The sequence below is a fragment of the Puma concolor genome, chromosome C2 (genome assembly GCF_028749965.1).
Source record: "Puma concolor isolate L17-30 chromosome C2, mPumCon1.1.hap2, whole genome shotgun sequence".
In the NCBI taxonomy this organism is placed as follows: Eukaryota; Metazoa; Chordata; class Mammalia; order Carnivora; family Felidae; genus Puma; species Puma concolor.
In genome coordinates, this window is record NC_141675.1 from 97,864,295 (window position 1) to 98,152,652 (window position 288,358).

The following is a 288,358-nucleotide window of genomic DNA, read 5'->3' on the forward strand; positions in this document are numbered from 1 at the left end:
GACGCTTACTCCATGCTAGAGAAATAGTGAGCTGAGACTACAGTAGTAAACAAGGAAGACATGGTCTATGCCAATTAGAGAGACTGAATCAGCTCTTTCCAATGTTGCAGGCTTGTCTAACATGGCTAGGTGTAAAGTTAGGGGCATCTGGATGGCTCAGTTGGTTAAGTGTCAGACTTGGTTTCAGCTCATGAACTCAGGGTTCCTGAGTTCAAGCCCCACGTGAGTTCAAGTCCTATGTTGGCCTCTGCACTGTCAGCACACAGACTGCTTGGGATTCTCTCTCTCCCTCTGTCTCTGCCCTTCCCCTGCTCAATCTCTCTTTCTTTCTCTCAAAATAAATAAATAAACTTTTTAAAAATCTGAAAATTACAAGTCAAAGACGGATGAGCATAAATAAATGTGTCATAACACTTGCCTTCTCTAGTATTAAATTCTTTCCCCCCACGGTCTCCTTGTACTCCATCAGCCAGAGCTAAAGTCTAAGCATGTAGCAATAATGCTTCCAGAGAATTCTAGAACTTTCTCTGTACTAAACTCCCCCAAAGTTTTGTCCATTGTATTGCTGCAGTAGATTTATCTTTTTATTTTATTCTTTGTACCTGCGTTGTCACGCTTACTTGTTAAGTGTATTTGCTAAAGCAGGGTCGATGTGTGGTAAGATGTTTTCCTGAAAGGTATAAAAATCATAGGTTTCAAGTGTATTCTAATGAGTGTGTCCAGGGAATCCCTACAGAAATAATATGCCCAAGGCAGTTTTACTTAAGAATTTGGAATCACCTTAGCACTACAAAAAGAAGAATCATTTTCAGTTGTTAAGGACAACAAAAAAAAATATTTTTTTTTTCTCTTCCGTAAGAATAAGAAATACTCCTTTTTGAAATGTAACCTTTCATGCTGGCTCTGAGTGATAAAAAGTTTTTATTTTTTCCCACTACTGCCACCTGGTGGACAAAGGCAATTCCTTTAGGCAGAACATAGGAATATGTCTTTATATTACCACAAGATGGCAGCACACAACCAGGATTTCAAAGTGCCAGGCTCAAAACGTGCAGGGTTTTGCTCCTCAAAAAGGAAGGTTCTATTCCAACAGAAGAGGATAAATAGGAAATAATAGTACAGAATAAGCACTCTGTTCTCTTTTCCTAAAGATAAATGGAATTCCAAGTCTTAAGATCATTAGCATTTCACAAACCAGTTTATCTATTGCAATAGGGAGTGCTTCCTAAAATTTAATTGGTAAGCTGGTTTGCTTTTTAAAGGTGTTTCAAGCAAATGCATATTTTTTATCTGATTTTTTGTGAGCTTTTCTTCATAGAGTATAATATTGGAGCAACGTTTTCAAATCCTTCTTTTAATAACTCTTTTCAATTAGTAGGGGAGTTTCTGATCCCTAAGAGAAATATTTAGGACATGTAGACTCTTATCCAGGCCTGAGTCACTGACTGGTTAACCAGGCATATTGCCGGAGTTCTCCAGACCAACACGCTGCCTAGTCATTCTGCTTCCCTATCACTGCAGTGTGCTAACACCTGTTAATGTTTTGTTCATCCGTATTGGTGCAGTAGACTTTTGTTGTTGTTCTTTGGATCTGCACTGGCATGGCCTACTTGTTAAGATATATTTTTCTCTTTTCCACCAAACTTTCACTGAAAGTCCTCCCTAGAAAGGATTTTACCACAAATCTGATAACAATAACTCTTACTATGTATCTGGCAGCATTCCAAGTACAGTATGATAATTAATTTATCTAACCCATAGCACAAATTTATAAGGAGCATGTTAATTAAATTTATTTTACAGATAATGAAACTGAGGCACAGAGAGGTTTAGTGATATTTTCTAGCTTGAGCAGGACTGTTGGTCTTCCTGCCCACCCAGGCTCCTGAACAGTTGCTTGGAATTATCCCAGAAGGCCTGTGGATCAGGGATAGAGCAGGGGGAACCAAGTGTTCTTTATATAAAGATGGCTCCATTAGGGATCTAGGCCTCTTTGGGCAAGAAGCAATCACTCTATAACCTTGCAGCATACTTACAAATTCTAAAGAATGAGAAACTAGAAGGCTTGACCAAAGAAAGAAGGGAAGTTCACTCTGCACAAGAGCAGAGACAAACTGTCCCCAGTCGGGAGTGAGTCATGTAAATATCCTATGATAAACCTAGAGTTATATAGGCTGTATAGGTACATAGCCTTGCCTTCACAAAAGTACCAGAAGGAAATTGTAGAATAAGGGACAGGGTTAAGGCTGGAGAAGTGGGAGCCCTGGATTTCAGTCTCAGCTCTGTTCTGTGTGAGCCTGGGTAACCAATTAGCCTCTCTGGGCCTCAGTTTTCTCACATTATATTAAGTACATTCTCTACAGTGCCTCTTCAACCATTTTTAAGCCAAAGCATTTATTTCAAAGAATATTAGAAAAATTAGTGGCAGTATGTTTAATACACAATTGAAACATCAGTGGTCAGATGATCAGTGTGGTCAACAGGTAGAGACTACTGTCTTAATATCTTGATGAAATCTAGCTTCACTTCTGGAGTAAAAATGACAACAGTTCCTGGATTCTGCTAGGAGAGGGGCAGAATTCTCTCTACATCCTTCTGTATGGGCTTCCATACAGAAGACTTCAATTACTTGTGCAAGTAATAGACTAACTCTTCAAAGACAGAAAGACAGGTGCCAATAGCTTTGAGCATCTTCAGAAGTACATCTGGAGGTCCACCAGCGATCATAATTCAAAACAACATTCACACTAGGATCCCTCCACCCACATCTGACGAGTTTAGGAAAGCCGTTCTTTTTTTTTTTTTTTTTTTTTTTTTTTTTAAATTTTTTTTTTCAACGTTTATTTATTTTTGGGACAGAGAGAGACAGAGCATGAACGGGGGAGGGGCAGAGAGAGAGGGAGACACAGAATCGGAAACAGGCTCCAGGCTCCGAGCCATCAGCCCAGAGCCCGACGCGGGGCTCGAACTCACGGACCGCGAGATCGTGACCTGGCTGAAGTCGGACGCTTAACCGACTGCGCCACCCAGGCGCCCCAGGAAAGCCGTTCTTACACGTAGACACAGCTTGCTGTTAGGAACAGCCTGGCTTATACTAGTTTCACTAATGCTGAATTGTAGCCAAACATTTTCAAGATCTCAGACTCTAGGAAAATTGTGCCCTTCTTATAGCCATCATAAGAAAACCAGAAAACAGTATGCTGTTTGAGGACTTCTCCTTATGACCTCCTTTGGATAAACAAATGGAAAATCTGTGAAGGAAATAGACTGCACTGAACCCCAAGGAACTGTGAAGACCTAATTCTAAAGTTCTGACCCCTTTGTGTTAAATTGGGTAATAATTTAGCTACTCAGACTCTCTGTTGTTTTAACAGAGACTCTGTTAGGAGGATGCCTGGCATATATTTATTTTTCTCATATTTCAGTAATTCTAAATCTGTTTTGGCCCATTGTGCATGCAGAGTGCCTTCATGCATTGGCTAAACTACAACAAGGGACAGTAGCAGAGACAGCCCCTGCTCCATAGAACTCACAGTCCAGTAATGAAGACAAGCATTACTCAAAACCTCAGACAAATGTATTTAAAATTAAAACTGAGATGAGTGTTATGAAGGAGAGCAGAGCTTATAAAAAAAGGGACTGAATTTTACTAAGGGGACTAAGGAAGCCTTCCCTGTGGAAGTTATAAATGAATTCTAAAGGAGAAGTGGGATTTCTAGCAGTGACAACATTGGGCCATCAGCCCTACAACAGAAAAAAACATTATACCCTGGAGAATGAAGGAAGGCATGTGGGCTAGGATGCAGAGATGACAGACATTGATGAGGCTGGAGAGATGAAGGGGTAGAGTCCTAGGTGCCATGCTAAGGATTTGGGTCCTTATCCTGGAAGACACAAGAAAGCATGAAAAAGTTTTAAGCAGGAAAATGAGGTAAATGGATGTCCAGTTCAAAAGGCTCTCTTTAGCTTCAGAGTTCAGTCAGTTTATTTCCTTCATGAAAGCATGTCATTGAGGGGTGCAGGGCTACATCCTGATCTTCAGAGAAGACAATCCATATCCCACAGCCATGGTTTGGACTCCTGTATCTAATTAACCATTCAGTTGGTCCTGTGAGTCAACGTGGTATCCTATGGAAATTTTCCATATTTACTTCTAAAGATCAAATAGTATTCTAGTTTAGTTGATAAAGATAGTCAAAAGGGAATTCAAGTATTTGACTTGTATGAGCTCTTCCAACCCTGATATTTACACATTCAACAAGTATTTATTGCACACATACTGAATGTCAGACTCTAATGCAGGCACAGGGATACAATAATTGACAAGACATACACTGCTTCTGCCTTCATGGAACATATATTCTAGCGGAGGAGATAAACTCTAACCAAGCAAATAAGGAAATGTATACAATGATACCAAGTAGGGATAAGTGTTAATAACATTAATAAATCAGGGTAAAAGAATGGAAAGTGACAGAAGGTACCATTTTGATAAGGTGATGGGAGAAGTCCTTCCCGAGTTGGGTCATTTCAGCAGAAATCTGAATGAAGTGACTGCCTGGGCCATTCAGAGATCTGGGGGAGAAACATTCCAAGCAGAAGAAACAGCATGTGCACAAGTTCTAAAGTTGGAATGGATTTAGTTAGAAGAAAAATATGAAGGTCGATTGGCCTGAGAGGAACCAACCAGGGACAAAATGCCAGGATGGGATCGGAGGCTAGACACATTCCATCATTCCATTACATTGCAGTCAAGAGTGCTTTTACCTGCCATTCTCAGAGTTCTTGTACTTGTCTATACACATAACATGTAACATCAAATATTTGTAGTTGGAAATTGTTTTTGCCACCTCCGACTGCACGTTTGTTCCAACAAAACAATCTCTTTCCATGAGCCTTTCTTTCAATCTCTACCAGTATGTGTTTCTATTAGAATGTTCCTTCTACCTTTTGTCCCATTCTCCTTTCAGTGGAGAGTACCAGATTACCTTTGTGCTTATTTTCAGTTGATAAAAAAAAAAAATTTTTTATCTGTTTTTTGTTTTGTTAAATGTTTCTTTTTTAGAAATTGGCACCACCGTGCACTTCAAGCAAAAAGGTATGGCTCTTATTTCTATATGTTAAAGAATATCTTCTATATGTTAAAATTAAGATTTCATAGCCATATATTGGGGTCTTATACACTTGAGTTCATTTCATCTCAATAGTTTGTGATAATAATTTTCATAACGTATTTGCCACTATGTTTCCCAAATTGCAAACTTTCTCGTTCACAAAAAGCCCATAACCCCTACATTGCTCTTGATAGCTATTTATTTTTAAATCTCTGGAACTGAACAAGTTATTCCCTCTCCCACTTTCCATGTGTGGCCGTGGTTAATTCTTGCAGATCTGCACTTTTGGCAATGTTCACTGTCCAATGACTGGGCTCTCAGAAAAAATATAGAGCCTACTTTACTGTCTCTTGTTGCCTATTAAAATGGATACATTGCTAAAGGAAATAGAGTAGTGTTTCCTAATATGAAGCTCTTGAACACTTAATATTCTCTCCTGACTCAGTGTTCTCCCAGGTCTTCAGATAACCTCCCCTTTCTTCAGTACACCCAGTCTGCTGCGGTCTCCCAGGAACTACTCCACATGCCTCCATCAGCCAGCCTCGTGGCACAAAAATCACCCAGGTCTCCCTACAAAGACAATGCAATCAAGTTAAAGCTTCATGAAATGCAAACAATTACCAATTCTGAGGCACCCTCCTTAGAAATCCAACAGAAATCCTTACAGAGTCTATCCCCAGACCAGAGTCACAGAGAAAGCTGCATGGCCAGACATTACCCTTCTTAAGTTCTCATGACCACTCACTTGAATTGGTAATTGTCTCACCTGAAAATGTTTTCTTCTCTGAGTCTCAAAGGCTATGAGATAGCCAAGGTCCTTCTTAATAGTGAAAACCTATTATTGTGGGACTTAGACCCTACTAGTGACCAACAGCCACAGAAATTATGGGCCCTTTGGGGAACCTGAGTGGCTCAGTCAGCTGAGTGTCTGACTTTGGCTCAGGTCATGATCTCATGGTTTGTGAGTTCGAGCCCTGAATTGGGCTCTGTGCTGACAGCTCAGATCCAGAGGCTGCTTTGGATTCTGTGTCTCCCTCTCTCTCTGCCCCTCCCCTGCTCACACTCTGTCTCTCTGTCTCTCTGTCTCTCTCTCTCTGTCTCTGTCTCTCTCTCTCTCTCTCTCTCAAAAATAAATAAACATTAAAAATTATGAAGCCTTTGTTGCTTACTCCCAGGAAAGGTTCAGCACCTTGTGTATGGCCAGCTCTAACAAATCTTCACAGAAGGCAGCAGGGAAGAGGACATCAGAAGTACATACATTGTACCAAGATCATTTGGTGCAAGAAAGTGTAAATTCCTGTCCCCTTCAGACCTTATTCTTTCCCCAATGCCATGATTATCAATTACATTTGAATTTTAAGTGGTTAGTGTTAATGGAATGAACATATGATTCTTCAGGGGGCTGGTATGGATGGAGAAATTGGGCATAGGGTTTTATTTCAAAGACCTTTGAGATAAATTCCTAGTGTCACCCAAAGGGATTCTAAGCATTAGCCTAAAATTTCAAAATTTTGCATGCCAAAATATTTGATGCTGTTGTGATGGAAAAGATGTGATGGACGTTACTGTGAAAATACTTCGGGCTTATCCAAGACTCACTTGTAGGTGAAGCCCAAATTTAATTCTAAGGTACACTGTTCAAATTAAACATCAATATATCCCCTCTTCAAGTCTCCAGCCTGGAGATTATAAACTTTAATCCCCCAATTCATTCACCCAGAGGAAGCTGTACTGGCTGAACGTGGAGAGCAGGTGGCGCCAGAGTCAATCTTATCAGGCTTTCCTTTAAACATGGCTTCCCAGGACGGGGAAGTGCCTTAGCCTGCATATCCGGATAATATCTAAGAGAGATGTAGATAATTTTTCTCCTTTGCTTAACAGTTGTCTTGTATTTTGTTTGAGTTTTTGTTTTATTCTCACTCGGTCAGCCCTTAATAATTCTAAGTAGAATTCAAACTTAAACTCACCTAGTCTTCTTTGTTTTCTTTTGTGGCTGAAAACAGGAATAAAATCGTTATAGACCTTGATGCCTTAGTGGCTGAAAGGAATGCCCAAGGATCACTGAGGCTGTGATTAATGATTAATTTTTAAAGAATGATTATTTTGAATAAATCTAGTCCTACATTCAGGAAAATGAGCCCTAAGTACTCAGGAGAAGCAACAGAAATGCACTGGCTAGATTTGAATCATAAAGCATCTCCAAGTGTATGCCCTCTAAAGCAGGTGTTGGAAAATCATCTTGTACTTTCTTTGAGATTGTACTGAAAGACAAATCAATTGGCAGAGTATCCTGCATCAGATCTGTATCATAGAGACTTGCCAAAAATCCACATATCCTGCAATTTCAGGATGTTTTATCAACCTTGTCCTTAATCACAAATTCCCTTTTAAAAACATTGTTGTGACAAAGTGCAGTCCAGCATTCACGCTGATACAGAGTCTCACTTATCATCCTGTCCTGGGGTCAAGAACCTTGACCTGGTGTGTTGACTCAAGATTCTCAATCTTGCTATAGCTGAATTTTGCCCCATCAGGTCAAACTTTAAAAGCCTTGACCCAATTCACAAACCAATACCTTTGGTTCAGAGGTATTTCATGCCTTTCTGTAATCCAACCTTCTATAGTTAATAGCAATAATGATGATGCTACCATTTATTGCATGGTTACGAGATACCACACATATAAGTGTATGCACACATACATAAACACATATAGAATGTGCCTAACTGCCAAGACATGATTTTTGTCTGTTGTATGAAAAACATGTAGCAATTTTTGAATTGTGGTTCTATTTGCTCATCTATTCTTAAGGCTAATTTATGTTTACAGACTCTTGCTTTCATTATATCTGTCAGTATATAAAAGCACTTGCTGAGCCTGGCCATCTGGTGTGGGAAATAAGATTTATCATTTGCATTTTCACAAATAAGCAGAAATTTCATAACTATGAACTAAAATGTAATTAATGATTTTGCTGATTATTCTTCCCTGAAATAGCCATTAACTGAAGTAGTCTCCTATGCAGTCATATATATCTATAATTGCATACACACTTGTGATGGTTCTCCAACTCTCATTCATTTACCCGTGCATTTTTTGCAAGCTATTTATTTACTCTCAAAACCAATTATGAAAAGAGCATGTCATATAAGCACATCAAACAGTTATATGAGAGCACTTAATAAATAATCATTGATAGAGATGAAGATATCTTTAATAGATCCACAAAATGCATTTCAAATATATAATAATAATTCTACTAAGGATAAAATTAAAGATTATTAACACAGTCATACTGGGATTCCTATATATATCATAGACTAACATGTGAAAGTAACAGCCAATTCTCAATTACATGTATTAAAAGACCAATAATACACGTGTACATTATATCATATGTATATATATGAGTACGCACATAACATATATACTTCTCTTTGTATCCGCATATATATGTGTGTACATACATTAGCAAGTATGTTATATGTGACCATGTTTATTTAGGTCCATATATGTATATATCATGTTTTTCAATGATGGAATTTTTGCTTTCTCAAATATTTACTGCCCTTCAAATAAAGTGTTAAGACTAGGGTTTTTAGACTTCCCCAGTTACTACTCAACTCCAAGATGTCTGAGAGATAATCTAGCCTGTCGCAGCACTAAAAATGAGATTAAGGAAATAAGCAAAATCAAACTCTTTGTAAAATCCTTCTGTTTCACCCTATCCCTAAGGCAAAACAAAAATCATTTTTGTTTAGTCCTGTATGGCCTCAATTTGTGTATAGTCTTTCTCTGTTTTGGAAGCTGTACTGACAACACTAATCCAAACAAATGTGCCATAGAGTTCATGCCATTTAAAGCATACAGAGGAATTAAAATGATGGGGAAATCCATTGCCATCTGGCCAGAAGGCCTGGAGAGTGCCCACTGAGAGAGCTTAAAGGTCACAAAGGCCAAAAATGGTGGTGGTGAAGGGCATGGAGGGTGGGTTAAGGAAAGGCATTGAGCTGAGACTCCAAATGTTTGTATTCCAGTGCCCGGGCAACAATTACCATCAGGTACTTTATGCACACACATAATCTTCTTGAGCCTAAATTCCTCATGAAAAACATGAAGGTAGCAAAAGTGTCTTTTATTAATATGATCCTACAGCCATTCAGAAAACTGCAGAATTGACTGATTGAATATTTAAATTGTTTACTCTGCATTTCCATAGCTTTCCAGATAATAAAGCTTATTTTATACTATGTTTTATACTTTACATTTTATACTTATTTTATACTTACTTTATAACTATGCTGTTCACAGTTTGTATATCTTCATATTTTTATATTAAGTAATGTTTTTAATATTCTCAAGAAAACATTCTAGTCAAAAATATTCTATTGAAAATCACTTGTTCCAAGATAATGGTTGCCTCCGTGTTGTTTTGTTCGTTCTGGCTCTTGTTTTAAACGAACCCAAAATTGATTTGACAGGAGACTCACTGGCACTCCTTCCCCGTGTAACCACTCTGTAGTGGTGATAGGCAAAGACAGGAGCCAGCTGCCCGGGTAAAAGCCTCAGCTCCTCTGCTCACCAGCTGTGTGAATTTGTGCCGTAGATTTAACCTCTCTGTGCCTCTTATTATGTCACTGTGGAAAAGGGTCCATTATAATACCTACCTCGTAGCATGGTTAGATGCTTAGATTGGTAGAGCATTTCTGACAGTACCTGGTAACAAGTGCTGTGTAATTGTTGGTTTTGTTCAGTTGATGTTGTTGCTATTATTTATATAGAACACAGATTAGAACATTCTTGAATTCAACATTTTCCCTGTTATCTTACATCTGATCTGATATAGTTGTAGACAATTTTGGAAACATGTGCACACCACTATTGCACTTGAAAACCATCATAGGTTTAAACACGCATGGGCACACAGCACACTCACATGCACCTTCATTCACACACACTGATCTGCATATGTGACCTCAGAACTGCAAAGTGACCCATAATTAGTCACGTTGATTTCTCTTTTGAACATCATTGTCTAAGCATACAACCTTAAATCTAAAAATCTCTGTGTGAAAAATACCGAGATTTTCTTCTTGTAATGGATCTATACAAACAGAACTATACAAAAGGAGAAAATGGAGCAAACAAAGCATAGGGGACAAGCTCATGGGACCCACATTTTCTGCCCCAATTCTCTTCTCTCTGTCTACACAAATCCCTTCTCCACTTTCCTCTCCATTCCCATCTCCCTCTTAGATCCAGACCCACGTCCCCAAAATCGTATCCATGTTGGGAAAATTCGGGTGACAGTGGGAAACAACATAGACTGCCATTCCAGGGTGAAATTCTGGGCACGTTCAAATCTCAGTTCTGCTTCTGGTTTGGACTTGCCTCTCTACCTCTCTAGGTTTGCTGCTGGTGGTGGTGGTGGGTTTTGTGGTTGCTTTTGCTTTTGAGTTTTTAAAGTGTCACATGAAGAATTTGGACCAGATGATCTCCTGCAACCTCTTAAGACTCTACAAGGAGTTGACTTATCTTCTAGCATACAGCTAAGGTGCCATCCAGCCATAAATGTTCCTTGGAAACAGTTCCCCTCCCCATTAACAAATAAATAATTACTGCTTCCCCCTGAGAAATGAGAGTTTCGGATTGGCTCTATGTTTTATTGATGGAGATCCTGTGATGAATCAGCTGGAGGAGCCCGTGTCTGGCTGCTGAAGGACCCTCACCAGTGCTTGGAATCTTAATGAGTTCTGGCATCACAGTGCTATGCAGGGCACAGCATGCAAGAAGAGGTTGGGTGAAGAGGAGCCCGCTGCACCAGCAGACACATCAGCGATAGCCTTCTCCAGCAAGAGTAGTTTGTATTCAAATGTATTTCAACCACTGATACCCCTTGAGATACTTAGAACTCAAGGAGAAGGATTTAGGAAAGACTGTGAGCCCTTCCTGGGCTGTACACAAGCACTGACTTTGAGGCGCAGCCATTCTTACCTCTGATACTGTCAGCAGTCAGCTGTGACATAGAGCGGGCTGAATGTAACTTCTCTTTTCTTTCTCTTTTGCACTGCAGGGCCTGGGTCGGTGAGAGGAATAAATGGATCCATCAGTCTGGCCGTACCACTGTGGCTGCTGGCAGCATCTCTGCTCTGCCTTCTCAGCAAATGTTAATAGAATAAAATTTTAAAATAATTTAAAAAACACACAAAAATGCGTTACACAGGATACAGAGAGAGAGAGAGAGAGAGAGAGAGAGCAAGATGGGGGGAGACTGTTTATTTCACAACTTTGTGTGTTTATAAATGGAGGGGGAAATAAGAAAACGAAGAAGAAAATATATTTAAAACCATTTTAAGTCCATCAATAAAAATTTCAGTAAATCAGGGTGGGAAAATTTCTACAAGGATATGTGTATATTGTTGCAAATGTATTCTATATAAAGACCACATCATGCTAAGGACACCCGGATGTTGTAAAAATAAGACAAGTGAAGAAGTATCAGATGGATGTTAACCGCCCCCCCCCCCCCCCCCCACACACACACACTTTATCCTTCTTTCATTCTTTTTCATCTGTGGGGAAAGAAAAACTAAGGTCTTGCCTTTGGTGTCTATATTTCCATCATCTTTTTATTCTGTTTTTCATTTGAGCTGACTTGTAGCCATTTCAGACTATCAGTGGAATCCATGCTGGAATCCGTGTTGAGCCTTTATCTGGCTTTCCTGCCTCCACTATCTCCCCAACTTTTAAGACCATTTCCTCCCCCTTCAGTGTGTTCTATGTCCTCCACATCCATCCCAGATACTCCGTTTTATTCCCTCCCCCAAACCCCCTGGCTGCTGCTTCTCTTCACAGCACCCCCCCAGCACTAGTCATGCCGCAAATGCTAGGAAGTGCCATTTTAATTTTCTCCACCGTGCGTGCGTGCTCAAGCCTCTCGCTCTCACGTGGGTATACAAGTATGTGCGCGTGTGTGTCTCTCTCTAAAGCATGCCAAGGGAATGGTCCATGTGTACATAGACTCATTGTGCTGTAGATACTGTCCCGCATTGTAATTGTGAGACGCGGCTGTGACAAGTTGCTGGGGGACATGGTGGAGAAGGAGGCATGGAGCAGAGCCCCCCAGCACCCCTCCATGGCTGTCACATGACATCAGTGTGTATTCACACCAAGCTGTGCCCCTTTTAAGGGCAGAACCTCATATTCCTCCTAGTCTAATCATCAGAACCCAGTCGAGAGTCACTCAGAATATCACTGTAAATGAAAGTGCCTACTATTGATGGGGTGAGCAAACAGTAGAAAGAATCAGTGACGTCAATGAGGTGACCTAGGAGAGAAGGTTTCTGATTTCACTCTTGTTTCATGAGTCTGAGGAATTCATATATTTCCTGGCTTTTTGCAGGCTTGGGCCTGCTTTGCTGCAGAAGTGAGTAGCATGTGTTGAGTAAATCCCAAGAAGCGGAAAGGTCTCCAAGTGTTAACTCCCAATGAAAGGATGATGAGCCACATGGAGATCCTAAGCAGCTCTGTTTTGCCCCCTCCCTGAGCTTCACCTAACACTGCATTTGGCCCATGGATTCCCCTGAGCAGAGATTGTTTCCTATATGGAGAGTGAGCAAGGCATGAAAAGTAGACAGATGCCCACATCCCTACTCATCTTACGGAGATGTGGGCAGAGCTCTGTACAGAGCATTGACCATAACAAGAAAGAATCCATTCCTTGTGCTCCTTTGCAGATTTTTGTCCTGATGTTGCAAGCTAATACTTTACTTGGTGGCTTGCACGATCTCCCTTCTGCCCCACTGGTAATGTTTGCAGTACCATTGTTCCTACTGGTTCATCATTATCCTAGGCCAGGCCACTGGGATATATTCCACCTTCCCTGCTCACTTTTGGCTTCTAGTTCCTGAAAGATACTATGCGGGATATGATGTCTGAGTTTACATCAGCAAGAGTCATCTGAAATGTTAGTTCCTTAATCAAAAGATCTGGGAAACTTGTAATAATTTAGGCAGAAATTGTATGCATACCACAACGTTTGGTGTCACTGCAGTACCGGGATGTTCTTAGGAAAGGTTTGCAGAGAGAGCTGGCTGTAAATATCTTTGTCAGGAAACCAACCATTGCTTTCGCTTAGACTATAGGAGGCATTGGAAGTGGCTCAACTTATGAAAAGACAGAAGATTATTGCTGAGGTCATAACTGAATGTATTTCAGAAAAGCCAAATATGGTACCTCACCTAGTTTTGGAACCTGAAAAATAGCTGTCACATGTTATAAAACAGGAAACTTCCTAACTGAGAATAGAAAAAGGAAGAGAAAGAGAAAGGAAGGGAGGAAGGGAGAGGCAAAGAGAGGAGACAGGAAAGAGGGAAGGAAAGAAAGGGGAGGATTTGAAATTTCTGATAGAATTTATTAATTAAAGGCTCTTGGCAATGAGCCTTGTCTTTGAAGGTAATGATCTCTTTGATGAGCAACATTTTAAATCTGTTCTAGGGGATTCTATTGTTTGTTTTAGAAAGCTTATTACCAGCCTTCTTTTGTGATTTTGCCGCTTAGACATGAAACAGAAGGGCAAACAAATTGGGCTTGAGGATGGATAAGAGTATTTGTGGCAGATCCTGGCATAGGACAGAAATTCTTATCCAAGAAAGTAGCTACTAAAATATAGGGAAGGTGAGCCATATTCCTATCCAGCATCAATTTATTGACAATCGGGGATTTCTCTAACATTTTGGTCTTAGTACAGGAATATAAGTTTATCATCCTCGATGATAAATGTTCCCCATATATTGAAGAGCCAGTCACATCCCTAAGTGGAAGCTTAAGAGGAACTCACACTAATTTAAAGATATATAAGAAAAGAAAAGTAGTAGGAGTTCAGTTTAGTATCAGTTTCAGGAACAGATCCTTGTGGCATGTGACACATTTTAATCATACACCTAGATTTCTTATTGTCTCCACCCTATCATAAGGACAAGGTCTTGGTTTTATGGAAGGAGATTCTCCACTGAAAGGAATGTCTGCCTTGTCAGCACCATTTGTTCCCTGAGTTTTAATATAATGGAACATATATTAAACATAATTAAACATTTATTGAATATTGTGGTGTTTGCATATATCTCTGGCAGGATCTGGGAATTTAAAAACATTTGTCCTGGCTCCTGTTTCAGAGCAAACATTGGCCCCAGAAATCTCCTAGGTTTGAGAATGTCTCTAAGCAATGTGAAGAATGGAGGAGAACATAGTTTGGAGGAAGGTCAGAAAAAAGGCAGGAGCCAGAGGACTGACACCAAGAAATTGAGTCTGAACGTGGGACTTCTTGGAATTTAGTTCATCATATTGCTATAAATCCCTTCAAGAATCTTGTCCGTTGGTAGTCAAAACTTGAAACCCTGCACTGAAAAGAACCAACTGGTTGAAAACAATACCATGAGAGGAGCGAAATTCATCAATTAATCTGAATGACTAATATCTTTCATGTCCTTTGTATGCAAAACGATACTCCACCATTCTTAAAATCCTTAGATCCGACCTTCAGTTAACAAATGCAGAAATGACCTTGACCAAGGGCACTTCCTGAAGAATGAGAACTATCCTAGGTTTTACAACTGCAGAATTATATCCTCTGTGCAATCGTTCATCAGAAGGTGTTGCCTTGTTGGAGGAAAGTCTTACTTGTTTTGAGACATCAAATCCCTCTGCCCTTAAAAGAACTAAGGCTTAGGGGAAACATTGTGCTTTCTCATGGGGAAGAAATGTCCTATTGACCTTTGCCTTCTCTTCCAAGTCAGACAGACTTCTCCCTTGCCATGGGCATTTTTTACTACATATTCAGTCAACTGGGGCTATTCATAGAGACCTTGTAAAAGTACTCGTGATTTTCATGTTCTTGGGGAGAGAAACAAAAATCTGTTTCTCCTCCAAAAATGGACTTACCTCCTTTGCACACAAAAACTAAACTCCTCAGCATGAAATTATTTGAGTTATTACCTACCAAGTTGTTAGCTTCTTAACTACTCCAGAGTCACATTTTCCATCCCCAGGTTGGTTGTGGTTTGACTGTTTCTATTGACTTGTCTCCCAGAATCCCTCCTTTTGTTTTTTGCAGGCCTTGAATTATTTGTGGAAAAATAATATATATGTGTATGTATTTTTTTTAATCTTATCTTTACAGATGCTATATTTACAATATTGTATGTATTATAAGACAAATCTAGAATGATGGTTTAAACTTAAAAGGAAGAAAAGAACTGAATCTGGTCAAAAAAAGAGAGCTATGCTTCATTTAGAAAGATAGAGAGCCCCATTTTTTTTCCACTTTGTAATTATTTGTTTAAAAGGAATTTGTTTGTGGACCAAGTTCCATGGGATTAACCATGGCCTTATTTTTCTCTTCATCTTCATAACTTATTTGCCTGGATTTAGTCTTGGTCACCAATAACTATCGTTTTTTATAGAAATATAAGTGCAGTGCTATATCTGACCTATGAAAATTATTAATATTTTGAAGACAAATGTGAAACATACCACAAAAATAGTGAGATAGGACCCTAAATTAAGAAATGTAAATTCAGTTCCGGAAGCCTTCTTCTTTCTTACATACTTAAAATATTTCTCTTCCAAAGACTACATTTGCCCCAGTGATGTAAATTTTCCGTCATAGTTGACATTATATCTGTAAACATCTCACTAAATGCAAAATGGAGTTTACATTTATGTGCATACTAGCAGAAGAGAAGTAAACTATTCTCATTTGCATGTAGCTGTGTTGTCAAATGTGGCCAACTGAAATTCAAGAAAGAATTTGTTTTCACGCAGCAATGTACATCACTTTCCTCTTGGCAAGGAAGCTGGTGTTAACGTTAGGTTTAGGTTTAACATTTACACCAGTGCAAATGTTTATGGATATTATGGAAAACTTATTTTAAAATCTTGATTTCCTTTCAGTGCATTTACATACTGTGTGCTGATTAATAAATTAGGCACCAATCATGTGTAAATCAATGTAAATCACTAGTTTATGTACATAATATAAACGATGTAAACTTCATTTTTTCATGCAGTGCCCAAGTTCAGCTAAATCTGTGAATCTTAAAGAAAAAAAATCAAATAAAAATAAATAAAAACTGAAGCATTTCACAGGTCAGAATGGGAAGGAGGATGACTAATGTCCCAAACAAGAAGGTTGCCTCAGCGAAAGGAAGTAGACCCACAGGAACTATTAAAGGTTCACATCCTGCTCAAGCCTCAGGAGGCCACCTCTTTGTTCCCACAGGAACTAAGTGGAGTTTCCCCCAACTGCAGCCATAGTTGTCTCACCTGACCCCAAAGCAAGGGAAATGAGGAAATAAAGAGGAAGGAGTTTTAAGGGCTCATGTGTCTGTTGCATCAATTCCCAGTGTCTTCTTGTTACTTCTTACCGATCATCTAAGATGGCTTCTTTCAATAGGTCCAAGTCACCCACAGCGTGGTGAGCAAAATATTACTGTTTTTATTTCTCATCGAGCAAAGACATCGGGAAATCTTCTTTGCCATCTTGATTCTAAGAAATCGTGGGATATAAGAAATATGTTCTATCCTTGAGAAACATCTTGCCAAGTTACCCTAGGAAATAACTACTTTTACTTAATCTAATAGACCTACCTATTCTGAACGGTCTTTCTGAAGGGTCTGATGTGTTTAAGAGAGAGAGAGAGAGAGTTTCTACAATTTGAACAACCACAAAAAGTCATCAAAGAGATGACTTTGGGGATCACATGAACTTTCTGCATGGACGGTTATAGAAAGAAATTTAGGTCAAATTAACATTACACTTAAACATTACACTCCTCTACCCAAGATAAATGGCAACTTTAAGGTCAAGCAGAAAGTTAAAAGAATTGGACTGTAGCCTTGGGTCTGGCCACAAACAAGCTTAGGTGACCTCAAGCAAGCCATTTAGCCTTCCTGAGACTTGGCGTTCTCATCCTGAAAGTAAGGAATTTGGATGACATCTCTAAGACCTCTGTCATCTCTAAACTCTGATCCTGAATAAGAATTTAATAATCATATAAAATGTATTCAGCTGATTATTCCAAGCAGCTGTGTATCACCTCCACGTAGGCCTCTATACCAGCTTCTTTTCTCAGAACCATCATTCCATCATCTCCATTTCAAAAGCCAAACCTTCTAGAATACAGGGTCCCTGGACTGGTTCTAAAATTCTCTTCTGATCAAAACTTCTTAGCAATGTAGAGAAAGGACACATCCAGATTATACTGAAGGCACTGAAATAGCTGGAGTTGTTTCCTTATAATATATAATCTAACGTTTGAATTCTCTTCTAATAACCTTTCAGAAGGGAAATAACCAGATTGAGTGTTATGCATGGAACAAGTGAGGATGTTGTGCATATGACAGGAAACGTCAGTTTTTTTTCTCATCCTGGGCCAAGTGCCTCATTACAGTAAATGTGTGTCGTTGAAAACTTTTTGCTTGTGCTGATGGTAGTAAGCATGTGGTCTCAGGCAGGTTTAAAAGGCTGTTCTGTGAGAAACAGGCAAGACAATGCATTTTGTTTTTGGAAGGAATTTCTCATGGCAAAAGTTTTCCCTAAACTTGACTTTATAGCCTATGAAGTCAAGCAAGAAGATGGAGAGAAAATAAGCCTCATTTTTAAAAAGTACAAGTCGATACCATTTAAAGATGACAAGTTGAAAATAGGACAAAAATAAACACACTTGAGGAGGTTACAGAATTGAATATAGTAAGAGTTGTTGTGAAGGCCAGAATCAAATGTGCAAGTTCTCTGTTAAGTTCTCTGAGAAGAAGGCATACAGAAATGATGTTTCTCAGGCTGTTAATGAGGAATTGCTTTCTTGTGCCATGTTCTGGATGGATTCAGCACAAGCCCACTTGTTTTAACCCATCAAAGTGTAGCCCCACACTATCCTGGAGGCTCAACTTAGCATCTGTCCAATGGTAGCTTTTCATTCATTGCCTAGGAGAACAGAAAGACTCTGAGTCTCTTATGTACTGAGGACCAGGGATTATTCATGACTTCCCAGCATTAATATCACTTGATGTAGATGAGGGTATGTGATGTGTTTAGACTACTTAGGAAGCTTTTTAAAATGGATGAATGGCCTGCCCATAGGACAACTCCCCATTTCCATGGTTGTTTCAGAGGTGTCTCTTTGAGTGGTGCTCCTGGATCTACTCTTACAGCTACATTCTTCTCTGTACAAGCCTTCTCTATGTAAAGCCAGGCACAGAGTAAAAATCTGCTTCTTGCAAAATGAAGAAAATATACGAAACTGTTAGCTTCATGGCACGTGGCAGTAATTCTAAGCTTATCTGTAGCCTTTTCTGGACCCACTTCCCTAAGTCTTTGCTCTTCACCAGAGAATGTAAATGGTTCATCCTGGTGATTATGGCCAGGTCCTGCTCCCTAAGTATTCACTGGGATTGGGGGAAGGTTAAAGGGAAAAAAAAAAATGTAGGGGGAGAGAAGCACGGGACAAAACCTCCACCTTCTCTCCCCCCACACTCCTCCACCCCTTCCTTCTCACTGCTCTACTGAAGGGTGTATAAATCCTGCTCTTGGTTAGAATTCTCCTTATTAACAGTGTTATATACATATAAATATATATATATATATAAATATATTCCTTTTTTTCAGCCCTGTAGACATAAACAGAAATTTTCCTTGATGATACAAACACATGGCCATTTTTTATTTGGGCTTTTTGTTGTTCAAAGTTTATTTTTGTTTATTGGATGGATTTTTTCCCTGGATACTAGCTCTGTGAAGGAAAATAAAAAGCGCAGTGTGTGTAAAAAAAAAAAATTAAAATTAAAAAAAGCTTTTTTTTCCTTTCTTTTAAAATGTATTTAAATTCTGTTTCTCTCTTCTGTTACTTTACACGTATGAATGCTCTGCTCTTCTGTGATCTTAAAGCAAAATGAAATAAACGTGAAAAGGAGATGTGTCTTCATTGAACTGAGTCAGTGATCTTGTGGTTGACTGCACTGCCCCTTGGAGGTTTTCATGAATAAGACAGGAAATGAAGCCAATGATGGTGCAAGTCATGTGAGGAAGGGGTGGACAAAATACTGAAGAATCACTGGAAGGCTATCGAATCTCTTTTATCACAGATAGGAATGTGGTATTTACAAAAATTGTCCTCATCTAAGCAAAGAGATTCTCTGCGGGTTTCTCTTTCTCCCTTAAGGTATCATAAGAATGAATATAAATTACCATTGGGAAGCTACAGACAAAGCATTAAGAAGTTTCAGATTGTTAGATTCGAAAGAGATCTTAGGACATGGTCCCCAAAAACCATTAGGGAGTTTATATTCTTTCTTTAAAGTCTCCATAGCAGGGGTATCTTTAAGGATTCACTTTAATAAGATCCTACTTTAATAAGATAACAGTGGAAGGAATAAAATTACTTTTAAAGTCACCTATCTTTTTCTCCTTATGAAAAAGAAAGTTTGTTTTCTATTCCTACTGAGAGCTATTCCCTTCACAAAATGCTTCCAAATCTCCATAGAATTCCTATAGCATTGCACAGGACAGACAGGAGATGGCAAGAGAAAATGAGAAATAAGCAATCCACAATCCAAAGAGGTGAGATTGGCTAATTGTATACATGGGGAAGGTGATGGGGAGGGTCTGAAGTTTGACTCTTAGTAGGCAAAATAGGTCAGAAAAAACAAGAATCAGGGCGGGTGGCTGGGGAGAGGGTGAGTAAGCACTAGTGATCAGCTTCAATAATCAGCAAAGGGTCTCAGACAGAAACAAAACCCCTGCAACCCATCTGTTTTAAAGAGACAGTTTAAGGGCCTAATCTCCCCAAATTTGAATTTTATATAAAATTATTTTTTTAATAAACTTAAAAAAATTTTTAGCGTTTATTTTTTGAGAAAGACAGAGAGTGAGTGAGGGAGGGGCAGAGAGAGAGAGGGAGACACAGAATCTGAAGCAGGCTCCAGGCTCTGAGCTGTCAGCACAGAGCCCGATGTGGGGCTTGAACCCACGGACCACAAGATCATGACCTGAACCAAAGTTGGACACATAACCAACGGAGCCACCCAGGCACCACTGATTTAATGTAAAACTCTAAAAATGCCCTTCTTCAATGAGTTTGCCAAACTCGAAGTTAAAGACACAGTTCTCAAACAAAATAGCTCTCACATCAGATGCGAGCCACAAGTTCAAGGACCTCAAGCCACCTTTATTTCTGATCAGCTCGCCTTAAATTCAGTTCCCACTATCCTCTTGTATTTAATAATTTCTAGAATGACACAGAACTCAGGGAAGTATTATCTTTATGATTACAGTTTTATCATAGCAAAAGGATGTAAATTGGAACCAGCCAATAGGAGAGACACTTCAGGCAAAGTCTGAGAGAATCCCAAACGTGAAGTTTCTTTTGTCCTCTCCCCTCTGGAATCAGGACACGTTACCCTCCCAGCATACTGATGTGTGACAATGCCCAGAGTGTGGCCAACCAGATAAGCTCATCCAAGCTTTGGTACACAGAGTTTTTATTAGAGCTTCATTACTTAGGCACGATTGATTGAATTATTGTATGAACAGCCAAACTCCATCTCCAGGACCCCTCTCTTGCCAGGAGGTCAGACTGATGTCACGACCACAAGACTCAAAGCCCCTGTACTCTAACTACAGGACTGGTCTTTGTGGCATGGCCAGCCCCCATCCCTCATTGGCATAAACTAGGGGCCCATCAGAATTTACCTCATTAGCATGAAATATCAGGTGTGGCTCCAGGGACCCAACATGAATAACAAAGAAACTCTCCTACCACTTGGAAAATTTTAAGGAACTAAAGGTTACCTCTCAGGAACCTGGGGCAAAGGATAGCCAGTCTTTATTATATGCCTCCCATTTCCAATCTTATAAAAAAACTATTTGGAGTCTCTAATAGCATTGTCCCTAACTGGCTTCAGATTTTATTTCCTTTTAGCCACGAAAGCTACAGGTTTAGAAAGTTAATACCACCTGGAGGTTTTGCCTTCTGAGTGCTTCAGAAGAAATTCTTTGTTGTATACCCCATTTTCTACTCCCTTTATATCCATTTATTTAAAAACATGTTCAAAGCAACACCTGAGAGCTGGGAAGAAAGTGAGTCTGTGAATCTAAACTCCTTTTTTTTTTTTTAATTATTTTATTTATTTATTTATTTATTTATTTAGGGAGAGAGAGAAGCACCAGCAGGGGAAAGGGGCAGAGGGAGAGAGGAGAGAGAATCTTAAGCAGGCTCCACACTCAGCATGGAGCCCAACACAGGCTTGATCCCATGACCCTGGGATCATGACCTGAGCTGAAATCAAGAGTGGGATGCTCAACCGACTTGAGCCACCCAGGTTAACCTGTTAATTAAAGGGCTATGACTTTTTCAGTCTTGTGATCTTTTCAGACCTAGCACAGTGAAAGGCTAATAATTTATCAACATTTGTCAAAATAGAATTGAATTATGTTCAATGCAACTAACAATACACTACATGTGGGATTTTTTTCTACCAATCACTGTAATCTCATGACACTGGTGGAAGATTTCTAAACTCAAGTCTATGGAACAAAAGGCAGAACCCTCCCTCACACACACACACACACACACACACACACACAATTGTTACACAAACATGGAACACTTGGCTGCCTGTAAGCCCAAGACTGGAGAATTAAGGGTCTTCAGTATGAAGAGGAAAAGGCCCTTTCTCCACTCTCCCTGCTAACTTACTCTCTTCTACTCCCTGGACTGGCACATTGGGGTAGACTTTCATCAGTCAGCTCTACTTCCTGGCCCCAAAATCTCAAACTGTTGAGGATCTTTAGCAAACCCTGGAAACTGTGTTTGAGAACACTGGAGAGGGGAAGTATTCTAACTTAGTCACTTCTTACAGACCCAAACATTCTCAATGAAAAGGTGCTGGGTGACTTCTCAAGGGCTTTTAAAACAAGACAGGGGCTCCTGGGTGGCGCAGTCGGTTGGCGTCCGACTTCAGCCAGGTCACGATCTCGCAGTCCGTGAGTTCGAGCCCCGCGTCGGGCTCTGGGCTGATGGCTCAGAGCCTGGAGCCTGTTTCCGATTCTGTGTCTCCCTCTCTCTCTGCCTCTCCCCCGTTCATGCTCTGTCTCTCTCTGTCCCAAAAATAAATAAACGTTGAAAAAAAAAATTAAAAAAAAAACAAAAAAACAAGACAATTTGTAGTATAAGGTAGTGTGAAATTGGGACTGGCCATGTTATCTTTACTTTGTGTCATTCTACCTGCTCATCCTGCCTGCCCCTTTCTGGCCTCCCAGATCCAATTAGAGACATACTGGTGCAAAGAACTTCCACCTCCAGTCTGTCTGCATGGAGAGGATGCTCCTAACAGTGCAAGCAAACACCAGAAGTGGACCTGTCAGCAGAAAGAGTCAGGGTCCCTGGAAAAAGAAAGACAAGACCTAACTTTCAGGACACCAGAGAAGAGCCCTACCAGGTCTTCTTGCCCAAGCACACTTCTCACAGAATTTCCTAGAAGTGTCAGAATTACAAAGAAATGCAAAAACCTCAACAGTTAAGGATTTAAAAGAACAAATGGAATGCAAAAACTAGCAGTCTCTACCAAGCCAGGAAATAGCTAACCATATCAGAGATAATAAATCAATGGTAAAACTCCGAGTGCTGTTTCAAAAGTAAAGATTTACCCAATGTACATTCTTGAATTGTTTTTGTAGGATTAAAATCGTGACCCATAGCGTTAATAAGTTAACACTAGCAAAAAATTAAAACCTTATTTTTTTCAGAGAACAGTTTCTCCCTCATCAGCTATTGTGTCTTCAAACACTACTAACAAATATACACTAGCTGTTTTTTTAAATATGGTTTTTTTTTTTTCAACGTTTATTTATTTTTGGGACAGAGAGAGACAGAGCATGAACGGGGGAGGGGCAGAGAGAGAGGGAGACACAGAATCGGAAACAGGCTCCAGGCTCTGAGCCATCCTCCCAGAGCCTGACGCGGGGCTCGAACTCACGGACCGCGAGATCGTGACCTGGCTGAAGTCGGACGCCCAACCGACTGCGCCACCCAGGCGCCCCTACACTAACTGTTTTAACAGAAGCCTGGACTCAAGGTCAACTGAAATGATTCCAGCCTGTGAACAAGCTAAACCCTGTATTTCTTACCAGAGATAATAAGCCCAAAACCCCATCCCATTTATAAGGGTTTTTGGAGCATGCCCATAGCCCCTTCTTATCTGGCAGTTACCTCTGCTTCATCATAATGTGAAAGTCTCCTCCTGAGGAGGAGCCCAAGCTTCATTAACACCACATAGGGTGCTCTTGTAGGCAAGCTTTCCAAATATGCCTGCACAACCTTAAGCCTGCCTTTCTACAAGATGACAAAACTCTCCTTTCTGGGTACCGCATACGAAACCCTAAATAAAAAGAATCCACTCACCCTGCTCGGGGAGTCACCACTTTGGAAGTTCTTCTTCACCATCTCCTTATTTGCCGCAAATAAAAATTACTCTGTGTGATAACTCCCCCTGGTGTAGTGTCTACGTGTAATCAACAAGGAGTGAACTCTGGTTACATACCCTGATCAGAAACTCAGGAATGGGGAAGGACACTGGTCACGTCAAGAGAAATGGTGTGGTTATGGCCCCATGAAGCTCCAGCTAAAGAATCTTTAGAAGATCCCAGGCAGTTGTCGGTGGACCCTCTCCACCCCATCCACAGGCCTCTACTGCATTAACATTTTGATTCCAAATCCCTGGATTTTAAATAAACCTCTCTGTCCTTTTAGTCTTTCCTGGGTCCTAGATAATTAGTGTAACTTGCATTGCTGAGTTTTTGCCTTATTCTTAATATGTAAACTCCCAGGCTCTATATCAGCAAGTCTTGAGATGGAAAAGCCTTTAAGTAGCATCAATTCACCCAGATACATAAATACTTCAGTAAATTCTGAAAGAAAGAAGAAAACAAAACCTCCCAGAACCAAGAGGACTCACCAAAGAAAGGATTGGGAGCACCTGAATGGAGACACTTCCTACTTGCAAGACAGTTGGGTTGTGTATTTGAAAAAGCTCTTAAGAAACATGTTCCCCAGGTCTGGCTGACCCTTCCCTTCTTTGCCTCTCAGCAGCCTGGCCCATCTACACTGCCCTGAACCAATTTAGCCAGGCCTAAAGGCTTATGTAGCCCAGCCAGAAAGAAAGCCCAGAGGAGGCCTGGGTCATGCCAATTAAATACACATAGGCATACACATATACATTTCTCTGCCCTATGCTCACATATCCTGTAGACACATTCTAGGACCTAAAGAATCTGTCTCAGGGCATGCATGACCAGTGGTAAAATGTGGAAAGATGCACAGCTCTCCCTCTGCATCTATTAAACCTTTGTTTTACAAACTCTATATTTCAATTAGAAAAAAAAAGCCTGGCTTAGGTTTTCTTTTGTTCTGGAAGGATCAGATCCTTATGCCTAAGTAGCAATATTTTGGTATTTTCCCTTCTTTAATACTAATTTGTGATAAAATAATGGTACTTTCAGGAAGACAAGATATTTGGATATTAACTACTTGGACTAGCAAGGACCCCAATTACCTATTTCTGCCTCACATTCTAAATTAATATTGAGAAGAAACAAGAGATGAAAACACAGTAGTTTCCCGTTGTGGTTAGCGTTAAGGACGCAGGCCTGCAGCCCGCAGCTGCTGCAAAGGGTCACATTAGATCTTAGTTGTAATGAACTGAGCTGCTCTCTCTCTGTCTCTCTCTCTCTTTTCCTGTGTAAAGCACTGTAAATAGGCAATAGGGTCTTCATCTTCCCAAAAGCCCTTTGAAAATAAGAATAGAGTAGAGGTTAAAACAAAAATTCCTGGTGGATACAGTCACTGTTTTCATTAACATTTTAAATGGTTATTTTTAATGGTACATTTAACTAAAGCTAACTTATCCATGGGAAGAGAATGTGGCCATTAAGATCGGCATCTGTTGAACAAACTGAGGCCCATGTTCGGTGATGCATGATTATAACACCAGGAATATTACATGCTAACAGCAGACTCATTAGCATTAATTGCTGCATTTTGTCTCACTTAAAACCTCCTATATATATAGCATTTGCTAAATACGTTATTCTTCTCGAAATAAATATGCCCTAAAATATTATCACATAAATAACAAGGAAGCTAATTCAAAATCAGCATGGGCAATGTAATGATGAGAAGAAAGGAGAGCTAACGATACCTCTCTGACCTGACACTGATGACATGGCCTGACAATGTCAACCAGCAAAGGGTTCACATAGAGGGATACAGCAACTGCAAATATAAGGTCACTACTCACTATTTCACAAATTGTTCAATGGTAGTGGTGGAAAAATCCTCTAGAGTGGTGTGAATACACAGATGCCAAGGTTTGTGCATTCATTCACTTGTTTGTTCATTCACAAATCTCCATGAAGAGACTAGTGTGAGCCAGGCACCTGTGTAATTATTCACCTGTTCCCTGAGGGCAAGCTCCTGTCCTCTGAAGTCTATGTCTAGCTGGGAAGACAGACTTTGTTCTTTGTTTTTCTTGTTTTGTTTTGTTTTGTTTTGTTTTGTTTTGTTTTGTTTTAGGATCTTATTTTTAAGTAATCTCTACATGCAGCGTGGGGCTCAAACCCACAACCCCAAGATCAAAAGTTGCATGCTCTACCAACTGAGCCAGCCGGGTTCCCCCAGGGAGACAGACATTTAACAAAGATTTGTAAGTCTATCCTTTCATGATACAAATAAAATATTTTAATAACCCTTTCACTGTCTTGCCATTTGGTCAAACAGACTATGTATGCCTAGATCTGTGTCTAGGTGAAATTGGGATCACTAAAAATGGGGCTGTGAACACTCTTTATGAATGGAAGGGGCGACTTTTCAGAACTCTTGACCATATGCAATGTCCTAATTCCTCCTTTTCCTTTAAACTATTTGATTCTGAACTTACTTCTCTCAGAATATGTCACACACACACACACACACACACACACACACACACACTCGCACACCTGCCTCCATATCAATATTTCTTCAACTTTAAGCTTCACATCTGTCCTGCACCATTATCCCGTCTGGACTTTTCCCCATTTATGATCTATCACTGAAAAACAAGTTTAGTGTTTTGGCTACACTCTTGTCAACGCACGATGCATTTATTCATCCATTACCCGGATATTTGTGGGTCCTGACTATTTGCCGGGCTCTGTGCAAGGGGCCAGGATGCCCTTGCAAGTGAAGATGAATGCTGTATTTTGATCCTTACCTCTACCTGCTTACTCAAGCTTCAAGCTGAGAAGAATATTTTGAGTGAAGTGAAATTGTGGCAGCACATCAGCATTGCACATTGAAAGATGGCTGTGACACTTGTGTGTGTGATTGTCAAGGGCTTGCTCTCACAGAGATGAGATGATGGGAATACATGAACGCTGTGCAGAGGTGCACACCACTGAAGGCTAGTGTGGGAAAAGGAGGAAGAAAAGAGAGAACCTCCTGAAGAATAAGTAGTCATTAGCACAAAAGAATATCACAAAGATTATTCAGGTAGCCCATATCAGAAGTAGGGCTGAACTCCATTTGGAGGTTAAGATCGTGTGGGAAAGGGCAAAAGAAAGACTTTATAGAAATAAACTATTTTTTAAGTGTTTATTTATTTTTGAGAGAAAGAGAGAGAGAGAGTGGGGCAGAGGGGCAGAGAGAGAGGGAGACACAGAATCCAAAGCAGGCTCCAGGCTCTGAGCTGTCAGCACAGAGCCCAATATGGGACTCAAACCCGTGAACTGTGAGATCATGACCTGAGCTGAGGTTTGGATGCCCAACCAACTGAGCCACCCAGGTGCCCCAGAAATAAACTATTGATGATGAGGATAAACTATTTTCAAGTCCTCAAATTTCATATGTATTATTTTTGCTAACCTTCACATGAATTTGTATGATTGTTAATATTATGAGTACCATTTTACATAGGAAGAAACTGAATCTTTCAAAGATAAATGATGGCCCGAAGAAAGTAAAGAGACTGGAATCCAAATTCAGATCTCTATGTTTCCACAGGCTTTGCTCTTAACCACTGTACTACCTTCTAGTGCAAAGAACCACCTGTCCAAAGATGTACCATCAAAATATTACAATAAAGCACCACATAATAATGCATGCAGTAATAGTGGTGGAGAACTAACAGTACATGTTTCATAGATAAGGTAACTGGGCTTCAAAAAATTAGCTTCCTGTCTCAGGGTCACACATCCAGCTGAAGAGTGGGGCCCCAGAACCCCATTTCTGGGCCTTTTTGGTCTAATGTTACAGTAGTTTCCACCACAGATCTTTCTCTGTGGAACCCAAAAAAGAACGCTCAGTTGTCAGCTTCAGTAGCCCATGTGAATATGCTGGGAGAGGGTTATGGGCTGAATTGTATCCCCTCAAAATTCACAGTTGAGGCTCTAAGCCCCTAGTGCTTTAGAATGTGACTGAATAGGGAGATGGAGCCTATAAAGACATACTCAAGGTTAAACAAGGTCATAAAGGTGGGGCCCTGATCCAGTATGACCGGCATCCTTATAAGAAGGGGAAAAGACACCAGGAAGGGTTTTGTACAGAGACAAGACCATGTGAAGACACAGCAGGAAGGTGGCTGTAATATTGATTTATTAGAATATGTATTTTCTCATTCAGATGACTAAAATATATTTCTCATACATACATATTTGGTCTTTGCTCATGGTTCTTGGCTCACAGCTCTCAAAGCTCTTGGAATTTACTGAGTAAATATCTTTTGTCATAACATTCGGTTTCTTGTCCTCCTTTCCAAAGATGGCTTCAGGGCCATAAAGGTGAAATGGGTGTCTCATTATTCATAACTAGTCTCTTCACACCACAACTGGGTTTATTTTAATAAGGTAATTTGGAGAGCCCCTAAGGAGGGGACTGGTTGCCAGAATGGGGATCAATTGGTCACATCCCCTGATTTCTGGGTATGGGAGAAGGGCTGAAGGTTGAATTGATCACCAAGGGCCAGTGATTTAATCAATTATGCCTATGTAATGAGGCCTCCACAAAAACCCTAAAGGCCCAGGTACAGAAAGATTTTGGGTTGGTGAACATACGGAGATTTGTGCTCTCTGAGAGAGCACGAAAAAGCTCTGTGCCGTTTCTCCACACCTTGCCCCATGCATCTCCCATCTGGCTGTTACTAAGTCCTTTCATAATAAATGGATGATCTAGTAAGTAAAATGTTTTTCTGGGTTCTGTGAGCTGATCTAGCAAATTAATTGAACCCAAGGTTGGGAAGAGTCGTAGGAACTTCGGATCTGTAGCTTGTTGCTCAGAAGCATCAGTAAAAACCTGGGCTCATGATTGGCACCTGAAAAGGAGAGGCAGTCTGTGGACCTGTGCCTTTAAGCTGTGGGATCTTGACACTATCTCCAGGTAGATCATGTCGGAATTGAATTGAATTGTAAGACTCCCAGCTGGTGTCCAAGAATTGCTTGTTGGTATGGGAATGCTCTCCACACACACTCTCTTTCTCTCTCTCTCTTCTCTCTCTCTCTCTCTCTCTCTCTCTCTCTCTCTCTCACACACACACACACACACACACATACACACACACACACACACATTGGAAACTGGGCATCACACTCCCATTTAGAGGTCATTTGTGAGACAAAAAGAGAGAGCTCAGGAGAAATCAACTTTGCCAGCATCTTGATCTTGTACCTACAGCCTCTAGAACTGTGAGGAAATTAATTTCTGTTAATTGAGCCACGAGTGTGTGCTGTTTTATAGCAGTCCCAACAATGTAACACAGAGCAAATTCATTGGCCCGTATCAAGTTTTGCTAAATGTTTTTACTTTTCAAAGTTAGGGTGAAGTTAGTATATAGGGACATGTATTTCTACTTTCACTCCACATCTAAAGGCAAACCACTGAGTCCCATAAAGTAATAAATCTTGTGGGTAGGGGTGAAAAAAATAGATGTGTGTATGTGTGTGGGAGGGGAAGGTATTATACGTAAAAGGTAAAGATTTTAGAGAGAGAGAGACAGAGAGAGAGAGAGAAAATAGAAAATAGAAATACATACAATAGAAACTACATTTAGAGGGGTGTCTGGGTGGCTCAGTCGGTTGAGCGTCTGCTTCAGCTCAGGTCATGATCTCGCAGTTCGTGAGTTCAAGCCCCACTCTGTGCTGACAGTTCAGAGCCTGGAGCCTGCTTCAAATTCTGTGTCTTCCTCTCTCTCTGCCCCTTCCCCACTCATGCTCTGTCTCTCTCTGTCTCTCAAAAATGAATAAACATTGAAAAAAATAAAAAAGAAAAAGAAAATACAGTTAGAGAGTTTCCCACCCCACTCTGCAGTATAGATTCAGGGATTCATCTGAATTCTCTGCCATGAGCTCTCTTTAGGGCACGGATGTGGAGTGTGGAACTGAGACGCACTCACTGACCACTATAGGAGACTAACCTTTGCACAGGAAAACGAGGGTTTCCTTGGCTGAAACCCTCGTGAAGGATCTTAAGAAAATGCACGAAACAGATCCAAGCAGAAAGAGATAATCAGAGTGAAAAGGAAACAGGAAATAAAATGTAAGTGCTTGAATGTTAGGGGATTAATTAAACAATTATTTAATGATTTGGAGATACAGCATTAATTGGTTTTGAAAACCTGTGGCAAACATGCTTTTCCCCCAAGCATTGTTCCTCCCTGGCTCTGGGGAGCTTCCTCCGACTTTGCAAAACATGTCCACATACATTATCTTTTTCACCTCACAACAACGTATTGAGACAAGAAAAATGTTAACTCTCCTTATTTGATAATAACCATGTTACAAAAAGATTTTGCATTTTGAGGGACCAATGTATTTTTCTCTTCCTATTACTTATCTGAGTCATAGTCCATTAACCACAATGGGAAATGGTTTCTTTCCAAACTGCATTCTTTGAATATCCTTGGCAACTACCAGAATAAAAGTCAGACGCCAAGGATGTCCACTAACCTGAGAGCTCCCTCTGAGTGACCCATCAGATGCTCATCCCCTCCATCCAATCACACAGATAGGCAACCACTCCTCATGTGGCAAAATAAACTGTATTGGCCAAAACATTTTCATAAAACCATTTGCTGTGGTAAGTGAGTTTGGGCATTACTGCCCACGCCCATATGCATTGATTTATCTCCTGCCAAAACAGTTTTTATCATCTTGTCCAGGCTTTCTAAATGTGACCCCCCTCCTTCAAATTTGGAACAAGATTGGGTAGTGTTGGCAAAATAGTAGCTGAGACTGAGATATAGAAAATCCCTTTCAACCTTTTCACCGTTTGTACCCAGCTATAGCTAACAGAGACCTTGCAAAATCTCCCTGGCTTTTGTTCTTCCAGAGGTGAAAGAGATTAGGTCAGGAGCTACAAATGTGATTCAAAAGAACCCATTTTTGAGGCTATATGTTGCTGTTAGGCTTTGCTTTGTTTGTTTGTTGATGAGTAGGTGGCAGAAGCCTTTGTGAGAGTGTTTGTCACATACATTGGGATTCTGAGCAGCTCCTGGTCTGTTTCTCAAAGGACAAGCTAGCCCGCAGAGGTCAGTGGAGAGAGAGCCAGTGTAAAACCTGGATCAGATAAGGAAAGCAGATTCAGCTGATGGCCCCAGGCGAGAGGAAGGTAATCAGCCAGGGTTCTGTCAGACACTCGGAATGCATGGCATAATTGTTTCTGCCTCTAATGATCTAGTGATGTGGGAGACATGAGAATATTAAAACAAGACAGAAGAATGGAAACTCATTTCTAGCAGCTGCCAAACAAAATGGGATGCAAAATAGGAGAGCGTATATTGAAATGTTCACAAGGTTCACTTCACCGAAATGAAACTTTACCTCTCGTGGATGTCGGATGTCAAATCCAACCCTCTCTTTCATGAATAAGTCCCCTCCCATTTCCCATCAAACTGTTGCTCTCTGCCTTCTTTCTGCATCCTTTGCTGTCACTCTATTCTCTCATCACTGTCATTTTGCCTCTCTTGCTTCTGAATTTCCTTCATTTCTCCTATTCCTTTCTCTCCTCTCCGTTATCCTGTCACAAACATGCTTTTATAGCTATTCTCCCCCTCCTCTTTCTCTGTCTCTTTCTCTCTCTCCCTCTCTTTCTCTGTCTCTCTCTCTCTCTCTCACACACACACACACACACACACACGCGCACACACACACTTCATTCATTAGTAATTAACCTGAGAACCACATCTACCCCCCAGCAGTTGAATGGAGCCGTAAAAATGCTGTCTTTGGAAAACACCCAGAAGTGATGCTGTGGGGGCGGGGGGGGGGGGGGGGGGGTGGGCGGTGGCTCGGGGGCCGCTGTGATGCCCACACCTGCCGCGAGGGGGCAGAGGTGCGCGCTGGCGGGCGAGCGCGCCTGCAAAGCACATCTCCAGCGCTCGGAAGGCGGGATCGCAAGGTTGCTGGTTGGCTGTCACCCATCACAGCCACTGACAGCCCGTGTAAGGATTCTGCCCGCGTCCTGGGCGGGAGCGAAGGGGCGCGGCGAATAAGCAAGCAATTCCTGGTGAGTGCGGGAGGGTGAATTCCGCCTCCGGCTAGTACAGATACATCTTTTCCAGAAACAAAGGAGTGAGTCATGCTGCCTCTGATTAGGGAAGGAAAAGAGGCAAAGCTGGGCGAGCCCGCTGGGTCCCCTGCAGCCTTGCGTTTTCCCGACGCTCCGGCTCACTGCCCCCAGTCTTGGCCCCCGTGGTCTGCACAGCCCGGCACTGCACCCGCTCCCGCGCCCGCTCGCGATCATCCTAGTCCCTCTCCCCTGGGAGCTGGACCGGTCCCCGCTATCGCCAGATCTGGGGACATCTAAAAGGCAGAGTCTTTTGGCCAGGTGGGGAACCGGCAATAATGGAGCCGACCCGCAGAGTGTGTGCTTGTTGGGGGGAGAAGGTTGATTTGCAGCTCAAAGGGTCAGCCCGGCGAGCAGCCCTCCCCTGCGGGTGCTACTGTACCAAGTGACAGTTTGGCGGACCGGGCGGCAGATGGCGGTAACGCTACCTGTCAACCTGCAACCTCCTCGTAGCTGGAATGGAGCTCTGCGAATGTTTGTCATAGGCCAGCTCCCTGGAGGCCCCAAGGAACACACCTACACACCGCGCGCGCGCACGCACAGTCAGGGTCCTGGTGTCCCCTAGGACCCACTCTTTCTAACATATTCCAGAATAGGGTGGAGAGGGATAATAACACTAATAAACGTTTATTGAGCGCTATGGGCCAGACAGGTACTGTTTTTACATGATCAGTAGTAAAATAAGAATAATTAATAGCGATATGCGAAAGTAATGTTGCTTGAGAAATTAACTGCCTGCAACCTATGCAGATCTGGTCAAGGAGACAAACAGGGATCGCCTACAAAAAACTTCTTTAGGGGTGCTCCTGAACCCTTAGAATTGTGTATGATCCTAACGGAGGTGGGAGGGACCCCCCACCCCCAACTATGACAGAGGTAAGTTTACCTGCCAATCCTGATATATAAGAGCTGAACCATCATTTGTTTTGTTTTAGACAAATTAAGAAATGCAATTTTTTTAGCATCCAAATATTTGTCACACAAACATTTATAGAAAGCTTCATAAGCTAAAAAGTGGACACTGTTGTTATCTCCACTCTATCTGAGGAAAATAAGACTTAGATACAATGCTCACAATCATATAACTAGCCAATGGTGGAGCCAAGGTTCAAATGCAAGTATGTGTGTGACTCCAGTTCAGAGGTCAACAAACTTTTTCTGGAAATAGCCAAATAGTAAATCCACTTTAGGCTTTGTTGGCTGTATAGTCTCTGTTGCACCTACTCAACTCTATTATTGTATAAAGCAATACATAAATAAAAGAGCATATATGTGTCCAAATAAAACTTTATTTTTGAATAGCAAAGGGTGAAATTTTTGTAATTTCTACGTGTCACAAAATATTATTCTTTAAATTTTTTTCGACAAATTTAAAAATGTAAAAGCCATTCTTAGCTCACAGGCTGTAAAAAAACAGGCAGGAAAAAAAAAAAAAAAACTACATGCAAAGGACCAGATTTCACTTGTGGGCGATAGTTTGTCAAATTCTGTTTTAGTGTGTACACTAATCTGTACGCTTTGTAGGTACTTCCTGCCTCTGGAGCTAAACTAGCCAGGCCTAATAGAAAAAAAATCAAAGACATTTTGCCTACTCATGTTTCAAGAAGCTTAAAAAACTATCCACTTCCTAAAGAGGTAGATCTTGAACACCAAGTCATGATTACATCAAGGTTATATTCCATGAGGGAGTATGATGTATTAGAAGATCAGTGGGCTTGACCTTAGAAAAATTGGCTTCAAATTCCAAACTGTGTGATTTTGAGCACATGACCTAGGTTGTCAGTGGTTCAGTGTCTTCATTTATTAATCACAGTGCTTACCTCAAAGGTTAACTATGGCATTAGATCAAGCAAAGTACGTAAAATATATAGCATAGACAGACAAATTCAGAATTTGGATGCCTAAAATTTATTCAATTTTGGGGACCCTATCTAAGAAAAAGAATACAAAATTTCTATTAAAGACTAACTGCTGAAAGTAAGCATTTATTTAGAATGAGAAAAAAAATCCCAACAAATATTGGAGCCTTAGAAATTCAGGTAGTTTTCTTATAATGTTTCTCCAGGAAGTTTACCAAAAATGCTTACATGCAAAATCATCCTCTTTATGACCTGGCTTTTCTTCTTCATCAAGGACATGCTAGAACTCCCAGCAACTCAGAACATTCATAGGGGTCCATGTAAGTCAAGGGCCCTGAAGTTTAGTGTCACAGTGTGGCAGCAGAGTGGCAAAGTGGTAACTCAGAGGGGAATTGATAAAATAAATACATATATTAAAAAAAATTGGAACTACGTTTCTTATTGTCAGAGAAGGGAGGGGGAAATATAAAAAAAAAAAAGAATGAACTCGATAGTGTGGGGTAAAATAAGAGGTATTAGTGCGAACTCATTATTTTTAATACAGACAAATACAAAGAGGTGATAGATAAATGACAGTAGATAAATATAGATGTCACTGGATGCACGTATATGTGTGTGCACACATACATAATCTTAGTACTATCCACTAAGAACAGCAATAACCCAAAAGTAATGAGCACACTTAGTTCCCAGATCTTGTTTTTTAAAATATCTAACTTGGTTTATTTCCACCAAAAGAAACCAGGGTCCTTGGAAAAATAACTGATTCCAGGGCTGGGAAAAAGAAAGTATAAATAAATCTGGAACATCTTATTGTGTCAAAAGTTTAAAAAAATAATAAAAAGCTCAAAGAATGAGAGAGAGAGATGTGAAAAGGACACAGAAGCCAGCTTAAAAGAGTTTAACTGGCCAAATCTGAGATAATTTAAACATTAAACTAAATCATGATAGCAATATTGGGCATCTGGGTGGCTCAGTCAGTTAAGCATCTGACTCTTGATTTTGGCTCAGGTCACGATCTCACAGTTGGTGAGATTGAGCCCCACGTGGGGCTCTGCACTGTCAGCATGGAGCCTGTTTGAGATTCTCTCTCTCTCCCTCTTCAGTCTCTCACACTCTCTCTCTTTCTCTTAAATGAATAAATAAACATTTTTTAAAAATTAAAAAATAAATAAATCATAATAGCAATAGATTACAAATTGTTGAATAAGTGAATCCATATTGATATAAATAAGTGAATGAATGAATGGAAAGTTTAATGAAGGAGATATTTACACAGTTTCCGAATAACCCCCACCCACCCCACCACACACACACACACACACACACACACACACACTCACACACACACTCACACACACACTCACACACACACTCACGCAGTGAATGCTCATTAGTTACAGGGGAAAGAGAGAGAGATGCAGTGGAGAAATCTAGAAGACACTACTTTAACCAAGGGATCAAAGTGAGCATCATAAGTAATGGGGCAAGTCAAAATCATGGGCACCTGAGAGAACGCAGTGAGGGAAGCACAGCATTACTTCTGAAATGAACTCTTCCAGATTGAAGGAAACTTGATGGGACATGACCACTAAATGCAACTCATGTTCTGAACTAAATCCTTTTCTATAAAAACCATCATTGGGATAATTGGTGAAATGATGAGAATCTGGAAACAGAATAGGAGTAAATTATCAATGTGAATTCCTAATTTTGATGATTGTTGTGACTTTTTGGGGGATTGGGGAATACAGTACACAATAAAGCACTCAGGGATGATGAAGCATTGTTCTCAAATGGCTCAGGGGGAAAAAAAATATCTCTGTAATGAACTCTCACACTTTGTGGAAACTTAAAATTGTTTAAAAATTGAATATGCATATTAATCATTAAAAGAAAAGTAACAGGTTATAAATTACATAAGAATAAGCATTATGCCTTATACTTCTTTTGAATCCTTCTTAGAAATTCATAAATCCAGACATATGTAGTAATTCAGTAAATACTGTCAAATGGAAATGTACTGAGTGAAATGGGCAATGGGATATTATTTCAAGTGTCAAACTACCACAAAGATTGGCTTTATTATTTTTTAAGGGCTAAGAAAACATTAATACAAAGCATACCATCTCTACTATGCAGGCACACAGGTATAACAGAATCGGATGATGAAAGCAAATAAAACATACAACAAGATTAATGTATGTGTACTTAATTATAAAAGTAAACATTTTATTTCTTGGTAATCAGACATAGTAATAATCTGAGAAATACCCCTTTTATAATTATTTAAATCCATAGAAAAATTTAGGCCTAGCCATAGAGTTGAAAAAAAATGAGATCTGATATATGAATCAAAATGGTAGTGTAAAAAAATTAATATTCTTTTATACTATGTAGAAACCCCTGGAGTGCCTGGTGGCTCAGTCTCTTGGTTTTGGCTCAAGTCATGATCTCACAGTTCATGAGATTGAGCCCTGCATCGGCTCTGTGTTGACAGCGAGAAGGCTGCTAGGGATTCTCTCTCTTCCTCTCTTTTTGCCCCTTCTCTGCTTGGTCTCTCTTTCTCAAAATAAAGAAAAACTTAAAAAAAAACCAAAACCCTAGCTATGTACTATGCATTGCATATTTGTAGGTTATGGTTGTATCAGAGAAGCAGAACCACTGTGAATGATGCAGAATCATTTAGGAGTTACTTTAGGAGTAATTGTTATTACTCCCATATATTCAATTATGTGCAGGGGCTAAGTAGTCTATATAAGTCCACCGCCTCTGGGTGCGCACTTGGGTTTGAGTCAGCAGGACCAGTAGTGAAGAAGGGATGGTGGATATGAAATGGGTGGATAAGGACAAGCTGGGACTCTTGCCTGTTTCTTATGGCCTACATGGAGTGACCTGCAGGATAAGCTGCTCTGTTTCACTTAGCTCAGGTTGCTGGCAGGAGCTGCTGGAGTTCTAGGATAACAAGGTGAGTCAGAAGATCAGCAACAACCTGAATGGACTGTAGCCACATTTGGTTCCACACCCACCTTCAAAGCATAAAGATGGCTGGTGCTTCTCTTCTGCTTTCCAGATCTCATACACACTTCTCTGGTGGCCAGCCCTAGTCTGGAAACAAAGGGAATTCTTAGAAATGTGGTTTCAGTTTAGCCAAGTAGACATAGCACAAAGTCACCACACGTATACAGGAATCTTTATGAATGTAGCGTAAAGGTCACTGTATTATGTAAGAGAACACAGTGTCCTTTCAATATTAAAAAATAAATTACAGGTCTATAGAACCCAATAATATCTTCTTGGATACTTATCACTTTCCCAACTTTGGGGCCATGGAAATTCAATGGGATCATGATCCGGAAGGAGGAAGGTCCTGTGGGTGATTCTAGAGTGCAGATTCCAGAGGAGGTGATAGGTCACCTTGGATACAACCACATAGTCCAGACCTTTTTACAAAAATTAAGATAAAGGGATTCAGCAAGGTCCTAAAGGATAAATAAAAAAAGCAGCTTCAGGAGTTACAAAAAAATAAATAAAGACGAGTAAAAATACCTATTCCCATCTGTTTGGCATAAGTGGCAATACAGAAAAGGACAGCCACCAACAGTGATGCTGGATGATACTTAACATGTTGAAAACTATACTTTCAATTCTGACCTTCCCAGCTTGCCTCTCCTCCAAATGTCTCTATTTCTTTCTTTTTTAAAAAAAATTTCTAATGTTTATTTTTAAGAGAGACAGAGAGACAGAGAGAGAGAGAGAGAGGGCGAGGAGGGGAAGGGCAGAGAGAAAGGGAGACACAGAATCTGAAGCAGGCTCCAGGCTCTGTACCGTCAGCACAGAGTACCTCGCGGGTCTCGAACTCACAAACCATGAGATAATGACCTGAAGCAAAGTCGACACTCAACTGACTGAGCCACCCAGGTGCCCCTCTATTTATTTCTTATTTAAGTTTTTTTTTCATTTTATTTATTTGAGAGACAGAGAGAGAGAGAGAGGTGGGAGAGTGGGCAGAAAGATTGAGCGAGAGAGAGAATCTTAAGCAGGCTCCACATTCAGTGAGGGGCCTGACATGGGGCTCAATCCCTCAACCCTGGGATCGTGACCCAAGCCGAAATCAAGAGTTGGACACTCAACCCACTGAGCCACCATGTACCCAATTTGTTGAGGCAAAAATCTAGGAGTCAACGCTGACTCCTTTCTTTCCCTCAACCCACCAACTACCTTTGTCAACTCAATCACCAAAATACATTGTGAATATTTTCAATTCTACTGCCACCATCATAATACAAGCCTAATCTACTGCTATAACTTTCTCATTGGTTTCTTGCTTCCATTTTTCCTTTTCTAATCCATTCTCCATACAATATCCAGAATGCTAATAAAAATGAAACATACTACATATTAAGCTTATAATATCTATATTTATTACCATTATCCTGGATGTCAACATGACGTTTCTGGGGCAGAGCTAAAGTATCAGAGGAGAAAGGAGCCATAGTGGAAAGTGCATGGGCTTTGGAGTCAGAGTCATGGGTTCAAATCCTAAATCTACCACTTAATTGCAGAGTGACCTGAAAGAGACAAGAAATCTGAAGGTCTTAGAGAAGGGCAACTTGTCTAATGTGGACAATAAATAACACCAGTCTTCTAGGATTTTTGTAAGAATAAAATGCAAAGTACTTACCCAAAGATTAGTGCCCTTCTCTTCTTCCCATATCCATTGCTCTCTACCTTCCATTCCCCTCACTAACCATGAGAAGAGTCATTCTTTGAGTCCTCTTTGATCTTCAGCCCCACACAGTTCAACAATCCTTGACTATCTACATGTTCTAGGAAATGTAATACACATGGAGGACCTATATGCTAAAATTCCAGGTCATGGAACACATATTAGATAATAGAACAGTCCCAAGGAACAGATGCCTGTATTTCTGTCTCCCTGGTGAAAACTTCACTGTTTTGATAAGGATCTCAGAGAACTCTAACTTGATATAAGCTGATGCTCCCTCTGTGGTGATCATGGACTTACTTTAAATTTGCTGATTCAAAATTAAACGCATAAATAAAATACTACAGTCCAATCTGTCTGCTAGGTTACATACTAAATAAATAATTAAATAAAGAGTGAGTGGTTTGAAAGCATAACATGCTGAATAATGTAATGTGTTAGGGGACCAGGTCCTCACGAGGAAGTTAAGAGTCAGAACTGGCTACAGGCCCAAAATGGGAACTATTAATCTTTCTATAGATATAAAAACTATTATATCCATTCATTGAGACGTCAATACCAATGGGCCCCAAACTTTAGATCACATACCCAATCTTGAAAAAATCATTTGAACATGGACCCTCAAACATGTAGATTTATTTGTAAAGTATATAGTTCCATTTCTATATGAATGTGCTATATATATTTAAAGACATACACAAATAACAAATATTTTAAAGGGTGAAATAAAAACATATACATAAAAATTCTAATATTTTCCTTTTGCACTCTGTTGGATCAGCTTACACATGGCCTACTTTAGAGACCACTGATTAAATGAACAGACCTATTTATTTTTTTTAATATTTTAATAGATAGATTAATCCTAAATGTTACAAATTATGCAATTAAACAAGTAAGTTATCTTGGATTCTGATATGACCAAGGAGAAAGGATGAGAAAGGAACAGTGGATGTGTGACCTTTCACCCCACCCCTGCTCCAATTACCCACTCTAGTTAATGGGGGGGGGGGGGATTTGGAAAGTCCTGCAAAAAGGTATTATATATCCTCATATGACTACAATGAAAATTTTGATGACAAGAAATGCAATCCAAAGCTGACTGCTATGGGTCTACAACGAGACACATAGATCATATTAAAAATCACTTGGGGCACCTGGGTGGCTCAGTCAGTTGAGCAACTGACTTCAGCTCAGGTCATGATCTCGATTTGGGAGTTGGAGCATGATCTCGATTTGGGAGTTGGAGCCCACTGCGATCCCCTATTCCCCTTTCTCTGCCCCGCCCCAGCTTGCACTCTCCCCGCCCCTCTCCTCCACCCCACAAAAAAAGACTGCAAGACGGTACACTAATTCCTTTTGGATATAAGGCACTTCCTCTTTACATAAGTATACAATGAAAAGGGATTCCAAGTTTGGAAAAAGGGCTAAGGACTGAGTTATGATAAAAAGCTGTTATCAGTTAGGACTATGACTACTCTCATCGCTTTTGGGCTTATGTGAAGCCACAGAGCATGCGATCCGGTTTCCAGCAGCCACACCAAACACCTAAATTGGAAGTATGGGGTAATTAATACTCTAAGGGGCTAATTTTGACCAAGGACACTCAGAAGATGGAAAGGTGCCAGTAGGTAAATCTCTTTTCTTCCCCTCAAAAGACTATTCTGAATTAGTTTGGACCAATCTGCCCTGTCTAGAAGACATCCCACACAACCAAGCAATAGGCTGTTTTCTTTTTTTTTTTCCTTTCCTTTCCTTTCCTTTCCTTTTTTTTTTTTTTTTTTTTTTTTAGGAGGGGAGACTGAGAAGCATTTTAGTAGAAATAGAATTCAGCACTAGTGAAACCACTAAAATATAAGTTGTACAAAAATCTGCAGGGATCTCTTTTTAATAAGAAATTCTATTTTATTATTTTTAAATATAATTTATCATCAAGTTAGCTGACATATAGTGTATACAGTATGCTTTTGGCTTCTGGAGTAGATCCCCATGATTCATCACTTACATATAACACCCAGTACTCATCCCAACAAGTGCCCTCCTCAATGCCCATCACGCATTATCCCTTCCTCCCTCCCCCCACCCCCATCAATCTTCAGTTTATTCTTTGTATTTAAGAGTCTCTTATGGTTTGCCTCCCTCTCTGTTTGAAACTATTTTCTCCCCTTCCCTTCCCCATGGTCCTCTGTTACGTTTCTCAAATTTCACATATGAGTTAAAACATGGTATCTGTCTGTCTCTGACTGACTTATTTCATTTAGCATAATACCCTCCAGCTCCACCCACGTTGTTGCAAATGGCAAGATTTCATTCTTTCTCATTGCCAGTATTCCATTGTATTTATAAACTACATCTTCTTTATCCATTCATCAGTTGATGGACATTGGGGCTCTTTCTATAATTTGGCTATTGTTGATAGTGTTGCTATAAACATTGGGGTGCAGGTGTTTCTATGAATCAGCACTCCTGTATCCTTTGGATAAATTCCTAGTAGTGCTATTGCTGGATTGTAGGGCAATTCTGTTTTTAATTTTTTTAGGAACCTCCACACTGTTTTCCAGAGCAACTGTACCAGTTTTCATTCCCACCAACAGTGCAAGAGGGTTCCCATTTCTCCGCATCCTCGCCAACATCTGTTGCTTCCTGGGCTGTTGATTTTAGCCACTCTGACCAGTGTGAGGTGGTATCTCAGTGTGGTTTTGATTTGTATTTCCCTGATGATGAGTAATATTGAGCATCTTTTCACATGTCTGTTGGCCATCTGGATGTCTTCTTTGGAAAAGTGTCTAATCTTAAGCAGTGTGGCTAGCTCAGTAACATGCCAATTTGGAGTGATGATCTGGACTTCCCCTCACTTACAGATCTTATGCTGAAGCATCCCACCTAAGATCTGTATCAAGTGTCCCCACACCTCTAGCCATACTCTTTGGACCAAAGGACACTTTTGATTCAAAGGCCATTTCTCCAACACTGACTGGACAGCTGCCTAAGGCAGATCAAAAAGAAAAGCTGGGTCAGGTTCCTTTCCTGGAAATTTCGGTTTGGGCAATTTAAATGAATGATGTTTATCGTCTGTGAGTGCTGAGTTGTTAATCCTGAGGGCTAAAGTGGATTCCATGGTGGCAAAGCCTCTAGAGAGAGAAGAAAAATGCAGACACAAAGTGAGAGAGGTGTAGAGACACCAGGGTAAGCCCAGAGAGAGACAGATAAATCAGTTGCCTTTGTTTCTTTGCAGTTTCCAGACACATTTCCCAAAAAGCGCAGCTATTCTTTATTTCTCATATTTTAATTATGGGAGTCCTCTCTGTACCCCTACATCTTTTTCTTTTACCAATATATGTGGTTGTCTGTTTGTTCCAATGAACAATGCCCTTGACTAAAGCATGGTTGCTACCTAGTATCTGTCATAAGCTTGGCTCAGAGAACAAGTGAAGCCTGATAGGTTTTCAGTACGTTCATTTCTCCAGATACTATAGAAATCTGCCTCTGGATTAAGTCAAGCCAGCAGAATGCTGCTAACTGGACAGGTTTTGCATTGCCAAACCCTTCCAAGCCCTGTAGAATAGTGTTTTCTGAATCATGTCTGGTGTAATACCACTGGCCATTTTTTTGAAGGACTCTTCAAGAAGCAGCCCTAAGAAATGCATTACTTCAAACATACGATGTTGTTGAGGAATTTGTTCATGACTCTATATCTCTTTTATAAAAGCCCTCAGGAAAAATGTCTTTATAGTCTAAGAAATAAATCTATTCCTTGCTGAGAAAAACTTGTTTGCTAAGACCTTAAAGTCCTAGAATTTATATAAATTGATGCTGGAAAGCTTAGAATAGGAATCTATTTTTGCATTAGTTTCATTTCTAATTCTGATTTATGTCTTGACCCACTGCTTAACTTTTTTCTTTCTCATTTGCTTCTAATTTATGTTATCTTGATGTATGGCATGTATTCATGAAGCCATCTTAAATCTTTTTTGGATAATGGAGATATAAAATAAAATATCCCCAATACTAATAACCCAGAAAGCAAAACCTGTGATATTATTTATGATAATGCACTTGAAAAAACTAGAATGGTTAACATCACACAAACTATTAAATAATTCTTAAAATGAGATGAGCATTCTAAGGTAACCAGTCCCATGAGTTGGCTAGGTTTCAGAATTTTTTATTTCTACATCAGAGTGCTATCAAAGGCACCATCAAGTACACAGAGAGTCATTACAGAATAAACTCATGGAGAACATCAAGAACCCAGTGACAATGCATCATAGTTTGTGTCTCATTGACCTGCAATTTTAACATTGGTCTGGGACTCTCTTAAAAAGCAGGGTGGCATTCAATAATATAAGGAAGACAATGTAAAATTATCTTTATCAATATGGCCTGCTACAAAGCCATATTTGCTAATAGAATTGAGTGAATTTAGGAAGCCTTGTTAAATGCTAATGTGAACACCCTTTTATTTTTCTTTCCAATGCCTAAGGGAAGGGTCAAGGTGACCTTTCTGAAGGCTCTCTAAATTCATGGCAGAATCAATACTTTTTATATTTCCTATCAATTAATTAACATCCTCCTGTGCTTTTCCAATTTTCCTATCTGAATTTTTCTCATTTTTCTGTCTACAACTATCTTTGAGCTATTTCAATTCATGGGACAAGGAAAAGGAAGCTGTTCCTGGCCTCTAGCTTTATTGTCACCTACGCATGTCAGACTGTAAGGTGATGGATCCTGACTAATCTTTCATTGTGCATCTGATTAAAGAGCAAACTCTGTTATCCCTTCAATGCAACTATGTCCAAATTTGAGCCCATCATTTTCTCTGATATACCAACTCCCTTCCTTCTCTTTCCCTATTTTTGATCAGAGACAATGAGGGAGGGTGGAAGGAGAGTCTGGGCAGTAAGTTCCTGCATCTTCTTCAACAGAGGCAGCTCAGATTATGAGTATGATTTCCTGAGAGGAAAAGAGATATTGGCCTCATGGGATAGATTTTTAAAAACCACTAAGTTATGAATGTTTGAGTCTTCTGTATACAAGGGCATGGAAAGAATATATATATTTCCAATTCATAAATCTTCCTGAAAGAGAGGGACATTAGAGACTACTTATGTCCTTTTACAGATTCAGATACAGACTCTAAGACATGGGGTAACCCCTCCCCCCATACACACAATTTGCTGGAAACTGAGGAATATGAGCCACGTGGGAAAAGGCCCAAGCACTTGAGCATAGGATTCTAGGCATGGATGATCTATTCTCCTGTATCTTCTAAACTTTATTTATCACTTTCTCCACACACAGTCTCACTGAATGCAGTATGCATATTCGGACTTCTGAGACTTTGCTGATTCTGTTCCTTTATCTGGGAACATTCTTTCCCCTCATTTCTGCCTATTAAAATCTAGTTTTTGATCCAGAAGAAATGCCTTTTTTTTCTCCCCTATAGACACATCCTTGATTTCCCAATAAGATTATTCAGATTAGGGAAAACGTAGAATGGTAGGTAAGACCAGATCCTTTGTTGAGAGGAAATGGGATATTTTTATACCCTCAAAGTATATGTCCCAGGGTATTAATTACTTAATTAATTATAAAGGAAAAATATAGTAATTCTAAGGTACCACCTTAACCAAGTGTTCAAGGTGCGAATGTTCACAGTAATAAGACATGTTGGCATTGTAAACCCCTTGAAGTGAGGCACGGAGAAGGACACACAATCACTTATGTGATATTCATGCCAAAAATGCATCACTTGCATCTAATTGTGAGGAAACATCAGATAGACCAAAATTGGGAGGCATCTTACGAAATAACTGACCAGTACTCCTTAAAAGTGTTAAGTTCATGAAAAAAAAGAATGAGGATCTCTCACAAACTGGGGGAGACTAAGGAAACACAAAAACTAAACAGATTCGATCCTGGACCAGAAAAAGACATTAGGTTAAAACTGGAGAAGTTCTAATGAAACCTGTAGTTTAGTTAATAATATTGCACCAACATTCATGTCCTGGTTTCTCATAAGAGCACTGTGGTTATGCAAGATGTTAACATCAGAATAAGCTGAGTGAGGTGAATATGGGGACGCTTTGTACTATTTTTTGCATCTTTTCTGTAAGTCTAAAATTATTCATAAGTGAAAAGGTTTTTAAAAATTTTTTAAGGGAAAAAAAAACAGAAAGCACATCTCCTGGGGTCAGTCGGCCTGGATCTAAATCCTGGTTTACCATTTATTAATTGTATGACTTTGGGCAAGTTACATTTCTATGTCTCGTTTTTCTTACACTTAAATCAGGGGTAATAATAGTACTTACCTTATTGAATGCTTATGAGGATTAAATGAGTAAAAACATATTAGTGCCTTAATGGGGCGCCTGGGTGGCTCAGTCAGCTAAGCATCCGACTTCGGCTCAGGTCATGAACTCACGGTTCATGGGTTCGAGCCCCGTGTCGGGCTCTGTGCCAACAGCACGGAGCCTGGAGCCTGCTTCTGATTCTGTGTCTTCCTCTCTCTCTGCCTCTCCCCTGCTCACGCTGTTTCTCTCTGTCTCTCAAAATAAATAAATGCCAAAAAAATTTTTTTTTAATTAAAAAAAACATATTAGTGCCTTAAGGCAGTGCCTGGTACTTAATAAACTCAATAAGCACTAGTTATTTTTATCATTTTTCCTCTATTATATCTGCCTTCCTCCATGCTTCCATCATGCTTCCTGTCTTTATAAGATCATTTAACACATAGTTGGCCTTACATTGAAGATTCATCCTAGTTTTTAGAAACAAGCTTACCTGAGTTCAGCTTTATGCTTGAACATGAGTTTAGGCAAGTTGCATATAAAAATGGATATTAATACAATGTTCATATGGCTTTGTGAGATTGTGATATAATGCACTTGAAGTGTCCAGCAAAGCCCACTGACTCATAGAAGGCATTTAATACATGTTAGCTATGTTTCTACTTCCCCTCCTTCTATTAAGCTATTAATATATCTTATTGTGTCTTGACAGGCCTCACTCACCCTAGAACCTTCACTTCTGATACACACACAAACACACAGACGTACCATACACTCATACATAGATAGCACACACACACACACACACACACACACACACACATTGACTAGCACAACAGTACGTACATAGTAAATGTTAAATTCATTCTTTTTAAAATGAGTAAGTATACCAGAAGTTGTATTTGATCGCTAAACCTATGCTCTTTTTTTTTTTCCGGGAATGTGGCCCACATTTAGTCCCAAAGGTTTCAGCTCTACCAACAATATGATTTTCCCCCCTCCAAGTTATGGTTCTACATTAATAGAGGAGAAGGCAATGCCAAGGCTAAGATGGGGCTGTCAGACAAGCTCTTGCAATAATTTACAATATGGAAATAAAGAGATTGGGTCAATTAACTCTAGAAGCTGTATCTGGAGTACAGTGTTACTCAGACTGAGAGCCCCTTTTTAGAACAGTGATCATAAATCATAAATAGAGCAGAGAAGAGCCAGTCTGCAGGAACAGAAGAGTGCAGTAGAAGTGAGAGACTGAGTCCCCAACAAAAAAGAGAGAGAGAAAGCAAGCATCACTTTTTTGGTCCCTGAGACGTTATAGTTCTACATATGCAGGGAAAAGCCTGGCTTCACATTCTGCCTTGTTAGGACATAGGGAAATATAAGGAAATCCAATACATTCTTTCCTTTTCCTTAAGCTGGTTTGAGTGAGCTTCAATTCTTTCTAACCTAATATCCCAGACTAAGATAAAAGTTCAAGTAATAGCTTTCCCTAAATATCTAACTTTCAGTGTAGCATAAAAATGCATTTATTTTGTGTCTAGACCTGTTTCACCTTTACTCCATTGCAGGAAGATCATAAACTACTTCTATAAAAATCATATAAAGATTGACAAATTCCAATTTTAAAATGTTACAGTAAGTGTTTTTATAATCCACATATGAATCAGGGCCCCGAATTCAGCCTTATGTGGAGTGGTATTCAACAGAACCATAAATCTAACTCTACAAGTCTTGAAAAATGAGGCAGATTTTTACTACGGGTTTTCATATAGGGCCCAGTGAAGAGGTTTTATATAATACCATGACCATGTAAACTACTGTCCAAACTGGGATGCTTTTGAAACAGAGAAACTTCTCTTAAAAATCATGTTGGGTCAACAGGCATAAACCATGACTAACTCAAGCAAACCTAGATAGATGGTCATCCTAGCTTTATGGCATCTAACACAGAGACCCCTTCTCAAATGTTCCATTTAGTCATGTTTTCCTTTCCCCAAGTCTCCAAACTGATAGAAGCCTCTTACTCTTGGCCAGCCGCCTCTCCCCGCCATGCTCCTTTTACCCCCCTCCCCCCCCCCCACGCCCCTCCCCTGCACTCTGCTACCACCAGTCCCTGCGGGGAGTTGCTGCAAAGACTTCTGCCCTGACCTGCATCAAGCCAGCCTAGAGAATCTGGAGGACACAACCTCTGCCTGCACCCATTCCTCCCTTGCTTCTTGACAAAAAAGGCTACCAGTACCCTTGATACATTTAGTTTCTCTGGGTGATATTTCACAAGAAATACCTAGTGAATAAAATTCTCAACTTCATTGCATTTTTCTTCTTCTTAACATTTACATATCTCCACAAAAAGAGGTATAATGCATATTTGAACATCCCAATTATCTTGGATCAAATATAGGATTTTCAAAGGTCTTTTCTTAACTACCCTTTGACTAGAAAATCTACCTATTTTATTTACTTCATAGTTTTTAATATTATCCAAAAGTGTTAAAATTTGGTATGCTTACTTATTTTCTATCTCCCTCCACTAAAATGTAAGCTTTATGAAGGCAAATGTCTTGCCTACCATATTTTCCCCTGGGACCTTAGAATAGCAGTTGTGCACCAAGTCTGAGACCAAGCCTTCCCTGGCCCTTTCCCTATATCGTTAAAGGTGGAGGAGGGTCTCTTGCTCTTGAGGTTGCACTCAGCTTCCACAGAGTTCCTATCAACAGAGTTCATAACTGGACACATACACTCAGAGAAAATTAATCTCTCCACCAACAAGGAATCAACAGTGAATTTAAACAGGAGATCTACAATCAAAACTTCCCTGAACTCTCCATCCCAGCATCTGGAGAAATGTGAATTCAAACTAAACTCATGACCGTTTTAGATCTCCTAATCCCATCATCACAGGGGGAAGAATGGACCCCAGAAACATATTCTTCCCTACTCCACACACACACAGAGGCTTGTCACCTCTGGGGTTAATCTCCTTAGGCCCTTCATGTTTCTTTATGTCTGTGAGAACAAGAAATTTCCAGACATTCAGGTCACTCCTTATCTCCTGAACACTAATCCATATTAGACTCTGTACTTATTCCCTTGACTCTTCCCACCTGTAGTAGTCAGCTTTCTTCAGGGAAACAGAAATAGGAGATATCTATCAAACAATCTATCTATCTATCTATCTATCTAGGAGATGTACATAGAGACCCAAAAGTACCAATAGGTCCAATGAAAACTGAAGGGAGTCTGCTAGATAATTCCCTCTTGCTGGAGAAGGTCAGTCTTTTTGTTCTATTCAGGCTTTCAGCTGATTAGATGAGGCCCACCCATATGGAGGGCAATCTACTTTACTTAAAGTTCAGATATAAATATTAATCTTGTCCAAGAATACCCTCAAACTGACACAAAATTAATCGTTCTACCACCCCTCTAACTTCTGAAATCCTCTCACAGGTCTTCTGGAAATGCTGGTTATGTTAACAGAAGTCCCCTTACCATAAACCTGTTCTGTGAACGATCCCTTCCCTTTTTCCTCTGATGTAAACCTTTCTCGAGAATTCTGCTTCCTCTGCTGCACTGTCAGGTGATAAATGTTCGTTTCCTCACAGAGCTGGTACCACTGAGCTGAATCTGAGTAGCTGCTCCCTATTGCTACTTTTAGACTATCCTCCCTGAAACTCACACAACTTTGAATCCCATGACACTAGATTACATCCCTTCTACCAACACCTAAGCCATTTTTCCTCGTTTCTCAATGATTTACACTTTTTACATCATAATCCTCTCTGATAACCTGATTGCCTTTATTCTTTATGATTTTTATGTACATGAAATGATCCTTCCAATACCTTCACCTCTCAGGTTTTTAGCTCCTTTCTTCCAGATATCCTGTTCTTACCCAGCCTCAGTCACTTACTCCTACATTACATTACCTATAACTACAGACCTTCTATAATCTTATCTCCTTGCCTCCCATGCTGTATCATTTTATTAATTTCTGGGTCAATCTGCACTATGTTTTGACTTTAGGGGGAATCTTCAAACTTTGATCCTACTACCCTGCTATTGTTTCTTGCTCCATTGATACCCTCACTCTTCTCCTTACCCAGCTAAGTTCTGTAGTCAGTCACTTCACTAAAATCACCCTCTTAAATCTTCACTTTTTTGCTTCCTTGTATATGCTTAGCTAAATTCCATGCTGGACTCTAACTCTTTCCTTACTCCAAACTGCACCTGTGCTCCTGAACATAATTGGGGAAAAAACACAAAACCTCATTAACTTAAAATTTATGATCTTGAATCCCAAGTGGACCCCTACTACTGGCAGGCAGTCAAACTGTATGATTCACTTCTCTTTCCCAATCTCATGCACAACTATTCAGATTTTTTCTTCTCTAACTTCCAACATCCCCTCTCTCATACTTACCCTCAACTGGTTATTTAATTTCCCATTTTTCTGAAAAAGTTGAATCAATAGAGAAATATCCAAACATTCCCAGTACACTATCACATACCCATCTACTAGCATATGTACCTACATATACCACTTCCCTTCCTGTTACAGTGGATGGCATGTCCATACTCTTATACAAAGCTAATGTCTCCTTTTTGTGGACTGGATTCTATTCACTCTTGTCTACTCAAGACATTGATCTAGTAAGTCCTCTTTCCTCTCCTCATTCATCAAGTATTTGGTCTCTTCTGAATTGTTCCCATAGCCATATAAACACGATGCTCCTTCTCCTGTATCTCTCAGTTCAAACTCCCAAAAGAACAAAAATAAATGGTTGAGCTTGGACTGATTGTCTCTGCTATGGTGAAGGGAACAAGGTCACAGAATAAAAATATGGCTTCCAGAAGACTAGGGAAAAAAGTGTGCTTACATGCCATTCCTACATGTATTACATGACTACTTTTCAGAAAGAATTCAACCTAACAAAGTATGAGAAGTTTCAGAAACAGGATGACTAGGAAGAAGCAGAAAGGGGAGCTTCGATAAAAAGAAGGGTACTGCAGGACCAGAAAGGTAGGTTCTCAAGTCCAGAGAATCAAAGAGAAGTATTTAGGAAAGACATATCAACTCTGATTGGCAAAAGTCAGGATCTGTGAGGGTCAGGAACGACCCCCAAACAGAACATGTGGTAGAATCGTATTGGAAATCTTTAATAGGATTTTTATAGAATTAAAGACTTAGCTGGAAGAGAAAGATAAAAAGAAATCTTTAAAAGTAAGTTCTAAACATCATGAATCGTAGAATAATGTTAGCTGTCAAATAAGATTTCTTCAGTGTAATCAGCAAAACTAAAAGGCAACTGATGGAATGGGAGAAGATATTTGTAAATGACATATCAGATAAAGGGTTAGTATCCAAAATCTATAAAGAACTTAACAAACTCAACACCCAAAAACAAATAATCCAGTGAAGAAACAGGCAAAAGACATGAATAGACACTTCTCCGAAGAAGACTTCCAGATGGCCAACCGACACAGGAAAAAAATGCTCAACATCACTCATCATCAGGGAAATACAAATTAAAATCACAATGAGATACCACCTCACACCAGTCAGAATGGCTAAAATTAACAACTCAGGCAACAACAGATGTTGGCGAGGATGTGGAGGAAGAGGATCGCTTTTGCATTGCTGGTGCTGATGCAAACTGGTGCAGCCATTTTGGAAAAGGGTATGGAGGTTCCTCAACAAAATAAAAATAGAACTACCCAACAACCCAGCAATTGCACTACTAGGTATTTAACCAATGGATACAGTTGTGCTGTTTTGAAGGGACACATGCACCCCAATGTTTATAGCAGCACTATCAACAATAGCCAAAGTATAGAAAGAGCCCAAATGTCCACCGATGGATGAATGGATAAAGAAGATGTGGTATATATATACAATGGAATATTACTCGGCAATCAAAAAGAGTGAAATCTTGCCATTTGCAACTACGTGGATGGAACTAGAAGGTATTATGCTAAGCAAAATTAGCCAGTCAGAAAAAGACAAATATCATATGACTTCACTCATATGAGGAATTTAAGATACAAAATAGACGAACATATGGAAAGGGAAGAAAAAATAATATAAAAACAAGGAGGGGGACAAAACATAAGAGACTTTTAAATATAGAGAACAAACTGAGGGTTTCTGGAGGGACTGTGGGTGGAGGGATGGCCTAAATGGGTAAGGGGCATTAAGGAAGACACTTGTTGGGATGAATGGTGGGTGTTAACATAGGGGATGAATCACTGGAATCTACTCCTGAAATCATTATTGCACTATATGCTAACTAACTTGGATGTACATTTAAATTAATTAGTTAATTTAAAAAAATTTCTTCAGTGGAGTCCCCCAATAAAGGAGAAATTACAACAATCAGTTTCAAACTGGTTCAGATTATAACTGCAAATCTGTCAGGGCAAAGCTAGGGCCAAAACCTTTATGCACATAATTCAGTAGGCTTCTCTAACACACAAGATAAAAGGTATAAAGAAAAATACAAAGAAATCGTTGTACAGTATGAAACAAGATCCGTGAAAATAGGAGGAAAATGAATTTCAGTTTGAATGAATGCTAACTAAATCATCTGGGGGAAATATCCACAGCACCATATAGTCAATGATCAGAAGCACGTGTAACAATGATAATGAAAGAAACCTTGAGGTGACAGTGGACAGCAAATTCAGTGTGAGGTGTGAGGTGTGAGTCGACAATCAGAAGTAGCCAGTTTGGGCTGCATAACTGGAGAGGTGAGGGAACCATGTGGCTCCTTCCAGTCAACCCTGGGAGGTTGTATTTGGGAAAGCGTACTCTCGCCAGACCTTTAATACCACTGAAGTGAGATCATGGAATTACCTCATTAAAATTTTGGTCTAGAGACAGTGGGTACAGGCAAGGCATCAGCAATTGGGGACTAAAGACAGAAGATTTTGCTCAATGACCCCAAAGTCTCTTAACTTAAGTTGGTTTGCCCCTCAGTGTAAGTGAAAGAGGATTTTCCTTCTTCTTCTGAAACAAAACAGAGGATTATACTCATTTTTCTCTCCTGAACAATGTATGAAAAGATCCAATAGATCAGAAGTCAATTCCTGAAATTCTGTTGGCACTTTCAGATCACAGAATTGCTGAAAGTTGTTTTATCTTTGGGAGGAGGGTGGTTATAAAAGTGAGGATAAAAGAAATGGCATTGAAGTGAATGCTGAAGAATGTTGAGAAAATCAAAGTCTAGGGCCTTTCTGACAGATGGTGTGAGAAATGGCAGGATGTATTTCAGGCCTGGCAAGAAGGCTGATCCGGCTGTGCCTAAAGCACTTTTCTGCACATTGGTTCCATTTGCCTGCTTCTCTCTGCTCCTCTGTGCAGAGTGCTCCTGTTGTCCAATGCTCAGCACCCATGGGCCCTGTAGAGCTGAGGTGAAACGATAGCCACACAGCCTTGGTCAACATTACCATCCAAGCCCAGTAATAGTAGGTAACCAACTGAGCTGTTGGTTACCAAGTCCAAATTCCTTAAACAGAAGATGTGATTGGTCCAGCTGAGTCAGTGGTCCACCCCTTGTTCAATAATCTGTGGTCAGACAGGTGGGACCGCAGGGCTAATCAGGAAGATCTGGCACAGTGAACTCTTTAAAGACCTTTTACAGAAGGGAGTATAGAAGCAGGTAGGAAATGGTGAACAAAATTAAAGTTAAAAAAAAAAAAGTAAGTTGGTCTTTCTCAATGAAGGCCTTAAATGCTAGACTGAAGGGTTTTTATTTTTATATGGCAAATAATTTAATGCACTTATTTAAACCCATCCTTTACGCCGTTTAAGCAAAGAGAATTAAACAAAGAATTGCTATTATACAATTACTCCAGCAGCAGGAGAAACTGAAGAAGGGAATGACTGAAGAGACAAAGAGCAGAGTAAAGATGGCAATAACCTTAGCTTGGCACAATAAGATTTTAAGCTGGCTGATGGCAGTGAAAATAGAAACAGAGAGAAGGATTTGAGAGAATCCTGACAGAATTTGTTACACCCTAGTTGTGGGAACCAAGATAATGTGTATGGATGCATGTTAAGAACAGAAAGGAACTGTATAAATGTAGCAACAAACATGTCTGAAAATAAAGAATGAGAAGCATGATGATGCTATTTTGATACCAGATTTGCCTTTGCAGGAAATCCATGTGATAAAGTCTGACAAACTAGTGGAAAAGCCGATCTGGAGCTCAGGGGAGAGTACAGGCCAAAGACAGGGACAAAGGGTAGTCCTCCCGGACTGGATCGTAATAAAAGGGAATGAGAGTGAGTTTCCTTAAAAACTGGTAGGGAACATAGGAATGTCTAAGGTGGGAAAATTTATTTTCACATATTAATTTAAAACATATAATTATAAGACTCCTTCTTCTTACTTTCTCTTCCGAAAGAGTATAGGGTACCTTTCCTGGCCTGATCATGAGATTTCAGCTAGGGCTGGGAAAAAGAACTCTGTCTTGCTGGCCTTAAAAATGATTCCTCTCCTCTGCACAAAAGAGGAAGGAATGGGCATGACCTCACATAGCTGCCTTTCATGGTCTCTCACTAAATTTTTGATTGTGTAATTTCCCTATTGCCAGATGATTATGCATGGCAGGCTGATTCAGAGGCCATTGTCTGTTTTTGAAATGAACCCCTAGAGTGCACTAATGGGATTTTATGCCATTAATGCTGAATAGAGTGGGATGAGAAATCACTTTTCTGATCTGTCTGCTTCTCGCTCTTGGGGCTCAATGTGAACACCAGTGGTTACCGTGAGAAAAAGAATTCACTGAGACCTTGGCCCCTTCCATCCTCTCCCTAAGCCCCTGCAGTGAATTAACAGTGGCCTCACCTTTTCCCATCTTTTTATCTTTTCTGGTTTACTTCAGGATATCGTCATCACCTCCAATCTGTCAGGGTGGGTGAATCATACATCAGCTTCTCTAGAGCCCACTTTATCCAGAATAAAAAGCCTTGTGCCACGAGGATATTTTAAACCAGGGACAATCAGCTTTGTACAGCCCGTTACTATGCCAAATCCTTTTTGAAGACTTTCCTTTGCAGATTTTCCTTGTCTGGTCCTTCTAACTCTTTGAAGAATCTACTGTTTTTGTGCCCTGTGGGCAAGAAGGAGAGATGAGCTAAGCCATAAACTGAGCTCTTTACACTTCTTCCATCTTGCTCCCATGTAAATCACCCTCCAACTCTACCTGACAAGAGCAAAACCTGAGGTGACTCCTGGTCCCCCTGTTCTTGCTATAGTCTAAGAGCATGTTTGCTTCCAAAGTGTCCACATTAACAAAATTCTTTTGTAAGAAAACAACACCACTGTTTTGAAGAGTTTCTTACCAATTGCGTTTCTCTGTATCATCACATCCTCCTGGTGTGGGGGATGGAGAAAAAGTAAAGAGGTGGTTCTGCACCACCATCCAAAGCCATTCATAGAAATTAGCCATGTACCGTGATGAAGGGGTCAGCCCACGTGAGAGCTCCAGAGATTAGCAAAGGAGAGATTCTGAGTGCTGCGAGGACATGAAGAATTGAGGATGAAGCAAATGGCTCTTACTGTTACTGGCAGAGGTCCTGGCGCATGGGCACAAAAGCCACCTCTGTCCCTCAGCTGTCCGTGTCTGCCTCTAACGTCTATTTGTGCACAACAGTGAGGATTCCCTTTACCCTTTCTCCCACGTCCTGGGGAAAGTGAACTAACTATAGGCTCTGAACTAACCTCTGAGAGACGTTTAAGGTAATCTTAGAAACAACCTGAGATGTAGGCATTGTTCTTACCGATTTACAGACGGGAATAAAGCTAAAAGTCGGAAAGTAACTTGGCCAAGGTCACACAGCTCCTGAATGGGAAAGAAGCTTAATATCCAGGCCGTGCATGATTCATACCCTTTCTACTATGCTACACTGATTTCAAGCTTTTAAAATTAATGTAAAATTTTATATGTAAAAATTGAAAACCTGATGAAGGGATAAGTTTTAATTATATACATATAACAAATGCTAATTCACGGAGATCTTTAATTATAGAATTTATACGTGGAGTTTTCTCAATTTTACGAAATAATAGTGCTAATTAAGCACTCAATTGTATAGGTAATGATCCATATTCAGGGGGAATTTGAAATAATACTAATATTAAGACAATTCTATTTTAGGGTGGGATAGCTGGTTGATAAACTGAGGTGGTAAGTAGAAATAAAACATGTCTCCCTTCTCTCTATGTGTTTCCATATCCAGAGTATGGTAAAACAAAGGTAATGTATCTTATGCCTATAGGAAATTGAATTTAGGAATGTGTGTCACCACAGAGTGAAAATGAAAACCTAACTGAGAAATCATACCTTTATAAGATAGGTACTAGATGCCACCCGCAAGTGGCCATTTCCATCTCTGTGAACTAAGGCACTATGGCAGCAGGTGGGAGTTTACTCCAGCCTTCACCAGGAAAATGCATCCTTCCACCTGATTACCACTTCTCTGGATAACTGCTCATGTGATTTGGCTTCTGGTTGGCTCTGTGTCTGTGGAAGGCAAGCGGACAGAAACAACATGCCTAAGTCAATGACATGCCCCTGTAGAAAGATCTGTGGGAAGCATATGAATACCTGGTAATTGGGACAATTCTGGGCACATTAGTATGATTTCATGGCAGCATGGCACAATCTGTGAACATTTTGATGAACATTTCACTCCTGGAGAGTGTGTAGGCAGTCCAATGAATATTTTCATGCTACAAATAAATGTGTGAGTGCTATGGCTTCTTCCATCTACCACCCCACTCCCTTTCAACCATGCTAAGAGAAAGGGAGGGGGAAATACATAGGTTTGTATATATGTATTTATATATGCTTGCATATGCATATAAATGTATATGTGTGTATACAGATATGCATGTTAATACGCACACACTTCCATATATGTATAAATATATAGTTGTGCCTAAGAAAAAAATGAAGAAGAAAAAGAAACTTTTATATCTTAAAATAGAGGCTTTGAGATAAATATGTGAAATGGTGAGTTCTGGACGCAACCTGCAAGCAGGGCAGGCCTACCCACTAGACATCTCTACAGATTAGAATTATTCTGCTTTTGATTATAGATGTCATGGAGAGCAGGTGATCCATTTCAGACAACTGGATGGGAACTTTAGTTGTCCCAAACAAATATCTGTCACCATCACCATCCCCTCAAGTATTCTGTGTTAAGTCATATTGTCCCTAATCATCAGCAAGGATGACATTTAGGCATATATTAGGCAGTTATCTAACCTCAAGTTACAATTTTTGAAGTCATTGGCACACAGTAAATAGATGAAGCAATAGAAAAAGAGGAAGATGCCTAGGGAGGATGTACAGACCAGGAAGGCAATATCACTGAAATGATCTTTTTGGAGGTGAGACATAATCAGGAGAAGCCAAAATAGATAGGGTGTTAAGAGGGTGCATGGTAGAGAGCAAATATATTTTTTTATTCTTCTAAATAATTAATAAAGAGAAAAAGCATCTCAATAAAAATGCCAAGGGAGATACTAATATTTTTTGAGTACTCCCTATGTACCAGGCACTGAGGTAATCATTTTGCATATGTGTTGGAACATGAAAACATTCCTGAATTTGGGTTTTATGGATACTAATTCAAGATTTGAGCTCTTTATGGAAATGTGGAGCTAAATGTACATTTCCTGAGGAATTGTGGCCCTTAATTTATTGCTGCCAGAAACTTATACAATGACCTGGAACAAAGCACTTTATCTTCCTGGGGATTTTATTTTGTCATCCATAAAATAAAACAGAGGGTTTGGAAATATCTCTAGGTTTCTACCCAACTCTATGTACATTGATTCAGTTAAGTGCCCTTATAGAACATTGCATGCTACACACAGAAATATAGTCTAGTGGTTAATGAATTCATCAGCAAAAGATCCAATCCAGACTCCAGTGCATTTATTTACTTATTTGTTGAAGGGCCTTATGGAGATTATCAAACTTTTCTGTGCTTTTAGTATGTTCATGTATAAAATACAGATAATAATATCTCCAGCCTTACAAGGCAATTGGAAGAATTAAAGAAGCTGATGCTTATCAAGAACTTAGCACAGTTCCTAGAACATTTTAAGTGCTCAATAATTGTTTTTGTATTTGTTGAAGGTGATATTATCATAATCATCACAGATAAGGCAATTATGAGCATTGATATCTTTACATTCTGATTTCACAATCAGGACTCAGCAGGAAAGAGCCAGTCCAGTAGAAGAAGAGCTGCTTCAGACTTTGCTTGATTGAGTAATTAAAATCATAGCTTTAAAAGTGCTTAGTTAAGAGCCAATGAATAGGCAAAAATTTTTAAGCATCAACTTGTGTGCCCTGTTCCCTCTTTTCCTATCCTTGCTTTTGTTGAGGAATTAATCTGGATTTCAAGTAATAAGAAAAGGGGGTAGTAAAGGCCAGTGCGTTACATCAACATACTGTACCAGTGACAGTGTTGACACTTTGATCAAGGCTTCTACTCATCATGACGTTTGTAAAGTTGGGCCATTGTCAACCCTGGCTAAAACCATTCAAGGCTATGGCAAGGTTGCTCTTTGTTCAATCAAAGGTTTGTCATCAAATATGTGCTCCAGTTATTGAACCGTAAGCTTAATGTGAAGCACCTGTATTGTGAAAACTACTTCCAGGATAAGTGCATGTTTTTAAAAAATATGTGTAGAATACCCAAACACCAAATCATCCAACCTGGAGGGAGAATTTAATGTGTTTGCAATGTAAGAAGGATCTGCCCGGATTTCTGTGTCCCATGATCCCTTCCAATCCAAATCCGTATTAGGATAAAGGCAGGCTGCTAATAAATGATGTCAGCTGAGCTACAGGCTTCCTGAAGAGTAGGCCATTTGGACCATCACAGGGAATCTTAATGACCACATCATATACACCAATTTCGTTTGATTTATTTTTATATTTTTTTCTCATTTAACTGGAAATTGTACTGCATAACAAAATTATGAGTTGTGGTTCTCAAACTTGGCTGCACATTAAAAGCATCTGGGGATGTTTTTAAAATATGATGTGCCCAGGCCATGCCATATGCCAATTACATGAGAATTTCTGGAGTTTGGACTCAAGCTCAATAGTTTTTAAGGCCACCCAAATGATGTAATGTGCAGCCACGCTTCAGAACCAGGGCCTTCCAACACTGCTACTCAAGCTTGCCAAATTGGATTCATCAATTTTTTTATGTAAAGGCATAGGTTTGTGAACTATGGCATAGTTTTAGCTGTAAAGTTTTTTCTTCCAAACTCAATTAAAAGGGACCATGTTTTTAAGTTTGAAACTCTAAGTTCCATGACCCTAGCTAAATAGAGATGAGTTCACTCAAAGTGTGGTATGTACTTCCAAGATGAAAGGGCTGCCTTAGGGCTTTGGCTACTAGTAATTAAGAATCATTTGAGGGGCGCCTGGCTGGCTCAGGTCATGATCTCACCATTTGTGAGTTTGAGCCCTGCATTGGGCTCTGTGCTCACAGCTAAGAGCCTGGAGCCTCCTTCGGATTCTGTGTCTCCCTCTCTCTCCGCCCCTCTCCCTCTCATACTCTGTCTCTCTCTCTCAAAAATAAATAAACATTAAGAATTAAAAAAAAAAAAAGAATCATTTGATGACCTTGTTAAATAGGCCAATTCCAGGTTCCTTTATCCCTAATTTCTGATTCTTGCCTGGGATAGCTCCTAGAAATGTGCATTTTTTAACCAACATGACAGGTTCGGGGTTGGGATATTATAAATTTACAGAGGCCTGGGCTCCATTCCTGGGTTTTCTGATCCAGAGAATCTAGATAAGGCTTACTATATTGCTAAGTTCTTGCTTCATAGCAAATTACCTGAAAACATAATGGCTTGAAACAGCAGCCATTTATTGTTGTTCACAAGTGTAGGGATGCTTCTTCTGGTCACAACTGGCCTCACTCATGCATCTGTGGCGATCTGAGTATTGGCTTTGCTGAAGTTGGCTGGAGTCTGTCAAGTGTTGGGGGCTGGCTTTCTGTTACTCGGTTTGGGACAGCCTTGGGTCTTCTCCATGTTTCCCTCACGTCTCTCTATGAGGCTGGCCCAGGTTTTCTCATGGCCCAGAGACAGAGCAATAGAGAAAGCAGAAGCCTACAAGACATACCATCTCTTTTGTCGTATTCTGTTAGCCAAAGCAAGTACAAGGCCAGTCCAGATGCCCAGATTGGAAAATAGACTCTACCTCTTATAAGAAGCAGTTCTAAAGTCATTTTACAAAGAACATGGACACGAAGAGAGGTCAAGAACTGCGGCCATTTTTGCAACAGACAGAACAAATCCAGGCATCTATTTCTTTATCATTATTACATATGGTATTTCATAAAATTGTCACAATAATCTAATGAAATGTGTAGTATTAGCCAAGTTTTGCTGAAAACAAGGGACCATAGGGATCCCAGGGGATGATAAAACAATTGCTAATGATGTGTAGGGACAGGTTTCAGGTACAATTTGCAGATAAATATTTTAACTTAAATGACCAGCAGAAGATGAGATCATTACCAGTTTGGCAGGCATACTGGATTACAGTATAAATGTGCTGATATTGTGAGATGGAGGTATTTTATGAAAGAAGTGGTGGCATTCAAGATTCTGTTTCATTTAGATTTCACGGCTCTCTTTTGAACCCTAATCCTGATTTATTTTATCAGATTCTGACACAGTGGGGCATATGCAGTTGATGCAGCGATGACTGGCACTTACATTCAGCTCCATCTCAGGCCTCAGCAATGGGAAACTGGAGGATTATATTCATTTGACCTTTGGGGAGAAATTGCCTGGTGATCTAGTTAATTGAGGTTGCAAGGAAAACTATCAAACCTCTATCCCAGCTGGGATGATTATGTAATATCGTTTTGTGTTTTAAAACCTCTGCAAGAAAAGTTAACTTGTATAAAGGGAATGGAATGCATAGCAATGAGGGACAAGAACTATGCTTCTGGCCCTGCACCAGCCCCATTTAACCCGCTGTGCTATTTCTCATCTCTGCCTCTCTTATCTCAGTGGTTAAAGCAGGAGCTCTACCCCCTCCTTACAGGACAGACGGGAAAGCTCTATTTTTATGTGGCCAAGTAGAACTGCCTTTTCAGCATATCAGGGCAAGCGAACAAAATGGTTTCTCAGATAAAATCACAGCTCATTTTTAGGCCTAATGTCAATTTTTACTTTTCTACCTTGGGAGATACGTTACAGGAGAATGGAGTAAGATAATTTAATGTTCTTTTGTACTTATTTGACATCTCTTACACAATTTTGTAGCAAGTCCCTGTTAGCTTCTTATGGGGGAGTCAACTTATTTTTTTCCTGGGCTTCTGGGCCTGCTTTCACTGACGTATCAACAGAGCACTGGATATTTGGGGGGCTTGGGTCAGAGGTCATGGGTGAGAGGCCTGGTGGCAGGATTTATCACCTATGAGAGTGTGAGAGCCTTAAGAAAGAGCTGTGTTTCCCTTTGTCATCCTGTGGCCTAGTTCAGTGCCTGACAGGCGAGAAGTGTAGGACAGGAGATCGGAGACTGGCATCTGGGCATGGACTTCCTGAGTTTGTTTTTCGTATCTGCCACATACTGAGGACTTCAGGCAAGTTACATAACATCTCTGTGCCTCTGTGTATTCATCTCTAAATGGCGACACAAGTAATGCCTATTTCATATCATTATATCATTATGAGGATTAAATTTGGCAATACACATAAAAGACTGAAATGAGTGCCCTAGGTACTTAACAAATATTATCATCCTTAAAAAATATACATTCAGTAAATAGAAAGAAATGTTATATTAGTATCATATAATCTGACTATAGATTATATTAAATGGAAGAATTCCTAGGGAAAAGGAGTGCAATTTTTAGGACCTAAAGAAACAGTATTAATAATTTATGGACACCTGGGTGGCTCAGTCAGTTGAGCATCTGGCTCTTGGTTTCGGCTCAGGTCATGATCTCACGGTTCATGGGTTCGAGCCCAATGTCAGGCTCTATGCTGACAGAGCAGAGCCTGCTTGGGATTCTCTCTCTCCCTCTCTCCCGCCCCTCTCCAGTGCACATGTGTGCATGCTTGCATGCACTCTCTATCTCTCTCTCTAAAAAGTAAACTAAAAAAAAAACAATAAAAAAAACAAATAATCTAGTTTTTTTTTTTTTTTTTTACTAGATATTGTTTTTCTATCTTGCCTAGTACTGCAACTTTACATTTTATGTAGTTTTCCCTTTGTGCACATAAATCCGGTTTCAGTTCCTTTCCTTCCCACAGAAATTCTCCCATATCATATGATTTATAGTCTGATTACATGGTATTTATATAAGCTTACAGTGAGCAATTATTATAGTTTTTACCTAATTTATGCTTTTAATTTATTTTTAATGTACTCATGTAATTGGGGGCTATTTGTGGATTCTCCAAGCTTAATATCAGAGTATCTATATTCTGCTTGCAATACACTTTTTTTGGTTTATTTTTTTAAAAAGTGATATTAAGCGTTGGAACTCTGAAACCACCTTTAGCAAAGGGGCAGAAAAGTAAAAAGAGCTTGGGCTTTGGAATGAGAATAGGGTTCAAATCTCAGCTCTTCCAGGAGAGGCTTAAAATTATTTGATTTCTCTGAGCCTCCATCTCCTTCTCTCTAAAGGGGGTTGTATGTACTTGACAATCTCAAGACTGTTATGGTACCTGGCACATAATAGATACTTTGTAAAGGATAACTATGAAGGGGGGTAGCCTTTGGTCTAAAAAGGGAGTCGGCTTTGGTAGAGAGGCAGTAGTTGTTAACTAAAAGCATTATAAATCAATCTTTGTATCAATATAGATCTAGCTATCTGTCTGTCTATCTTTTTTTTTCTGTTTCCACTTTCATAAACCAGGATTAAAACCATTGAGGTACCAGGGCACCTGGGTGGCTCAGTCAGTTAAGTGCCAACTCTTGATTTTGGCTCAGATCATGATCTCACCACTGGCTAGTTTGAGCCCCGAATTAGGGTCTGTGCTGACAGCGCAGAGCCTACTTGGGATTCTGTCTCTCTCCCCTTCTCTCTCTGCTCCTCCCTGATTGTGCTCTCTTTCTTTCAAAATAAATAAACCTTTTTTTAAAAGATCATTGGTGGCCCTGATATGCTCCTATGTGATTGCTCTATCACTTCTGTGACTGAGAGGGGCAGATGAATAGTAGCAGAGAAGGGATCTGGGTGCGTGGGTGTGATGGTTGAGCAGGAGCCCTGAGGCCACAGGTGAAGGTGCTATTGTGAGAAGTGTGAAGTCAGTTCATGCTTTATTCTAGTTTGCCACCCTTCACCAAGTCCTTCCACAGAGGCAGTTTCTCAATGTTCTTTTGAGCCTTGGAAAACTCTTATCTAGTGGAGACGGCAGACACAGGCAGAGAAATGACACAGTCAAATCCCGTGTCGCAGAATGGGTTGTTTCTACACTTCCTTTCTTTCAGATCTGGGGAGAACAGGCATGCTTCCTGGGAGATGAGCACTTCCTCTCCCCTCCTGAAGCTGGGAGTAAGCACCCGCCGTACCCACCATACCCGCCCATGTCTTCCAGACTCTCTTCCTCTCCTTGTCTCCTCAACGTCTCTTCCCTAATTGAGGAGAAGGTGAGCATGGAAGAAACTGCTAAAGGCCCATGAATATTTCAAGGGGAAAAGCCAAGGGACTCCATTAAACCTCGTACACTCTTCCGTAAATGGGGAAAGAGACTGAATAATGAAATGCTCAGAGCTGCTAAGGCAATGTCAGAGCAAAACAGGCAGATATAAAATAAAATGCTTCTCACCATGATAAAAACTCCATTTCCTCTCCAGTCTTCTCCCTCAGCCAGTTCTTTTCAAACCTCCAACATTTTTGTGCCTATCGCCACAAAAGGGCATGGGAGGCCAAATAGCACAATGGCTAAACACAAGTCTTCCCAGTCCAAGAGTCCCAGGTGGAATCTGGTTTCTCATAGGGACTGGCTGCATTACTCTGGAAGGTACTTTACCTACATGTCAAGATGAAGAAATTCAGGATCGGGGATCTAATGATACAGTGCCCACATTAGAATAGCGTGATGAGAATCAAGTGCGGCAAAACACATAAATCTCAGAGCACAGATTACTTGCCTGGGAAATGTTCCTTTTTTTATGTATTCCTCCTCCACATTCTTTTCTTACATGCCTGGAAACTATCTTCTTCCAGCTTCTTGCCAGACCACAGCTGTGCAAGGCCTCTACCCGTCGGTCGGGTCAGCAGCTGGTTCTGGCATTTCCAGGGCAAGCAGCCCATCTGCCTGACAGACGCAGCAGACCCAGTCCTCTGTCTAATGGCCCTGGGGGAACAAGGCTTTTAAGCCCACACAGGCATGCAACAGGCTAGAAAGCCTTCCTTAATGGCCCCTGTGCTGTCAAGATCAGTTAAGTCAGTAAGGCAATACCTTCTGCTTTCTAGTCTGGCAGGAAAATATGCCTCTTTTCGTTCCCTTTCTTTAGCTACGTCCACACAATATAAAAATCACTTCTGAATTGTCCAGCCTTCCATATTTGCCACTGTCAACTCAGAGCCCAAGCAGGTATCTCTTGAACTCTGGCATTGCTAGAGTAGGAGGAACGGGAACTATTTTCCCAGTGATGAGCTCTGTGTAAGCTCCCTGAGGGCAGAGATGGTGGAGACACTGACCAAGATGTTTTGGAATCAGTTCATCAGTAAAGCATCTTCCTAAAGATTACAGAATTTTCTCTGAGTCATTGAAAAATACTGCAGTTTCTGCTCACAAACTGTCTCTGTTCAGTTTTCTATACCAGAATACATAGCCTGGGTGGCTTATGAACAACAGAAATTTGTTTCTCACAGTTCTGGAGGCTGAAAGTTCAAGGTCAAGGCACCAGCAGTATAAGATTCTGGAGAAGATGCTCTTCCAGGTTTAAGACTGTTGACTTCTTGCTGTGTCCTCATGTGGCAGGGGAGCTCTGCGGGGCCTTTTTTGTAATAGCCCTGATCCCATTCATAAGGGCTCTACCATCATAACCTAACCAACTCCCGAAGGCCCTACCTCCTAATTCCATAACATAAGGGGTTAGGATTTCAATATGTGAATTTTTTTGTGGTGGGGAGAGGGGGGCACACACACAGTCCACAGTATAAACATTATTGCATGACTACTTAATAGTCTCAGTATTAGAAGCTGACAATGCAAAGAACATTTTAGTGGTCCCTGCCCTTAGTGTCTTAGAGTCTAATAGACAACTGAATTTGCATTAAATAGGCAACTAATTGGGTAGACAACTAAATGGGTGATTATAATGCAGTGGATGTCTAGCATAGAAGTTAAACTCCATAGCAAGACACATGTGGGAGGACCCCTATAAGTGGATGGCCGCGGCGGGGGGGGGGGGGGGGGGGGGGGTGGTGGTGAGGGAATCAAGAAAGACCTCTCGGAGGTGGTGGTGGGTGAATTGAGTCCTAAAGTGTAAGTAAGAATTAACCAATTGCTTGGCACAAGACACAATTTTCTAGTATTAAACTAGAGAAAATTCAAATAAAATGCTACATACTTGATCTCATATCTCATCTTTTTTGTGATGACTCCCCCCAGCTATTCTACTGAAAATTAATCTCACCTGTTTTTTATATTCTATAGCTGACCCACTTATATCTGTAATTTAGAATTTAAACTGTTTTACAACTATTTCAAGTCTCACTCCCAGCAAAATTGTAGGCTTCTTGACAGTAACAGTTTTAGCAATGTGAATTTTACATTTCCAATATTTCATGTGAGGTTTTGTCAAAGGTCATCTATCAAAGAAAAGACCATGGATTCTACTCCTGACTCTGAAACTGTTTGCATGATTTGCTGAAGTTTTCATGAATAACAATTGCTAATTTCAATTTCCCAATCCATAAAGTAGGGATAATATCCCTCTTTCAGTCATTACATGGGATGATATGATGTTAATGATAGAATACTTCTAAAATGCTTCTTATAAATACTTCTTAAAATACTCTAAAATTAGTTTACTGAACATACCCCCTGATAATTGCCTTTTACTGAATATAATGCTGGACATTCTGTACTTTGGTATCTGCATCAGTCAGGATAGGTGAGATTAGGCTGCAGTAATGAACATCCCTCAAATCTCAGTGACTGAAATTAACTAAGGGGACACCTTAGTTAACTTGTCCCCCTAATGTGTGGAGGATGGGATATCTGCTCTTATAGTCACTCAGGGACACAAGGAAGTGGCCAAATACCTTCTTTAGTACTCCCAGTTGCAAAGACAGAAAGAAAGAATTTGAGAATCTCACATGGGCACACACATGCTTCTGCCAGGAGGTCACTACTGTTTACAACTCAATAACTAGAGATAGTCGTATGATACACACACAGCCATAAGAAGTACAATCCATAGAGTCCTAAGGAGTTGATGAACAGCAGGAGTGTTCTGGTGGCACTGGGTATTAATGGTCTGCTGCCTTTGAGTAGCTCACAGTGGAGTAAAGAAGATGGACAAATAAAAACTGCAGAGTGACTATAAGAAAAGGTGACCTCATGGAGCTAAGGGACATAAATAGTAGACTAATTCATTCATTCAAGAAACACTTATTGAACACCTATATTATGCTAGGAACCAGGGATCCCAAGAACCCAATTCCTGCTTTCAAGGATCACATGGTCTTGATGAAATAAAGAAAGAGAAAAGAAGAGCATGAATTAAGTGTCACCCTTGTGCCAAGCTCAGGGATGTATTTAATCCTCATTACAATTCTACAAAATTGCCTGTGTCCCCATGTTACATGAAACCCGATCATCTCCAAGGTCCCTATGTTATGGTGACAGAGCTGGAATTGGAACCAGATCTGTCTGTTCCAAAAGCAGTGCTCTTTTACCATGGCATGCCAACTCATTGGTCAGAGAGAGAAAATGTATAAGCAGCAAATTACAGCATGGGAAATATAACAGCATGAACAGTGTGTTCAGTGTGTATTCTGTGCACCCTGGAGAGGCAACTAAATGCCTGGGGAGTATCTGAAAGGCTTCTCCATGGAGGTGACATTTTAGCTGGGGCTTTTGAAAGATGAGTCAATATTTGCCATGCAGAAATCAATTCAGTCTAAGTAGTAATAAATGGGGCTTAAAGAGGCAAACAGCCAAGTTGTTTATCTAACGTCAAATGTCCCCATGATCACACATTTCCATCTGTCTTCCTTGCCACCAGCATCCTTCTAAATTGTCAGATTCATAACCCTACAGCCACCCTCCATTTCCCTCTCTTTTTCACCCTTTCCATCCCATTGGCAATCTATCACCAACTTCTGATAAATTCTTCCTTGTGTTATTTCCGAAGAGTGCACTAAATAACCAAATCTCCAAGAGGGTGGCTGTCTGGAGGACAGGGATGTTTCCTGATGTAATCACAGATCTCCTATCTGCTTACGTTGCTGAAATAGACATGTTTCTCCACTGTCAGCAAATCTGAAGTCAATGTCCTGGGAACAGGGCAAAGCCGTTTTTTCTCACCCAGCTTCAGGAAGTGCCAGTTTAGCTCTGCCTGGTGCTGGCAAAGGAAGAAGGAAGAGTGAAATGTGATTGTTTCTGAAGGTGTAAGCTAAAGCTGGAATAATAGTAAAGGGAACCCTACTTCAGATTTTCCCTGCAGATGTTTCCCTCTTTTAGCTCCTTACAAAAATGTAAGAGAAGAGTTTTCTGTTTTTTAAGAAAATTCCATTTTCATTGCTAAATGAGCGAACTTAATATAGAAGAGATGGAGAAAGAATAAGTAAAGAATATTAATATATATTTTGAAGACTCTGGATTTATGTTCTACTCAGCCTCTCTTTTTTTAAAATGTTTTTTATTTATTTTTGAGAAAGAGAGAGAGAGCAGAGCACGAGCCGGGGGGAAGGGGGGCAGAGAAAGAGAGAGAGAGAGAGAGACACACACACAGAATCTGAAGCAGGCTCCAGGCTCTGAGCTGTTAGCACAGATCCTGACATGAGGCTTGAATTCCCAAACTGTGAGACCATGACCTGAGCTGAAGTCAGACGCTTAACCAACTGAGCCACCAAGGCACCCCTGTACTATTCAGTCTCTTAACTATTTTACCTGGTTATACCAAATCAGAACATCTTCTTTTCTTTTTCCCAGGGGTCAGCATTATAAATTTTATCATCAACAGAAAATCCAGCCATTCTTTCTTTTACTTATGATGAAATATGGACTAAACAAACAATTAGAAATGATCTGGAAATTTGTCAATGATGCATTGTTTAGTTTGCTAGTACTTTGTATGACTTGAAAATCTCTTCAAAAAGGGCTTACTATGTTAAGATTTAGCCAGCAGGAGGCCAAAGATGTGGAGGGAGGTGACATTCTGCAGGTAGCATTATACTTATTTAAATTTTCTAAGCAATTTCATTTTAACTGACTATAAAGTAGTTATAATAAAACTGAAAGATGGCCTCTAAATTGTGTTGGAGATGTTTGGAAGATTCTCCAATATGAGATTTGGAAAAGTCTTAAGGGGAGAAATATTATTGGTTCTGAATCCACATAGCTAGTGAGGAAAAAAGGTCCTCTCTTATTTTTAAAAGATTTATGGAGAAACTGAGGATTGGAGATCCTTGAGTAGTAGGACAGTAATACTCTGGAGGTAGAGAATTTGGCAGGAACATAGTATATGTTTCCTGAATCTTAAAATGTGGATTTTTTCATATGTTAATATTTCTGAAATGAGATTCATCTTCAATGATGTATATACTTAATATGATAAAGTTAATTTTATTATTTTTTTCTAAAAGGAGCAATTGTTTATAACTATTTTATTAGCCATTTGTGTGAAATGCCTGTTCAAATCTTTTGGCCAATGTTTAATTGAATCACATATTTATTATATATAATATTACATATATATGTATATATATATATTCTTACTGTTGAGTTGTAAGAATTTTTTCATATATTCTGGATACAGTCTTTTATCAGATTATATTTGTGTATGTCCAGAATATGTCAAAGAATTCTTACAACTCAATAGAAGTGTATACATATGAAATATATAAATATATATATATATATATATATATATATACTGTTTCACAATATGTAGCATGTGTATTCATTTTCTTTATATTGTCTTTCAAATTTTTTTTTTTTTCAACGTTTATTTTTTTTGGGACAGAGAGAGACAGAGCATGAACGGGGGAGGGGCAGAGAGAGAGGGAGACACAGAATCGGAAACAGGCTCCAGGCTCTGAGCCATCAGCCCAGAGCCCGACGCGGGGCTCGAACTCACGGACCGCGAGATCGTGACCTGGCTGAAGTCGGACGCTTAACCGACTGCGCCACCCAGGCGCCCCTATATTGTCTTTCAAAGATCAAATGTTTTGTTGGCATTCATTTATTGATTTTTTTCTTTTATAAATCATGCTTTTATCTTATATAAGAAATCTTTGCCTATCCTATGATTACAAAGATTTTCTCCTATATTTTTAGGCATATTATAGTTTTAGTTTTTACATTTAAGTCTATGATGCAGTCTGAATTAAATTTTGTATATAATTGGATGTAAGAGTTGAGGTTTATTTTAGTCTATATAGACATCCATTGGTCTAGTGCCCTTTTTTGAAACAACTATCTTTTCCCCATTGAATGACCTTGGCTTTTTATCAAAACTCTATTGAATATATAACCGTGGGTGTATTTCTAAACTCTCTATTCTTTTCCTTTGAGATGTGGCAACACCATACTGCCTTTATTACTATAGCTTTATAGTGAATTTTTTTTTTAATTTTTTTTTCAACGTTTTTATTTATTTTTGGGACAGAGAGAGACAGAGCATGAACGGGGGAGGGGCAGAGAGAGAGGGAGACACAGAATCGGAAACAGGCTCCAGGCTCTGAGCCATCAGCCCAGAGCCTGACGCGGGGCTCGAACTCACGGACCGCGAGATCGTGACCTGGCTGAAGTCGGACGCTTAACCGACTGCGCCACCCAGGCGCCCCTATAGTGAATTTTAAAATCAAATAGTACAAGCTAGTTCTTTCTCAAAATTACATTGCCTGTCTTAGGTCCTTTGCCTTTCCAATAAATTTTAAAATCAGCTTGCCAATTTTTCCAAAAAAGAAAAAAGCTTGCTGGAATTTTAATCAATAATCTGTGAAAGGCAAATTAAAAGCACAATAAGATACCTCTACATATCCATTAAAATGGCTAAAATTATAAAAACTGACAACACCTGGTGCTGGTGAGGGAACAAATGGAACTCTGCTGTGTTGCTGATTAGAATGAAAAAAGGTATAACCACCTTAGAAAACAGGCCAGCAGCTTCTTAAGAAATGAAATATCCACTTACTATGTGACCCAGCCATCTTACTCTTAGTTATTTGCTCAAGAGAAATGAAAACATATGTTAACACAAAGATATGTACATAAATGTTAATAGCAATTTAATTCATAAAAGCCTCAAATAGGAAATAACCCAAATGTCCAATAACAGGTGAGTGGATAAACAAATTATACTGTATCCATACAGTGGAATAATATTCAGCAACAGAAAAGCCTGAACTACTGGTACATTTGGTACATTAAACAATGTAGATGAATTTTTAAAAGATGCTTCTTGAAAGAAGCCAGACACCATGCAATGCAGTTTATATGAAAATCTAGAAAAGATCAAATATGTAGTGATAGAAGGAAGATTCATGGTGGTGGAGAGTTGGGGTAAGGTTGGAACTAGACTGGGAAAATACAAAAAAGGAATCTTTTGGGGAATAATGGAGATGTTCTGTACCTTGTGATGAGGGCTACACAAGCGTATGCATTTTCCAGAGCCTATTGAACAGCACAGTTAAAATATGTTCATTTAATCACGTGTATAGTATACATCAATAAAATTGATTTTAGGGGCACCTAGGTGGCTCAGTCAGTTAAGCATCTGACTCTCAATTTCGGCTCAGGTCATGATCTCACAGTTGTAAGATGGAGCCCTGAGTAGGGCTCCATGCTGGGCATAAAGTCTGCTTAAGATTCTTTAAATAAATAAATAAAATTGATTTTATAGTTAATAAAGTTGATTCCTATTTCCTTCTTGAAACACTCTTCTTTCTCAAGAATTTTACACTTTTATGGTCTTTCCCCTGCCTTTCTGGTTGCTGCCTCTTAGTTTCCTTTATTGGTTCCTATCTGTGAGTGTCCTGAGGCTTGATCCTCAGCCTTTCTCTCTCTTCTCTCTCTCAGAAATAGTCTCTATAATATTTAACTTTAATACCGCCAGCTTAGCTCTTTCTTTTGTGTTAGAGACCGTAAATGCATCTTCCTACTTGACATCTCCAATTAAATGTATCTTCCTACTTGACATCTCCAATTAAATGAATGTATCATAGGCATCTCAAAATTAACCAATGCAAGCTAAACTCATTTACTTTCAAACCTACTCCTCCCTCACTCTTTGCTCTCCGAGAAAATGAATTAAATGGTATCATTGTATGCCCAGTTGTTCATGACAAAGGTTTGAGAAATATATTTTATATCTTCCTTTTCCTCACTCTTCAGCTAGTCTGTCAGTAAGTTTTGTTGAATCAACACTTAACCATATCTTATATATTATTCACTGTTCTCCAGAGAAGTAGAACCAATAGGGTATGTACATAGAGAGGAAGAGATTGATTATGAAGAATTGACTCGCATGATTGTGGAGGCTGACCAGTCCAAAATCTGCAGGGTGGGCTGGCAGCCTGGAGACTCCAAATGGCCAGTATTCTAGTTTGAGTCTGAGAGCCATCAGGCTGGAGAACAAGGAAGAGCCAATTTTCCAGTTTGAGTCCAGTCTGTCTACTGGAGAATTCGCTCTTACTTGGGGATGGTTTATGCTTTTAGACCTTCAAGTGTTTGGATGAAACCCAACCTTGTTATTCAAATTGATCTGCTTTATTCAAAGTCTTCCAATTTATGTGTTAATCTGATCCAAAAATACCCTCACCGAAACCGTAATGTTTGATCAATTATCCAGACACCATGGCCCAGCCAAGTTGACAAATTAAATTAACCACTATACCATATTAAATCTCTCCCCTCCTTCACCACCATTTCTCCTGTCCCAGCCACCATCATCTCTCATTGGTCTCCCACTTCTGTCTAGTTTTGCCCTCTATCCTGACTTTGCAGAAAATCAGAGTTCCCTTTTTATAAGATATATCAAATACATTGACTCCCTTGCTTAAAGTTCTTAAATGGCTTCACATTGTACAGATGGTACAATCTCCTTATCAAGGCTACAGTGACTTAATGACGTGGCCCTTCTACTTGACAGTCTCGAACTGTCCCACTTTCCCTTACTTGCCACCTCCCAGCCACTCATTTGTTTGCTGGAACACAGCCAGCTCTTACCCACTGGGCTTGAACTTGCTGTTTCTGCTGCCTCATCTTCTCCTCCCTTCTTCCCACAGCTCCCTTCTCCTCAACCCCTTTTTCCAGTGTTTCTGCTTATTCCCCTTCATCTCCCATCTAAACAGTAACTTTAGTCTCCTGACCAATCTTCACCTTTACAACTTCTTTGTACTCTGCATTATCGGCAGTTTATTTTTAAACCTCAAATCCAGTCTCTAAAATTTCTGTAATATAAGGTTCTTAACCTTTTTTGTTCCCTAGATCCTTTGACAGCTGACTAAGTATATACATCCATTATCCTTCTCAGAATACTGTCTGAAAATAATAATATAATGTTTTGCTAGCTACCTTCATAATTGAAGGTGTTATAACTGAATCCTTGTCTCCTTCCAAAATTCTTATGCTGAAGCCCTAACCCTCAACATTATGGTGTTAGGAGGGGTGGGGGTTGAGAAGCAACTAGATTTAGATGTGGTCATGAAGGTGGACCCCATGATAGGATCAGTGCCCTCATAAGAAGAGGAAGAGACAGCAGAGTGCCTTCTCTCACTGCCAGGTGAGGATACAGCAAGAAGGTGGCCATCTAAAGCAAGGAAGAGAGCCTTCACTAAGAATCAAATAATCTGCTCTCATCTGGGACTTCTCAACCTCCAGACCTAAGAGAAATAAATGTTGTTTTTGAAGCCACACAGTCCATGGTATTTTGTTATAGCAATCTAACCAGACTAAGACAGAAGGAGACACTATGTTTTACATGATAATCAGTAAAAATAAAGATTTATTTTATTTTTCATCTAAGTTTACAAACCCATTCAATTCTATCCCAGACAAATTCTAGTGGTTGAGTGCTTTTATACTATAATTTATACAATAGAGTCCAAACTCCTTAGTTAGTTTTCTCAACTCTTTACAACTATCTCCAACACTTTTCCAAGCCTTTTATGTGTACAAAAACCGTGCATCCCTTTGCACTCTAATTTATAAATGTGCAGGCTTTTTGCCATTTCCAGCTCTCTTGTATGTTTAGGTCTGTAAATGTGGTCTCTCTGTGTGGGATTTCTTTCTCCTACTTCTTCACCCAACAAACTTTCACGTTACTAAAGACTAAGTGTCTCTAATTTCTCCCCCTCCTCCAGGAAGCCTTCCCTATTCTCTGCACAGTACGAGTATACCTCCACCTGGTTCTCACAGAAATATTCCTATACAGCAGCCATCACAACAATGCACTACTCTTGTTTTATGTTGGCACCCTTTAATTATCTGGATGGCTTCTTATTTCTTGTGTTATCTCCTGTGCTTAGGTCACAAGTGTTTAATACATTTCTGTGTAATCAACTGATAATGACTTGAACCCAGGGTAGCTTCGAGGCTCCTGTGGAATAGTCAGAAAACAAAGACTGAGCATGGATAAATAGAAGAAATCATCCCATGTGAATTGCCCTGGTAATAGCTTTAAAGTAGCAGATGAGGACTTGCTTAATAATACACAACATGATGTAGTAACTCCAACTTGAGCCTCACAAAGACTATTTGAAGAGAAGGTAAGCAAAGGGGAAAAAGAAAGAAACTTGACTTTGTTCAAAAACAGAATAGGGGTGCCCGGGTGGCTCAGTCAGTTAAGAGTCCAACTCTTGGTTTCAGCTCAGGTCATGATCTCACAGTTCATGGTTTAGGCCCTACATCGGGCTCTGCGCTGATGGTGTGGACCCTGCTCCGGATTCTTTCTCCCTCTTTCTCATTCTCTCTCTCTCTCTCTTCCCCTCCCTCATTCATGCATGCTCTCTCTCTCTCTCTCTCTCTCAAAATAAACGAATAAACTTAAAGATATATATAATAAAGCCCCTTCCAGGGTGCTGGCTATCATCCCTGTTTTAGGTGATACTTTGGCAAAATGAGCTCTTTTTTATTTCCTAATATCTTCAGAAGAGTTCCAGGATAGACAGTAGTGACAATTGATTCTATGTTATAGCTGTTAAGGTGAGTTTCCTGTTTTTGTTTTATTTTTGTTTTCAATTTTTTATTTCTTGTCCCACTTTCTGCATCTTATAAAATTATCATATACATGTATATATATACACACATTCATATTATATGTCTGTGTGTATATACATACATACATACTAACACATATGCAGTGTTTTCTACCCTAGGTAACAAAACCATACTAATTTTTATTTCATTCAACACCCACTCTATTGTAGCATAACAGTAATATACCCAGAGTAAATATTTTTAAATATTTGTTCAACATAGTTTGCCAATTGCAAAGGATTCATGTTCATTAAGATGTATAATTACTTTCATACCATATGCTGTTCTGATATAAATTAAGGTTTGATATTTGAAAGAGACACCTATGATTCCAAGATTAGATCACACTCTATAACCTTTTCTTGTAAGCATATAACATGCTTTATGACTTTCACTCAGAGTTTGGGGATGGGAAAAGTGTTATTGGCATCACAACCCACAACCCCACTTCCAACCTTCCAACCTCATGTTTTCCTCCTCCGTAGACATAATGGTGTTATCTCTCAGTATTTTTAGTTTAGGTATTAAATCTTGAAAATATGCGATCTACATGTGGGGAAACAAAGGGATATGTTACATACAGTGGATAACAAATCGCCATGCTTATGCCACACATATTGTGAAAATGTCCAGGGGCCAAAAAACCAGGACCAGTAGGGTGGAAGCATCACCCAGGGGCTTTCTTATGTGTAGGAGGTTACTGAGGCTAGGGCAAGCATGGAGGGGATGATATATCAGGAGTCTTTTAAGTTGCACATGGCAGAAATACAATTCAAACTTGCTTAGGCAACGAAAGGTATTGACACAGAGAATTGAAAAGTCCAAGAACAGTACTTGTTTCAAGCATTGCTGGAACTAGGTGACCAGACAATGTTACCAGGACTCTGTCTCTTGCCGTTTCTTGGGCAGGCTCTTTCCAGATGGTGAGCAAACAGCCATTATAGAAGAAAATTCCAGGGAAGGACCTGGTTTAGTCACTTGCTGGTGCCTAAGCTAATTGCCAAAGCCAGGACATGTATTGGGCTGACTGGCCAGGCCTGGTTCTTACATCTAGTCTCTGTTGAGAAGAGAAAAGATTCAGAGTCAGCTGTATTCAAATTAAATGGCATAGAGTCAACACAAGAAAGAGGTAGTCTATTACCAGTGGACTGTGAAAAGATGCAGTGAACAGATGTCCACTGCTAAGTAACGTTGTGAGAAAGTAGCTCATGGATGAATGCTATAGTTAGGAGAAACCAGTTTTAAAAGTGAGAAAGTCAAAAAGTATGTGCTAAATTTAAGAAGCAAATAAAAGACTTAAGTAAAATTTGTGGTTGCAGTTTTGAGAGGGATTCATTCACTTGCTATTGTGATAGAAAATAGCTGGGCATGCAAGGCTTTGGTGAGAAGCTGTTTGAGAAAAGACCTGAAAGTGCCACGGAGGTATCTAGGAGAAGAGCATTCCAAGCAGAGGGAACGGCACATGCAAAGGAGACAATGAAGTAACCGAGGGCCAAGATGCCGTCAGGTGTGAGCAAGCAGGGATGATGAGGAGGCCATTGCTGGAATCTCTTAGCCATCATTTAGTGACTCAATCACAACCTGTGAGAGTCACAAGGCCATTGCTGCCCCAAGTTCATCACCAGGTATGATATGTGAGAGTGCTGAATTCTCCCTCTTCTTGGATAGGAGCCTGAGTTGTAACTTGGAGCTCCCGTGGGTAGTTTACAAAGCCAAAGGAAGGGAAAAGGAGGTAGAGACGGACAGTCAAAAATCAAAGTCCATTCATTCATTTATTCCTTCATCCATTCGTGCATTCTTGAAGCGTTATTTAATAACCACTTGCTATTTTCAAACAGGTAACCAAAGCACGAAACAGTAGGGCAAAACTCGCTCGCCTAAGTGGTTTTACAGTCTAGCAGGAGTCATCTAAGAAGACTGGGTGGGCTACACTGGCAGGAGGAGTGGGAAGGAGGCAGGATTCATAGGCCTAGGCCGGTAGGAGTTCAGAAAGTCAGCAAGGGGAGCAATGTCAGTGACCTCCCATGCGAAGACAGAGGCTGCCTACCCTGTGAGGGTGGGGAGATGACTCTTGCCACTGCTGAGGTCAGCACACAGGCGCTGCCTCCCTCTGGCTGCCGCTTGGCATTTCCCCTTGTTGATGAAACATCCCAAGGTCTCCAGGCTCTTCCCTGCCTCTACTTACTAAAGGTGGTGGAGGAGGGCTATAGAGGGTAGAAAACAAAGACAGTTGGACACAAAATGTCTCCTTTTGTTTCTACCCTGCATCTTCTTTTCCCAACATGTTGGAAAAGAAATTTTTAGAAAACAATTCTACCTCTTTTGCTTATAAAATTCGATGCAAGAAAGATACCTTCTTTTTTACCCCAAGTATAAAATGAAATATTCATCTTATCTATAGTTTGAACATAAATTTGCACTCATGATGAATTAAATGAATGCTTGGTTCTCATAGCACTTAGTAACCATTAGCTCCAGGTTATAAGAGGCCCTGGTTGATCAGCTTTTTCACGAACATGAGTTTTGAAGTGACCAAAGTAGTTTCAGGGCTGTAGGCTTCCCGGGCAAACATAGCCGTGAGGAGTAGTGAAAGCCCAGGGGGCATCACAAATTGGTGGTTTGGTTTGGCAGGCCAGTGTTATTCTCCTTTACTCTTTAGTTTATTTCCAGAGTGTCTAGGTAGGGCATGAATTTTTCAGTTTGCCACAGCGCGGACCAGTTTTGAACCACTCCCTATTGTCTATATCCACACGTTTCACCATCTCTACCTTCTCTTGAAAGCAGGGAAACGTCTTACCGTAATTCTATTAACTTCCTAGGAATATTAGACATTTAATTCTGAAGTCCTCATGGGCCCACATGCTCTCAAGCCTTAAAGTCCCTGGGTATCACTAAGAGCCCAGATAGTGACAGTTTTGCCAGTCATCAGAAAATGTCTGTCTAGAAAACAACAAATCTAGCATTCTCTTTGGGAGTCTCAAGGACAGGATTAGGGTGGAGTCAGTGAGGTGCTTGCCTCAAGGGTGAAATTTAAGGTCGCATCAAAAAAAAAAATCAGTAATTGAGACAAATGACATATTTTTTTTTAAGTTTATTTATTTATTTTTGAGAGAAAGAGACAAAGCACAAGTGGGGGAGGGGCAGAGAGGAAGTGAGAGAGAGAAAATCCCAAGCAGGCTCCAAGCTGTCTGTGCAGAGCCCAACGTGCACACCTCACAAACTGTGAGGTCATGACCTGTGAGCCAAAATCAAGAGTCAGATGCCTAACTGAGCCACCCAGGCACCCTGAGATAAATAATAATGCAGTACTTGCAAAATCAAAATTAATGCAAAAATATCTGTGATAAACAAAATATCAAAATTTCAAATAAAGACAGGTTTCTGTTTGCATGTCTGTGACTCTGCATTACTACACAATAACATCAGTCCTTTTCAATCAGCTTCCGTTCCCTGACCCAACAAGGCAAAGAAACCCATGGCCACCAACAGGCAGGTTTATGATGGGTGACAACGGTGTGCCAACAGGTTGGGCAATGAACGTGGGGCTTTCTATAGACTCATGTCTAGACCTTTCATTAACCTTCCCACTTGGTTCAGGATGTAGGATCATGTTTAAGTAAGTATATATGCATAAAATTGCACACTTTCCCCTTTACCTCAGGCTTCAGTAAGGCACAGGGAAGAAGTTTTATTTTTTCTTTAAGTTTATTTATTTATTTTGAGAGAGAGTGTGCGGAAGGGGCAGAGAGAGGGAGAGAGAAAGAATCCCAAGTAGGCTCCGCACTGTCAGCGCAGAACCTGATGTGGGGCTCGAACTCACCGACCATGAGATCATGACATGAGCCAAAACCAAGAGTTGAATGCTTAACCGATTGAACCACCCTGGCACCCCCCAGGGAAGCAAATTTAAAGTCTTCTGTGTATAATTTAGCAGTCTGTATGAAAATGTCTGTCTTGTGTGGAACAGTTTACAAAATATATTCAGCATGAGCCCATTTTAAATAACTACCTATATATTGATACAGATGTAGATAAATAGATAAGCAGATGGTCTTTGGGAAGAGAAGAAGGCAGATAAACAGGCAGACAAACTATATAAAACTGTATCTCTAAATGTTAAAATGTTCAATTGTGGGTAGCAAATTGTGGATTATTTTTATCTTCCTTTTCTTATTTATATTTTTTACCTCTCTACAATGAACCCATATTATTTGGGTAATTAAACAATAAAATTATTTTAAGATTCTTTTGACAACCCTATGTGCTTTCATAGCCTGATCACATGAGATAAGATGTTAACCAGAGACGTTTCTCTTGGTTTGGTGCCATCTCGGAAACACTAAATATGCTGTAATTACCAATAACACATACCTGTAAAAAAAAAAACAAATCAAGTAGCCAGTCTGCTGGAAAATGTACATTCAAAATGTGTTTGCCACTTTAATAGAATTCTCCAAGAGCATTTACTAACTCGTCATCTCAGAGCTATAGCCTTGCCCTCCTTCCTGATGACTATAAATTTGTTTCCAGGAAAACAGGACAAAACTTCAATTACACAGGAGTAAATATGTGACTGAAAGAGGTAGTGGGTGTGGATGCCAGCCTTACCTACATGATAGGCAGGCATGAGTTTTAATCCCCTAGGGAAAAAGTTAGGTGAGTTGTTGTTAAATAAAGAAAGCCCACATTTCTAATGCTTATTAGCTAACATTTAGCTAGAAGGGTCACCAATCGTTAAATTATTTTTATAGGCAGCTTAGCAGAAGCTGTGTTTCCATGACAACAGACAATGTATGGAAAGGTTAAAAAAAAGTTAATGGGATTTGTGGTGATCTCAGTAATGCTCTATGGAAATCACTCATTAATTTGATTTTCCTATTTTTCAGGCTTCCCTGCCAACTGCAGAACTGGATTTTCTGGGGCTGACTGATGTTGGAAATAATGCATTTCTGAGAGCTTCACTGTGCCTTTTTCCTGAGGAGTTGAGAAGGAGAGTTTGATAATCCCTCCCTGATCTATGAGCTGAATATGGGCAGGTACCTCTGTGAAAGACCCATAGCACCCCTCAAACTGACCAAGGGAAGTGAAGGTTTGGTCAGAGCAGCAGGCACAAGTTTATCTTTACTTTCTTCTGGAATCCACATTAGCATGTTTGCTTATAATTAAATGTTTTATGAGGAAAGAGAAATCAGCCTACTTTCCAAGTTTCTGAACTGAGTCACTGGATGGATGATGGTGGAAAAGATTGAAGGATGAGCAGAGTGTGAGCAGAACGATAGGAATTGTATTACGTCATGACTGAACATTTTAGACCCAAAAGACTACTTCATGCAGACATGGCCATAGTTTTGCTATCAATAGAACATCAGGAATAGTGCCCAGAATATGATTTTATTACCATTTGAAACATTCACCTGTTGGTGTTGAGGCCTTTTTCACTTGTCCTCAATGTAGTTTTAATTTTTGTTTTTTAAACAAAAATACGAGAGAACAAATCTACACCTTTACTTATTTACTTTTCAGTAAGTTTAAAATTTTTTTTTTTAATGTTTATTTATTTTTGAGACAGAGAGAGACAGAGCATGAACAGGGGAGGGGCAGAGAGAGAGGGAGACACAGAATCGGAAACAGGCTCCAGGCTCTGAGCTGTCAGCACAGAGCCCGACGCGGGGCTCGAACTCACGGACCGTGAGATCATGACCCGAGCCGAAGTCGGACGCTCAACCGACCAAGCCACCCAGGCGCCCCACTTTTCAGTAAGTTTAAATCCTTGAGGGATACAGCATCTCACAGGTTCTGTGGCCAATGGCTTTAGCAGGAAGCTTGCTTTGGAATTTGGCATGAACCATGCCACTGTTTCCATGAGCATGAGTTACTTTTCCCCAGATTACTCTGGTTTTGTTCAGTTTGCCACCAGGAGTCACTGTGTTGTTCCTTGCTTTGTACACATAGGCACATCTCCTGCCTAGACAGAATTCAGTTTCATCTACAGCATAAACACCTTCAATTTTAAGAAGAACTGTGTGCACTCCCTCTGGTTCCAGAGACCCTGCTTATGGCCAAAAAAAGTGGCCTTGGACCACAGCCTTCCAAACATATTTGTCATTTTAGGGGTCCTGTTCCCAAAAGGCATCCACAGGCTCCAAGATGGTGGGAAGAGAAAGACCAACTTAGTTTTAATTTTTATTAAAGTACTCCAGATGTAGATGTTTTAAAGATTTCTGCTCTTTTTTTTTTTAATACTATTTATTTTTGAGAGAGAGAGAGAGTCAGGGAAGGGCAAAGAGAGAGGGAGAGGGAGAAAATGTCAAGCACACCCCACACTCTCAGCATGGAGCTCATCACAGGACTCAAACTCATGAACCTTGAGATCATGACCTGAGCTGAAATCAAGAGTCATCTGCTTAACTGACTGAGCCACCCAGGCGCCCCCAGATGTAGATATTTTAGAAGCAACAAATTATGTTGCTTTCTGAACAGAATTTAGAATCTATTTATTTCCATATCTTGAATGGTCTATACTTCCTAGTATCACATTGACTTTGTGTGTGTTATGTATAAGTTAGAATCACATTGTTTTGTATCAATGTGAGGCTGCAATTATCCTTACTATGTCTTTTAGGATTATTACGAGCTTCTCTGATGTGTCCTTCTCCACCTTAAAAATTCTATTAAGGAGCCAGGAGTTTACAAAGCAAATAAAAACAGATATTCACAGGGGCACCTGGATGGCTCAGTTGGTTAAGTGTCCAACTTCGGCTCAGGTCATGATCTCTTGGTTTGTGAGTTCGAGCCCCATGTTGGGCTCTGTGCTGACAGCTCAGAGCCTGGAAACTGCTTTGGATTCTGTGTTTCCGTCTCTGTCTGCCCCTCCCCCACTTGTGTTCTGTCTCTTTCTATCAAAAATAAATAAAATGTAAAAAAAAAAATTAAAAAAACAAACAGATATTCACATGTAAAAAAACCAGAATCCCAACTTTGACCAGGAAGACCACTAAACAGTGTATATTAATATAGACTTACAATGCTATTGTTTTCAGTGTGACCATGAATTCAGTGGAAGAAGTTTAGAATTATCATTTGAAAAAGAAGTGTTTTTTAATTTTTGTTTTACTTTTATTTAAATCCAAGTTAGTTAACATATAGTATAAGAATCATTTGAGTAGAATTTAGTGATTTATCCCTTAAATATAACACCCAGTGCTCATCCCAACAAGTGCCCTCCTTAGTGCCCATCACACATTTAGCCCATCCCCCGACCTAACACTCCTCCGGCAACCCTTAGTTTGTTTCTCTGTATTTAGGAATTTCCTATGGTTTGCCTCTGTGCTAAGTTACAAGGATGTTATTTTGAGGTATAGATTTGGGAGATAAGTAAAAGCATTTATCCTACCAAAAAAAACTTTAAGGTAAAAGAATGCCTAAACAATATACTGCCAATATGGCTCCAACCCATGAAAGACCTTTATCAACATCATATCCCACACCTGTTGAGACCCTAATCGGATTATGGTTAAGTCCCAGATACTCTAAAGTCTTCTGTGGAAATCACACCAACTCAGAATGAAGTAAAAAACTCTTTTAAATTGGCTATATTAATGATGCTTCCTGACCCTTTTCTGTGTGGTTTTTTCTCCCAATTAAAAGTTTCACTCAGTATCAGTGACAAGGAAAGACCCTTTGATTCGGTAAGGACTCATCCCTATGTGACATCAGCTTTCTTCAAAACATTAAATAGGCACCAGCTCCACACAGAGCCGAGTAGAGTTCCTAAGGTGTAAGTTGTTCCTCCTCAGATCACTTATTTCCATGATCTTCATTATCATGAAGGCATTGACATAATTTTCTTTTCCTTGCTAGGGAATTCTATGTGCAGATGAGTGTCAGAAGCTGAAGGGAGTCCACTGGCCATGTTTGTCTATGGTGGGGACTCAGGGTCAGGGCAAAGTATGACTTGTTAGGAATTTGCACCAGGATTGATCTAGGAAATTTAGAGGAAAAAAGAACAGAATCAGATACTTCAGGATTTAAGAACATTGCTGTTTCTCATGGGAGCTGTTTACCTTCTAATACAGGGTACTTAGAAAATGGAATTAGAAGGAAATTTGAAAAGGATGGGTGCTAATGTACAACTTTTTAAAATATAGTATCACCACTGCAGGAACAATGATTATTGAATAATCAAGAATCTGATAGCTGACTTGTGTGGGGATACATCCAATAGAAATATTAACTTATTAAAACTGAAAAAGATAGAATGTACTGCATCAATACATGGATTAAAACAAAAGCCAGGGACGGGGTGCCTGGTGGCTCAGTCAGTTAAGGTTAAGCATCCGACTTTGGCTCAGGTCATGATCTCATGGCTCATGAGTTCAAGTCCCGCATCAGGCTCTGTACTGACAGCTCAGAGCCTGGAGTCTGTTTCAGATACTGTGTCCCTCTCTTGCTCTGTCCCTCCCCCACTCATATTCTGTCTGTCTGTCTGTCTGTCTCTCTCTCTCTTTCTAAGAATAAATAAACATAAAAAAAAGCCAGCAGTTTCTAGGAATTATGTATGTCTCTATAATATTTAACTTAGCAAAACCTAGAATAGCTTTCCATTGGATACTTCTCCAGAGTCATGAAAATATTCTGAGGTGATTTAAGTCAAGTCTTAGTGCCTGTTATGAGTTGAATTGTGCCCCTCCTCCCCAAATGCATATGTGACCTTATTTGGAGATAGGCTTTTGACAGAGTTAATAAAGTTAAGATGAGGTCATTATGGGGTCAAACTCAATAAGATTGGAATCTTTACCAAAAGGGGAAATTTAGGGGCACCTCGGTGGCTCAGTCAGTTAAGCATCTGACCAAGGCTCAGGTCATGATCTCTCAGTTTGTGAGCTTGAGCCCCACACCGGGCTCTGTGCTGACAGCAAGGAAATTGCTTAGGATTCTCTCTCCCTCTCTCTGCCTTTCCCCAACTTGTGCTTTCTCTTTCAAAATAAATAAATAAATAAAGTGTTTTAAAAAGGCAGAGGAGGGGATGGAATTTGGACATAGAGATATCCACTGGTGATGTAAAGAGACACAGGGAGAAGATGGTCATTTACACATTGAGGAGAGAGGTCTGAAACAGATCCTTCCCTCCCAGCCCTCAGAAGGAACCTACTCTGCCAACACCTTGATTTCGGACTTCTGGCCTCCAAAACTGTGAGAAAATAAATGTATGTTGGTTAAGCTACCCAGACTGTGGTACTTCGCTATAATGCCTCAGCAAACTAATACAGCACACAACAATCCCATCAAGGACCAAAGCGATTGGTCCTGACTGGAGGCTTAGGCTTCATCCTTCTTTCCCTTATCAGGGTCACTGATGTCAGACTGGGAAGCCACAGAGATGAAATGTGAGACGGCACTATGTCAAATCAACTAATGAGGAAAAGAAACACAGAGCCACTGGAGTTTGATTACTCTCATGATTTATTAATATTCAGATTGAAAAAGGAGCCTTAGAGCCGCAAGTTACGCTAATTGGCACATTTGCTTTATTTTATTTATTTATTTATTTATTTTCAAAACAAACTGGGTTTTTGATTTTTTTCCTTTTTGTTCATTCCATCACATTAAAAGGAGGAAAAGAAAAATGGTTTTGAATTCACTCGATATTTTGGACTCCTCAGATGAACGGAACATTGCACACACACTTGGAACAGAGAGAGATAGAGAGGAAAGTGGACTCCCACAGGGCCACACGCACCAGATCAAAAAACTTGGATACAGTGCAAGAATTTCCCGAAATGATTGGATCATCATTACCAAAAACTCGCCATAACAACACCAAGAAACAAAAAATGTTTAAGCCACACTGTTTGACTTGGGATCTTTCCTGCTTTTTTTTTTTTTTTAAATGTTTGCCACACAGAGAGAAAGAGGGCTAGTGGGTAGGAGAGGACAGACTCACGGACGTGAGCAGGACAGGAAGGGGAACTTCAGAGTGGAGTTGAGAAGAGGGATGGGGAGAGACAGGGTTCAGGAGAGGGGAGAGTGGGGACGTGGAAAGCCATTTCTTAAAGTTCAGGCATGTTCTTGGTCCGCCTCACGTTCTTCTCCTTTACCCTCATCCTGCCGGGCACTTTCCTTAGGTTTGGTTTCATCTACAGCTTCTGAGGAAGAAAACAAGAGCGGGAAGGGGAGAAAGGGGTTAGTATTTTGTCTCATCTCTTCATATGATAGTGCAATGCATGTCTCTTTTTCATACCATTTCATAAGAGATTTAAGATAAAAAGAGATCATTGTTATCTCACTAATATAATTTCCAAGTTCAGAAGGGTTTACCTCCAGGAGGCTCTTCAGTGACATGTATGGAAGAGCTCAGGAACAAAGCTGTGATATTAGGGGAAGGAGCCACTAAACAGAAATTACCACGGTCTTTAATCTCTCAGCCTTGCAATCAAGATATCCATACACAGGCTCTTCAAATAAGGAATTGACAACAAGCTTGTATCTCTTTTCAATCCATGTCAAACTGATTGTGACAGATAATTTCTGTGGATCGTTGAACAGCCATTCCAACTCTCTCACCTCTTATTAGTGGTGTCATAAAGGCTGGAAAGTAAAATAATTGAGTTTACAGATCCCCTTGAAGCTAGAGGTATCCATGTAACACAGTGATGGCCAATTAGAGATAGAATTCCTTGAGGAGGACCCGAGAGAAGGTCTTTGCTTTACTTTCTGTTATTCCTGATAACTGAGACATCAGACAATACCTGGTAGTATAGCAGCTATCTTGTGACCATGAGGACAAAAACTATACACTAAGGATGGTGGAGCAGAAAGGAGAAAAAACTATCATTGAGTGACCTATCAGTCTCAGACAACTTTACCTCAGACTTTTTCTTGTTATGTGAGATAAATAAACTTTAAACTAAACCATTATAGTAGCTTTTAGTTTCTTGCAGTCAAGAATATTCCAACTGAATATACTTATCCATAAGGCAATGTGCTTTGTTTAACATGGAAGACTGTGTCTTTTTAAAGGATAGTTTCTTCCTCAGGAAGCAGGCAAATTTTCTAACTTTTCTGCCTGGTTTCCTGATAGAACTCAGTCAACTGATTTCATGTGACAGATGGTTCACTAAGATGCCAGCTAGTGGAAAGAGAATTCCTTTGCCCTGAAATCACCCATATTGCTAACCCAAATTCCTTGTGTTGGGTGTCCCCCAGATTATCCCTGGTTTCAATAATTTGCTAGAAAGACACAAGACTCAGTATATAGTCCTATTCATGGCTATAATTTGCTACAGTGAAAGGACACAAAACAAAATCATCAAAGGGAAAGTTGTATGGGGTGAAGTTTGGAGGAAACCAGGCACAAACTTCCAAGAGCCCTTTCCCTATGGAGTCATACAGAATGTGCTTAATTCCTCCAGCAATAAACTGCAACATGTATGAGATGTCAGCCACTAGGGAAGCTCATCTGAGCTCACAAGTCCAGAGTTCTTACTGGGGGCTGGTCATGTAGGCACCCTCTGCCTAGCATGTACCAATTCCAGACTCCCAGAAGGAAAATGGATGTCCAGCATAAACCACGTTGTTTGCAACAAGTGTTTAGGCACAATAAAGACTCTTAGTTAGGAAATGGTGAGACCCTTCTCAAAATTCAAGTTCCTAGATTCCAGCCAAGGATCAACTTTACAAGCATCCTAAGAAGTGAGAGATGTTGAGACTAAAGAAATCGAGGCCTTTTAAGAGACCGCTAGAAGAGTTCACATAAGTGTATGTTTCTTTCAAATCAGTCAACTCTATATTTATATTCAGATGAAGTTCAACATCTACATACAAATAAGACAACTGCTGGAAATATATTTTTGGAATTCTTTCTTTGGAACAACCATCTAATAATATTCTTTTAAATCTGTCAGTAGCAGAAAATGTTTATCTCCTTAGAAATAAATTTGAGTTTTAGAATCAAATGAGGCTGGACTGGTAAATAAGGTAGCAGCTATGATGGTTCATTTTAATGTTACAACGACTAATTTTTGACCAAAATTTTTAAGTCTGATTTATTTTGGGAATTTGTAGCTGACTATCAGTCACTTTCCAAATGTAATTATTATAGTAAGGCTACCTACTATTACTCATAAAGCCATTTTATTGGGCCTAGCCTTCTTAAGCGACCATTATTACTCTTAAAGAACTGGGATACCAATCATATTTTTCAGGAAAAATTTTTGTATAAAACTAACTCAATTCTGATCATTGTAATACTCTATGTACCAGCATTGTCCCTTGTGGATTATAGAACTCTGGTGAACTAATGAATCAGCTAATTTTCTGCCAGAAGAAAGCTTTCAGGTTTATTTCAGTGAGTTTTTTGTTTTTGTTTTTTTGTTTGTTTGTTTTTTATAGCAATCTGGAATTTGCTCAGAGAATTTACTTAGTTCCTTAGCTCTACTCAAACTTTTGGATACTACAAGTATCCCCAAGGTGGTTTACTATCCGTATCACCCAGGAAACAATGAATTTAGTGCCCTCTTCAAACTGCAAAAAAACCAGAACATTAATTTAAACTGGCCTGAAGCATATAGAAGTTTCAGGTGTAGGAACAAGACAAGACTTTAAGCCTTTCTACCTGAAATAAAAACTTGGGAGCTATGAGGTAGATTTAAGGGAGGCTGGGGAACTTGAGAGAAAAGGTGGAAGCAGAATGTCTGTTTATAGAAAAGGAAAGAACATTCCAAAAGGAAAAACAAAAGAACAAAGCTTCAGGTAATTCTGAAAAGCAGCCACACTTTCTGTCTTCTGTCAGAGTGGAATCAGGTTAAATTCTCCCAAATGCCTGTACTTTCTCTTGTCATCCTTTGCCTGGGCCTGGGAGAAAGAGTGAAAATGGCACCCATCTCTTTATTCTGGCAGGAAGTGCTGCTGTCCACTCCTTGTTAAGAGAGCTTCAATATCTACATATTCTTTCTTTTAAATGCTTCAAAATATTTGAAATATACTTATTTATTCATTTACTTGTTCAATAAGTTGTTATTGAACACCTGTAATGTGCCAGACATTTTTCTAGATATTGAGAAGAGGTGGAAAAAACATTTAAGACTCATTTAAGTCTTTCACAATATACCTTTAACAGACAATGAAATCCACAATCATAGAATGGCAGGGAGAGAGGCCTCAAAGAACATCCAGTCACTAGACATAACTCTTTAAGGGTAACAACAACTTCATTTTTGCTCAACTTTGAACCCCCTGTGTCTAGCACAGAACCTAGTGCAGGGAAGGCCCTCAATAAACATTTGTTGAATGAAAGAATGGATAGACATCCTCACTTCATAGATGAAGAAGCAAAAGTCCAGATGTTTCCCTAAATCATACGGTTTTCTCATGACCTAGCCAGAACAAAAACCTAGAACTTCTACTAGTCTCAGTTTCCCATTACATCAGGTGGTCAAACTCGACCAGAGAAGGTCAAGATCAAATCAGTTTTATTCAGCACTAGAAACAGGTAGCTAGGGTCCACAGGCTTTTAGTGATCTAAAAAACTTCTGAGATTAAAAACAAACTGTTGGCTCCAAAATTTAAAATAAAAAACATAAAATTAAAACTGATGAAGTTCACTTAGTTGACTACAAAAGGGAACATGTCAGTCAACTAGCTGGAACTCAACTGAATACATATAATTATATACATATTATATTTTATACGAGATAAGATTAGTTTTTTATTTACTTGATATTACTGAATACTGAACAAAGGAGTCATCTCTGTGTTAGATGTAGGGATGACTAGCTGGTAGAAATAATATGTGTCAAGTCAGTGGATTCAGCTACATTTTTATAGGCCACCAGGAAATTATGGGGAGAAAAATATGGAGGAAGGAAACAATATAAAGTAAGAATCTTCCACAACCACAAAAGCAGAACAAGAACTCATAATGATATATTTTTTAAAGCATACACAAAAACAGAAACAAGCAAACAACAATAAGCCTACATGCAAGTGAAGGAAATGGTGATCAAATATGAAGCACATGCCTGCTCTAACCAGATCCACTTGGAAGGGAGACTGCGTATGAGTTTGTGAAAAGTTTTAACCTTAGACAAAGGGAAGTTATTGGAAACAGAATCCAAGTTATGTATAAATGGGTCCATTTGAGCGTGAATGCCAGAGAGAACTTCTGGATATTGCTAACTTGTTCCTTCTCCCTCGAATGCCAATTCTAAACAAGTCACTGTAGTTAATAAGTGATGTTGACCATATACTTATATATCTACAATTTCTTACCTGTTCTATTCAGCAACCTCACTCCCTGGAAAGAATCACAAATGACAACTTTCCTGGCCCTTTGTATAAAGTGTTTAGCTATAGCTAACATAGCTGAGCACCTCCTATAAGCTCACAACAATTCTACATGTATTTGTGTCATTTCATTTAATCCTTACAGCTCTTTAATCAGTCCATTTTACAGTTGGGGAAGCTGAGGTACTTAGTGAGATGAAGTTACTTACCTAAGTCTGTACTGTTTGTAAATGGCAGCAGTGAATTTCAAACTAGGACAGAGACATCTAGGCAGCTTCTAATTTAGATTCCTCTCCCTGCCCTTATCTTTGCCCAAGAAGGATGGGTGGGCTCAGAGAGGGAACCAGAGCAGGGGGTCCACAGGTGCCTAGGCCTGCAGCCTACACAGTTCAAAAACTGGTCTTAATACAAGCAGCTCAGAATGGAGGGGAGAATCTTGATTAGTCTTGAACAATATGAAATCTGGTCTTGGCACTCTCTGGCACTAATTACATAATTATAAATGCTAGGGATGAGTTAATATGTAATCTTTAGTATTTTGTGCAAAAACTTTGATCACCATGGTGAGTGTCAGAGATAAATGAATGGCTGAGGCCAGCTGGTCACTCCAATTATCATGATCCAATTAGGGTAAATAATCACATTCCCCATCTAGAGGATCAACCTCCCTCTGAGACAGTTATTGCTTACGAAGAGGCGAAGAGGCAGTGGAAGCTAAAGACTGAATGAGATTTTCAGACCAAGTGACACAGAACAAGTGAGTGCAAGTAAATGGGCCCAGAACTGGCAAAAGGGGAAAGCCTGAAGTCATTGATGTGATTGTTGAAAGTCAGCAAGTTAAAGAGTAGAAAGTGCTTTTTCTTTTTCAGTTTAGCTCTGAATAGCAATTTTGCTCGTATTAAACATGGAAACCTAATATTATTAAGACATTACAAGAAAGGCAAGTTTAAATGAATCATAGGTTATGCATGTACCACATGACCAGTGAACGTATTTTCATTAACAGTCATTACTATTCAATACCTAGTAATGGTTTCTCCCCCCCAAATCAGTCTTCACCAAGGGAAATCAGCCCCATAAATCCAGTTTTATTATGAGGCATAATGTATCCTCCCAAACAAATAAAAAAACCAAAACACCCAAATCCAAAAACTGATGATGCATTTTAGTAGTTTGGTCTAAAGGGGGGGGGGGGAGTATTTTTTTTTAATGAAATTGGCAGTATTTTATAATTATATATATTAAATTATTAAATATTTAAATTCTCAAAAACTATATATAGTCACTTTGAACAGGTGACGTTAGCTTCTGGTAAAGACCTGTAAAATTCTCTGGCACTAGCATTTTAGCCTTGACAAAAACATTACTTCTTTCAGACCCAAAGACCTCTTAGAAATGACCATGTTCATTAGAAGTCTCCATGAATTTTATCATTTCTGTGTTAACTTAAAAAGAAAGCATCATAGAAAGTAAAGTCATGTATTCTTAATGTTCTGGAGTTAAACACACTAAAAAAGGGAAGAAAAAGTGTGCTGCTCATTTATTTATTTATTTATTCAGTGAAAGGTCCTGAGCTTATGTGCATTCTACATGTTTCAAATATAGCAGTGGTGCTATAGCAATGAAAACACCAAGTAAGATAAGAATCCCTACCTTCCTGGAAATTATACACCAGTTAATCACTAGCACATTTATATGGCAGTGCATTATTTGTTGGAGAAGGAAAAAGTGGTAGCTGGACAAGAAGCACTCAGCCCAAAGGGGCATAATTTCTCCTGGATTTGTAAAGTTGAGTATCTTTAATAAGTTTCTAAATACGGAAAACCCTGGTAACTTTCACATTCTCAATCCACAACCATCATTCCTAAGGAAGATCAAGACCATATTAAAACAGCAATAAAGGGGCACCTGGGTGGCTTAGGTGGTTGACCATCTGACTCCAGCTCAGGTCATGATCTCATGAGTTTGACCCCTGCATCAGGCTCTTTGCTCTTAGTGCAGAGCCCGCTTCAGACCCTCTGTCTCCCTCTCTCTTTCTGCTCCTCCTCCCACTCTCTCTCCCTAAAATAAATAAACATTAAAAAAAAAAAAAACAGCAATAAAGATGGAAGTCATTTCTTTATGTATTTGAAATAGTGTGGTGGTAGCCTTAAAACAGTAAGGGGACCCAGGTGGATGCTTTCACAGTGGTGCTTGAAAGATGTATGCAAATTGGCTCTCTGATCCTTACTGAAATAGAGTCTAGAAGCAGCTCTTGACTTGATGCATCCCATTCATTTCCTCGAAAGGGTGAGAATAGCACGTCTGCACATTCTGTCGGGAGCAGATACCAGGAGCATATGCAGCAGCGGCTGCTCGCGTGCTCAGTCGGGCAGTTCCGCTGCAGTGCTGCTGGAGGGATGGCGGTGTTCCCAGCTGCTATCGCCTACCCTGAGCTCTAATGGCCCTGTTTACTGGCTCCAGTCCAGGCCCCTCCTCAGCCCTACATTACTGAAATTAGGTTGAGTGGATTTCCGAGTAAAACATTATCTCTTGGGACCTGCCCAGCTCTCCCCAGCCTTGTCAACATTGATTAAATAGAAGCTGCTATCATCCTGGGGCCATGCCTACAATTACTCTACCAACCACTCCAGGCTGGGGTGTTTGCTTTCCCTTTCTATTTTCACTTTTCTTAAATATTAAACGTTATCACCTCAAAGGCTCAAAGGAAAGTAACAAAAAAAATTCTGAAGCTAACTCACACATATCCCTTTGTCACTTACATGGTCTTCCGCTGGAGCTGTGTGCCAGATGTCAATCTGGAGCCTGGATCATGGCTTTTGGTGGGCACTGGGATCCACATTTTGACCTCCACTTTTGGCCACTTTTCAAATCTTGTTTTACATTTTAAATTTCTTTCAAAGCATTGAGCCAGGATACACCATTTTCATGTCAGCAGAATGATGCAAATATTACCTATGCCCCCCACCTCTTGCTTTTTGAGCCTTCTGAAGAGAGGATAATTCTATTGCTTCTAACACTATTCATTTGAGGATTTTAAAGAGTACCAAGCAAAAATTTAACCAAAGAGAAAACTCAAAGGCAGCATGATGGTGGGGTCCCAATGACATCTGAAACTACATACACATGTTTACTTTTCTTAAAAGTTTAGGCCTAGAACCAAGCTGATTTGTATTCTAGCCTTGACTTTGCCACCAATTAGTCATATGATCTCAAAGAAGTTATTTTTCCTTTCTATAAAATCTATACAAATTCTATAAAAACATGAATAATGACTATTCCACCTTATTGCAGGTTGTTTGGAGGTTGAAACAAGAAATCTGAAAGGACTTCATAAAATTTTAAGTGCAGAATGAAGTACATTGAGACTTAAAACCAACCTGTGAGATTTGGGTAAAAAAGACCCATCAAGTTTAATATTCTTATCCCAGGAAGATAAGAACCATTTCCCAAAGGAAAACAAAAAACAAAACTTCTTTCTCAGATAATTGATTAAGAGGACTTCTCCCCTAGAATATTCCTGTAGTCTCTGGCTCTGATCAGAAAATAAGGATACACGTGATGTATTAATAAATAATAATAAATTTAGTTAAATTTAGTAGATGTGTTAATAAATAATAATAAATTCAGTTACAGAAGTTGGGAAAGAATCTAGGATCTCTAACGTTTGAAATGAAAGTCAGTGTTTTTTTGGTCTCTCTCCTTCCTTCCTTCCTTCCTTCCTTCCTTCCTTCCTTCCTTCCTTCCTTTCTTCCCTTCGTTCTTTCTTTTCTGAAAGAAAAATGACCCAGAGATTTTTGTTTTGAAAAAATTAAAACAAAAGCCAAAGAACATACAAGTTGACTGGCCTTGAAAACTTCTTAAACAATCTCAGTAGAAAATGTCTGCCAAATCAAAAAGAATGAAATCTTGCCATTTGCAATTACGTGGATGGAACTAGAGGGTATTATGCTGAGTGAAATTAGTCAGAGAAAGACAAAAATCATACGACTTCACTCATATGAGGAATTTAAGAGACAAAACAGATGAACGTAAGGGAAGGGAAACAAAAATAATATAAAAATAGGGAGGGGACACAACCTAAGAGACTCTTAAACTGGAGGGGTTGTGGTAAAGAGGATGCGCTAAATGGGTAAAGGGCATTAAGGAATCTACTCCTGAAATCATTGTTGCACTATATGCTAACTAACTTGGATGTAAATTTAAAAAGTTAAAAAATTTTAAAAAAGGGAAAATGTCTGCCAAACCATCAAAAATTAGTGTTCTAGCTTCTGCCCCCATTATAAACATGCAGAAAGATTTTAAAAATTGCAATTTATGTGTCTTGCATCGTTGCCCTAAATCATTTTTGGAAAAAGATGGTATAAATGAATAAAATTAAACAGTGTTAGCATTTCTTACCATTCTCATAATGAATAAGTCAACTTTTAAAGGTTAAAAATGACAACAAAATTGGAGGAGTTTTACTCTAGCATAACAGTCAAGGCAATTCACCACCTCATTCTTCCCCTCAGCTAAACTATGTGCCAAATGGGCAGTGGAAGCTGGAGATCTAGTGAGACACAGCTTTCTGTTAGTCCACAGGAGGAATGGAAGATTGGGAGTCAGCATGAACAATCCGTGGCTCCTCAGACACTGAGAAATATGGAGAAAGGTCACATTAGGGATAGAAAAGTGATGCTGTGATATTGAGTGTTGCTAATAATGATGATCAGAAACAGTTCAGCCTAGAAATTAAGTTTTTCCCCTTTTTTTTGTGGGGAATTTTTTAAATAGTTCAAAATGCCATCTAATAGGAGTTTAACTCTGCATTGCCCCCTTTTCACTTCACAGTAGCCCAGGTGAGGAGAATCCTAGCTGGGAGAAAGGCTTAGCTGCATGTCTCTAGCCTTTATAAACTCCATTGTCTTAGAGGCTAGGAAGATAACATTAATGTGAAAAATCTGACAATAGATAAAACCAGTGGTAAGGTCAAAAGGCATTTAAAAAATGTTAAAACACTCTCACTGGAAAAATAAAAGGGAGCATGATATCTGGAGTAAGACTCTTTAATTGTACTGAGAAGATACATTGTGGACTCTGATTTCAAAATGGAAGAGGTTCCCTTTAATCAGAATAAAAGTCATATTCATCTTCAAGAACCAACCTCAAATCAGGAGCCCTGAATAATAGTACTGCCTCTTCCATTTTGCTAATTTTATATTACAGATCTTCCTCGACTTACAATGGGGTTATATCCCCGAAACCCCATTGTAATTTGAAAGTATCATAAGTTGGGGCGCCTGGGTGGCTCAGTCAGTTAAGCGTCCGACTTCGGCTCAGGTCATGATCTCGTGGTTTGTGGGTTTGAGCCCCGCGTCAGGCTCTGCGCTGACAGCTCAGAGCCTGGAGCCTGCTTCAGATTCTGTGTCTCTCCATCTCTCGGCCCCTCCCCTGCTCATGCTCTGTGTCTCTCTGTCTCTCAATAATAAATAAACGTTTAAAAAATTTAAAAAAAAGAATCATAAGTCAAAAATGCATGTAATACATCTAACCTACTGAACATCATAAATTAGCCTTGCCTATCTAAAACATGCTCAGAATACTTACACTAGCCTGTAGTTGGGCAAAAATCATCTCACGCAAAGTCTATTTTATAATAAAAGTGTTGGATATCTCATGTAATTTATTGGATGCTGTCCTGAAAGTGACAAACAGAATGCTTGTATGAATACAGATGACTGTATGGGTGCAGAATTGTCTCAGGTGTATCGGTTGTTCACCTTTGTGATCGTCTGGCTGACTGGGAACTTCAGCTCTCTGCCACTGCCCAGCATCATGAGAGGATCGTACCACATACTGCTAGCCTAAGGAGAGATCAAACTTCAAATTACAGTTTCTACTGAATGCATATCGCCTTCACACCATTATAAAGTCAAAAAATAGTAAGCCAAATCATTATTAAGTCAGGCATCATCTGTATTCATATTTCAAGATTTTTTTAGTGAATGAAGTAAAAAAAAGTAGTATCTATTTCAGATTTTATACATGGCCTACCAAAGCAAAAAGAGGTAGCAAAAAAATTAGTTCACAATATTGGCTCTCTCTTTGCTCGTCAGTCAAGTTTTCACTACATCTCTACATCCCTACTTATGCCTTGCAGATGAGATGTCCTATGTTCTTTGTCTCAGATGCTGTTGGTACCCTCTCAGGTCCCCATTGCCATCTTCCAGCCACCGGAGGTGTTGGCTGCCAATGGCCCACTTCTGCCCCTGGAATGGGGATGTGAATTGTGAATTACCTCAACCAGAAGTGTCTGAAAAGTGATGCGTTGTCTGCCCCACAAGACTCCAGGGCCCTTGTTTTTGGGCAAAACCGTCTATTGGTGGTGCACTTTGTACTTCAAAGTTCTCTGTGGGATCAGGTTGAGACTTCACTTTTCCAGAACCCACATCTTGGACTGTCTTTTTCCCCTGGTCTGTCCTCTTTCTCACCCCTTACAGATTTCGACCAATAAAGTAGTCACATAAGAGTCCCATCTCAGGCTCAGATTTTAGAGAATGGGACCAAAGTTATTCCTTTAACCAAAAATTAAGGACTGGAGTTGGAAGGGAGGCCACTCAATTACCTCAGTCAATGTGTGTAGCAAATCTTCAGGGTTTGAATCATTTGGGTTTGCTGCTTAACTGTCTCTCATGACGCAGCTCAAATATTGTTTCCATACCTCCAAAGCTATCCTAGGCATAATTAGTCAGTTCCTTCTCTTTGTTTATATGGAAATTATATCTCTTGCATTATACATTAGCTTGTGGTATCCTTTTGTGTCTTCTTGACTGTGAACTAACTTTTCAAAGGAAAAGGATCCATTTGCTAGATTTCAAACTTCTCTAAGGAAGAGACTTTTTTTTTTTTTTAGTTGGTCTACCTTTTATTAAAACCATGCTCTGACAATTATAGATAATGTAAGTAATAAAGCATTTCCCCACCATCAGGGAAGTGCACACCCACCCACCCACACCATTCTTTTTTTTTTTTTTTTTTTAATTTTTTTTTTCAACGTTTATTTATTTTTGGGACAGAGAGAGACAGAGCATGAACGGGGGAGGGGCAGAGAGAGAGGGAGACACAGAATAGGAAACAGGCTCCAGGCTCTGAGCCATCCGCCCAGAGCCTGATGCGGGGCTCGAACTCACAGACCGCGAGATCGTGACCTGGCTGAAGTCAGACGCTTAACCGACTGCGCCACCCAGGCGCCCCTCACCCACACCATTCTTAGTATGCCACTGCTTGTAGGTTTTAGCATCCAGGCTAATTTCTCAAGAAAGTCATCCATGATCCTTTAGACCGGTTCTTCCATCATGATCCTCAGGCAGAGATTATTTTAAATTTATTTTGTTCACTAATAAATCCCAAATGCCTAGAAAAGTGCCTGGCAAATATTTATATGTATATTCATATTTATATTCATATTCATACGAATTTATTGCTTTCATGAATCAATTCACTTGTTTGTTTTGTTTTTTTTTTACACTTATTTATTTTTGAGAGACAGAGTGAGACAAAGTGAGAGTAGGGGAGGGGCAGAGAGAGATGGAGACACAGGATCAGAAGCAGGCTCCAGGCTCTAGTCTGTCAGCACAGAGCCCAATACGGGGCTCAAACCCACAGACCATGAGATCACGACCTGAGCCAAATTCGGACGCTCAACTGACTGAGCCACCCAGGCTCCCCTCAATTCATTTATATCAACCCCAACTCCTAGTATCATGCTTATCACAAGATGAGCATTTGATATTTTTAAGGGAAAGAAAGTATGGAAAAATGGAAAGTCCCAAAAATGCTTTGTGATATGCAGATAAAACCTTAATTTTAAACCTCAAGCAGAAAAACTTGTAATGATGAATGGTGGACTTGTAATGATGTTCTGAATTTCAAAATGTTGGATAATAAAAAGGAACCAAAACATTATTCTGGCTCAGAGCCATGGAAAGCATTATGCCATCACCCTCCTTTTTTTTTTTCTTTTGGCTGATTTGAATTTTATGTCTATCTTCTAAGTTTATAACAAATTACTCAGATAAAAAAAAAATGTAAAAAATAGATATTTACTAAAAGCATAACTATTTTTAGATGGCGTAGAGTAATGAATAAGAAAGCTGGTTCTAGAGTCAGACTATTTGCATTTAAATTCTATCTCTGACACTTACCATGACTTTGAGTAAGTTACTTAACCTCCTACTGCTTCATTTTCCTTATCTGTAATTGATGGCAGTATTGTTACTCACCTTATGGAGTGGTTATAAGATTTAAGTATGTTAATTATTTAAGATATTTAATACTGAATGGTATATTTCAGTAAGTGCTCATTAAGTGTTGGCTATAGTATTAGTGACTGAATGGGAACTAATACTGGCTTAATGTTTACTATGTGTCAAGCATTGTATTAAGGAGTTTCAGATAAAGGCATTCAATATGCATCTTCCTTGTTTTTCTATTTCTCCATCAGTGGAAATAATAATAATATCTATCTCATAGATTTGTAAAGAGCATTAAATGAGAGGAAACAAAACCTAACTTCCTGCCACTACCTTGCTTGCCTGTGTATCTAATAAATGATACATTCATGCTTATCCAATCTTAATGCACAGCCCTCCCTTTTTTTTTTTTCAATATCCCAAGAAAGGGAGAGAGAAAAACCTGTGACTTATTTAGTTTTTTGCTTATAAAATGGAAAAAAAACATCATTCTTTGAAAAAGGCTTTGAAGTCAAAGGCCAAAGTCCAGAAATGATTACATCAGCAAAGATGATAACTGGCCAAACTTAAGGGGCATGATTCTATGATGTAGGAAGCAAAAACCAAGGCTGCTAAACAGGAATATTTCAAAAGGCAGGAACTTCTCTGCTATTGCCTCTACTTAAGAACAGAACAATCTCCTCTATTTTATACCCAAAGAATAGCAGCCTATTGGTTTCAAAAGGAAATAACTTTATCTTTAGCCTTTATCTTTGGTCATTTGATTCCATAAATGTTGTAGCAAAAATGTACCACACTGAATGAACAAGAACTAAGTCACCCCCATCCCAGATGTGTAGTAAATCTTGCATCCAGTAGGCAAGTTACAGAGGGGATGGCAATTCTCCAGGCATAAGACATCATATCTGGGGCGCCTGGGTAGCTCATTTGGTTGAGCACTGGACTCTTGATTTCAGCTCAGGTCAAGATCTTTCAGTCATGGGATCAAGCCCCATGTTGGGTTCCATGCTGACAGTGCAGAGCCTGCTTGGGATTTTCTCTTTCCCTCTCTCTTTTCCCTTTCCCCCTCTCCTCTCTCTCTCTCTCTCTCTCTCTCTCTCTCTCAAAACATATAAATACACTAAAAAAAAAGGAGTTATTTCCAATTTTAAGAAAAATTTCCTTATTTGATAATCACCAAATCCAAGACTTGAAAGAGACCTAAGACTTCTCATCCCTTAACCTTAAGGAAAACAAGTAGATACACTGAAAATTTTCAACTTCATTATGAGAAAGATCTTTTCATTTCCAAGTAGACTTGCTGTCATCTGGGGACAGGGCATATGTTGGGGGAGAAGTCCTTGGGGTTGTGTCGAGGACTGCTCTGATTGCTTATTTTTCTTACCTGTGCACGACACTCTCTCATTTCTGGGCCTCCTGAAGAAAGGAATTCCAACAGACTTTGAAGGATAGTATAAAGATGGAGTAAGAAGGACTGTTCTCTTTTAAAAATTCCAGGCAAAGAAATACCATACTTTTTGGAATCTTGTTAATATTGTTAAGTTAGCATTCCCCACCCCCAAAATTTACCTATAGTTTCTCTTGCTGCATTTTGGAGGAAGTTAATAATTTTCAAAAAAAAAAAAAAAAAAAAACCCAAAAAACAAAATCAGACCTTAGGTATTTGATATTAATTAATGAGGTCTGTATTTAGGAGATGGGAAAAATTAAACAGGCTTGTTATGTTTGTTGGTCATTTTTCATTGAGACTACTTTTTAGCTTTCCTTTATTGCAATTTTCCAATTTCATTCAAACAGGCTGCTTAGGCATTATACCAGCCTTTTCCTTAGGTGTTTCTATTGTAGTCACCCTAGGTCCCATTTAATGATCAATGTCTCTCAGACCTTAAGAAATCTAAAGAACAATCTTCTAAGCTATACTGGTTTTCATTTAAAAATTCAGCTAATCAGAGTGCCTGGGTGGCTCAATAGGTTAAGTGTCTGACTTTGGCTCAGGTAATGATCTCATGGTTTGTGAGGTTGAGCCCTCCATCAGGTTTCTGCTGTAGGCTTAGAGCCCGCTTCACATCCTGTTTCCCTTTCTCTGTCCATCCATCTCTCTCACTCTCTCTCAAAAATAAGTAAACATTCAAAAAAAAAAAAAAAAGAAAAGAAAAAATTTCAACTAATCATCAGTAATGTTTTAATACAGAGTCAGTTAATATGCTTATTACAAATATTATATTTTCAACATTTGTCTTTAAAGGCAAAAACAGGGGTGCCTGGGTGGCTTAGTCAGTTAAGCATCTGATTTTGGCTCAGGTCATGATCTCACAGTTCACAGGCTCAAGCCCTGAGTCAGGATCTGTGCTGACAGCTCAGACCATAAAACCTGCTTCGGATTCCGTGTCTCCTTCTCTTTCTGCCCCTCCCTCACTTGTGCTCTGTCTCTTTCTCTCAAAAATAAATAAACACTTAAAAAAATTTTTTTAAAAAGGCAAAAACAGATCCTGGGGTGTCAAATCCCAAGATCTGATATTTGAGTAAATGATTTGATTATCTGACTCCAGGATTAAAATACAGAAACCCAAATTAGACATAACTGTAACTCTGTAAGAGTCACTCCAATAATGACTATGGCTGCCTAAAAATGTTTCCTACTTGTGAATATCTATTGTTTAGGTAACATTCAGATTTTTAAATAAAAGCACTACACTTATGAATCATGTTCAGCTTGTGCCTTGCCATGACTCGTTATGATGTGTTTGGGTGGTACTTGACTATTATTTATCTTTGTTGTTTAATTCTCCCTTATGGCTATATCTATACAGCACAAAGAAAACTAAAGATGTGGCAGTTGTCTTGCTAATTTTATCAATGCAAATGGATAAAACACATGAGTCAGAACAAAAATACAAAATTTGTATATATGGTCATAGAGTTGGCTTATGACTATAAAAATACAGCATAGTGGAAGCTGAAGGAGGTCTTAGAAATTATCAGATCTCAGCCCCTCATTCCTTCCCACAAAAACTGAGGATGGAGAGTCTCCAAGACTTGCCCAAAGTCACAACATATAATTCAGATCCTCCTGGGGCACCTGGGTGGCTCAGACGGTTGAATGCCTGACTATTGATTTTGGCTCAGATCATGATCCCACAGTGGAAATGGAGCCAAGCGCCATGATATCAATCCCTGTATTGGTCTCTGCTCTGACAGTGTGGAGCCTGCTTGGGATTCTTTCTCCCTCCCTCTCTCTCTCTGCCCCTCCCCTGCTAGTGCTCTAAATAAATAAATAAATAAATAAATAAACTTAAAAAAAAAAAAAAGAATTCAGAGCCTCCCACAATACCATAATACCTCCCATAGCCTTTGGGGATGAGTGGATTCTACTGCTTGATTTTGACTTGCATCTCTCTCCAGTGGTCCTAAGTGCACTGCATAAATCTCTTTCCCTCATCCTTTCCCCCTTTACTCTCTCTAACCTCCCTCCTCCACTCCTTCCCTCCCCCCATTCCTTCTTTCCTTTGTGAAATGAAAGGTAAACCTAACATAATTTTGCTTTAAGAGCTACCAGAAGTACTTTTAGATACTCTGGATATTTTCAGAACCAGGCTATGGATTATTGTTGCATCAAACTTCAATATATTGTACACATTGTGAGGGGTGAAGCAGAAATTCTACGCAGACAGGGGGAAAATAAGGACCTCTAAAATTAGTAACTTGGGTGGAAAAGTTATCGTCAACTAGGGTAGGCTTCATAAACTAAATGACTAGCTACCAGATAATGAAAGTCCAGAATTGCTAAAGTTACTACAAGTGCTATCATATCTAGGAATCTGTAAAAGACCATTACTATGTCCTGAAGAGGAGAAAATGAAAATGCATGCCAGTTCCCCATTGACCACCTCCTTCACTTCCCAATGGAAGCAGAGTGTTAACAAGCCAACTGAGAAGGTTTAACTCAATTTTGAAATTAATTTTAAAAATATTATTATAATAAGAAAGTCCTACAAAAGATGTTTGTGTTATATGCTTGCATGTGGATAAATAAATGCAATCCCCATCTCTTACCGGGACAATTCATTTTGCACTCATTGTGTGTTTTGGCTTCCTGGAGCCTGTCACATTATGGCACTACCTTTGAATGAAAAAATTGCTTTAAAAATCAATAGCACTCACTGGAACACAACCAGAACTGTATCGAAAAAGTAGTATTTGTACTGATTTTTCTCTTTAGTCAAAGAGCTGAAAGTTCTTTACTTAGTGGCGAAGAATGTAATAGCTTTGGCTCTTGAGGACATTGGGACAATAAGCAATTAAAGAATAAAGATTCACAGTGAGTCTGAAGCTTGCCTGGGATAGAACTATAGAATCATATATGTTCTGCCTGTCGTATAATACTCCCACTTGAAAGATCATCCCACTGAAGGCTTTCTCTCTTTTCTCCACCCAGTGTCATTCTCTAATAAAGTCATTTTTCAAGGCACATTTTCTGTCTAAAATCTACATTCTACTATCTTCCTTCTTTCAAACCCCTATTTATTTGAAAATAATCAAACTATATACATACAGAAACCTTCGAGTAGAAAGGGGTTTTGGAGACCCTCCAGCAATGCCTCACCTTATATACTGGATTCCCCTAGAACACTCCTAGCAGATGGACAGCCTCTGTTTCAATGGGCCATTCCAATTTTAACAGTAACTTATTCCTAATATTTAGTTAAAATCTATCTCCTCTAAGCTTTCATGCAGCTTTTTCTAGAATAACATGGAACAAAATATATCCTAAATATATATATTTTTTGTACAAGAAATCCCTAAACACAAAGATAACAGACTCTTTCTTCAAGAAGTTTACAAATCTGTTCTTTTCTTCTTCAAACTGCATGAAAAGCTAAATTGTAGTTATGCTATCGTTTCTTCACCTTATCTTTTATTTCTCTATAAGCTGACTTTAACTGTTATTTTTCTAACAGTATTCTCCTCAAATTCACCGAAAAAGAAAAAAATCCAAATGGTAAGGCCTTTTATCATTTACCATTGTTCTTGATCTTTTTTTGACTTCTTTTGACAGTATTGAGCTTTATGCTCCAGAATACAGTGTCAGTTAAGGAATTTCCCCAATCTTTTGTTTTCTGAAGTCTCTGCACCTTTTTTGTGCTCCAGGAAATGTCTTACTGCAAAACACTCTTCACATGATTCGCTATCCACTCTTTCTCATGATTCCCAGACTTGTGGGTGATTCCTTGTTTACCTGTAACAAGGCCAAACCTGGTTCTTTCCCCACTTTGCCTGCACCTGTTGACAAAGCCAGACACAGACCCTCAAATTTCCCCTTCTTTGTCTCATAATTGAGTAGCTGAGATTACAATTGTTTATCCCTTTGAAACAAGCTAGACATGGAGATAAACAAATCCTGTTCAGATAACTGACTACACTTCCTCCTCTGGCTACACAACAACCCTGGTTGTAAGTCACCCCACATATAGCTTGACCATTCCTCCCTATAAATCTAAAGGAAAACCCCCCTACCAAGACACCATAATCTTGGGAGCTGGGGGTCTCTATTGCAATAGCTTGAATAAAATAATCTCTTTAATTGTTGGTGCATTTTTGTTTCTTAAAATATTCCTTCTTTCCTAATTTTAATGGAAACTATGTTCTGGATTTATTTCTGCTGTTTCCCAGATTTTCTCTTGCCATTATGGGTCTAGTTTTTATTCCCTGTCCCCTAACATGACTGTAATCCAAGACTCAATTCTACATTTTTTGTAGACCCTGCAACAGAAAATGCATTCTCTCTAATGACTTCAATCCTGACCTCATAACTAGGTAACCACCGTATCTATATCATCACTGTCTTATTGTTAATACTTATACATTATTGTAAGCATATTACTTTCTTTATCACAAAACTTTAATGACTCCTGCCCTCATACACATTAAATTCCAATTTCTACAGCCAAATATTTCTCTATATCCTTGACTCTACTCCTGGCTCCAATCTTATATCTCAATCTCTACTGGACATCATACAATCACTATCACTACAAATATAACCAGGTTGGCCTTATCATTCCTTAAAATCCTCTCTCTCCAAATATACAGATATAAATAATCTGTTGATTCTTCTTTCTCAGCAACACATCTCTCTAAGACCATGAAATGGAAAGAAAAAATAAAGAATTGTATTGATTCTCTTGTTGAAATATGTGCCAAACTCAAAGGGAATAGAGCCCTAGCCATACTACTACTGCCTTGGCATGGATCCAGTAGTAAGCAATGAAAGGGAGTATAAGTAGGTAAGAATAACACAGTATGTAGAGTAAATGGTTAAGGGCAATAGTCAGTAGAAGGTCAACAACAGGAGTAGTCAACAAGTGTTGGAGGCCAGTATAGATAGACCATGGACATTTGGGGAAGTTTATTAGCCAGAAATAGGCCCTCCAATCAGATCCAAGAACAAGATTCTCATCTCTAAGAGAATGAATGAGAATAAGGCAGAGACTTAGTCTCAGGAAACCAGTGTACAAATGAGATGAATGAGACAGGGACCTAGCTAAAGCAAACGAAGCAGAAGTCTAGTTAGTGGCACTGTTCCTAAGTAGGAGATCAATTATTGGTGTTTGGGGAAACTTGACTTGATGCTGAGCTAATTGTGTATAGTGCTCTTTAAATTTACCTAGCCTAGGAATGAGAACAACATCGATTCCAGAATCATACCTCAACAAATTCTCTGACATCATGGAGTTTGAAGTAGGGGACATGACTTTCCTCATGTTTTAATGAGAATGTACTAAAATCACATTTTTTTTTTTTTTTTGTCATAGTCTCACTATAATTTTGCTTAGACATGTTTGATGTTTGCACTCTGTCTGACCCACATGTCTTTGCCATCACTACTGACTCAGGTTACAAAATTTCCAAAGAGGCTTTTAAACTCATCCAGGGGCCTAGGCCATCATGTCTCATGTTGAGACCAAAAGCAAGAAAATATTAGGGATAGGAAAAAAAATTAGGAGTTAATTTTGTTTTTTAAGTTAGATTTTTATGAGACCTTAGAAGAATTGGTGAACTCATGGAGATGTAGCAATAAATTTGGGGATAAAGATAGCATTGAAAATATTCAGAAGATATGGGAGAAAATGAAAAAAAAGATTTTTAACTCAATTTTACTATAAATTGTAATATAGAAATTCTATGAATTATCAACACTTCCAGCCAAGGACTACCAGGAACACATCTGCAGTTAAACAAAGTTGGATTTATTGACATGTTGCTCCTAGAGAGAACATAGCCATGTGGCACTGCAGTAAGACAGGGTTAGAAAAGACTTATCTGGGCCTGTGCTAGGGAATTTGGAGTAGGATTCAAGGAATCAGAGCTTTGGTCTGAATTGGATGCTTACATGAGACAGGGGTCATTTTATGATTGGTCATCTCAACAACCATTATCTAGGAGGAAGAAGGAATGAGGTGAGTATCAGCACTCACATTAGCCAGGCTGGGGAAATATCTGGCCATTTTATGACTCAGATAATGCCCACAATTAATGTGCATTCAGACACAATTATGGTGGTCTTGTCTTGAGCCATCACACAAAGTCTGATATTGGTGTTCTATAAAATTGATTATGTCAGCAAGAGAATACCAAGGCCCAACTGTGAGTGCCAGGCCAGCACCTGATTGTCAGGAGCTGGTTTCTCTTTCTAAGAAGAAATAAGGGAGATTAAATTTGACATTTCCAGATCTGATGTGTAGCTGTTAAGGCCCTTCCTTGTATTTGCCTGTATCCCACTCCAAAGTTGTCCATCTGGTAATACTTAGGGACGTATGATTCCCTCAAGAATCAGAGAAAGAGAAATAACATTGATTGTCCAGAAACAGTGAAAGATTCTACCTCGGTCCAGTGCCATCAGCTGACGCTGATCCTGAAATGCTTTTACTGGCTCTTAAAGATGCTTATGGCTCCCAGTGGACTAATGGCACTGTTTTCTAAATTAAAATATTTTAACTATATAAAATCCTTGGTGAGGAAGAAAGAAGAGTCAGATCAGGATCTGTCACCTCAGTTGTTCTCTCACATCACTGATATGATAAGACAGCAAGTTTGGCTTTACCACCCTCTCTCTCTTCTCCTCCTTCCTTTAATGGCCTGTCAAGAGGAACTTCCATCCTGTGTTGGCATTAATGCCTGCTGTAAATAAAGAAGAAATGGGAGGAAAGAGGAGGAGGGAAGAGAGGGGTGTGTATGATAGAAGCTACATTTGCAGCTCAATTGCAAGGCATCTCTCAGTGTCTAGACACCAGCTGCCTAGTATCCATGGAAACCCACTAACTTTGGCTGATGGGCTGAGGAGTAACGGCTCTCAGGAGATCCAGTGAGAACATGGTGGTGGGAGTGGAAGAAGGAAGGTGGGAGTAATGAAGAAGGAAGGTGGGAGTAATGGCAGAGAGTGAGAGTAATATCAGAGAAAGCAAGAGCAAACAAAACTCTCTTTGAGAAAGGGTGGCATTAACCTTGTTACCGTTTTTCTCATGTGCATTCCACACATGGCGACAAGGTAGAAATCTGCCATACCCAGCAGGTGTCAGGACACAGGTTGCTAAAGATGAATAGCTGAGCTGGAATGATTATATTCCCATCAATCTCCTGCCATGCCAAAGTACTTCCTCAGTAAACTAAAGCTTTCCACAGTAAACAGACATGATCAACAATTGTCAGTGGAAGTCTCAGGAGTAGGAAATTCCAATCCCGAAGACTAGATGCCACTTTTATAAGCGCTCAGCAATGAAGATTGATCACAGCTCTTTATACCTGAACTGTCCTCCCTTTTTGCTGCCCCATTTTGCCTTGTTATATGCAAGGGTTGGGCTGCTGTTCAAATAAAGAAGGATCTTGAAGGAATGAGTAAGAAATGAAGAGTTACCAGTCTGGGACAAAATCATCAATCATACAAATATATTTTGTTCTTTTCTTCATAAACAGATTCCTATCATCAGAGGTTTCCAATCCATAGATTTTAAAGCTTTGCAGTTGTATGCTATAATACTGGTCCCATCTACCACACATTCCTTTTGGATTGGGATTCTTAGGCAGCAATATCCCCAACAAGTCTCATCACCTAATTTTTTCCCAGTCCCACCCTCTACCCACATGTCTCCACTTCACTTCCTTGACCGAGTGCCACCACATACAAACATACCCCTGGGGACCTCCAGGCTTTTTGCTAGTACAGAACAGTCCTTTCTCACAAAAGTTCATCGAGACTATACAGACTCGATTTTCTTGTCTCCCAGGGTTTTCCTTTACTCAGGCATCCTTACCCACTATAGTTAGAATCTAATATAAGACCTGCTGGTTTTAGTAGAGTTATCAGGTCACAATACTGTTTTCCAATTTTGCAAAGATAATAGATGTTATGAGAATTAATCCTTGTCACTTTAATCAAAACTAATAGAGATGCCTAAACTATATACCTATATACATATACAAGATACAGTCTTCAGGTTTTTATGCAGTGGTTATTCTGGAGAAATGCTCCCAAGTGAAAAAGAAATGCCCCATTCATTATCATATTGAGCTGTAATCAACATTAGGCAAATTCAACATACTCGGAAAAGGGCCACTAAGAGGTAAATGCTTACTTAACTATAATTTATGACAAGTAGAACATTTTAATCCACCAGGGACTCTTTATTAGACATAAAAGCTTCCCTGGATTTGATTGGATGATGTCCTATGAGAGAAAGGCAGCTCACTCCTAAGCAAAGGTGTGTTTTTGTCATCTATTTCTAGTCAGGGCAGAATTCCCAATGGTTTTGAATTGCTAAAATGGTTCTCTGCTTTTAGAGATGTACTTTGCATGGGGAGATAAAACCAGTTTATTCCCTGTGGCCTGTGCACCATGTAGGCAGTGACAGAAGCAGTGAGACTAGGACTTGGGGCTGGTCCTCTGCTACCTCTAGCACAGCCCCGTTACAGTCGCTGTCCAGCTGCCAAGATCTTCTGGTCAATAGGAGGGATGACATCACACGTCAGAACTATTTGAGCCACCAAAGAACTTTTAGGAACAAAGGAAGATGGGGGAGCATCTGCCCAGGTGGCAGAGGAAAAGTTTCTTTAGTGGCAATAAGGAGTGAACCAACTGAATAAGAGAGTGATTTGGGGTCACCTTTGTTACCTATGCACTGACCATCGGGATTACTCAGCTACTCTTTCCTACTAAGTAGGTATCTTCTTTCTCACTTGTTGAATTAAGCACACCTATTGAGCACTCACAACCTGCTCCAGTTGCTGGAGATACAGTGGTATACAAAACAATAATGAGACAAACAATCCCCCCCCCAATGGAGCTTATATTATACTACAAATAAATAAGTTAAATGTATAGCATGTCAGGTGGCAGTGAGAGGCAATAAAGAGGGTAAGAAGAATACAGTATGCTGGGATGAGGGTGAGGTGACAATATCAAACAAGTAAAGTCTCTCTGAGGAGGTGACATGTTAACAGAAGCCAAGGAAAGTTAGGGAGTGAACTATATGAGCGTCTAGAGGAGGGAGATTTCCAGGCAGAGGGAACAGGAGGTGCACCCATCCCCTAGCTATGGGCACATGTAGCTGCTGGAGATGTGGCAAGGGCATTAGTATTGCTAGAATAGAGCAAGAAAGGGAGAGTAAAAGAACAGGAAATCCGAGCAGTGACCTAAGGGGATGTTAATTGTCAAGGGCTTTGAGGCCATTTTAAGACAGTGGGCTTTTGTTGAAGCCAGATTTGTGTTAGAGAAATTGAGATGGGCTCAGTTTCTAGACATATTCTGAACGTGGAGCCAAGAAGATTTGGTGACAGATTTAATGTCATAAAAAAAAAAAAAAAATCAGGGATAATTCCAAGATACGTGGTCTGAGCCTCAGGAAAAGATGGGCCTGCCATTTCCTGAGATGGGGAAGACTCAAGAAAGAGTAGGTTCAGGGAGAAAAGGCAAGGGTTTGGTTTTCAGAAATGCTTAGTTTGGGGTGTCTATTAGATATGCAAGTTGAGATGTAGAGTAAGCGATTATCTGGAGTGGGGACAGAGGTCTGGGCTGCAGATGGAACACTGGGATTTATTAGATTATAGACAATATTTACAACCATGAACCGGGAGAGATGACCAAAGGACTAAATGTGAATGGAGAAGAGGAGGTCCAAGACTGAGCTGTGGGGTACTCCAACATTTAGAAGCCAGGGGACGAAGAAGGAAGGCAAAGGAAACTGGAAGGGAATAGACAACGTGTTAGGAGAAAAATCGGGAAGAGGTAATATGCTGGAATAGAAATAACAAATGAAGTACTTACTTCAAAGAGTAGAGAGTGATCAACTACCAAATGCTTTTGGTAGGCCAAAGAAGACAAGGCCTTAGAATTCACCACTGGATTTTAGCAAAGTAGAGGTCATTCGTGACTTTGGCAAAAGTTGTTTCAGTGGAGGGTGGGAGGGTAGGTGTGGTTGTTGTGCATTCAAGAGAGATTAAGAAGAAATTTGTAGACAATCAGTATAGATAACTCTGGTTAAGAATACAGACTCAAGGGATAAACAGCCCTTGGTAACTGCTGCTTCCCAACCATTTTGTGCCTTGATTTCTCTGTCTATAAAATGGGGATACGGTACCGACCTCATAGGGTTGCTGTAAAGTGTATGAGACATATAAAATGCATAGATGATATACTAAGTATTAATTAAAATAGTCCTTATCGTCACTTCTCACAATTCTCAGTAAGATAGGGTCCTTGTTCTATAATCAGTTCTGGAACCTAAAATAATAAAAATTATTGTTTGAGCAGCTATGAGGGAAACTCTGCTAACCTTGATGACAGATTTGGATCAAACTACCTCAAGGGAATGTCATATTTCATATGTGTCACATATTTTATATGTGTCATACACACAGTGTAACGTTTTGGTGCAAAAAAAACAGTTTAATAAAATACACAGTGATCCAGAATGTTTAATAAGTTTGAGCTTTTCCAAGCACTACTACTCTTTAACTTTGAAAGATCCCCAAATATTTTTTTTTCTGATCACATTAGGCTTCAGTGGTGATTCTCATAAAGTACTTCTAAATATATAAAACTCAAAAGTGTTAAGGCATTGATATGTCTATGCTACAAAAACAGCTCATCTGGTATTCTGTCAAATAGACATCTTTATCAACTAAGACTTCTGCATTACAATAAAAATTGACATTTGTATAATGATCCTGAAGCATTTTATGACTATAATTACTACACTTCTAATGTTGTGTGTATTTTATTATGTCCCAAACCTTTCCCAATTGAAAATCCAATTATGACTCAGATGGCAATTATTAATCAAAACATTTGATTAATCAGAATGTTCCATTCCCCAATCACAATGGAGAACACAGAATTTACTATAAACTTGTTGTTCCTTTTGTATCTTGAGGACACCCAAGTTTAACAATAAGGGGAAAATAAAAGTAATTATATAGAGAAAGCAGAAATGAGACCCTGATGTATTGACACTCACTAGCCAGGTGTCTGAGATGGGATGTTTAAATTCTCTTACTTCCTAAAAAGGGACAGTGATACCGCTCATCAGAGGGTCACAGCAGACAGCCTGGTACAAAACACATAAATGTTATCTACACTGTTATTGCTATCACTATTATTGTTGCTATCGCAGTTGTTCTATGGTGAGGGCCTAATAAGCGAGCATCAGACCAAAGATTGAGTAATTCAGAGCTACCAAATATGCATTCGAAGCAAATACATATTGGCTTCACATGCTAATTAAGGCTTGTATTAATATTAGAAAAATAGAGTCACCATTGAGGAAGCCTCAATTAATTATAGGAGCTCAATAAACATACGGGGCATATGATATATTTATATGGATTTACCCCAGATGGATGGCTTTCGGGATGGGGCTGGAAAAAAACTGTCTCCACTTTGATTTCTGGGTTGCCTGCAGCAGCAGCCTCGGCCACTCAAGGCGTCAGGGATGCTCACACGGCCTCCTGAATGACTGCACCCCCCCCAAGTGACAGGGGGACAAATGGCTGCTGTCTCACCACACATCTCCCCTTCCTATCGCCTCCACCCTCCCGCCAGCCCACCAGGCACGTGCCAGCAATGAGCTGCCTGCCTCACTGAGATCCTCAGCTCCATTAATAAGCCCTGCAAGGCTGATAATTGGGGATTTGTGGAGCCTGCAGTCTTTCAATAGCCAGGTTGTTATGGAAACCGGAGGCAGGCCTCCATGTCCCTGCTATTGATCCTAAATAAAATAAAATAAAAGTGGAGGGTTAGAAGTGATCATTTCATTCCACTCCCCCCATCGTGTTATTTTAGAAGTTCACCTCCAATTTGCACACATGAGAATTCACAACTCTTCTCTCTTTTGCTTCCCTTCTCAGCACTTCCCCACCCCTTTCTTAATTACAACTGAATGTGTTTTCACCTCTAGCGAAAAATCAGCTGAGCAGGGTACTACAGGAACACCAGAGTAGACACTCTAAATTTAATTTAACACCATGGCATTAATTCTAATTATTTGAGCCAAGAAATCAGTGATGAATATCAATGTGCTTTACCCACCGTTAAAAAAACAAACAAAACAAAACAAAACAAAAACACAATAATTGAACAGGATAAAAAAAAATGGCCTCAGAGTCTCTCACTGGCCTCTCAGGAGGTATTGTTCTGTAGCAAGATGGCCACCACCCACCATGAGTCATGGTATTGTGTGCAATGAAAGGAGAGTCCAGCTCTCAAACTGTCAAGGAAAAGGGGACAGTTTTCTTGGACTACTTTTAAAAATTAGCTGACAACCTCCTTACAATAAAAATACGATTACTGTTTTTGGTTAATGAATTCAGGCACGATGCCAGAGCATACCTGACTAGGATGGCTGTAAGGAACACTAAATGGGTCCAGCCGGGAGGCTGCCTTGGGCTCAGAATCAGGGACTCAGTCTCTACACTGCAAAGACCAGGACACCATTGTTTCCTGCTGAACTTCCCATCTCTGCCCAGCAGAGGGCACCAGTGTAATTCCGTTCCCAGACTTGGAGCCTGGGTGGAATGCTAAGTCAGGAGTTCCTCTCCAGGAAGAAATGACTCCGGGCAAGTGACAGCAATGCTGTCAGTAGGGTGGGTACAACCTATTGTGACTGGGTCCTACTTTTAAGCTGTCCTGAATTAATTTTTATTTTTCAGTCCTTCTGAAATGATTGAACACTCAGACTAAATACTGTTCATTTAAACCTGCTTTAAGGAATAAACTAAAATTATTACTAGTCTTTGAAGTGAATTAGTAAGTGTAGATTGTGCTTTGTGTAGATGCTCTTGTAGAGAAACGTCAGGGTCATTCTTGGTGAAAAATAATATAGTAAGACGGAACCTTCAACCACCCTCTATGCACCCTCCATTCATTTGCACTGTCAAGTCCTTTGAGCACTTTAAGGTTTTTTAATAAGCAGGTCCAGCATATCCACCTTCCCCACATGGACACAAACTACTAGGGACATATCCTCACCAATACTCCATAGTGACGTTCATTTCTTTCCTTTGGACCCTACTCACCAATCTGACCTCTGAATTCCTTCTCTTCAATTACAGACTGCAGCTTGTAGGCAGACACATTGCTCTTTACTGATCCTTACCTTTTTTTTCAATCAGACTGTAACTTTCTTTGACAGCAACTATTCCCTTTATACACTTATATCCCCCATTGTGCCTAGTGCAGTATGGAAATTATACATACTAAAAATAAAAATTAATTGAATGACAGGGAAATTCAATTGTTGGGACATCTGTGTTTATAGCCTCTATTCTGATACTCATTGTGTGACCGTGGGCAGACCATGCAACCTGAATCCCTTAGCATGTTTCATCTTTCATTAAAACACACATCTACACAACCTCTCCTGAAGATTGTTTGAGTACAGTGGATTTTAATGTTTTTGTGTGATGGTCCCAGCTGAGTATCTGATGAAAGACAAGGACACAAGAATGTCATCCATATATACACTTAATATAACATGTTGCAAATGATTTCAGGGGATTAAAAGACCCTCATGAAGCCCACTCATTTGCCAGGTCTAGGCGATTTTTTAAGTTTCCTTTTAGGTCTAAGAATTATTATAAGACTGAAATCCAAGATGTCACAGTTTATAGCTGGTATCTACCTAGAAAGAGTGTATTAGCGATTTCCCTTAAGGGACCCCAACAGTTTCTATTGAATCCCTAGATCACAGTTTCTAAGGGACCAATTACATAGAGCCTAAATTAATCCTAACATCACTACCTGTGGCCTTGGCTGATTTCCAGGCTCAATCATTACTGATAATGTAAGGACTCAGTAATCTTGCTGAGCTAAAAGGTAGACCAAATAGAATAGTCTCTGACTCCCAGAAGAGACTGCAAATCATTATGTGTCTCTCTTGCTGGCCATAAAACATGTCCTATTTGCCCATTAATTTCCTTTATAAAATCGGAAATGTAATGCCATGGGAAAAAAAAGTTTCCTGATAGATTTAGCTGAAAGCAAACGATGGTGACTTTCCATTAGGTACTTACTATGTGTTCAATAAAATACCATAATAGGCACTTTACATGTGATCTATTTAATGTTAACAACCACAAAGTTCAGCAATGAGGGTATTATATTATTTTGGAGCTGACAAAACTGATACTGAGCTAGTGGCATAAAGCGAGTTAGAGACTGGGCCTTTCATTCAAGTCCAATTCTAACACCTGTGATTTTCCCTTGCACTGCCAAGTCTCTAAGGAAGAGAGTTGGCTAAATTCATGGCTGTTGCAATTGTCTGTCTACTGTTGCAGTATCTATGAAGCAATACACTTTTTTGTAGTACTTTATACTCTGAGATAATTTATTTCGGGTTGCCAAAAAAAAAAAAAAAGATTTTATTTTCTGGATGAAAGAATCTCTTCCACTATTTTACCTATGGACAGATGACAGACAATCCTTGCTTCTATTTGAAGATCTGCCCAGGGGATCTCCCTATGGGGAGAGGGGAGAATGAGAACTATTTATTTCAGATTATCAGAAGAGAGGGAAGGCAAAGCGATGTTCACTGAGGACTTACACTCTACCAGGTTCTTTAAATATATTACATTACCAAATCCTCACAACAATGGTTTGAGGGTAGCATTATCTCCATCTTATGAATGAATAGATTGGGGGTTAAACAAATCATGAAAGCCACATTGTGAGAAACCTGGAAATGAACCCAGGACTCAATACTGTCTGTCTATGGGGCATTCTACATAAAAAATTTTTCAAAAATATGCCTTGGAAACCATAATGGGTCAGTATGAAAGTAGCCATCCATTTAAACTTGCGGAGTAATGAAGCTCTCAACTCCTCTTTCCTTCTGCTGCCTGGAAGCAAGCAGAGGCAGTGTTTCTTGGTGGCGGAGCCTGCACTGGCTGGGGACTGACTCTGCCGTGGAAGGGCTCTAACAATAGTGAGCCCAGGCTGGGTGGGGGCGGGTTCTCCTTGGGGAGCTGGCCCCATCTGCCACTTAGATCTGCTCAGAGACAGAAAATCCATTTGCTAAGGAGCTCTTTAGGCCTGTTATTGTGACATCGGAATAGAGAGAGCTAGAGATGGAAGACACCTTCAAAACCATATCCTTTTATCAGAGAGGAAGGTAAATGTGGCCTGCCTATTCAGCAAACATGTTCAGTCCATTGCTACAGGACCCCCATCTCTTGTGCCTTAGCTCAGTGCCCTTCCTCTGCTCTTCTCTGCCCCTCAAGTCCTGCATCTACCATGGTTCATACTTTCCTCTTTCTCTTTTCCACCTTCTCTTCTTCCTCTAGTTCCTTTCTTATTCTTTCTGGTCCCCTGATACTTCCATTTATGGTCCTCATTGACTTTTCTTATTCTTTTCTCCTCTCCTATTTTCTAGCCTCTCCTATTCTTCCCTTCTGCCTCTTCTTTCTTCTTTGTTCCGTGAAGGATCGTCACCCACACCTCATCTGGTTTTTCTGGGGCCCAAGCTTCTTCTCATACTTGAATCAATTTCCCTTCTGAACCAAACACCCTCATCCAGATGCAAACTGCCTGGGTGACTGGCTGATATTCAGAAATAGGTCATCAAAAGGAGGTTCCTGATTTATAAAGCCTAAACAAGTCGGCCTGTAGGCAATACAACTGGACTCTTGCCTTAAAAATTCTTAACTTTTATTGTGGGTCTTCAAATTTGAAAACTGAAATAATTCTTTCTCTTTCTCAAGCTGTTTACAAAGAGAAATCTCTCCATAGGTGAAATTCGTCTTATTAGCTCATCAGTGATGTCCATCAAGGGCTATCTATGTGCCAGGCTCCATCCTGAGTACTGGGACTACAGTGTTGAAAAATGCCAAGTCCCTGCTTTCAAGGAATAGGAAGTCTAGAGAGAGTTAAATAACTCATTTTAGATAGATAAATACATCATATTAGGCATTGAAAGTGATATGGAAAAAACAAATTGGGTAATGTGGTAGAATTGATGGGGCTGGCCAGGGTGGTGCTGCTCTGGTCAAATGGTCAGGGAAGTCTTCTCTGAGCAAGGGTTATCCAAATGGAGACTTAAGTGCTAAGAGACAGCTAGGGAAGATCAAAGGAGAAAGCAAGTGCAAAGTCCCTGACATAGGAACAAGAAGTGTGTCCTAGAGACATTAAAAATGTAGTGTGGCTAAAGAAGAGTGAAGAAGGGCAGAGTAGAAAGACATCAGATCAGAGAAATAAGCGGAAGTCAAATCATACGGGGCCTTGTAGGCCATGGTAATCCTTTAGATTTCATTCTAAAGGTACACACTGGAAGGCTTTCTACAGGGTACTTATATGGATAGGTATACATTTGTAGCTTTGTGCGAGTGGTTTTCAGAGTAATCTATTAGAAATTATAAGAAGAAATCAAACCCTCAAACCCTAAGCCTAAGATTATCATTCCATGATTGGAACTACTCCTTTTATCCGGGTGGGTTATTTCACATTGTGATTTGAATCATGCAGGTGACATTTAGGATGTTAATCTCTGGAGTAAAATAAGAACTGGCCTGATTACCCATGGGTGTTTTCCATTTCAGGCATCCTTTCAGACAGAGGCACAAACAGTTATTATACACTAGGGCTGAGAAGTGGAAGAAAGAAGGGTGGCAGGTTGTTTTAGAATTTTTGAGACAGACTTTGGCTTTCTAGAAATCTTTTTTTTGGTAGATATTTCAAAACTACATATATGGAGTTCCTTAAGTGGTTTCTCACCAGAGAGAATGTTTTGTTTATAAAATTATGTTATAAATTGAAGAACGAAAAAAATATTATAGCATTATTAGTCTGTCCCCTTGAATAAGATCCAGAAGTTATAGATGCAGTAATTTTACTTAGCCTTGGTTAGTAACCCCAGGTGAGTCACCTAACTTCCATTTGCGTAGAATTTGCAACATGAGCAAATTCTTATAGAATTTGAACAATCTCAGCAACTCCTATTTGAATGCGAACAGTTAGAATTTGAGCAATTCCCATAATATATCTGGGAAGATCATATGTTGGTAAAATAAAGAATTCAGGCTACATGTAGAGTGGATCCCTGAATGAAAAGAGGAGTTCTGATTAAAATCAACTGAGTTTGGGGCGCCTGGGTGGCACAGTCGGTTAAGCGTCCGACTTCAGCCAGGTCACGATCTCGCAGTCCGTGAGTTCGAGCCCCGCGTCGGGCTCTGGGCTGATGGCTCGGAGCTTGGAGCCTGTTTCCGATTCTGTGTCTCCCTCTCTCTCTGCCCCTCCCCCGTTCATGCTCTGTCTCTCTCTGTCCCCAAAATAAATAAACGTTGAAAAAAAAAATTAAAAAAAAAAAAATCAACTGAGTTTGAATCATGCCAAAATTCAAAGACTTTTGAAATTGGCCCTAAGTTTAGACCAGTAATTTTCAGGTATTATTAGTTAGAATGTCAAAATTTTACCAAGATCCAGAAACCATTAGTGGAGGTAAAGGAGATTATGGAATAGTGGAGGACCCAGATCTTTGTGCCAGCCTGGCCCCGCAAAACAACCCAATTTTCAGAAACCATTTCTGAGGTGCTGCTCCATGGAATTTCAGGGCTCCAAAGAACACAATTCAAAATTCACCAATTTAAGGTTTTAAAACAAGATTTTAGAAAATAAATTCTCCTTGGGTTTGTTATTTGTAAAATAAGTTTTGAATGACTTCAACACTGTTTGGAATCAAAATAAAATAGGACATTGTTTAATGTACCCAACACCATGCTGAGAGGTTACTCAGACCAATTCTATCTGTGCCTAAACAATTGGACTATAATATGGGGGGTGGGAATGGGGAGAGTTATGTTGACCTTCTAAATAATACACATAATCTACTACTTAATCAATATGGCTCCAGTTATCCGTACTTGTGAAGACCAGCTGCCATGAGTGAGATCAACAGTTTTGAACCTGACATTGACCATTTTGCTGGACATGTGTAGAAAGCCAATAAGAGAGATTTCTTCATGTATTTTTCAAACTTACACTTCAGAGTCCAGAGGTCTATTTAGAGGGGAAGGAAAGATGCAAAGTGAAAGGAGCCCTGGGTCTCTCCAGCCATCATTTCCCCCTGCCATTGTCAACTGGCTCAGCTCTGTGTGGGCGTTTCCTACAGATATATTTGAAACTCATTGGAACAAATGATACCCTGGCTAAAAATTTTGAAAACATCTGTCTTCAATAATTACTCACTAATCTGATCCTACCTTCTATGACTTCACTGTTTCACAGAGCTTTGCCTAGAATTAAAAGCATCATGCTCACTAAAAAGGAAAGAGGCAACCCTTCCTCTCCATTAAGGGCTGGAAATGTCAGCAATGATCACAACTCAATCCAAACCCTGAATTCACCTCTGAAAAGATAAAAACTTCTCAATTCATTAAGAGGATGCAGCTCAGATCACACTTTTGAGGGCAATATATCTATCCTTTCAGTAACAACTATTTTTCTAGCTGTATAGCAGGTACAATTCTAAACTTTACCCTTTTCCTTAACCTTTGATAAATGTACAATGCATAACAGAAATTACTGCAAATGTTAAAACTAGTTCTCAAGGCATACATGTATGTGATATACATATACATATATATGTGTATATGTGTGTGTGTGTGTATACATACACACACATACGTGTATGCATACCTATATATGTTTGTGAGTGTTATAAACAGATATTTATGTGCTTCTATACTGACACACTCTCTGGGAGCTGATAACTACTGTCCAAGTATTTTAGAGTCACCAAAAGTAAAGTTTATTACATTATTAGAATATATTGATTTGGGGTATGATAGAGCTGGCTCACATTGGCTACTGAAAGTAAGTTGTTAGCATCGCTGCCCATTTGTGTGTTCAATGACAACACATTGGTAGCCTGAAATCAGCTACAATCAGGGTATTTGTACCACAGAAACTGGCAAATACTACAAATCAAGGCTTTTTGAGTTTGGGTTTTTGTTTTTGTTTTGTTTTGTTTTGTTTTGGAGAGCCAGCTGACCAGCATATCACTGCAGATATCTGATAGAGCCGTGAATCCCGAATGATACATGTTTTGGGTTTGTTTTGTTTTGTTTGTTTGTTTTTTACACTGTAACATATATCCATGCACAATCATCAGGAAACTCAGATGGCAATGGCCAGACAGTGACTAAAATGCATATAGGGAGAGAGTGGGAAGGAGAAAGATTATTCTTTAATACCTTAAAATATGATAAATGCTCATTCTAGCTCATATACCAAACAAATCCTATGATGGTGAATTCTGATGTGATAGACACACCCAGAGTTCCAGACTTTTGAACATGAAAACCGATTTCTTCATTTATTGTGAGGTACTCTTGCAAAAGCCTGCTTTATCAGGATGTTAGGGAAGTAGAGAAGGCTTTTCCTTTAAAGAAGTTCAAAAGCAATGTGTAATCTGACAACTGCATGAACCTTGTATCCAGACGGCTCTCAGCATAGCCCCCAAACAGTGTTACATCTTAAAGGTCTACCTTTCTGCTGGGGTGAAAAACACGCATAAATAGCAAACCAGAAAGTGACAAGATTTTGCTTCATTTTTACCCTCTGCTTTTCCTTTTTTAAAAACTGGTAAGAAAGAGGAAACTGACGTGTATTTTCTAACAGAAGCCAGGTTCTGTTCTCCACCTAGTATAGGTAAGCCCTCCATGTTCAAAGAGAAGGAAGGAGGGAAACAAACATCTTCCACTGCTGCTTTTCTTTCCAAAACAATCTAATTACACCAGTGGGAAAATACTGCAAACTCATGGCTAAACTCTGGGCTTTCTCAGCCCTTTCGAATGGACTAGAGACAGTTTCATACGGTGGGGGCCTGCCTTCTTTTTTATCAAATACATGACAGTTGCTTCAAGTTTGAGTTTATATGTGGGGAAAAAATCTATTCAGACTCCCACTCCAACATCCTTCATGGCCTATAGCCTGAATGGCTCACAAGCTATACATAATTATGTTTTATAGCACCGTGGGGAAGGAAAAGAAGCAACAGGACTGCGGAAGCCTGTCTTCTGGTCTCTGTCCCAACACTGTGGGTTTGGGAACATATTAACAATTCATCCTATCGTGGGGGCACAGCAGGTTCAGGAGACTCTTAACACCCTGTGAAAATTACTTAAACATGTCAGATGAAGAAAAGGAGCCAAAGAACCTGGGAGATCACTCCTTCTCCGGCTGTACCTGTCACACACTGGCACAAGCCCCACACAGGTCACTCATGGGGCTGGAACGAAATTAATCACCTGCTTTCAGAAGGGAGCCGCTTTGGTTTCCTCTAGTTCTCAATATGCTTCTGAACACAATGCAAAATGCTCACTCTGGTCTCTGAACAGTTTGAAATCTAGCTACCTCAGGGATGACGTATGCCTCTGAGTAACAGCGAAATTTCCAGCAAGCTCTGTATTCAGCTTCCAAAATAGCAAGAAAGGTTGACAGCAGCACAGCTTTCTGTTTAAGCCAGTGTCTGCCTCCCCTTGTCACTTAGAATCTGCATAGAGGTTGGGATGTGTCATAACATGGGCACTGTTGAGCTATTTTAGAAACAGTGGTGATCCTGAGATCCTCTGTCCAACACTTTTGTTCTAGGAAAGGGTAAACTTACTCCCAAAGAATGCAAGGAATTTGCCTGCCCAAAGTGTTAAGGTTAGAATCCAGTCTCTTAGGGCAGTTTAGGACTTTCTCTACTGTAATAACATTGTTCACTCATTCTTAGCTCATTCATCAAGTATTTACTGGCTGCCTTCTATTTCCCAATCATTGTTATAGGTGTCAGGGACTCGACAATAAACAGAACATACCATGGAGCTACCTTCCCCACTAAGGATTAATCTTCAATAGCTGCTGCTGAATTATGACTTGAATTAAGTTATTGTGATTTTTGTGTGAGTTTGAATGAAAGGTAGTTTCTCAAGTTGCTTTTTTTTTTTAAATAAAAAATACCCCCTTTTTAGTAGATACATGTTGTCCTTCAAGACTCAGCAGAGGTAACCTCTACACCAAGAAGTCTTCCCGGACTATTTCCTCCTATTTAGCTTATACAGAAGTTTAATTTTCACACACTATAAATTTCATCATAGATAGCCTTAGTCCTGACTCCTAGCTCTCCCCATCTCTCTGTACATTCCAATAACACAACCAGCAGAGAAAGGAGAGATGCTCTCTACACATATCTTCGGAAAGACAGTGTTCCCGAAGCCATCCATCCACCTCCTCCCCTCACCCCTGACTTCTTGACGGTCTTAAGAGTGAAAACACATGTATGTAGTTTATTATTTTTCCAGATTTTCTCTGACAGCCTGAACTCACCGGCAGGCCTTCCCTACATGTCAGATCTGTGTGTGTGTGTGTGTGTGTGTGTGTGTGTGTGTGTATGTGTGTGCATGAGTGTACACACATGTGCTAGTGCGTTGGCAGAAGAGTATGCTACATAAATAGATACAATGCTTAAGCATATCTAAGTTAAATCTTTCACCTTTTCATATCCCAAAGAGAATATTCTGGCAGGGCTATAAAAATGTTCATCCCCACTCTATCTGAGAAATGCACACATCCACCATGCACCAGCAAGAAGGGATCACCTTAGGTGAATGGTTTCTGGTTTCTATTACAAAATCCAAACTATTCTACTACGTAATACTGGAAAAACATATTAAAAAAAAAAAAAAAGCTAGCCTCAGGACTTACTTGACTATATAGACACTTCCAGGAAAGAATACTATACATGACTTACAAGAAAAGGCACCTAGCCTTCCTACGGTATTTTTTCCCCTTGAAGATATTTAGGAATGGTAGTCTCTATTCCAAATAGAATAGTATGAGATGATCAAACTGGAATGTTTTATCTTCTACATTCCTGTAATTTGTGATCTGAGGATTGAAAATACGTGTGAGAACTGCTAAGTAATCACAACTAAGTTGTACGTCATCTAAACTGTTTTTTTCTTGGAATATATGATAACCCAATTCTAACCACTTAGGCCTGTTAGCTAATTTCACTAATGGTGTAAGATCCAATTACTGTGATTGTAGAATACATAAAAGAATTGGAGGAAAGTTGTATTAGGCCCATCCATATAATTCTTATGTTTTAGTGACACTCTACAGACAAAAATTTTAAAATTATCAACCACAATTGCCTATCAGATGCAACCATTGCTGTACACAGGAATCCAAGGCTTTACATACTCTTGAAGGGGTTTTAATTATTTGTCATGTATTTTAAATAAGATGGATATCAAAATAAATCGTGAATTACGTCTAAGAAGGCAGTGAAACTACTGACAGTAAATTATGGCCATGATAGCTGTAGATTTTCATCTCAGAGACAGAGTCAGCAGGGGTATAAGCAAGAGTCTAACCATATCAGAAAACATCATTGTCAACTCCTCATTTTCGATCTCAAGTATAAGGTGGGTTAGAAAATTTCACTGAGTTTGTTTTGCAGTCTCCTGGGCCTCCAGTATAACCATAAGCTTTCTTAGAGTTGACTCTTCCTGGATTCTTTGCCCCTCTTTTTATTACTGCTCTGTCCCCTAAACCCACTTGGCTAATAGTTTAGAAAATAAGGCCCTGCAGGAAATCAAGCATGGTTGAATAAGAGGTCATGTGCCCACACTTCAAAGATTCCTCTTTAGTCAATCATTGCATACTTGCCTTTGGGAGCTAAGAGGCAGAGAAAACCTAGCTGAGCAACACTTACTTTGTGGGTGTTGGAACTAAGACCAGCGGGTAGAAGGGCTGGCCCGGAATCACAGCAGGACCTGAACACAAACCCAGGTCCCTTGATTTTAGGGGGTGTTTAGTCTATTATGCTGAAAATACAGAGCGTTGGCACCAGATACTTCCTATAAGATATTAGGTCTATTAAAAACATGGATTCTATTCATCAGCCTTATGAAAAAAATTTATGGGCAATTCTTTTAAATAAGCCCAGAAATAAATTATTAGCTTAGGGAGCCAAGCTTTATTGCTGTGAGATCAGTAACTGGCTAAAGCTATTTAGAAGGCAGAGATTCAAGTTTTCCTGATGATAGGTATTGATACGAGGTTCAGCACCTGATTCAGTCATTTTATTATGACGCAAAATTCACCCAGGACTAAGAGGGCTGGCAAAACTTATACATCCTTTCAAACCTCTCCCTCCTCTTTATGCATGTTGCAAAAACATCATCTTGGGGGATCTTTAAGGACTCAGGTCCTGTAGCTTGAAGGAGCACCATTGGTTTCCTTCTTTCTTCCCTTTTATGTCTGGTTATAGAAAGCCTTCCTTTCTTTATTTAACGAAGCTATGATTGTGAGAAGGAAATAAGAGTAATGACCACTCAGTGCTTTCTAGTCCATTAGATTGAGTGCTCTGCTTTCTCTCCATGTTTAGCCAAATGGACTGACTGTGTAAGCCTTGGGGCTTTTAGTTCTGTCTCCTCCTCCTTTTAATCCTTCTGGGAATCTGTATGCATGGGTATATGTGCAGACAAAAGAAAATATATTTGATGAATATACATTAGCATCTGAAAATATTCTGTATTTTAAGAAATACGGTTTCATTTTCAGCTCCAAATATAGTTTTACCACTTTAAAATTAGCAGAGTTACTTACATGCCTTTCTGGTTATTAGCTTTGTTTATGAGGCAATAGCAGCTATTTAATATGAGCTAATAAAATAGGTAATAGAATAGGTAAAAGCCTTCGTAGTATGAGTTTCTTGACTCTAAAGCATCTCTTATCTTTTGTCAGCTTACATTTTTTTTTAAACGAAGAGAGAGTGATGGCTCTTCAATCTATTAATCTCCATTAAGTTCTTTATATTATTTTAATCATAAATAGAAAGGTATCAGGGTCCTTTAGAAATGTACTTGCCAAAAGGGAGGAAAAAGATATAAATAAGAATTTTAAAAGATACTAATTTTGATAAGCCAAATTCAGAGTAGGGATCACCTAGAACACATGAAATCGCTTCTGTCTGATTGAGATCTGAAAATTTCACTTTCCAATGTTCAGCTCTCCCAGCATATGAAATGGAGTTAGTAACACTTCTGTCAAGAATAGTCAATTTTGACTGATCTTTATAGCTCTCTTGGGCCTAATAAAACAGTACTTGAAGGATTTTCACACTAGGAACCCAAGATTCAGAACTACTTTACTATTCCCAATAATTTGGGGGGTGATGGAGCTGTGAGGGAATTATGATCAGGGAGTATGGTTAATTATTGGTTACTCATCTATGAAAGTAATCACTCATGATTCCTAGACAAGGGTCTATAGGTCTAATTATACAAATGAGAAGGCGGCTCTTAGATATCCCTCTCATCTTCGTTTCTTTCAGAATAATACTTGCAGGAGTGTCAGGGTTCAACGCATGACCTCTGTAATCAGGCCGTCAGGGCTCAGCCCCTGGTTCAGCCACTTGCTGGCTGTTGACAACCATCAGGTGCTGCAATCTCTCTGAACTTCAGATTCCTCATCTGTAAAAGTACTTACACACAGAGTGTTTCTGATGGCTAAATGGGATAATCCACAGACAGCACTCAGCATATGGTCAGACACTTGATAAATCCTCATTAAGTGCTACCCATGATAAAAACTATGTATTTTAAATCTCGAAAAAAAAAACCTTAAAAACCAACTCTCCCAGACCCTCCTTTCAAAGATGAGCCAACTCAAGCCAGGCAAAAAGCAATGACTTGCCTAAAATCTAACAGCTGGTTAGTAGAAACATTGACATAGAACCCTGGTGTCCTTATCCCAGTCCAGCGTTCCTTCCTCCGCATTACCTTACTGGGCACACAGGATATAGGATGGCCCAGGAAAGTCCTGGTTGGGATTGCCCAACAATAATCAGAAAGTGGTTGCAACTACTAAGCAAAAGAGAAAATGCGGGAACTGACATACAACAGCACCTTGAAAGAGATGTAAAGAACTCCAGGGCTAAAACTAAGGTGAGGATTTAGAGTTCTATCAGTTTGACCCCTTAGTTTGTCACTGAATGTGTCTGTGGGCAGAATATGCATTTACTTTGCCTCTATTCTCAGAATGTAAAAGCAGAAAGGAAAATATTACTGAACGCCAGTGGATTGCTGTCAAGAAAAGCCAATAAAAATGATTACTCTAGCAGTATAAAAATGCTCCATAAAAACTTAATAATCAACAGTTTTTAAGCAGGATGCCACTGAGTATCTGACGGAGTGCCCACGTTTTATAGACAACATTTATGGGCTTTCACAACCCAAATTTTCACTCTTTATGAGTTGTGTATAAATTTGGGACGTGGTTGAAACCACATCTCAAATCAGAACTGCTTATGAGGCGCCCTGCCAAGTAAGTGTAAATATCCTCTGGAAATCTCACATCTAACACAGAGCTTGGTGGACGAGGATCTGTCTTTTGGAGAGCTAAAAATATTATGGATGGTTACCCTGGGCCTTAGGAAAATGTTGTTTGGAGGAACATAAAGAATTGCCCCAAATCCAGAAACACAGGCTGGGTATTTCATTTTCTTACATTTAATTATGATTCCAGAAACTACAACTTTTGCATCCGTTGTTTTTGCTAACAGTTTGGCAATTGAGACACACATTACATAAAAACTTTTTTTATCATGCTTCAAACTGCACAAAGCACTGTCTCATTCATGTTTTGCTCCACAGTGCCTTGCCATACCTTTGGCATCCTCCATACCTCTTGCAGAATTTAATGGGGTCGATATTATTACTGTGATTGTTCTCAACACCATTCTCTGAATTTCATCCCACACCCACTACTGGATCAGGACTCTTTAAGATCAGTGGCCATATCTACTCGTCTTTGTGATCCTAATGCCACACACAGTAAAAAGTTGACATAAATGGAAGAAAAAGAAAGAAGGAAGAAAAAGAAAGAGGGAGGGGGGAAGGAGGAAGGAAGCAAAAAAGGGGAGAAAAAAGAGGTAGTTAATTTTTCTGTTCTGACAAACAAAACTCCCCTGTTTCTAAGATCATTATTGACGATCCCAGATAGAAAGAGGCAATGAGATTATGAAAATAAAATGCAGCCAAGTTCAACCTAAAGAAAACCTAGGGTAACTCAGAGTTATACCTGTTAGTAGTATCAGTCAAGTACCCTGTGGCAACCACCTAGTCAAGCTCTCTGATTTCCAGCCACCTGGATGGGTTACTCTGGTAGTGTTGCATCACTGCATATGGCCACGTAGAAATTCTGGAGTCCCCTATTGGGGAAAGTCAATACGATATCATGGAGAAGCAAAATTCTTTCACTGAGAGCCCAATGAACACAGTGTGACATTGCTCAGCAGGAGACACCAAGAACATTATCATTAAAGGCAGCTTGAAAGTTCTCTCCTCATGGCTAAAGGGGAGCAGGGTCCTAGATATGCCTAAATACTCCTCCTCCTATAAAATAATCATCATCAGAAAAGCACTGAAGTCTCTTGGTCATAGGCATATCAAGAGATGGGCAGGGAGAGTGGCAAAGCAGAGGCAGGGAGATATAGTTGGGTGATTTAAAACAAAAAAAAAAAAAAAAAAGGAAAGAAAAAAAAACCTAACCAACTCCAAAGGTTAATGTAAAGAGCATCCACCTGTAATAATCCCATAAATAGTAAAAGAAGTGAAATAGGGGCGCCTGGGTGGCGCAGTCGGTTAAGCGTCCGACTTCAGCCAGGTCACGATCTCGCGGTCCGTGAGTTCGAGCCCCGCGTCAGGCTCTGGGCTGATGGCTCACAGCCTGGAGCCTGTTTCTGATTCTGTGTCTCCCTCTCTCTCTGCCCCTCCCCCGTTCATGCTCTGTCTCTCTCTGTCCCAAAAATAAATAAACGTTCAAAAAAAAAAGAAAATTAAAAAAAAAAAAAAAGAAGTGAAACAACATATTTATAATTTACAAAGCATTTCCATTTGTATTAAAGCAGTGATGAGATTTAGTCCAAATTGTTTGACTCTCTTGCTGACAGAAATTATTGTCCTGATTTCTACTGAGTGACTTGTTCTGCCCCGAACCCCACTCCACTCTCTCTGCTTGTCTCTCTATACCCATCCAGACAGCCGTGGAATCCTACAGCAACCCAGGGTAGCCATCTGTTTCCAGACAGTGGAGCTCAATTGGAAATACTGTTATTTTAACCTGGATTAGAATGAAATCCAATGGGAGATAGAGGAAAACGTGGTACAGGGCTCCTGGGAATTGAGGCCTGCTATGCCGTGATAGATCTCCCTGTCACCTCTAGTTTCTGTGATTCTTGAGATTCACATATCTGGGTAATTTGTGCTTGTCACAAACAGCAGGCAACACTAATAGACACATCAGTCGGGATAGAAACTACAGGCAGCATTTCAGAATGTAACCAACATGACAATGCCTGCCCCAAACTCAGAAGCAGTGTAAAATAAAGTGTCCTTTGTGATTACTTTCAAGTACTTCATCCACAGTTTCAATTACCTTTCAATGTACATTTTAAACTCAGACTAATTGAGACATTTTTCAGTTGGAATTTGTAAAATTGAGGTTTTTGTTTGCTTACAAAAACCCAACACATTTTTAATCAAATTAAGTGAATAGAGTAAGCCAGGTTGCAGGAGGAATAAGAGTGAGTGAACAAATTATTATCTACAAATTAAATCTAGTCAATTTCATTCATTCATCCATCACTAGACATTTACTGAGCACGTACTAGATAAAATACTTTATTAATTCATTTGGAATCACCATAATGTGCAAAATAATGAAACCGAATTTCCTTAAAATTTTTAGACTTCTCATTGATTCAAGCAGTCCCTCTTTCTATTGATCCAAATCATGAGCACAAACCTAAAATCACATCACATCTTTGTTTATTCTCATAACGTTAGAAATTGCAACTTAAAAAATATGACTTTGGCAATGTCAAATATTTTGTTTTTAAAATCATGATTAATTTTTAAATTTACGAAAATAACATAATAGGTAGTGCGTCATACATAAAGTGATTTCCAGCCATCATACCTGAGACTATAACCTTAAACCTAAAGAAAAACAGTTAATTCTCTTAATTATAAGGAACAAACTGATGGTTATCAGAGGGGAGGTGAGTGGGGGGATGGGTGTAATAGGTGATGGGGATTAAGAAAATACCATAGTCCAGGTGGCTTATAAACAGCAGACATTTATTATTATCATGATGAGCACCAGGTGACGTATGGAATTGTTGAATCACTATATTGTACACCTGAAACTAATATAACACTATATGTTAACTGACTGCAATTATAATAAAAAACAAAACAAAACAAAACAAAACAAAAAACAACCAAAAAAGTAGTTAACGAGGTTTGTTCTGCTGAGTAAATTAAAATCAACACACCATTCTTCATCATGTGCCTTACCTTTTCTAGGGAAATATCCCCATCTTCTTAACCACAAGGTCTGACCCCTGGGGCAGGTATGTAGTTAGAATAAAGATTTAAAATGAGTCACTGGTAAAAAGAGTTGTGTGATCTGTCTGGGGCTAGGGAATGCTAATAACAATAATAATTAATATAGTCTGGCTTCTTACAGAATTTAGGGGTTAAGGTGAAAGAAGTTGACTTGAAAATATCTAAAATAAACATCTGCCATATTGTAGTATCTAATTTTGTATCTAAAATGAATATCAAGGCAAATGTCCAATGATTACTTTCTCAATATAATGGTCAGAAGCCAAAATATTTCCCTCTTGGAGGAGGTCCTTTCTCAAGGGCACAATGTGGTCTGGTCCAAATGTGGGTCCTTGGACACATCATGGGTTAAGTTCACAAAATTTGAAAGAAGTAAACCCAAACTTTTAAACTGGCACAGAAGCAACTTTATCTTTAAAGTCTTTGAGGCTGAAAGGTATTCATGGGTCATATTAGGCTAGAGAAAAATCTTGGAGACTGTTGACCTCCTTCACCACTTCAGATGGTTAGGGTGAGAGATGGGTCTAGTCTCCAGAGGTGAAGTTCTGTTAAATCGATCTTGCTCTGAGAATGCTCTACTCCAATTCTGCACAGGCTTTTTGGGCCATAATAGTGAAAACACTCCAGCTTTCAAGTAAGAGCTCCAAACCAAAGAGAATCCAGTTCCTTTTTATAATCATAGTCAATCCTCAATTATTTATGCATATGGTAGAAAGTCGCATCTTCAATAATAAAATGATAATTTATGTTTGACTTCACAGCATGTTCTATATTTGGGGTTTTTCTTTTGTTTTTGGCAACGTCAACAGACTTATTTTCCTAATTAGTTTGACCCTGATTCAATGTTACAATTAACATTCTCTGAGCGTACACACACATACTCACACTACTCACCAATTGATGGTGGGGAGAATGCCCAGAAACATACTGTGGGATAGGCAAAGGTGGTCTGAGATTATGTTTTTGCTGCCAGCAATTCACAAACTAGATCATCTGGATCAATAGGGAGTTGGCTGTACTTATAACCAGGCACTTCCTAGAGCCAAATAATCACATTAGCTAATTCCCATCTATAAAATATATGTAGCCTCAGTAATTACTTACTAAACTAAGTGTATCCAGCACACAGAATCTTTTTTTTTTAAACCAGGATTACCTAGTTTTACTATTTATGTCAGTGCAGTTAACAAGATAATCGCCACATCTTGCTAGTACCAGCAGCTACACAGACCTGCCAGCGTTCTCTCGCAGGCTTGGAGATACTTGGGAATGTAAGTGGCCAGACTTAGCTCGTAGTCCTGCCACTTTGGTGAATTAAGCACAGCTTCCCTTCATTTCTTGAAAACCCTTCTAGACTTCTCCCCTCTCCCTCAATGACCCTGGTGGCCTGGCCTTTCCAATAGGCCCCCTCTGGCCCACCCACCCATGGCGTGGGACCCTCGCGGTTGCTCACCTATCTTCTCCTCGGCTTGGCTGCTCTCCACAGCATCCGTTGGAGGCTGGGCTGTTGCCTTGGCAGCAGCATCCTCTGCAGCAGGGGTGGTGGCGGCAGCAGCAGCAGTGACAGCAGCAGGCACGTCGGCTTGTTTAGGCTCCTCCTTGGCTGGGGCGTCTTCGGCCTTGGAGGACGGCGAGTTGTCAGTGGAAGCTTTAGTGGCACTTTCTGTCTCAGCAGAGCCGGCCTTCTCCTCTGAGGGGACAGGAGCCTGGGGGGCTGCCTGCTCTGTGGCAGCATCAGGGGTGCCCTCCCCCTTCTTCTCCTCGGAAGGAGTTTCGCCTGCCTTGCCGGTTTCCTCAGGCTTGGGGCCAGAGGCAGGGGCCCCGTCAGTGGGAGTGGGACCTTCTCCCTCCTTCTTCTCCACACCGTCAGCAACAGGGGCTTCATCCTTCTCATTCCCTTCAGCCTCAGCAGCTTGGGCATCACCCTTCTTCTCTCCTTTGAGCTTTTTCCTTGTTATGTGTCCACGGAAGCTAGCCTGAATTTTGGTCGCGGCCTTATGAGCTTTATCTTCTGGTTTGATGCCATCTTGTTCGATCTTTTGGTCCTCATCATTTTTTTCAACCTTTGTGGAGAAAAGGGGGGTTTAAAAAAAAACAAACAGAAGAGATGGAGTGATATTTTTTTCCTTCAAATCACAGCATTCAACAAATATGCATCAAATGATTTAGTTTCACTCAGGCTCCATAGTTGAAGTGAAGAGGTCAACAATACCCTGGAAATTCAAATCAAGCCTTTTTCTCTCCATGATGGAGAATTAAGTAGAGAACACATTATCTGATGGGAAAACCAATGTCCTTTTGACCTTCCAGAATCACTGGCATTATTTTATATGTATTTCTTTCCCCAGATCAATGTCTCTTCATTACCAAACTTAAACCAGCCTTTTTAAAGATGTCCCTTGATAATTCAAATTATATTCATCCTAGGTTTTCATCAAAGAGCTGTGAAAGATACTGGTTTTTCAGAGTTCCGGAAAGGGGACTCTGTGAAAAACGTGATGGCTTAAAAAAATATCATGGATGAGCACTGGGTGTTGTATGGAAACCAATTTGACAATAAATTTCATTATATATATATATATATATATATATATATATATATATATATATACACACACACACACATATCATGGAAAAGTCTATTTGTTTCCCCAAGATTTCAAGTCTGGTCAGGAAGCCAGTAGGACTGAGGCAAAGAGTACAAGGTTTAGACAACAAATCCATCAGAGTTTAGTGCAAAATGCAGATGAGTTTCAGGGCTTTGAGGGATTTGTTCGGAATGTGACAACTCAGAATGCTGGTCACAAAATGATGTCTACTTTGACCTGTATGTGGTCTAATATCAATAGTCAACACAGAGACCTTCAATATTTGAATACAGAAAATGGCCTTTTTTTTTTTTTTTTAGTGAAAAACAAAAAAAGAATGGAAAACACTGTTTCCACTTTTGAAAGAGTAGCATATATTCACTAAATCACAATTTCTTATTCCCAAAGCAATTTAAAACTAAAATTAGTTTGATATTATCATTAATAGAGTCATCCTGGTACTGAAGGCAAGAGACTAGAACACAAAAATTTTTTTTTACCATTTGGTTGTAACATTTATAGAACAAAATATGCTGCAAATAACTTTTTATCCATAAGGAAATTAAATCATAAGATAGGCAAAAAAGGTATAGTCATGAAAAGAAATGTATAAGCAAGTACACAAAATTCTACATAGCTCCATTGCTCGCCATGGTGCCCTCATATGGTTAGATATAGTCTCCATTCATTTCTTCCTTTAACTTTTGAACATTTAACTTTTGTCCACTTTTGTGAACACTGTTGTAGGCAATGGGGAAATACAACAGTGAACAATGCAGCCAATGTCCTTCAAAAGACTACTAATAGAAGAGTGTTTATCATATACTACATCCTGTGTTTGGCCCCAATCTTGACTTTGGCCTGATCTTGGCCTCTACTCCAGTTTAGGAGGTAAGCCACAGCAGACCAACACAGAAGTATATTTTCTATCTGTCATACCAGCTCTGTCCCAGTGACCCAGATCTTGCTAATCATAATGTAGGTCTATTTGACATTCTTTGGACAGGCATATGGGCCTGTTGCTATGTAGGTTCATCAACATGCTAGTGGATGGTAGTTTTGAAAATTAACTACATGTGAGAGTAAAAGCAGGGTTAACAATTTTCCATTAAAATTTTTAAGACAAGTTCTTCTTCTTCCTCAGTTAACTGTGCATGTATCCACACAAAGAACAAAAGAGTGGATAAAAAGCACTTTGGAGAGCCCATTGGGCTCCCTCCCCCCAATGCCATGCTGCGACACTGTTCAGTTCTCTAAGGCAATACCACCTTCCCTCCATCCTGCTGCCCTTGATAACTCCTACTGGGATGCACACAGCACAATCTGGGGCACGGGAGCAGCTGTCCCTGCCAGGAACTCTCTGCTCAGAGATGGAAGCATAACCCTGTTAAATTAACAGTTGTGAATGGAGCACAGAGCCAAGATGTTGTTAATTTATTTCACTCTATCTTGAGTTTTCTGAATGAGGCACAGTCTTATATGATAGGACATCTGTACTTGGGCATTGATGCCAAGTGATCCTTTAATACAAATACTGCTTCTTGTGAAAGTAGACAAACCAATTATTTCAGAGTGGGCAGGTGTGCAGAAAAGACCCTCTGATGATTCAAAAAAGCTACAATTTTACAGCCTCCCTTTTCTCTTTAAGAACACAAAGCAAAGGGGATGAAACTTCTTTTAAAAATCTGGAAAACATAAAAAGAAGAAAGCTGAGACTCTGCATGCTATAAAGAAAGAAACTTTACATGGATAAATCAAGGCTCCTCTGTACTCTCCCCCCCCCCACCACACCCATCTCGCTTTCTCTTTCTCCCCCTTTCTCTCTCTCTCTTCCAATTTTTCAGATTATCTGCCACTTTAACTTTCCAAATGATCAGGACTTAAGTTTCTATACATAGCATCTATGTTACAATATCTATTTAGAGGGCTCAGACTGGGCTTGAGTGCCAAGATTGTGGGACCAGCCTCAACTGAACAATCCAAGAGTATAAGGCACACAAGAGAAGAAGGGGTACTAGGAAGGGAGAGAATCATGTAAGACCAAAGTTAGGAGAGAGAGATGAAGGCAGTCTTGTAAGAGCTAGGCAAACAAATAGGCAGGTGTACCTAAAGAGATAATCAAAGTGTTCCATGGGCATGCAGCACATTCTGGAGAAACTGCTGGACCACTTAACATCATTAGAAATTTAGGGAAACTGGATTTTAGAGATTGGTTGAAAAAAGACAACTAATATATGTTTCAGATAGAGGGAAAGAGACAGATTGAGATGAAAGGAGAGGGGAATAAGGGAAGGGGAGGAAGGAAGGGAGGCAAGGGAAAAAAACGAGCCTAACATAAGGTCAGACTTAAATGACTGAATAGAAACATCCAAAGACAAAAATATTTTAAGTAAAAACTGGGTCTTATGCTAGACAGTGTTGGATTGTAAGTGTGCATATCCTTTTTTTTTTTTTTTTTTTGTACCTTTAATTGATTCTATTAATATGACTTAAACTACAGGTTATTTTCTGGTAAAATTCCTTTCACAGTACTAGAGGTAATTGGACTAGGAGTACATTTTGGTGAGAGAGAAAACAAGAAGAGGACTTTTCCCAAGACTGGCTACTGGGTAACCTAATGTGTCAAGCCACATAGACCTTTTCCTAATTGGAAATATAATAACTTACCTAAGACAAAGGCTATTTGAGCCCAGAGAAACCAGAGATCACTCAGTAAAAGCAGCACGGCTCCTTCAGTTTCTAAAAATGGCCCTGAGAAGTTAAGTGACTTGCCTAAATTTATAGGGTGATTAAGTCAGTGGCCCAGGTTATACTTGACTCAGGTCCTCTTTCCTCCCACCCAACCCCAAGTCCAATTTTATTGCATTAGTGACTTGCAATATCTTAGCCTTTCTTCTGGCAGATAACCCCTAAAGCATCACGTCAACATTCTCATTCATTTATTCATTTAACAATACAGAGTGCCTATGCTAGGTACTATGGACACACTACTGAACAGATGGTACTGTATCTACCCACGTAAGATTCTTTTTTTTTTTTAATTTTTTTTACACTTATTTATTTTTAAGAGAGAGAGAGAGCACAAGTGGGGTAGGGTCAGAGAAAGAAGGAGACACAGAATCCGAGGCAGGCTCCAGGCTCCGAGCTGTCAGCACAGAGCCCAACGCAGGGCTCAAACTCACAAACCGTGAAATCATGACCTGAGCCGAGGTCGAACACTTGACCGACTGAGCCACCCAGGTGCCCCCATAAAATTCTTTTGTAAGTATGCTTTTTGGAGAGAAATAACCTCATGGTGCTTTAACAATCATTAATTTCCCAGGAATTCACAGTAGATGCCTGATCTTACACCCATTTTGTAAAGAAGTTAGGCCAACAATCTATGTAGTGAGTTACAGGTGCAGAAGGTCTGGAAAAAGGGGATCTTGGTATTTAATAGCTAAAGAGTCAGTTCATAAGTCTCATCAAGATAGATTTACTTTTAGGGTGCCTGGGTGGCTCAGTCAGTTAAGCGTCTGACTTCAGCTCAGGTCATGATCTCGTGGTTCATGAGTTTGAGCCCTGCATCGAGCCCTGCATCCAGCTCTGCATTGACAGCTCAGAGCCTGGAGCCTGTTTCGCATTCTGTGTCTCCCTCTCTCTCTCTTTGCCCCCTCCCTGCTTGTGCTCTCTCTCAAAAATAAACATTAAACATTTTTTTCTAATTAAATTTCTTAAAAAAAAAAAAAAAAAAAAAAAAGATTTACTTTTGGGATACCTGGCTGGCTTAGTTGGAAGAGCATGTGACTCTTGATCTCAGTCTTGAGTTCAAGCCCCACATTGGGTGTGGAGATTACTTAAATGTTTTTTTTAATTAAGAAAAAAATTACTTTTTCAGCTCAGTCCTATAACAAATAAGCTTTGGGCTGACCTCTGATGTTTTCTGAGATCATTTCAAAACTCTTTAATTTTTACATGGGATTGTTGCTATCTGTGAATTAACGGAGGAGGACATTCCAATGCAGTGCCTTACATGTAGGAAGAATCTCATTATAAGTTACAATCACTTTTTCAGGAATCTTCACTTCTATAGCTTATTGTCTTTATTGACAAATTTGTTCGGGAGCTCTAAAGTCTAAAGGAATCCAAAGTATGTGAAATCTTTACTTTTCAACCAGTGCTAAAACCTTGGATGAATACTGGTCTGAAAAAGATGGGTACCACTTTGCTAACTTGTTAGAAACTAGTCAAATTTCTTTTTTTTTTTTTTTAATTTTTTTTTCAACATTTATTTATTTTTGGGACAGAGAGAGACAGAGCATGAACGGGGGAGGGGCAGAGAGAGGGAGACACAGAATCGGAAACAGGCTCCAGGCTCTGAGCCATCAGCCCAGAGCCCAACGCAGGGCTCGAACTCACGGACCGCGAGATCGTGACCTGGATGAAGTCGGACGCTTAACCGACTGCGCCACCCAGGCGCCCCTCAAATTTCTAAATGGATTAGATGAAAGGGGAATAATTTTCAACAGTATTTAAAAATCACAAGTAAGAAAGCCAAATATAAGATGTAGCTATTTAATATCCAACATTGTTGCTCTGGTTAATATTTTCCTTTCCTTCTGGGGAAGGGGGAGTGCATAACTTAGGAGCCATTCTAAGATGTCCAAACATTTGCATTAATTATGTTACAAAAAAACTTTAGGCAAAACTCTATGAATGCCTGACTTCCAGAACTACAATAACATCATCTGTTCAACTGGGACACCACAATTCATTCGATGTTTTCCAATTATCATAGGACTGCCTCAACCTTCCAAACACAGAAAAACTTGGCCCTATATCTACTTCTGCCAGCCATAAATACTACTATTATAATATTTCAAATTTTCTCTTAAACAAGATTGAACTATAAATGCTTTTAAAAATTCATTGGTGTAACCAATTCTTCTAAGAACATCTTTAGTTAATCAAAATATTTTCTGATTGAGCAAAAGATATTTCTGAGAAGCAAAATTGAAGGACCAGAAATATCTTAAGCCACCCTTTCTTTCTCATACTGTAGTTTTCATGCCTATCAGGATCTTATGCAATCCATAAAGGAACCAAAATAAAGTAGTGATGATATATATAAAATTTGGCAGACATCTACTTATGGCTCACTCTAGTTTTATTAATAATTTATTGAGGTAAAATTCACATAGAAAATTTCACTCTATTTTTAAGCATAGTTTATTTTAAATATATTGATAGCATATACTTTAGAAAAAATGTCCAAGCATTAAAGGATGTCATACTGAAGCTTCTGTATTTCTTTAAACCCAGTCAAAGATCAGAAATTCAGGGATGCCTGGGTGGCTCAGTCGGTTAAGTGTCCGATTTGGGCTCAGATCATGACCTCGTGGTTCACGAGTTCGAGCCCCGCGACGAGCTCTGTGCTGACAGCTCGGAGACTGGAGCCTGCTTCCGATTCTGTGTCTCCCTCTCTCTCTGACCCTCCCCCCATTCATGCTCTGTCTCTATCTCAAAAATAAATAAACATTAAAAAAATTAAAAAAAAAAAGATCAGAAATTCAGTGAAATGCCCCTTATGGAGGAAAAAAAGGAGGATGCACCAACCTCCTCCAGTTCTGAAGATAAAATGTCTTTGGGTTTCTTTCTGGGCAGTTATAAGGAAGAAAGTGTCGTTTTTAAAAGATGAATGGCGTGCCTGGGTGGCTCAGTCCATCAAGCCTCTGCTTCTTGATCTTGGCTCGGGTCATGGTCTCGAGGTTCATGATATTAAGCGCAGTATGGGGTTCGACATGTGGAGACTGCTTGGGACTCTTTCTGTCCCTCTCTCTTTGCCCCTCCCCTGATCTCTCTCTCTCTCTCTCCCTCAAAATAAATAAACAAATGCAAAAATTAATAAAGGAAGAGGCCCCTGGGTGGCTCAGTCAGTTAGGCATTGGACTTCGGCTCAGGTCATGATCTCACAGCTCGTCAGTTCGAGCCCTGGGTTGGGCTCTGTGCCGACAGCTCAGAGCCTAGAGCCTGCTTCTCATTCTGTGTCTTCCTTTCTCTCTGCCCCTCCCCCGCTTGTGCTCTGTCTCTCAAAAATGAATAAATGTAAAAAAATAATAATAATAAAGGATGAATTGACACAGCTATGCTACACATGGTTCCCTCAACACTCAATCCGGTTTGAAGATCTAACTAAGGGTGTGGGTGGGGTGGAGCAAGATGGAGGTTGAAAGCAGTGAAACTGTGCTTTTGCCAACAAGTGTCATCACATTTTAATTTCTTTTAACTTAAGAATTTTTATTTTTTTGAGAGAGAGAGAGCACATGCACGAACACGGAGGGACAGAGAGAGGAAGAGAGAAAAAGTCTTGAACAAGCTCCATGCCCTGCATGGAGCCAGAGGCAGGGCTCAATCTCAGGACCCTGAGATGATGACTGGAGCCAAAATCAAGAGTCGAATGATTAACTGACTGAACCACCCAGGTGCCCCTGACATCACACTTTTAAACTCTGATTTTCAGTCCAGTACAAAATCCTTTTTTAGTTCCTGGTCAGGTGGGAGCACAGCAAATATATAATGACCAAGATCATCTCCAGGGGAATGTGGGACATTGAGTGATTTTGCAAAGCCTGGAAGAGTGGTAGTGAGGCAACTCTCTTTCTCCCTTCAAGTAAACGATGCAGTATATTGCTGCAACTTCAGAGTTATACTAAACGAATAAGCGATGAACCATGGGAATCTACCCCCAAAACCAAGAGCACACGGTACACACTGTACGTTAGCCAACTTGACAATAAATTATATTAAAAGAAGAAGAAGAAGAAGAAGAAGAAGAAGAAGAAGAAGAAGAAGAAGGGGAAGGGGAAGGGGAAGGAGAAAGACATGTCCATTGGTTGACAGACTACATAAGAAAACCAAATATCCCATTTTGGAAACTGGAATAGTAATGTTAAGTTTTCAGATAAGAGCTGGTTATCAAAATATGGGTCTTTAGCCCACTTTCATATACTATTTATTTAACATGTACAGCCCACCTGCTTCCAAAAGAATACAAGGTGGCATATGTATCCTAGTGGAAGAGGACACAGTTTCCTTTCAAAAGAGTTATCTTCCATTTTGTATTATATATTTGTAACTATTTTTGTCCCACAAAGACACAGAGAAGAGGTAAAGGGCATATGGTACTTGGTGGCTTCTAACAGACCTAAATCGGCATATGAAAGACTTTGTCCATTTTGCTTACAGCTGAATTTCCAGTTTCTAGAATGGTGTCTGGCACATGATAGATGTTTGATTAATGCTTACTGAAAAAAATCTAAACTTTGAACATATCTATCAGTGTCATTTCAGAAAGATGATGACAGACAAGGAAGTCCAGCGTTCCATTTTATCAACTTTCATTAAAATCTTTCCTTTCCCAGGGTGCCTGGGTGGCTCAGTTGGTTGAGGGTCTGACTTTTTGCTCAAGTTATGATCTCATGGTTCATGAGTTCAATCCCCACTTTGGGCTCTGTGCTGACAGCTCAGAGCCTGGAGCCTTCTTCGGATTCTGTGTCTCCCTCTCTCTGCCCCTCCCCTGCTGATGCTCTGTTTCTCTCAAAAATAAACATTAAAAAATTTTTTTTTTTAAATCTTTCCTTTCCCAGGGACAGAATTCAATAGTTTCTGACTAAAACTGCTATATATTCCCCAATACCTAAGTGACTGACCTCATATGGTGAGGTTGAACACAAAAACCAATCAGAAATGAACGAGGAGAAATCAGACAAGAGAAGTCACAAACCTATAGAATGGCACTGATAATTTCAAAAGGCACTTGAAAATGGAAATAAATCTAAGATAGACAACTGACTTATATTTATCTTATCTATGAATTGGCTGAAGTCATATCAATCAAATTATTTTTCAAATACAAATCTCTGCTTCTCCATTTGTAAAACAGGTGAAAATATTCATTGAGGATTGTTGGAGACCCCTCCCACATCCCTCCATTTATACTTAATCTGTATACTGAGCCCTAGGGCCTGTGATTGTGAGCTGGGGATAACTAGTCCTTTAGTTACTCAAAGAAGAAAGTTCTGCCTCCACACAGTGGAGCTGGGGAGAGCCTAAAGTTGAGATGAAGCACATACTTATGCTGGTCCATCTATCAGCGCACGTGCTGGCCAGAATTTGACAAAACTCTTTTAGAAAACCTTTGAGTGTAAGTCGCCCGACTGAATCAAGGGTTGAAGTCATTGATGCCCAAGCAAGTACTTACTAAGAGTCAGGTCTAGGGAAAAGGGGTGCCATTCTTGAGCAGCGGGACCAGCCCCTCTGATAAGTGTTGTCCAATGCAGTTCACTGTCTCTACAAGTGCTCACTGCCTCTACAAGTGGCACACACTGAATGGAGGAAAGGTGAGGGAGACACTATATTCTGATCTTGGAGAGTTCCCAATGCCTATAGAGGCCACTGAGCAGGAAACAAAAGGGAGGGACTCCCCATCAAGTGATGAAAAGGCTGTAATCACACAGGAGACTGTGAGAGGGACTGTGAGGCTTCTGCTAACAACTGGACAAAGAAGGAGAACAGCACGCAGCCGATCCATCTGGGAAAAGATAGAAAAGCAGTCTCCCAGCAGACAGTCCCTTGTACCGCCATCACAGGTGAATTCCTCCCAGGTGTGATTTCCCAAGAGCAAATCATAGCCCAAGCTGCTGAAGAAGATACTACAAAATGTCTCTTGTTGGACACTCAGGAGCACAAGACACAATAAGTATTTAAATAAATATTCTTCCTATTATACTGAATAGCGATTTTGATTTATTTCTTGATTGAGACTCTTTCATAAATTACTTTCTAAGTCAGCAGTACTTGATGTTTTTTGTTCGATGAATACGTAAATGAGAAAGACCTTCCTCATCCACTATAATACGCACCCTTCCTCTGGGTCTACCTAACCTGCTTTTCCTTCTTTGCGCTTATGGTTACCTGACATATTTTTATTTCATTATTAACTAAATCTTTCCTTGGACTATAAACTTTCTGAGAGCAGGACCTTGTCAGTTTTATACAACCCTCAAAACCTCCATAGATAAAATAGTGCTGGCTCATAGTTGATGCTCCAAAAACATGTATTTGTAGTTGTTGCCAAATGACTCTGCCACACTGTGTCAGTGACCAGACGGCATGTCAGTAAGCAGCAGCCAGCTAACTGGCCAGGTGTCCTCTCTCCACTCTGGGAAATGAATGCTCAGGGTGTATCTATCCTCTTACATGTATAATGAGTTTATAGCATGTACAGGTGGTATTTCAATTCAGTCCTCATCAGAACCATGTGAGGAACACATCACTGTGCCTGTTTTATAATCTAGGTAACTGAGAAAACAGAAAGGGGCCCGTGTTATCCAGCTTCTAGATGACAGGACCCTTTCTCAATCCTACTTCCCACCCAATGCATTTTAAAGAACGCAACAAGTCGGTATTCCTTGACGTTTAAGAGCATGGACTATGGAGTTAGATAGCTGGGCTGGACCTAGACCCTGCCACTGAATCACCAGCTCTCGAATTTGGCTGGTCAGCTTCAGTTTCCTTACCTATAGGACAGGGGGAGAACAAGGCTCTCGCACTAGATTATCATGAGGATTATATGAGTGAGTGTCTATAGAGTTCTTAGCACAGTCCCTGTCGTGGTGCCCATGTTCAAAAAGGGCTAGCTGCCACTTTTTCTCATCTTAATCACTGTCCTCATCACTATCATCCCAGAGTAACTTATACATTATCATTAGACTAAGTTTAGACATATTAATAAGATAGAATCTGTAGGGGCCAAGGACAGGTCACCCCAAAATATAGCACATTGGCATATTATTTTGAATTGAAGCTACTTGGGAAACAACCAATGCAAGGACACTCTGTCCCCTTAAAAGTGGGAAACAAATTTCCCATATGAGAAATACCCTCCCGGAGCACCTCTCCGTTGGCTAAGCATCTGACTCTTGATTTCAGCTCAGGCGATGATCTCATGGTGGTGAGATCCTGAGATCGAGCCCCAAGCCCCGTGATAGGCTTTGTGCTGAATATGGAGCCTGCTTGGGATTCTCTCTCTCTCCCTCTTTTCTGAGCCTCCCCTGCTTTTGTGCATTCTCTCTCTCAAAAATAACATTAAAAAAATAAGAAATGCCTTCCCTGCATTAAGAAGTAAAATGATATCCTTATCACCATAGTGACTTTAAAATTGAGAAAGCTGTAGAAACAAATCTTGTTGTTTTTTTTTCCCAATCTGTCAGCCTCAATTCTGCTTAGAATTCCTTATTAATTAAAGTTTCCAAGTGCTTGTTTTCTTTTTCCTGTCAATTAATCACAAATTTATTGTCTTTTTGTTTAAAATGTATGAAAACTTCCTGCCCTGGTCATTTCTTTGGATCTCGGTTTCATTATTGGGCCTCCATGCACATGTACTAAAACTTTTTTTTTTCTCCAGTCTCATGTAAATTTAATGCTTAGTCCAGCTGGCAGACCTTGAAGGGTAGAGGAAGAATTTTTCCCTCCCTATAGTACGAATGAGGTTTGACCCTAAGACCTTATTCATCTCCACAATTGGCTGGTATCCCTACCCAGGGAGGGGAAGAATCCATTTCCTTAACTTTACAGTGTTACAGAGCTATCTATCCTCAAAGAGATAAGCAGAAGTCTGTCTAAAATGTATATAATGCTCAATCCACTTCTTTCCATCCTAGGGAAGGGGGAGGATCTGTTCATAGTGTCAAGCACGAACCATAATCCCTCTCCTCTGCCAACTAACATGCACCAATCCTCCCTAACCATATCCAGCCCTAAACCTCCCCATGGTCCAGCATCTGGTGATGAAAGTTCACTTAAACTACACATCTACTCATTTTCAAAACATATAGCCTTCACCTGACACCAGCCCTCCCACACACACACAAAAATCTCATTCAGCTACTATTTCACTTATCTCTACCCCATGGATCAAGCGATAGACCTTATACATCCAGAGAACACAACTGTCTGTATATGTTCTGAGAGTACTCTGGTTACTCATGTTTGGTAATACTCATACCTGGTAAAACTGTGGCTGCAGCTGGCAGACATTTTGTGGGGGGTTAGCTTAGGAACCTCTGGCCCTGAGGAGGGAGGGCTTCATGATTTGGGATTTCCAACTCTACCCAACACACCCCCACTGGATAGTTAGTAAAACTCGTCCTGAATGTCACTGTATTTAATACCTAGTGAGGGTACAGAATGTGTCAGAGTGCATGTCATTATAAAGTCTAGCTGATGGGAGATGGAAAAAAACTGGGATTCCATTTGCTAAGAAAAAAAAAAAAGACAATAGCTTGAATTTTTATAATACAGGTTATGAAGTACTTTCAACTTCATAAAACTGTTCCTCTAGGCTGAGTAAATGTGCTATCCCTTTTGCAAAGTAAAGAAATTAAAACCAAATGGAAAGCCCCACAAATGGTAGAATGGGTCTTAACCCTAGGTCTCCAATCTCCCACATTTCAAGGAACTTAACCAAGAATTCAATCTAAGAATTTAACACTAGACATTCAGAAGGTATCATCAAATAAGTAGCAATCCTCAATGAGCACCAAGACTACCTGAAGTACTTTTTACTTAACAGAATTGGTCTGTATTTCAGATCTCAAAAGGGAGGTGGCTCCGGAATCTCTATGTAGGAGGGATTAGGGGCAGAGATATGTTTGGAAGGGGGAGCTAGGTGATTTTGCCAGAAACTGCACCAACATGGCAAGCTTCTTACAGTAGGCTTATTTATCTGCGGAGGCTGGTGGGATGATTTTGCAGACACTACTATCTATCAGCAATAATTTGCACATGACTTGATGGACTATTATCAATCACCACATAAGTGATTGCACATTTACAGCAGTACCTGAGAAATCTTTTAAAAAGCCTAGTATGTTTCCTCTCTGATTCTAGAAGATATGTTGTTGTGTTCTTCCATGTGTGGAAAAAATGATGGAGTGTTTTTGTTAGGGGTGGAGCAGGGAGGTCAGGTAAAGGGCATACAGTTTGAGGACAAATAGACTTCCATTTAACAGGGTTTCTAGAGGCACCTGGGTGGCTCAGTTGGTTAAGCATCTGACTTCGGCTCAGGTCATGATCTCGCAGTTCGTGGGTTCTAGCTGACAGCTCAGAGCCTGGAGCCTGCTTCGGATTTTGTGTCTCCCTCTCTCTCTGCCCCTACTCTACTTGAACTTTTTCTCTCTCTCTCTCTCAAAAATAAATAAACATTAAAAAAAATTTTTTTAAAGGGTTTCTATTCCCAAGGTACTAGACAGTTTAAGAACAAATACATAGACCCTAGAAAAATCTGTAAATCATAACTGAGTCAAAATTTGCTCATGATGTTTTTGTCTTTGTCATTCTCCCTATCATTTGCTCTGTTTTTGGCATCCTGTTCTCTCTTGATTGTCAGTCACTGACACTCACTGATTACATGTTCCCTGGTGTGGTTTGGGGGGCAAGTGATTTGAGTTCAAATCCTGCCTTGGCCACTAGTTAAATATATGACCTGGAGTAAACTACCTAATTTCTTTAGAATACAGTTTGTTAACCTTCAGATTGGAATATTAATACCTACTGTGCAGAATTTTCTTTAGGATGAAAGAAAATGGTATTCACAAAGTGCCTGATACTTGAGAACTCAATAAATAATTGTTTGGAAGAAAACAATATGAGTGAAGTGAAAATTACTACTTTCTGGAGACTAGGGATTGAGTACATTATTTGACAAACATTTTGCGATTTTCTCTCCTTGATATCTCATGAAGGAATTTTTTTCAGGGCTATGCACATTTCATAAAAATATACCCCCTCGGGGCGCCTGGGTGGCGCAGTCGGTTAAGCGTCCGACTTCAGCCAGGTCACGATCTCGCGGTCCGTGAGTTCGAGCCCCGCATCAGGCTCTGGGCTGATGGCTCGGAGCCTGGAGCCTGTTTCCGATTCTGTGTCTCCCTCTCTCTCTGCTCCTCCCCCATTCATGCTCTGTCTCTCTCTGTCCCAAAAATAAATAAACGTTGAAAAAAAAAAAAAATTTAAAATATACCCCCTCTGAACAAAGAAAACCCTTTAAAGGTAAAGACTATACACACATAATAAATAAATAAATAAATAAATAAATAAATAAATAAATAATAAAGGTAAAGACTATAAAATACCATCAGATCCTTGGAGGAAATAATACTAATAATAAATTGAAAAAATTATATATTACTATGTGCCTAGTACCCTTCCAAGTACTTTATATATATTTTATAGAGAGACATACACATATATTTATTAAATATATTATATATATTAACTAGTTTAATTCTAACAAGGCTATAGAATGGGTACTGTTATTTTACAGATAAAGGAACTGAGGCACAGGGACATTAAATAACTGCTCAAAAGCTAGTAAGCGACAGAGCCAGGATTTGAACTCAAACTACTTGCATAGGTTGCATGTGAGATAAGATCATCCCACGGAGACAGTGCTGATCTACTCTCCACAGGTTTTCCCTTTAGGTTCCCAGGCAAGGTGAAATGTGGAGAGGGAGATGGAAAAACCCACAGCAGGACTTTCTCAGGGCCAGTGCCTGTTAGGGCTGGGCTATAGCTCCTAGTGTCTAAAGGACCAGGCTTTAGAGCTTGCACTACAATTTCATCTTTCCCTTTCAGATTTCCTTTACAGTAGAAAAGTACAAATACATTTTCAAAGCAGGGGCTGTGGTATCATGACCTCATCACCAGGTGATGCCATGACTCATTTTCCTTGTGAAGATGTTGACAGGGAAGATTCACACTTGAGATGTTGAGAACAGCCCAGAGACTAGGTTCCATATTAATTCTGAAAACAGGAGAGGGAAAATATCAGAGATCAGAGAAAGCAATACTGGGGAAAGTGGCAAGGGAGGGCCCCAGGTTAGGATAAATTAGGGCTATTTAATGACATAAGAAAAGCAGATGAATGAACTAGTAACCATATGCATTCTTGTCAGGAGGAAGGGCTTCAACAGGTGGTAAAGAGCAGGTTCTATGACTTATTCCCAAATCTAAGGATTTAATCCAGCCAGCGTTCCTGAATTGGACATTGCCTTTTCCTCAAACCAACTATTCTTGTTATTTTTCTCACAATTGTAGGGAAACGGGGAAATCCATCTAGAATGTTCCATGGATGTCATACTAGTTGTTTTGGTTATATTCTAAAAACAGGTCATACTATTTATGCCACGTAGTTCACTGGAGGAATCTAGTGACAGTGCTCATCATGGTACAAAGAACCAGCACACCTCTCGCTTTGTGGTTCTGAAGGGTGAAACACTGCACCATTTGGAGCCACCAAAGAAAGAAAGTTCCCTCTTCTCTGTTTTTGAAACTGAGCAGGCAAATTCTACAACTTCTGAATTAATCTGTATGAGCCGCCTAGGGATTTATGATAATCTGATCTTCGAGCCAGAATAATTAGGCTGACTTGGGTAAAAATAAGGAAATATTAAGTCTGACTCTGATCTTGAGGTAAATGAAAATTACTTTCCTTTTGAGGCATAGACAATGATGAGATGTGCCATAATCCTCTCATAAGTGATATCACATGACCCAAAGAGCCACCCAGGGCAACAGGTCTGCCTGGCAGTGTGAAACTGATGAGAGCTTTAAAACAGAGAGCTTTACAGATGTGTCACAACCTGGAGCGGCCTTGGAGAAGGTCCTGAGCTTGAGGCTCCCCGGAAGGAAGGGGGATGTCACCACTCTTCCCTCAGTTCCCATAGACCCATCGGAAGTCAGTGATTCCCCATATTCCTGTATCTGCTCAGGACTAGACCCAAGACTAGGAATAAAATATTCCAGGGTAGTCCAGTAAGCATCTTTCCCTTGTGGCTGGGGCAGCTCAACAGCTTCAGGCTAGAACAATTCCCTACTTTCTATCCAGGCTGAACTCACAGTTAAGTCACATATAAAAGCCCAGTGATCTTGGGGACCCCGGCTGGCTCAGTCAGTAGAGTGTGAGACTCTTGTTCTCAGGGTTGTAAATTTGAGCCCCGCGTTGGGTGTAAAGATCACTTAAAAATAAAATCTTAAGGGAAAAGAAAGCCCGTTGAGCTCAAAACGGTAATGCTAGTACCTCTGCCGCCTCTGTGTGTTGTCATCAGCCTGTGGAGAATTAAGGTAACGATGGGGGTGCTGGCAGTAGGAGCGGAGGGGGTACCCAAGGAGAACCTAGACAAAGATTCTCCTTTTATCGAAAGTCTGAAATTCCACCTTGAAACATTATTCCCTTATTCCCTTATTATTATGCGCTGAAAGCTAACACTATAGACACCCTCTTAATTGGTCTGCCTTCCACTCTCTACCACACCTTTTAGCAGATTAAGCAGAAACAGAATTAGGTCTTACCATTTGTCCACTTCCACCAGTCTGAACCTCCCTGTGCCCCTCCCAAAACACATTAAGTATTCCTGTTGCTTATCACATTAGAAAGTCATGCATTGTTATAGAATGAGAAATTTGTGCAATGGACCCAGTCTGCCCTTCCAGCTTCTCCCATGAACACACCCTTTACTTTAGCCAATTAATTCACATGCTGCTTACTGAACACTCACCTCACTCCCTGAGTTCCCGGACTTCACATATGACGTAGCCCCCCTCAAACATTTCTGTCCTGTGTCTGCTGAAACCCCGCACACCCTTCATGACTCATCCCAATCCTCACCTCCTTGGCAGGAGGAGAATTTCCTTGCACCATCCTAAATGAACAGTCCAGAGCTTTTTCTGCAAAGGGACAGATAGTCATTTTTTTTTTTTTTTTTTTTTTTTTGGCTTTCTGAGCCATATGGAGTCTGTCTCAACTCTTCAGTCTGTCATTGTAGTGTGAAAAAACAATAGGTGCTACGTAAATGAATGAGCATGGCTGTGCTCCGATAAAACTTTATTTATGAACACTGGAATTTGAATTGCATATAATTTTATTTTATTTTATTTTTTTTTAAATTTTTTTCTTTTCAACGTTTATTTATTTTGGGGACAGAGAGAGACAGAGCATGAACGGGGGAGGGGCAGAGAGAGAGGGAGACACAGAATCGGAAACAGGCTCCAGGCTCCGAGCCATTAGCCCAGAGCCTGACGCGGGGCTCGAACTCACGGACCGCGAGATCGTGACCTGGCTGAAGTCGGACGCTTAACCAACTGCGCCACCCAGGCGCCCCATGAATTGCATATAATTTTAAAGTGTCTCAAAATGTTACTCTTTAGATTTTCTCTCAACCACTTAAAAATGTAGGAAAAACACACTCTTAGCCCATAAGCTGTAGTTTGCCAATCTCTGGGGCAAGATATACCATTACATCGAGCTCCCACATCATCCTTGGTTGTATTTTTATTAATTTTTTTTTTTTGTATTGCAGTTATTGGAGTACTTGTTCCCCAAACTCAATTATTTTATAAGCTTGTTGAGGGCAGGAAGATTGTCTTATTAGTAGAGGCTATGATATGGTGACTTATATTAAGAAATATATATTTGGTCTTTGTCCCATTTCTGGCACTGAGTTCCTAAAACTTGTAAATTTCCTGCAATGACTGCAATAAAGGTGTCTTTTGTTATGTTACTGAGATGTCTTTTGGAGAGCACCTAAAGATGGGGCTGGTTGCCTGGAGAACCACCAAGTGATTTGAGGGTTGGAACTTTGAGTTCCATGCCCCCTGACCTCTGGGGAGAAGAGGCAGGGCTGGAGGTTGAATCCAGCACCAATGGCCAAAGATTTGATCAATTGTGCTTAGGGAATGAGGCCTCCATAAAAATGCAAAAGATCAGAGTTTCAAGAGTTTCTTCTAGGTTGCTGAGTGTGTGGAGGTTTGCAAAGAGAGGCACATTCAGAAAGGGCATGGAAGCCCTGTGCCCTTTCCCCAAACCTTGCCTTGTGGGTTTCTTCCTTCTGGCTGTTCCTGAGTTACATCCTTTTATAATAAACCAATGATCCAGTGAGTAAACAGTTTTCTTGAGTTCTACCAGCCACTCTAGCAAATTAATTGAACCCAAGGAGGGGGTCAGGGAACGTCTGACTTGCAGGCAGCTGGTGAGAAGTGCAGGTAACAACCTGAGCTTGTCATTGGTGTCTGAAGTGGGAGCCAATTTCTTGGGACTGAACCTTTAACCTGTGGAATCGATGCTCTCTCCGGAGACATAGTGTCAGAATTGAGTTGAATTGTAGGAGGCTCAGCTGGTGTCCAGAGAACTGGGGTTGCAATAGGGAAGCCTCACCCCCACAGTGGAATTGGGTTCAGGACCCTTTGAGAGGCTAACACTTATTGGTCACTTTGTTGCAGGCACTGAGCCAAGTGTTTTACCTGGAAAATATCATAATAATTTGATAAGGCAGGTTTTATTATTTTTTAGTGAGGACACTATAGTATTATTTTCACAGTGAGGAAAATCATAGACTGAAAATGAGCTCACAGGGCAACTTAGAGCGCAAAGGCAGAGGCCCTTCCTGGGCAGGTGAGTTTCAGAGAACTGAGAAATGTGTGGCACTGAAGCTTGCCTACCTTAGAAGGGTTTCTGTCCTGCTATCCCTTAGCTGCCTGCTCAACTCAAAGGGTGCACAAAGACACTCAGACCTGAATCCAGGTATCACACGCGGCTTGAGCAGAAATACAGGGCAGAAGTGAGCGGTGGGTAAATGCATTGCACGGAGAACTGCTGAGCCCCAGGGGAAGGGCCTCGCCTGTGAGCCAGCAGCAAACCAGCTGCACTCCCAGAAGAAGAGAAATGAGCTGCAGCTGGGAGGACATTTGTGGGAGAGAAAAAAAAGACTTTTTTTTTTTAACCATCAGAACTGAGCAGGTTGCTTATGTGTGAAAGCTTTTGTGGAACCAAGTTAGAAGGTGCTAAGTCACTAGACAAAAGATCACACCCTCCAGCTCAAGATACCTGCCTCCAGGGACTGTTTCTAACAAGTCTCAGGTCTCAGCAAGGACAAGGAAGTGAAAGACATCTGGATTAGCTGAGGGAACACTGCGACTTGGTATGGGGAGGGGAAAGGGCTCCTTAAATCCCCAGGGCTGTTCTATCAGTGAGAAAGAAAAGACAAGGAGGAAATGCTGTTCACAGTTCTGCTGCTCAACTTTGACCACCAAGAGCTGGGTGGCAGTGCTCATCCCAGCCCCAGATCTGCCAATCAGGATCTGCATTTTCACCAATTCTCTGCGCATCACAGTGTGAAAGGTACTGGCCTACGACATCCAGACAAAACGTACCTGTCCCAGGAAATCCACAGTTCCTTTTGAATATTTCTTTACACAAAAGTATAATTTCAGAGGTGCTTCTTTTATGAAGCTCATAGAAATAAGAAGCAGCAGGTAGAGCAGCAGAAGCCATGGCTTAGCTATCAGGAGACAAGGGCTATAAACATGATACATCGCAACTTTGCAACCTCGTGGAAGTCTTTTCACTTCTCTGGACCTCAGTTTCTGTGTCTGTACATTAAGGGAGTTGACAGGGAGATTTAAGACTCAAACATTCAAAGTATCAGCGTCCTAGTTGTGTACACATGTATATATGTTCCATTTTCCTATTTCCCTAGAAAAGAAAGCTTCAGAGAATGGACTATCATCCAATCCTACTACCTGGAATGGACAAGGTCTCCACCACACACTGTCACTTACTTTCTAAAGTTAGTTATATACATTGAACATATCGTGAGACTAAGTTCATTCTCAAATGTGCTACTCCCCAGAGGGGATCACCAACCTAGGGGAGCACAGAGTTTGTCCACTGACCAGTCTCCCATGCACCAAGACTCTTAACTGTACAATTCAGGATGACTTTCCTTACATGCTTCTATGAACTAGTAACAATGCACCTCATCAAAACAGACACCACCTTCTTTTAGGCACCGAATTCCAACCCTTTGAGAATGCAGGAACATATCATTCCTCAGTCAGCAAAAAACTGCCTCTTCCCCACCTTCCCTAAAGCCTTTTTGCAGGAGAGTGAAGCCATTCTAAAGGAACACCTTACTTTATAATTTTCAAAGCCTCATTGTCAGTCTGTGTGGAAAATCTGAATGAAATTTACTAGTGGGGGGGGGGGAACCAACGCTGCTAAAAATAAACAAATGCAGTTTACTCATCCTTTGCCACAGTGGGTTCAACCTTTTTAACCAAGAAAAAGAGGTCAGAAAAACAGAGAAAGAGAGAACTCTAAGTCCCATCAGCTTCCTACCCTCCTCACTAGTGCAGCTCGTCTTCTGCAGCTCTTCTATTCTCCAGGTCCCTTCACAGTCTGACTCCAGGGCGGGGCCCATTCAGGCCCTAGAGTAGCTAATAACCACCTCAGCTCTCCCTTTCTCTTCCCTGCAGCTCTCGGGTCAGGTGGATTTGTGGTCACTTACAGCCAAAGACAAAGTCCATCACAGAGTAAGTGTTCAATGTTCAATACATATTGTTAAAGTATATTTCTAGGCTCAAGATGGTCGCGCTCCTGCCCTTGGAGTCATGTCAGCAAACTGAGTTTTCATAGCCCTGTAAATGCTCCACTTGACCAGAAACAGTGTATCCAGTCAGCCCATCTCCGAATGTAAAGCGAAGCCTGGTATCCATGTCTATTTCCTTGTTCCTCATTCCTTATCCTGTAAAAGCTTCCCGCTTTCCTCCCCATTTTGCAGTTACCTGGAATCCTGGAGACCAGAGACTGCTGGCCTCATGAAGGGTTCAATAAAGTCTGTTTGTAACACCTAAATGACTTCTTCAATCATTTTTAACAGTATTATTGAATGAATGAATGAATGAATGAATGAATGAATACCGGCCGGCACCATGCATTTCCAGGTTAAGACAAAATCTCACACCAAGTCTAAACTTGGCCACACCTCCAGAAGTCATCTCATTTCCTCCCACCTGCTTCAGGTACCCTCCTTCCCTTAATTGTCTACGGAGTCCGCATTTCATCGCGGTCTGAAATGGAAAGTTCAAATGAAGAAGCCTAAGAAACCTTTTTTCTTCTTTTTTAATAATTTAGCATCATCGTCTCTGGCCCTGACCTAGCTGGTTTTCTCACGCCTGCTACACTCCAATCAAGGCATTCCTATTTACTTTCCAAAGGTCTTTGCCTGCTGACAAGCCTTCCTCCTCTTCCGGTGCTGCGCGCCCGAGGAATGCTAATATGCTCTTGGCTGCCTCCAAGCAAGGAAAAACTGGGAGGGACAAGAATGCGCCTTCCAGTTGACCCAGCTTTCTCTCCCGTCCTTCCCCACCCACTGAGTAACCTTGACGTGACAGAGGGCCCCAGTCCCCGCAAGCAGGCTGCTGCCGCTCCTGCGGCAGGCGGGAGTGGAGGCCAACAGACTAATGAAGGGCGAGGGAGGGAGCCCACGCGGCGCCCCTGGCTGCTCCTCCACCGTGGACAGGCCCGGGGCTTTTGTTCTCAGAGCCACCGAAAGAAGCAATTACCGCGCAAACAGGAGTTTGCGGAGGTTGGTTAGAACAGCGATCCGCGGCGAAGCCAGGAGCAGTACGCCTCCCCCGAGGGCGGGGCGTTGGGGAGAGGCGGTGCGGTCCTAGCCACGCCCCGTAGCCAGGCCCCGCCCGCCGCGCCCGCAGCCCTGCCCGAAGGCGGAGGCTCAGGGCGGGGGCGCAGGGCGGGGCCGGCGGCGGTAGCCGGGGAGAAACAAAGGGATGAGGTCACCCTGAAGAGAGGCCGGAGGGAACGCCTAAAGGGTGCGGAGGAGGAGTAGCGGAGCAAGGCTGTGGGACGGGAACCCGAGTCCAAGTGCTGGGGGGAGGGGCCGGAAGACAAAGGCTGAGCTACGACGCCCCACTTGGGGAAGGGAGAACGGGCGTACGGTTGTAGGTGCTGGGAGAAACGGAGTGCGGAGAGACCAGGCAGGAGCAGCTCTCATGAGGAAAAATTTTAAAAGTTTGCTTAAACCCTCCTCGGTGCTCCCCACCATGCTGTTCCGCAAACTCCCACGATTTTTGCCAGTTCTTTGAATTGCATGATTTTTTTTAAAGTCTGGGGTGGGGCACCTGGGTGGCTCAGTCGGTTGAGTATGTTGAGCACCCCACCTCGGCTCAGGTCCGGATCTCCGGGTTTGTGAGTTCGAGCCCCTCATGGGGATCACTGCCTTCAGCCTGTTAGCGGGGAGCCCGCTTCAAATCATCTGTCCCCCTTTCTCTGTCCCTTCCCCGCTTGCGCTCCCCCCAAAAATAAATATTAAAAAATAAAATATTAGGAAAAGCCTGGGGTGCTCTAAGGATGGATTCCTGAATCTGAAGCAGTATGCAATGCAGTTTGTTTATATGATTATGTTCATATGATTATTCTGTTAAATGTCCATAGCTTTACTAAGAATGTAAGAGGTGACCATTACCCTGCAAGAGATTAAATGTTACTAGACTGCGGCATTGTCGGAAAAAAAGAGAAAGAAAAGAAACACCTAACATGCAAATGGTGCCACGGTTGAGGAATTCTGTAACACCTCTTCTCTTTCGTTAATCGGTTTAATACCCATCACCCTAGCCAGGATAAATATTTTGAAGACAAGAGGCAAAAGGTTAGTAAGATTTTTTTGAAGGAAGGCTGAAGGCGTGGTTCTGAACGACCAAGAGATGGGGTTGGAATAGAACTCTCAGGAGGCATTGCCACCCAGGTGTGGGCAGCTGAGTGGAGAAGAATTATTGACCTATCTTTGGTTTTGTCTGGGCTGACATTGAGGCAGGTCATCAAAGGAGCAAGTGTGCACCTCATTATATCCCAACTACCATTCTAGGCCACTCTTGCACTTGGTTAACCTGATACCCAACAGTAAGTTCACTGAGGTCAGGGGCTTTGGTTGGCCACTTCAACATCAGTTCCTAGCATAGTTGATAGGACATAGTGGGAGCTCCATAAATATTTGTGAAGGAAATAAATGAATTGCCACAATCATACCACATAATCTCCCCTCTTCCCTATAAACTGACCAGTACCCAAGAGGCCTTGGATCAATTTTGCCATCTGGTGGTAAATCTGGATAATTGACAAAATCTCTTACCCCGTGTTCCTTTTGTCTGGGGTTGGTGAACAGACACCCAGTAAGTGTTTCTCCGTAGACCTAAGTAACTCACCTTTCCTATGCTTTCACTTCAGGTCACCACCTGCTCACATAAACCACTCATTTCCTCCTTGAGCTTCTTTTTCGCTGTTTGTCCCTGCCCTAAACTCCCCCCACCCCCAACGGCATTTCTTCTAGTTTTTGCCCAATCAGCATGAGAAATTTCCTTTCTATCCACCCCTCTTCTCATTCCTCAAGAGAATCCCACTATGACCCAGAGTTGTTTGATAAACAAGAATTTTGCTATAATTTTCATTCTCACGACTGTTGAGTGGGGTAGCAAAACACCTTACCAGAAAAGTTGTGTGTTTGTACATGTTTTTTTTAAATGAAATTAAATATAAAAAACTGTTTCTGTTCCCTTCCAAAATGCAGTAACATTATTGTTTTCTCCTCTGCTTCCATTACACATGTACAGAATCTCAGCTACATTGGCTTAACCTGAATTTTATAGACAGGTCTAGAAACCTTCAGATGATTTTATTTCTGTGCAAAAGCATTTTAAGTTTCAAATTCAACATTGTATTTTTGGAATATACTCCATTTGTTTTTGTTTTTTTTTTTAAGACTTTTTTTTAATGTTTATTTTAGAGAGAGAGAGAGAGAGAGACATGAGCGGGGGAAGGGCAGAGAGAGAGGGAGACACAGAATCTGAAGCAGGCTCCAGGCTCTGAGCTGTCAGCGCAGAGCCCCACGCGGGGCTCGAACTCACAGACCGCGAGATCACGACCTGAGCCGAAGTCACGCTCAACCGACTGAGCCACCCAGGTGCCCCAGGAATATTCTCCATTTGTAACTAGGAAATTGCTCGCTTTTTCCAAGAAGCTGTTATCCAAAAGGCTTTCCACTAAGACACTAATACTTTTACTTTTTGGGGAATTGGGAAAGACTAATACTGTTTCCATTATTACAAAACTGAGGTTTAGGGTAAATTCAATGATTTTGCCCCAAAGACAATGTCAGATTAGCCCCCAAAAAAGTGCTCTTTCATCAAGATTAGGGGTTCCAAATCTCAGCATACATATTACCAGCAGGATGCTTGTGTAAATCAGATTCATGGCCCCACCTCCCACCATGCTCACAGAGGCAGTCTGGTGTAGAACCAGCTGTAGAGCACCTGAAATGCATTTTAATAAGTCCCCTAGTGGGCTTTGACCACAATAAGGACTATAATCTGACCACACTCCTGTTTGGAAATAGTTTCCTTGATTTTATTGATAATGTCTGTAGTAAGCAACAGTCAGAATTTTCTATTCCTACTCCCATTGCCTGCTGATTTGGGAGACAATTGGCACTCACCCACACACATGACCAGGAATTCCTATTCTAAATTCCAGCATCACGGACACACTGAACACAGACATGAAACCTAGAAGAGGTCATCAAACCATGTCATTTCACAGCCATAGGAACTGAGGCCTAGAGGGGAAGCAGTCACTGGTAGAGCTGGGGCTAACCTTCATCACCTCCTGTGTTTTTGTTTTGAGTCCCCAAGGTCACAGAGAATGAGAAGGCTGAATTTGGGACAAAGTAGAGAATTGAATTAGATCATTACTGTCAAAAGGCATGCTTTGGCCTAAGGCAACTGGCAGGTCTCTTTATAATCCTTTCATTCTGGGCCTGAATGATCCAGATTAGCAGACTAGATTGTTCCTGTTACATTTCAATCATAGAGCCATGGTTTGGGGCTGCTGGGTAGTTTAGTATGGAATCATGAATGCAGAAAAGCATAGCCTGAAAAAAAGATTATGCTTCTGCCACAGAAGCAAAATTCCCAAAGGTAGGCGTAATATCTTTGCATATTATAGTTTGTAATGTGAGCAAATTAACTAACAATATTTTAGCACATTTGCTAAGTCATGGGATACATAGTGATCTTCTGCACAATTTTGGTACATGCAAAGGTACAGATAGCCTGCGTTCAAGAGAAAGCTCATACTTTAGGTACACACTGAATCACTGTATAATATTCTACACACAAAATTTGACATAGTTTAAAAGGAAAAGAGAATTTATACAGAAAGAAGGTAGCAAAGCTTATAGTGATATACATATCTGTGATAACAGACCTATTCAGTAAGCTCTGCCAGTGCAATAAGCTTACCTTGTTTGGTTAGCGTTTTGTTTTAATTTTTAGGGATAACACTGATTTTCATATAGTAACATAAATATACATCCTTAGGGAAAGCAAGTATTTTCAATACAATGAATTCATTGGTAGAAATAGTTTCATAGAATTCTTCTTGTTATATCCAAGGTAACATAGGCTTTGAAAATAAGGAACCATAGAATCCTAGTTTTCAGGGGAGGATCTGGGGACCCCCAATCCTTGCCAGCCCCTGCAGTGGTGAGTTTAGGATATTCTGGTGTTCACAGGTCAAAAGTATGATCACCTTAATGCAATCTGGCCTCACTGACGTCTGGTTTTTATATCTTAAATGCACAGAGGTTTCCTAATTCCACTTTCTATTCAATACATATTTCTTCCTGAAAACTTTAGAATCAAAGATGTGTTATTACCTTCTCTGGATATGGAAATTTGTCCAATTATCACTAGGAATTTTTAAACACACCAAATAATCTGAACCATTTTCTGGATGCTCCTGGACTTCCCTGCTAGATGCCCCACTGAAATTTCCTACTCTTTAGGCACATTCAGTAATAGACACTAAAGAGACCTCCATACAGAGTGTTACAGCTGCACTGCACTATGTACATTTCTGGAAAGTGGACTTGGTATTATTGTCCCCCAAGAAACCACCAATTTACACATCTGTTCTTTGCAGCAACGGATATAATTACCACAATGCTGTTTGTAGGCACATGACCCTCTGAAGGGGCACTGGTTAAACATCTGTAAACAGGGATAAACATCATATTGTGTCTCACTCTCAAGCAATTTGAGTAATTTTTGCTGGAGATAAAAAAAAAAAACTTCTTTTGTTCAGTCTATGTTCAGCAGTATCTGTTTTCCTGGGAGTGTTACTGTGTGATATTGCTTTGCCCCCAGGAAGGCAGACTTTCCTGAAGCACTCTTTTGGCTCAGGAACACAGTGTTCAAATGAAATAGGGCTTTTAAAAAAAGACTGTGAGAGAGGTGTGCTGAAGTAGTATTGGGTTTGCTCACCATTTCCTCAGATCTTCCTGGGAAGAGCTGAGCTCTTCAATAAAGAGAGAGTTTGTATTTCCTAAGTCTCTTTCTCCAGAGAAGAACTTTTCAGGTAAACTTGTGTAATTTGCTGTTTCATCCACTGTAGGTGGCTAAGCGGACAAGTTTGTGATTTGCTTACAGTCATACTAAAAATGGATAGAATAGTCAATATTTGAATCACTTGGTTCTTTCCTCTGAGTACCGATTCTGTTTCATACATATAGTGGCCAACTGAAAAATTAAAATGAAAACAATGGAAAACTTGAAATATAAGCTATTTCACAACAGAGCAGAAAACTTCAAACCAGTGAGAGTCAACTGAGCTAAGTTTCCCAGCTTTAAGAATGGCAGAATTATCTTAACACAGAGGCGATGCATAAATGCTTATATACAGTGGATTTGGGGTAGAGGGAGGAGTGGACAGGAGAAAGACAGAGAGTAGTATTTCCTTCCTACTGTTGTTCCATATATTTGGGGAAATATTTTTTAGGAGTACTTTTTAAATTTCAAATGTTAAGTATCTGAAGTGAGGAGGGGATCTACTTTTTCATGGAAAAATCCATTAAACACAAACAGGGCATTTAAAATTTTAAATGCTGTTTTTAATATAATAGCAATATTTTGGATGGAATTACCCAAACTCTAGGACTAGTTCAAAGTTGGGGCTTCAGAGATGAGGCCCAGAGGAAACAGGTTGCATATCTGTAAAAAAGGGATTTGAAGTAGATGGTCAAGTTTTTTCCAGCTCGATAATTCTAAAGAATCTATAAACCTACTCCTGTGAGAAATAGGAGTTTAAGGAGTAGACACAAAGTAAGAACAGAAACCATTCCTCAAAACCTTCTTAGCCTCCTTTGACACTGGAAAAACTATCCCATAATTTGGTCAAGGAAAAAAATAAGAAAATGCATCCCTGATGTCAGTATTTTTTCACATGAGGTACAGAAATCCAGTCGCCAATTTTTAGTTCAGCTTCACCTCTCATTTGGCTATCTGCTTAACCTAACCTAACTCTAGATCCTTCATCTTGACTCATAAATGTTTTGACTCATAGCTTCCCTCTATCAGAGGTTATGAACCGCAGGACACATTCAGTGTAAACATGTATAAAATTGTAACGAATCCACTGTTAATAATGTTACAGAAATTCTCTTCTAAGTAAATTTATTAGCTGCCATTTTGTCTCAAGATGGTGGTCTGAACCACAATTACATCTTTATGTCTACTAATTTTTATCAAAATCTATTAACCTTTCAAAAGTGACCACAATGAAAGAGATATATACAAAATATTAGCAACTTAGCTGAAACATGTCAACAATAAAAATTATTTATTGAACACTAGATTAGAATCAGGAATATAGAGATGTAGAAAATGCAATTCTTGCCCTCAAAATATTTACTATTTATGTAAACAAGCAACAAAATGCTAACAAGAAATAAAATGAAAGAATTAAATAACACAAGGTAGCATACACTCAGAATTAAGTGGGTGGCACAGTTAGTTTGTGCTTTAGAAATTCAGATGAGAAAATCATCACTGAGTCTGCAAGAAATAACAACAGATGGGGGGGGGAATTCAAAGGGGAAAATGGGTTTTGGAGAAAGATGATGGATTCAGTTTCAATCATAAAGATTTGGAAGGGGAGTTCAACTAGAGATACCCAGAGATACCTAGAGATAAGAAGCATTTTAATACAGGAAACATAAACTTGAGAGCCCTTTATGAAAAGGTAGTCAATGAAGCTAAAAAGGTGAATGAGATTTCTAACAAAGAAATTAGAGATTAAAGGTTAGATAGACTAAGATCTTGTTCTGGGGGGATATCTGTATATAGAAGACAGAAGGAGAAAGTTGATTCAGTGAAAGTCAGTCTCATTAAGCATTGAAAGGAATCAGAATAGGAGCCAAGACAGAATCCTAAGAAGGCATGTCCAGAAGAGTCTAATGCAATGAAAATGTTAAGTGAAGCCTGAGAAAAAGTCCTCGGAAATGGGAATGCAGAGGCCACTAAGGACCTCAAAAAGGGATTTTAGAACAGGGGAAGAGGGTGGCAAGGACCAATTACATGTGTTTAAGAGAAGCATGGGCCAGATAAAAATGGAGGAAATTACTAGACTCTTTTAAGGATATGGGTATATGGGTTGAAGAAAATTGAGAAACTAAAACTTCCCATTTCTGCGTTGGTAAGTAAAATGGAATGCATTGTAAGGAAATATAGAATTTACATATGAAATGAATGTAGGATATGTTTACTCTTGATGACAGGGTCCAATTCAATTTTCCAGCATTCAGTGTTGATGTTCTCTCACCCTAGGTAATTGGTAGTAATTTCTTTTCTTTTTTCTTTTCTTTTCTTTTCTTTTCTTTTCTTTTCTTTTCTTTTCTTTTCTTTTCTTTTCTTTTCTTTTCTTTTCTTTTTTCTTTTAATGTTTATTTGTTTTTGAGAGAGAGAGAAAGACAGGAGAGAAAGAGCACACTAGCGAGGGAGGGGCAGAGAGAGGCAAGGACAGATGATCCAACGCAGGCTCCACACTGACAGCAGGAAGCCCATGCAGGGCTTGAACCCATGAACCATGAGACCTGAGTTGAAGTCTGACACTCAATCCACTGAGCTACCCAGGCGCCCCAGTAGTAAATTTGTTTCTACCAAATAAATAAAAAGCCCAGTCAACCAACCAACCAAACTAAAAACAAATGAGATAATCTTCAAACACTAAGCCTAACTTTTCAAGCAAAATAAAACAATAGCTCACATGCATGGTGTGTGTGAGAAAGAGAAAGAGGGAGAGGGAAGGGAGTGGGAGAGGGAGAGAGAGAGAGAGAGAGAGAGAGAGAGAGAGACTAAAGACTTCACTTGCTAAGAAACTAATAATATTACAACTCGCAGAAGTCCACCACAAATCCTATGCTCCTCCTTTTGTGGGCCTCCTGGCATATGGGTTCCACATAATTAAAGGTATCCCAGTGTGGCAGAATTGAATTTTACTTTCTTCCACCCACTTTTTCTTTCCTTTTACAGTTTATGAGGAGTTAAGGCTAGATTAAGAAACACTGACTTCTTAAACATGTAATAATATATCAGAGTTATGCTACAGAGAAAGGATCAGGGTTACCAAAGCAAATGTCAGTTGATCTACACGTGCAGCTTCGAAAATTTTAGGGACCAAATGTCTGAAGATTCTAATGCTCACCCCCTAGAATAGAACAGGCACAGAACAGGCACCTCAAGTCTGGGATGGAACTGGGGTGGGCGAGGAGGAGGGACAAAGGGCTAGAAAATGGGAATGAGTGAAAGAAAAATAAATAAATACATAAGGGAGGCTAGAGAGAGAAAGGGACTCCCGGATGCCTACCCGAAATAAACTCCTAATGAACTAAAAGGAAATTCAATGGAAAAAATAAGTGGTTTACATCACCCTCTAAACCGTAGATGTGTTCGTACTTGATACTAGGTTTTCTTCTTGGTTGTAGAGATGCCTTAGCACTCTCCCAGATATTATGGACCTAACCAAGAGCTCTTGCCAGTTTATGCTGGGATGAGTTTCACTCTCTTTCTCATGGAGATACACCTAGGGAAGGAAGCATTCTAAAGGATGTGAAGATTAAAATGGCCACAGGGTAAGAAACATTGTAGCTCCTGTTAGCTTCCTAAATTCACAGTGCTTTCAAGATGGCTTCACCTCTCAGTAAGGGACGGCTCCTGAATTCTCATGCATTAAACATCATCTGAGGAGCTCGTAAATGAAGTCTCTCTCCCTTCAGAAAACTTCATTTTAAAAATCTCTAGGTGATGCAAAGTCAGGTGATCTATGAGTCACTGGGGAGCATGCTGCTTAACTCACTCTTGTTGCTTAGTAAGCTCTTCTGGCAGTGTTTCTCCTTTTCACTCTGAGCCACTGACCAGTTTTTCACCAGGAAAAAAAAGAAGGGGCATTAGAATCTTGACAGGATCTGCTGAATACACACCCTCCCAGTCCAACAAATCTCTCATCCTCTTCTTTCTCCTTTTTATTTCAAAGGAAATTTCTCCACAAAGAACCTCTCGTAAACTTTAGGAATTTGAACCCATCTGGTCATTGATAGCACATTTGTTTCCTGCTTTACTTAGCCTTTCTGTCTCTCCTTCCCTATTTTCTCTGCTTTACCATAGGTCTCTCCCTAGCTAAAAATAGCACCCTTTTACTACAATCTCATTTCTCTCCCTCTTTTCAGTGCCAAATTTCTTGAATGCGTGGTCTCTGCCAGTTGCCTGTATTTCTTCCACCTCAGTCCCCTCCTACACCCCTACAATCTGGCTTTCGTCTTCATCATTCTACTAAATCGCCCGCTTGGAGGCTATCAATGGTCCTCCCACATGCAATGATCTATTCTCCATTTTAATCCCTTCTTGATCACTCTGATTTAATAGTGTTGACCATTCTGTTTTGGAGTTTTCTCCTTACTGGCTTCTTTGATTCTGTATGCTAGACTTTTATTGACCAATGTTTCTTTTCTTTCAATGAAATATTTTCTGCCACTGAAGGGAGAGTAAGCCTTTCCCTCAGCTCTTCTTTTTCTAACTCTCCCTTATCTGAAGCCTATGGAAATGAATACACTTTCAATCACCCTTTGAGTCACTCGCTCCTGACTCCTTCCCCACCACTTCCAAATCTTCAATTAAGCATTGTTTTCTGGACACCTCATTCATATAACCCATGCTGGAAATCAAAACCATGATCTTCCTTACCAAACTAGCTCTTACTTTCAAGTTTATCAATTTTGCCAATAGTATTTCTACTCTATTTATCTAAGCTGGAAATCTTACAATCATATTTTATTTCTCTACCCATCCCAGGGCAACTTAGGGGCATTGGCATGGCTTATCGGGTTCAGTGGGTTTGAAATGGGCGATGCAGTTCAACGTTAGAAATATTGTCCAAGGCTAGAGAAGACAGCAGGACTAAGAGGCCAGTAGAAGAGAATCCCCAATCTCAGGCAAGGGAAGGAATTCCTGATAGAGTCCACATGAAGGAGTCAGAATCAGAAAGTGTGGGAAATAGAGCTAGCAATCCAAGAACTAGGGAATTGAAAATGGGGAGCAAGTGGATCTGTAGAAAGGTCTATCTGTAGAAGAGTAAATGCTTAAAACAAGGGCTGTTTTTATAACTTGCTTTGTCATACAACCTATGCCACATGTCACCTGGTCCGAAGAATGGGAAGAATCACAGGCCACATGTATGGACAGAGACTTTGCTTCATGCCCTCTAGCCTCTGAAATTGGTCCATTTTCCTCAAAAGGGCCACAATTAGCTTTATATTTCAATTCCTCTAGTTGTGAACACCATTTCATCACTCATATTTACAAAAGTAGTAATATCTTCTTTTTAAAAATGTGTTTATTTATTTAGTTTTGAGAGTGAGGGAGAGAGAGAGAGAGAGAGAGAGAGACAGTGCACATGTTGGGGGGAGGGGCAGAGAGAGAGAGAATCCTAAGTAGGCTCTGTCAGCACACGGCCTGACATGGGCTCAGTCCCATGACCCTGGGATCATGATCTCAGCCGGTACAAAGAGTCTGATGCTTAACCAACTGAGCCACCCAGACGCCCCAAGTAACAATAACCTCTTAACTCATCTTCCAGTCTCCAGTCTCCCTCTCATGCATATGTGCCCTAAATACCTCTTCTATCATGTCACGCCTTTAGCCCAAAGCTGCTAATGACACAAATTTCTTACCAGGGCAAACCAGTTTTGGTTTTTTGGTTTTTTTTTTTGGCTAGGCCTCATCTACACACCGATTTCCTCCCTAATTCTCACCATTAAACACTGCACTTTTCTCAGGATGTTCCCCTCAAAGCTGCACAATTTGTTCTTTATCACTCCGTGTAGCCAGAATGCCACTTCTCCTCTCCTCTTGACCACACTCGACTTTTCTCATCCCTAAAGTCCTCATGCTTCCCTGCCTCCTCCAGTGCACGTCTGTCATGGCCCCTGTATCCTTTCATTACAGACTACCTTATTTCATTATTTTCATGAGTGCCATTCCACAGTTTGTGCGGATTCCTTAAACATAAGTCTTTTCTCTCCTAAATGGTGGGGTTTACATTCTCGCAGTTGTCACAATATGTCCTCAGAGTTAGGCCCACAGTACAAGCTCAGGAAATACAAGTTGGTTGCTATTTTCCTGGAAAAAGATACTTGATATATAAAAAAAAATATGAGAAATGGATTTCTAAAATATAGTATCAAACGGCAATAAGTCCCAGTGGAAGGGTCTCTGTGATTGGGATTTTTCCTGATTATATCTTCACTGTAAGAAATGATAATCTAGTTCGGGCACTGCAAATATTTCTGAGGGCTTATGTTTAATTCAGGATGCCTATTGAGCTTTCCCTCCTTTGTCTTGAATTATTTCTAGTGTTTTCCATTTCTTCAGAATGATTTGAAGCATGTGCTCACTCTCTTTCCCTCTCTCATTATACCCTTTCTGAATCTCCATTGGCAGCAACCATCCCTAAGTCCTTGCTACATGATCAAGGCACATGATACAAAGCTTGAACACTATAATCTTTAAAAAAGATTTTTTTAATGTTTATTTATTTTTGAGAGACAGAAAGAGACAGAACATGAGTGGGGGAGGGGCAGAGAGAGAGGAAGACACAGAATCCGAAGCAGGCTCCAGGCTCTGAGCTGTCAGCACAGAGCCCAATGCGGGGCTCGAACCCATGAACAGAGAGAACATGACCTGAGCCAAAGTCAGACGCTTAACCAACTGAGCCACCTGAGTGCCCCATTGGACACTATAATCTTGATGTCTTCTTTGACTTCTATCCTTGACCAAAACGCATGGGTTAACTGAGCCCTTCTTGGCTCCAATACATAGGGGGAAAAAAAAAGGGTAAAGAAAGAAAGACAAGACAGAAAGAATGACCCAGCACAGTAGTAATTAGTTGTATAAGCAAAGCAAACCTGGGAATGACAGTTTTGGAAGTTTCCACTGTGCCTATAAACAGTTGGCATAAGCAGAGCTGCTTGCAGGAAAAATCTTTATAGGTCACAAATGTTGGACAGATTGGTGGCCTAGGCCAGACAATCTGTTTATCTAAGGCTGACTTACCCTTGGCCCTGAGTTTCTGGACCCTGACAGTGAGGAAATATTAGGAGAATCTGAAATCATGGCTTAAGCTCATCAAGAAGCATAATCTAACAGCTTTGGTTTTAGTATCAAATTTTAAACCTTAAAAGTTAGTCCAATGCTTAATTTTTCTAAATTATTGTTAAACCGGAATGCTGATAAGTGATAATTGACCATAGCCTTAGACACAAACTAGAAATCTCAGTAATCCCTAAAATTCCATAGTTTGGGTTGGTGTGTTTATGTATGTGTTTGCATGCCATTTTATTTTTCATCTTTTTGGGAACTCTTTTTCTTAAGTATTTATTCATTGAGAGAGTGAGAGAGAGCGCACTTGGGAGGTGCAGAGAGAGAGGGAGAGAAAGAGAAAATTCCAAGCAGGCTCCACACTGTCAGTGGAGACCCTGACACAGGGCTCAAACTCACAAACCATGAGATCATGACTTGAGAGGAATAAAACTAAATTGAATTAATGAGGCTTCATTCAATAAGAGAAAGTGTCTGAAATACATTAAGGGGGTTGGGGACATTCTTTGTGGCAACAAGGGACTAATACTCATTGGATTACAAATATCCAAATTGAGTATTTAGCTCCCATCTCTTGGTAAGCATAGAGAATGGTCAGGCACAGTGACAGTTGACGGGATCAAGACAAGAATACAAAGGCAAAAGGCGTCACTAAATTAACTGCTCAGAGCTTCAAGGACTCTACTTTGGTCTCTGTATCTGACTTTTTGAATGATGAGGGGTAAGCAAAATTTTGGTTGGGCCTCTGTACCCTTTTAAGTGAGGTTAACCTAATTTCTCTCATTTGAAGAATGTTGTAAATATATAGCAACACATGAAATATCAGAGATACGCCAGCAAAGGCCGAACTCCAGCCTCACAAGGATATCATGAAAAGGAATTAATGAATCCTGTAGAGGGGACAACCATATCTGATTCATATTTTTAGTCTACATCTTTTAGTTTATAGTAGGTACTCAATAAACATTTCCTGATGAATAAATGAATGATGCATGGTTTAGTTGACTTCTAAAATCCCTTCTAGCATTGACATACTATGAAAGAAGTAAGTGATCTACTGATAAACTAAAATAATGTAAAGGCCAGCCACACATGTACCTTAAAGATATCTTTCTCTGGGGAAAGATGTAAGATTGAATAATAGCTTCGTTAGGCTTCCTGCTCCAACAAGACTGTCAGATGGACCTAGGCATGCTGAACACACCTTACATTAGCAGAGTTATCATCACACTTCTGCCTGGAATAAAGCCTCTGATGAAAATTGGACTTTGAGAATGCCAGTGGGGGACTAGATTTTGATTCAAGATCAGCTTATAACCACAGAATTCAGTGCCTGACATGGTGCCATTTGCCATTATACATTTTAATCTTCAATTCCTACGAATCAAATTTCTTCTTACAATGTCTTGGGATGTCATTAAAAGATTCATTAAAAAAAAATATATATATATCCATTTATAAGTCACTAATGCTGTTAAAAGATATACACAGAATTCTAGCTGCAACCACAATCATGTGGAGTCATGGCATACTCAGCAACCATAAAGGATTTTTCTTTTTCCTTGCAACTTGAATCTTTTCTAGAAGATCTTGCTATTTTTATCTTGGAATGTTTTTGCCATGTTGGCTCTTGGAAGATTAACCTGGAATGCAAATAGGACATGCGATGGGTGTTCTATCTTACTCAGTGTTTAGAATGCCTCATGGTGTCTGACGTTCTGCTACAGGTTTGTTATCCTTTCTCAACCAGTGTTTGAACCCCTCCCACTCTCACCCATTCATCACCCTGATAGTCCTGTCCAAAGACTATCAGGTAAAATACAATAATCAGTCAAAGCCAGATGGTGCCAGTGGCAAAAGCAAGCATTTCCCCTTACAGCACCCACCATACATAAATAACTAATACCGTCACATTTGACAACTTAATGAGTATAAATTTACCACAGCAGGAAAATCCTCCCCAAATATTTAAACAATTAAAATGTAAAAGAAGAAATGAGTAAGCATTTTGTAGTGGTAGGCAGGGCAAAATTTCTCTTTAATTATTCTTAGGTAATCTAACCACGTATCTGGGACTGACAAATCAGCAGAAAGAAATATACAGGATGCTACTGGTCAAGAGTAAGGGATAGAACTCAAGAAAGACGTGGAGGATAGAGGAATGGATATATTAGCTATAGCACATTTTTAGCTTATTGTTGTTACTGCATCTGAGCAGAATTTAAATTAATTATTCATTCAAGAAATATTCATTGAGCATCTAATAAGTGCCAGGCCCTGTACGAGGTGTCAGAAAATATCAGTAGCTAAGAGTCAGGAAGTTTACATGCCACTGGTGTGAACAGATAATAATAAATAAATATCTTGGGTGGATATAAAGTCTAGAGAGAAAAATGAAAAGAATAAAAGGGGCCAGAAAGGGAGTATAGGGGTGGGAGTTGCTTTATATGGAGTGAGGACAGAAAGCCTCCTTGATGAGATCTACACAGCTGAGATTCTAGCAGAGCCCTAAGAAAGTCAGGAAGCGAGTCAAGAGAATAGGTGTAAACAAAGCATTTCGGGCAGAAGGAACAGCAAGTGCAAAGTCCTGAGGCTGTTGCAGTAATCCAGGTGAAAAAGAGTAGCTTGGGCCTGATTTCTTGAGTATTGGGTTGCATCAGTCAAATTCTTGGCTGCAAGCAATAGAAGCTAGACTGCATTAGGACAATATCAGAGCTCACAGTATTAATGGGAAAGCCAGGGATGTGGCTGGAAAAACAGGCAGGAAGCAAGAAAAGCAACCTGAACCCAGGAAACACAGGCAAGCCAAGACCACCAACTGGTTAGGACATCAGTCTGTGGACACCACCGCCACCAGATCCTGGATGCCCCCACTGCTGAGGATAATTTCTAATTGTCACTGCATGTTTGCATTGCTCCTTGAAGATTCAAAATGGCTGAATCTAGATCCTGAGATGCTCACATTCCAGTCACCTGGAAATGATGGGCTGCTTTAGCTTCTAACTGTATGCCAGGCTCAAAGTTCTATTCCTATCTTATTGGCCACATCTGCAAGATAGCTAATTATATCTCTGGGTTCTAGACTCTAAGAGCCAATACAGATTAGCCCTAAAGAGCATTGAGAGTGCAAGGTGTACAAAATCTAAATCAATGACATTAATAACTCATTTTTCAGTTAGCTAGTTGTATGTTCACTAAACCTCAGACATGCATACACGTACACACACACACACACATGCATCAAAGTCCAGAAACTAATCCTTGAAGAATTCCTACAAAAAGATACCTAGACGTAAGATTCATTTAACATAGATACAACACCATCATCAACAGCATCAACTATAAAAAGCCATAGCTAACTTTAAGTGCTTATATATGCCAGTGCTTATATATAGTTCTAATTATTTTATACATATTAACACATTTAATCCTTAAAAATCTTTTAGAGTCATGGCATTTAAGCCTTAATAGTTGTGAATGTTCTTATATTCACAAAACTCAACCTCTAGGCCTCCAAGGCAAGATGGGTAGTTATACCTAATGAGAAAAAAAACACTTGTTTATTCCTATAATGGGAAGCTTCCTTGAACAATTAGGAAAATACAACTGAAATTAATAATTATCTAGGAGCAGTTTCTAGAACACAGACTTTAAAATAGACACACATAGGTCTGCCATACTAAAGGGTGAAGAGTGGTTTTTGTTTTTTCTAAATTAAAAAAAAAGCGTTTATTTATTTATTTTGAGAAAGAGCGCAGGGGAGGGGCAGAGAGAGAGGGAAAGGGAGAGAATCCCACACAGGCTCCACGTTATCAGTGCAGAGTCCAATGTGAGGCTCAATCCCACAAACTGTGAGACCATGACCTGAGCTGAAATGAAGAGTCGGACACTTAATTGACTGAGCCACACTGGAACCCCCAAGAGTGTTTCTTTTTTAAAAATTACTTCTATGTTTCCTGTATCTTACATAGTTTCTGGCATAGGACATGATTAATAAATGTCTGTTGAATGAATAAATGACTTCCGTATAATATTTGAAGAAAATATCTCCCCAAATTCATTCTGGTAAAAAAGACTAATTGAAAAATAAGATGAATGAGTCAAAAGGTAGAAAAGAGAAAAATAACTTTTAGTCTTCATTTGTAAAAGAGTCCTGTCTACTGCTGAACCAAGTAAATGCTGACATCACAGGTTTACAATATTTAGGAATTTGTACATCTGGAAATTGAGACTATGATGCTCTTTCATCCTCTGAAAGAAGTAGTACTGATGTAGGAAGGAATTCCTGGTCAGCCCTTCCTGCGCTGAATGACCTTGATCACACAAATGCCAACACTGGCACCATGAAAGACTGGATGCAGATCAGTGTTGCCAGAACTCTGCTCCCTAGGCTTCCTCAGAGGGGCCTCTGGGGAAGGAGGGCGACGTTGACCAGACAGATCTCTGAGCCTCCAAGCTGTTTGGCCACAATGGCAACTTCATCTGTTTTATATAATTGGGATTCCAAGAAATACCTGGGACAAAAAGTTTCTGTGGCTAAAGAGAAATTAAATAAACAAAAAGGCTACAAAAACTGTAAAATCCCCTTGGCTCTCCTAGTCAATGATAATTATCACCATCAGGCATAGCATGAAAAAGGATGAAAACTTTTCCCTGGGAGATTAAATAAAAAGGTAGTAAGGTAAACTGCAGACCCAGGATGTGCAAGCACTGGACAGTGCCTTGTGAAATCGAAGAAGAGAACTCATGAATGGCATTGAAGCAGCATCCAGGGAAACAGGAAAGGACAATACACAAGTACACTTAAATTTTTTTTTTTTTTCAACGTTTATTTATTTTTTTGGGACAGAGAGAGACAGAGCATGAATGGGGGAGGGGCAGAGAGAGAGGGAGACACAGAATCGGAAACAGGCTCCAGGCTCTGAGCCATCAGCCCAGAGCCTGACGCGGGGCTCGAACTCACGGACCGCGAGATCGTGACCTGGCTGAAGTCGGACGCTTAACCGACTGCGCCACCCAGGCGCCCCCACAAGTACACTTATAAAACATATATGAATGCTCTTTCTCTGACTATGTATGTGTGCATATGTATATATATGCAACATATACCCATACACACAAACAACCTGGGGGAGGAGGAATTATTAGGGAGGTTACTATAGTGATTGCAGTATGGGACCAGATGGGGAATGAAGAAAAGTCTGAAATGATTTATTAAGGAGGGGATTTTCAAAAGAATTTTTGGAAGCAAAACATGGTTTGGCAGAATGGAGGAGAAAGAAAGCATTTCAGGTGGAAAAAATAGCACCACTTATGGTTAGGAGGTAATAAAAGCTTGTGTGTGTAGAATGCCTAGAATATTTTGTTAGCCTCTCATCTATTCTATCCTCTAATCTTCTTGTACCTACATAGGCCTGACCTGTGGACCCCCCACTGGAATCCAGAGAAATTCCCTTAGTTTCAGAGAATTTGGCTGAAATTGGTTTAATCGAACAACCCAGATTGATTAGCTCTTCCTGGAGTATGATAAAATAAATTATTGGCAACTTAAAAATTTACAGTGGCCTGACACTGCAGGTTTCTGGGTATATATCAATCGAGAACCCAGAGCCTTGATGCAGAAATGAACCCAGAGCCTTGATGCAGAAATGGTTTTCCACCCTGTTGAGGGTTCTCTCTCGAGAGCAGCCTATGGAAAAGTCTGTGGAAAGTGGAAGCAAAAACTATATGGCTAGATCACTGGGATGGAATGCAAATCCTCATCTAGAAATGGTTCCAAGTGGTTCCACCTATGTCTGGTGGGTCTTCCAATGTTACACCATATCCCACCAAACCAACCTCTTTTATGTTGAATACTTGCTTCTCTCATCTACTCTCTCAGCCACCCAAACTACGCATGCGTCTTCTCCACCTCCCACATCATTACCGAAATAAAAAATGTACAACTGAGAAAAGTGACTCATTTTTTTTTTTTTTTTCAGGTGAAGTCTGCCTCATCTTGCCTTCCTTATGTTCATCCATTCCCTAAGCAGACAAATTATATTTCTTTGGTCCTTCCCAATTTTGATTTTAGAGTGAGCATTACCCCAAACTATAAATGAGATGTGTTTCCAAAGTTTGTTTTGCAAGTTAGCAGCTTGAAACTTAGAATATCATTTCCTGAAGAAATAAATTTGAAAGAGCGTTTAAGTTTTCCAGACCAAAAATGTATATTTAATCTCTCTATGTTATTTAGCTTTGGTTTAAAGGGACTTGGCTACTAATGACCATGGTTCATTCTTCTCCCTTCTTGAATCTCATAAGTATACTTACAAAGGAGGCAGACTAAATTGAAGAATATTTCTCCCTCTCCAGAATTCTAAAGAAGAGCCCATTCCTTCTCAGTTTCATTCCCCAGAAGGAATCCTATTTTTGTGTGTAAGAGACATAAGTTAGATGTTGATAACTCAATGATTACCTGGCCATTCATTTCTTCATTCCCCTGTAAGTAAATCTACTAGTATCTTTCTGTTTGTTTATCAGTTTGGGGATAGGTACAGCAACATCAGACAGATGGATGCTTCTATAGCACACATACAGGGACCAGGAAAAACAACAACAATTAAACATGCACATTTTTTCTAACTAGAAATTTATTTTTTTAATATATTTATTTATTTATTTGTTTGTTTATTTAGAAAGAGTGTACATGACTGCTTAAGTGGAGTAGAGGCAGAGAGAGAAGGAGAGAGAAAATCCCAAGCAGGCTCTATACTGTCAGTGTGGAGCCCAGTGTGGGTCTCAAACCCATGAACTGCAAGATCATTATGATCTGAGCAGAAACCAAAAGTAGGACTCTTAATTGACGGAGTCACCCAGATGCCCCTCTAACTAGAAATGTAAAAGAATGAAAGGAGAGGGAGAGTGCTTACATCAATATACAGATATAGGTCATATCATTAACAAAGATGAAGGATATAAAACCTCACCAAGATTCCTGTGGGTGCAGTACCAGAAGACATCAGTTTTAGGTACTAGGAAAGGGCTGGATGTTTAGCACTAGGCTTAGGAGGCAGATGAATGGGTTAAAAAGACTACAGCAGTAGATTTTAAATGGCTACTTACCCTTAGCCCAGATCATAAGAAGTTCATAGTGTCAAGTATGGTTATCTTTCTGTCTATGTTGAAGTATCTCTCTACAAAATGGTGACTGTTATTTGCTGAAGCAACCAGCTGGCACCACTTGGGTGAAATCCAAGTCTGTGTAGTCTTAGCTCTGTGAGATATCTATTAGGTGCCCAATTATAAACTGTGCCAGAGTGAGCAGATTCCATGATTGATCAGTGAAACTGGGTGACTTTTGCCTTAGATCTAACCAAATTTTGCTCTCACTTACTACTCACTAGACCCTGATATTTGCTCATTTGTGTAGGCTCCATTTACTCAACTTTTATTTAATGAGAGCCTAGTATGTGCAAAGCATTGAACTACAGCTACACATAGGCAATAAACGAAACATGATTACTACTTTAATGGAGCTCCTCGTATAGCAAAAGAGCCAGATATTCATGTAAATGAATATTTATAATAAAATCTGTTGAAAGTTGTAGCAGAGGTATATACTAACATAATAATGCAGAAAGGAGAAGATCATCATATCTGCCTGGAGGATGAGGGAATCTCCACAAAACCACTCTAGCCACATTATGTAAATAAATTAGAAATGTGTTATATAAAAAGAAGAGAAAGGAAGACATTCCAGACAAAAGGAACGGTGTTTAGAAGGGAGGGAAAGACAAAACAATATAGGTTATTCCATGAAATTATACAACTGCAATGGAGTGTAGGTTGTGAAGAGGGGTGGATGTTGAAGTTCAAAGAGATACACAAGAACCAGAAACTTAACAAATATTTTTAAAAGAATCAAATTAAGAGCAATACTAAAAGAAAATAAAAGAGGTGGGGTGACGTGTTAGAAGGTGACTTTCCGAGGGATGCCTGGGTGGCTCAGTCAGTTAAGCATCTGACTTAGGCTCAGGTCATGATCTCACAGTTCATGAGTTCTAGCCCCGCATTGGGCTCTGTGCTGGCAGCTTAGGGCCTAGAGTCTGCTTTGGATTCTGTGTCTCCCTCTCTCTCTGCCCCTCCACCACTCTGTCTCTCTCTCTCAAAAATAAAATAAACATTAAAAAAGAAAAAAAGCAAGAGAGAAAGTGATTTTCCAGACACCACTCAGATGGATTTGCCACAGAAGGCCTCTCAAGTGAAGGCCAGAGAAAGGCCTTGAAAAAGGAATATGCATGATGAATTTTTTTTTTAATTTAAATGTATTTATTTAAATTTGAGTTAGTTAACATACAGTATAGTATTGGTTTCAGGAGTAGAATCCTGTGATTCATCACTTACATATAACACTCATCCCAACAAGTGCCCTTCTTAATGCCTATCACCCATTTAGCCCATCCCCCTACCACCTACCTCTGGCAACCTTCAGTTTGTTCTCTGTATTTAGAGTCTCTTATGGTTTGTCTCCATCTGTTTTTTATCAAATGTCCATTGACTGATGAATGGGTTAAGAAGATGTGAGATGCACACACACACACACACACACACACACACACACACGCACAATGGAATACTACTCGGCAATCAAAAAGAATGAAATCTTGCCATTTGCAACAATGTGGATGGAACTAGAGTATATTATGCTAAGCAAAATAAGTCAGTCAGAGAAGCACAAATATCATATGATTTCCCTCATATGTGGAATTTAAGAAACACAACAGATGAACATAGGGGAAAGTTTTAAAAACTAAAAGGCCAATAGTCTTGGCAACCAAGCGTATATTTTATAAGTCTTGGTGATAATGAATTTGGTTTTGATTCTAAGTGGAATGGAAAGCTATGAAAAGTTTTTAAGTGGGAGAGTCACATGATCTTATAGGCACTTTAAAAACGACTACTCTGGCTATTAAGAGGAGAAAATTATAAGGTACTGAGGTTAAAAGAAAAGAAATTAGAAAGGAAAGTTATTGCACTTGTCTCCATGAAAGATGAGTGGGTTAGAGATGACAGAGGAGATGGAGAAAAACGGAAAGAGCCAAGACATATTTTTGAGGTAGAGAGTGAGGGAAAGGAGGAATGAAAGGATATTTTGCTTTTTACTTATAGAAACTGGGAAAAGTAGTAGTATCTAGTGATACAAGAAAGATGGGAGGGATGAAGCAGGATTCTGTTTCCATTTAAATGACGGGATAAGAAAGAAGACATTGGAACAAGAAATGAACGATCTTAAGGTATGTGGAGATTGGGGATCCTGTTGGTCATGAGACAATGGTTGTCTTTTAGATGGTTGGCTGAAAAAGGCTGGCAGAAGAAGGAAAGGACAGATGTGAAGGATACTGCAAATAGAATTTGGTAACTGATATTATGGCCTTTGTGAGGGAAAGAAGAATATTCCCATGTTATGAGCTGGGAAATTGGGAATGTTCTGGTATCACTAAAAGATATAGTAAAGGAGTTGGAGTTCTAATCTAGGGAGAAGATAATTAGTTTAACACGGGACTTTCTGAGGTACTAACAAAAAATAAAAGGAAAAAAATATTTTTAGTACCTGGAAATCTTGGATTATGGGAAAATTAAATTTTCTTTCGGTTTACCTATAGTTCTTACAGTTTGGATCTTTATGGGTGGATTTTTACAGTATACCCAAATTCAGTCAAAGTAACAATATTGATAAAATATATTTAATAAAATAAACTTTGGTTTGTACCTGGGTCAGATTCCAATGTTGCTAGAATGGTAATGCAGAATTGTAGAGGCCTGCAGAAAAACGCTTAAGTATTGAAAGATATAGTCTTACATAAAATGGGACAATATGTGTGATGACAAAATTGCATTTCTTTTTTAAGCCAAGGATTGATAATTTCTTCACACTTAAGTGAGGATAAACCTGAATTTGGTCCTGAGGATGCTTGAGTATACTAAAGTATACTAGGGCCCAAACTTCTTAGATTCTTTCCTGAATACACATATTCTTGGGCTTATTATGGGCTTACTGCATCTTTCAGCTGATGTTCAGAAGTGAAGTCAGAGCCATCTGTGGTCATTAAAGTTCCCATGACAGTTTTTACTAGAAGGTTATGGCCCAATTCCAAACTGAGTAATTCTATTTTACAACTCCTCCTCCCTTTTCATTTATGGTCATCGTCATTTCCTCTTCTATACTGGTTTCACCCCAGAGGTGTAAGGTGTGAAGTTCAAAATGGAAGAAAGAATATGCAAGAAACTAGGTCTTCATGTTTTCCATACAGCTGTCAGTATTGAACACAAATCTGGCTGAGCTATCAAAAGCTACCACCCTGTGTCTTTCTCTTTCTTTCTTTCTTTCTTTCTTTCTTTCTTTCTTTCTTTCTTTCATTTGAGAGAGAGAGAGTGCAAGCTGGGGGTGGGGGGTGGCGGCAGAAGGAGGGAGAGAGAATCTTAAACAGGCTCCATACTCAGTGCAGAGCCCAGTAAGGGGCTCCATCCCACAATCATGGATCAAGACCTGAGTCAAAATCAAGAGTCTGATGTTCAACCAACTGAGCCACCCAGGCACCCCCACCCTGTATCTTTCAATCAAAAGCAAAGTGTAGAGGAACATTGAGTTTATATTAGCATTAAAGACTTATTCAAATGAATACTAAATACCAACCTGATTTCTCCAGAGTAGCTTTCCCAGGTGATCAGAGTAAACAAGTCCTTGAGATTCTAGAGTTAATGAAAGATTGCAAAAGGTACTCTTCAGAAAAAAAAAAAAAAGTTTGAATATATCAAAACCCCAGGTCAGATCTGACTAAAGAAAAAGCCAACATTTTTTAAGTGAGATAATATAATTCTCTCCTTCCTTTTGAAAACCTCTGAAGTTCTTAGAAATATTAGTCAGATAAAACTTCGGAAGAAAAATTCTCCAAATGCCTAGAAATGGGGTAAGTTTACAATGGACTACTTAGAAAGTCTCACTACTGCTTTACATCTCTCAAATAAAATAATACCTTTTTAAACATGATTTGAAGAGAAAGAATTTGCAAGTGCAATGTCCACCAAATAATACCCAATACCTATTTCCCTTCCCCCTTGAGAATCCTGTATGTAAGAGTCTGGATAGCCAAACTGAGCTGTCTCAATACATGTACCTAGACATTTAACTACAAGTTAATCATTAAGAAACTGACAATAAGAAACTGAGAATTTTCTTTTTTTTTTTTAATTTTTTTTTTTTTAATTTTTTTTCAACGTTTTTATTTATTTATGGGACAGACAGAGACAGAGCATGAACGGGGGAGGGGCAGAGAGAGAGGGAGACACAGAATCAGAAACAGGCTCCAGGCTCCGAGCCATCAGCCCAGAGCCTGACGCGGGGCTCGAACTCGCGGACCGCGAGATCGTGACCTGGCTGAAGTCGGACGCTTAACCGACTGCGCCACCCAGGCGCCCCTTTAATTTTTTTTAACGTTTATTCATTTTTGAGACAGAGAGAGACAGAGCATGAATGGGGGAAAGTCAGAGAGAGAGGGAGACACAGAATCTGAAACAGGCTCCAGGCTCTGAGCCATCAGCACAGAGCCTGACGCGGGGCTCAAACTCACAGACCGTGAGATCATGACCTGAGCCGAAGTCGGCCGCCCAACCGACTGAGCCACCCAGGCGCCCCGAGAATTTTCTTTTTAAAGAAATTCTGTTTTGACTGGTGGGGTGGGGAGGTAAAGAAATAATGGAGACAATTGCCTCTACTGGAGTTTGAATGGAATTGTGGAATGCAACTTTGCAATAGCTGTTAAGGATCCAACTTGGTGATTAGGAGGAGATTTTTACTTCTCAGTTTACACTCCAAGCAGGTAAATTGGTTTCTGAACCAAAGAAAAGTAACAGTAGGAAGGAGGATTTGAATTCTAATAGCTCCTACTCTAGCTAGTTCCTAGGCTAGTTGTGCCAAGAGATTCTGAAGCCCTTTATTTATTTATTTATTTATTTTAATTTTTAAAAAATGTTTATTTATTTTGAGAGAGAGAGGCAGAGCATGGGCAGGGGAGGGGCAGAGAGAGAGGGAGACACAGAATCTGAAGCAGGCTCCAGGCTCTTAGCCCTCAGCACAGAGCCTGACACGGGGCTTGAACCCATGAGCAAGATCTGACCTGAGCCAAAGTCAGACTCTCAACCGACTGAGCCACCCAGGCACCACTGAAGCCCTTTAGATTTAGATTCTGAAGCAGTCAATTTTTGCTTAACCTTTGGAGATCACTTTATTTATTTATTTATTTATTTATTTTGCCTCATCTAGTTCTTTTATATAGTCATTAATGGGAAGATATTAGGGTCTTTCAAATATTCATTTAAAAATAACATTTTCTGAATAGTTATTGGAACTGGGTTTATAAATAATGGATGTAAGGCTAATTACCAAAATTCTACATTTAGAGCAAACTGGTGCATATGGAGACAACAGCTCAATATTTTAGAAAGTGCCAATTTGCTAAAAATAGATAAATATGATGATTATTGCTGGAATTGATTCAAGGACATTCAAAATGAGATGACTAATATCAAGGGGTAGCATTTCCCTGATACAAATCCAAGGGAGATGTTTTACACCCATTATTGCCCAATCCTTTCATAGAAATAAATCCCAAAAACTAAAAAAGGAAAATTAGAGCAAAGCCAGCCCAGGTCAAATTAGCAAGAATATATGATAGCTGGCATTCCTCTTAGACAGGTAGTACCTGCCAGAGTTCAGCTCCTGGAAGACCTTGGAAACCCGGTGCTTATCAACTCCAGGTGTGGAGATTTGCCTTAACTTTTATTTTTTTTATGTATAAAAACTCATAGGATCAGTTATCTGTGTGGTTGCTGCTTCCTTTTTGAATCATCAGTGATGACAACCCTACCAAAAATAGGAATATGCAATACAAGACAACTTGAAAGCAACCAATGGGGAAAATTAGTGATCCACCACATTTGAGATAAGTCTCTCCTGATCTGGGTAGCTACCCTATTTTATATATATATATATATATATATATATATATATATATATATATATATATACACACACACACACACACACATATATATGCGTGTATATATATATATACATGCATATATATGTATATATATGCGTGTATATATATATATATATATATATATATATCTTTCTCAGCCAATTTATTCTCTTACTAGATTCACAGGTGTGGGCTTCCACAAATTGTGTCTAAACCGTGTGACTTGGCCCTTCCTTCAATCAGAGATAAGTGGTCTATTGGTAACTAGTTGATCCAAGAAGGATCCATCATATTCATTCATTCTCAGTCTTTCTCTGTTGTGAGTATGAAAAGATGATATATATACACATACATGTATACATGTATATTTATCTCTCATTTAGAATTTTGAATTGTGAGATAGTTAAGGTTATTAGTAACTGAGTCTTTTAAATGCAGGGCTCCAGAAGTAAAGTCTATGAATTCCTGCTCTTGAGATTACCAGATCTAATTTAGTTTCCATAAGCTTGGCTATTCAACTTCTTAATTTTGTGTGATAGCTAGTTTCCCTTCCATAGATCCCTTTCATAGACACTAAAGTTGATTTCTATTACCTGTAACCCATCAAAGTATACATAAATAATAGAAGTGTGTGTGTGTGTGTGTGTGTGTGTGTGTGTGTGTGTGTGTGTGAAGAGAAAGACAGATAGACTGAGAGATAGAGACAAGAGAGAGACAGTGGCTAGCATGAAGGATTAAGGGGTGATACTGACCATTAATAAACTAGAAACATCATCAAAGAAATAATTGTTTCCCTCTCTACACCAACTTATTTCAAAATTAATAGTTAATATGGCTTTCTATTAAACTCTATATGAGACCAACATATAAAAGATTTTCCAAAATATGCACATTTTTTCTACATTAGACTTCTAGTCCTGGACAAACTTATTCAATTATTACACTTTAAAATATTTTCAAATATATCCATATATTAGGAAATCAAATTCTTTGGGTTATAAAGTTCAATTGCTTATATGAGAATTGATAAATTTATTTTATTAAGTTGGTAACTTATGTCAGTCAATCAGGGACACAGGAAAACAGAAATGTCCTTTGTAGAGATCCTGAGAGTTTAAAAGAGAATACATGCCATTAGAGTTGGGTTGGAAAAGGTTCAGGATGGCATATCACTTCTTCTGATCACAGTTAATAACTGATGCAATGAGGAATCTTGAAGCTGTATGAAAATGGTGCTCAGGGGATAATCTTTGAACCGTGCTTCCCCAAGTCAGGCTTCATCCCCATTTTCAGTCTCCCAACCAACCTCATATGCCTATTCTTCTGTCTGACTGGGCCTTCATGTGATGGATGTGAGCACAGCATGCCTTATCTTAGTGCTGAGAACCCAGTTTAGAAGTGAGGTGGGGGTGGGGTTGGGGATGAGGGAGAAGGAGCCAGCTTAGCAAATGGAGAAGAGAAGAAACCCAAATGTGAAGGAAAGACTAAAACAGGAAAAAATAAAAAGAAAAATAGTGGATATTTCTAAATGCATTTGAACTGATCCTTCAGGTTTCATGACAATTTGAACATTGGCTTATTTAAATTCTGTCACTGAAGTTGTTGAAGGAAATGATAATGATATACTATGCTTCCATCCATTAGCATGGTTAATATTTACTCTGGAGAATAAGAGAGGAGGGGTGGGAATGGCAGATAAATATATAGACACATTCTGTACAGAGAGCAAGGGTACCTCTTTGCAGAGAACCATGAATACTGTGGGTTTCAGTATGTGGAATTCCTCAATTGATAATGCCTTCCACTTGACAAACACATTGTTCGCAAAACACTTTTATTTTTATCACTTTATTTTGAGCCTCACACCAACCTAGTAAAAAAGGCAAGGCAGGATTTGGGAGTGTTCTTTTTATGTGCCCACTACATAGATGGATAAACTGAGGCTCAGAAATATTAAGTTACTTACCCAAGGTCACACGACAAGCAATTGGCAGAGCCAGGTCTAGAACCCAGGGGAAGGGTTTATTTCACTACAAAGACATGAAACAGGACATTAAACAAAGAACATCTAAGAGAATAAGATCTGTAAATAATTAAGGACAGGAAATCTGGAGGGTCACACTCCCATACTATAACCTGAGTTCACTGCAAGTGAGCCACTCTGATCTAAGCAGACAGGAAAGGGAATTGTAACTTTGACCACAACCACCTTGTAAGGAAGACCAATAGAATTGAGTGTGCATTTACACAAAGCCAGCTCTGAAGAAGTCCACAGAATGGTCTTCTGTTCCAAAACATCTCCCCTAATGACCCATTATGGTATCTCTCCCTTCCTACTTTTATCAATGAATATTATTTATTGAGAAGCTACTATGTGCTAGACAAAGCTTAAAATATCTATTTTGTCTAAAACACCTATTTGGAAAGCTGGAAAGAACACTTTTTCTTGAAGTTCTCTTTTCATAGCTTCACACATCAAACACTAGCCTGGGCCAATGTCGCTTAATCAGAAAACTCCACCGGGACCTGAAGAGGAAGAACAAAAGAGAAACTCAAAGAAAGAGACTGAAAGAGATTGCAAGCAATGAGCAAGATATGGAATAAAGGTGTGGAGATTAGAAAATATTACCTAGCTTTAGGAGCTGAAGACCAACATCACCTATAAATCATTTTATCTTATTGCTCTTCTGAAGGCCATGCCAATTCAGTCAGAGAAAATATACTACATAGAGTCTGGCCAAGATCATGTTCATAGAAAGCTTGAACATAGAAAGGTTGCAGTTTGCCCTATGGTAGCCACAATAGGCCGACTTCAGAATCCAAATCCCTTCAGTCTATTCAAATGTAAGACAAAGTTGATCTGATTCTCATTCACGTAACAGACATTTGAGGAGCTACTTACCATTTAACCCCCCTTTACCTCCATGAAAGATTTCCCTTTGTGGAACAGTATTCTGTGGATACTTCAGTGGGAAGGAAAGAAACCCAAAAGAAGACAAAATTGATTCTTGAACACAGGCCCCCCCTGAGCACAGGCCAACACTACATGTACTTTTGGAAGTTTGTGTATCAATGAAATAAATCAACTAAGTAATCAAGAGATTGAGTCAACATGTGTAAGTAAGCACTGTGGGGTCCTAAAGGAAGGGTACTTGAAGATCCAAGATTGGTAACCATATGTCTAACCTGGCACTATGCTAACCTCAGAGGGTGGACTAGTTTGCTGGGCTGGTGGTGGAAAAGGAGACTGAAGGGAGGTTTTCAAATAGTAACAGTTATAGTAGTTTGGAGAATTGCAATATAAATGGGCTCATTTTGTGCCTGCTTTCATTAAAAACTGATGGTTGTGCTACGTATAGGTTAATACTAAGAATCAATGATGATTAGCTTCACCTTAAAATTGGATGCCAATAGATTAAACAAAAATCTACTAGTGGTTCCTTCCATTTAGATATGCCACAATTTATGGAAAGTTTGTAAGCCTGGTTTTGTATTAATTTAGGAAACATACAATGCACTGATAAAACCAGTTACTGTATGTGTCAAACATTGTGATAGGCCTGGAAGTAGAGAAAGAATTAAGACTCCACCCAAGCAGCTCACAGTAGAGATGACAGTTTGGGAAAAAAAAAACAAATGCTATGTAGTAAAACAGGTGATATGATTGTGATGTTATAAAATATAGCATAGTCACAAATAAAGTGGAACTTAGGAAGGTCAAGAATGGCTTCAAAGAGCTAACTCTGACAGAGGAAATGTGAATTTTCCAGGCAGGGAGAAAGTGTCATGTCAGTATGTGCAAAGGCACCAAGGCTTGAAATGCTGACGTGGTGTCATAAGGTGTGAGCAGGTATTTGAGGATGTCATTGGAAAGGTAGGCAAGATGGGGGCGCCTGGGTGGCTCAGTCGGTTGAACGTCCGACTTTGGCTCAGGTCATGATCTCACGGTCTGTGAGTTCGAGCCTCGCGTTGGGCTCTGTGCTGACAGCTCAGAGCCTGGAGCCTGCTTCGGATTTTGTGTCTCCCTCTTTCTCTGCCCCTCCCCTGCTCATGCTCTGTCTCTCTCTCTGTCAAAAATAAATAAACACTAAAAAAATTTTTTTTTAAATAAAAAAAAAAAGAAAGGTAGGCAAGACTAGATCATGTCATCCATGTTGAGGACTTTATATTTTAGTTTACAGTTAACAAGGGACTACTGGTGTATTTCAACAAGGAAAATAAAATGACCAGATTTGCATTAGTTAAAGATTAAGTGTGGTGTTCTATGCAAGAAGAATTGGAGGAGACCAAGAGGGAGATAGGAAGTCTATGCAAGAAGCTATTGCCTTGGTCCAGATGAGAGGTAATGAAAGTCAGAACCAGGTTATTTGTGGTGGAGTTGAAAAGCAGAGGATGGATTCAAAAGCTTTTTACATAGAATCAAAAAATTTATTATCTGGATGTGAGGATTGATAGAACGGACTGCCTCCAAGATTTCTCCCAGGTAGGTTCCTAGAACTCAGAGGCTGAATAGAAGGTATTATAGCATAAAAGTAGGAATCTACAGGAAGACTAAGTGGTACAACATAGAAGATACTGAGACTGGTTCTGTACATTATTGCGGGTGTCTGGAAATACCTAGACCTAGTGATATCCATGGATTAGGTGCTGAGGAAAGATATCTATAGTCTACAGATTTGGAAATCACCCAGTGGTTAAAACTCCCAACATGGATGATATCACCTAATGTATCAATGGATGTGTCAATTAGTGTGTCGATGGATGCCATCTACTGGATCAAGATTATTAACCAGAAGATAATTGATATTTGGGGGGAAGAGAGTGAAAAAGCCAGCAAGAAGACTGAGAAAAGCTTATCTGAGAGGGAGGAGAGCCAGGGTAGCTGCCAGGGGAGACAAGTGAGGAATTTCAGGAAGAGGAAGGGACCACAATACAAAATACCAAAGAGATAGCAAGTAAGATGGAAACTGAAGAGTCACTTTTTGTGGTGTCTTTTTCAGAATATGAAAACAGAAGCTATATTAAAGTAAATGGAATAAGAAATGAGGAGTGATGAAGAAGAGGAATCACCCATGACCAGAAGAAACTGTTCGCTAACAATAGGCACATAACAATCCTGACAAACTGGCAATTCCAAGCCAAGAGTCAACATCACAAAACTTGGAGAGAAAATTTTCTCACTTTTGTATTGATTTTGTCTTCACGTGAGTTTGGTTTAATCCCTACAGATACTCTTTAGGGTCAGGAAGTCGGGTTTTTGTTAGTTTGGTTTTATTTTTTATTTTTTAGACTCCATCTCATAGGAAGAAACTGAAGCTCAATATTATGTGATTCATTCAAGATCACAGAATCATTAATTGGCATACACTGAGGACTCTCAGCACAGTGCTCTTCCCAACACCTCAGAGAATGTTAAGCAGACTTCAATACAATTTTGCTGAGGCAACCTGACCACACTTCAAAAGGGAGAGCTGCCCATAATCACTTTTTTTGCTGGACAACAGACACGTTTGGCTGCCTGAATGCTTCTATGATAGCTAATAAGGAAGTGAATAATTAAATGCTGTATCTTCTCTTGAGATGACCTGCTACGTGCATCATTTGAAATGTTCCTTTAGGGGCGCCTGGGTGGCGCAGTCGGTTAAGCGTCCGACTTCAGCCAGGTCACGATCTCGCGGTCCGTGAGTTCGAGCCCCGCGTCAGGCTCTGGGCTGATGGCTCGGAGCCTGGAGCCTGCTTCCGATTCTGTGTCTCCCTGTCTCTGCCCCTCCCCCGTTCATGCTCTGTCTCTCTCTGTCCCAAAAATAAATAAACGTTGAAATGTTCCTTTAATATTAGAGGAAGATTTTAGACTTATCTTACTGTGTCAATGAGAACAAGGGAACATTTGGTTAATATATATATATGCTCTACTGTTGACTGATAGAACACCCCCCCCCCCCCCCCCCCCCGCCTTCTTTATGAAGCCAGGTAAAACTGAAGTCTGTGGATTAATCAGCCCCAGGCACAACACTGACAATTTCACCATGATGGAGGCAAAGGGAGACCCTAAGCCACTCTCCCTCTCTGAACAGGAGCTCTGCCCTTTCGAATAAAACATGAAAGGAGGTTTCTGTAGTTTTGCCAACTCAGCAAGAGAGAAAATTAACCCTACATTTTCTTATCCCAATTGCCTCCGCATGGGTGTGGAGGGGGGACCTGAGTTGCAGGCTTACAGCCTAAGGGCACAGGGCTCATTGTGAATGCACTCTGGCATGGGCTAGAAGGAATTAGAGTCACCAGATATGAACTCATTTCTAGATTTACCATGAATTTTCTAAGGTTCCCTGCAAGTCCAGATAATTTGGCAGGAAAAAAAAAATGTCCTTAAATGATTGCTTCTTCTGTTTAAATTTGGATATGTGTGATAGAAATCACCATTTAAAAAAAAACCAGTTTCAATTATATTAAGTAGAATGCCTCCATTTAATTAATTCACTTAGTCCCTGGGTGACACTGGGTGTGGCTCAGTGAGATTTAGGAGGAATCCAATTTATCACTAGGAGGAAGCGTCTGCACCAAGCGGCAAGGCGGCATCCTTCCACACCTTTCCAGCACTGCAAGGGAAAGGCGCAGTGAGGCTGGAATTCCAAACCACAGCTCACACTCTCTCAGATAAGATTTATTTGTTTTACGAGGAAAAAAGCAGATGTTGGTGGGGTTGAGAGGTGGGGGCCGGGGGTGGGGCTACTTGCTTGCCCCGGTATTCTTTACACTTAGATTGCAATTTAAAATCCTTATTTTTAAACAAAGGAAACACCTCAGTTCTCTGGCTTTGTGGACTCAGATCCCGTCTTGCAAGTTTTTCATCATCTGCAATATGCGTGGTAATTCAGCTATTTAAAGTTAGCCCCAAGATATTTGAAAATCACAAACCAATACAATCTCCAGGATTCTTTTATTTTATTCCTCCTCCGTCCACTCCTTTACCATCCTCTCATTGTCGCCCCATTCCCATTCTCTTCCTGCTCTAATATTCCAGAGTGGTAATTAATGGCTAATAAAGATCATTTACGCTTTCCTCTCACCCACTGGCCATGTATTACAACTCAGAAATCCAAGATTGCTTCTTTATGCGGCTCAAGTGGAAGAGGAAGGAAGTGCAATCACTCCACCCCCTCCCACGTTTCTGCTGGATTTCATGGGTGTGGCAGAGTTTAGACCTTTGCAGGTTTTTGCCCTTGTTTTATTCCCTGTTAAGAACGAGGATGATGAATAGATGGCAGAAGGATAAACACAATCAGGTTCTGCCTTGAATGATATAGGATCATTTCACGCACAAGCAGGAAACCTGTGTGAGACTTAAATACTCACGCTATATAAATGCCAGTCAGTGTAGTATGGAGCCCACGCCCTGAATACACCATTTCCTTCTGTCTGATTTAATGGTACCCTAAATACTGACTTATGTGAATGATACACAACAGTACTCAAGAGGGCACATGACCATTTCACACAGAAGTACACATGTATGAAATGCATGGGTAAATACAATATCTATACCTTTCATTTTCTCTCTCGAATATGAATTATGCTAAGACACATGCGGGCATGTGGAATCTATACAGAGTACATGCATGACTGTTGTACATGGAGTATGCGGATGCTACACGCATTTACATGCGAATTTCTACAACTCCCTAAACACACAATTTCAGCTTTATCACTCTGCACATCCCAGTGAATGCTTGGGGCTGTTAGTGAGATAGAACCCAAGTAAAGGCAGCTGTCCCCTTTTTGGGAAGGGAATTCTTTTAGCTTCAATTCCCTTTCTAAAATTATACTTGGTTTCCTTTGTTGAAGGGGGTGTGTGTATACTTGTATGTGTATACATACGGTGGCAAAAAGTTATAAACCGGTACATTTTTCTATCTGAAATTAAAGCTTTTCTAATGAATAGCATTGGCTTCCTTAGGGCTCCGCCTTCCTAAATTTTATTTCCTCAGCTCACCAGTGGGGTAACCTCAGAACCTTTCCTTGACAGTGTGCTTAACCCAGCCACCTGTATCTATTGCATTTATGTATTAGAATGAAGGGAGACAAGGAAAGGAAATGTCCTGGTTTGAAAAATGAGCCAATGGAGGCATCAATCTCTGGAACCACAGAACATTTTAGGAAAGTGGTGCATGTAAGACTCTCATGCTCTTCTTCAAACACTCCTATAGGATCCACACACAAAACCCCTGGGGTACCTGCTTTATTTATTTATTTATTTATTTAACTTATTTTCCCCATGCCTCTCCACCCTCTGCACCCACTGATCTGCTCTTCTGCTTCTGTTTCCCTTCCCCTCCCTCTTCCTTCTCCATCCTTATCACCCCCCACCCCTCCTTCCAGGGCGATGGCTAAATGTGCAAAGCTGGCAGGCTGTTTCGTCTCCACTCCCCTCCACCCCCTTCGGATTCAGCGAGTGTATTACAAATTGCCCAATACCCAATACCTGTACAGGAATAATGCCCAAATCCTATCTCTTGCACCCCACCCCTATGGCAATCAACCTGCAAAGGGCTTTTTTGACCCAGACGGCCTCCCTTCCCACGAGTATGCACACACACGCGCGCACACACACTTCCCCACACCTCACACCCATTTTTTTTTTTCTTTCACCTTCGCCAAAATCACTCAAACACGTTCCAATAAATGTTTGAAAGCTTCATTTGAAGAATGCCAGGGCACTGCCGGTTGCTGCAGAATACTGAACTCGTCATTCCTCCCCACCTTCAGCCCAATCAAGTTTCTAAAATGCCTTTCAAGAAATAAGTGAGCAATTTGCCATAGAAGAGAAACCTGGGTAGTGGGGGAGGGAACGAGGGGACTCGGATTCTCTCTAATCCCGTCTGTGTCCCTCTTCCTGATGAAAATGAGTCACCATGCTTATTATCCAAAATGTGAGCCCGTCTCCGATCACTGACAACCCCAGGAAAGATGCAAGGGAAGGGAGAAGGGAAAAGACCTGATTTCCAACAGGTAATACTCGGCTCGTCTTTCCCATCCCATCGCAGCCCAAAGCTCCTAGGGGCGTGGTCCACCCTCTCCTCCGACCAGCTGGTGCACAATCGGCTACCGATCTTGGGAAGGGGATTTTCCCCTTCCACACGGCCAATTTCCCTCACAGCCCCAGTCGTCTTTAGCTTCTCTTAAAAAAAAAAAAAAAAAAAAAAAAAAAATCTCAAACCACAGTTTCATTCATTCATTGAAAAATAAATAAATAAACCCTTCCCATGTTTTTCCATTAATACCTGCGCCCATTTGAAGCTCCTGCATGGACGAAATAAGGCTTCTTCCGCAGCACATGTGAGAAAATTGTACGACAGAACAAGCAACACTTATTACTGAATATTATTCCTTCACCCCGCTTTTTTGCAAATAATTTAAAGGACTGCCTCCCCATCTTGTAGGTAGAGTCCACATCTTCTCCCCACACCCCTCTCTATATCCACACCCGCAAAACCAGAGACCTAAAACGCTGAACATTCACTAAGAGCCCCCAAAATCTTATTTCTAGCCAAACAGGCATCTTTTTTTCTAACCTCATCCTAATTAGTAGCAGCGTTCCCAGACCAGAGCATGAAAGACAGACTGGAATAAAAGCTGGGATGCAACCATTAGTTACCATATGCTAAGGAAACGCGGGCACCATGGCCAGAGCACAAGCAGTTAAAATATTTTTTCCCCCTGCTTTTACAGGGAAATATTGCAGTCTGGTAATTTCACAACAGCAAGAAGTAAAAATCTTTAGCTCTACCTGTTTGGTTCTTCTCATACAGCACAGCATGGTTGTATCGTCCCTTGCCTTCTTCCTGCCTTCTCTCCTTCCTCCTCTCTCTTTCTTATTCCCCCCCTCTCCACCTCTTTTCTGCTCGCTTGCTCACTCGCTCTCTCGCGCTAGCGCGCTCTCCCTCTCCCTCCCTCCCTCCCTCTCTCTCTCTCCCTCACACACACCAGGGCAGTTAGCAGCAACTGTAAGGTCCACAGCTACTGCTCAACGCACATGCTCGCTCGCTCTCTCTCCCTCTCCCTCGCCGGCTCTCTCCTTTGCCCTCTCTTCCCCTCTTTTCTCCCCTTTCCCCCGTCTATCTGTCTTTTTCTTCCCTTTCTCTTTCTGAGAATTGTTCACTAGCTTTCAATGACTAATCACTTCCCCAGCCCCCACCCCCCTTCTAGACAGGCACCCCCCTCCCAGTCCCCTGCCAGCCTCATGAATATTTAAACATCTCCAATCTGGACCCAATTACCCACCGACTTTCCCACTGCATTGAGAGGATGGTGGGGTGGGGGTAGAGACGGATATTCCAGCCTGTTCTGGAGATTGGATGGAATGTGTTTTAGGGAAGAGGGGCTTGAGAAACGCTTGTATTTCTTTACTAACTCTTCTCTTTTCCGATATCATAAAAGCAAAGAACAGCTATTCCCAATGAGTAGTCAGACCTGTTCCAATATAAGTTATATTTGCTATTTAGATTTTATGTACATTTAATAATGGTGAGGGTGAAGTTCTCTCAAAAAAAAAAATGAAACAATATGTAAATATCATACTGTATGTGTATGCTTCTCAGTATTCATATAATCTAAAATACATATATAAGCTTAAGTATGCACAAAAAACATATCTTACAATATCCTTGAGAAATCCACATGAATATGTAGCATTTTAAACATTCTAAGCACTTGAGTTAAGAAATGATAACCAATGTTTAGGAATTAGCATCCGTATCTAAAATCACATGGTGGTTCTTTTCTGAATGCACTCACACCTGTTTGAAAATTGGAGTTTCAAAAATATTATAAAAAAGGGGGGGGGGCACGTGGGTGGCTCAGTTGGTTAAGCATCCAACTTTGACTCAGGTAATGATCTCACGGTTTGTGAGTTCAAGCCCTGCATCAGGCTCTGTGCTGACAGCTCAGAGCCTGGAGCCTGCTTTGGATTCTGTGTCTCCCTCTCTCTCTGCCCCTCCCCTGCTTGTGCTCTGTCTGTCTCTCAAAAATAAATAAATGTTAAAAAAAATTTTTTTTATATTTTTTTATTTTAAAAAAAAATTTTTTTTTTCAACGTTTATTTATTTTTGGGACAGAGAGAGACAGAGCATGAAGGGGGGAGGGGCAGAGAGAGAGGGAGACACAGAATCGGAAACAGGCTCCAGGCTCTGAGCCATCAGCCCAGAGCCTGACGCGGGGCTCGAACTCACGGACCGCGAGATCGTGACCTGGCTGAAGTCGGAGGCTTAACCGACTGCGCCACCCAGGCGCCCCCCCAAAAAAATTTTTTTTTAAAGAAAATTGGGGTTTCTTCTAATTTTACTAAAGAAGTAGAACACATTTGAAAAATGTCTGTGTAATATTAATGGTACCCAAAATGATAGTTTACAGTTTGGGCAAGAAGAATAAAAGTAAACTTAATTGTTATGAGAAAAAAAAAAAAAAAAAAAAAAAACACCTATATTGTGATGTCTATGTCTTCAATTCCTTCTATGGCCTTTCATAATTTGGTAGAGGAAAATATGACTTTAAGAAAAAGTATATACAAATTTTTAGATATATGGTACTGTGTGATCTTGAGAATGTTACTAAGCCTCTCTGTACCTAATTTTCTAATCTGTAAAACAGGAATTATAATGCCAACAAGTTGTGAGTACCAAATAATATAATGTACATAAAGCATACATGGAATGGAGCCATTCTTAATACATAGTAACTTTACCTTAGAGACTGTACTTTTCTGAAGTTTTGGTGGCATTTTTAAGTGAATATCTCAAGGAACTTTTCAAACTATTTCTTGTTGTTCATTAGTGATGACAAAGATCCCCAATAAAACACCTCATATTCTTTCCAGTCTCTCCTAGACACAACTTTACTTAGTAGATTTCAACCAGACAGCTTATTATCATACATATTATTGGGATTACTGAGCTTAATAGGTGCTTAATACATTTTTACAAAATTCAAGATTACTTCCATCTCAGAATGGACTATCATCAAGAGATATTTAAGGGGTGATGGCTATAAAGTATCCCCAGAGGTCTTTCTGAGAATGATCTACTTCAAATCCAGTCTTACTTGTTCTTTTACTCGTATTTGCTTCTTAATTTTCATATTTTACAATATGAAACAATTAAATCCTGCGTTTAATATTTTTTTTAAGTTTATTTATTTATTTTGAGAGAGAGAGAGCTTGAGTGTGGAAGGGGCAGAGAGGGAGAGAGAGAATCCCAAGCAGGCTCTGCATTGTCAGCACAGAGCCCAACATGAGGCTATTATCTCACAAACCGTGAGATGATTTCGTGAGCCAAAATCAAGAGTCGGGTGCTTGACCAACTAAGCCACCCAGGTACCCCTGAATTTAATATTTTTTAATGTAATAATGAGTCTAGTCAGGGTCAGCTTTCAAAAACAATGGATGTAACTGGTGAAGAGGGCAAAGAATGGGTAAGAAATGACTCCATCAGAGATATTCCAGTTGTGGGTGAGGACCACCCTACCTGCCTGCTGGGGACTAGAGATTAGAGATGAAAGGAAGCAGAGGAGGTGAAGACTGGGGGCAAAGGAGAAGAAATTGCTTCTTTTGGTGTTTAAATAGACACATGACTTCACTGATTAAGATCATTTTGTCAACTATGGCAACCTAGTTGGCCATAGAATGGGGCTAACTCCTATCCTTTTCAATCCACTCCCCTCTGCCTTCCCAAGTATATCTTGTTTTTGGAAGCAACCTTGGAAACAACATGATATAATGAAGTCAAACAGAGCCTAGAGCTCAAAACCAGGCATAGGCATGGGTGAACTCTGTGAGTAAATACATTAAACCATCTTTTTTTTTTTTTTTAAATCTTTAATGTTTATTTTTGAGAGAGAGAGTGAGAAAGAGAGTGAGCAGGGAAGGAGCAGAGAGAGAGACAGTAGAATCTGAAGAAGGCTCCAGGCTCTGCACTGTCAGCACAGAGCCGGACATGGGGCTCAGACCCACGAACTATGAGATCATGACCTGAGCTGAAGTTGGACACTTAACCAACTGAGTCACCCAGGTTTACACCCAGGCTTTCATCTATTACCCAAAATGAGGTAGGTATGATCTTTAATCCCATTTTGATAGCGATACTAAAGCTAAGTGAATTAAGTACCTAGACTAGGTCACATGACTAATAAGAGGTAAAGCTTGGACTCCAAAACCCTCTTAACCACTAAGCTACATGGCATTCAGTGGTCCTCTATACCTCATTACCTCTGGTCCTGAGGGAATTAGATGATGCAGTGGAAGTTTTTGTGGTGAAATGAAATCAGCATTCTGCAAGGTCCACCTAACAGTCCCAGCCCTTGCCTTAAGGCCCATGGAGGACAAGCTGATACCCTCATCTAACGGGAAGCCCTCTGTATACTTCTGACCAAATATCACATATTTCAACCACTCTAAGGTGCCTCAATATTTAAGGTCCTCACCATTTCAAATACCACCCTTTGGACATACTACATTCAGTCAATGAGCCTCTAAAATTACTTTCCAGAAGGGAGCTCAAAATTCCAAATTTAGTTTAAATATTATGGAATCAATTCCAGTACATTTTTCCCCCCTGAGCAATGGAGGTTATAGGATGGTAAAAGAATGAGAAAGAGAAAAGCACACTGATCCGATCTTGGCAGACAGATGAATGATAAGGTAAGATAAGATGAGATGAGATGATGAGATGAGATAGATGAGATGAGATGAGATGAGATGAGATGAGATGAGATGATGAGATGAGAGGAGATGAGATGGGATGAGATACCAGTATTGTCCTGATACCTACTAGTGTATTCAGTGGACCCACTAATCCTTATCCCCTTACAATCAATCCCAGTAAATGCCTAGGCTTAAGCCCCATGGTTAAACCTTATATAAATTTAATTAGCAGAATAACTAATGAGACTGTCAGGTAACTTCCTAACTATAGGTTAGGCAGTAACATCATTCTAGAAAAGGGTGAAGAATGGTGGAGGACAGGTGCCAGTTCCATTCTCAGATCTCTTTGAACTTCATACTAAAGTCTTACTGTTTTCATAATAAACCCAGAAGTCTCTGGGCTTTACTAAGGGCTTTGTCCAGCTGTATGCCATTTTAGGAATAGTACTGGCACTTGAGAGAAGAGTGTCAGTAATGTTCCTCTTTTTATTTTCCCTTTCAGGTGCTAATTTTTCTTAACTTTTAGTCTTAGCTTTTTACCTACTGTATTCTTTGGCTACAGCTGCCATAACAAAATATCACAAACTGAGTGGCTTAAACAATGGAAATTTATTTTCTCACAGTTCTGAAGGCTGGAAGTCCAAGATCAAGATGCCGGCAGGATTGGTTTCCTCTGAGGGCTCTACGGGAAGTATCTATTCCAGGCCTCTCTCCTTGGCTTGCAGAAGGCCACCCTCCTACTGCCTCTTTACATGGTTGTTCCTCTGTGCACACAAATACCTAATGTCCAAATTTCTTCTTAAAGGACATCAGTCATATTGGGTTAGAGCCCACTCATGTGACCTCATTTAACCTCAATTACCTCTTTAAAAGCCCTAGATCCAGGGGCGCCTGGGTGGCTCAGTCGGTTAAGCGGCGACTTCAGCTGGGGTCACGATCTCACGGTCCGTGAGTTCAAGCCCCGCGTCAGGCTCTGGGCTGATGGCTCAGAGCCTGGAGCCTGCTTCCAATTCTGTGTCTCCCTCTCTCTTTGCCCCTCCCCCATTCATGCTCTGTCTCTCTCTGTCCCCAAAATAAATAAACATTAAAAAAAAAAAAAAATAGGGGCGCCTGGGTGGCGCAGTCGGTTAAGCGTCCGACTTCAGCCAGGTCACGATCTCGCGGTCCGGGAGTTCGAGCCCCGCGTCAGGCTCTGGGCTGATGGATCGGAGCCTGGAGCCTGTTTCCGATTCTGTGTCTCCCTCTCTCTCTGCCCCTCCCCCGTTCATGCTCTGTCTCTCTCTGTCCCAAAAATAAATAAACGTTGAAAAAAAAAAATTAAAAAAAAAAAAAAAAAAAAAAAAGCCCTAGATCCAAATACAGTCACATTCTGAGATACTGGGGGTTAGAGCTTCAACATATGTCTTTCGGAAAACACAGTTCAGCCCTTAACACCTAAATTCTCCTTTGGTACTTTTGCATATCATTTACTTATGCAACATTTTACTAAAACATCCCACCCTCAAGGAGATACACACATATGTGAAAAGTGAAACAAATGCTGACATGATTCAATGTCAAATGTGAGCTACAAGAATTTAGAACATGAGAGAAATCACGATAGGGTACACCTTTCATTTCATGATTAGGATTTGAAAAAGTACAGAAGACACAATGAGTTTTAGAGAGGGGAAAGAGGTCATGTTGGAAAAGGCAAAATGTACAACTAATCACTGAATGATCAAGAGACTGTCAATATGCGGAAGAGGGGCAGTTGTAAAGGAGGGTAGAAAGAGTGAACCTTAGAAGGGCAGGCCACACTCAGATTGGGAACAGCCTTAAGGGTCGGGCAAAGGGGGTGTATTAGTGTCCTAGGGCGGCCATAACAAATTTCTGCAAACGTTGGGGCTTAAGACAACAGAAATTTATTCTTTCAAATTTCCGGGTGTCCAGATTTAGTGTTGGCAGGATTAGTTCCTTCTGGAGCCTCTGAGGGAGAGTCCATTCCATCACCTTCTCCTAGCCTCTGGTGGCTATGGCAGTCCTTGGCATTTCTTGGTCTGAAGATGCATCAGTCCACTCTGCCTCCATCATCACATGGGCTCCCTTCCCTCAGTCTCTGAGTCTTTCCCTCTTTTTATGAGGACACTTGTCATTGAATACAGGGTCCACTCTAAATCCAAGATGCTCTCATTTCAGGATCCTTAAATTAATTACATCTCCAAAGAGCCTTTATCCAAGTAAGACCACAGTCCTCGAACTGAGGGTTAGGGTTTAGACACAGATTTTTGAAGAACACAAGTCAACCTACTAGAGAGGATTAGACATAAGGTTTCTTACCGGAACAGTTTAGACAATGCCTATTGTAATGTTGTATGGTATGGAATGGTGAGAAGGGTACACTGGGGCCTGGTGAGAGAATTACAGAATTGTTCTAATGCCTAGGTCAGGGAGGAAAGGTGGAGAGAAAGTGAACTGTCATTCACTGATTGCCCAGTATATTTCAGGTATCACATATTCTGTACTTTCCCATATTTTGTCTCATTCACCTCACAGAAGAATATCTTGGGGGAAGAGAAAAATGGAAGAACCAAAAGTGATTTGGACATTGGGCCCGGGCAGCCTGGAGAATGAAAATAGGAAATCCAGATGTGAGGAGGTCCAGAAAAAGGGCTGGTACTGTGAGGGAGGTGATGAGCCCATTTGGAAAGCATTCATTTTAAGGAAGCATTGAAAGGTTCAAGTGCATTGCAGGATCAGATTGTAAGAAAGAAGGTGCAAAAGGTGTCTGAGCCTGCCAAAGGTTTCCAGGCAGACACGGCTCCATCTGGTTCCAGGGAGAGGCCAGCCTCTATGAAATGATGTCACCATATTAATTAGGCTGATAGCATTTCAGTACTGCCTCACTGCCAGAATTCATCCTGCTTCTTGTGGACAAAGACCTGGATGGTTCTTAGGACCCTCTAAGTCTACCCATCTTTCCAAACATGCCTCACATGTCCAGAGTTTCTCCAGCGCTCTGGGGACCATCTGAATCTGTGAGTAGCCAGGGAAATCTCACACGGAGGGAACCGTGTGCTGGTGGCACAGAAGAAGACGAAAGGCATGTGGCCCATAAGCTAAGACTCAGTAACTATGCAGCTCACGAGGAAGTGTGATTGCCTGAGTGGACAAATCTAACTCAGTGGCTCGTGGAATGTGTTAAGCAGCCGATGTGAAAAATTCCATCAGGTTACACAAACCTCTACCACCAACACATAATCAGAGGCTGAAATGAGAGTTTCATTTGATTTGGTCATTGAAGGGACCACGGAACTTGCTACATACTTCTTCTCTATTGCCCCTGAAGTTTTGTGATAGCTTGTTTGCCAGCCTACCTCCTCCCTGTAATGCACATTCCTGGATGGCAAGCACCATGTCTTGGCCTTTTTAATTTGTTTCTGGTATTTCCAGCAGAAGCATAGGTGCGTTTTATGGGACCTAAAGCTTATATGATTTAGGGGAGATTTCTTTAAGAAAAAGAATACAAGTTAAGTATGAAAGTGGATATTTATTTATTTGAAAAAAGAAACCACACATCTCTGCCTGACACATCTATGCAATTTCTATGTTTTTGGATACTTGTTCTTTGATCATCTCTTTATATAACAATGACTTTGTAATGTAATCTTCTAAAAGAGAATGGAAAGATAATCTAGTCCTTCCTCTCACACAGTTGATTGGATTTGTTTTTATTCTTGGCAGTTGGGGGTGCTTAAAACATGAGACCACATACAGAGGTACTTTCGGTAAAGGGTGCAAACAATAATGCAAAAACACAGGAATTCTGAGAAATTTCAGAGAAAAAATAGCATGATACATTTATAAATTGTGAATTATTAACTATGTGGCATTATCAAATTTATTCCTGTAAGGAATAAATTTGGTTTTGGTTAGGCTTTGGTGAAAACTGAATCTCTCACCTAAAATTTTATAGAGCTGACGATTGGAAAACTTTCCCACAGACGAGCTTTTGGTTCATGCATTTCAAATCTTGTTTCACATCTTTACCACATGACTCAGGAGCGATGTGATATAGGCCAAGTGATGTTTATATTTGAATTCAACCTCTGGCTTGGTACTTCAGGTTACCATGCCCAGGGAGCTGGCTCACTGTATTCCTTGCAGCCATAAATGGCTAGCAATAACTTACCTGTCCATAAAAGCTCCAAGAAGAAACCTAAATATATCCCATTAAACCCAATCTATATGTAACACCAATACAACCACATCTTACCTGGTTCCCAGAACTGCCACTCAACAGAACCTGATTGAGGGGATATGTTGCAAAGGGGAAACTTGAGTGGAAAGAGACACAAGTCTAATGGATTCTTATTAAAATATCTTACTATTTCTTATTTTATACAAATGTACAAACTTATGGCTCATGGCCCATGTAAGTGAGGTCTCCTAAAGCTTAAGCTGAATTAGCTTCTTTGTAAATTTGCTTCTCATTTCTAGTATTGATACAGAGCCATTAAGTCTTCAATAAATAGTTGTTAAATAAGAATATGAAGGAGGGAAAAAGGGAGAGAAGAAAGGGGGGAAAAGGGCAAGAAGGGAAAAAAAGAGAGGGAGGAAATATTCAAAAAATATTCGAACTAAATTTTAAACATTAACTTTAAGGATTCCCCAGTTGTTTTATTTTCTTTTATTTTTTTAAGTTTATGCATTTATTTTGAGAGTGAGAGCAAGCATGCAAGTGGGGACGGGGCAGAGAGAAAGGATCCCGAGCAAACTCCCTGCTGTCAGTGCAAAGCCCTATGTGGGGCTCAATCTCACAAATCATGAGATCATTACCTGAGCCAAAATCAAGAGTCAGATGCTTAACTGAGCCACCCAGGTGCCCCAATCCCCAGTTGTTTTAATCTGCAATTGTTATTTTGTTCTACACAGACATGGCTGTTTTTCACCATCTCCGCTCACATCCTGAGTTTGTCCCACTCTAAACTTCCTTCTGGAGAAATAACAAAATGCAGCCTTCCTGGCAGGGTCCAGATAGGAGACTCCCCATATGTGTTCCATTAAATGTTAATCTCCCACTATGTGGGGAATCAGAGAAGTGTCCTTCTCCAAAGACTATATAGCTAAACTCGCCACCTTGTATTTTCTCCCATGTCTTGTGATACCTCTTTTACTATTTCCGATAGACTACAGAATTTTAGGAGGTGTGGTATACTATCCAATGTATAGTTGGACAGTAAGAGAAACTTCAGATATATAGCTTTATATTATTTAACTTGCTCATTTTGGCTTCAAGCATTGATAGATTTCACTTAAACATTATTAATTTCAACCTTCATTCAAACAGCTCATCCTGTAATACAATCCCTTGGTTTATTTTTCTCTTTATTCCTTCTCCCCACTCCACCATGATTCTGTCAAGTCTAGAACTGAGCTTTTTTGCTTAAACAACTTTGATCCTTTTCCATCTGAAATCCAAGTCTACTCGTCTTTACATTAAAATTCTTCACGGTGAAGCCATCCAAAACATTGAGTGGCTAATGTACTCTGTCCACAGAATTTTCTTGAACAGACTTCCCCATTATCTCTCCTTAAAACTCTGGGATATATATTTCCAACAATCTTCATCTGCTATTCCTTCAAATCCCTTATAGTACCTGTTAGATCCTCGAAAATTCTTCTGCTGATTATTTGGTTTTCTATTTCCAAGTCTCAATTCTTCCCTTCATCTCAAAGCCCTAAACTTCTCTAAAATTCAACAAAAAAAAATTCCACCATTCATTTCTCAAAGATTCTTTGTTGTTTGAAATACACCTCTCTGAATTTTCCAGGCCAAATAGCACACCATCTACAACTGCACTGTACTTCAGTTCACACCATAGCCTCTTTAACCCACAGAAGGAGATTTACCACAAGAATATGATATTATATTCATATTATTTTATGTATATTTTAATACATTTATTTAGACTGTACAGCATTGAGCGTTTTTAATTCCTGAAATTGGAGCTCAAAAATGTCATCTCATCTATCTCTCAGCCACTAACTAATGACCCCAAAGTTTTGCTTACTTTTTTTTTTTTTTTTTTTTAAGATGGAGTCTCTCATTAAGGTTTTATCATCCTCATTCCTAGTGTCTGATATATTAGGAGTCTTTTCCCCTCATGTTAGCATATTGTCGTCTTCTGGGGCCCTTCATCAGAGTGGATGTGTTTAATGGCCTGAAGAATAATGAGGATATGGGCCCTCTCTTAACAAATCTTCAAATAATCAGCTTCATAGAAATTGGGCTGTGCATGCCTCCAGTTATTTGCACTGTATGATCCTGAACTTCAAAGATTCCAGAAGGTTTGGATGATACCTATGAGGTCATCTGGCCCAGGTCACCATTTGATGTTACCAAATGTTAAAACATCCTGTGCTTGAAGGAAAACATGTTACTTCTTTTTTTTTTTTTTTTTTTTCAACGTTTATTTATTTTGGGGACAGAGAGAGACAGAGCATGAACGCGGGAGGGGCAGAGAGAGAGGGAGACACAGAATCGGAAACAGGCTCCAGGCTCTGAGCCATCAGCCCAGAGCCCGACATGAGGCTCGAATTCACGGACCGCGAGATCGTGACCTGGCTGAAGTCGGACGCTTAACCGACTGCGCCACCCAGGCGCCCCCAAACATGTTACTTCTAAACCTTTTCATTTTTGGGGGCGCCTGGGTGGCTCAGTCAGTTGGGCATCTGACTTTGGCTCAGGTCATGATCTCACCATTCCCGAGTTGGAGACCTGCATCTGGCTCTGTGCTGACGGTTTGCCTGTTTCAGATTCTGTGTTTCCTTCTCTGTCTCTGTCCCTCCCCGTCTTGTGCTCTCTCTCTCTCTCTCTCTCAAAAATGAATAAACATTAGGAAAAAAAAAATTTTTTTAACCTTTTCATTTTTTAACTTTTGACAATGTTTTGGACATTCTTTCCTATAGATACTGATATTTGTCTCCCTATAAGGTCCACCTGTTAATCTTGTTTGAATTCCCTTGGGCCACTAAGGATAATATCTCTTTCACATACTATTTCAGCAAGGGCTTAACTACAACTTGCCCATACTCCCTGTCTTTTGGGTACCAAGTATCTCTTGAGCTATTTTTCATTTAACAATGTTTTGAGTCCTTCTGTTCTGGTTACTCTCCTGTCTCCTTTCCACATACAATTTATCCATATTCTTAAAATGTAGCATCTCTACCTACTAATTACACTTGAAGTGAGAAGGAAATAAGTCAGTGCCATAATTCTAGATGTTAAATATCAATCAGTACATCATGGAAGTGTAAAAGATCTCTGTGTGTGTCCCACCACACCATTAAATTGTGAACTTATTCCATGGTGTGCTGGTAAATGTTTAACAACTTGCTCTCAAGGGGCGAAGGGTGAGGGAGACATGATTTGTAGCCTTTGCCACTTTCCATGGTGTAAATATTCCTACCATGTCCTATTACAAGCTACAAATGTGGCATCACTCAATGCAGAGCTGGGAAGAGATGAACAGCAAAACAGCATTATATAGTATTTCCACCCAAGAGATACAATAGAAATAAATAATGTGAAGAGTATAGATAATAGTAAAAAAAAAAAAAAAAAAAAGGAAGAGATATGTTTTCAGTATTCATTACCTTTGTTTTTAATATAATTTATTTAAGTTTATACAGTTTAATTTTTAGTAATGGCTGTGTTTAAAAACTGATTTGCAAAATTCCTGAAAATACAATAATTAGTTTGCAAAAGTTCATCCAGCCATATATCATACCACTTATTTACTCCAACTAAAATTTTGTGACATTTATTTATGTGTGACCCTGCTAAACTAAGTTCCTTCTACACCTTCCTCAAATTGTCTAGTTCCATTGTTGACTTTTCTTTTTTCATCTGGGTAAAATATTGTATACTTATTCTTACTTATTTGTGCCTTGTTAGATTCAACCAATTATTTTACCCTGTCAATAACTCTTTAGATCCTAATTCTGTCATCCCATATGTCTGTCATCTTTATCCCTCTGGCTTCATGTCATCCACATATTTGATGAGCAAGTCTTATGTATTTTATCCAAGGTGCTGAATTAAAAAAAAAAAAAATGCTTGCCAGGACAGGGCCAAGGACAGAATCCTTGGCCATGCAAATAGAATTCTCTCTCCACACAGGCATCAAACCATTAATCAACATCGATTCAATGAGATATTTGTCTACTTAATAATAGCCTTTGCATCCAGTCCAAATCTCTCCACCTTGTTTGTAAGACTCACGAGGTTATTTACAAAGTGCATGACTGAAGTCCAGAAACCCTCACTTTCTTCTGTCTCCTGTCAGAGAAAAAGTTTACCCTCCCCCAATGCAAAGCTGATCACTTTCTCCACGATTCATCAATTATGCCTCCTCTCTTTTGTCTTTTCAATCTGCCTCTTCTTCCACCTCCATCCCACCAGCATATAAACATAGCATATACACAGTGCCGGAAAAACCTTTGTTTATCTACTCTGCTTTTGTTTCCCATTTGAAATATTACACATTCCAGTTTGCTCACTTTTCTTGGGCTTACTCTTCCATCCCCCGCCTCTATTCTCAGCATGACCAATACCAGGATCTTGTACCACTTAGGAAGTGAATGCATTCGGGTGAGACTTCACTCGTTTGCTGCTTTGCCATCTTCAGACTTAATCTGAACCTGGCAAAGTGGAGGTGGAAGTTTCCCCTTATATCTGGAACAGTGTCTTCTCATAATTCCTCAAGATCTTGGCTCTCCTAGTCCCTCTCTTATAGCATCACGCTCTTCCTCTCAACTGAATCTCTAAGCCTCATCTTTTAAAAGACTCTAACTTCTCCCATGTCTTCACAGATAAAATATTCTCCTTCAAACCTGGCCCTGCATCCTATTCTGCCCATCATCTTTACTTCTTCACCTCCTTCTCAATTGTCAGTTATTGGTCATTTGCCTTTGTAGTCACCAGTCCATTGGCTCCAGTTAGGTCCCCAAGAACCTCATACTTGCCATCACTCGCTCTGTCTCTCTTACACACACACACACACACACACACACACACACACACACACACACACCTTTTCATTCCTTACCTTACAAGGCTTCTCTGCAGCTTCAAAACTAACCACTCCTTGTGTTTGTTTGCTTTATTCTTTAATTCCCTTTTATCTTTGTTTCAATGACACTCATTCTCCTAATTTTCCTCCTCCAGCTCTGGATGCCTCCTCTTTCTTCTTGTCAGATTTCTCTTCCTCAATCACCACTTGCCTGGGCCTTCTCAGCACTGCCCACAGCTTCCTCCACCACCACCACCTCTTTCTGTGTGACTCCCAATTCTGTATTTTCAGCCCAGACCTTGTTGGAATTCTGCTTCAAATACAGATCTCCATATGCATGATTCACTCTCCCAAAATGAACATCTTATCTTCCTCCCGCGTCCTCTCACCAAAATATGCACCTCCTCCTGGAATCTCTATTCTGGTTTATAGGACTGCCACTCACTCACTTGCCCAGGCCAACAATGCGCTCTCTTCTTCGTCACCTACAGTCAGCCAGTAGATCAGGAAACCCTTTACGTATCAATTCTTTAAGTTCTCATTTCTTGTCTGATGTTTTGTGATAGGTTTTGAATTACTTCCCTGCCTGAAATCTCTCACTTCCTTAATCTATCCTGTACCCACGGCCAGTCATCATTCTAAAACAACCATACCAGATCATGGACCTCCTGTTTGTAATATCCTTCTTTAACTACCAGTTAACTGCAGGAAAAAGTCCAAATGCCTCACCCCCAGGCAGTCTGCCTATCTACCTCTCCAATGACATCCCTGAACACCAAATTCATTGCATTCTCCAAAGAGGTCTATGCCTTAATTATCTCTGTGTTTTCACACACTGACTTTGACTCACAGAATAACTGTGCCCGTGTTTAGTGATGAAATTCTCATTCTTCCAAATAACAGCTAAAATAATCTCTCTTCCACGAATCATGACCACATTCCTCATGCCACTATTTCGCGTGTTAGTATTCTCTCCTGTACCCTCTCCTGTCAGGCACTTGGCACACATTATTGATAGTATCTACTTACTTGGCTATGTCCATTGTTACATGGAAGTTATGAAACTAACACAATTCTTAAAGGAAGAAATTGAATTATATTTATCTTTGCATCTCCAGTTCTTAGCACACGGCCCAGCACATCTTAGGTAACTCAATATATTTTCACTGAATGAGTAACTTTCCCTTACTTTCTATTTTATACCCAAATCAAAGAAAGATGTATGGAAACTAGCATGATTTATTCTTGGTGATCTTTGGGACCGGTACTTTTTCATTTTTCTTCTCAAACCAGAATTTCAATATTCAACTCTAGATAAATGTGCCAATATTAAATCCCTTAGCTTTTGGGATCATTTTTTCCTCCTCATTTTAATTTTTGAAAACAAATAAAAATTTTCCAAGTTCAACACTCCTGCTCCAGAAACAGTAGAGATACAACTCTGCCATTTTACATAAAGGTCCTCACTATTGGGTAAAATCTTATGTGTGCTGATACAAAACTAGAGACAAAATAGGTGTATCTGGAATACCTTAGAGCTATAAGTAACTAACTAAACTCAATTACAGAGGGCTTAAAAATATCATTTCTGTGTTCTATACCAAGAAATATGATGGTAGGTAATTGCATTCACTTATCTCATGGATGGAATCATTAGGTTCTCAGGTTCTCTTTTCTATGCTCTTCTATGCTGAACTATTTTGTTTGTCTGTTTGTTTGTTTTCAATCCCATGTGTGTTGCCTCTGAGGTAAAACAGCTGGGGCAGCTCTGGGTTTTACCAATGCTTTTCAGACAGGGAAAATGGAGGAAGCCACACCAATATTTATAACAAAGTCTACATTTTATAACAAAGTAACAGCTTTCCCAGAAACTTTCAGGCAGATTTGCCCTATGTTGTGTTGGACAGATCTGAGTTGAATGATCATACCTGGACCTCAGGGAGATTGGAAATGTAACTACCTATTTTACTTTCTTTTAGCTTCCACTATGGGAAAAAAAAAAAAAAAAGTAAGGGAGAATGGGGTTGAAAACCAACTCTGCCTTGGGGGATAAGATCAGGTGTGACTGGTCGCTGTTCTGTTTCCCAGTCTGTATTGGCTTTTATCTTATATTACTCCATTGTTTTCTTAATTCAAAAATTGTACTGAACTTGTCTCTGGATAGTTTGAAGAATGCTTCTGCTGCCTTTCCCACCTACACAGCATCTGTTTTGAATAATTTTTCTCCCCTGACTTCTCCCTGATCATTGACATTTTTGAAGGCAAAAAAATCTCATTTTTCTACTCAACTTTCTAACCTCTTTAGGCCCATTTATATTATTTTGCCTTTACCAGTGCTGATAACTAACTCACAATTTAATATAATTTCTCAATCTTGCTAGCGTTCTTCTTAATTCCTTTTCTAAATCATGAATATAACACTAAACAGAACCAATTCAGAATGTACAATATTAAATTTTGAATTATCCTAATGAAAACATTTCTTATCAACTATATACATACTCATTTTAGAATTTTCTCACATCTCTAAACCAAATCTGAAGCCTTTTCATAGAGTTAAAAAAAGTCGGAACTGGGGTGCTTGGATGGCTCAGTCGGTTAAGTGTCCAACTCTTGATCTCAGCTCAGGTCTTGATCTCAGGGTCATGAGTTCAAGCCCCATGTTGGGCTCCATGCTTGGCACGGAGTCTACTTAAACAACAACAACAACAACAAAACACAACTGAAAGAAGCTTCTAGCCTTTTTCATTTTATCAGTTAGATAACTGAGACAGAGAAAGTCAAAATGACTAGTTAGCGTTTTGAGACAATGCTAAAAACCCTGGTTTCCTGGTCTCCAGTTTGATGTTTTCTCCACTAGGTTGAGATGTGAGTGGTTTTTGCATGAGAAACATTTGAGATACCAGAAACACTAGGCCAGTGGAACAGGAGCCAAGGAAATGGGCTATAGTATTGGTCCCAGAAAGGGGAAGGACAGAGCCCAACTGAAAATCATGGAGCAAGCTGAGGAATGGTTTAAGTGATCTTGGGCACAAAGTCCAATCTGGTAGGACAGGGCACAGCAGTGGGTGAGCCCTTGGGAGCTAGGCAGGTGGCAGTCATGATTCTGGGAGTTGTGTCCATATGTTGCAGAATCCCTGCCAGAAGGCTGTGTTTGGGCAAGGCTCCAGTTCCCGGAGTGGAGAGCTGACAGGTGCCAGGTGGGGTCCAGGCCCTAGCCAGATGTACTACAGTTCAGAGTGTGGCTCTGGTCACAGGGAGGGGATGACAGTCTCTGGATGACTGGTTGCAAACCAAGGAGGAGGAAGTTAGGCAGAAGTAAGATAACATGGCCAGGGCCAATTTCAGGGGTAGTACTATGACATGGGCCACTCAAGCATCCGTGGCTCACTCACCCATCCGTGGCTCACTCACCCAGAACTGAAGCACTTGGATCTGAGGGCCAGTAAAAGATGCTTGTAAGGCATGGAGAAAACCCAACAGCCACAGCTGAATTTTCAGACCTCAGGTCTAGGGTCAGAATTTAATTTAAAGTCTCACCAGGCTCAGTTAGCACTGGCTCAGGATCAGAGATAGGACCAAACCTGTAGGTTTGCAGCACTAGTAAACGCTGTCAGGAGACTAGAATGCCACATCCTGAAGTTGCTAGGATCCAATCTACACTTAATGTTTGACCTAAAATTATATTGGGGCGGGGGATGGAAGAAGGCATGTCAGGATCCACAAAACTCAATTTAATAATTCCATAGGAAAAGTTTATCTTGCAGCTTTTTAAAAAAGCATCTCAGTAGTAGGTGGTGTTCATGAATTCATTATCTGCAGTGTGTTTACAGATTTGTATGTCTTAATATAGTTACGGTGTTGGTCTGTGTTAATTTTAGGTCTTCTTTAGCAGCACCTTCGTTCTCTTAGACTTTTAAAAAATAGAGACAGCACGGAAACAGCTATAAGGACAGTATATGTTTTATAAAAAAATATATCCATAAGATGGAGAGAATGCATGGTGGTCAGGATTCTGCAATCAATACAACTGGGTCATTAAGGTGACCAAGACCACCAGACCATGAAACACTTGGTCCAATCATTTCATCCGTCTTAATGACCAAAGCCAACCAACTGCACAATGATACAATCAATTGCTCAGTAACTATCCATTATGATGGCAGAAAACAAAACAAAACAAATTGGCAGTGTTTTGGTCAGTTTAGTAAAGCTACACAGACAAGATTGCCAAGCATATGCTGGCTCCTAGTTTTTATGCCTTTTGTGGTCCAGATGCATTTCCTTCATTCTGATTACTTCACAATACTCAACTCCCCCAAGTGTTTATCTCTAGCTTGCTCTTTGCCATTAGTTTCTGTCTACTTTACTTTCTTCAATTTATCTTGTTTGTGACAGATTTTTAAAGCAATCGGTACTTCATTTTTAAAGTCATTCATTTTCTCTCCCTACCTATTTATTATGCCTCATTAGAAAATTTATTTTTGTGTGTGTTCCATGCTTTGCTGCTACATTTATACATGAGCTTTCCAATTTGCCTTACTTCTCTTTGATAGCATTAATTCAAATAGAACATATAAGTAGATATATTATAGATACATATGTTTTTTAAACATTAGCCTGGATATATATTTGTTTACACAAATATCTGCCTATGTATTTTTAGATTAGCTATAATCCATATCCAAATACTTAAATCACCTATTCTAGATATATTATGTTCATATCTTGCAAATGGATTGATCTACTTTTTCCCTCTGGAATTATACTTAACTCTATGTCCAGCTTTAATTCTCCTAGCTTTCTATAGTGGTCAGATTCTGCTAAGTTTTACCATTGCTTTCTCCTTAGCTTTTCTAGGCTGGTCTACACAATACTTCATCAAACAGAAGCTAAATATTTGGTAATCTAATAGCTGTTGTGTGTGTGTGTGCATTCGAGGGAGAAAAGCAGACTAGCTTCTTTACTGATTTCTCTATTTTAATGAAATTATTAGAACTGACTAAATGTTTTGGTCCATGCAGGCACAGAAAATAATTTTGCAAAACCTTTATTTCCTGAAAAAAATTTTGACTAAAGAAGAAAGGTTTATGGTAAAAATATAGCTTTATGTAAAAAGGTGAAAAGGATCAGAATCATCTCTATTTTCTAAGAATTTGCTTTGTACTCATCTGATAATTAGTCTGAGTGTCGAGCTCCCTGTGTTTTCAGGTGTGTATGTTGTGTGCATGCATGCGCAAGTGCATGCATATGGATGCATTTTGGGTGGGGGGAGGCAGTTACCATAGTTAAAAGATAGTGATGGGCGACTCACTGCAATGACTGGATTACAGATACAGTGCGTATGTGCCTCAGGCCCTGCAATAGGAACAGATGGTAGTTGAGGTCAGGTGAGGTCAGGTCTAACCAATTGGAGCAGGGGAACTGATTATAAGGATTAATGGTGGGCAGGTGAGGGTGTGATAGGGGTCAGGGTAGGCAGCTGCTATTTGGGGTACTTGAAGTCAGAGAAACAAATTTCCAGGCAAGGCAGTCAGGCGTATGGTTGGGCTCTGGAAATGGGACTAAGAAAGCACTTCAGACAGAAACCAACCATGGTCTGGGCAGCCTGCCTGAAGTAGCTTTAATAAATTCCACAGTCCCTGGAGGACTTTCGTTCTCAAAGTCTCAGACTTTTATTCTCATAGTTCCTTCTATCTAGTAGAACTTCAGTTAGCATAGCCAACTCAAATCTTTGTTCCATGTATAGATTTCTTCTTATCCATAGTCTATACGAACCCAATCATCTCTACAATCTAAAGAGCTATTTATCTCCATCTCAGACAGAAATACCCTTTTTTTCCATGTTGAACGGGACTATTCAGAGATGTCAAAGACCGGGAAAGGTTTGACAAGCTGAAGAGGAGTAAAATTTTACTCTTTATAAATACATGATCCGTCTTTCAGGGAACCCATCTGTCTGAGTAGACTGACCCAGGTTAAGAGCCTTTACACTTTCCTCCATACAAAATGTTTTCCATTTGTCTTGGAAAACCCTGGACTTTAGAGAGCTTGTGGCAGAAATCTCAGGCAGGGCAGATGCACTAATATCAACTAGTACTCAAGGATGACCTGAGGAATTTAAAAATTGGCTATTATTGCTTGCTCTAACAGGTGTAAGAGTTAAAGATTTCATGAAGTTCATACTCATCTCACTAACTGCTTGGGAAAATGTGGAATTTGTGTACATGTCACTGTTAAGGTAAGCTAGAGGAAGAAAAAGAAATGGGGATGTCTTATAATTGGAAATATATTTGGTCTTTGTCACCAGTTTTTGTCACAGAGCTCCAAAAACCGTTGGCATTTCCTGAGTGATAGGAGGGTTTTTTTGGGTAGTCATAAGAAGCTCACTTTGATCACCTTTGAGTTTATGCTAATGAGGTGGCTTTGGGTGGGGCCCTTATATAGCCTCAGGATGGGGTTGCTGGTCACCAGAATGACTAAACTGATTATAGAGTATTGGAATTCCCAGCTCCTCCCTCCATTTCCCAGATTTGGGGAAAGGAGGTGAGGCTAGAGATTGGATTATAAAAACTTTTTTTTAAATTTTTTATTCTTGAAAGAGAGAGAGCGAGAGCACGTGAGCAGAGAGAGAGAAGGGGAAAGAGGACCTGAAGCGGGCTCTACATTGATCGCAGAAAGCCCTATGCGATGCTATGCAGGGCTGGAACTCACAAAACTGAGATCATGACCTGGGACGAAGCTGGACGCTTAACTGATTGAGCCACCCAGGTGTGCTGGATTATAAAAACTCTTGAACAATACAGTTCAGAGAGCTTCTGGATTGGTGAACACATCCACTTGCACGGAGGGAAGCTCTTTGCCCTGCTTCCTAAACCTTGCTTTATGCATCTCTTCCATTTGGCTGTTCCGAGTTTTGTCCTTTGCAATAAATTGGTAAGCATATGTAAAGTGTTTTCCTGAGTTCTGTGAGCTATTCTAACAAATTATTGAAGTCAGAGAAGGAGGTGTGGGACTGATCCCTCTGGTCAGTCAGAGGTGCTAGTGGTCCAGGACTGGTGTGTGCTGTGGGGGCAATCTTGTGGAACTGAGCCCTTAACCTGTGGAGTCTGGGACAGCTATCTCATGATAGTGAATGTCCTCATTGAGTTGAATTGTGACCAAGTTGGTGCCAGAAAATTGGAGAATTGATTGGTGTCAAGAAAAACCCTCCAAGAGAGGAAGATTAGTTTGAAGGTTATTGCAGAACTCAATCAGTCAATTCATAAGTTAAAAACAAAAAACAGAAAAGTAGGCACAAGGGTTTTGTTTGAATGGTTTTGTACATCTTTCCATACTAAAACCTAGAAAATCTATCAACTTTATTAGTGGGTGAAAAGGAATGTGCAGTTTAAGGGAAATTTATGATGCATTAGTTTAAATAGTCTAACAAAATCTTGCCAGTAATTAAGTTTAATTCCTACTTCTCATTTCCAATGAGCCAAAATAGAAGAATACATTTACCAAATGATAAAAGTAGGGCTGCTTGGTCAACACTAAATGATAGTTCCAGAGAAGAAGAGAACAGCTCTCATGTTGTAGCTGGACTCTTTACTCATTGATCTGCCAACTTTTTGAAGATGGGGCTGTAATTCCTAAGAAAAGGTAGGAACACGATCTGTATTAGTGATGATTTATTGGTGCTATAAGTAAAAGTAAACTGGAAAATAATGGCATAAACAGGGAAGCAATTCATTTTTCTCACATAACAAAAGATGTAAGAGGTAGGTAGTTCAGGGACAATTTGGCCGTTCAGAGGTGCTCTTTAGGACCAAGGATCATTCTATCTTCCTGCTTTATCAACCTTGGCTTAGGGCTTCCATCTTTGTGGTTACACGATGATAATTATAATTACATAAATCACATCTATGTTCCAGGCAGAATGAGTGAAGTAAGAAAAACAAAGGGAGAGATGAAGCAAAAAGCCAATAGTCGGTCCTTTTAAAAGGCTTCCCATAAAGTTCATACCAGGTGATTTCTGTTTATATCTCATTGGTGAGAACTGAGTCACATGATGGTATTGATTTGTGCCACCTCAGAATTCATACAGTAGTCCCTAGTTCAGTAGTCCCCAGTTCATGGTTTCTCTTTGGGTGGTCTCAGTTACCTGTGGTCAACCATGGTTGGGAAGCAGATGATTGTACTTCTGACATACTGTCGGAAGGTCAATAGTCTAACCCTATGTCACAAGGCTTACATCATTCACCTCACTTCATCTGAGCATGTAGACATCTTATCATGTCACATCATCACAAGAAGAAGGGAAATACAGTACAATAAGATACTGAAAGAGAAAGAGAGAGCACATTCATATAGCTTTTATTACAGTACATTGTTTTTATTATTTTGTTTTGTTTTTAGAGAGAGAGAGAAAGTGTGTGAGTGGGGGAGAGGGGCAGAGGGAGAGAGACAGGGAAACTCAAGCAGGCTCCATGTTCAACGTGGAGCCCAATGCAGGGCTTGATCCCACAACTCTGGGATCATGACCTGAGAGGAAATCAAGAGTCGGATGCTCAAACAACTGAGCCACCCAGTCACCCCTACCGTATATTGTTTTAATTGTTGTATTTTATTATTATTAGTTGTTAATTTCTTACTGTGTCTAATTTATAAATTAAACTTTACCATAGGTATATATATAGGAAAAGCATAGTACAGATTTTCCTTGACTTATGATGAGGTAACATCCCAATAAATCCATTGTAAGTGGAAAATATCATAAGTTGACAATGCATGCAATACACCTAAGCTAGACAACATAGCTTAGTCTAGCCTACCTTCAATGTGCTCAGAACACTTCCATTAGCTTACAGTTGGGCAAATCATCTCACACAAACCTGTTTCCCCATAAAGAGCTGAATTTCTTGTGCAATGTTTTGAATACTGTACTGGAAGTGAAAAACAGAATGGTTGTATGAGTACAGAATGGTGAGCATATACTGGTTGTTCACCCTTGTGATTGCCTGGCTGACTGGGAGCTGCAGCTTGCTGCCACGGCCCAGTGTCACAACAGAGCATCATACCACATATTGCTAGTCTCGGAAAAGATCAAAATTCAAAATTTGAAGTACAGGTTCTGTTGAATGTGTATTGCTTTTGCATCGCAAAGGTGAAAAATTGCAAGTTCAACCATTTTTAGTGGGGGAACAGCTGTATATATGAGGTTCGGAACTATCACAGTTTCAGGTATCCACTGGGGGTCTTGGGACATACCCTTCTGGGATAAGCGGGGACTACTGTGCATTGAAAACCTAATGCCGGGGCGCCTGGGTGGCTCAGCCAGTTGAGCGTCTGGCCTCGGCTCAGGTCATGATCTCACGGTTTGTGAGTTCCAGCCCTGTGTCAAGCTCTGTGCTGACAGCTCAGAGCCTGGAGCTTGTTTCAGATTCTGTGTCTCCCTCTCTCTCTGCTCCTCCCTGCTTATGCTCTCTCTCTCTCTCAAAAATAAATAAACATTAAAAAAATTAAAAAAAAAAAAAGAAAAAAAAAAAGAAAACCGAATGCCAATGCAATGGTATCAGGAGGGGATGTGATTAGGTCATGGGGCAAAGCCCTCATAAACAGAATTAGCATCCTTATAAAAGAAGCTGAGAAACTCCCCATGCTTTTGCCATGGGTTACAGCTACAAGACATTTTCTATGAACCAGAAAAAAAAAAACAGGCTGTCACCCGGACACTGAATCTGCTAGTGCCTTGATCTTGGGACTTGCCAGCCTCCAGAACTGTGAGAAGCAAATTCTTATTGTTTATAAGCCACCCAGTTTATGGGATTTGTTATAACTCCCTGAAGGGACTAAGACACATGATCATCCTGATCACTCCTGAAGGTGGTCAGGAGTCATTCCTTAGCAGTTTAGCTGAGCATATTGTATGCTTAATAAAAGTCATAATTCTGAGTCACAGATTAAGGGAATGAATGCTGTGTTAACAACCAGCACTGATGCTTTCACTAGTTATAAATAATGACCGTCTACAAAACAAAAACATTAACTTCATAGCTATCAACCAAAAAACTCCAATTCCCTTTCCTCTTTTCTTCTCATTCTTCTTTTTTTAATCAAATCTCTTCCCTATGTCTTATCTCGCTCTCTAGGCATTTTGTCCTCTCTTTTCTCCTTACTTCTCTTCCTCTGTTCTCTTTTGTTGTAACACATATTCTTAGTACAAACTTACACTTTTCTTTAGTTCCATTAGATAAAATACCTGTTTCGTTAATATGCTGTTGCACAATAAATCACTGTTCAAAGTTAGTGGCATAAAGCAGGGGTCAACAAACTTTCTGTAAAGGCTATATAGTAAACATTTCAGCTTTATGGGCCATGTGGTCTCTGTCACTATAGTGCAAAGGCAGCCACAGGTGATATGTAAACATGTATGATTGTTTCTCAATAAAACTTTATTTACAAACAGGTGGTGGGCTAAATATAGCCCTTAAGGCTGTAGTTTGCCATCCCTTGACTTAAAACAACAATGATTTATCATTTTTCATGATTTTGTGAATTGATTGACTCAGCAGGGCAGTTTTTCTATTCCCTGTGGTATAACTGAAGTTACTATTTGGCTGTATTTAACTGATAGTTCAACTGGAGATGAAACATTCAAAATGGCTTCTCATCCTCCAGGTCCTCTCTCCACATAGCTTCTCGTTATTCGGTCTGAGCTCTTTACAGAAGGGAATATGGCTTTCAAGGGGAATAGACAGAGAGATCAAACTTGAGATTGCAAGTGCTTATCAAGCCTCTGATTGCATCACTTTGCTAAAATCTCACCTGCCAACACAAGTCACATGGCCAATCCCAGAGACAAAATGGGACAGGGCTATATAGGGGTGTGAATAACCAGAAGTATGGATCACTGGGGTGCCCCAATATGAGAAAATACCACAGTGTGCCATACCTAGCCCTCAATGATGCTCTCTCCTACATTCAAAATATAGTCAGCTCCTTCCCAGACTCATACAATACTGTCCCACTTCAGCATCAGGTTGGTGTCCAGCATTTTGTCATATAAATTAGTTTCATGTGTAGATATGGTCCCTAGGGTATGGATCCTCTGGTTAAGAGAGCTATGAACTAAAACAAGTTATCTGCCCCACACATCCAACATTCAATGGTGAAAACAGGAAAGGATAACTTCAATAGATATTCCCTTTCCAAAAACGGCAGCAGGGGGAGGAGGCAGAAGGTCTATAGTTATTGCTCCATAGCAATTTTGTAATCCATTGGGGCTTATGTTCTTAGAGGAAGTGAATGTTTGTTTTGATCCCCAGAACTCATTCCTTAATCCAGAGCTCTCCTCCACTTTTTGATCTTTTGGAATCTCTTTTTTTTTTTTTTTTTTTTCAGAATGTGAGAGAGGAGAGAGAATGAGTGTGCAAGGGCGGGGAGAGGGGCAGAGGGAGAGAGAAAGAATCCCAAGCAACCTTCACACTCGGCACAGAGCCAAACGCAGGGCTTTATCCCATGACCATGGGATCATGACCAGAGCTGAAATCAAGAGCCAGACACTCAACTGACTGAGCCACCCAGGTGCCCCATCTTCTGGATTCTTGGTTTCACTTTCTGAGATGGCCTTCCTTTCTATAAATAATGGCTATGCCTACAGCTGAGTAGTACTCTCAGATGGCTTCCTGCCAATAGTAAGTTGTTTGGCTCTTTTCATTTTGACCTATTCCTTTGAGTCCAAGCTGATACAACTCTTTAAAACATGTTGTGGACTTTTAGATATCAAGTTTAAAATCCATTCCGTTAGGCAAAAGCCCACACCCACAAATCCCATGTCATAGGTCTCTCCCTGATTTGAGCTCAGAATAAGTGTGTTGTGGTAAAATACCCTTAATATTCTCAGAAGTGATTTTGTTTAGGCGAGGGGACCTGCGAAGCATTGCCTTAAATCTGTCAGAGATCTAAACAAGTGATCCAGCTGCTACAACCTTGATTCTCTATTTGCCTTCAGGCCTCCAGGATGACAGCATCTTGGAGTTGATCTTTTTCCCTGAGGAAAATTCTTACTTTAAGATGTTTTAAAGATGAAAACTTGAAACAGTGAAAATGAGAAACAGTTATAGGCCTAACCCAAAAAGTCTGAGTTGGAAATATTTCCTCTCTGTTCTGCTTAAAAACTGAATAGTACTTTCTTTAGCTTCTATTTCTCTTACTATATCTTACCATAAATGGCTTAAAGCACCGATTGGCACGTTCAATATTCTGCCTACAGTTAGCTACATTCTTAATTTTCAACTTTTTTAAGTATCTAATTTTTCTAGCTTCTAAGTTACCACAGGTGACAATTCCTTCATTCCTTTACCAATATATAACATAGGTCCTTTTTTCTCCAGCCTTTCACAGAAAGTTTAGTTCTCCTAGGCTCCAGTCACAGTCTTCTCACTTTTGCATCTTCCCTGCAGTCCCAAATTCTGTATTAATCATATATATATTTTTTTCAACGTTTTTTATTTATTTTTGGGACAGAGAGAAACAGAGCATAAACGGGGGAGGGGCAGAGAGAGAGGGAGACACAGCATCGGAAACAGGCTCCAGGCTCCGAGCCATCAGCCCAGAGCCTGACGCGGGGCTCGAACTCACAGACCGCGAGATCGTGACCTGGCTGAAGTCGGACGCTTAACCGACTGCGCCACCCAGGCGCCCCAATCATATATATTTTTTTAATTTTCTGTATTTCATGATGCTTTGAAGGATCTTGGGGCCTTGCTGACCCAGGAGAGACTGTCCCTCCCCAGGCTAGCTAATCCCTAGAGATAGCAAAAGACCACCTTGCTAGTGTAACTTGCATATGCAAAGTAACTAATCCAGAGCCCATACCACCAGCTACCTTCTTTGCCAAACTGTCACACATTGCCCTGCCTTAATCACCCCAGGGCAAGGTATCACACACTCAAGGCAGTCTCTATGCTCCAGAGCCTGCTGAAATTATTCAAATGAACCAATCCTAAACCTGCTTACCCTGATTACCTACCTTGCCCATTCCTTCCCATGAAAACCACAATAAAGGCCATGCTATACCTTTACTTCTGTTTCTTGACAGAACTTGGTGCTTCCTCACGTGGCCCTGCATAGGGTAGCAAGCTTCTTCCTCTTGAGAACTGTAAGAGAACAAGCTGCCTTTTATGTTTTTATTTTTTTTATTTGAGAGAGAGAGAGAGAGAGAGCATGCACAAATGGGGGAGAGGGGCAGAGGAAGAGAGAGAGAATCTTAAGCAGGCTCCACACTCAGGGTGGAGCCCAACATGGGGCTTGATCCCACAATTCTGGGATCATGACTAGAGCCAAAATCAAGAGTCAGACACTCAACCAACTGAGCTGCCCAGATGCCCCCAAACTGCGTTTTCAATGGCAAGCATCTCCTGATCTACTGGCCTCACCATACCTTAATAAAAACAAACTTCTAGGTATATTGCAAAGAAATCCAATATCATATACTTTAGTTTTTTTTAATTTTAAAAATGTTTATTTTTGAGAGAGAGAAAGAGACAAAGCGTGAGCGGTTGTGGGGGGGGGGGGGAAGGGTGGCACAGAATCCAAAGAAGTCTCACGGCTCTGAGCTGTGAGCACAGAGCCCAACATGGGGCTCAAACCCACAAACCCTAAGATCATGACCTGAGCTGAAGTCGGATGTTTAACCGACTGAGCCATCTAGGTGCCCCTTAGTTTTTTGTTTGTTTATTTGTTTGTTTTTTATAATAGCACCCTACTTTTAGGTACCAATTTCTATGTCAATTATTTGTTGGTACATAATAGTCACTTCCAAACCCAGTGGCTTAAAATGTCCATTATTTTTTATTTCTCACAATTCTGTGAGTTGGCTGGCTCACCTGAGCATTTTCCTGCTCCATGTGGTAGAGATGAGGTCACTCAAGTGGTTGTATTCAGCTGGGAGCTCACCTAGGTGTGGAATGTCCAAGACTATCCTCCAGGGCCTGTCTCTACTTGTCTTCTCATCACTCAGTAGTCAAAACTGAACTTCTCTGTAACATGGCAGCTGGTTCCTGAAAGTGAACATTCCAAAAGACAATCCCCAGTGTGCAAATATTTATCAAGTCTCTGTTTGAGTCATGCTTGCTACTGTCTCAGTGGTCAAACCATCAGCTAGCTCATACTCTATGTGGGAGAGGACTAACCACAGGATGAATACTAAGAGGTATGGGTCCTCTGGGGCCATCAAGGTAATAGTATACCATACCAGTGTGATAATGCCATTCCAAGTTTCTTTTTGCTTTGGGGAATAGCCCGTGGAGTGTAGCAGAAGATGTATGCATGCTGTGATGTGGTGAAGACAAAAGGTCTGCAAGACATGGATGTAGACAAGACAGTCTTGAAAGATTTGATTTTTCACTACTTATTTAGCCATGCTGGCATTCTAAAGACACAAATTTTCATTTTCCTAGAACACATCCTAATCTAGGATTAAATGGCATTACACTGCAAGTAAGCTTGTATTTCATTGATATCCCAATCACTAGTAAAGAGGCCTACTCTGGCTAACTATTTGGGACTATGAGATTTTCCAATAAAATTTTGTTTTCTTTGCTGTCATTGTTCCTGTTCCTTTTTCCTACAAAGATTCCTTTGGTTACATTGACATTCTGAGAAGAGACAGTTTTCAGCAATTATCCACATGGAAACATGTGCTACTTACGGCAGTCTGCTCTTGCTTATTTCCTATCTTGCTAATTTTGTGAAATTGGTTATTTGTGAATAGTTACTTGATTACAGAAATAACTTACTTAAGCTTAGAATTGTTGTAGACACTTAGACGATTAAGGTCATCTACATGAAATCTGAGTCATTGAGATAAAAGGGGATATCCAGGCTACCATCTGACTACCAAATATTTATATGTCTGGGAATATCTCTGGGCTTTTGAGTCACATAAAGAAAGTCAAACTGACAGCTGCCTTATTGAGAGGTTAAAAAGTAGGAGGAACTCCATCCATCAGATTACTCATTCCAGATATCATCCTGAGTCAGGCCTCTTCCAAATACAATTACTACTACCGTCTGTACATTAATCTCTGCTTACACCTTCTATTTTAGATAAATTGTTGCTTCTGGGTCATGGATTCATTTAGATACACTCTTATTTCAGTCCTCTGCGGGTTTCAAAGTAGGATCCACGTATAACACTCATGAAAAAACTTGAAGTGCCATTTTAAAATACAGATTCCTGAGCCTTGCCTCAGACCTACTACATCAGAGTTTCTCAGGTTTGAACTCAGGAATCTGGATTCTTTTTGACAAGTGTCTGTGTTTGTTTCATGTACTCTGAAGTTCAAGGATCACTGTATAAAGGGAAAGACAACAATAGGGTGTAAGATCCAACCTGAGTTAAATAGTATTCATGTTTGGCTGCTGAGAGGAAGGGCAAGATCTCTTCTGGCAAAATTCAGAACTAAGGTTTGTCCTTGGAGACCTTTTTATCTCCCTTTCATCTTTGCTCCCTCATATTCTTCAATAATTCAACACCAATCGTCATTAGTCCATCTAACACCATGAGGTAGGCACTGGGCCTCGAGCCTCACAAAATTCTATGGTATAAGGCATAGTATCATCCCCCCATTTTGCAAGTGAGGATATTGAGGTTCATTGAAGTTATGGAATTTGTCTAGAACAGGAGCTAAGTAAGGTAGAGCTAGGATTTGAGTGCACATCTGTTCTACAGTCACTTGCCTGAGAAACTCATTCACATCATAGTGTTGGGGGTATTAGGTTTCAGATGCATGAAAATCCCTGCATCTAGCTGAGGCCATGTCTATTTTTTTTTAATTGAAATGTAACTAACAATGTTATATTAGTTTCATGTGTACAACATATTGATTCAACTATTCCACACACTACTCAGCACACACCAGGCTAAGTGTAGTTACCATCTATCACCAAAGAATCATTATAATATTTTTAACTACATTCCCTATGCTATAGTTTTCATCTCTCTGCTTATTTACAGAAACTTCAATGCCAGCACCCCTGAGAAGCACTTTTCTCTTTCCTTTTTAATCAACTCGAATTTTCTTTTCGGGGAGTATTTCTTATTTTGAACTAAAGACCGAAAGGCTGATGGCTGGTGTCCTCTCCACCTCCGCCTTCTCTGGAATGTTTATCAGGCAAGATGCCGCCTCTTAGTACACACCTCACTAAATATCTCCTGGAAAAAAATGAGTAGAGGCTGACTTACTGAGAGCCCTTTCTTCCTCATAAATGACTCCATTGGAGCATATGCTTCATGTCCATGTTTTGGTCCCTGTTTGAGCTCCAGCACCTAGAAGAGTGGTTGGTGTACCAGTACTCACTAAATGTTGACTGAATAAATGAATGAACACACTGATTTTTTTTCTCAGTTTTATTGAGAAACAACTGACACACATCACTGTGTAAGTTTAAGGCACACAGCATGATGGTCTGATTTACATATGTTGTAAAATGATTGTTTAACTAACATCCATCTTCTCATATGGATACAATAAAAAAAGAAAAGAAAAAGGAAAATGATGCTCTCCTTGTGATGAGAACTCTTAAGATTTATTATATTATTAACTTTCTTATATATCATACATCAGTGTTAGCTACAGTCATCATGTTGTACCTTACATCCCCAGTACTTATTTATAACTGGAAGTCTGTACTTTCCAACCACCTTTTTCCAATTCTCCCCCACCCCACCCCAGCCTCTGGTTACTAAAAATCAGAACTCTTTTTCTACGAGTTTTGAAATTTTTTATCAAAGATTCTACATATAAGATCATAGAGTAATTGTCTTTCTTTGACTATTTCATTTAGCACAATGTCTTTATGATACATCCTTGTTGTCACAAATGGTAGGCTTTCCTTGTTTTCTTATGGCTGAATAATATCCCATTGTGCATATATACCATGACTTCTTTATCCATTCCTCCATGAAGGGACATGCAGGTTGTCCTCATGTCTTGGCTATTGGAAATAATGCTGCTATGAGCATGGGATTACACACATCTTTTCAAGTTAGTGTGTTCATTTCCTTTGGCTATAGTTTGAGAAGTGGAATTTCTGGATTATATGGTAGTTCTATCTTTAATTTTTTGAAGATCCTCCATACTATTTTCCATAATGGTTCCAATTTACAATTTCACCAACAAAGCACACGGGTTCCATTTTCTCCACATTCATGCCAGCATTTTTTATCTCTTGTCTTTAACGATGGCCATTCTAAGAGATGTGAGGTGATATCTTATTGCGGTTTTAATTTGCATTCCCCTAATGGTTAGTAATTTTGAGAGGTTTTTTTTTTTTTTTTAATGTTTATTTATTTTTGAGAGAGAGAGAGAAAGAGACAGAGTGTGAGCCGGGCAGGGGCAGAGAGAGAGGGAGACACAAAATCTGAAGCAGGCTACGGGCTCTGCGGTCTCAGCACAGAGTACGCTGGAACTCACGCCTCACAAGATCATGACCTGATCCGAAGTCGGGCACTTAACCAACTGAGCCACCCAGGCACCCCGAGCATTTTTTCATGTACCTGTTTGTCTTTTGCATGTGTTTTTTGGAGAAGTATCTGTTCAGGTCCTTTGCCCATTTTGTAATAGGGTTATTTCGTTTTTTGTTTTGTTTTGCTATTGAGTTGCATGAGTTCTTTATATATTTTGATATTAACTAACCCCTCATCAGATATATGCTTTGGAAAATTTTTTTCCCCCATTGTGTTGATTGTCTTTTAAAACTGCATTTTAGGGATGCCTGAGTGGCTCAGTCGGTTAGGCTCCTGACTCTTGGTTTCGGCTCAGGTCATGATATCACAGTTCATGAGATAGAGCCCCACATGGGGCTCTGTGCTGTCAGCACAGAGCCTGCTTGGGATACTTTCTCTCTCTCTCTCTCTCTCTCTTTCTCTCTCTGCCCTTCCCCTGCTCGTGCTCTCTCTCAAAATAAATAAACTTAAAAAAATAAAAAAATAAAAAAATAAAAAATGTTATGGCTCTCATCAGAAACTAAGAAGGTGGGAAAGCTAAGATCTGGGTTACAGTTCCCAGGACAGGAAAGTTGCTCTGCTAGATACATCAATCCCATGTCCTGTGCACTGATCAGCTGCAGCTGTGTCCCAACAAGTGACCCAGGAATGGGAATTTTAAGTGCTTCACCACAAATATTTGGCTAAATCCAATAGGGTTCTATAGATATTAAAGCCAAACTATACTTTTCTCATAAGCCTATGTATTCATTCTTTCCCTCATTAAACAAATATTTATTGAGCAACTTCTATGTATAGGCACAACTCTAGGCACTGGGCATACAGTAGTTGACAGAATTATCAAAAGTTCTAGTCATTATAGAGTTTCTTATATTTTGTTTGGGGTTGATGGGGGGGTAGGGGTGGGGAGGAGTTGGTAAAAAGGAAATAAAGACCATGACTAGGTCTGCTAAAGAGAAGAGAACACTCAGACCAACATCAAATGTGTATGCATTGGAGGAGGTCACACATGAGCCCACACAGGGCTATCACTGTCAAAAGGGCTGCATTTGGGACACACTTGGACTGGGGAAAACAATGATGCCAGGACGGATCAACCCCACCATTCCCCTCTTCCTCTGGATCATGCATTTCTATACTGAATATGAGAATAAAAAGGATGTTTCTTGTTCACTATGAGGCTTGTAGTACAGGTTCTGCTGCTTTGGATTCCATAGACACCATGAACTTGTGCATCACGGCTGACAGGGAATAGGTAACAGGTGCAGAGAGAGAGGATGAAGCTGCCTGCTCTGTGTGGTGGGCAGAATGAAGTGGCATTGTCAGGAAAAACCACATACTTTGCCTCACTCACTCTCCTGGCACAGCCATCTGGCCTGGACTGCAGCGATGTGGGGAGATCCCTGTTCCTTATAGCTTAGGAGGATTCTCCTTTTGGAGACCCCAGATGTGCTTATTTGGGCAATCTCAAACAGGATCTGTCTGGTATCTCCCCCCTCCTCCAATACCTGTGCCTCTGATGCTGGTCCAAGTGTGTTTTTGTGTCATCTCATTTTGTGCCAAGAATGAGATACATAATTCCTAAAATATCATTTGCCCTTCTCCTGAAAACATCTGGATCCACTCCTTTATTTATTTATTTATTTATTTTTTATTTTTTAAAGTAATCTCTATACCCAAGTGGGGCTCAAACTCACAGCCTAGAGATGAAGAGTCACATACCCTACCAACTGAGCCAGTCAGGTGCCCTTACATCTACTCCTTCTTGAAAGACTGATACATTTTTATTAATGCTTTACTCTTTATTTCCTCTTAAAGTGTGAACAATCAAGGGAGAGTTAAATCAGTAAGTTCCTAACACATGCATGTGAATTAATTACTCAGGCACTCGACAGAAGAACTGAGAATAAGGAAACTCTCAAGTCAGGTAAAAAGTGCATATGGGGTGCAGAGAGGTGGGGGATACATGCACACAGCCTGAAATTGCCAAAGCCAAACTCCTCCTTCACTAGTCTTGCTTGGGACACCCCCAAGGTGTGGCAGTTCACCAGTAAGTTGTAGGGATAAGTGCCCAAGCTCTGGAGTTAGCAAAATGGGTTCTAACTCTGACATCATTTCTGCATATCTGAGTTATTGATTCTCTCTGAACCTTAATTTTCTTAGTTGTGAAAAAGAAGAGTGGGGGATAACGACACTTATTTTTTAGCAGTGTCATGAGGATCACATAAGATGATAAACACTGGGTGACTGGCAGTGCCTGACACATAACAAATCCAAGGGCAGTGAGCTTTAGGCTGTGTTTGGAGGATTCCGGGCTTATAGGACGCAAGTCCGAAGACCCCAGGTCACTTCCATCACCACAGTTGCCTTATTCACCTGGAAGGGATTAGGAAGGTGGGGTAGGGGCAAGGCAGGGTCACATAGGTGATGCACTTTGCTGTTCATGCTAGCCTGGCCAAAATCTGCACAGAGATTTCTCTTCCAAACTGAATGGCACTGAGGCATTTATCTCACGGCACAGTGACTTTCTCACTGCTGCTTCTCCTGCGTGTACACAATCCTGCATGACTGCTAGTTCCTGTTGGGACCTGGAACAGGAGGTGTTATAGGTGGGGATGGAAGAGCACGGTGTGGAGAAGCTTCCGTGGTGCCAGCCGAGCTCCATCAGAGCTGGAAACGCTACCACTCCAACAACAAATATAAAGCCCCTCCCTCACAGTTGACCTTTAGTGTATTCTCCCCTTCCTGCTTCTGCACAATACACCCGCACATGCACATTTTCCCTGCGGATCTATTTGCAAATTTCATCTCACCTTTTGCTCTCAGCTTCATTCAGTCTTTTGCCAAGTAGTGGAGAGCTAATGCAGCATTCAGATTCACCTTTATAAAATAGAAGCCAAAATCTCCGGAATTACCAGCCATCTTCCTAGCTTCTTCTTGCTTTGGCCTCAAACTGTGTCCCTGGGTGGTCTTGTTTATAGACTTGGGGGCTTCCATTAAATCCGTGGCTATGGAGAGAGCATGGGGCAGCCCCGTGGGGCTGCAGAGCAGGAATAGAGCAGTTGAAGCAATAATTCCTCAGGTCGTTACCACTGCAGCAAATAGATTAATCAGTGCCTTCCTTACAAGCCTTGAATATTAGTTTGAAATTAGCTTGGTTAAATACACAGGGCTGGAGTGTGCATGCCAGTGCATACATGAGGCAAAGGGATTTAGTGAGTCTCCTGAGAAATGCTCTTTTCCCTAAGACATACCTTCTCCCTGTGCTCCTGGCTGCCCCAGCAAACCTGGCTTCAAACCTGCCCCAAACCTGGGCTTCCTTAGGGAGAGTGAGCAGGATTTGCTCTTGCCAGCTGGAGGCAGTGGTCATGTATCCATTTTGGCTTCTCCCATAATAACTGAGAGCTGGTAAGAAGTGATTATGTGGGGGCTCTTGAATCAGGTTGCCTGAGCCTGAAATCTCTCTGGGGCACTTGCTCTTCTGCAATTAATCACTGTAAACTTCAGTTTCTTTCTCTCTGAAATGTTAATAATAGTATCTACTTCAGAGGGTTGTAGAAGGGTTAACTGAGGTAATGAACATAAAGTGGCAGCACAATGCCTGGCACATACTAAGTACTTAATAAATGTCAGATGCTATTAATAATCCTCTACATTTTTATAGCACTTAATTATTTTTAAACTATTTTCACATAGTTTCACATGATTCTTCTAACCAACCCACCAGGTATAAAATGCAAAGCATGTACTATTATCCTCATTTTTACAGTTATAAAATAGAGTTTGTAAATGATTAAGTGTCATAAATTGTAATTAATGAGAACTTGCTCTGGCGTCTTGTCCCCTTTCCAATATCCCTCAGCTGCTTTAAGAAACCAGACTAAGAAAAATCCTCTGTTCACATCAGAAAAAGCAGGAGACTTGAATTACAACATGTGCTTCTCATCAAATAACAACTTCTCTGGGTTTGGTTTTTGCATTTGTGGTCTTAGAGGGCTCCTTCCAGGGTTGATAATCTGTGGTCTTTGTCCCTCCCTTAAAAATGGAGCTGGTTCCAGAGAGTAAATAATAGGCAGTAAGGAGAGATGACCCACTGCTCACTGGTCCCCACTCTCTACTACTCCCGTGACCTTTAGTGTATGTTGCCTGCATTGTAGCTACTTTTGTGAATATGCTATCTTCCAAGTAAAGATGAACTCCAGGAGCATAGAAGAGCCATTTTCCTTTTCTTAAGTTTATTTATTATTTTGAGAGAGACAGAGAGAGAGTGTGAGTGGGGGAGGGGCAGAGAGAGAGGGCGAGAGAGAGAGAGAGAGAGAGAGAGAGAGAGACAGAGAGAGAGAGAGGGAGAATCCCAAGCTGGCTCCGCGCTGACAATGCATAAGCTGATGTGGGGCTCACTCCCACGAACTGTGAGCTCATGACCTGAGCTGAAACCAAGAGTTGGACACTTAACTGAGCCATTCAGGTGCCCTGCACAGAGGAATCATTTGTTTGAATTGTGTTTCCCCTAGAGCAGCTAGCACAATGCTTCCCACACAGTATTCAATACCTACTTGCGGACTCACAATTTTTATAATTTGGGGTTCTCTGGTTCAGGACTAATTAATGCCTGTGTCAAGGTCAGCCTCATTATTCTATCAAGTATTTTGATATTCTTATTAGTCTAGACATTCAAATATTTAAAAAAAAATCTGCAGTTTTCAATGGTTTTACCAAGAGGGTAGGAGGGGAACACATTTCTGTCAACTTACATACTGATATTGTTTAAAAAAAGGTCAGGGGCATGTGGGTGGCTCAGTCGGTTAAGCATTGGACTTTGGCTCAGGTCATGATCTCACAGTTTGTGGGTTCGAGCTCTGCTTCTGGCTCTGTGCTGACAGCTCACAGCCTGGAGCCTGTCTCTTAGGATTCTGTCTCTCTTTCTCTCTCTGGCCCTCCCCACTCATGCTCTGTCTCTGTCTCTCTCAAAAATAAATAAACATTAAAAAAAAATGGTCATTCACTTCAAAGTTTCCAGGGACACCCATCATAATCATTAGTTATCAAGAAGAACTAAAAAGAAAGTCTCCCTGCATATACCGGCATTGGTCTTTCAAGATCTTAGTTAAAAGCGAGTGTGACTCAGGGTGCCTGGGTGGGTTGAGTGACCTACTCTTGATTTCAACTCAGGTGATGATTTCATGGTTCATGAGTTTGAGCCCTAAATATCGCTCTGTGCTGACAGCACAGAGTCTGCTTGGGATTCTCTCCCTTTCTCTCTGCCTTTCCCCTGTGCTCTCTCTCTCAAAATAAATATATAAAAAGTTATAAATAAATAGAAGTCAGTGTGACTCTGAGAGCAAGACATGCACTAGACATCATGGCCTTTCTCCTGTTTTGTAGATTTGGATTCCAAAGCAAATAATTTTGCAGCTTTCATATAAAGCAGGTAATGTTCTCTTCATTAATGGTGGTATTTTTGTATGGCTCCATGGACCATGATCATGAATAATTGAGGGCCTAGACCATAATGCATGCTATAGCCAACAGTGCCTTTCCTTTAAAATTAAACTTTATCATGAGATCAGAATTGAACAGTGAACTAACCAGAAGGTAATAAATTTAAAAAAATGACCAGAATATACAAAATAATGACCAGAAAATCACCAGAAATACAAAACTAACCAGAAGATAGTATAAACAATGATAGGCTACTTGGAGGAATACAAACACATATAAGTTAAAGATAAATAACTACATGATATAATAAGATATCAATGCATAATCCTTAACTGTTATTAATGCATACATAATTTAATTCTAGTTCTAGCTTGGAAAGACTGTAAAACAATTAAACCAAAACATTTTCTTAGAGATAAACACATTCCAGGATTCACATTCTGCTTTTCAGTGTATTGGTTCAACATCAAATGCCCTCACAAAGAACTTTACTCCAGGCTGCTTAGCAATTATACCATCTAATATTTAGTTCTTCTGCTTATTCAAAAATTTTGTTAAATTTCAAAATGACTATTTTTCTTTTTTAAATTCTAACAGCAGTAATAAGAACATCCATACCAAGATTTCAAGGTCCTAAGTAAAATCCTTTTCCAAAAAGATATATTTTTTTTTCATCTAACAACTTTTCTTTACATAAGAACCTCTTTTGAAACTTAGGGCTGAACACCAAATTACATGTTAATTTATCTTACTTATTACTTTTTTTATTATAAATTTCCAGCTTGGCCTCTATGAAAGCCCAATGACACAAATCTTCAAAATGTTTTTAGCCTGAACCATTTGAAAGTATATTATAGAAATCATGTCTCATTACCCCTAAATAGTTCAATTTTTCTTGGGGTTAAGCGTCTGACTTGGGCTCAGGTCATGATCTCATGGTTAATGAGTTTGAGCCCTGCATTGGGCTCTATGCTGACAGCTCAGAGCCTGGAATCTGCTTCAGATTCTGTGTCTCCCTCTCTCTCTGCCCCTCCCCCACTCATGCTCTCTCTTTCTCTCTCTGTCTCAAAAAAAAAGTAGTTCATTTTTTCTTAAGAACAAGAGCATGCTGTCTCATAAATACAGTAAAAATTTCAATTGAAGATATTTAATATTCTCACTGTATTATTACTAATAAAAGGTTCATTATCAAATTTTACCAATTATCCAAACAACAACAAGTGTTGGTGAGGATGTAGAGAAAAAGGAACCCTCTTGTACTGTAGGTGGGGATACAAACCGGTGCAGCCACTGTGGACAACGGTATGGAGGTCCCTAAAAAAATTAAAAATAGAACTAGACTAAGAACTAGACTGTGATTTAGTAATTGCACTACTGGGTATTTACCTCAAAATACAAAAACACTAATTCAAAGGGATACACACACTCCTAGGTTTATAGCAACATTATTTATAATAACCAAATATGGAAGCAGCCCAAGTGTCCACCAATAGAGGAATGGATAAAGAAAATGTGGTGCATATATTCCATGGAATAGTATTTAGCCATAAAAAGAATGAAATCTTGCCATTTGCAACAACATGGATAAAACTAATGAGTATAATGTTAAGCGAAATAAGTCAGTCAGAGAAAGACAAATACCATATGATCTCACTCACATGTGGAATTTTAGAAACAAAACAAATGAACAAAGGAAAAAGAGAGAGAGATGGAGAAAGAGAAAGAGGGACAAACCAAGAAACAGCCTCTTAGCTATAGAGAACAAACTGACGGTTACCAGAGGGAAGGTGGGTAGGTGGGGGGGTGGGGGGGTGTAAAATAGGTGATGGGGATTAAAAAGTACACTTCTGTCCCATTAATGTCCATTATGGCAATCCTCCCTGCCCCCATGCCCAATTCAGAATCCAATCTAAGAGAACACATTTCATTTAGTTGTCATGCTTCTTTAGTTTCCTTTAATCTGGAACAATTTCTAAGACTTTCATTGTCTTTTATGACACTGACATTTTAAAGAGTACAGACCAACTGTTGGGAGTTTGTGTGGTGTTTCCTCATGTTTCCATGCAGGTTATATATTTTCAGCAGGTACAGCATGTCAGAAATGCTGTGTCCTTCTATGTGCTTCCAACCAGGAAGCCCATAATGTCAGGTTGTCCCATTGTTGGTGATCTTACTTTTGATCACTTGGTTGAGGTGCTCTGTGTCAGGTTTCTCTTTTGACAGATTATCATTTCCCCCTTTGTATTAACAAGAAGACTGTAGAGATATATTTCGAGACTATAAAAATATACTGTTGTCTCATCAAACTTTTCACCAATCATTATAGCATCCTGTGATAATTCTTAACCTCATTACTATGGATAACTGCAAAAATTTTTTTTTAATTCTATCATTCTTTCTACATTTATGATGTAATTCTACTGTAAGAAGAGCTTCCCTTTATCCCCTGTTATTTATTTATGTGTTTATGTATTATCAATATGAACCCGTGGGTTTTTATTTTATTCAATGGGTTATAATAAATTACTGTGATTATCCATTTCAAAGCACAAATTGTAACAGATTTGATCAGACGGAGCCCTTTCAAGTTGGCTCTTGTATCCATTTGACATGTCCTCATCATTTTTCGATTATTTCTTTACCTTGCAGCACAGCAATATGTTCTAAGCTCATCTTGGATTTTCTCTGCCCCAGTCCTGGAATCAACAGTAGTCCCTTTTAGTGGAGAAATGATGCTTAGAATTGCAAATATAGGCATACAATTAGATGGTAAAACACAGACTTTAAAAGATATTCAGTGCTTCCTCTGTTACGTCTAAAGTGCCAGTTTGGGCAAAGCTAACTGTGTCCATAACAAAACAGTGGGCAATCTGTATTGGCTGACCCAGTGCTATAAATCTTAACAAGAATGTAGAGTACTAGTTTTAAAACAGCTTTTTGGAGGGTAGAAGGGGGGGTGAAGAACATTAAATGTTCACATTGATTATGAGACATCTACTAATTTCAAAAACATCAAGATGTGAAAAAATTTGCATCTTAGAATCAAGAAAATAAGCAGTTTGTTTCAAAGAAGAGCATATCATTATGGCTTCATGCAGAATCATTCAAATGATTTAGGGAAAGCATTAATAATGTTGTAAATTGCTTTGTTTATATTTCCCCTCTCTCGTTATCGTTAACTATACTTTCTTTTATTTTCAGTAGGCTCTAATAAAAGTATAGAAGCTAGGCCAAATGAGTCTATTTTATTTTTTACAGATACATGAAAAATAAAAAGAAATCACAGCCAGAGTTTCTCTTCCTCAATGATTGCACTTAAAGAAGATATATCATCACTAGAGATATGCTGGTTTGTTCCATATTTTCTCATGTGTCTAAATTTTAATAGGTCTATTATGTCATCTTAATGAATCAGAGAACTAAACAGATTTTAATAATAATAACAAGAATATTTTATGTAGGGATCTGACTTTGTAGTTAACAAGCACTTTACAAAGGCAATCTTACCAAGGGTAGCAGAGTGTATGAACTAATTAGGAGAACCTGCTGGGGATCTGACTGCCTGGGGTCTGAGTCCTGTCTCTGCTACTTACTGGATGTGTGTCCTTAGGCAAGTGACTGAATGTGTCCAGCCTTCAGTTTTCTCACCTGTCAAAGGAAGATAATAGTAGCACCTACTTCAACAAGTCATCGTGAGGATGAAATGAGAGAATTCAGACAAAGTGCACAGCATATCAATGCTTGCCACCCAGTAAACTGCTCAGTAAATGTTAGCTAATAAAAAAATAGATCAAAGACAGGTCAGTGTCATTCTAGAATCTCAAATGGACACAGCTCCTTTGTCTATTCCTCGTAAGACAATTTAGTCTTTTTTCCCCTAAGAATCTAAATAGATTCGATAGGAAGGAGCTTCTTTTTTTTTTTTTTTTAAGTTTATTTATTTATTTGGAGAGAGACAGAGACAGCATGAGTGGGAGAGGGGCAGAGAGAGAGAGAGAGAGAGAGAGCACGCGACAGGGAGAATCCCAAGCAGGCTCTATGCTGCCAGCTCATAACCTAATGCTGCAGGGCTCAAATCCATGAAGCTGTGAGATCATGGCTGAGTGGAAACCAAGAGTTGGATGCTTAACCTACGGAGCCACCCAGGTGCTGCAATAGGAAGGATCTTCTTCAATTCTAAGTGAGGGATATGTGTGAGGACACTGCACCGCAGGTGGACACGGGCACCTGTGAAGGTTGGTTTATCCATCTCCTCATGTCGCTCACTGCCAGCAGGTAATAGCTTGCCTAACCCAGCTGCCTTTCTCTCATATAATACCCTCCCATTTATAGGAAAACCATGGTTCATGCGAGCTATTGGTTCAGAAAACTGAGCAAACAAAAATGTTTGAGCCCTAGATAAGCAGAGAAAAGGAGAAAAAGAGCACCTAGCAGATTTGGACTGCCCTGTCTCACGCAGGTTGTCAGCTCCTGGATGACTCACTCTCTATCACAAAGCCGGTCACAAGTGGTCCTGAGGGTACTTATCCTGGGACAATACCATACAGATGATTAACATTTTCAAGAAGGAAGAAAAGACACCCTTCTTCCAGGACAAGGGATTCACCATTTCCCTTTGAATTCTTTAATTGGCCTTTCTAATTAGAGGGATTTGCTGCTTTATTTAACAGTAGTTGGCTGTGATCTATGTGGTTTCTGCAGGACTGGGCCAGATTGTTTGCATCTTAAAGGAATTCTGGGGAAGTCCTACCCCTTTCTAGGGTTTCTTTCATGCTATTCGAGGGTTTTAGAGAACCGAGGTCAAGGATGATCTACTAGTGTGCAGAGGAAGGAAGCTGGGACTCCACTGCCTATTTCAGAGTAATTACATCACTCGTGCTGGCTCAGCTCCTACAATGTTGTGGGAAGCTATAGATGAGGCAATATGTGTTCTCAGACTGCCGCGGGTCCTCTGCTATTTGCACAGCTCTTGCACTGTAAGGTTTTCACATCTACACTACTGGTTCTTGGGAGACTCTCCTAAGTTATCCCTACTGTATAGTGTCTAAAATTTCCACGTAACTAAAGTCTGGAAGAAAGTAATTCTTTACTTGGGAAATAACCAAAACGTGGAGACATGTGGGAGAACAGCAGAACAGAGTTCACTGGGGGTTACGCTAGAATGTCGCTTAAACAAATAACATCAGAACAGAAAATGTAATTATATGATCATCATAAGAAGTGATTTGTAACAATTAACTCTTTGGGCAGGTCTGTTTCCACTTTGCCCGGCAGAAGCCTCAGGTGTTTGTTCAAAGGGATCAGAGCCACAAATCCAAAGTCGTTTTAAAACTAGGGAGCCAGGGGCACCTGGGTGGCTCAGTAGGTTAAGCATCTGGCTTCAGGGGGAGGTCACGATCTCATGGTCAGTGAGTCTGAGCCCTGAGTCAAGCTCTGTGCTGACAGCTAGGAGCTTGGAGCCTGTTTCAGGTTCTGTGTCTCCCTCGCTCTCTGCCCATCCCCCACTCACACTCTGGCTCTCTTTGTCTCTCAAAAATAAATAAATATTAAAAATTTTTTTTAAACTAGGTAGGCAACAACTGTGAGTTTAGTACTTTACTCCTCAGGTCTTTGGCTCCATGAACATTTCCTACCCAAACCACACATCCCCTCACCAACCAATGTACATTATAGGCAGATTCAGAAGTGTCCCTAGTCTCATTTTTCTGTCTTGTTCCTGATAGAGACTTAATGGTTTCTGGGAGGCTGGATGTATGGCTGCCTTGTCCCTTCCAACTACCAGTTTACTGACCATGATCTGTTGTCTGACCTTTCCCTGTGAGTGTGTATTTCCCCAGCCTCAGGGTTTTCATGGCTATTCCTGGTCTATGATTTTTGTCCTTGAGTTCAGTGGCTTGCCGAAGACCTAATCCAGCAGCCTGTCTGCCTCTGGCTCTTTAATTAGCTCCCCAGAGACTTTTCTCAAAAATCATTCTGGATCATTTTGAAAGAAACATTTCCTTAATAGAAAGCTCCTTCCTCATCAGGAGGTGTAGCTGAAAGCTTGCCCTACCATCCTGTATACGGCCTACCAAGGCCCCTGATTATGAAAACATGCTGCCAGAAGGATCAGGATGAAATAATGTCTTTCTTCATGCCTTCTTTTACTACACAGATGTTATTTGACCATCTATTATACTAAATGCAGTGTAAAGGCTACAATGATGAATACATTTCCATTCTTGTCTCAGAAGACTTATAGTCCAGAGCAATAGTCCCTTAAACTTCATTGTACAAAAGAATCTCCTGGGGAGCTTGTTAAAAAACAAATATCCAGATACCGTAACTCAGAGTTTATAATTCCATTCTTGTAGAGGAGGGCTTGAGAATCTGCATTTTGAATAACCATCCCTCCCCTCCCTGGAGAACTGATAGAGCAACCCTGCGGATACTTAAAGAACACTACTCGAGGAGAGAGATACCCCAAGTCCGTGTCACCCCCTACCAGATGGACAATCCTGGAAGCCAGTGAAAGTATGCAACACATGGCCTATATGTTTGGTTTACCTGAATAAATTGTGGAGCTCATGTTGTATCTGAAATTTTTATCCCTGTTGAGGTGCTCAAACTGCTTTTTATACTTTTACCTCCCTTTCCTTTGTCATAGGCATGAGTATTACCTATCTCCATTTTAGAGATGGGAAAGGTGAAAACTATCACTCTGTCTTCTACACATTACATAGCAAGTCAGTAGCAGGTGCAGACCTCCAGCAAGTAGACTCAGCTATTACGTAACAAGACTTGTTCTGAAAACACACTAGCTTCCCCCAGCTCCCACTACCCAATAGTGCACAAATAAGAAACCACTTGACTTTCTCAGGTTTACCAAGCCATGGGTGGGGCCCAGGAATCTGAACATTTTAGAAGATCTCCAGATAATGATGCTTCTGGGAGCCTGTTGTGAGGGCAACGTGTTTAGAATGCCAAAGTCTGGGGTGAATCTCCTCACCTGTCCATCCCATCCCCCTGGTCAACTTGAACCCATTGAACTTTGGGGTCCCACCTATGCTTATTCTCCTCTGGCTCCTATCCCCATATCTTTTCTTTTCTTGTTCTTATTTCCTTTTGGAAAAACACTCTGGGCACAATTCCATCTGTCTACTCTGAGCAACAATTGCTCTCTTTCCATACGTGGTTGTTTAACTCCATTTGCCTCCAGAGCGAAGCCTGAAGACTCTCTGGTGTATCAAAATGATGCTGGTGTTGAGGGGCTGACTTGGAGGACAGAAAGTTACAGGTAAGGTAAACATACACGTATTAAGTGGATATTACATATAATTATACATAAATTAGAAATAAAATATATTAGATATAGATACATAAAATAGATGCACATTTCAAAAAGCTTCCAAGTATCTTTGCCATCAGTTCTTCCAACTCCAGCTATCATCTTCAACTTCCAACATTATATGATGCTTATGTCAAAACTACTCATAATAGAAACTGCAAGGATTTTACTTGCTGGCTCTCAGTCAGAGAAACTCTTGCAGAAGGCCATGTCAAAGTCATGTCAGGTATCCTAAAACTCAGGAGAAAGGTAGTGAGAGGAAATCCATAAGTATCCTCGTCGACATAACCTGACTGGGCAAGACTGGTTCACATTGAAGCATGAAGAACACCCATATTTGGCTGACCCTCACCTTCTTTAAGTTCTGCAAATGTTTTCTTGTTAATTGCTCCTGCAGTGGTCTAAATTGAACATCAGTATCCTTAACTCTGCAGACAGTATTTTTTCTTAAATGTTTAAATACTTTTTTCATTTTTTTTTTTTCTCCCTGAAGGGAAAATGACCATTCTGAGGAAAACTGGAAAGTTCTAGGTGCAGGGTAGCAAGTGAGGATTTGGGGTCCTTCGTTCAACTCCTACCTTCCCCCTTATTAGCTCTTTGACTTTGGATGGGTTATATGACCTCTCTGAGCCTCAGTTTCCTCAGTTATAAAATAGAATTAATAACAGTGCCTCCCTCAAAGGGATGTTGTAATGAGTAAATGAAAAAAGGTACAGCATGGGCTCACAATAAGCATTCATTAAAGGTTAAATTTTATTGTTATTGTGAAATGTTATTGTTATTATTACTAGTCTGGGAACATTTGAATTTTCATAGGTATTAGAACTTTCAGAAAAAGAAATAAGAGCCTCTGGGTGGCTCAGTTGTTTAAGCATGTGACTTCAGCTCAGGTCATGATCTCACAGTTTGTGAGTTCGAGTCCCAGATTGGGCTTTCTGCTGTTGGCACAGAGCCCTCTTTGGATCCTCTGTCTCCCTCTCTCTGCCCCTTCCCCTAAACATTAAAAAAAAAATTAAAAACAATAAAGAAAACTCCTTATATCAGTAGGCAGATGAATGAGCATTTGGGGGTGGGGGTGTCTAATAAATGTTCTTCCCCGAAAGAACACCTCTGACTTTTGAATAATTTATCCATTCAGCAAAACTATGTGGTGCATATGCTATGTGGATTGTATCTCAATAAATTAAACACATACACAACTGTGTTGTGCACTCTTGACTATGCAGCGTACACAGAGAAATGCAGGGGATACTAAGTTACAGAAAGCACAATTCCTGTCCCTAGACTGTGAAAAGGAGCAATCAGAGCTTACAGTGTCCTGACCCATCATCTGACACACCCCTAGAGCAGACTGCAGCTCTCAAAGGAACACATGCAGGAATGAGTCAGTGTCAGGAATGGTACCCAAGGTTCTTCTCTCTGAATCATGCAATAGCCATCCAGCCACTGTGGGACACAGAACAAGTGCGTTCCCATTCCACATTCTTTCCTTGCCCAGCCCAGTGTTGGGGTGGGCCTTTGTCAAGAGTCCCCTTAATAAGGGATTGGGAAGTGGTAATTATATGGAGAGAGATGATAAAGATCAGACAATTATTTCTACTTTTTTTTTTTTTTACTTTTTTTTTTTTTTTAACGTTTATTTATTTTTGAGACAGAGAGAGACAAGACAGAGCATGAACGGGGGAGGGTCAGAGAGAGGGAGACACAGAATCTGAAACAGGCTCCAGGCTCTGAGCGGTCAGCACAGAGCCCAACACAGGGCTTGAACTCACGGACCGCGAGATCATGACCTGAGCCGAAGTCGGCTGCTTAACCGACTGAGCCACCCAGGTGCCCCTTTTACTTTATTTTTAAGTAATCTCTACACCCAATGTGGGGGTCTAACTTACAACCCCAAGATCAAGAGTCGCACACTCTACTGACTGAGCCAGATGGGCTCTCCAAATATCAGACAACTAAAATGCAATTTCTACATTCGCTATGACAGGTTGGAGGGCTGGCATGAAAAATGGAGAGAGTAAATTTACTATGACTTTGGATTTGAAACCACACAATGCACCTTCTCTATTACTGCAGACTGTGGAAGGTGCTGGCTAACAACACCCCCTTGCCAGTGTAAATCTACTTCTATGAGTTTTTTCCTCAGGACTTAGAAGTGCTTAAGTATGTGTAGAGGTTTTTCTATTGTTGCTTTACATTATTATTTATTTTGGCTGGGTAAGAGAGAAAAAAATGTTAATTTTCAAGGAAAGACCAATGGAAGTACAGTTTGACAAAGGACATGGGCCAGCAAAGATTAGTGTTAGACCATATATCATTCTCACACCAATAAACTTAATCTTATAAAAAAAAAAAAAGAAAGAAAAAAATAGGCTCTCAAAGATGATTCTTTGGTCAGAGTGAGACATAATTTTTCAAAAGCAGTGGAAAGGCCCCATAATATAGTGGACATGTCCTGAGCTGGGAGCTGAGAAACATGACTTCTCACTTGTGTTTCTGTTGGTCTCTATGACCTCAGACACATTGTGTAGCCTTTTGGCCTCAGACTCATCATCTGAAAAGTAAAAGTATGTGATGCTTAAGTCCTCTTCCATCGGCACATGAAGTGTGAGACACACCATCGGCACATGAAGTGTGAGAATGTAACACGAAGCTCATGAAGCCACTTAGATTACTGAGTTGGTATCTTCCCAAGTGTCATCAAAGTTATAGACATGTGGTTATTACAGTGTTGGACCTATCCTTCTAACGCTGGATCTTGCCTTTTCAAACCCTGAGCCTAAATGGCTCCTAAGATTGGCACTGCATTTGCTCAAGTCAGCTACTGCATCTGGTGATTCACAACTCAATTTCTCTACATTTGTATTTTGTTGCGATCACTGCCCTCTGAGGCAAGTATTTTTTTATTTTTATTTTTATTTTACAGATTAAAAAAAAAATTATGGTTCAAAGAAGTGAAATACTCTATATTCCATAGCTGGTGCATGGCATAACTTGGACATAGACCAAAATATTTTGATTTTCATGTTAGTTCTCTTATGTTGTGCCTTTGTGGTAATCCTGATTAATGTGAAAAGTGTTATGAAGCCTTGGTGAAGATGTTGTCAGTTGATACATTTTTATCATTTGTCACCTGAGGCCCTGCCTACACCTGTACCAATTATACTGATGAGCTGCCACTCATCCCTGAGAGACACTGACCACGAGAGACCTAGGGAAATGACTTACTTCAGTAATACCACCAAGTTGGGCCATGGCCATTCATTCTTGCCCTTTTCTATCTCCTACTGGTTATACATCATCACCATTTGTGCATTAGCCAATCCAGAAACCTATCATCTTTGACTTCTTTTCTCTTCTCTCCCATATCTAATAGTCACTAAATTGTACACATTCTTCTTTAGAAATACCCCCACTCCATCTCCTCCATCCATACCCACCACCATTTCCCACAGTCAGCTTGATTTAAATTCTGCTGGCATAAGGCCATTTAAAACACACCAGAAATTATTTTTTCAGAATTAGAGTTTTTATTGTGTGGCTCTTTTGCTTAAAAACTTTTAATCCTGGGGCGCCTGGGTGGCGCAGTCGGTTAAGCGTCCGACTTCAGCCAGGTCACGATCTCGCGGTCGGTGAGTTCGAGCCCCGCGTCAGGCTCTGGGCTGATGGCTCGGAGCCTGGAGCCTGTTTCCGATTCTGTGTCTCCCTCTCTCTCTGCCCCTGCCCCGTTCATGCTCTGTCTCTCTCTGTCCCAAAAATAAATAAACGTTGAAAAAAAAAAAAACACTTTTAATCCATCACCCTCCCTTCAAAGAAACAAACAAAAAGCTCCACAAAATCCCACAAACTCCATAGTATACTCCATAGTATAGCATTTACATCCATCTCCAATCTATTTCCCAACTTAGCCACTTTGTCCTTCTGACCCTCCCCAACATTCGCTTCACTCTATGGCACCATTTCACCCAGGAAGAACAGATATGGAATAAAAAGAGAAGGAATTAAACGATACAATTCAGAACCATCAAAATTTTGTCAGTTGAAAAGAGAAAAGCCAGCCAATGGGATTAAGACTCTGAAATGTAAAAAGTCCAGCATTAGTTAAGTAACTATATGGAGGAATTTTTAAAGAAAAGATCTGCACATAGCTGAAATGTTCTTGGTAGCACCATAGGAGCTTCAGAGGGCACAGAGGGGCAGAAAAGGGAGGGGCTGACCTGCATGGGAGCATTAAAGTAGACACCTCAGCAGATCTCATGGAAAGGAAAGGAACAGAAGAAATGTCATTGGATCTCACATTATCATCCAAAGCTGCTTGCAATATGATTAAGATTCTCATGCATAAATTATCCTCATCCCAAGATTCATTCATTAGGTACTTTGGAGTGTTTAATGTAAGTCAAGAGCTCAGTTGAGCAATGGTGACCCAGAAATTAACAAGCAAAGATGAAAAAAAGAGAGAACTCTTAAAATTCCACAGTTGTCCTCAAGAACCCCATGTTTGAGAATGGCAAGTAAACAGTCATAGAATAGTGTAAAGAAAACAGTGATAAAGGCAAATTCAGAAAGTTGAGGGTAGATAGATCCAAGAAGTTTTCTCCTTATGGAAGATGACATGGAAGCCTTTGCCTTAGTTCCATTCTTGGGTCTTGAAAGTTTGATTATCTCACATGTAATAAATATTAGGCCTCATAAGCCTGAATGTATGTGTGAAATTATACCAATGATAGGTGTTCTAAGCCACATCTGCCAGTGGAGTGGATATTGGTCCCTTACGTATCTCATCCTGCCCTCTCCAGGCAGTGTCAGGGCTTTTCTGTCATTCTGGGCTTTTGCCTCTTCCCCCATCATTCGTGATCTGGATTTACCAATTTCTACTCCATCTAACGACCACTGGCCACAATTCTGTTGATCTTCTGTGAGTCTGGAACTTCTGAGCTCTCCAGTGAATTCTGTAACTATTCCACTGGCCTTGGGATACCATGGGTTTGGGGCCAGAGGCTGTCCCCCACTATTGGGAATATGAAGTGTACCCTTCTCTGCACAGCCTAGCTGAGTTCAGGCTATGCCTTTTAATAGGACTGGGTGGCAGAAGGGAATCACAATCAACAGAGTTACCATCAATTGCTTCTGAAAGTGCTGTGCTCAGAGCTCAAGGGTCAGGGGCATATACACAAGTTCCTTATATCATTGCCTGATCAGCTATATGGATGCTGTCTGTTTCCATGCCTTTCTTTGAGGTAGGGACTGACCTAATTCCATCACCAGGAATCTGCTAAGTCTACAGTCCTTAGAATTCTGATGCCAACAGCCATAGGCTCAGAGAAAAGAAGCTGGACTTTGGTGAACTGTGAAGTCCTACTTTCCAAAGTCTCATTACCTAGCTAAAGACTAGTGATTTACTGGGATGACTGCTAACGGGAATAACCACTTTCTATAAATGAAATGTCCCCTCCTACCCACCAGAGTATGATCTTGTTCTCAGGTCTTACCAAGGCAACCCTTTAGTAAAGATGTTAATGATGATAATAACAAATATTCATACATGCCGACTAAGTGCCAAGTATAGTTCTAAGGACTTAAATAAATTCATCTAATCCTCAAAGAAATCTCACAAGGTATGTACAACTATTTTCCCATTTTATGGATGAGGAAATTGAAGTACACAACAGGCATGTAATTTGCCCAAGATCACATATCTGGTAAGTGCCAGAGCTGCTATTCAAATCCAGGTGGTCTGATACCAGAGCCCATGCTGCTACCCAGTACATCATACAGGTTCACGTCCAAGAGAAGGCCTTTTCCCAAGCTCTGAGTCATTCAGTGTTTGTTTTTTATTTTTAAAATTGATATTTAATTCATATACCCTATAGTTCATTTTAAAGTGTGCAGTTCAATAGTTTTTAGTATGTTCTCTGAGATGGCAACCATCACTGCAATATAATTCTAGAACATTTTCGTCATTCTCCCCACACTCAAAAAATCTCATATCTATTAGCCATCAGTCATTCCTCATTCCTGCTCCTCTCCTCCTGCACTCCCTGCAACCGCCATCTCTACTCTGTCTCCATATAGGTCTGCCTGTTGTGGGCATATCATAGAAAACATACAATATGCAGTCCTATGTAACTGGCTTATTTCATTTACCATAATATTTTCAAGGTTCATATACACTGTATCATGTATCAGAACTTCATTCTTTTTTATTGCCTAAGTATATTCTACTGTATGGATATACCAATTTTGTTTATTCATTCATCAGCTAGATGGACATTTGGAAGGTTTCCACTTTGGGACTATTATGGATGCTGTTGCTATGAAACTTCATATACAAGGTCTTGCTTGTGTAATTCTCTTCAGTATATATCTAGTAATGGAATTACTGGTAACTCTTAGTTTTAAATTATTCAAAATATAAGTCATCAAGAGCATAGTCTGTATGGAATTTCCACTGGTTTGCTATTAGCCTTCTCCTGGAAATGGTTTTTACTGCGGGAAGTCAAAATCCATCCCGTAGTTCTTCTTAGGCTTTAGGACTCAATTCAGTGATTCAAGGATCATTGATAACACGCATTCACACACACTTACATATACACACATTCAACAGAAATGTAAGCAAGAATGTATAGGCAAGGTGTAGTCTAGATTCCTGTAGAGAAAATAAATATCCCCCTTACCCCCATCCCAACCTGGCCCCAAAGCAGCCTCATTTGATTATCATTTGACATTTCTTTGGCTCAGATCCCTATCAGAATTCACATCATCAAACTCAACCCTTGGTTTCTCACTGAGAAGATCTGCTTCTTTCACAGCTTTGTTATTGTTGTTGAAGAACAAAGCATAGATTATTGCTTTGCATTTCTGTAACTTCAGTTATTTAGGTGCTTTTTGTAGACCAAGGGACCAGTTTGCCCTAAAGGAGCAAGTCCTTCCCTCTTACAAGACAGAAAACTACTTCAGTTCTTTCTAGTTCTGTCAAGGTTTAGAAAAAAATATATAGCTTGATTTTTTCAGCTTGAACATAATGGAAAAATGCCAAAACACACAGATTTTGCTGAATGGTTTAAAGTCAAATGTACTGCCCCCAAGGATGAAAGTGCACCAAAAGGATGACATAAAGAGTTGACATATATAAAAGCATAAAAAAAATTACACATGTAGTTATTCTAGGCATCTGCAAACCAAACACTTTCTAGCTTTTTTACTCCACTATTTCACATTAATTGAGGGTTCAGGGGTTTGCCTTTGGGACCACATCCTACCCTTTACTTCCCTTTAGCTTTCTTCATGGAATCCCTTCCACACAGAACATACTCACCTAGCTATTTGAAGTGCAAAGTCAATGAAGGGAAACAGTCTGTGTATTAACAAGTAGCCCTTGAGGAAGGTCCACTAGTCATTTGTTTAGCAGGCTTTGTAACATGTGCCTCCTGTAGTCTGTGAGTCACTCCTGTAACTTCCCCTTGCCCTATTTCCCTCAGTCCCTGTTAGCTGTGGCCCAGTGCTCCCCTGCAGGCTTAAGTCAGGTTACTCTCCTCAGAGCCACCTGAACATGGCCCACATTGGCTCCCTGCAGTTCTGGTTAACAAGCATCTCTTCCCCCAGAGACTGTTTTTTGGATTGAAAAATACAAGTTTGAAAATAGAGTAGACCTTTAAGGTATTTGACCCTGAAGTAGAGAGAATCCTGGAGGAAAAAAAAAAAAAAAAAAAGAAAAAGAATAAAAATTCTCTTCACAGAAATGATTTCCAAAGACAAACATGTGTTCCAAAGCTGTAGGCTTAAATTTCTTTTTTTAAGTTATTTTTATTTTTTAATGTTTATCTATTTTTGAGAGAGAGAGAGAGAGAGAGAGAGAGACAGAATGTGAGTGGGGGAGGGGCAGAGAGAGAGGGAGACACAGAATCTGAAGCAGGCTCCAGGCTGAGCTGTCAGCACAGAGCCTGATGCAGGATTTGAACTTCCAAACTGCGAGATCATGACCTGAGCCGAAGTTGGACGCTTAACCAACTGAGCCACCCAAGCACCCCATGTAGGCTTTTAAATTTCTTAAAAGTTAATGCGTGGATGCCATTTGATCTTGGTGATTTATCTGAATTTAGCTCATCAAACAAGTTTTGGGTTACCATTTGTCTTGAGCTGTTACCTCTTCTTTCCTTCGTCCATTCAGATGACTGACCTCTCTCCTGGAAATTTCCAGTTCCAAATTGTCCATACTATAGATTTCTGTCCCAACCAAAATCTCTAAGAAATTCCTGGGTGGGATAGTACCCTTTGCAGAACCAAGAGACAAATGGTTCTCTGGTTGCTGGACCTATTCTTTTTATTTTTAATTATTTTTAACGTTTTATTTATTTGTGAGGGGGGGTTGGGGAAGGGCAGAGAGAGAGGGAGACACAGAATCCAAAGCAGTCACTAAGCTCTGAACTGTCAACACAGAGCCTGATGCAGGGCTTGAACCCACACATTGTGAGATCATGACCTGAGTCAAAGTCAGATGCTTAACTGATCGTCACCCAGGTGCCCCTTCTGGACCTATTCTTGATGTTGCTCCTTGTCTACCTGGCTTCCTGACCCACTTGTGAGCCTGCTCCTCTTGTGAGATTCTGGTCTGCCTGGATTTATGGTTTTGATCCACTTAACTCCCCAGCTAACTTTGTTCTTTGGCTTTCCTTTCTGGTAGGGAGAGACTAGTCTTCTGCATCATCCAACTGCTGGTTGTGTCCATTTCTGTCCTCTTGCAGAATCATCATTGCCTTTGTGGTCTGTTCACTATCCCATGGGCTTTGCCTTGCTCTCCTGGTTCAAACATCCTGCTTTATCCTCATGTTCTACTGCTGTTGATGAGGCCAACATAACTTAGAACATTTGCCTCTACTTTATCGAGTATCTGACCTCTGCCCTGCAGTGAAAGATACTTGGCCAAAATGAATTTAATTCTATTCCCTTTTCATTTCCCCTTAAAACTTGTATGGATTACAGAGAGAAAAAAGAAAATAGAAAGACTATCAGAGGCAGCATTTTAAAACGATGATTTGAAAATTGTCAGTGAATCTATGTAATGAATCATTTGATTAAAAAGATAGAACTTCTCTAAATCTACCATAACTTATATTCACTGAATTAACTAAATTCAAATACTGTCTTTAAAAGGGAAATAACCAAAGGAGGATGGAAGAAAATTAATTTGTCGATCATTGCCTAACATTTTAATATTAATAAATTGACTGATTTTAGAAGCATTAGCAAGCCCAATTATACATGTAAGGTAGAATCAGAGGTACTATCAAATAAAGAATTGGAAATGAGAAATTTACTCCATTTTGTTCATCATAGTTGCCCAATCCAGATGTTAAACTTAATAACGAATTTGGGTCTCACAATTAGTTTGATTACTCAAGTATGTTGATCATCACAAAATATAATAGCTAAGTTTTTTTGTGTGTGTGCCAAGAATTGTGTTAAAAGCTTTATACACATTTCATGATTTAATCCAAGAATGGCTTTATTATGTAGGTATTACTATTATTATTATCAACATTTTACAGATAAAAGTGCTGATGCCTGGATAAATTAATTACCTCCCTCAACATCACCCAGCTGTTAAAAACTAGATTAGTGACTCCAGTGCAGGCTACCTGACTCCGAAGCAAATGCAATTAACTGCTAAGTGCACCAGTAAGAGAATTCTCTGATTGCTCTTTTTATTCTTCATAGCCCTACGCTATTTGTTCTGCCTTAACATGAAGGAAAACTACAGTGTTGATTCATTTGGGCTGTGCTGCTTATGTCAATGGAGGAAGCAAAAGGTTAGATCAGTGAACATGTTCTTTAAAAAAATGTTGTACAAAAGTGTCATTTCCCAAGATATCTCCTTAGTACCTGCACTAACAGAATTGAGAGGACAAAAAACAAGTTACCTACACATCTTTCCAGACGTCAGAAGGGACTCATCACCCAGAATATTTATAAGTCACATATTGGCAATGAAAAATTTATAATTTTTTAGAATACTGCTGAGCATGCTTTATAATAACTATTACTCATTTGGCGTACATGTTTACTAAATATGTTTGTTGTATGTTTAGTGTATTTGTCTTCCACTTCAACCGAATTGCCCACAGCAGGCATTGCCTTTCCTTTGACCATTTATGACTGGTATTTGTGTCCACCTAACTTTATCTTTCCCTTTCCTACTCCTCCTTTACATAACCGTGCCCACCTGTCTCTCAGCTGCCCCCAAGCCCAACACTCTCTGTACTTTCTCTTTTCCTCTGCATACTCTTCAGGCCAAACACATTCTCTTTTTTGTTCTCTTTTTCTCTGGATCTTTTCTCAGTGTAAATTCAGCAGTTGGTTGGATTCAGTTATCTAAATAAGAAATCGATCCATTCTAAAGTCTACTCTTTAATTGAATTCAGCTGTAATTTTCCCTTGTCTAATGCCATCTTCTGTGCTCACCTGTTACATCAACCTTATGGTTTTGTTACTGGGTTTCCCTCTGTTTATCATGTTTCCATAAAGCCTTCATTCATCCACCCCCAAGTGTCTGGGCCATCCTAAATTTGGCAGTAGTTCCACCTATAGCCCAGCTGCCTTGTCCACAGCTCTATCTGTCCTTCTTATGTGCTTTCCCTAAGTGGTTCTCTCATCCCAGCTGACCTTTATTCTCTAGTTGCTCCCTTTCCCTGGTCTTTGAGAGAACACTGACAGACATTATCCATTTATAATTCCTCCATATTTTCTCCGCAGATCACAAGTCTGATTTGTTTCAGAACATTTGAGGGGTGGAGAGTGGCTGTTGCTTGTGGCTGCTCAACAAGGACCATGTGCCTGACATAAACCTAGAGGAAAGGGTCCTGACTCCTGATCCCTTCCCACTTCTCTCAGACTTTATATTGACACAGGACAAGGTTTTTTTTTTTTTTCAATATGTAATTCTGACACTGAACTGATGCATACAATTACCTGAGATTTCTACATTTGAAGACTTAGTATTAAGTTTTATGTGAAAGGTAAGCCATTTTAAAAAGCAGATGAATACTCCCCTCACTGATAGTCATGGCCAAAATTATACTGTAAAGCCATTCTTCTATTAGCTACTAGATGTCTTTGTATAGTGTTTCTAGTAGGACTGGAATGAAAAGATTTGGTCAAGTTCAGTACATGTGGCAGGCATTACCAGTGGTTTGCAGCCTGCCCACACCAGTATCTCCAGGGAGACAGTGGATTTCAGCTGCTGCATCATCAACCTGTTGCCAAGGAAACGAGAGAGGGCCAAAAAAAAAAAAAAAAATGTCCTCAATGACATTCATTTTCAAGGCAGTCAAGACACCCCTGAAAGGAATTTCAACAGTCATGTGAAGGAAGCTGAAATAGGCTTCTAATTATAAATTCTAAGCGGTCTCCTCTAACACCAGGTTATACTGTCTGCTTAGATCTCAGCCTTTCAGTCATTTCCTGTGTACTGTGGCATGCATATTCCAGTTGTCAGAATAGCAAGAGCACATTCCTGGATGGGGGAAGAGGCAAGGAACCAAAAGAGCCAAAAGGAGAGGTTATGGGGGAAAAAATGGCTGAGAGTGAAATGGTTAAAACATAGAGCACACCGAGGCAAGTGAAGTCATAAGTCCTAACCTAGGGGAGCTGGATTAAATTTCAGTCCAAATTTGTCAGATTTTAAATGCATTTGTAACTGTATTTGTGTCACAACAGGTTGAGAAATTCTCTACACATGCATATATTAGAAAAATATGAGATTTGGTTTAGCATTTGTGATTTTTGATTTTACATTCAGGTACAAAATATGCAGGGCAGGACTTCTGAATAACTGCTTTGTATAAAAGGGTCACCCCATCCCTCCCAAATATATAGAAAACGGTGTGTTTAATCAGTTTCATTAGTGTTATAAATTTTCAATGTATAAAGGTTTAGCTATATATAGTATTATGTTTGGGGACATATAAGCAATTGTGTAAGAGACTGTAGACATGTCTAACATTGATCTTTGTGAGGACATTAATGAGTCTGTCAGGTAGAAGTTCCTAGGCATTGATGCCTTTTCCAGAAAGCCGCATTGGCCTATCCTCAGCATGTACCCTGGGCCTCCAATCAGTTCCTTTCTCTCCAGTAGCCCTTACCCAGGCCCACCCACCAGCATCCTGTCCACACACTTTCCTTCTTGTGGAATTTAAAGCTCTTTCAAATTGCTGGGCCTCAGAACAATATTCTATGAGAGGAGTACCTATGAAATGCCCCAGACCAGGGCTTCTCAACCTTTCATGCATATACAAATCATCCAGATTCTGATTCGCTAGGTCTGGGTTTCCAGTAACCTTCCAGGTGATGGTGAGGTTGCTGGTCCAAGTTCCTAGACTACAGATTCCCTGAAGACAGCAGCTGATTCAGATAAATTCAGATAATATTGTGGACTTAAGTATGTAATATATCTATTTTGAATGAAATTAATCTTATTACACTTCCCACCCTATGCCCCCTCTACCCTCACTCCTGGATAGAACGTTAAAAGCTTTACACAATTTCAGAAGGTCATGGTCCAACAGCGCTGTGGATTTACCTCTTTGTGGCAAAGTCTCACTAACTGATTTTCATATCTGATTCCTCCTCTTCCTGAGTACACAGCACAATTACAATTCCCAGCTTCTTTTGCAGTTAAGTGTGGCCACCTGAGTGAGTTATGCCCAATGAAATGTGAGCAAAAGTAATGCATGTTCCCTTCCCACCATTTATTTCCCCTTCTGCTGGTAACCACTGGACTTAGGAGATGGTGTAACCTAGGAGAAGGAAGGAGTCTGAGCCCCTGAACCATCTCTTGGAGGAGAATTCACCCATTGGTCACTCACCTATTTCAGATTTTATATGAATGAGAGATGTTTATCATATTTGAATGCAAACATATTTGCACTTTCTTTGTTATAGCAGCTAGGATTTGCTTAATTATACATTTCTTTTAGAGGTATTATCACATTGTATTATAATTGTCAGCCCCTCCCCCTGGAATGTGAGCTCTCAAATGTATTTACAGTTATTTTCTTTGCCACCTTGAGCATATTATAGGAACAGACACATAGTAGGAGACCAAATTTGCTCTATAAATTAGTAAATGCAGATGGTGTCATTTTTTAGTCATTATTCTGTTCAATTCATAGACCACCTGCCATAAATATAATTTAATTCTCATGCCCTACAAAAAAAGAGAAGCAGAGAAAGAATCAAGTTTATTTAATTATGCTTAGATTTTAGTTTCTTTCTTTGAGGCACAGGTGATAATGTGTAGGGGGTGGAGAAAAGATATTGCTACATAGGCTTTTTAACTTTCATTCATGGTGTGTGTGACCTTTCCATGACAGATTTTGATTTCCATGAAAGATCTGATTATACAGAATCAAAAGGGGTGGAGAAAAGGGTATTGAAAAGTAAATAGAACTTCAGTGGGAGTATATGGGCAGTGAGAATAATTACATGGGAAATTATAATACAAAGTGATTAAGGGGAAAAATAAATATGAAGCATGTATTATATGTAGCTATATATGGCTATATAATCTTTGATTTGGGCTTGCTTCTTGTATCCTATTGTGCTAGGCTTTACATATATTACATAATCTTTACAACAATTCCTATAGAGTATTATCTTCATGTTACCGTCTCAGAAGTTAAGTCTCAGAGAGGATAGGTGAATTGTCTGATGATTAGAACTCATCCATATGGTTTCAAAGCTCAATTCCCCGCATCCCCCACCCCACAATTCATGACACTGAGCAAAAAAATGTCCTTAGAAAGATTTTGTTACAGAATATTTGAAAACAGAATTATCCTGGACATTTAGGACTTATGGTTGTTGTAGGTATTTTGTGAGACTTTGTAAGCAACTACACTGGAGAAACACAGTGTCTCAATTTCCAACTTCCATGAGGGGCAGTCATGATAGATGTGTGGAATTCTTATGGGATAGAATGCAGGCATGAGGGACACCCCTGGGCACCATGATGCCTGGGCATCATTACATGCTTACTGAGACAGAGGCAGAAATGAAAAACTTTGTTGTCTTACCAGTAAAAGAAGTAAGGACTGTGATGCCCCTCACCACATTATAACTTGGGTGAGGTAATGGGAAGCAAAAACTTAGGTCTTCTGACTTCTAAATCTCTGTTTTCCCACTGGACTGGTCCTTCCTACATCTGGAGATATAGGTCAGACATGTTCAGGGCCACTATAAAAGAGTAGGATATTGGCCCTTTTATATTCCTTTATATTGATCTTTCAAGCCATAATTGAGGAACAGGTATCTCAGTTTACTGAGACTTAACTGCACAAATTCTTATAAAGAAACTCGATGGCTCCCAAATTTCCATTATCTAGCTTTATTTTTCTCTTTTATTTTCTAAATTATCCATTTAAAAATGCTTCCTTTCTGGAGCCCACAATGAACAAGTATCCCTTATATTTTTCAACAGCCATCCCAGGTCTCATCCTGAAACCTAATCCAAACAGTTCTTCAAATACCATACTTCCCCTTTGCTAATCACAATACCATTTGTAACTCATGTCACGCAATTTATTTTACTTGTATTATTATTCCCCAATTATTTTGCATCTGTGAATCTCAATGGCTTCATTGGGTTATAAAAGTTAGAACTGTGACTTGCCACTAAATATAAACTCCTTGAGGGCAGGGCCTACACCTTTATAAGCCCTTGTAGCTCCTATAGCACTTGCACATGTACTAATTGCTTGTAAATATCAGCTAAATACATTACACTTTTTTCAAAGTCCTATATTATCTGGTACAGTGCTAGGCACATAGCAAAGTATCTAGGCAACTGGAGATCCCATACATACAGTGGCAAGGTCTAAATTATTCATAGCTGTGTCCCTAGCTCCTATACAGGGAGTGACCCATACAAAGTACTCAAAAAATACATGTTGAGTGAATGAATGAGTGCTATGAATGTTCGTTGCATGATTTCCCTGTATTCCTCTTTCATTGTTTCACATCTGTAAAGGAAATCACATAGATTAAAGCTTCTCAAATGCTAATAATGTGCATATGAATCACCTGGAGATCTTGTTCAAAACCAGGTTCTATTTCAGTAGATCTGGGGGGGGGGGGGCCTGATTCATTAAGTGTGGGTGGGGCATCTCTAACTGAATCCCAGGGGATGCCCAGGTGGTCTACAGATCACATCTTCACTAGCAAGGATCTAGATAAGCCCACAAAAGATGCAGAGCTTCCATGTCTGAATTAAACCTTATGAATGTACATCAGTATACATGTCTTTCATAAAATGTGTTTAAAGAACCTTATTTGCCAGCCTCTTGGGAAAGAATTCCTGAGGCATTAAATCTGTATGTACCAAGATGAATACTATAAAGCTACTAAAACAACATTATCAATACTCAGTCATCAGATCTGCTACATAAGTATTGATCAAATCTGGTTCTGCTTCAGTATTAAGCCTGATGAGACAGTCCACCATTTAAAGATCAAACTAATGGTGTTGCCATAAAGTTTTTGTCTGTGACAAAGAGGCAATGATGTTAATGTCAGGATGAACTATTCAGGAAGGTTGCCAATGGGAATGAAGATTTCTGGCTATTGGAAAAGGATTGAAAAAATAACCAAACCCTTCAGTGATGTGTGAGAGATCAGCTCATTATTCAGTCTTGAATTTGTCTTCATACTAATGCCGAAAACGTCAGATTAACTCAATTGAGTTAAAGTCCTGGGACCAAGGAAAAGTTGAATGTAATGTGTGGTTATAATCATGTTATAGAGTAAATAAATTTGAAAAATATCTCATTTCCCCTATGTTTTGTTTCATGTGCAAAGGTCTATAACCCACCATACCCAGCATTTACAGAAGTAGATTTATTATCTGTCATCTGACCACCTCTTATGTCTTCTCAGAAAATAATCTTTTGCAATTAGGGTCACTGTCTATACCTTAAATATTTTAAAATGCTAATTGGCAAGCTCCATGCTATGCAAACTGTGGGTAAGGTAGATAATAATAGGTTTTACTGATTATTAAGCAGTATTGTGCTATGGTCAAAAGTCTAAGGGCTCAATTCTGTCATGAAAGGAACTGATTTTTCATTTGTTGTTACTGCAGTAGATGCCATAGTAATCATCATTATTGCAGTTATTCTGGAGAGAGGCATCCATTGTAGAAGCCCTGAGTTCATTTTCAGAATGCATAATCAAATTTACTCCACCCATTTGCACATACCATAGAGCATTTTGTATTTATTCAGGTAATGCTTTGATACTGAGCCTCATGCATGCAACTTTACACTGTGTCCAAGATGCAGATACACCATGACTATGTCTGAAAGAGCTTAGTGGGTACTTGAGTAGAATAGACTTTAGGAGATGATACAAATTAGATAGATCAGCCCCATTTTCCTGATCCTGGCCCTACCCTTCTTTCTGGTCTTGATCTTCCCCAAATTCACTCTCCTATTAATGAGTCTTGAGATTTGGGTGAAAAGTAATAGAAAAGAAGAGGCAAAGGAGAGCATTGGAATGTTAGGGAAGATGGTGCCAAGAGGGAAATTTTTGTTTGTTTAAGAAAGAGGTAGAGAAGTAAGGGTTAGAGAGAGGACCATCTTGTCCCTGGAGAAGCAGAGTAGGGGAATGAAAAGGATCTGGATAAGGAGAAGAAATAAAGCCTATTTTAGTGTGCCTCAAAAGTTTCAAGGCAGATGTAGACTTACAAGAAAAACAAAACAGAATGGCAGCTTTCATTCTCTCCCACCCACTTTAACCTCCAAAATAAGTTTTTTGGAGATTTTAGTTCTTGGATTACTGTCATTATCCTCTGTACTATTCCTGTCATAATCCTTGATAATTTTAACGTCCACATATACAATCCTAATTCCCTCGTCCTAGTTCCTTGGTTGACATCCTCTCATTTCCCTCAGACCCCATCACTATCACTTATTGTCTTGAGAACCCTGACTACAACCATACTTGGCCATCATGGGATCCTGTCACCTTTTCACTGTCTTTAACCCCTCTGGAGCCCATACTTGCCTCCTCACACAGCTTAAAGTCCACAATCCATCATTAGAATACATACACTCACATGTATTCTGAACTCATTTGCTCCTCTCTTTCTTTGTCACAACAACAACTTAATACAATGGTATGCTCATTAATTCTAACACTCCATCTCCTGCTTCTCTGCACTCCTGTAGTTGAACATGACTGGAGAAAAACGTGATACTTGATCACTGCCCTCAAACAAGTCTGTCAAGCTGCCCTATTTCTCTGCTTTATTCACTCTTGCACTCTCCAAAATGGTTGTTTCATACCTTTTCTTAAAACCTCTACCACCTTCTCCCGTACCCTCAGCCTCATCTCATAACATTGCTTCCTGTTCACCGAAGAAACAGAAGTAATCAGAAGAGAACTTCCACGAGCTTCCACCACCATGTTAACCAACGACTAAAACCTATGTCCATAAACTCTGCTGTTCTTTTTGTTACCATGGTCTGTGTTCCTAAGGTTAACCTTCCGGTTGTACATTAAAATAACCTCTATTATTTTTCTCTCTACTGAAGGATCAAATTTTCTTTTGCTATTAGGTTATTCCTATCAGCTTACAAAAATGATGTTATTCCTCTCATCTTAAAAATAAAACAAAAACATTTCTCATGGCCTCACTTCCTTTTCTGGCTATCTTCTTTTAAAATTCAGTCCAGGCAGATTTTGCCCTACCTTTGCACAGAGGTGCAAGCCACTCTTATCAAGGTTGTTAGTGACTTCCAAGATATTTGACCTCCTGCTCAAAACTTTTTTTTTTCCCCAGAACAACACATTTTCCTGGCTTTCTTCTAATCTTACTGGCCACATATTCTCTATTTCCTTTTGCTAATTTCATCTCATATCACCAAACTGTTAAACTTTGAGAGCTCCAGGATCAGGTTTGGGCCTCTTCACTTTTGCACCGACACTGATTCTCCTGTTGGTAATTTCGTCTAGTCTCCTGGCTTTAAATATTACCTATGTCTTGATCTGTCCAAAGTTCTCTCTCCAACCTGGACCTCTCTGAAATCCAGACTCATATGGCTAATTGCCTACTCAATTATGTCCACTTCTATGTCTACCAGGCATTTCAAACTTCACATGCTCAAATCTCAAACCCTGGTCATTTTTCCCAAACTTAAGTGACCACAGATTTCTCCCTCTGAATAAATGACAACACTATCCTTCTATCTGGTCAGATTAAAATCCTTGGAGGCATCATGACTCCTTTTTACTCCACAACTAATCCATCAGCAAATCCTCTTGGCTCTACCTTTGAAATATACTCAGAATCTGACCATTTCTTGCCACTTCCCACTCTGGTTTATACCCCATGATTCCACTTGGATTACTGCAATAGTCTCTCTTATCTCTGACCTCCCTGCTTCAGCTCTTTACCAGGTATGGTCTATTCTAAAAAATATGTCAGATCATGTCATTCTGCTCACAATCCTCCAATTGCTTCTTATCTCATTTCAAATAAAGGAAAATGTCTTTATGATGGCTCCGTGACCCTTTGGTACCTCTTTGGTGTTTTTTCTTACTGTATTACCATTGTTTCACTTGACTAATCCTTGAACATTCTGGTCACATCCCACTTGAGGGCATTTGCACTGTTCTTCTGTCTGGAATAGTCTTCTCTCTGGATATCAACATGGTTTACTTCTTTACCTCCTTTTGCTTTTATCTCCCTGATACTTTCTTATGTTTTCCCTGATGCAAACTCCAACATTCCATTCCCCTAGTCTGCTTCATTTTTTTTCATAATACTTATCATTATCTGATACTATTATTAGTTGTTATGTTTATAATATGCCCACTAAGATGTAAGTTCCATGACAGCTTGAGTTTTTTTGCTGTTTGTTCACTATTGCATGTCCAGGGCTAACATTCTCAATCCCTATATGTGCTTATTGAATGAGTGAATGAATCAATGAATGACATTCAATTCTAGTGGTTTGTTTTTGTTTTTGTGTTTTTGTGAGTAGCATATAGTATTAGGAAAATCTCAATCCCAGATTTTTTTTTCAAGAAGATCCTGAGGTTATTAATCTAACACAATGCTAAACATTCCTAATTAGATGTGGGAATATCCATGGTTATCCAGATGTTTTAATTACCCACAATGTACCCAAGTAATCAACCGTTTCTAATCCCTTCCTTTAGTAAAGAGAATGGTTTTTGGATAATTAGATTCCAAGGTACCAAGTCTGTCTCACTATTCCAATACTCAGGCTGATTAATTCAGAATATATATATATATATATTTTTTTTTTAATTTATAAATAGAAACCAGTGCAAAATGGCATCCAATAAGAAAATTCATTTTCAGTCAACTATACAGGAATTAATCAATTTTATATCAGCAGTCACTAAAAGCAAAAATACATTCATTCTTTAGGGACAAGAGATACCTACATGCTCAACTTCTTTTTGAATCTCACTTTATTATATGTAATTTTTGGAATAAAATATTCACATTGCATTTTATGTGAAAATAATACATGGATAATTTAGGAGTACCTAACATGTTCCCTGGAATTTAGCAGGTAATTTTTCCTCCTTCCTTGAGTATTTTTATTTTTTCCAATAATCCCAATGCCATTTGTAGAGAAAAGTTGTGTTTCCTATTGAAGGAGTTTCAGATAGTAACTGTTGGGGGGGGTGCAGATTTTGGTTGGTGGTTTTTTTAGCAAGAGCTTTCTTTTTGCTTCTACACCTGTAATTCCATTTTATACTTAGTAGCAAAAGTAATGGTAAAAAATAAGTGAGATTATCAGTTTTACTTAAAACAATTCAACGAATTCCAACTCTACCTAGAATAAAATGTAGATTCTTTTTCAGGACTTCAAGATCCTGCATCATCTAGTTACTATGTTTTTCTCCAAACTAATCCCACACCACTCTTTCCTGTGTTCATTTTCATCTAGTCACAAAGGTCAGCAGGATTTCCCCACCTCAGGACCTTAGCTCATTCTCTTCACCTGGCATGCTCTTCTTCTGAAGATGCCCCCAAGGCTTATTTCTTTTCATCATTCTAGTTTTTGTCAGTTGTCAGTTCCTCAGAGAGTCCATCCTGCCTGTCCTATGGAGTTGTAGGTCTCCTAAATTCTTATTCTCATCTTGTTTTTTTCATTCATGAAAATTGTCACAACTGTATAGTTATTTTTATTCGTTTGCTTCTTTACTTGCTTTTTGTCTGTCTTCTCCACTGGGTTACAATCTCCACGAAGGTAGAAACCATGTCCTTGTTATGTCTTCTTATGTATTCTATTGTGATGAGATGTAGAGATAGAGTCATTCACATGTTAATAATAGTTGAAGGCTCAGAGTCAATGAGATCACAAAAAAAAAAAAAAAAAAAAAACCCATATGGATCAAGAAGAGGACTGTGAATAAACCCCTGTAGAAGTAGAACCCTAATATTTAAGGAGCAGACAGCAGAGAAAGGAACTGCTAAAGTGATCAGTGATCAGTGACTTAAGAGCAAGAACTGCTAGAAAAGCAGGGGACAGGTAGACATGCCATGTGATCTGTTAGATCCCAGCAGCAGGCACAATGCCTAGCGTTTAGTAGGCACTCAAAAACTATACCTCCGTCTGTTGGATGCAAGATGAAAGAAGAAGAACAGGTTCAACAATACTAAATGTTCTGAGAAAATCAGGCAAGATAAGGTTTTAGTAATTACCAGGTTACTGGCCACCTTAAGAAGAACATTCACTTTCTAACATATTATATAATTGATTTGCTTAATATATTATTGTTTTCCTCCCCTGCTAAAAGGTACACTCCATGAGGTCAGGAAATCTTTGTTTACTCACTGATATATTCCAAGCTCCCAGAACAATTCCTGAACAAAGTCAAGAAGGTATTAGAAATGTTTAAAGCCTTGGTTTACATACAGAAAAGAATTGTATTTCAGAATGCTTAATTCGTTAGTGAGCACAAACAATAAGAGTATTCCTATATTATCAAATCAGCTATTGTTTTACTAGTGAATCAGTTGGACAATAAGTGGTTCTAAGACTCGCACTCAGTCATCCTCACAGATTTACTGTGTGATCTGGAGATAGGTTTAAATGTCAGCAACAATTATTTATTGTTCAATCTGCTCAGTGGTAGTCAGTCCTTTAAATCTCTTATGTAACAACAATAGCAAAGACCAGAGGGCCTGATTTTGTCTTTATCACCCCGGCACATATCCCTTCCTGCTCACTGAAGCTATTGCAAAGAACATGTCACACCCTGAGAAATTCATTAAAGTCCCAGAGAGTCTAAACTTCTCTGCAGATCAAGGGTTCACCACCTGAAAGAAATCTACAAACACCTTTTCTAATCAATGGGGCTATTTCTGTAACTGGCAGATTATTGAAAAATGTAATTTACTCATCTTTTATAAATTAAACTATTTCTCCAAAGGCTTTTTTTTTTCATTCATTTTTCACAAGCTTTCCTAAGAAACAGATCTGTTTTTATTTCCTGAATTCATTAGGGAAATACAAAATTGGTTTTTTCTTGGTTTTGATGGTTGACTCTTTTGTAGTTCTTCTGAATATATTTTTCACTTGGTCTCCTTATTAAATCTAAAATTGAAAAGCATTTTAAATTGTCTCATGTTTTGATATTTTTTGATATTGTGGACATTGCTCTATACCAAGTGGACTGTGGTGGTTTGGGGTAGTAAAGCAGAGAGAAGATAATTAGATGGTGTGAAGAAATGTTGGGTGAAATGATGAGGAGAGAATGTATGAGAAATTTAGGGAACATTTTGGAGGCAGAAATAACTGCCTGTGCGGGTGTTTGTTGATGGAGGTTGAAAATTTTAAAACTAAGAATTTACACATCTGATTTTTTTTTTATAACAGGTGTGTGCCATATATTTAGATGTCAAAAAACTATCACTACAAGTGGCACAAGAGCCAAAGTATTCAGTATCAGAACATCAATTCATCAAGACTGCCAAATGGAGGAGGCATATGTTCTGAGTACTCACCACTGATTGGTCAGCTGCTGTTTCCATGGCAATCCATGTACAGCTCAGACATTTTTCCTCTCCTATTCTACATTACCTCTATTACATAGCAAAGAATGCTAAGATTAGTAAACAGGCATATTTGGTAAATGTAATGTGGTATTGCAGTCACTAAAATTGTGGCTGATTATTCTAATTTTAGAACAGTTGCAGTCCATAGCATACCCCCAAACGGTGGCAAAGCAGCAAGAAACCTTGTATTTTGTCTTGTACTTGAGAAAAATGCCCTTTGTTAAAACAGTTTCTTGAACACACCACACAGGTTTAGGAAAACAGTGATGTGTGCCTTAAGCTGGAAAGGGTGAATTAACTAGGATTTTAAGAATTTCAAAGATATTTAGATAGATAGATAGAGATCTCTATCTATTATCTATGTATTTATATTTGAATTTTACATGTAGAGTGAACACATTTATCTTAGGTGTGTCTGGCATCTCAACAGTTATTTTAGACTAAACTAGTCCATTATACTGTAAATGTGAACCATAACAAACAAAAAATACATAAATAAATAAATAATCACTACTCCTCAGAAACTGCAACCAGGAAGATAGTTTTTCTCTTAGATAGTGTACTGCTAGTGGTCCCTTCTCTAAATGCAAACAAAATTCTGTGTCCTCATTCTACTCAATTTGTTGCTGTGATGGAATTAACCATCTGCTCTCCATTTCCTCTACTTTAAAAAAAAAATTAATGTTTATTCACTTTTGAGAGAGAGAGAGAGCAGGGGAGGGGCAGACCAGAATTCAAAGCAGGCTCCAGGCTCTGAGCTGTCAGCACTGAGCCAGACGCAGGGTTCAAACTCATAAACTGTGAGATCATGACCTGAGCCAAAGTTGGACACTTAACCCACTGAGCCACCCAGGCACCCATTCCCTCTACCTTTGATAACAATGCCTGGTCTTGGGGCAGTTATTCCATGCCCGCTCTGAGGCCATACGCTCTGGTGGAGTAAACTCCATTCTCAGCTCTGGGGTTGGGTGGGATGTGAACCTAAGTCTGGCTCCACATCCCTCTTGTGATTGGATCAAGGATGAGGATGGGGCCAAGGCCATACCAGGAGTCAGGTCCAAGCAGAGTTAATTCTGAAATTTTTGCTGAGCAACCAGAGAAGAGGCAAGCTTCACCCTGTGGACTCTATCTGGGAGCATGTGAATCTGAAACAGCTACAGAGACACAGAGAGAGCACCTGCTTGGGAATGAGGCCACACAGAAGAAGGCAGAGCGAGTGATAGAGGGAGCTGTAACGCAGGAATCATAATAGGACTTTGTTTATTGAATGCTGTGAGAGTTAAATGAATTTGTAATATAAGGGACTTAAACAGTGCCTGACATATTGGCAGCACTCCATAGATGTTAGCTTTGTTATCATTCACATTGTTTGAATCCTCTTTTAAAGTTAGTTTTAGTTAGTTTTCTGTCACTGTAACTGAAAAAGTTCCTCTCTATAAATATATATTTATACTTATATAAATATATATATAAACCACATATTATATATAAACACACACAAATATATACCTAATCTCTGTCTTTCTATGTACAGATATATGTATAAAAAATCTCAAAAATGGTATACATTAATCTAAAATTCCTATTCTTTACCTAGTTACTCTGCTTATCGGCATATATATTTGAAATGTGAACGAAGGCTATGCACACATATAATCATTGCAGCATTATTTATAATTACCAAAAAAAAAAAAAAATCTGGGGCACCTGGGTGGCTCAGTCGGTTGAGCGTCTGACTTTGGCTCAGGCCATGATCTCACAGTTTATGAGTTCGAGCCCCACGTCGGGCTCTGTGCTGACAGCTCAGAGCCTGGAACCTTCTTTGGATTGTCTCCCTCTCTCTCTGCCCCTAACCCACTCGCATTCTGTCTCTGTCTTTCTCAAAAATAAATAAACATTAAAAAAAAATTAAAAAATAGAAAAAAAGTCAAACATCTGATTTGTCAAGAAAAACAAGAAAGTTTAAGTATCTTAATGGCAATTATATGGCCATATATTATGCTGTCATTAAAATGATACTCATTAAGTATTTTTAATGTATTGGCTTGTGATGTTATGTTTAATGAAAAGAATAACAGAATATATAGCATGTATTTATAGTATATGTATATACAATGTGATCTCAAGTACATTAAATAATTATATAAAAAGAAGACTGGAAAGAAAGACACTAAGATATTAGTAGCCGTTTTCTCTGGGTCTTGTTACTATGACTGACTTGAATTTTTCTTTCACTTTTCTATATTTTATAAAGTATCTAAAATAAGCAGTTAGTATTTCAAGTATTATTTTTCATTATCTGTACATTCATAGAATGTTATACATTCTAAACAGCAGATCTGATATTACCTTAGCCATATAGTTAGAAAAGTGATTTACAAAAATGGAGAAATATAAGAATCTTAGGAATGTTCTCTACTTCCATCATTTTTATAGATTTTGTAGGAAGTTAAGGCTCAGAAGTTGTAACTTACTCAACATTTGACAGTATTTGGCAGATATTTTAAGACTCAGAAGACATGGATGTGAATCATATTTCAGTGTTGTTTTTTTTTTCATTTCTATTATAACACATTTTTTCTATACGCAGCAGAGTGGACTCGCAGATCTAAATTTGCATCTGGTTTCCATAGTAACTGCTTTTCAGCTTTTAACATTAGGCACCACCTGTTGTTCTGTGGACACACCACCAAATACCATCACAGATCATAGAAGGGAAAAAGGGTGCATACCTGTCTTCAAATAGCACTTCCCTAATGTGCTATTTCTCACCGATATTTAGCTGCACACTAGCCTATACCTAAGATAATCTCCTTGCCATCTCTGCACAAACAGCGGCTGTAATTCCTGAATTTAAAAATATTAAGTCCATACTTTCACACACTGTTATGGCAATATGAAGCTCACAGCCAGGCATAATAGGACATTAGATGTAGATCTATAGAGCTATGCAGTCTATTTCATGTGATATGTGAAGATTCTGAAAATTACACCATAGTTAAGACTCTCACACAAATTGTTTTTTTTTCTACATTTGCACAAGAACACACACATAGAGTCACACTTCTAAATATATCAAGTTATTTTAGAAATTGTGCAAACCCTTTTTCTCTGATTCATTTTTAGGCTTTCTTATTTGCAAGCAAACCAGCTGTTGGGGAAGACATAGGGATTTTCCTTAATTAAAATGATTTCTCATAGCTCTGATTTAAAGACCCTAAATTACGATAGCAAGAGTCTCTCTCCCTGGCAAGATTTCCTTTGGAAAGGGCAAAAGCATTTTCAGAAAGTAGCTTACTTAGGTTTTATCAACCCTTGGATAGTGATTAAGCCCTTAAGGTAAGGAAGAAAAGACTCAAATGTGTTTTGAAAAAAAATATATAAGCAGCTGCTCAAAATGGTGGAGAACATATACTGTGAGAGAATGTGGCTCAGGCTAAAACAATTCATTGAAACAGAAGCAGTTCATTTAGTCAGATGACTGAACGTATTATTTATTCATCTCTGCTGCTCAACCTCTAGTGTTTCCTATCGGGGAATAGTGTTAGTTTTAAATGCTAGTAGGCCTACTTAGAACCCCAGCCCCACATGCGTTAGCCATGTGGGCTGAGTCCAGGCCTTTCTGCAAAGAGGTAATAACACCCATCTCACATAGAGTGATGAAAAAATGTAGTAAAGCAGATATAACTTTAAAAAAAATATTTATTTATTTTTGAGAGAGAGAGAGAGAGAACTTGAGCAGGGGAGGGGCAGAGAAAGAGAGGGGAACAGAGGATCTGAAGCAGCCCCACACTGACAGCAGGGAGCCCGACATGGGTTCCAATTCACCAACCGTGAAGTCATGACCTGAGGTTGGATGTTTAGCGAACTGAGCCAGCCAGGCTCCCCAAAGCAGATGTTACTAAGCATGATACTTAGTAGGCACTCACAAGTTTTATTTCCCTGATCTTTCTCTACTTCTAAGGTTTTCCTGGATCCTCAGTTGGAGGTTAGAGAGGTCACCTCCTGGGGGCACTCAGAAGCCCAATGTTGCTCCCTCCCACTCAGCTGCCACTGAGCTTGTCCTTAGTTCGTCTTCCTTACTAAGCACAGGCGTAGCTGCAGCAGCAGCAGGAGTGACCCTAAGGCGTCAGAGAAATGAAAAGCATCTCTCCTCACCAACCTTTATCACTTGCTGGTCCCCAACAGAATATGACTTCCAGATCCCTGAAAAGAAGCAATCAAAATAGGATTAAAGGAGATGGTATTTGCAAAGTGCTTAGCATGGTGCCCAGCACACAGTAAATGCTCAGTAAATGTTAGCCATTCCCATAAATTATTTTTGGAATGAATGGCTAAGCAGATCAGTCAGGGCTCCACTAGATGTTAAGCTGAACAGTTTAAGTGAACTGATAATGATGGTGACCGTGAACATGAAACCAATTTCTGTTTAAATGGGAGTCTGCGGAGATGAAATTTCAGATGAAACATGAAGGGTAGGATATCTCGCTTCTCCCAAGACAGAGTAGTAGGTTAGATCAAGTTGAGATATAAACCATAATACAGACATTAATTTCACTCTTAGCTGAAGTCAGCACAGAATGACTCCCCCAAATCTTTCACCTTGGATTTTAGAAATATTATTCTGGGACATAATAATCTCTAATGTGAACAAGAGTGAGAGAGAGAAGGTTCTGAACTTTTCATGATAGCTGCAAACTCTGTCAACTTTAGCATTAAAATAGGAAAAGAAATAGATCAAAAAGAAAATGTTATATTGCTGGTCTAAAAGCTACAAGATGAAAGTTGCTCATTCCACCCCCAAATCCTCCCACTGTAGTCTGAAGGAATATTGGTGATGAGTAAAATGTCTTGCTTAGAACAGTAACATTTCAGAGGTCAGAAACATCATAAAGTTTATCCAGATTAAAGTTTATCCACAGACTCTTCACCTGAAGCCCATGGGATAAATTTGGGATGGTGGTGGGGGAGTCTGTGAACCCTCTGAAATTATATGCCAAATTTGTGTGTGTGTGCGTGTGTGTGTGTGTGTGTGTGTGTGTGCGTGCACACATGCGTACGTGCATGCATACTTTCTCGAATGCTGGATAGCTGGAGGTGGAAATCAGGGCACTGTCCTGGATTTCTCCATAGATGAGGGTGATGTGGCTGAGCCGATGCCATGGGACTTAAGAATAAGGAAGCAGCTCTTTGTAAACATTCCATGACTGGAAGTTCACAGACTGTCAGTATAAATTCATCAATGGTGAAACAAGCCTTGAACATAAAGGGGAGCAGCAAAGCAGGCACCGCCTTCTTGGATCAGGGAGGACCCCAAAGTGCATGAGTAGTGTCATCAGCCCTTACTGTGCACCTAGGCCCAAGAAAAACTACACCAGATCAACCGCGGCTACTCCTGCCCTGTGTGGCTCCTTGTTTCCCAAATACTTTGTATTTTTGGGTAAATAAATTAGAAATCCAATCTAGCTTTGCAGAGGAGGTATGCATGTGTGTGGTCAGTTCCTGATAATCTGTAATACTGAAGTATACATGATTAGGAAGAGATGATTTATGGCTTTTACCCGATGTTTTTTTTTTTTTTTAATTTTTTTAATGTTTGTTTATTTTTGAGAGAGCAAGAGAGCATGTGTGAGCCTGGGAGGGGCAGAGAGAGAAAGGGAGATACAGAATCCAAAGGAGGCTCCAGGTTCTGAGCTATCAGCACAGAGACCAATACAGGGCTTGAACCTACAAACCATGAGATTATGACCTGATCTGAAGTTGGATGCTCAACCAACTGAGCCACCCAAATGCCCCAGCTTTTGCTAGATTCTTAAAGGGTCTTTGACTTAAAGGGATTAAGAAGTACCTAGCTAGATGAGTAAAATAATTTTACAGATAAGGGAAGTGAAGTCTTAGAGAAGTTAGGAGATTTGCCCCAGGACAACTGGCAGAACCATGACGAGGAAGCAGTTCTATCCAAGCCCAGATCACCAGTTCCACCATTAAACCCTTGTAGAAACTAAGTACTTTAGGGTCTGTCTTGGTCAGTTCAGGCTGCTGTAACAGAATATCACTGGCTGGGTGGTTTAATTAAGAAACATTTCTTTCTCACAGTTCTTGGATGCTGGAAGCATGGGATCAGGGTGCCAGCATAGTCAGGCTCTTGGTGAAGTCCTTCTTCTTGGTTTATAGATGGCCATCTTTTCCATGTATTCTGACATGGAGAAGAGAAAGGAAAGATCTCTCTGGTACCTTTTCTCATAAGGGCACTAATCCCATTCATGACAGCTTCACCTTCATGACCTAATTGCCTCCCAAAGGTCCTCCCTCCTAATACCATCACCTTAGGGGTCAGGATTTCAATATATGAATTTTGGAGGGACATGCACATTCAATCCATAACAGGAGCCTCAGGGATGATCAGGTGAGCTAATGTCAACATCACACCACCCTAAATCAGGAGCCAGAATTAATTCCATGGTTTGTATATCTTCTATCTCATAATCTTGGTTTTAGAGAGAACATAATAAAGAAGGCCAATCAGATAACTAGACAACAGAATCCAGGCAATCAATGAATCATAGGCATAAAACTAACATTTGTTTCTGTCAACAAGATGCTTTCCCAGAAAAACCCTTGTTCCATACATCATGGAGACAGCAGCTAGCAGCAGCTTATGTATCTCCCTCTTAGTTGAACTGCATGTGGAATGGCCTTGGCAGTCAAAACTCTTCTGATGGATTTGCGCCCCCATCTCCAGCAACATTCTTATTTTTGTTTCTAATAAGATTGACCCATGAGACTGCTTCTGGGAATATTCCAGGGAAGACCACTTATCACGCTGACAGAACTATTTCACTAAAGCAGCATCTCAACCTAGTGGTTCTTCCAGTCTCTCCTTCTCATTTCCTGTCTTTGGTCTTGGCCCCTTTATATCTGTTTTTCTTCCTCTGAACTCACCACCTCTTTCTGTTTGGGTCCATCTTTCTTGCTTCCTTTGGTTGCCTATCTTCTTTCGCAGGTTGCTGGGTATTTAACTAGGGAACTAAATCACATAGTTTGATAAAGATGTTCTTGAGCTATTCATCAGCATGGCAACAGAAAGGGCCTTCTGGGATTTAAGAATATAAGACATGCGATTCTAAAGTGAGACAAATGGTCCATTTCATGCAATCTTCATGTCTTACAACATAACATCAAGATGTTTATAGAAACATATGATAGCTCTCTATGAAATCTAATTCTATAGGCAAAGTATTCTGAACGCTGTCAACTTTCCCTTAATGACCCATCCCATTAGTAGCAACATAAAATGTTTATGGAGTACATACCATATGCCAGGCATTGTGTGAAGTTCTTTAAGTGCATTTTCTCATTAAATATCACAAGTGTCAGTATTATCCCCATTTTGTGGATGTGGAAGCAGGTTCAGAGAGTTTAAGTAGGTAGCAACGTGGTACAGCCAAATTCTAACCCAGGCTGGTCTGCCTTCATAGACAATTTTAGCTACTATGAATATGACACACATGCATTTAAAAACGTTTAAGACATACGTTATCAAGAGTTCCAATTTTAACCACATTTTAATGTTAACAAGCTCTATGTTGTTACTATCGAACACATTGTTTCTGTGTGCTTCTCATAAAAGATGTACTTTCTTTATTTCTTTCTTTTTTGAAAGACATACTTCCAAATTTAATATTGTAATATATATATAGGTTAGCATTTGGTGAATGAATCCACAATCATTTCATCACACTAGGAATACCCAAATAAAATCAGTAGGAGTCCCAAGAAAAAAAAAAGGGGGGGGGGCGTGCTGAGGAAAAATTTCTCAAAGAAATAATATAAGAAAGTTTTCTAGAACCAAAAGACATGAATCTCAAGCCCACTGAATCCCCAGCACAGTAACCGAAAGAAAGATATTCCTATCATGAAAATTCTAAACATTAAGAATAAAAGCAAGTTTCTCAAAATTTGCAGAGAGAAAAACTGGTCGTATAGGAAAGAATAGCTTCAGACTCCTTAGCAGCCATCCACAAGAATCTGGAAGATAATGAAGACCTACCTTCAAAGTACTTCAAGTGTGAGTGTAACATGTTAAGTCTAGAATTCTTTACCCAAACTAGGCATTAAGTGTGAGAGGAGAACAAAAGCTTTCTTCACGAGGCTGATAGAGGCTGTACTACACCAAAATGGGACATAAAATCAAAAACGAGGAAGACATGGACCCCAGGAGATAGGAGATGCAAACGTGTAGAGCCAAAGTCTATCTCTAGAATAACTGGGAAGGGAAGGCACAGGATGATAGTTTAGTGGCACAGCAACAAACCTGATTGGAGTATGAAGACAGGGGTCTCAATAATGAGCCATATTCACATAGTTACAGTAATAAAAACACTAAATACATATTTAACTAAAATAAAATTAAGAAATGTGCAGCACCTGAAAGATAAAGCAGAACTTTATTGACAGAATAAAAGGAAGGCTTGAGTAAAGGAGAGGCATGCCATGTATCTTGATAAGAATAAGAACATTAGATATTATAAATATGATAAATTTCCAAAATTAATTAAAAGGCATTTTTTTAAGTTTATTTATTTTGAGAGAGGGAGGGAGGAAGAGAGAGAGAGAGAGCACACACTCATGCAAGCAAAGGGGGAAAGGGAAAGAGAGGGGGAAAGAGAAAATCCTAAGCAAGCTCCACGCTGTCAGCACAGAGCCTGACATGGGGCTTGATCTCAAGAACTGTGAGATCATGACCAGATCTGAAATCAAGAGTTGGCTGCTTAACTGACTGAGCCACCTGGGCACCCTAATACAAAAGCAATTTTTAAAAATGTAATCTGGATAGTTGTTCTAAAGTTCTAAAAAGTAAATATATGAAAATCGCAAATACATTTGGGGTGCATTTTCCCCCAGGTATAAAAATTTACCACAAAGTTCAGATCCAGGTCACAGATAGGACTTGAATGTCTGATAATTAAGGCCTTTGGAAGCAGTGGGGACATAGTAAATCAGCAAAGAGCAAAAGGGTTTTTGCAACAAACTGCTAACAATGAATAAATAGCTTAATAGTAATGTGGGGAAACAGACACTCTTATACATTGGTGGTTGGAAGGCAAGGGGATGCAACTTGAGAAAAATCTATCAAAATTCCATGTAATTATCACTTGACCCTTATTGCTAGAAAAGTTGATATGTACAGGAATATTTCTTGCAAGATTTTTTTTATTATAGTAAAAGATTGAAAGCAGTATACATGGGATAGAAATTGATTTCCAAAATACATTAGGTGCAACAAGGTATAAAATAGTACATGTAGTATATATACTACATTTGTGTATAAAAAGGGGACAGTGGTGAGTGTGTGTATGTGCATGCATGTATTTGGACCTGTACCCTAAATTATATATACATTTATATTTGCTAATCTCTATATGAAGTATCCTTGGACACTGATAACATTAGATTCTTCAGAGAAGGGAATGGGTAGGTGGATAGCTGGGCAACAAGTGTGAGATAGGGATTTTCTTGAATACCCTTTATGGTTCTTGAATTTTGAACCATGTAGCCATAATGTTTTAAATCAATAAAATATTTTAAATATTAAAATAAATTTGTATTTTTATAATTGGTTTTGGGACTGAGTTTGCTAATTCTTTAATATCTGAGCTAAATATTGCCAGTATCAAACATTGCTTGACACAGCTAACAGACTGAATTAATAAGTCTCCATTCCTGGCACTTTGGACATCATTCTGTTATAGCATTTATCAACATTGTATTATGGTTCATTCTGTATATTTCTGTCTTGCTTACTATAGTGTGAGGACCTCTATGGAGTAGCAATAGACAGAGATTCATAGATTCATATATTCATTCACTCATTAACTAACTGCTAGACAAGGTGTTTATTCAACCTTGTATCTTCCGTGCATCGCCTGGCAACTGACATATAAGAATTCATTGCACCACTTTTGAGTGGATACATGAATAAACGAATAAGGCGAATTCAGCAATTCATCATAGGATGCAGGATGATATATCCTTAAATTGGTATTGTTCATAATCCTGAGGACTTCCATCTTTTCCTGACTCAAAAGTTAAACTGCAGTCATGTTGAATATACATTCAAAATCCTCTACAAGGAAACCTTTTAATTTACTTGCAGAAAGGTCAAACATATGCATTCAAATACAAAGGAGGCTCTGAAGTTTCTTTAAATATTATTTTATTACTTTTTTCTGATATATTTGCATATTTGCAAATATCATAATTGTATCAGACAGAAGAAAATAATATTTTAGTGCAATATGTTTCATAATTACAAGGCATCATGCACCATTTGGGCAAAATATTGCCCACAATAGCCCTGGGAAGCAGGAGATTTTGATGGAGATAAGTAGATAAGAGCAGTGTGAACAAATGATTCCTACCAAGTCATACAACATGTCAGTAGTGCAAATGGATTTCACCCAAACAAATCTATGCTCTCAGGTCACTGTTTCATCTATTTCCTCTCTCAAATTAAAAACAATATTGAGGCTGTGTGTGAAAAGGTCACAGATACATATTGATAAGCTCCCCCAAACAGCTCTGATAAGAGGGGATATGATATTAGAAGAAATGAATTGAGTCCCAGCTGGAGACTGCTTACTTATGTGTCAATGAATATCTTTCTTGAAAAACATGATTGCAGGTAGTTTTTAAAAAGAATTCCTAAGATCTATGAAAAGATTTGTCAAAATCTAGACTTTCTAAGGGAATCAAAGTATCTCACAAACCCCTTTGTATGCTTCTATATTAGTCACTGTACCTTACCGCATCGTAATGGATTTATACCTTCATTTCCCACCTGCCTCCCCACCCCAGCCCCCTGTGAGTACTTCCTAAGAAGAAGCTGTATCATCATTTTTTGCTTTTAATCCCCAGGGTTTGGCCTAGTGCAAGGCATTTAATAGTACTTAATAAATATGCAGACTAAAGAATACAGTTCTTGTTCACAGTCAGTATGATATAGTATAAAGTGGTTCTATTCTTGGCTCTGCCCTGGAGCAGCAGATTCAACTAACACATGTAACGATAAACCAAATTTCAGTTTATTCTTCTGAAAAATGAATGGGTCACTAGTTGACTTGTGATAACATTTTCAGTTGTAAAGTCCTATGATTTTATGTAAGTGTGAGGGAGGGAGGATGATGACAAAAAAGAAATATAAAATACAATAGTAAGCATGTATTAAACCATTACCATACACCTGGATCCATGCTAAGAGATGCCTTTACATTCACTTTCTCATTTAATCCTTGAAACAGCCCTATGATGTAGAAGCTATTGCTATCTCAATTTCACACATGGAGAAACTGAGGTGCAGAGAGGTGAGTAACTTGGACAAGTTCACAGAGCTATTCTGACTATGCATTTCAAGTCTATCAAGCACACTCCTATTTGGACTCTACATAATTCCAGATGCAAAAAGATGTCTGTTGTTAACAACAGCCTGAAAATGGAGATGCAGCCCATAGCATATAGGTTCTAATGATAGATTAATAATATGATTTATGTCTTATGAAGAAATCTAATTTATGCAACTATATAATATCCTTCCCTTCCCTTTTTCCTGGACTTTGGAAGGGCATAAATATTCAATCTTCCAGTTCTTTTTACCAGGTTCACTGCATGCTGAGGTATGAGTAACTTCTGGGTGGGCTTAGTCAATTATAAGTAGGTCTGCAATCAGGATGGATGAGTTCAATATAATCCCTTCCATTAATACACAACTTTCATTTAAAAATTACCAGGAGTGTTTGACACAAGACAGCATTCCTAAACTTTGTAACTAAACTTTACAAAGTCTTCGAAATCATCACAGCATTTATGGGTTCTTCCGTTCCATCAACCTACTGCTATCAGGAGAACTATCTAACTTAGGTGCTCTAAAGGATACCAAGAAGGTCTTGGTCTCTGCCTTCATTAAACTTACTTCCTGCAATGGCCTGCACATGAGTATGCAATCGATACATGCATGTTGATTGAACAGGGAGATTATGTTATAAAGTGGCAGTGCTAGAATTCAAATATTGATCCCTCTGTGGCTGAAGCTCAGACTCTTAGCAACCATACTATATCCAGCTTCCTGGATGACAGGTTCCTTGATATCAAGGATCTGATTATATGTTTTATTGTAATGTCATATTGCCATATACAGAGCAGAACTCAGTAAGTGTCACTGATGATAGTATGGAATAAAAAGTCAAATTACATAGAGTTATTAAAGAGAAGATTACCTTATGTGATGCACTGAGAAGAGCACAGCATCATTTTGGTGGTATTCTTGCAAAGAAAGAATGATCTGAGGCTGGTCATGAGGAAACATCAGGAAGGTCCAGGCTGAGGGTCATTCTGAAGACCACTGGTATCCCAATAAACCTTCTGCAACGAAGAAAATGTCCTAATGTCATGCTGTCAATTTGTTAGCCATGAGTCACATGTGGTTATTGAACATTCGAAATGTGGCTAGTGTGACTGAAAATGTTACTATTAATTTTATTGTACATAAAGTAATTTTAATGTAAATAACCACATGTGGCTAGTGGCTATCTTATTAAACAGCTCAACCACAGATCCTCCGCTGTCTCCTGAGAACATGAAAGTTAGGGAAAGAAGGAAGAACTGTACACAGATTAGAGGAGACTAAAGAGACATGACAACTAAATGCAAGGAGTTCCTGGATGCCATCCTGGACCAGGAAAAAAAAAGAATCATCATTGGGACAGTTTGCAAAATTCAATAGGATTTGTGTTTTGGATAGAAGTATGATATCCTTGGATTTCCTGACGTAAAGGCTTGCACAGTGGTTGTATAGGCAAATATCCCTGATTTGGTAAGTTGGAGTGTTCAGAGGTAATGGGGAATATTGTTTTCAGCTTGTTCTTAACAAAAGACTAATGATAATGGAAGTATGATATATACTGTGTATATATGTAAATGTCTATGTAAGTGTATGTGTAAATACACACACGTGTTTATATGAAAACATGTTTACAATGTACATGTATGCACATTTTTGACATACATACAGAGATGGAAACAGCAGGAGGGCGGGAGGTAGAGAGATGGAGCAAATAGAGTGAAATGTTAACAGCGAGAAATATGGGCAAGGGGAATATGCATGCTCTTTGGATTGTAATTCAAGTCTGAAATCATTTCATAAAAATTTAAAGGAGAATTAATATTAATAAAGGTCCTCTGGATGTTTACCTTCATTTGTCTTTAATCAACAACGTTCATTCATTCATTCATTCATTCATTCATTCAGCAAGCACTTATTGAGTATATAGTTTGTGTAAAGCACTTTAGGGGATACCCAAATGAATAAAATAGTTCTCTGCCCTTAGGGAATGTATAATCTATGAGAGGTGATAAAACATATTCGTAGCCATTACACAAAACAATGTGAAAAATATTAAAAGGGCAATAAGTACGATACAAATGCATATTGTACAAAGGGTGATTCTATATTAGGTAGAGAAAAAGCTTATTTGAAGGATTTTATCTGTCTCAAAGTATAGGAAAGGTTTTTAAGAGTGAAGATGGTGTAAGAGGTTATTCTTGTCACTGAAAATAATATCTTTCTCTAAAGAAACTTGAGGAACCTAAGCCAAAAATAGTGATAAAACTCAAATTCCTTCCATATCAATCAGCTTCATAGGTAGTCCTGTGTCCTGAGCTTGAATACTTCTAGGGACAGAGAAATCACTACCCTATCTGAGAAGCTCATTCCATCACCAGACAAATTTATCCCTAAGGAAAAACTTCCTTATTCTAAACCAGTCTTTTTGCATATCTCTCACCCAATCCTGTTGGTCCTACATCTTCTCTTCAGGGCTTAAAGAACAAGTCTGGACTGTGCTTTTCTTCTGCATGACAGCTCTCTGCATATTTTTAAATAGTTAAATCTTCTTTTCTCCAAACTAAATATCATAAATCCTCAATTGTGTTGAGTCTCCTCATGATCCCATCATAGTTCTCTGAACATGTAAAGACTTTTCTATGTCTTTCTTATAGTGTGATGAGCCTATATGCGTTCAACATGCTTCATGTCATAGGAACCAGTATCAAGAATGGTGGGACCATTGGCTACTGCTTTTAAGATAGGTATAGGGGTGCGTGGGTGGCTTGGTTGGTTAAGTGTCCAACTTCTGCTCAGGTCATGATCTCTTGGCTTGTGTGTTCAAGCACCGCATCAGGCTCTGTGCTGACAACTCAGAGCCTGGAGCTTGCTTTGGATTCTGTGACTCCCTCTCTCTCTGCCCTTCCCCTGATCTGCTGTCTCTCAAATAAACATTAAAAAAAAAAAAAAAAGACAAGTATATGTTCACTAATGGGCCCTGAGATATATTTGCTTTGGGGAAAGGCCACAGCATGCTGCAGACTTACATAGGTAACTAAAAGCTCTCCTACTTGGACTATCTCCCATATTATTATTGGGTACTTTACTTTTTAGGACCCAGTGTGGACCTTACATTTTATCTCTATTATGTGAATTTTTTTAGTGTTCAACAATCCTCTAGTTTTTGGAGATCCATTTGGGTCCCGACCTGACATCCAAAATGTTTTATATCCCTCCCGGCTTTATGTCATTTTTAATTGCAATGAGATTAATTGCTCTGTGGTTACTATTAAAATTTAATTGTAATAATTACTGTAAAAATAAATTAGAAAGTGATTTATGTTAAGAGATAAATCATGAAAGATTAAAATGCAGAATTATGAAAGTGAATGAAAAGATATGGGTGTGTATGATGAGAAATAGAGAAAGAGAACACATTGAAGATAGAATCATAAACTAAGCAACTGGTAAAAGACAAGGAACAGGAATTCTCCCCATGTATCAGAAGTGATTACTCAGAGAGAGAGGCACAGGCAGAGTTGCACCTGAATTATAAGGCATTTAATAATGAGAGTTATTTTACACTGATTCCACCTGATAAGATACTGGGACATACCATCCAAAATTGTTGTGCCCGAGCTATTGTAAGTAAAGCCTTACATCTGCTGCCTAAATAGTTCAATAATTCTTCTGCCACCTAAAGAGAGAATCCATCTATGGCAGACAATACTCTCTACATCTGGCCCAGGCCTTACCATCTTGCCACCCTTCTCTGCCTGGAGAAATTGAATGTATATACACTAGACTCCAAATGTAAAAAGTGACTTGTGGTTCCCAGAACAGATCAAACTCTGCTTGCCCCCACACCTCGGCACTTACTGGCACCCTTCCTTGTTTTCCTTCGCTTGATAAAACCTTGGCTCAAGGCTTAGTTTAGTCGCCATTTATTTTCAAAATACCTATGCTGCCTCCCTTCGGTCTTCATTCATTTGCCATGTCTATCTATTTTGCACATATGTCTGATGGAGGATTTCTTTTATTAAATCATAATTTTCTCTTTGTCCTTCTTTAACAGCCCCTGCAGGATGGTTCACAGACTATCTGGCATGTAGTAGATACTCTGTTGATGTGTACTGAATGACTGAGGAGGAAGACCAGAGTATCAGCCAAGAATCAGGTTACTAGACTAGTTAGGAGTCTCGGTTGCCAGTATGAGACACCAACTCAAGTTAGTTTAACCGTAATAAAGAGGCAAGGAGAGGTAGAGAAGTGTCTCTCAGAGAATCCAGTAAAGGAAGGGAGCCAGACTCTGGGAAGGCCTGAAACTGGGAACTGACAAAGCATTAGGGTATTTTCTCTCTCTTGCGTTCTTGCTTTTTTCAGATTATTGACTTTGATCTTCTGTCTGGCTGCAGAATAGCTTTCTGCATTCCTGTAACAGCTCCTGCCACTTGCAACTGGGAGTTCCATCTGCATGTCATGACTGCTCACAGTCTCTCTGTTCCACTTCAAACATCAGGGGAGGAAATTGGATGGATCCAGGTTGTAGTGGGTATCACTCATTATCCAGCCAGACAAGATCAGGAGGAAGGGGGCAGCACTGCACAAATATGGCTGCTGGTGAGTAGTCCACGGCTGCGTGCTGAGATAGGGAAGGGCATTCTCAGAGAAGGGAGAGTGTACCCCAAACATAGGCCATCAAGTCTGCCAAAGGAGGTAGTGAATTGCTGCAAGTAGGGGAGCTTTGGTTAATAAGCTTGGATTCTATAAAAAAAAATTCTTTGAGGTTTTTATGTCAAAATAGCAAAACAAGTTGACTTTTTTTTTTTTCTTTTTTAACCATGGTTAGTCTAGGGCTAACCTCTCTCAAGCATCCACTAACCCAGGTTATTATGAATGATATTTGGAGATGTCTAGAGTACAAAGGTGTGTGCAAGTGGGAGGAACATCTTGGAGTGAAACTTTGTGATCAATCTCTTGGAAATCTGCATTTTTGTCCACTGATGATTTGTTTTTTATTCTCCCGTAATGTTGTATATAAAAGACTCCACTAATTGTTTTAAATAATGTATTTAAAGAATAGTGAGTGGTTGCTTTTACTGGAGCATAGAGTACACAGAGGGAGTGACAGAATGTAAAAGTTCCAAAGTTAGTCTGGAGAACTGAGTTAAGAATCTTTGGTTTACTGGAAAGACATTTGGAAGTGTTGAACATTGTTGATTGGGGAAATGGCAGGATTGGAACTGGGTTTTAAGATCACCGTGACAGTGGTACAGAATGAATAAAAACAAACTGGAAGATGATGAGTTAGGAGGCTGTTGTGTTTGGGCAGAAAATTTTAAAAACCTGTGATTACATGGTAGCAGAAGAAACAGAAGTAAAGGGATGACTGTGGTATATAACCTATTTGACTCAAGATACACTTAAGAATTTATGAAAATTATGACCTTTTCCCCCATATGATATTAGAAGGTTCGCAGACTTCCTAAAGTTCCTTCATGACCCCATATTAAGAGCATGTGGATTAGAAGGTTGTACCCATGAATCCCCTTTATCTATTTCACCCATCCCCCTGGTGACTTCTGCTGAGAGAGGCTTTGGAAGTAAAGTGAAACAATAGGTAAAGTGAAACAATAGGAAGTAAAGTGAAACAATTCTACAATAGGTAGAATTTTGAAACAGATTGGATGTGGAGGTGAGGGAGTTTGAGTCAAAGATGATGTGACAGTTTCAAGCCTTAATGACCAGAAAAGGCATGTTGCCATAAACAGAGACGGGGAAGAAAAGTGGAAGTCAAATAGACAAGCAAGCCTTACCATGTGGGTGGGGTGGAGAAGACACCATGTCTGGTTTTGAACACTTTGTCTCTGAGAATCTTGTGGGACAGACATGTGGACGTCAGGTGGACACCTATGTTTTTTTGAATATCTACTATTTTGCAGGCAGTGGATGTATTTTAACTCACTGAAGGATCACTCAAACCCTAAGGAAAGCATTTTCTTCATTTTACACATGAAGGCTTTGAGACTTAATAAACGGCTCAAGGTCATGCAGTTCAGCAGGGAGACTTGGAATCTCAGTGTGCCGGACCACAGACCTGTGCTCCTCTACCGGCCCACAATGCCTCCCTGCAGGTGGCCGTGAAGACCAGGCTGGAGCCTCAAAGTGTCATTCTAGTCAGTGCCAGACAGCTTAGAGCTGAAGTGTTCTGTAAATGTTTTCTGTGTTTGTCTGGTCTCCTCACATGGAGGTTATGAACTGGTTAAGGGTAGAGTCAGAATCATAAATTTCTCTCGCCTCCTTCCACAGCACCTCCTGCAGTTCTGGACACAGAAGAAGCCTTACTGAATGCTTAGACCGATCAGTCATTCTGATTCCTGCTGATAATTGCATAGCATCTTCACGTTGAGGTTGTAATCCTCATGAAGCATTCGTCCAGAGGCCCCCCCCCCCCCCCCGCCGCCTCCTTGGGTACAGTGGCAGGTATAACACAGGAAGGGAAGATGAAAATGCTGAAATGTAGCAAAGCAACTAGTTTCATTCTCCATCATTACCACTTCCCAGCCTCTGAACCTTCGTCTTTTTCTTTACGGGAATGCTGAGGAAGAGTGCCTGGCCACATTTGCCAGAGGCTGGGAGAGTCCCTAGGTTCTGTCACCAGTGCCCCCATCACACATCTTCACCATTCTTTCCTACATGACTCGTTAAACATCCCAGCTGTGGCTGAGCTCCATTGTGACACTTAACCAGCTCAAGTTTGCTGAACTCTTGCCTCTGTCCAGAAGCAACTGGTGGGTACTACCTGAGATAGAGAGTGAGATAAGTGATTTGCAGAGATCACGGACACATGAGAGAGTTATTGAGACCTGAGCATGCTTTTCTAGGAATAAAGGCAATTTAAAATTGTCAGCTAGACTAATTTTTCCCCCATGGGTTCCTAAAGAGCATAATGCTACCAATAATAATAATAACTACCATTTAATTGTCTTATCTACTATTTTGGGAGCTTGCAAGTGCTTTAAATATGTTGATTTGTTTAAGACAAAAGCCAGTTTCCTCAGGAAAATGTCTTGTTTATGCTAAAGTCTGTGCAACAAAGCATAGAAGGATACAAAGGGGGTGAGATAGGGACGACCTGCACAGCTTAGAGATGGAGTTGCTCAGAGGTCCCTGGACCCACATGTCCCTGAAACCTTTTATTTTATGGGGATCCAGGGCCCACTATCAACGACATCATATGTAACAACTGTCTTGTTTACTTGTTTCTGTCTTGTTTACTATTATATCCCTTGTACCTGAAATATGATAGGTGTTCAAAAATATATATTGAATGGAAAAACAAATGAATCATTGAATGAATGATTCCATGCAAGGTCTTTCATATAGCAAACACAGAAGGTATCCTAAGCTATTGCTCTGAGCAATAAGGAAAAGCAACTTTTGCCAAAGTATGGCATGCTATTCATCTTTCACATTCTTGTATCCCATCATTAGAGAGTGTCTGTTTTTAAATAGGAAATGTCTCCCTACTAGCAAAGGCATATTAGGCTCTTGGCAGTCATTTGGAACTCGGAGAGATTCCGATTATCAAATCCCTTTCTTCCCAGGCAGCTAGCTGAGGCAAAACTACAGTGAGAGTTGAAGGGGAGAGGGGGAGATAGGCATGCAATTCTATGATTCTGAGAAGAACCAAGGACAGATGCTCTGCCTGCACCTTTCCACTGCTATTCCCTAATCTAAGGCCCCAAACTGTAGCTGGTTGGGGGAGAATCCAGAGGCCCAGAGGACCAGAGGCCATGAATTGGCCCTCAAGAGGAAGTGCTGAAAACATAACACTGAACTGTTCCACTGCTGAGAAACCTCAGGGCATGCAGGGTTGAGCCAAAAGGAGCTTCTGCCAAGAGCAGCTGTCACAGCAGCAGAGAGCAGCAGCTGGGAGTTCACCGAGGAGAGAATGGCTAAGGACGTTTTACACTAGAGAGATCCATCTTCTTCTTCACCTAGCAAACTAGAGAAAATCAGAGATGATTAATCAGCCACAATTCTTCTCCCTGATGAAAGACAATGACAATTACCTGTTGAATAAGTGAGTGAGGCCAGGGAAAGGGAGATCATATTTATAATGGTTCCTTTTCAACTCTGCTCTTATTCCAATACCTTTAGAGGGTGGCAAAAAATAGGCAGAGGCTACAAATACCTAAGGCAGGGACTGCTAACTATTCACCAAATTTTCATTTTCTTCTTGTCCTTGGCTTATAAACAGACTAAATATCATCTTTGTCTCTCTTGCATTAGTTCTCACAAACAATATGAATGGAAGGGACATGTGCCAGTGCAGGGCCAAGGCATTAGAGGAAGCAGATGTGCTTTCTCCATACTCTTTCCCATCTGTTTTCAGCCAATGGAGGCTGACAAAGCCCTGGCCGATAGCAGAGCCATGATATGGAAGAAGCTTGGTTCGTGAATTATTACAAGGAGAAAGTCAGGTGCTAACAAGAAATACTGATCTTGGACTGTTGAATGAACAAGAAATAGCTTTTCTTGAATGGATCCAGGATGCAACCTGGGCCTGTTTGTTACAACACCCTGGCTCATATTAACCTAATACATGGACCAAAATACATCCCCCAGACTTATGACAAGAGTTGATTGAGCAAAGTTCAGGAAGAAGACAAGATCCTCTGGCAAGGAAGGCCCAGCCTCTCTGATTACATTCAACAAGATCACACATGCTATGGAAGAGAGTCATCATTAACAAGAGACATTCCCCTTTCCAAGAGTGACTTACAGACTTCTTGCTGGTATCATTAGAGTGCAGGGAGTAAGTGCAGTAAGTGAAGGAAATAGAATAAAGTAAGAACATTTAACAGGGGGTGTGATGAAATTTACCAAAGTATAACTGCTCAATGATGAGCTGGAAAACTCGGTGTCTAAGTCTATAAACCTGAGATTCAGACCCAAGCGTTCATAGGGAAAGCAAAAACATGGGGAGCTTTAGCACAGCCAGACTAAATCTTGCTGCCCATCTCACTCCCTCTAACTTCTGTTCACATAGTGGAGAAAAAGAGGATATTACATCAGAAAAATTCATGCTAGCTACATCTCAAATTCCAATCCAGTAATGTAAATTATGCAGAGGTGTCAAATTCCTTTAAACATCCAAAATGATCAAATTCTACCTGTAAAACCCAGAAAGTAATTTACCTTAGGGTTTTGGACCATGGTGTCAAGAGATGGGCTTCCAGGAATTGGTAAGGCTATAACACAATTGTTATACTATCACTAAAGGGTTGTTCCCAGCTTTGGATTCCCAGAATCATAATAAATCTCCCAAGATGGAATGGAGATAGGAGCTAATGAACTATTTTCAGAATTTCAGAAAGCCCTAATAGAATCAATATATTTACCAGAGATCATGTTGCAGTGACTATTTAAAACATTTAGGTTCTCTGACTTGACCAGAAATATATCATTTAGCATGACAGCAGTGTTTATTATCTTGTGTTGATCAGAAACTCTGAGCAACCATTTTAGATGTGCTAAATTAAAATATACTAGAAAAAAACATTAATTATTATGAGACTAACCCTTTTGATAACACGATTCATATTATTAAAATACTAATAACAAAAGCGCCTTTTGTTGAGGAAAAGGTTAACCAGATTCAAAAGTCAGGATAGGATTGAGGCATTCAGCCCTTACTTTAGATCCAAGAAATGAATTTCTTCAGTACACCCTGAACACCTCAATATATCGGTATTTTTATGGGCATTCTAAGAAAATTGGTAAGAAAGCCTATCAAAGTGGAGGAAAGGTAGTAGGGAGAAAGATAGATAGATAGATAGATAGATAGATAGATAATAGATGATAGAGATATATGATTATATATCCCCATGTAATAATAGGAGATAGAACTATTATAATGTGCTCTTTTCTCTCTGTGGGAATAAACAAAGATCATACAAATGAGAACAAATAGGTTACTTATTCAGACCATGCTACATAGCAAGGAATTCATCACTTACATTCGGCAGAGACTCAAAAGCAGGCAGGGGAGTGGGAAAGCTTTATAGTGACAATAGGGGAAGACTTCAGGTCTGTTCCAATTAGAGGTTGTTAATATAGGGGAGCTGGAGGTGGACAAACTAAATGTGGGGCATCCTGAGTGACTGGTCTGGGGAGCATATTTGACTTTCTCCCTTGTTGGTCCTGAATTGGAAGTAGGGGGTGAATAGACAAAAATCAGGAATGTTGGCAGTCATTGGCCATGTCCTGAATCTTCTGGAATGGCTGCCACAGAGACTGACTGAGGTTTGGCTTCCTGCACTGGTTGTTGCAGAGGCTGCAGATCAGAAACGTACTATCACATGTGATCATTTGTATACGTATATCATTTGTAAACAATCACTTCTCTTTCCCTGACACACACTCTATGACCCAGTTTAGGCCAGGGATTTCACTTTTTTCTCCATATTCTACCACCTCCTTTTTCTACCCACTCCCCATTTTTTGCCACTAGCCTTTTAAATGGAATACCCCCAACCTAGATAATCCTGTACCTTTAACTGATATTAAGCACTACCCTCACCGCAAGGGCAGCTGAAACTCCATTGCCAGTCATTAAATTTTCTTGGATAATGTTTTCTTTGAGTAATTTTACTTTCCTCTATATTCCTGCTACATTTAGAATTTGTGCCACATCATTAAGCACTTGATTATAAAATGTTTTTAATTGATTTTCATTAATTTGAGCATGTTAATCTTATCTCCCCAACCAGAGTATAAACTGAAGGCTGGTATGGTAACTTATACTTTCTCTTTTATTTTATGATACTTTGCAGTGCTGAGTCCTAGTAGTAAATGCTCAGAAGATACTTGTTAATTGAATATTATCTAAACTCTATTCAATTGAAGAGATAAAAGAAAGTGACTCATCATTTTATCCATTACCATTCCAGGTGCTGTTTTCAGCCCCAATCACCCTGATTTTCTTAGAACTAGGAGATTTTGTGCACTAAAATTTTAGGACCCTTTTCTAGCATCAAGTGACAAGGAGGAAAGACTGTAGTGATTTTTTTCTTCAACTTCTAAGCCCTGTATAGCAGTGAACCTTTTGAACAATTCATAAGATACATATTGGGTTTTTCAACAAGAGGGATATAGGGTGCTAGAGGTCAAGAAAAAAATAAAAGTCAAATGACTCCCTGAACCTGTGGTAGAAGAAATGAGAGTATAAGTATGGATATTTTTCTAATAAGAATTCTCAACATATTTCTGAGAGGACTTCAGACAGATTAAGAATAGCAGCTAGAATAGAATCAAAGAGAAGTTGTGGGTGAAACCAAAGCAAGGATATGCATGCTTCATATTTGGTGTGTGGACAATCCAGTTGTGTCTATGCACAACTGGCCATTCACTGAGGCATTTCTACTTGGGGGAGCACCAGTGGTGTGCTGGAGTGGCTCATATCAGCTCATGAGAGCCAATTGTAGGATTTTCAGAAATTTTGCTAAATTTTGTTAAATCACTGATAGCCTGGAATCAGCCATGTTGGGAATACACCATGAAAATTAGCAAACTCTACAAATCAGGGGTTTTCTTTTTGCAGCATGCTAGTGGCAGAGAGTAGGGGCATCCATCTTCCTTTCCAGAGAACATCATCAGGGAGGTGGGGGAAAAGGGGCGACCTGACAAATTCCCCATTTTCTAACTTCCATGAGAGTGCCCCAGAGTCAAAAGTATACGATGTTAGAGCTGGATGAAATCTTAGGGGAACCGAAGTCTGGAAATGAGCGGTAACTTACCCAAGATCATGTAGCTGGCCTGATTAAATAGAAAGTCTGAAGAAACACTCAGTTTTCTTACCCTCACCCATTGCTTTCTGGAAATGAATATAGTGTCTGATTATTCAGGATGGTATATTTTCCTGCCTCCTTCCTCTCACATCAAGGAAAGCTCCTGCTGGTAAGACCAGATCACTCTTTTGTGTCAGAGCCCAGCTCATAAAATGCTATTAAGTGAATTACTGATGACCTAATTCCCAGTTGCAGGACACATTCCATTAGAGGCAGGCTGGCTGCCAAGTAGTGTCAGAGACGACTGGATGGCAGGAGTGATTGAAACCATCCTGCCTTGGGTGGCTGGGCCTCCGAGAGTGCAGTTCATGGTGGGGAGGAGGTGCTCCTGTTCCCCAACATCAGTCCTAGGTCTCCTTCTGGGAACTGAATCCATCAGCTTCAAAGAGAACTTTCTTGAAATACTAAGGATCACTATTACAGAAGCAACTAGAGGTAGAGCTTCCCCATCATACATGTCTAGAACATCAGAAGATTTAACTGCTATCATCCATTGCATCGACTTCTGTAAATTCTTTTTTCTGTCCACATCATTGCTTCCTTCTAGCTCATCTTTATCATCAGACTGCCCATCCTCCTATTTCTATGTTTCATTTCCTTTAAGCACAGTGAGTTCCTTGGTGATATGGTAGAGAAGAGTAGGAATAATATGTTTTGTTTTTTTGTTTTTTTTTTTTTTACTTTACTGCAGTACTCCACAAATAAGAGCTGGGAAAGTATTTGAGGGAAAAATATATCATAAATCAAAATTAGATAAATCCCATGTGGGTCGTTTTATAGCTGCTATTTACTTCTCATAGAATTGGTACAAAGGTTAAATAAGATAAAGCAATTTGCAAGCTGTAAAGCAAAAATATAAATGTAAAACAGGTTGTTAGCAGTTCAAGGAAATATGGCAAAGTATTTAAATTTCAAAGGAATTTTGGATTCAGTTAGCCTTTACAAGTGTAAGAAATGATGTAACAGAACTAACACTGGACCCAGAGTCAGGAAACCTAGGTGCTAACATCGGCTTCATCTCCAATCAATTCTGATATTAGACAGTCACTCATCTCCTCCTGACTCCTGTTTTCTCAGCAGTGAAACAGAAGAATAGACTGGATAATCACCAGAACACTTCCGGCTCTTTAAATCAAGATGAGATTAAACTGGAAGATCCTAACCTATTCATTAAGTGCTTAAGACATCCTGTTCTATTTCGTTTTTCCCCTTAATCTCTTGTTTTTCACTTCCTTTTTATCCTCTTCATTTTTCTATTATTTATGTCTCATTTTCTCTTTTATGGTTTTATTTTGCCTCCACTGCCTCTGCTTCCAGCTATTAGTGGTGTCAGCTGGGCACTTCCTAAATTACCAAGCTCGTTTCTAGGAACTGTCATACCATATTGACTACTACTAAAAACTATAGAAGTACATTTGACTGTATTTGGATGAATGAGGTGCCCATGTGTCTGTGGGTGTTTATATGAACTTAAGAAGCCAGAAAATTTTAATTCAATTATCCAGAAGGCTGTCAGAATGGCCTTAAAGTGAACTAGGAGTGAAAAGATTCTGTGGTAAACCATGTGACTGAGAATGAAAAACTAGTAAGAATGAAAATAAGTAGATTCTCGGCATTCAGTGCTGTTATTTTTTTTATCTAAAAATTGCTAATACTCTACTATATTGCCAAAACTCCAACGAGATGTTCTTATTATAGATATGTTCCTTAACCAACTGAGAGTAAGACCTAGAAAATAAGCCCTTACTAACCAATATCTCAATGACACAAAAACTATGACCAGTTTGAGCACATATGACTTTCTTTCTCTCTCCCCTTTTTTCATCCCATTACTTCTTGAGATCTTCCATCCAAAGGCTTAAAGCCAAGAATTAGCCTTTGGCTTCTTTGCCCTTTAATTTATTCCTGAATTTTTCCTAATTTTGGAATGAAGATTAGACGGTTCATGGCTATCTAGTATGCACTAAACTCAGGCCAGAAAAGCAGCTCTGACTGGCACCAACACCTGCTGCATCTCAGTCCCATCTCAACTAGACAAGTTTCTCGATGCCCTTCATGCTCATATAGTTCTTACCCTGAACCCACAGGCTTTTTCAAGCATCCTTTCTCACAATTCTAGTCCCTGGGCCTATTTGAAAATGAAACCATTAAACCTTGAACCTCTAATACCAAAACATTGTGGTTTAGTGAGTGGTAAAGATGGAATAGAGGCCAAGCAAAGCTAAGACCAATACAAGGTCCCTTATAAATTGCAGCAATAGAAATAACTTGTCAGAGAGCAAAAAAATAAAAAAATAAAAAAATTGGAAAACCAGTTCACTATATCACTTGACAGACAATTTTACAGAATTGGCATTTTAAATCAAGCAATCTGTAAAATTTCTTTTTCGATTCTATCCCTACAGAAGTTTTCCCTGTGCTTCTCTGTTGTGTACCTAATGTAAAATGCAAGACCTCAGAAGCATCTAACATAAACTATTCTTTTCTTTCCTGTATTATAATTAATTTCACCTTTCTTGGATTTCCCATGGTATTTATTACCTGCTGTTTGTCCCTATTGGTCATTTGTGAGTGTATCTGCTTTCCCAGTCAGAGCATATGCGCCTTGAAGGCAAAGACATTTTCACTCATTTTACACACACTTGGCTCATAGTGGACCTCAGAAAGTGTTTATTAAATTGAATCGGTTTCTCTTTGTAAGACTGGCAGGCACTCTGATGGCTTATAATGGCTTTTTTTTTTCAAAGACTTCCTTTTTTGGAGCAAACTCCACGTGACCCACAGTTATCTAGGGCAGTAAGTAATGTTCAAGTGATTATAGCAGAAAGCTGAGATTCCACCAGCGCTCTGGGAGTTGCAGCCAGAGATCAGCAGAGCCACCTGCTTAATATTTTAACGAAGCAGTATAGTCCTTTCATAGAGGTTTCTGCCATCAATCCCCTCTGAGGATTCATCACTCAGCCACATTTAACATTCACTAGGTCAGACCTTTATTAAAGCTGACATCATCTGAACCCTTGTGCAATTCAATCTTAGCATAGATTCTGTCCAGCCACCACGTCCTCCTCCTCCCCCAACCGTTTGCTAGGGATTCAGCCAATAAATAGCAGGTAATCCAGAGCCCAAAGCTTTCGTTTAGTGACAGTGTAGAGGAAAAGGAGGAGAATGGCAGATAGAGGTGTGGCCCCTCCTACGCCAGCAGTGAACCTACAAGACTTGAGACTGGGGCTGAGGGATAAATTGCTCCTGCTTCCTGGAAATGAAACTGAGCAGCGTTATCAGCTGGGAGTCCCCCCACAAGGAAAGAGTTGTCCCAGTTGCCTGTGTTAATTCTGTCCCTTACAACCTGAAATCAGAAATAGTCTATAGAAGATACTTCTTACGCATGGAATAAGCACCTCTTTGCCTCCGGCTGCCTTCTTTTTGATTTCTCCTGAGAGCATGAGGTGGCTGCGTCCCGGGATTTTTCTATTTCCCTGTTTGAGTCCTTGAACACCCACAGACTCACCACCACCACAGTCCTTACTCCGGTTTCCTCCCCTCCTCTTTTACTATCCCTTCCCCCACTTTCCCTCCTTTAAATACAAATGCTCAGGTTTCCCTTAGCCCAGGGGAGTCCGGGAGGGTCTCCATGGAAACCAGGAGGGTATAGTGGTCTCCATCAGCCTCAGTACCAGATTCTAGGTGGAGGCATGGCAGTCTAGGTGTAGTCACTATAAAGGAGACCTTCAAAATATTAATGTGAACCTGGAGAGGACAAAAATGCATTCAGACAGAGAATGTATAAAATGAGGTAGAAACGGGGGCGGGGGGGGGGGGCTAAGGGATCAGATTCTTTCTCAATTTTCGTTTCAACCTTGGAATCCTCAGAGGAGACAAGGTCCAAGAAGTTCTCAGGGTCCTCCCACTGGTCAATTTCTCATGCAACCAACAGAACTCAGCCTACAGTGAAGATTATATAGGGGAGTCAGTTTTCTGAGTTTACTTACATTAAAGCAGCTACCACACCTTACTCAGGCAAAACACTTCCCAGAAAGCACTTAAAATAGGTAAAAGAGCCAACATCACTGCACATCTCCAGTGTGCCTAGACATTTTCCACATGATACTTCATTTTATCCTCAGGAAGGTGGCATTATGACCCCTATTTCACAGACAAGAAAACTGGCTCAGACATGTTACTTTTCCAAGTTGATACTTAGTAAGGGCAGGAATTTGAAGCCAGATCTGTGATCGCCAAAGTCCAGATTCATTTCCAGCTATAGTCTAAACTTCCTGGCCCTATATTTTGTTTCCTAAATAATTTACTGTAAGGCAATCTCTCCCACTTCTTCACTGAAAGGAAATGAGCATCATGACAGGTGTTCACAAAGAGACTGGAACAGACATCCAGGAAAACTGGATTGGGTCCGTGAAGATCTGGAAGTATGAAGTTGGGGACAGCTGCAACAGCATAATCTCTCTATGACAGTCCACGAGTGGATCTGATGATGTGCATTCTTAGGGAAGCAGTTGAAATGCTGCATGAGAGATGGTGGTGGACAGTTATTCTGTCCATAGCCTCACATCTGATTTGTAAAGTCTCAGAGCAAACTGGACCTCCAGAGTAGTTACATCTTGCTGGATTCTTATTCCCCTTCCTCTTGTTTGAGGTAACACATCCCAATTCTCCTTCAGTTCTTTCCCTTATCATATTAAGAATCCCTGTATTATGTTACAGCTGATCCTTCAACATGGGTTTGAAATAAACACACTAAAACTTGAGAAACACCAGTCAAGAATGTTGTATTTAATCATTAGCTTTAATATACTCCATGAAAGATCTGATGAACTACTCAATTTTTAGCCACAAGTCCCAAATTTATATCATTAGTATATATCACTCTTTGCATATGGAACTATCCATCAGACATCTTTCTCTAGATGTTTCACATGCATTTCAAACTCACCCCATTTAAACATAACTCATCATCTCCAACTCCCCATGCTCCCTGCTTTGGTGAAGAACTTCTTCACCCAAGTACCCAAGCCAGAACATAAACCCCTTCCTTTCCACATCTTCACAGTCACACTGTCATCTTGTCATATCACTTCTAAAATATATCTTCTCATATCTCCAAGTCTTACTGCTGATACCTGTCATAACTGTATCAGCCATTACTTTTTCTTTTTAATTTTGTTTAAAATCCAAGTTAGTTAACATAGAGTGTAATAATGGTTTCAGGAGTAGAATTTAGTGATTCGTCATTTACATATAACACCAAGTGCTCATCCCAACAAGTGCCCTCCCTAATGCCCATTGCCCGTTTAGTCCATTTCCCACCCAACACCCCACCAGCAACCTCAGTTTGTTCTGTGTATTTAAGAGCCTTTTATGATTTGCCTTCCTCTGTTTTTATCTTATTTTTTTTCCCTTCCCCTATGTTCATGTTTCATTTCTTAAATTCCATGTATTATTGAAATCATATGCTACTTACCTTTCTCTGACTCCTCTATTTCACTTAGCTAATACATTCTAGTTCTATCCATGATGTTGCAAATGGCAAGATTTCATTCTTTTTGATCACTGAGTAATATTCCATTGTGTGTGTGTGTGTGTGTGTGTGTGTGTGTGTGTGTGTACACACCACTTCTTTTTTTTTTAATTTTTTTTAACATTTATTTATTTTTGAGACAGAGAGCGACAGAGCATGAACGGGGGAGGGTCAGAGAGAGAGGGAGACACAGAATCCCAAACAGGCTCCAGGCTCTGAGCAGTCAGCACAGAGCCCGACGCGGGGCTCGAACTCATATACCGCGAGATCGTGACCTGAGCCGAAGTCGGACACTTAACCGACTGAGCCACCCAGGCACCCCTCACCACTTCTTCTTTATTCATTCATCAATCGATGGACATTTGGACTCTTTCCATAATTTAGCTATTGTTGATAATGCTGCTATAAACACTGAGGTGCACGTGTCCCTTCAAATCAGCATTTTTGTATCCTTTGGATAAATACCTGGTAATGCAATTGCTGGGTCATAGGTTAGCTCTATTTTTAATTTTTTTTTTGAGGAATTTCTAAATTTCTCTGTTTTCCAGAGTGGCTACACCAGTTTGCATTCCCACCAGTAATACAAAAGAGTTCCCCTTTCTTAGCATCCTTGACAACATGTTATTTCCTGAGTTGTTAATTTTAGCAATTCTGACAGGTGTGGGGTGATATCTTGTTGTGTTTTTCATTTGTATTTCCCTGATGATGAGTGATGTTGAGGATCTTTTCATGTGTCTGTTAGTCATCTGAATGTCTTCTGTGGACAAGTGTCTGCTCATGACTTTTACCCATTTCCTCACTGGATTATTATTATTATTTGTGGGGTTTTTTTTGGTGTTGAGTTTGATAAGTTCTTTATGGATTTTGGATTCTAGCTCTTTATCTGATATGTCATTTGCAAATATCTTCTCCCATTCTGCTGGTTGCCTTTTAGTTTTGTTGATTGTTTCCTTCACTGTGCAGAAATTTTTATCTTGATGAGATGAGGTCCTAATAGTTCATTTTTTCTTTTGTTTCCCTTGCCTCCAGAGACATGTCTAGTAAGAAGTTGCTATGGCTGAGGTCAAAGGGGTTGTTGCCTGTTTTTTCCTGTAGGATTTTAATGGTTTCCTGCCTTACATTTAGGTCTTTCATCCATTTTAAGTTTATTTTTGTGTATGGTGTAAGAAAGTGGCCCAGGTTCATTTTTCTGCATGTTTCAGCCATTACTTCTTAACTGGTGTCCCTGTTGGCAATCACACCAGAGCCTCTCAATGACTTCCCACTCCCAGTGTTTGAAGGGTTTCTGAAACACACACACACACACATACACACACACACACACACATGCACACACACATACTTGAGGACAACAGTTTTATGGTTTTAACCACTCCTCCCCTCATCATATGCAGAATAATGTCTCAATTCTTCAGCATGGTGACAAAAGCCCCCTTGATTTGGCCTTTTGCTTTCTCACCAGTGCCTCCTTCCCATATATGTATTTTTTTTTTTTTACTTATCTGCATCATTTGTATTGTATATCTTCATACTTCTTTAGCTTGTGTAACCCCTGCTGGTTGCACCCTCTCCAACATTTTATAATTGAGAAATTCTTACTAAATCCTTCAAAATCGGGCTGAGCCACCAATAACTTTTTCCTGACTTTAATCTCTCCTCACTCCCAGCAGAGATGGGGTATTCACTCCTTTATGCATAATTATGCTTACTTATGCATATATATATATATATATATATATATATACACTTTTGATAATTATAACACTTATCACGATGTTTTGAAATAATAACTTTTTATCTATATCTAAAACTTCCTGAGATGGTGGGTTTTTCCCTCATTATTTATCTCTATATCCTTACCAGTTAGCATACTCCTTAGCACATCTCAGGAATTCAACCAATGTTTAATAAATTAATGAATCAAATAGACAGTTAGTGGATTAGTTGATCAGTTGATCAAACAGCAGCCCCCAGGTCTCAGATTACAGTGTCATGAAGATAGGGATCCCTGGACACACTTAGCCTAGTCAGTGCTCCACTAGAAACTTTAATTGGAAGGAATCCTCAGGGCAGTGCTTTTAGGAGTACCTGGATACCCAAATAAATACCATGTTGTAATAATACTTTCTCTGGTTTTTAGATTATCTCCTAAATTAGCTGGCAGGCTAAAAGACTTAAATATAAATCTGATTGCTGCAACATGATTAGAATTCTGCTCTTTGGCTTTACATGTAAAAATGTTTGTTTGAAATATAAGAGTGTGCCTGACTTATAGTTACATATTTTTGAAATATTGGTGGATTTCTTCTTTTTTTAATGTTTATTTATTTTTGAAAGAGAAAGAGAGAGAGAGTGAGTGGGGGAGGGGTAGAGAGAGAGGAAGACAGAGGATCCAAAGCAGGCTCTGCACTGACAGCAGAGAGCCCAATGCTAGGCTCAAACTCATAAACTGTGCCAAAGTCAGATGCTTAACTGACTGATCCACCCAGGCACCCCAGTGGGTTCCTTCTAATGGGGCATCCAAGCTACTGGATGTCTGATCACACTCAGTAGGAATGTGCTGCTTGCTACATAAATAAGCAGAGTCCCACCTTGGCTATCTCACTGGAGCAGAGGTATACCCCTAGTCCACAAAGCCACCATAGTATCGGCTGGAACTCATTGAGAAATGTATTCTTCCTCCTGTGGTTGGACAAGGAAGGTCATGGTTTCTGTGGGGAGCTTCAGGCTGCCATGGCAACTCCGTCTTTTCTCCACTTTCTATTTATGCTATTTTACCAGGAGATGTGGAAAGCTGTAATCTTTTCTCATTCCCTCTCCCCCCACCTCCTTTTTCTTCTCCAATGGGTCTAGGATGGACAGAGGTTAGCATTAAATCCTGCTTATGATTTTCTATACCTTGTGAGACTTTGTGCAAGTCCTACTGATAGAGACAAAAAACACCTGGATTCTACTTCTTTCTTCAGAACGGCATTGTTAACTCTTAATCAAAACAACATACCGTCCTAGCCAGAGCTCCTATATTCTCTGAAAAATCAAAATGCAGAGCGGGAGGAAAGGGAGCCAAAGTAAGTTAGTAAGAAACTAACTGGGCAAAAACCAGATACAAAGAAAAGCTGAAGGTATGCATAATCCATTTCAATTCAGAATTGCTAGAGTTGTAGAAGATCCTAGAGCAGAAGTTCCTAAACATGTCTGCACATTAGACATGCCAGGAGCTTTTAGAGACATAGATGGTCCACCACAGATTGCATTAGAACCAAACAGGGATGACTCTGTGTGGTTAACACCAGGAAACCCAGAGCAGAACATGAAAATAAGAAGCCTGAAATAAAATTCTATGAGGGATAAAAACCAAATCAAGGACTTTTTACAGGAGCAAAAGGTTGGTAGGAAAGGCTAAAGTGGGATATCAGGACAGAGAAAAAAGGAATGGATGGTTGCATCAATACAGTAAAATCAAGGTCTAAGAAGCCACAAGTAAAATAAAAGATGCAGCCCCTAAGTTAGGTTTTGATGTAAATATTGGTGGGGCGCCTGGGTGGCTCAGTCGGTTAAGCGTCCGAGTTTGGTTCAGGTCATGATCTCGCAGCTCATGAGTTCAAGCCCTGTGCTGATGGCTCAGAGCCTGGAACGGGCTTCGGATTCTGTGTCCCCGTCTCTCTCTGCTCCTCCCCAACTCACTCTGTCTCTCTTTCTCTCAAAAATAAACATTAAAAAATTTTTTAAAGGATATAAATAGTGGTATTGTACATACCCCCTTCCTCAGTCCTTAGGCTTGGTTGCCCCTCTCTTTTGGATTGGTTGCCTTTCTCTGCTTCTGTGGAGTTTTTAATTGTATTCTACCATTTACTACTTTTTGAACTATAATTTGCCTGTTTACATGTTTAAGCCCCAAAAGCCTAATACTTCCTTACAAAGAATTGGTGCTCAAAAAAATTTTTTTAATGAGGTACTCAAGAATCAATGTTTATAGTGTATACTTGATAGTGTAGTCAGGGCTTGGCAGTTAAAAACATTCACTGAGAAGGACAAATTCCCAACCCTATTCTTGATAGGTAGAGATGAGATACCTGCATACATTTTTTTTTTTAATGTTTATTTATTTTTGAGAAAGACAGAGACAGAATGCAAGCGGGTTGGGGCAGAGAGAGAGGGAGGCACAGAATCTGAAGCAGGCTCCAGGCTCCGAGCTGTCAGCACAGAGCCTGACGCGGGGCTCGAACTCAGGAGCTGTGAGATCATGACCTGAGCCAAAGTCAGATGCTCAACCAACTGCACCGCCCAGGCGCCCCCCTCCATACATTCTTAATAAAACTAATGCATCCACTTCTGGGAGATATCAACTAAATTTGGATTGCTGTTTTGGAGGCCTGAAGTCAATGCTGGCTTTCCTCCATTCTGTCGGGCAGCTCAGTAGTATAAATGGGTTGATAAATTCTATAGCAAAATGTATAATTCTTTTTTTTTTTTTTTTTTTTTTTTTTTTTATTTATATATGAAATTTATTGTCAAATTGGTTTCCATACAACACCCAGTGCTCATCCCAAAAGGTGCCCTCCTCAGTACCCATCACCCACCCTCTCCTCCCTCCCACCCCCCATCAACCCTTAGTTTGTTCTCAGTTCTCAACAGTCTCTTATGCTTTGGCTCTCTCCCACTCTAACCTCTTTTTTTTTTTGTTCCCCTCCCCCATGGGTTTCTCTTAAGTTTCTCAGGATCCACATAAGAGTGAAACCATATGGTATCTGTCTTTCTCTGTATGGCTTATTTCACTTAGCATCACACTCTCCAGTTCCATCCACGTTGCTACAAAAGGCCATATTTCATTTTTTCTCATTGCCACGTAGTACTCCATTGTGTATATAAACCACAATTTCTTTATCCATTCATCAGTTGATGGACATTTAGGCTCTTTCCATAATTTGGCTATTGTTGAGAGTGCTGCTATGAACATTGGGGTACAAGTGCCCCTATGCATCAGTACTCCTGTGTCCCTTGGATAAATTCCTAGCAGTGCTATTGCTGGGTCATAGGGTAGGTCTATTTTTAATTTTCTGAGGAACCTCCACACTGCTTTCCAGAGCGGCTGCACCAATTTGCATTCCCACCAACAGTGCAAGAGGGTTCCCGTTTCTCCACATCCTCTCCAGCATCTATAGTCTCCTGATTTGTTCATTTTGGCCACTCTGACTGGCGTGAGGTGATACCTGAGTGTGGTTTTGATTTGTATTTCCCTGATAAGGAGCGACGCTGAACATCTTTTCATGTGCCTGTTGGCCATCCGGATGTCTTCTTTAGAGAAGTGTCTATTCATGTTTTCTGCCCATTTCTTCACTGGGTTATTTGCTTTTCGGGTGTGGAGTTTGGTGAGCTCTTTATAGATTTTGGATACTAGCCCTTTGTCCGATATGTCATTTGCAAATATCTTTTCCCATTCCGTTGGTTGCCTTTTAGTTTTGTTGGTTGTTTCCTTTGCTGTGCAGAAGCTTTTTATCTTCATAAGGTCCCAGGAATTCACTTTTGCTTTTAATTCCCTTGCCTTTGGGGATGTGTCGAGGAAGAGATTGCTACGGCTGAGGTCAGAGAGGTCTTTTCCTGCTTTCTCCTCTAAGGTTTTGATGGTTTCCTGTCTCACATTCAGGTCCTTTATCCATTTGGAGTTTATTTTTGTGAATGGTGTGAGAAAGTGGTCTAGTTTCAACCTTCTGCATGTTGCTGTCCAGTTCTCCCAGCACCATTTGTTAAAGAGACTGTCTTTTTTCCATTGGATATTCTTTCCTGCTTTGTCAAAGATGAGTTGGCCGTACGTTTGTGGGTCTAGTTCCGGGGTTTCTATTCTATTCCATTGGTCTATGTGTCTGTTTTGGTGCCAATACCATGCTGTCTTGATGATGACAGCTTTGTAGTAGAGGCTAAAGTCTGGGATTGTGATGCCTCCTGCTTTGGTCTTCTTCTTCAAAATTCCTTTGGCTATTCGGGGCCTTTTGTGGTTCCATATGAATTTTAGGATTGCTTGTTCTAGTTTCGAGAAGAATGCTGGTGCAATTTTGATTGGGATTGCATTGAATGTGTAGATAGCTTTGGGTAGTATTGACATTTTGACAATATTTATTCTTCCAATCCATGAGCAGGGAATGTCTTTCCATTTCTTTAAATCTTCTTCAATTACCTTCATAAGCTTTCTATAGTTTTCAGCATACATATCCTTTACATCTTTGGTTAGATTGATTCCTAGGTATTTTATGCTTCTTGGTGCAATTGTGAATGGGATCAGTTTCTTTATTTGTCTTTCTGTTGCTTCATTGTTAGTGTATAAGAATGCAACTGATTTCTGTACATTGATTTTGTATCCTGCAACTTTGCTGAATTCATGTATCAGTTCTAGCAGACTTTTGGTGGAGTCTATCGGATTTTCCATATATAATATCATGTCGTCTGCAAAGAGCGAAAGCTTGACTTCATCTTTGCCAATTTTGACGCCTTTGATTTCCTTTTGTTGTCTGATTGCTGATGCTAGAACTTCCAGCACTATGTTAAACAACAGCGGTGAGAGTGGGCATCCCTGTCGTGTTCCTGATCTCAGGGAAAAAGCTCTCAGTTTTTCCCCGTTGAGGATGATGTTAGCTGTGGGCTTTTCATAAATGGCTTTTATGATCTTTAAGTATGTTCCTTCTATCCCGACTTTCTCAAGAGTTTTTATTAAGAAAGGGTGCTGGATTTTGTCAAAGGCCTTTTCTGCATCGATTGACAGGATCATATGGTTTTTCTCTTTTTTTTTGTTAATGTGATGTATCACGTTGATTGATTTGCGAATGTTGAACCAGCCCTGCATCCCAGGAATGAATCCCACTTGATCATGGTGAATAATTCTTTTTATATGCCGTTGAATTCGATTTGCTAGTATCTTATTGAGAATTTTTGCATCCATATTCATCAGGGAGATTGGCCTGTAGTTCTCTTTTTTTACTGGGTCTCTGTCTGGTTTAGGAATCAAAGTAATACTGGCTTCATAGAATGAGTCTGGAAGTTTTCCTTCCCTTTCTATTTCTTGGAATAGCTTGAGAAGGATAGGTATTATCTCTGCTTTAAACGTCTGGTAGAACTCCCCTGGGAAGCCATCTGGTCCTGGACTCTTATTTGTTGGGAGATTTTTGATAACCGATTCAATTTCTTCGCTGGTGATGGGTCTGTTCAAGCTTTCTATTTCCTCCTGATTGAGTTTTGGAAGAGTGTGGGTGTTCAGGAATTTGTCCATTTCTTCTAGATTGTCCAATTTGTTGGCATATAATTTTTCATAGTATTCCCTGATAATTGTTTGTATCTCTGAGGGATTGGTTGTAATCATTCCATTTTCATTCATGATTTTATCTATTTGGGTCATCTCCCTTTTCTTTTTGAGAAGCCTGGCTAGAGGTTTGTCAATTTTGTTTATTTTTTCAAAAAACCAACTCTTGGTTTCATTGATCTGCTCTACAGTTTTTTTAGATTCTATATTGTTTATTTCCGCTCTGATCTTTATTATTTCTCTTCTTCTGCTGGGTTTAGGCTGCCTTTGCTGTTCTGCTTCTATTTCCTTTAGGTGTGCTGTTAGATTTTGTATTTGGGATTTTTCTTGTTTCTTGAGATAGGCCTGGATTGCAATGTATTTTCCTCTCAGGACTGCCTTCGCTGCGTCCCAAAGCGTTTGGATTGTTGTATTTTCATTTTCGTTTGTTTCCATATATTTTTTAATTTCTTCTCTAATTGCCTGGTTGACCCACTCATTCGTTAGTAGGGTGTTCTTTAACCTCCATGCTTTTGGAGGTTTTCCAGACTTTTTTCTGTGGTTGATTTCAAGCTTCATAGCGTTGTGGTCTGAAAGTATGCATGGTATGATTTCAATTCTTGTAAACTTATGAAGGGCTGTTTTGTGACCCAGCATATGATCTATCTTGGAGAATGTTCCATGTGCACTCGAGAAGAAAGTATATTCTGTTGCTTTGGGATGCAGAGTTCTAAATATATCTGTCAAGTCCATCTGATCCAATGTCTCATTCAGGGCCCTTGTTTCTTTATTGATCGTGTGTCTAGATGATCTATCCATTTCTGTAAGTGGGGTGTTAAAGTCCCCTGCAATTACCACATTCTTATCAATAAGGTTGCTTGTGTTTATGAGTAATTGTTTTATATATTTGGGCGCTCCGGTATTCGGCGCATAGACATTTATAATTGTTAGCTCTTCCTGATGGATAGACCCTGTCACTATTATATAATGTCCTTCTTCATCTCTTGTTACAGCCTTTAATTTAAAGTCTAGTTTGTCTGATATAAGGATGGCTACTCCAGCTTTCTTTTGGCTTCCAGTCGCATGATAAATTGTTCTCCATCCCCTCACTCTCAATCTAAAGGTGTCCTCAGGTCTAAAATGAGTCTCTTGTAGACAGCAAATAGATGGGTCTTGTTTTTTTATCCATTCTGATACCCTATGTCTTTTGGTTGGCGCATTTAGTCCATTTACATTCAGTGTTATTATAGAAAGATATGGGTTTAGAGTCATTGTGATGTCTGTATGTTTTATGCTTGTAGTGATGTCTCTGGTACTTTGTCTCACAGGGTCCCCCTTAGGATCTCTTGTAGGGCTGGTTTAGTGGTGACAAATTCCTTCAGTTTTTGTTTGTTTGGGAAGACCTTTATCTCTCCTTCTATTCTAAATGACAGACTTGCTGGATAAAGGATTCTCGGCTGCATATTTTTTCTGTGTAGCACACTGAAAATCTCGTGCCAATTCTTTCTGGCCTGCCAAGTTTCAAAAGAGAGATCAGTCACGAGTCTTATAGGTCTCCCTTTATATGTGAGGGCACGTTTACCCCTTGCTGCTTTCAGAATTTTCTCTTTATCCTTGTATTTTGCCAGTTTCACTATGATATGTCGTGCAGAAGATCGATTCAAGTTACGTCTGAAGGGAGTTCTCTGTGCCTCTTGGATTTCAATGCCTTTTTCCTTCCCCAGTTCAGGGAAGTTCTCAGCTATTATTTCTTCAAGTACCCCTTCAGCACCTTTCCCTCTCTCTTCCTCCTCTGGGATACCAATGATGCGTATATTATTTCTTTTTAGTGTATCACTTAGTTCTCTAATTTTCCCCTCATATTCCTGGATTTTTTTATCCCTCTTTTTCTCAGCTTCCTCTTTTTCCATAACTTTATCTTCTAGTTCACCTATTCTCTCCTCTGCCTCTTCAATCCGAGCCGTGGTGGTTTCCATTTTGTTATGCATTTCGTTTAAAGCGTTTTTCAGCTCCTCGTGACTGTTCCTTAGTCCCTTGATCTCTGTAGCAAGAGATTCTCTGCTGTCAGCTATACTGTTTTCAAGCCCAGCGATTAATTTTATGACTATTATTCTAAATTCACTTTCTGTTATATTATTTAAGTCCTTTTTGATCAGCTCATTAGCTGTTGTTATTTCCTGGAGATTCTTCTGAGGGGAATTCTTCCGCTTTGTCATTTTGGATAGTCCCTGGCGTGGTGAGGACCTGCAGGGCACTTCCCCTGTGCTGTGGTGTATAACTGGAGTTGGTGGGCGGAGCCACAGTCAGACCTGATGTCTGCTCCCAGCCCACCGCTGGGGCCACAGTCAGACTGGTGCGTGCCTTCTCTTCCCCTCTCCTAGGGGCGGGATTCACTGTGGGGTGGGGTGGTCTGTCTGGGCTACTTGCACACTGCCAGGCTTGTGATGCTGGGGATCTGGCGTCTTAGCTGGGGTGGGTAGGCAAGGTGCACAGGGGCAGGAGGGGCAGGCTTAGCTTGCTTCTCCTTAGGTGATCCACTTCAGGAGGGGCCCTGTGGCAGCAGGAGGGAGTCAGATCCGCTGCCGGAGGTTTGGCTCCGCAGAAGCGCAGAGTTGGGTGTTTGCGCAGAGCGAGCAAGTTCCCTGGCAGGAACTGTTCTCTTTGGGATTTGGCTGGGGGATGGGCGGGGAAGATGGCGCTGGCGAGCGCCTTTGTTCCCCACCAAACTGAGCTCTGTCATCCGGGGGCTCAGCAGCTCTCCTTCCCTTTGTCCTCCAGCCTTCCCGCTTTCTGAGCAGAGCTGTTAACTTACGACCTCCCAGACGCTAAGTCGCGCTTGCTGTCGGAACACAGTCCGTCAGGCCCCTCCGCTTTTTGCAAGCCAGACTCGGGGGCTCTGCTTGGCCGGCGAGCCGCCCCTCCGCCCCGGCTCCCTCCCGCCAGTCCGTGGAGCGCGCACCGCCTCGCCGCCCTTCCTACCCTCTTCCGTGGGCCTCTCGTCTGCGCTTGGCTCCGGCGACTCCGTTCTGCTAATCCTCTGGTGGTTTTCTGGGTTATTTAGGCAGGTGTAGGTGGAATCTAAGTGATCAGCAGGACGCGCGGTGAGCCCAGCGTCCTCCTACGCCGCCATCTTCCTCCAGTTCTTGTATAATTCTTTCCCCAGTTTTCATTTCATTCAATCATTCAATAGACCTTTTATAAAAGTGAGGAAGGGGTGCCTGGGTGGCTCTGTCAGTTGAGTATCTGACTTCAGCTCAGGTCATGATCTCGAGCCCTGCATTGGGCTCTGTGTTAACAGCTCAGATCCTGGAGCCTGCTTCAGATTCTGTGTCTCCCTCTCTCTCTCTGCCCCTCCCCCACTCACACTCTGTCTCTGTTTCCCTCTCAAAAAATAAATAATAAACATTAAAAAAAAAAAGAAAAAAAGTGAGGAACTACACTAAATATTTGGGGATACAATGATAATTGTGTTTGTGTGTGTTGTGGTTGTATTGATTTAACACCATTTTAAAAGGAAGTGGTATCTTGGGGCGCCTGGGTGGCGCAGTCGGTTAAGTGTCCGACTTCAGCCAGGTCACGATCTCGCGGTCCGTGAGTTCGAGCCCCGCGTCAGGCTCTGGGCTGATGGCTCAGAGCCTGGAGCCTGTTTCCGATTCTGTGTCTCCCTCTCTCTCTGCCCCTCCCCCGTTCATGCTCTGT

The 288,358-nt window shown here is 39.9% G+C and overlaps 2 protein-coding genes and 1 pseudogene across 7 annotated transcripts in view; 1 reads left to right on the forward strand and 2 right to left on the reverse strand.

Moving 5' to 3' along the window:
* The window catches only part of LSAMP (limbic system associated membrane protein), a 922,095-nt gene extending 902,997 nt beyond the window's left edge, over positions 1-19,098 (forward strand). For 3 of the 5 annotated variants that reach the window (XM_086675373.1, XM_086675374.1, XM_025913697.2), the window contains one exon: positions 11,188-19,098. In XM_086675373.1, coding sequence (XP_086531499.1) covers positions 11,188-11,285 — 98 coding nt within the window. In that variant the 3' untranslated portion in view covers positions 11,286-19,098. Of the gene's footprint in view, positions 1-5,065; positions 5,099-11,187 lie in introns of all 5 variants that reach the window. The other 2 variants (XM_086675372.1, XM_025913696.2) reach the window with 1 other exon arrangement.
* A 59,738-nt stretch (positions 19,099-78,836) lies between these two features.
* On the reverse strand, positions 78,837-79,188 carry LOC112850124 (large ribosomal subunit protein eL33 pseudogene; annotated as a pseudogene).
* A 3,338-nt stretch (positions 79,189-82,526) lies between these two features.
* On the reverse strand, positions 82,527-210,175 carry GAP43 (growth associated protein 43). Of its 2 annotated transcripts, none has more exons than XM_086676326.1 (3): positions 210,140-210,175; positions 126,999-127,608; positions 82,527-83,227 (listed from the first exon to the last, which is right to left on the reverse strand). In XM_086676326.1, the coding sequence occupies exons 1-3, from the start codon at positions 210,158-210,160 to the stop codon at positions 83,139-83,141; spliced, it is 720 nt and encodes a 239-aa protein (XP_086532452.1). In that variant the 5' UTR covers positions 210,161-210,175; the 3' UTR covers positions 82,527-83,138. The 2 variants fall into 2 exon arrangements, with proteins under 2 accessions (XP_086532452.1, XP_025769790.1); XM_025914005.2 differs by lacking the exon at positions 210,140-210,175 and adding an exon at positions 183,307-183,437.
* Between the last annotated feature and the right edge of the window lie 78,183 nt (positions 210,176-288,358).

Excerpts from the sequence above, each read along its gene's own strand:
- GAP43 (XM_025914005.2), bottom strand. The coding sequence starts at position 183,336 with ATGCTGTGCTGTATGAGAAGAACCAAACAG. Across the intron at positions 127,609-183,306 it reads GTATGAGAAGAACCAAACAG|GTTGAAAAAAATGATGAGGA; the intron begins GTAGAGCTAAAG and ends TTCTCCACAAAG. Across the intron at positions 83,228-126,998 it reads CCAAGCCGAGGAGAAGATAG|AAGCTGTAGATGAAACCAAA; the intron begins GTGAGCAACCGC and ends TTTCTTCCTCAG.